Source organism: Somniosus microcephalus, chromosome 21 (genome assembly GCF_052327205.1).
Source record: "Somniosus microcephalus isolate GS21.2 chromosome 21, FLI_Smic_1.0, whole genome shotgun sequence".
Classification (NCBI taxonomy): Eukaryota; Metazoa; Chordata; class Chondrichthyes; order Squaliformes; family Somniosidae; genus Somniosus; species Somniosus microcephalus.
Window position 1 is genome coordinate 41,341,837 of NC_141007.1, and position 288,358 is coordinate 41,630,194.

General features: G+C 44.4%; 4 protein-coding genes, 1 long non-coding RNA gene and 1 other non-coding gene across 7 annotated transcripts in view; 2 read left to right on the forward strand and 4 right to left on the reverse strand.

The window, feature by feature from the left end:
- Positions 1 to 1,981, reverse strand: part of pik3r6a (phosphoinositide-3-kinase regulatory subunit 6a) — a 77,750-nt gene extending 75,769 nt beyond the window's left edge. The window contains exon 1 of the mRNA XM_085963481.1: positions 1,695 to 1,981. Within this exon, the coding sequence (XP_085819607.1) occupies positions 1,695 to 1,770 (76 nt within the window). The 5' untranslated portion in view covers positions 1,771 to 1,981. The remainder of the gene's footprint in view (positions 1 to 1,694) is intronic.
- A 22,475-nt stretch (positions 1,982 to 24,456) lies between these two features.
- Positions 24,457 to 32,642, reverse strand: mfsd6l (major facilitator superfamily domain containing 6-like). The gene is made up of 2 exons (XM_085963484.1): positions 32,538 to 32,642; positions 24,457 to 30,168 (listed from the first exon to the last, which is right to left on the reverse strand). The coding sequence occupies exon 2, from the start codon at positions 30,123 to 30,125 to the stop codon at positions 28,173 to 28,175; it is 1,953 nt and encodes a 650-aa protein (XP_085819610.1). The 5' UTR covers positions 30,126 to 30,168; positions 32,538 to 32,642; the 3' UTR covers positions 24,457 to 28,172.
- Positions 32,643 to 32,694: 52 nt separating this feature from the next.
- LOC147102732 (uncharacterized) lies at positions 32,695 to 80,958 on the forward strand. The gene is made up of 4 exons (XR_015073077.1): positions 32,695 to 32,840; positions 45,589 to 45,681; positions 46,762 to 46,910; positions 80,696 to 80,958. It is a non-coding gene; the product is annotated as an uncharacterized LOC147102732 (long non-coding RNA).
- trnaq-uug (transfer RNA glutamine (anticodon UUG)) lies at positions 33,017 to 33,088 on the forward strand. Its single transcript has one exon. It is a non-coding gene; the product is annotated as a tRNA-Gln (tRNA).
- LOC147102734 (phosphoinositide 3-kinase regulatory subunit 6-like) lies at positions 40,530 to 175,471 on the reverse strand. Of its 2 annotated transcripts, none has more exons than XM_085963482.1 (21): positions 175,332 to 175,471; positions 128,234 to 128,400; positions 126,600 to 126,683; positions 124,159 to 124,257; positions 121,000 to 121,091; positions 118,785 to 118,850; positions 114,954 to 115,086; positions 111,722 to 111,791; positions 96,907 to 97,090; positions 83,644 to 83,800; positions 81,519 to 81,605; positions 76,744 to 77,203; positions 75,507 to 75,609; positions 74,952 to 75,074; positions 72,323 to 72,433; positions 71,675 to 71,765; positions 69,236 to 69,300; positions 56,913 to 57,003; positions 54,181 to 54,251; positions 45,561 to 45,679; positions 40,530 to 41,446 (listed from the first exon to the last, which is right to left on the reverse strand). In XM_085963482.1, exons 2-21 carry the CDS (start codon positions 128,244 to 128,246, stop codon positions 41,293 to 41,295), a joined length of 2,373 nt encoding a protein of 790 aa, XP_085819608.1. In that variant the 5' UTR covers positions 128,247 to 128,400; positions 175,332 to 175,471; the 3' UTR covers positions 40,530 to 41,292. The 2 variants fall into 2 exon arrangements, with proteins under 2 accessions (XP_085819608.1, XP_085819609.1); XM_085963483.1 differs by having other exon boundaries at positions 175,290 to 175,460.
- Positions 175,472 to 201,510: 26,039 nt separating this feature from the next.
- The window catches only part of pik3r5 (phosphoinositide-3-kinase, regulatory subunit 5), a 114,822-nt gene continuing 27,974 nt past the window's right edge, over positions 201,511 to 288,358 (reverse strand). Inside the window, exons 3-19 of the mRNA XM_085963485.1 lie at positions 273,694 to 273,794; positions 265,530 to 265,598; positions 264,383 to 264,521; positions 254,856 to 254,925; positions 250,746 to 250,920; positions 249,697 to 249,850; positions 242,763 to 242,846; positions 241,972 to 242,668; positions 237,203 to 237,347; positions 233,302 to 233,433; positions 230,548 to 230,676; positions 224,117 to 224,210; positions 223,160 to 223,236; positions 215,513 to 215,606; positions 213,488 to 213,570; positions 209,774 to 209,889; positions 201,511 to 207,932 (exon numbers count right to left, since the gene is read on the reverse strand). Coding sequence (XP_085819611.1) covers positions 207,785 to 207,932; positions 209,774 to 209,889; positions 213,488 to 213,570; positions 215,513 to 215,606; positions 223,160 to 223,236; positions 224,117 to 224,210; positions 230,548 to 230,676; positions 233,302 to 233,433; positions 237,203 to 237,347; positions 241,972 to 242,668; positions 242,763 to 242,846; positions 249,697 to 249,850; positions 250,746 to 250,920; positions 254,856 to 254,925; positions 264,383 to 264,521; positions 265,530 to 265,598; positions 273,694 to 273,794 — 2,507 coding nt within the window. The 3' untranslated portion in view covers positions 201,511 to 207,784. The remainder of the gene's footprint in view (positions 207,933 to 209,773; positions 209,890 to 213,487; positions 213,571 to 215,512; positions 215,607 to 223,159; positions 223,237 to 224,116; positions 224,211 to 230,547; positions 230,677 to 233,301; positions 233,434 to 237,202; positions 237,348 to 241,971; positions 242,669 to 242,762; positions 242,847 to 249,696; positions 249,851 to 250,745; positions 250,921 to 254,855; positions 254,926 to 264,382; positions 264,522 to 265,529; positions 265,599 to 273,693; positions 273,795 to 288,358) is intronic.

The window sequence follows — 288,358 nt, forward strand, 5'->3', positions numbered from 1 at the left end:
TGAACACCTAATTCTTATTCTGTACACAACTATATCCAAAAATGCTGCACATGTTGTTAAAGAGAGAAACGTTACTGGGTAAGTGTGAAAATTCTCATCCTTGTTTTCAAATCCTTCCATGGCCTCGCCCCTTCCTACCTCTGTAATCTCCTTCAGCCCCACAACCCTCCGAGATATCTGCGCTCCTCTAATTCTGCCCTCGAGTATCCCTGATTATAATCGCTCAACCTTTGGCGGCCGTGCCTTCCGTTGCCTAGGCCCTAAGCTCTGGAATTCCCTGCCTAAACATCCATTCCTTTGTTACCTCTAGACTTGACTATTCCAACACACTCCTGGCTGGCCTCCCACATTCTACATAAACAAGGTAATCTAAAACTCGGCTGCCCGTGTCCTAACTCGTACCAAGTCCTGTTCACCCATCACCCCTGTGCTCGCTGACCTATATTGGCTCCTGGTTAAGCAACGCCTCAATTTTAAAATTCTCATCCTTGTTTTCAAATCCCTCCATGGCCTCACCCCTTCCTATCTCTAATCTCCTTCAGCCCCACAACCCCCCACCCAGAGATATCTGCGCTCCTCTAATTCTGCCCTCTTGAGCATCCCTGATTATAATCGCTCAACCATTGGTGGCCGTGCCTTCTGTTGCCTCGGCCCTAAGCTCTGGAACTCCCTGCCTAAACCTCTCCGCCTCGCTACCTCTCTTTCCTCCTTTAAGACGCTCCTTAAAACCTACCTCTTTGACCAAGCTTTTGGTCACCTGCCCTAATTTCTCCTTATGTGGCTCGGTGTCAATTTTTTTTGTGTCTTAAAATACGCCTGTGCAGCACCTTGGGACGTTTTACTACGTTAAAGGCGCTATATAAATACAAGTTGTTGTTGTTGATCAGTGTGAACCAAACATTACCACTCAGCCTGTGATGAAGTTACAATAGCAAAATACTGCGGATGCTGGAAATCTGAAATAACAGGAAATGCTGGAAACACTCAACAGGTCAGGCAGCATCCATGGAGAGAGAAACAGAGTTAACGTTTCAGGACCGATGAAATTAGTTGTGTTTATCCAATGCGTGATTTTGAAGACACGGGCTGAGATGGAGAGCAATAGAAACCCAAACTCTTGATTCAGCAGGTCTGTAATGTTTCTTTCTCTGCCCACTGAGTGTATCCCCCCTGTCAAATACACGAATCTCCCTACACAGGAGAGTATTGAATAGATCACCATGATCCGTGCTGCTTTCCACCCTCAGTCTTTGTAGTAAAAGGGGAGGGGGAGCCATCTGACAAACATCAAAAAGGAGACAGAATTTTCAAAAAAAGCAAACTTTTGGTTTTGAAGTGATTTTTTAAAACCGACGCAGCTGAGAGTATTCATGATAATTCCTAAACATAAATGTTTCAGTAACCTGCAAAGCGGCATTTAGGATTTACCGACGTGTCTTGCTCGAATCAAGAGACCCTGAAACGTATTTCAAACCATTTATCTACTAAAAAAATACATACATAAATGATATGAGGCAACTCAAGCAAGCTAATTTTAACTTTGTCGGCGAACCAAACGAAGCACTCTTCACCCTATATCAGACAGTGATATGGATAAGAAATTGGTTTAACATTGATTTTCTGTTGTCACTATCGTTTCAGTCTCTGTGGAAGAACCGCGTTTAAACAAAACACCATGTTAGGATCTGATTTACCTTTTACAGTGTCTGCATTCCACGTAGTTGATTCAAGAGATCCATAATGTTTTGCGCATGCTTTTTCGTTCTCCATGATTTTTAAATTCAGTAATAAAACACAGGTACTTTTTTCCCCCCAGCTCTTTTTGGTCAATAATGTTACAGAACTAGATTCTTACAATACCATGCGTGGTTTACATCCATTGTTTAAACGTGTTCAACATTTAAGTGAAATTAGCACCAGAGAGAGCAGCAGCAGCACTTCGGAAGGGGAGATGTGGATTCTGATGCTTTCCTGTGTTCAAATCTGAAACTGACCACGGCGAATGGGCGCAGGTTTTTCCCCCACAGAGGTGAGTTTCAGAGACTCCTGGTGGATTCGGTAGGAATTGCCGCCTATGGGAGGATCTTTTGTTTCTTGGCAACATATCTTGCGCTCTAACGAAAAAAAAATTTAACAACCTAAAGCATACCTTTACTGTAGTGCAGTAAATTGAAAGCAATAGAATAGAACACCCGATTTGTTTCTGAAGATTATAGTAGACCTTTGTCACATCATCGTTGACCGTTTTCTATTTGTTAATTTGCCAAATTGGCAGAGCAAGTTCCCGGATTATATTGGTCTTTTAAATCGTTCATTACCTATTGGAGGTTTATATTTACCCTTGCAACCGGTTTAACACAAACATACACAATCGTGTAGGTACGTAGTGTACATCTAAAGGAAGGAGAGGGCCCAGTGAAACGAAGCATTGGTTTGCCTTTCGACTGGGACATTTGTTCATCACGTTGAATGTATGAAGTTCTGAGGTCTTTTCAACAAGTTTTTTTTTGCTGGCAGATATCATGGTGGACGTCAATAGATGGCAGGTTCCTGTGATTTAGGCTGCTTTCGTAATATAGTTGCACAGGTATCTGCATAGTGCGGTGCCAAATATAAGAATATGAGTATATCCGGAGTAAGAAAAGGCCATTCAGTCCATATGCAATTATTTTATCACGGACTCTCTCCCTGCCTGTGCTGCGCCCCCTATTGATCATTTACCTCAAGAAACTAAAGTTCCTTCCCCCATGTTCTCTGAAAAAATGGAATAGTGTTGTCTCTATAACCTGTAATCCATTTTAATTATACCTATTGTCCCCCGAGTCAACTTCTTTCGCTGGGAGTCTGTTCATAGGTCTTCTAATCTCTAACTTTTCTTTCTTGTGAATTCTGTACTGTGTCCTGATCACACGTTCCCATTTCCCCCATTCTGGTAGTGTTATGCTATCATTCATGCTGTGTCAAACTGTTACTCTGATGTTGCATACAGAGGTGAGTCATTCTAGATTATGTGATCCATTATTTTAACCATTAGCAGCAAGATTTCCTGTCCTTTGGGTCTCCTTTTCTCTCACACTTCCAGTGGGTCGGCAATATTTGTGTAACAATTAGCAGCTGGGTATGCTACAACAACTTGTATTTATGTTGTGCCTGTCCTGTAGAAAAACATCTCAAGAGCACTTCACAGTGGGGTGGAGGGAAGAGGAGGAAACCAAGCAAGAGGGAAACAGCTGATGGGAAAGGGGGGGGGAGGGGCAACAGCTGATGGGAAAGGTGGGGGGAGGGGCGGGGCAACAGCTGATGGGAAAGGTGGGGGGGAGGGGCAACAGCTGATGGGAAAGGTGGGGGGGAGGGGCAACAGCTGATGGGAATGGTTGGGGGGAGGGGCGGGGCAACAGCTGATGGGAATGGTTGGGGGAGGGGCGGGGCAACAGCTGATGGGAAAGGTGGGGGGAGGGGCGGGGCAACAGCTGATGGGAAAGGTGGGGGGAGGGGCGGGGCAACAGCTGATGGGAAAGGTGGGGGGAGGGGCGGGGCAACAGCTGATGGGAATGGTTGGGGGAGGGGCGGGGCAACAGCTGATGGGAATGGTTGGGGGGGAGGAGCGGGGCAACAGCTGATGGGAAAGATTGGGGGGACGGGAGGGGCGGGGCAACAGCATGGTGGAAGAAGTGGATGGTTAAGAAGTTTCAGAGGAAAGGAAAGTAGCAAGGCAATATGATTTTGGAAGAGAACTCCAAAGACCAGAGACAGGACAACTGAAGGATTGACCTCCTTTGGTAGAGTAAGGGAGTCAGAGGATGTAGGCTGGCGTGTGTGACTAGAAAAACTAAGACCGTGGAGGGACTTGAAAAGTAAGTCAAGACCTTGAAGTCGATGCACTGGGGGTCAGCAGCCTGGCAATGCCAGGCATAATAGAAATGTGGGAGAAATCAGGCTGCGGATTTCTGGATTAACCGGAGTTTGTGGAGAGGAAGCCAGCAAGGAAAGCAGTCAAAAAAGGCCCCATGTGGCATTTGAAATGACATCACTTTCAGTTGATGTTTACATTCACATAACTTGATGTTTCTACCAAAGTGGTATCTGTAAGCCAGAGGTGTGACCAACATCGTAGGCTTTGCACTGCACTCCAGGCAGCTGTTGAAAAGGACACATAATAAAACATATGATTGGTCAGAAGTAGAATTACAATTTATAATACTGTAAGTAGCACATTTGTAAATGGCTCCACTGACATCTAGTGACCAAAAAAATCAATGCTGCAACTCTTCCAGGATTATCAAATTGGGATTTATTTTAATTAAATAAATAACTATAGATAGATCGAGGCAGGTGGATCTTTATGGACTTACTCACTTTGTGTACCCACCCCTCCCCTTTCCATCATCCATATCTATAGGGGGGGAAAACCTTGTAAATAAGAAAAATAGACAGTCCAGTATCACTTTGAAAAGGTTGTTTGCTCTGCACTGCTTTATTAGGGAAATGAAGCTGGGCAGGTGGAAAGGGCATCAGTGGGAGAGCATGTTGGTGGTAGCGATCATAATTCAGTTAGATTTAGCATAGTTATGGAAAAGGACAAGGATAGACTAGGAATAAAAATACTCAATTGGGGAAAAGCTAATTTTACTAAGCAGAGATGTGATTTAGCCAAAGTCGACTGGAGACAGAAACTTGAAGGTAAATCAGTGTCAGAGCAGTGGGAGGCATTCAAGGAGGAGATAGTGAGGGTTCAGAGCAAGTATGTTCCCTGAAAGAAAAAGGGTGGGACTAACAAATCTGGAGCCCCCTGGATGTCTAGGGACATACAGGGAAGGATAAAGAAAAAAAGGGAAGCTTATGACAGATACCGAGAGCTCATTACTGCAGTTATTCACAACATATATTAATGATCTAGACAAGGGAACTAGATGTAATATCTCCAAATTTGCAGACGACACAAAGCTGGGTGGGCGTGTGTGCTGTGAGGAGGATGCCGAGAAACTCCAGGATGATTTGGACAGGTTGGGTGATTGGGCAAAAGCATGGCAGAGGCAAAAGCATGGCAGATGCAATAAAGCATGGATAAATATGAGGTTATCCACTTTGGTGGCAAAAACAGGAAGGCAGATTATCTGAATGGCAATAGATTGGGAGAAGGGGAAGTGCAACGAGACCTGGGTGTCCTTGTGCACCAGTCGCTGAAGCATGCAGGTGCAGCAGGCGGTTAAGAAGGCAAATGGTATGTTGGCCTTCGTAGCAAGAGGGTTTGAGTACAGGAACAAGGATGTCTTGCTGCAGTTGTACAGGGCCTTGGTGAGACCACACCTTGAGTATTGTGTGCAGTTTTGGTCGCCTTATCTGAGGAAGGATGTTCTTGCCATGGAAGAAGTTCAGCGAAGATTCACCAGGCTGATACCTGGGATGGCAGGAATGACGTATGAGGAGAGATTGGGATGACTGGGTTTGTACTCGTTGGAGTTTAGAAGAATGAGAGGGGATCTCATTGAAACTTATAAAATTCTGACAGGACTGGACAGACTAGATGCAGGAAGGATGTTCCCGATGGTCGGGGAGTCCAGAACCAGGGGTCACAGTCCAAGGATAAGGGGTAGGCCATTTAGGACAGAAATGAGGAGGAATTTCTTCACCCAGAGAGTGGTGAACCTGTGGAATTCTCTACCACAGAAGGCAGTAGAGGCCAATACATTAAATATATTCAAGGAGGAGTTGGATATATTTCTTAAGGCTAAAGGGATCAAGGGATATGGGGAGAAAGCAGGGACCGGGTACTGAATTTGGATGATCAGCCATGGTCGCATTGAATGGCAGAGCAGGCTCGAGGGGCCGAATGGCCTACTCCTGCTCCTATCTTCTATGTTTCTATGAAACCCTAGAGGAGTATAGAAAGTGCAGGGGTGAAATTAAAAAGGAAATTAGGAAAGCAAAGAGAGGTCATGAAAAAATATTGGCAAGTAAAATCAAGGAAAACCCAAAGATGTTTTATAAATACATTAAGAGCAAGATGATAACTGAGGTAAGAGTAGGGCCTATTAGGGACCATAAAGGTAACCTGTGTGTGGAGGCGGAAGACATGGTTCTTAATGAATACTTTGCATTTTCACAAGAGAGAGGGACAATGCAGAAATTGCAATCAGGGAGGAGGAATGTGAAATATTAGATGAAATAAGCATAGTGAAAGAGGAAGTATTAAGGGGTTTATAGCATCTTTGAAAGTGGATAAAACCCCAGGTCCAGATGCAATGTATCCCAGACTGTTAAGAGAAGTAAGAGGAAATAGCAGAGGCTCTGACCATCATTTTCCAATCCTCTCTGGCTACAGGTGTGGTGCCGGAGGACTGCTAATGTGGTGCCGTTGTTTAAAAAGGGAGAACGGGATAGACCGAGTAATTACAGACCAGTCAGCCTACCTCGGTGGTGGGAAAATTATTGGAAAAAATTCTGAGGGACAGGATAAATCTTCATTTAGAAAGACACGGAATAATCAGGAACAGTCAGCATGGATTTGTTAAGGGAATGTCGTATCTAATTAACTTGATTGAATTTTTTGAGGAGGTGACAAGGAGGGTTGATGAGGGTAGTGCGTTTGATGTAGTCTATATGGATTTTAGCAAGGCTTTTGATAAGGTCCCGCATGGCAGACTGGTCACGAAAGTAAAAGCCCATGGGATCCAAGGGAAAATGGCAAGTTGGAACCGAAATTGGCTCAGAGGCAGGAAACAAAGGGTAATGGTCGAAGGGTGTTTTTGTGACTGGAAGGCTGTTTCCAGTGGGGTTCTGCAGGGCTCAGTACTGGGTCATTTGCTTTTTGTGGTATATATCAATGATTTGGACTTGAATGCAAGAAGTATAATTATGTAGTTTGCAAATGATACAAAAATTGGCCGTGTGGTTGATAATGAAGAAGAAAGCTGTAGACTGCAGGAAGATATCAATGTGGGTCAGGTGGGCAGAACACTGGCAAATGGAATTCAATCCGGAGAAATGTGAGGTAATGCATTTGGTGAGGGCTAACAAGGCAAGGGAATACACTATAAATGGTAGGACACTGAGAAGTGCAGAGGATCAGAGGGACCTTGGAGTGCATGTCCACAGATCTTTGAAGGTAGATAAGGTGGTTAAGAAGGCATACGAGATACTTGCCTTTATTAGCGGAGGCATAGAATATAAGAGCAGGAAGGTTATGTTTGAACTGTATAAAACACTAGTTACGCTGCAGCTAGAATACTGCGTGCAGTTCTGGTCAACAAATTACAGGAAGGACGTGACTTCACTAGAGAGGATGCAGAGGAGATTTACGAGGATGTTGTATGAGTTGGGAAATTTTAGCTATGAGGAATGATTGGATAGGCTGGAGTTGTTTTCTTTGGAACAGAGGAGGCTGAGGGGAGACCTAGTTGAGGCGTAAAAAATTATAAGGGGCCCAGATAGAGTGGATAGAAAGGACCTATTTCTCTTAGCAGAGGGGTCGATAACCAAGGGGCATAGATTTAAAGTAATTGGTAGGAAGTTTAGAGGGGAGTTGAGGAGAATTTGTTTCACCCAGAGGGTGGTGGGGTTCTGGAACTCTCTGCCTGAAAGGGTGGTAGAGGCAGAGACCCTCATCACATTTAAAAAGTATTTGGATATGCACTTGAAGTGCCGTAACCTACAAGGATACGGACCAAGTGCTGGAAAGTGGGATTAGGCTGGATAGCTCTTTGTTGGCCGGCACGGACAAGATGGGCTGAATGGCCTCCTTCTGGGCTGTAAATTTCCATGATTCTATGATTACACCTCAGAGCTTATGTATTTGATCACAAAGGCTCCAATATTCCGCTTATATTTACAAGACACTCATGCAAATCTACCCAAGCAGACTTGGCAGATGGGGCAAGTTATCCTGGTGGCAGGCACCATACCTGTGGAACCGCCAAACCATTGACATTTCTTACATATTGAATATGCACATACATGTTACATGCCAAATAAATCTGTGCATTATACATCTGAACATTTTTCAAATATAGATTCCAGGTGTGAATAAATAATACTAAGGCCAAAATATCACTAGGAAATTCCGAGGCCATATCAAACGCGGTGTGAAAGAAGCATGAAATATGTAGGAGGAAAGGAAACTAAGTAGAGACGAGATAATTTCAATAGAGCCACATTGATTCAGAAGTGTCCTTGATTTTCTGAAAAAGATTCTTCCGCAATATCATTTTAGAATGTGTAAGTCAAGTGCAGTTCACTGCAGCAAAAATGAGATTTGGAAAAATGTTAATTTACATTAATAAGGTATTTCAGACTGTTAAAATGACCAATTACAATAAATGGCCCAGATTTTCCAATCGGAGGCTTCATGCATGCGGATGCCTCCAATCTGGAAAAAAATCAATGCAGTAACCGGAGGGCTCCTGAGGTCCGGACACTTCTGCTCCTGGGCCACTCCTGGTGCGCTCGCGCAGAGGCCCAGGCAGTTCGCAAGCGTCCCTGGGATCACGTGGGCCACGGGGAACCAATGGAAGAAGGGAATCCCCCTTCACACTTTTGACAGGTCCCTCAGCTTAGACCCGTCAAAAGTATGAATGGGAATCACTCAAAAGAAACACTAAAACATTAAATATTTTTTTTTTTAAATCACGTATTTAAAATTAGTTAAAATTACATTAAATTAAATATTTTAAACAAAAATTTAATTTTTTGAAAAAAATTAAAGTTTTTTACAGGGCTAAAAATAAACTTACCTTTTTTAAAAAGTATTTTAAAATTATAAATTAGTGAATTTTTAATTTTTTTTTTACTTTTTTAAAACTCTCCTACTTTTACCAGGCATAATTTTTTTTAAGGTTTTCAGTGGGGGAAGGTTGTGCAGAAAGCGGAACTCTCCCCCCGCAGAAGCCCTTCTCCAGGGCAGGCGGGCGATCTGTCAAGAGGATTCTTGAAAGATCGGAAGTATCGCAAGTGCCGGTTTTCAGCGCATGTGCTTCGCACGCCTGAAACTGGCACTTGCGAGGCCCCAACGGGTGTGTACACAGCTCATACACACCTGCAGGGATCAGAAAATACAGGCCATTAGGTTAGTTAATATGTGTAATGGTGAGAATTGAGTTTATACATTGACAAATAAAAATGTGTCTCAGTAATTTACACTTAGAACAGACTCTTCTAGTAACTGAGAGGCAGTAAGTGTGGGCCTAAATTAAATAGAGTGAGGTAGACAATTATGGTGCAATTATACATAGCATGATTTAGTTCTCTACATATTAGCTAACACCTACATATACTTTTTTCTGTCACATTTTAATTTCATACATGGCCATGCAGCTGTGGAATTTAAATGACCCGACAGATTCTCTAGCACTCTTCTGAAATCATTCTAACTCGGTTCATTATACAAAGCATTTTATCTCGGTGCTACCATGACAACAGCATTCTTGTATGCAGAGAACAATGACTATTCATGAAACCAGAATATTGCATAAATCTTTCAATCCTGTTACACCTACTACCTGCAACATATAATTCCATTAAAATAAATATGAAAATACATTTTGAATGAATTTCAAAACATATAGAAGTTAATTAAGGCTTAAAACAAAATTAGTTTGGGCCCAATTGAATATATTTAATAATTACAGAAAATGCTGGAAATACTCAGCAGGCCAGGCAGCATCCGTGGAGAGAGAAACAGAGTTAACGTTTCAGGTCTGGGACCCTTCAGCAGTATTTTGCAATTATATTAGTGTTTGGTTCACTGCCACCTCTCTTCTAGGAATGCCGACCTTGAAGAAGTTCTGCTCTTCTCTCCGACGGGAGTTCCGTTTTGATATACCTATCAATTCGTCCAATGAAAAGCGACGAGTTAGGAAAGTAACTATAGGTTTTTATTGACTAAATAACAGAGCCCACCCTCATGGGTGATCGGATCCAGCAAGGAGGAATACCAGCCAGTCGACTACCTTTATACCTGGGCAGGTAGGTGGAGCCATGGGCGGAGTCAGTGATGGTCAGCCCAGGTATAACAGTGTGACAAGAGGCGACCTCGTATAGTGATACAACAGTGAGAACAGTGAGAACAATATAACAGTGATAACTATAGTGTAACGATAGTGAACGATAAAAGTGGTTTACCACATTCACCCCTTCTTTAGATTTGAGTCCGGCGGGGTGAAGTGTACTACCAGTTCTGGTATGTCAGTCTGTCCGGAGGCCTCGTAAGCCTCTCCGATCGTCGCAGCGGCGGTGTTGCATTATCCGGTGTTAATGCTGGTGTCTGCGTGGTCGGCGAAGGCTCGTGGGGTTCCGGCATGCCGTCTACCTGGGCTGGAATTGGGGGGGTGGTGGGGGGGGTAAAGGTGGTGTCTCCGGAGTGCCCGAGGGTGCGAGGTCTCGTAAGGAGACAGTATCCTCCCGCCCGTCTGGGTAAGCCACGTAGGCGTGCTGGGGGTTGGCGTGCAGGAGGTTCACCATCTCGACCAGGGGGTCCGTTTTATGGGCCCTCACGTGCTTTCGCAGCAGGACGGGCCCCGGAGAGGTCAGCCAGGTTGGTAGAGTGGTTCCTGTAGTCGACTTCCTGGGGAAAACGAACATTCGTTCATGGGGGGTGGCATTAACGGCAGTGCAAAGTAGTGACCGATGGAATGCAGTGCTGTCGGGAGGACTTCCTGCCAGCGGGAGGTTGGGAGGCCCTTAGACTTTAAGGCTAAGATGACGGCCTTCCAGACAGTCGCGTTCTCTCTTTCCACCTGGCCGTTCCCTCGGGGGTTGTAGCTGGTGGTCCTGCTTGCTGCAATACCTTGCGCTAGTAGGAACTGGCGGAGTTCCTCGCTCATGAAGGAGGAGCCCCGGTCACTATGTATATAGTTCGGGAACCCGAACAAGGCGAAGAGTTCGTTCAGGCATTTAATGACCGTGGTACTGGTCACGTCTGGGCAGGGGAAGGCAAAGGGGAAACGGGAGTACTCATCAACGATGTTGAGGAAGTACACATTACGGTCGGATGACGGTTGGGGCCCCTTAAAGTCGATGCTCAGGCGCTCGAAGGGGCGGGTGGCCTTGATCAGACTTGCTTTGTCCGGCCTATAGAAGTGCGGTTTGCACTCGGCACAGGTCTGGCAGTTCCTGGTCATGGTCCTGACCTCCTCGATGGAGTAGGTCAGGTTGCGGGCCTTAATGAAATGGTAAAGTCTGGTGACCCCGGGGTGGCAGAGGTCGTTGTGGAGGGTCTGAAGTCTATCAATATGCGCGCTGGCGCATGTAATTCGTGAAAGAGCATCAGGGGGTTCGTTCAGCTTACCTGGCCGGTACAAGATCTCATAATCGTAGGTGGATAGCTCGATTCTCCACCTCAAGATCTTGTCATTCTTGATTTTGCCCCTCAGCTTGTTATTAAACATGAAAGTGACCGAACGCTGGTCGGTGAGGAGGGTAAATCGTTTGCCTGCCAGGTAATGCCTCCAGCGTCGTACCGCCTCCACGATCGCCTGGGCTTCCTTCTCGACCGACGAGTGTCGGATCTCAGGGCCCTGTAGGGTCCTTGAGAAGAAGGCCACCGGCCTCCCCTCCTGGTTAAGGGTAGCAGCTAGGGCGAAGTCGGATGCATCGCTCTCCACTTGGAAGGGGATGGACTCATCCACTGCGTGCATTGTGGCCTTGGCTATGTCTCCCTTAATGAGGTAGAAGGCCGCGCACGCCTCCTCCGTGAGGGGGAAGGATGTGGACTTCATGAGGGGTCTGGCTTTGTCCGCATAATTGGGCACCCATTGGGCATAGTAGGCGAAGAGTCCCAGGGTTCTCTTAAGTGCCTTAGGACAGTGGGGGAGGGGTAGCTCCATGAGGGGGTGCATTCTTTCGGGGTCGGGGCCGATGACTCCGTTCTCTACTACACAGCCGAGGATAGCAAGGCGTGAGGTGTTAAACACACATTTCTCCTTATTGTAGGTGAGGTTCAGCCGTTGGGCCGTACGGAGGAATTTCTCCAGATTCACATCATGGTCCTGCCGGTCGTGGCCGCAGATGGTGACGTTATCTAGATAAGGGAACGTGGCCTGCAGTCCGTTCTGGTCGACCATCCGGTCCATCTCCCTTTGGAAGACCGACACCCCGTTGGTGACACCGAAGGGGACCCTAAGGAAGTGGTAGAGGCGCCCGTTCGCCTCGAAGGCGGTATACTGGCGGTCCTCCGGGCTGATAGGGAGTTGGTGGTAGGCCGACTTAAGGTCGATGGTCGAGAATACTCGGTATTGTGCAATCTGATTGACCATGTCAGATATGCGGGGAAGTGGGTATGCGTCCAGCTGGGTGTACCTGTTTATGGTCTGGCTGTAGTCGATGACCAAGCGATTTTTATCGCCCGTCTTAACGACCACGACCTGGGCACGCCAGGGGCTGCTGCTCCCCTCGATGATGCCCTCTTTCAGGAGGCGCCGCACCTCATAGCTAATGAAGGCCCTGTCCCCGGCGCTGTACCGCCTGCTCTTGGTAGCGACGGGTTTGCAGTCGGGGGTTAGGTTAGCGAACAGGGAAGGTGGCGGGACCTTGAGGGTGGATAGGCTGCAGGTGTTACGCGGTGGGCGGTTTAACATCCGCTGGTTGTCGACTGTGAGTGGGGGGAGGGGTCCACCGTATGCTAGGGTGACACTTTGGAGGTGGGATTGGAAGTCCAGCCCTAGTAGGACGGCAGCGCAGAGCTGGGGGAGGACGAGGAGTTTAAAGTTTTTATACTCCGTACCCTTAACCGACAGGGTCACAACACAGTAGCCGCTGATGTCCGTGGCGTGGGACCTTGATGCCATCGAGATTCGGTTGCGCGTTGGCAGAACGGGGAGGGAGTAGTGGCTCACCGTGTCTGGGTGGATGAAGCTCTCCGTGCTTCCGCTGTCGAACAGGCAGGTCGTGGCGTGGCCGTTTACTTTGATGTCCATCATCGACTTGGACAGGTGATGCTGGCGGGCTTGATCCAGAGTGACGGAGGCTAGTGTGTAGCTGAGCAAGTCGTTGTCGTCTGCGGGTGAGGCGGTCGTCGGGTCTGGAGGCACGGTGGCAGTCGAGCGTGGTGGGTAAAATGGCGTCTCCCACGAGGTTGGACAGAATGGCTGCCCCCATAACTCACATGAGGCACTATTGGGGTCGGTTGCCTTGATCAAAGATGGCCGCCCCCATGACTCACGTGTGGGGATGCTGGCCTCTGTTGCCTTGAAGGAAGATGGCCGCCCCCACAGTTCGCATGAGGCACTGCTGGCCTCTGAAGATCCACTTCTACAGGCCTTAGCAAGGTGGCCTTTCTTCCTGCAGGTTGAGCAGGTGGAGTTCCTAGCTGGGCAGCGCGACCTCGGGTGTTTCTCCTGGCCGCAGAAAAAGCAGCCGTGGGGGTCCGATGTCGGAGCCGGTACCGGGGGTGGTGGTCCCGATCGGGTCCGGGACGCCGACGCTGAGGTAGGTCCCGGGGGCGGCGCGGTGAAGGGTATTGCGGTGGGGGTCGGGCCCGAGTCCCAGGGTCGCGAACAGTACCTGGAGAACGCCTCCTGGTCCCGATGGGCCACCTCCAGGGAGAGAGCGAGGGCTGCAGCTTTGTCCAGGTCGAGGTCCTTTGCTTCCAGTAATCGCTGCCGTGAGTAGTCGGACCGTAGGCCTTTCACGAAGGCATCGCGGACGTTGTCTTCCGTATTTTCTGCCGCCGTTACTGCTTTAAAGTTACAGTCTCTGCCGAGTGCTTGTAGCACCCATAAAAATTCCTCCACCGGCTCCCCTGGCAGTTGCGGGCGGGACCTTAGGAGGTGCCTGGTATACATGGGGTTTACCGGGGTTTGGTACTGTCTTTTCAGCCGGTTGATGGCGTCCTCGTATGTTTTAAGGTCCCGGATGAGCGCGAATACTTTAGGGCTCAGTTGGGCGTTCAGAACTCTTAGCTTGGATCTCTGAGGCACGTTGGACTCTTCCAGGTAGGCTTCAAAGCAGCCCAGCCAGTGATCGAAGTCGAGGGCTGCGTTCGCTGCCCGTGGATTTAGGTCCAGGTACGGTGGTCTGAGGGCTCGCAGCCAAGCCGGCTGTTGTGATTGTTGCGGCTCGGCGTCTGAAGGCTGCTGTGGCTGTTGTGGCGGGGCGTCTGGATGAGACATCTTAAAATTTAGTCAATAAAATTGATATACCTATCAATTCGTCCAATGAAAAGCGACGAGTTAGGAAAGTAACTATAGGTTTTTATTGACTAAATAACAGAGCCCACCCTCATGGGTGATCGGATCCAGCAAGGAGGAATACCAGCCAGTCGACTACCTTTATACCTGGGCAGGTAGGTGGAGCCATGGGCGGAGTCAGTGATGGTCAGCCCAGGTATAACAGTGTGACAAGAGGCGACCTCGTATAGTGATACAACAGTGAGAACAGTGAGAACAATATAACAGTGATAACTATAGTGTAACGATAGTGAACGATAAAAGTGGTTTACCACACGTTTACATCTCCAGCTTTTTCCAGTTCTGATGAAGGGTCCCAGACCTGAAACATTAACTCTGTTTCTCTCTCCACGGATGCTACCTGGCCTGCTGAGTATTTCCAGCATTTTCTGTTGTTATTTCAGATTTCCAGCATCCGCAGTATTTTGCAATTATATTTAATAATTAAGTAGCTTCAACTGACCTGTGCTTCATAACGCAAATTGTTTAGATGTATCTGCTTACAGGATAAATGTTGCAATCAGTGTCAACTGGAAGTGCATTTCCTACGTGTAGGCAACATGCTCATTTATAAACAGATTCCATTCAATTACTTTCTGCTGGAACCAATTTCAAACACAATAGTTGTTACCACTTCAAATGTTATAATGAATTCTTTTCTGGTCATTTGCAGAGTTTAACATATCATCCCAACAATGCGTCACTTCCCTGAATTGTCAGTATAGATTATACGTTGAGGTCGCACTTCATGAAGGATATATTTGCCTTGGAGGGGATGCAGTGCAGATTCACCCGAATGATACTGGGGCTAAAAGGGTTCAATTGTGATTAAAAGTTGCATAGACTAGGCCTGTATTCACTCAAGTATAGAAGATTAAATGGTTAAGATGATTAAAGAATTTGATAGGGTAGAGAAAAACTTTTTCCTCTGGTGAGAGAAGTCCAGAACAAGGGGGCACAACCTTAAAATTAAAGCTAGGCCACTCAGGGGTGATGTTACATTTCTTCACACAAAGGGTAGTGGAAATCTGGAACACTCTCCCTCAAAAAGCAGTTGAGGCTAGGTCAACTGAAAATTTCAAAACTGGAATTGATAAGTTTTTGTTAGGCAAGGGTATTTAGGGATACGGAACCAAGGTGGGTGAGTGAAGTTAGGATACATGATCTAATTGAATGGCAGAACAGGCCCAAGGGGCTAAATGGTCTACTCCTGTTCCTATTTTGCTAAGCCCTAGAGTGGGGCTTGAACTCATAACTTTGAATTATAGGCAAGAGTACTACCAACTGAGCCAAACAGACACATTACACAGTATCTGTGGAAAATATGCCTTCAGGTTTACTCCTGACCACATCATTTCAAACTTTTCAGTGTACCTTCAGCCAGTGTTATGCTCCCAAAATAAGTTCAACTTGCTGCTTCTTTTACCATTGTGAATCAATGACAGTGCTATGTCAAAAAGAAAACATGAAACAGATACTTCATATAATTCCATCAAATATTTCCAGCCTATTTTCAGAAACACAGCCTTTTTAATCAAGTACCAAAACAATTTGAAAGTATCCTTAGTTACTTCTGTTCAATAAGGACTTGCCTTTCTCACTGAATGTCCTCCTACTCATCCTGTGGGAGGCAAACTAAAAATATCAGAATTTGATTAAATAGCAATAAAATAGGATCTGTAGTGCGACAGATGAAGTTGAAGAGAAGGTGAAATGGAGGGTCTGACCAGCAATCTTGGCTTTCAATCAACTGGCCCATCTTTGACGTTTGAATACAAGTCAAAGGAAGTTGTGATCAAACTGCAGTGTGTTCTGGCCAGATTACATCTCGAGTACTGTATTCAGTTCTGGTTGCCAAGAAACAAGGGAAACTTTAAAGTGCTGGAGGCAGTGCAGAGTATGCCACAGCGTTTATCCCCAGTCTTAGATTGTGAGTTACAAGCAAATACTGGAAAAACTTGAGCTCTTCAACCTGGAAAAGGCTGAGAGGTGATCTTAGAGAGCTGTACAAGATAGGTAAGGCTGTGTAAAAGGTAAAACCATAACATTACTTTATAGTAAATTGCAAGTGAGCACAGTTTCAAACTAGTAAAGGGCAAATTTAGGACTGATAACAGGGACTTTTTCTTCATACAAAGATTATCAAATGGAATAGACTCCCAACTGGAGCAAAGGAGACAAAAGCCCTGGAATCATATGAGATGCAATTGCGAGGTGGGGTTGGGGGGGTGGGGGTGGTCGTAGGGTGCTTCCAGATGGATAAATTAAAAATGAATGGATTCCCTCATCTGTAATTATCTTGTGATATGCAAATTTTTGTTCAAGTTAAGGCAGGGGAGTACTTTCTATACAAAGTAATTCATCATCTCTTTCATTTATATATTCATTTGTTTTTGTAGTTTATCACCAGCTCCATGGTTTCTGCTTTGCTCAAAAACTGCTCCACTGGTGTAGGTGATAGTGTCCTTGAATGGCTCTATTGACTTTAAAGGGTTCAGTTGCCCACCCAGCCAGGGGACTGATCTGGAGGTGTCTGTGCCAGGAAAAATCATTGGTGGCATTATCAACTGATAATGAATACAAAGGGTGCAGATGGAAAAAAAAATAAAACGAAGTACTTTTTGCCTAACATCAGGTATTCATTTAAGTGAAAACAAATTAATCAGATACTGGTACTATTTCATTCCCTGTGCCTCTTTAGTCTTGATAAAGGGTTTTGACCCGAAACGTTGACTCTAATTTCTCTCCACGGATGTTGCCTGGCCTGCTGAGCTTTTCCAGCATTTTCTGTTGTTATCATCAGATACTAATTCACCTTTCAGTACTTGCTGGTTGAAGCTGGTGTATGACTACAAGCACCCTTTTGTTTTCTGGAAGATTTGAATCCTCCATGTTAATTGAAGTAAGATATTAAAAATTGGATATAATAGGGCAAGACAAACCAAGATTCACTTGCAACACCAATATACAAAGTGGAGGGAATGGGTTAATTCATGCTCTGTGTTGAACAATAGAGGTCTGTGTTGAACAATAGAGGTCTGTAAATTGCATGAACCCAGCTAAGTTTTAAACACGATTAACGGACTTCGAATGCTGAGAGATTAAACTGCAAGAACAACTTCTGGGAAGGTTGAGAGAGATGTGTGTGTGTGTTCGGTTAAGCAGGCCAACAACCATGCACTTAAGGGTCTGTTAGTTGTAATTCACAACAGTGTTCCATTCTTCAAAGTATACTGAGGCTAACTAAAGTGTTTTTGCTTTGCAGAAATGACCCAAAGTCAGACAGAAAGTCTGCGGTTTGCCTGCTTTAAAAAGAACTGATATCTTAAGAAAACACCTAACAAGCAGAACCATCTGACCACGGGCAAATGGATGGTTGTAAAGTAATTATGAGGCCCATGGTCACAAGAGGTGACGGGACCAACTGATAACGAAATGTGGGAATTGGGGGCGGCAAGAAGATAACTGTCACGGTTTTATAATTACAATTTAGCTATAACTCTGTATATGCTAATAAGCTTATCCCCGCCTCTAGGGCAGGGCCTTAATTTTTGTATAACTGTGTGGACTATGAGAGGCTTGTTGGAGTTGGATTCAGACGTGATCTGAAAGGCTCTCCCCAGGCCTGAGTAAACCGTTTTGACTTCAATTAGTTGGTCTCTCTTTCTTTCAACAAGCCAGTGACGTCGACCTTGTATATCACTTGGTCCACACTTTGGGGGCTTACATCATTAATGAAACACAGTTTGTGTTTCCTTGCCATTTTATAAGCCTGCCAACAAAAAGTTAAATTATCGCAACTTTTTTGCACTTAATTTACTCTTAAACATAATGGGGCAGGAATTCGGGTCGGGGGCTTGCCGCGCGTGCAAGCCCCCGATCTGCACTTACCCGACGCACCGGCCGTTGAGCTTCAGGGACGCCTGGAATTGCTGTTTTAAAATGTTGACTCCCGGGCAGCATCTGACATCACGCCGCCCAGGAGTGCAGCCAGCGCGAAGCCTGGAGCACGCAGTGCAAGTGAGACACGCCCCTTGAGGTCTCATTTTAAAAGGACACGCCCCCAATGTTTCTCACAAGCTGCAAAGCATTTTTACATGTAGAGCAGCATTTTAAATAGGTTTTTGGTATTTTTAAGAAGCTTTTGGTAACTTTTATAAACTTTTTTAAATGTTTACATTATTTTGAAGAATCTGAAGTAGTTTTAAACAGAATTAAAGCAATTTAAAGACTTTTAAAAACCCTGAAAGAATATTTTTCATTCCATTTATTTATTTAGCAACGTCGTCGTCATACGTGTCTTCACATTGTTCCCTTTGGGGAACTGTATGATGTGGTGGAAGGATTTATGGCCATGATTAACGCTCCTTCCGTGACCGTAACCATCTTTGTACCAGCCATTAGGGTGGTTAGTCCTATGGCGGGAGGGTTTTACGGGCTCCCACAAGCTATACGAGGAGGGGAGGCCACCCACACCCACGGACGCAAATATCCCACTGGATGTCAACCCAGAATTTAGAGCCGGAGCTCCGACTCCACTTGCCGGGACTGTCTGGAGCGGGGTTCGAAACCCTACCCCGTCTGGCCCAGCGGCGGGGATCCTACTGCTACGCCAAAGGCTCACTCCGATTAGCAACGTGAAATGGCTGGAATGAGCACAATTCACGGCATTAAAAGAACTCACAATTGAACTGATGATGATCTCAGCAATCTCCTCAACGAGGTGGAGGCGCAGCGCCTGCTCATCATTGGTAATGAGAAGTCCAAGGCACCGCAAAAAGGACAGATGATAGCTTGGTCTTTCAAGTGGCAGCATAGGGCTCCAGTCACGGGGAGGGAAAAGGCGCAGGAAACGTATGGGTGTCACCTTTAGCGTAGCGGTAAGCATCCCCGCCGCTGGGCCAGAAGGAGTAGGGTTTCGAACCCCGCTCCAGACAGTCCCGGCAAGTGGAGTCGGAGCTCCAACTATAAATTCTGGGTGGACATCCAGCGGGATACTTGTGTCCGTGGGTGTGGGTGGCCCCCCCCCCTCAGATGGGTTGGGGGAGCCCGTAAAACCCTCACGCCATAGGACTAACCACCCTAATGGCTGGTATGAAGATGGTTATGGTCACGGAACGAGCGTTAACGTGGCCAGAAATCCTTCCACCACTTCATACAGTTCCCGAAAGGGAACAGTGTGAGGATACGTACGACGATGACCTCTTGCGCAATGCAGCTCCTTGGACCCTCAGTCGCAGATGCGAGGGGGCAAATCGTGCAATTGTTAAATTTTTCCTTTTATTGACATGTAAAATGTTGCCCCAGTAATTCTGTTCCAAACGCGTGAGTACGGTCGGGGTACTCAGGCGTCTGGCCGGAGGAAATGCCGGTTTTCAGCATGCACAGCGCATGCGGGGAAAACCGGCATTTCCTGTCCTCTGAACGAAGGGGTTCAGAGGCAGAATGCGTGCGACTGCACAGGCAGCGCGTGCGCAGTAAAATTCGCCGGTTTCATTCATGCTTTCAGTGAGGTTAAGTCCTTACAACTTACACATGAAAAAAGCATGCGTACAGTTGCTCCAGAGGCTGCGGAGGAAGATATATTTTATCGTGGAGCTTCTGAAAGGCAATATTTTTGTTTGGGAAAGGGAGGAAAGTTATTTTAAGAAATGCTGAGGTAAGTTTTAAAGTTTATTTTTGTTTTTTAAAACGGGTTTTCAGTACTGTAGGTAGAAGGAGCAATTGTGGCTATGTGAATTGAATTTGCTGTGTTTATTAAATGTGAAAATGACTCCAACATTTTTAAGAAAGAAACTTTTCATCAGTAATATATTCTTTTAAGTAATTATGTATGTATGTATGTATGTATGTATGTATATATTCCTTTGCGTATATGTATGTATATATTCCTTTACTTATGTGTATGAATGTATATATTTAATTATGACTTTCAGAGAAAGTAACTTATTGGAAAATCATAATTAAATACATACATTCATACACATAAGTAAAGGAATATATACAGACATACATACATAATTACTTAAAAGAATATATTACTGATGAACAGTTTTTCTTAAAAATGTTGGAAATGTTACATTACTCATTTTAGAACAGTCATTTTCACATTAAACACAGCAAAATCAATTCACACAGCCACAATTGCTCCTTCTACCTACAGTACTGAAAACCCGTTTAAAAAAAAAAAAAATTAAACTTTAAAACTTACGTCATTTTTAAAAATAACTTTCCTCCCTTTCCCAAACAAAAATATTGCCTTTCAGAAGCTCCACGATAAAATATATCTTCCTCCGCAGCCTCTGGAGCAACTTTACACATGCTTTTTTCACGTGTAAGTTGTAAGGACTTAACCTCACTGAATCCATGAATGAAATCGACGAAGTTCACTGCGCACGCGCTGCCTGTGCAGTCGCACGCGTTGTGCCTCTGAACCCCTTCGTTCAGAGGACAGGAAATGCCGGTTTTCTCCGTATGCGCTGTGCATGCTGAAAACCGGCATTTCCTCCGGCCAGACGCGTGAGTACCCCGACCGTACTCACGCGTTTGGAACGGAATTACTGGGCCGTTATATTTCTGAATCTAGAGAACTAAACTTTGTGCATTACCACTCTTTAGATGGTTGTGTAGAATTGTAATTTCTGCAATATTTTTGAAATATAATTTTCTTCTCCAATTTTCCCCACTTACCTGTCCTGCTAGCAACAGATGGTGGTGGCAACCCCAACTGCACCTCACTCACATAACCCTGTGTGCGCGCCTCTGGATTGTTAATGTTGATAAGGCAGGTTTGACTGTGAGGCACCATATGGGACCACTCTTGAAAGATATCTTCTTTTTAGGCAGTCCCTCGGAACCGAGGATGACTTGCTGCCACATTAAAAATGAGCTTGCAGGTGACGGATTAGTCCAATGCGGGACCTACAGTCTCTATCACAGGTAGGGCAGACGGTGGTTGAAGGGGCGGGTGGGTGGGGTGCTTGGGTTGACGTGCGTTCCTTGCGCTTAGCTTCCGCTTGCTCCCAGCGAAGAGACTCGAGGTGTTCCGCGCCTTCCCGGATGATTCTCCTCCACTTTGTGCGGTCTTGGGCCAGGAACAGTGTGGCAATTACAGAGGAATTGAAAGATATATGGGACATAAAACAGCACGAGGCAAGTGCATAGTTAACACTTTTGTGTAGTGTTGAAAGCTGGACCCCAACAAAAGCTCAACATTAGAGGCCATATGTCTTTTAATTATACTATGCTGAAATATTAGGCATCAAATCAGAATGACCAACTCTGAAGTAATGAGAAGGAGCAACCTACAATCAGTAATATAGGATGTTTTGGTCAGAAGATTGTGATGGGCAAGAAATGTATGCAAAATTACCCTCATGTTCTTGAATGGAAGCTAGCTTGGATAAAACTCTCTCAGCTGAGATAGTGTAGCAGCTTTATCCACATCTGTCAGTGTTAATGAGCATGGAACCAAGGCATCGGTTATTGGGGGCATAATCTGGCCAACTTTTGGGTTTTTATGCAAATACTTTCTTCATGCTCAACAATAAAGACCACTCCTGTAACAGAGCTCTTGGTCCCTATAAGCTAGAGTGTGACTTTATACGTGCAATATCTGGTAGAGTGATGTGGCCAGGGTCAAACTGAAACATTTATGTAGCCTGGCGAAATGGAGCAGCACAGGACACGAACTTTCATTTTTGGGGTTTTTTATTCTGTATTAATAACTTGGGTCTAGGTTTAGGATGAAATTGTAAATACATAAAACACAGTCGACAAAATACGGCAGTGGCTTGCTGCAAAACAGAACATGAGGCAAACCACAGGTGAAGGCAGTTAATTAACTAACAATCATTATACAAAACAAAACATATCATACCATACATTCGTATGTCCCGTTATCACTTGTCACCTCTTACAAGCAAACAGAAAGTATTAAACTCGTTCGAAACGTAGCCCCAAGGACTCAACAACAATTTTAACAAAGGTTAACACCAGCACATGGTGGGACAATCTACAAGCATCCCCGTGATATCGAGTGATTTGGGAAACAATATCACTTTAAAACTATGTCTGGCTGCACTAAATGCTGTTTTAGTTGTACTTTACGCAGACTAAGTTCATTTCAAAAGTCATATTCACCCCAACTCTCCTCAGAGCACACCCCCCACGCTGGATCTAGAAAATGGAGGCTGTGAAGAAAGGGGAGGTTCCTTTGTCATCACATGGCCTTACCCATAACCCTTTTCTCCTTTTTTCAAATTCTAAAGGGGAAAATGAACCGCGCCATCTAGTGGACTTAAATATTCACTGCATTTTCCCACTTGGCTACATTTATTACAATGTTCAGTTACTGAATGTGTTACAGGCCCACATAGGATTGCCTAGACTTCAGAAAGCGGTAGACTAAATACTATCAGTGGATTAGGCTATAAACTATAGAACCGGTTTATTAAAAGCAACCAAATACTGGAAAATGCAATGCAGCAGCTTGCACTATTTTTTTTTTTTTTTTTTTATATATAAACAGGACTATCTACTCCTCATCAAATACAGAAAATAAATAGCTGTAACTCTTACTTGGGATTATTGATTACTATGGTTACAGAAACCAGCTTGGAGTGGTTGTCTCTGTACCAGGAATATATTATAAACATAGAGTCTTAGTTTTACAGATTTTATTAGAGGGAACGATACAGAAAACACAAGACGATGCGAAGGCTGCGGAGACCTCATGTTACAGTTGCTGATTTTGGTCGCAGGGGAAATTAACGCCAGAGTTTTCCCTAACTTCTTTACAGTGGTTTCATTTTTTAAGCTCAACTAAAAGGCCATTACATCACCTTCTCCATGACCTTCACTCTTGGTTTCACAGCTAATTACATCAACTCAGCATTCCAAAGAGTGGGTCTCAACAAAAACTGTCCTTTTAAGCATATAAAAGTTAAACATAGTCACCTAACAGAAGCATCATATATATTTGAAGATTAACCCTACACAAGGGCAGCACGGTGGCCTAGTGGTTAGCACTGTTGCCTCACAGCGCCAGGAACCCGGGTTCGAATCCGGCCTCGGGTGACTGTCTGTGTGGAGTTTGCACATTCTCCCCGTGTTTGCGTGGGTTTTCTCCGGGTGCTCCGGTTTCCTCCCACAGTCCAAAGATGTGCGGGTTAGGTTGATTGGCTATGATAAATTGACCCTTAGTGTTAGGGGATTAAATACGTGGCATTACAGGGATAGGGTGGGATATGTGTTGGTGTAGGGGTTACGGGGATTGGGTGGGATATGTGTCGGTGCAGGCTCGATGGGCCGAAATGGCCTCTATCTGCACTGTGGGGTTTCTGTGATTTCTGTGATTTCTGTGAAGGCTATTCTACATGACGAGAGTTACAGCCTTGCAGGTTTGGCCTTGGTGATTTGAGCTGTCTTGGGACATTCTCCAGATATCGCCTGTTTCAACAGATTCTGCAAACTGTCTTTTAATCACAAAATTGAGTCCTGAACATAAATTGGATTCTTTAATAAAACCTTTTGTGCTAGCGTGCCTATTGGCATTCAACCAGAAACAAAGGAAATCAAAAAAATTAGATTTCAAAATCAAAGTTGCCAGATACTTATGACACAGAGGATGTCTGCAGATTCCATCTGAGTAAACATCAGACACAAATCGGTTTATCACCTTACTGCATATTCCTTTAGTGAAAACAAAATCAGGCAGCTATCAGGTGACAACAACCTTAATGACCTATTAAACTACATGAACATATTAAGAGCCACCTTGCCTCATAGCAGTAGCCAGTAGACAACCAGAAAAAGGGAATGCACACTAACATGGTGCAGAAACTGGAAGAGCATATAGCTCAAGCAAAGAAATCTCGTACAGGGCTAAGTATCCTAGCAGTTTCTTCTGGTTGTGTAAAGAGTAACTCATAGCGTTGGAAACAAAAACAGCAAAATAAATTATATCAAACTAAAATTTAATAAGCTCCCCAATTGGTGACTAAACAATGCTGTTAATCAAAGCTGAATTTTTAACTTTTAATCATTCAAATTCAGTACAATACTAACTGGGTTCCAATTATGGCAAAGTTAGCTATATTTATAGTTTCAAATCTCATGTATGATACTCAAACTTAAAAAGGAAATATAGGTATAATTGTAATTAATATATTTCTCTTTTAGCCTCCAACATTGCTCTGAAACACAGAATTTGGCTTATGTGTGTTCATCAAAAATGTGTAATCCACGAGTTAACAATAAAATTGACAAACTAAGCAAAAAAGACAGGATTGACCAGTTTTCAATAAAATCATCTACTGTATTTAAAAATCAGTATATCCAGTCACCAGTCCAATAAATAATTTACTAGTACATTTACTAAGAGAGATATTTAATCAAATACACCATTATACAACAGTGGTTACCAACTAAAAAGTGCAGTTTCAATTGCCCACTGCACAATTTGCAATATTACATGGAAGACAGAAACATACCATCCCTCCCCGGGCAAGGCACATTCAATTTTATTTTACCAGTGTATCAAAGTCTAACCACAAAAAACATTTGTAAAAAATCTTCTCCCCTTTCAACCCCATACTAGTGGCGGCAAACCTCAATCAAATATGATATTTGAAGCTGATTTTTCCCACATTTCCTACAATTAAAAAAATCAGCAATGCTGGTTCCTCTTATTACCAATAAATGCAACAGCGGAACAAAGCCTGACTAGAATCAACTAAAAATAATATGGATAATGCTATAAACAGTGCTTTTTTTTTTTTTTTTTAAGAACTGTTTTTAATTCCAGAAAAGGAAAAAAAGTCAGGCATGCATCAATTTCAAATTTTATACTAGCTCACTTAAATCCTAGGGCTAATTGGCCCATTTATTGAAGATTTTTTTCTTCAAGGAAACATCGACTCTTACTTTACCTTCATTGTAAAAAGAAAAACAATGGGGAAGTTTTATATATTCAAACTCAAAATGTAAAAAGCTTTTCCCCAAAAAGTAAACAGTGCATTCAGCTTTTCAACTGAGATAAGGTAGTGCTATTACAACAGCTTCTTTCAGTGGTGCATTAATTTAATAATGAAACACCACCATAGTACAGATGATCTGCATTTGTGACATATATAATTATAGTTAGAGTTCGGAAGTAATATATTGTTCAGGTAGTATACATTCACAGTATTTTCTTTTCAAATGCAACTACAATGGTACTGTATATCTCAATGCACTAACGCTAGAATGTTTATTCTTTGAGGAAGTGTGAATGAAGTTCCTCACTCCCCCAACCCCCGTGCTATTACTTGCCATGCTAATAGGCAGAGGCATAAGATACTTGTGCAAAGATTCTGTTCTCGTTTCCAAATTGCATATAAAACTTTTCTAAACAAATCCTAGATTTGTAAATCAAGTAACCCCACCCACCATAAGCAGCTAACAAAGATGGTTTCACTGTATGGCTATATTTTACTTTATAAAAAAAGTTAATTGTAAACGTAGTTGGCATATTTCATTAATGTATTATCATATTCTAGTACGGAGGGTTCATAGCTGGGATGCATGGAGTGAAGCGCCCTGCACCTGGTTTTGAAGTGATATTGGTCTTTGAAGCAGATCATCTCCTTGCCTGACCTACCAGCTGAGAAACAGTTCTGTTCTATTACATTGGGGAGACAAAGTAACCGCTAGAAGTTTAAAAAAAAAATGAAAATGGAGAGCGTGAACAAAAATATCACACGCCAAAAAAAAAAAGGTACCTCAGTTCAAATAATAGAAGCTTGAATGGCAAAGGAATCCAGGAGGAAAATAGAAAATGTCTAGAGTATAGTGAACTAATTGGATAGCTCTTTCAAAGAGCCAGCACACGTACACAATGGGACAAAAGCACTCCTTCTGTGCTGTATGATTTTACATGTACAACTCATTTCATGCAGAATATCCAACCTTACAAAATGTGTTGTGCAAGTCCTCAGAGGATGTGCTTTTGCTGAGCTTGTTTGCTACAGGTTTAAAAAAAAATTCCCTTCCTTTCTGGAAGGCAATGATTCCTGCTGGGGTACAGTACAAAGTGCACCAGTCTCCCTCTGGTGCCTCACCCAAGCAGCCAATCTTCATGCCAGTCTACACAATGTCATCAGGCTATTTGACTCTGGAGAAGTAGAGGGGGGGGGGGGGGGGGGAGGGCATCATAGCCTAGGTCAATCCCATTCTCACAAAGCATTCACTTGCATGCACTTTTCAGCAGGGCATCACTGAATCACCATCAAGAACAGGAAGCATCAACCAGGGTTCCGCATCCTCAACAAGAGAAGCTGCGGCTAATTGTAGCTTTGGTCAGCGAACTCAGCAAAGACCAGAAATCAAATATAGGGACTTCTCAGTTGTATGGCTGTTATACACTAGCTTCACTGAGTCACCAGCAAACCTGTCTGTTCTGCAGGTACTTTGTGAGAAGAATAAAGTGATTTTAAGCTAATATAATCAATCTGCAAATGCTAAACACACTAACTGAGTTGCTGGCTGACTCAACTGGATTGTTGGCAAGACAGAGAAAACACTTGGTGCAGCATAAAGTGGCATTAATGCTTAACTGATTCATCTAATCTGGAAAATCATCTAGCACTTTTCATCTCTTTCCAGTTTATAAAAAAAACAAAGCTGCCCGTTTATAAAATAGCTGCCCGTTTATAATAGCAGTTAGCGTATCTGTACTCTTGACTGTTACATGTTTTTCTCCCTTGCTCTCTATGTTGGATCACTGCATCATGCATCAATTCTGACAAACATTTCCACCTAAAACAACTTGACCTTTTTCTTTTCAAATGCTGATAGACCTGTATTGTATGTCCAGCATTTTCCATTTTTATTTCAAACCTAACCTGAATTGCTTTTGACCGTTACTCTTAATAAGCAAAGAAAATCTAGCAAGAGGATATGATTACACCAGGAACAGATTACGATAGTGCACAGGATGCAGAAACACTAATCTGTCCAAGATTCCCAAATATTCTATATCATAGGAATTTTTAAAATATATTAAGTTAAAGAACATGAATTATGGAATAATTGCTCATACCTCTTTTTTTTAATGAAAAGAACTTGTCTCAATCCCCCCTTTTTGTCCCTCCACACGGTATACCATTTCCCACCAAAAAAGGGTGAACAGGGAACTTGATCCAAACCTCTGCCAATGATGGGTTTGCAGCTAATCAAGAGGAAGTATATGAATATGGCTGTGGATAATATCCACTGATGCTCCAAGGAGGGGGAAGAGAAAGAGAAAAATAAGGAGGAAAGAAAAGGGAAACACAAAAAGAGAGACAGGAGCACAAGGACAACAAATGTAATTTGTTGGATATGAAACGTTTTGGGATGTCTGGAGAGCATGATAAGGTAAAGGTGCTGTATAAATGCAATTTTGAGATAAATTATTTTTGTACATTAAGTGAAGTAGAAGTGGACCCTCCGTAGCACTTCCTTTTCGCATTAAAAGCAATGGAATTGTGGATGATAAAATATATTCAGTCCAGTACATCTCTGGCCCGCCTAGTGTTCACTATGTCAATGAGAGTAGGCACAGAAGTATATTATACAGCAGTTTTATATTAGATTAACTGAAGACACTGCATAAGAAATTACACCCAGTCATCATAGTTATGGTCTAACAACTAGTGAAGGAATATTTCCATTTAAAACAAATATTCTAATTTATTCAAAAACTGTCAAATTCCCATAATTTGCCTATAAAAAAAAACCTGAATCTTAGTTTTGTAGATAAAAGAGCCAGCCTCAAAAAATGAAAAACCCACTGAAGTAGAATTTGTATACAGTATTTAACAGCACAAGTCATTTAACCTTAAATTCTCACCCAAAAATTTCTATTCCAGTAGTCGACTATATACTTTGGCTTGGATCCTTAAAGCAACAACCAGAGCATGTGTGCTAAAGATGTAGATTTCTTATATAATCAATAGGGAACAGGCTAAAGAGATAAACTTAGTAATCTAGTTATTTCTGTAAAAAGTCATCATTTTTCAGGGCTTTAACAAGCCAATCTTTATCTTGTTCATCATCGGAGTCACTCATATCACTGGTATCAGCCGCCAACAGTCGTGAGTAGTTTAACCTCTTTTGCCGAGGAATTCTGGACTGTACAATGAGGAACACTATCGCCCAAAGTGTAGCAGTAACAGAGCATGCTTGGTAAAGCCTTTCTATGCCAAAACTAGCCACAATGAACCCACTGCAAAAGCTGCCAGAACTCGCACCTAGACCAAAGGATAGCCCATGGTAGATTTTATAGAGTGTTCTTTCAATACCAGGGGTCGCTAGATCATTACACTGACTCAAAACAGCCCACCACAAGGCACCACTGCTAAAAGCATTCAAGACTTGAATAGGCAGGACTGCCCAAGAGGCCCAGAGGAATGAATAATAGAGCAGCTGAGATGCAAGGCAAATTAGTCCAAATGCCACTGTACCAGAGACTGAAAGGATCTTTAACATTTTGTCTTTGAAAAGGAAAAGCAGAACTTCAGCAATAAAGCCAATTGCTACTGCAATGCCCATATATGCCTCACTGCTCCCTTTGTTCTGCATTTGCCAGAAGAGGAAGTTGTTTACTGTCGATCCAATAGCTCCAGTGATGAAGACTGTGATTACATACAAGATAGCCCTTCCATCACTTCCCAACAGGTGCAATCCTTTGACAGTACGGTTTACCATGTCATTTTTCTTAGCTGTGTGAATCGGATAGAACACAGCAACAAGTAGTGCCAATGTCATCAGGGCAGCATAGCCGTAAAAGTGCACTGCAGTTCTAGAAGTATGTGCGTTGAGGAAGCAACTCAGCCGGTCCACAAGGATGCCAATACTAAAAGCTGCTCCAGCTGTGCCCAAGTAACCCCAAATCCACTGTCGGCCATAGCGGTCAACCGAGTCAACAAAGTCCAGGTAGTCATAAAGCCCATCATCTGCAACCCAATCCAGAGTTGATGCTAGAACCTCCCATAAAGATACAGCTAATAAAATAAGCATAAATATCTGGTGCTGGTTATCCAGAATTTTAAGATTGCGAGTAGGCACAGCACTGATCTGTCGCTTTTTTTTTCTGTCTTCAGAACTGGTCTTCAAAGCAGCATCCCTTTTCACAAGGGGACTGTTCGCTGTACTGGAATAAATATCTAAACTGTTGTTTTCCTCCTTGCTATTTTTTATAACAGTAAGATGATTGGCAGCTTCTCCCATACCTCTTGCATCGCCAGAGTCTTCAAGAGGCAGAAATTGGTTCCGTTTTGATTGAAGATGATCATCTGCATCTTTTGCACTACCCACATCTTCTGATGGAGCTCGGACTTCTGAATTTGTAATATTACTCAGCTCAGTTTTATATGGCTGTTTGGTTATGCTGTTCGTAACAGGTGGTTCCACCGTGGTCAGCAACTGGAGTTTCTCTTTCATTTCAGTATGGTTTACATTATGGAGTGTTGAACTAGAGTGCAGTTTTAACAAGCCATCCACCATTGTTGGAAGGATGGTATGTGGAATTTTATTCATCTCAAAATCATCTACATGGTCTTTGTCTTCTGGTCTTAAGTTTTGATTCCAACTGTTTTTTGCATACATACTACTGTTACAGAATTTGAACTCTATTTCCTTATCTACAGGTGGAATGAGTGTGAGTAGAAGGCCTGCTCCTATTGATGACAACAGGGAACCTAGTACAAGAATTCTTCTTTTGTTATGGCGTCTAGCACAGTAAGACCAGAAGGGAGCACAAAGCAGGGATATAAAATACTTTGTTCCCATGACAATGCCGACAAATGGTGCAGTCAAGCCAAGCTGCCTGAAGTATATGGTAAGAAATGGAATTACACATGCTTTTGCTGCACAATAAAGAAAATGATAGAGACTGGCAAGAGCCAGTGCTTTGCTGACATTCCACTGTTTATTTCTCTTCATGGTTCTTGGCTTCACCGTCTACCAAACATTCCTAGTTAGCTGTCTGAAAAACAAACAAAATTACATTACTGAACAATATACATTTAATACAAGATCTATGCAAGCAATATATCTTACAGACTACACAAGTAACAGAATGTTCCTAATTATGCTTGAAGTGTGAAAAGCCTGTCTCACAAAAACATTAAAGCTTACTTGGCACACTATATTTGGGTCATCTTCAGAATCACAGAAACCCCACAGTGCAGATAGAGGCCATTTCGGCCCATCGAGCCTGCACCGACACATATCCCACCCGATCCCCGTAACCCCACGTATTTAATCCCCCTAACACTAACGGTCAATTTATCATAGCCAATCAACCTAACCCGCACATCTTTGGACTGTGGGAGGAAACCGGAGCAAACCCACGCAAACACGGGGAGAATGTGCAAACTCCACACAGTCGCCCGAGGCCGGATTCGAACCCGGGTCTCTGGCGCTGTGAGGCAACAGTGCTAGCCCCAGCTTCTTTTCTCTACCACCAGCCATATCCTTAAACCACTCTCCCCCTACATCCTCCACCTTCATCTCCAAGGAGAGTTGATCATAGAATTCTTTATTATCACGATGTTTGAGACCATCCATTCATCTGCCTCAGCTGCTTTCCATGCTCTTCCCAAGGCAAAACTTCCCCCAGGTTCCCCCTGCCCTAGCCCTAAACTCATGACTTTCTCCAGTTCCTCTCCTATCTTCCGTTATGCCCTCTACAAGCTCTTGTCCACGAGACAACTCCTACGACCCCATTCCCACTAAACTACTGACCACTCAAATTCCCTTTCTGGTCCCACAAGCTACCCAATATTGTAAATGGTTTCCTCCCCTCAGGTACTGACCCTCTTGCTTTCAAAACTGCCATCCTTTCCTCAAAAAAGCCCACCTTTGACCCTTCTGTCCTTGCAAACTACTTCATTTCCAATCTCCCTTTCCTCTCCAAAGTTCTTGAATATGTTATCGCCTCCCAAATCTGCACCCATCACTCCCACAACTCTGTTTGGATCTTTCCAATCAAGTTTCTGCCCCTATCATTGCACTGAAATGGCCATAAATAAAGTCATGAACGACATTCGCTGTGATTGTGACTGTGCAGCATTATCCTCCCTCAACCTATCTGCAGCTTTTGACAAGGATGACCACACCATTCTCCTCCAATGCACGTGCTCCACATCTTTCCTGCACCTCAAATTGAGCTTCCAACCTCATACCTTCTCCATCAGAATACCACCTACATCAACTTCCGTAACATCAGCCACCTCTGCCGCTGAAATCCTTATCCATGCTTCGTACCTTCCACAGTCGACTATTCCAATGCTCCCCTGGTTAGCCTCTCGGTAAACCTTAGCTCATTCAGAACTCTGCTGCCCATATCCTACCCTGCACGGTCCTTCTCACTCGGTTCTTGCTGACCCACATTGGCTCCTGCTCCACTCAATGCCTTAGATTTAAAATTCTCATCTTGTTCAAACCCCTTCACGGCCCCACCCCTCCCCAAATTTGTAACCTGCACCAAAACTCTCGTTCCTCCACTTCTGTCCTCTTGTGTAGCTCCCCCTCTTGCTGCCCTACAATTGGTGGTTGCACCTTCAGCAGCTCCCTCTAAAAGAAAATATATGCATTTATACGGCGTCTTTCAGGACCACCGGACGTCCTAAAGTGCTCAACAGCCAATGAAGTACTGTCGAGGTGTAGTCGCTGTTGTAATAGAAACATAGAAGATAGGAGTAGGAGTAGGCCATTCGGCCCCTCGAGCCTGCTCCGCCATTCAATGCAATCATGGCTGATCATCCAAGTTCAGTACCCGTAATGTAGGAAACACAGCAGCCAATTTGCGCACAGCAAGCTCCCCCAAACAGCAGTGTGATAATGACCTCATTTTCAGACCCTCCTTTAGAACCGACCTCTGACCAAACCCTTCCTAATATCTCCTTTGGCGCAACTTCCAATTTGTTTTTTGCCTGCGCTCTGAAGCACCTTGGGATATTTGTTGAAGTTGCAGGCGCCACCCAAATGCAACTTCTTGTTGGAACATTGAAGGTAGCCTGGAATAAAATGATAAATGAGGAAGAAGTTTTGGACAGGTATTAGTAGAAAGCCCTGTAACAGGTCGGTCAGGACATGGTGGGTGGGGAGCGGCCCGCACAATCAGCGCCAGCTAGGAGGAAACATGAAACACTTTAAATAAGGGCTGTTCCCACATCACTCCCCAAACCAACAGGCCAACTTCTAAAAGGGAGCTCCGGTGCACTCGGCTGTTGCTCCCGACCCAGCTCTTGCCTGCCAGCCAGCCACTCGGCCGCGGGGGTGCCACCGCGTCGCCTGACAACGAACGAACGGCCGCCCTCCCTGACTGACCAACCCTCCCGGGCGCGGTACCTGCACTGATTCGGGCCTCCGCAACAGAGGGACGGAGCCGATACCCCGGAAGCTGCCGGCGATTTCGCAGGCACGTCATACGTCACTACGTCATATGTCACGTGCCCACTGTTCAGCGCCCGCACTTGAATTTAAAAAAAAAGGATTTTCTAACGATTTCTTTGTCTGTTGTCGCCTCGGGGACTCGCCTGTTGGCGGACGGGGCAGGGCCGGGCGGAGCGGCTGCTCCGGTTGGAGGGCAGCGAGACCTCCCGCAACACCACCACCTGCAGCCTGGTCATTGCCACTGCAAAACAAAATACAGTAAGTAGGCGGGACCTGCTGGATATCATTTTACCCACTAGATCATTGGCCCAGAAACTGAGGGCAAAAATGATGGCGAGTTCACGGCGCCCGCCGTTATTTATACATTATTAAAAAAAACGAACAGTGGCGAAGATGAACTAGGCAGTGAGTTCCACAGCTTTTTGCATCATGGTGGTTCCATGGTGTAATGGTTAGCACTCTGGACTTTGAATCTAGCGATCCGAGTTCAAATCTCGGTGGAACCTTTAGTTATATTGTCAGAGTGGGGTAGCACCGAGTTGTGGGTTCAAGAGACTTGAACACAAAAATCTATGGCTGAAGTGCGTGCTGAAGGAGTGCTGCACTGTCGGAGGTGCCATCTTTCAGATGAGACGTTAAACCGATGCCCCGTCTGCTCTTTCAGGTGGGCGCAAAAGATCCCATGGCGCTATTTCGAAGAAGAGCAAGTGAGTTATCCCCTGGTGTCCTGGCCAATATTTATCCCTCAATCAGCATCACAAAAACAGATTATCTGGTCATTATCACATTTTGTGTGAGTTTGCTGTGTGCAAATTGGCTGCTGCGTTTCCTACATTACAACAGTGACTACACTCAGGCCAATTCATTAAATACAAGAAGGAGTTGGATATATTTCTTAAGGCTAAAGGGATCAAGGGGTATGGGAAGAAGGCAGGGACCGGGTACTGAACTTGGATGATCAGCCATGATCGCATTGAATGGTGGAGCAGGCTCGAGGGGCCGAATGGCCTACTCCTATCTTCTATGTTTCTACTCCAAAGGTTCTGATGAAGGTCATCGACCTGAAACGTTAACTCTGTTTCTCTCTCCACAGATGCTGTCTGACCTGCTGAGTACAGCATTTTCTGTTTTTACTCCAAAAGTATTTTGTTGGCTGTAAAGCGCTTTGCGACGTCCTGAGGACATGCGCTATAGAAATGCAAGTCTTCCTTCCTTCTTCCTTACACTAACTTGCAATTATATAGCGCCTTTAACGTAGTAAAACGTCCCAAGGCGCTTCACAGACACGTAGTCAGACAAAATTTGACACCAAGCCACATAAGGAGATATTAGGGCAGATGCTTGGTCAAAGAGGTAGGTTTTAAGTAGCATCTTAAGGGAGGAAAGAGAGGTAGAGAGGCGGAGAAGTTTAGGGAGTGAACTCCAGAGTTTAGGGCTAAGGCAGCTGAAGGCACAGCCACCAATGGTGGAGCAATGTAAATCGGGGATGCTCAAGAGGCCAGAATTGGAGGAGCACAGATATCGCAGACGGTTGTATGGCTGGAGGAGGTTACAGAGATAGGGAGGGGCGAGGTCATGGAGGTATTTGAAAAGAAGGACGAGAATTTTAAAATCGAGGTGTTTTAAAGCCTGATTGGCACACTGCTAACAGCAGGGACTGGCGTGTGTAGTGGATAAGGGAAATAATGGGCTAGAAATTGCAGTCGCAAGCATACGCCTCCGATCCGCAAAACCTTTACGAACCTACCTCCAGGCACCCAGACTGCGTAGAGTTGCGGTCTTGGACCTCTTGGCGGAGGACAGTGTAAAGACTCACGGATCCCAGGGATGCAGGCGGTTCAAAAGCATCCCTGGGATCACGTGGACCCGGTCCTCCAATCACAAAGGAGGATTCCATTGCAGTCATTTATGAAGGGAATCCCCTAATTATATACAATGGAATCCCCAAATAATTAGACAATGTACATAATTCTAATAAACATAAATGTACTGAATTACAATTTTATTCAAAAGTCCTTTGCACAAACCTCAGTAAAATTGTAATTTTTTAATAAATAATTTTTGCCAATATTTGCATAAACTCGTTAATAGTGTATGTGCATAATTTTGGATTTTTAAATGTTTAATTTAAGGCTTATATATACCCTTATGCTGATTCAAGCAAGCCCTATGCCAACTTTTACCAGCTGCGTAAGTGTTTGGTGGGTAAATAGTCCAACTCTGCACTAGCAATACTGAGTTTACATGCAGTTTGGATGATCTGTCAAGGCATACCTTGACAGATCACAAGTGCTGGATTTCGCACATGTGCAAATGCGGAAACCCAGAAATTTCGGGACCTTTCAAATGGATTACGACGGCGTACTCTCAGGAAAACGCAATTTCAGGGCCAATATTCAATTTGTTAAGTTTCCTTTTTTTGAATGATTTTGGTTTTATTAGTTATTAATAGGTGTTACCTTTATTAAAAGGGGGCACTTTTTGTAGATTTTTTGAGCTGATTACACTGGGGCAACCTTGTCATCCCTGGAGCGATGATGCAAATGAGTGTTTTGGAAGCTGTGTGTTTCCAGCATTTTCTGTTTTTGTTTCAGATTTCCAGCACCTGCAGTATTATGTTTCTCATGTGGCTTGAAGAACCAATAGATTTGACAATTGAGAATTCATAAGTTCTGTGTTAGAATAAATAAATAATAGGAGAAAAGTTTTGGCATTTACTTTTCTGTATAATCCTTCCGTAGTTCTTCCATTGGTACACAACAATATGGCTTCCAGAAGCAGATTGACCATTATGCAGAGGACCCAAACTGACTGTTATAGTTTCCATTCAGATTTATTGTGAATGTGGAAACTGCAGAAACTCAACTACTTTTTCCTTTAGCAAATGATTTTTTATAAATTACCATTAAATGATTCGGCTATATAATTATGAGTGAATTATGTCAGCTTTGTGAGTGAATACGGGGGTCAAAGAACATGTACTTTCATGACCCATTACATTTAACTGTTCCACTTTAACTTTCTTATAATAGAATTTGAGTGGGAATCACTGAACTACAGTACGATTACTACCGGCGATTGCACATATATGGGTTAACAAGTCAATGAAAATTGCAGACACATATATTGATGCAAATGTATTAACCAGGATGTTAAAAATAGCACATTGAAGAGTTTCATTCCACAGTTATCTTGTTCTCCACAGCTTGGGACAATGACCCTATGTAAAAAAAAAAGGGAGAGAAAAGATAATTGATCATGTTTGAATCCCTTTGATGGAACATCCAATTTTCATGTGACAACAATTATACATTTTTCTCTTATTTATTGGATTTATTATTGCTAGTCATGATACTATGAGGGGATTTTTCAAGTTGGATGCAATTTTCCTTAAAGTCTAGCTAATCTTCACAACCCGGGGCAAGACATGGACCTGCCTAGTACTGGAAGTCCTTGAAATTCATGGTTTAACTGTTCATTATACCTGAATGGGGATCCTTTCAATTCCAAATTCTACTCTAGATGATTGACATTCTGGAATAGTGGCTTTGATCGACTGCTGTGCCTGGTGTGAAGACGTGGGCCAGGCCTGTGAAAGAGGCAGAGCTAACGATTCTCGCTGGTTCCTTTGATGGGCAGCTCTGTGGTCAAGAGCATCTGATTGTCAGTTTATAGGTGGCTGCTTGGGCTTAGCCGTCACTGGAAACTGAGCTAAATCTGGCTCTGTAATAGCATTTTACAGTATAAAATGTGAGGAATGAGTATTTCAAGACTCTGAAGTCTGAGGCCTCGATATTGACATGGGCGGGTCAGAGTTTTGGACGGGTTTCCCCACATGTTGTGGTGTTTTAACTCCACAGCGTGCGACTTTTATCCTTCATAGGTTCCCCACCCGGAGTCAGCCCAATATTTTTATTTATTCGTTCACAGGATGTGGGCATCACTGGCAAGGCCAGCATTTATTGCCCAGCCCTAATTGCCCTTGAGAAGGTGGTGCTGAGCTGCCTTCCTGAACCACTGCAGTCCGTGTTGTAGGATAGGGTGTATCTGCATGATTTAGTAAACATTATTAAGATTCTAAAATCTTTTTTTATAACTATAATATGTGAAATTGTATGTTAAAAGCCTGTATAAAATGGCGAATGGCTGAGAGCAAAGCAGGATGGGAAATTATGCCAACCTGACAAACTCGCTCTGTTTTCAATTACTGAAGTAATGAAATGTAGTGCTAAGTCTACGGAGACTGTCAGGGACATGGTATTTGGTAATGTTATGGAAAAGAGATAAGCATTAGAGAAGAGAGATAGGAATTGAAGGCATCCCTCAGTGATACCACTATAAAATGGACAGACTGTTCAGACAACATCTTGAGAAATGGTCTTTGAAAAGAGAACATCTAAAGATAAGGGCACTTTGTTCTGCACAAAGGGAGACCTAGTGGAATCAACAAGATCATAAAATGTCATGAGGTGACTGACAAGGAAAGGAGGGACATTTACCAGGTGTCAGATAGCTGATTACTGTCATGTAGGCAAAAGGAAGAGAAAGGGTATAAAGATACAGATATTGAACACTGAAAGCAGCGTGCACCACGTAATCAGAGTTGAAGGAGCTTCAGTCAACAAAACACAGCAAGAAACCAGAGAAGCGAGCTTCAGTCAACAGAACACAGCAAGAGGATAAAGAGACCGCACCACAGTCACTCGGAAGGAACGCTGAGGCTCAAACGAACAAGACTGACCATCTCCTTGTTCAGTATTACTTCTTTGTACTGCATGTTTAATGCTTAATAAACCTCTTTTACTGATACACAGTATACCTGGACCCAGAGTGGTTTGTGTAGTCACGGACTGTTTTACTTATACACAATATACCTGGACCCAGAGCGGTTTGTGTAGTCACGGACTGTTTTACTGATACACAATATACCTGGACCCAGAGCGGTTTGTGTAGTCACGGACTGTTTTACTGATACACAATATACCTGGACCCAGAGTGGTTTGTGTAGTCACGGACTGTTTTACTGATACACAATATACCGGTACCCAGAGTGGTTTGTGTAGTCACGGACTGTTTTACTGATACACAATATACCTGGACCCAGAGCGGTTTGTGTAGTCACGGACTGTTTTACTGATACACAATATACCTGGACCCAGAGTGGTTTGTGTAGTCACGGACTGTTTTACTGATACACAATATACCTGGACCCAGAGTGGTTTGTGTAGTCACGGACAAATTATTATAAGTGCTTTTGAAAGCTAGTGTGGTGAAGGTACTCCCACAGTGCTGTTAAGGTGGGAGTTCCAGGATTTTGACCCAGTTACTATGAAGGAACGGAGATACATATTGACAGGTTTGGCTTCCAGTTGGGTGGAGAGGACTCCGGAGCAGACTGCAGCCGCAAGTCCTCTGCTGCTGCTAGTGGGAGCAGGGGGGGAGGGGGGTCTGATCCCTGACCCGGTGGTGGTCCGATTCCCAACCCAATTTTGCTAAGACTGCAAATTTTTTCAGTGTAATTTCTGTTTACATGTTGCTTCATTTTGAGGCAGCAGTGCAGAGGGGAAATGTACATTACTCACAACTGTTCATCTGCTTTCCAAAGAGACAGGCACCTCCATGTTTCACCAGGGCAAAGGGGCCCATTACTTGCCGAGAGCAACAATTACCAGGCATGTTATCAACACAAAATTCCTACATACATCATGTTCAGACTTGTCTAAGATGGCTGTTGGCCTAGGTACTTTGGTAGCAAATGTCTTATCTCAGATTCTTCTTTTTAATGTGTCGCATTACTATCTTCTTGCAGGTAAAGCAGCACAAAACAGGAGGCAATGCATACAGATGGGAGGGGCCACCTAAGCTGCAACCCTTGACGGCTGATGAGGAGAGGGCCCTGGAGATTCTGAGTGTGGAGGCTATAGAGATATTTTTTTGTTGGTGGGGGGCGGGGGGGAAAACGCTGTCGACCTCCCCAAATTCATAACGAGTGTCATCTTTGTTTCTCACTTTTGTTCTCCTTACTCACTTACACAGGCATTCACTGTAACATAACACACAAGAGTGGCTGGCCTCTTTTTCAAGGGGCCAGTTACTGTCATCATTTTAAAATACATTTTTCTGCTCCTGTAGCTGCCCAACAGCAGGATGAAACAGAGCCCGATGTGCAACTCACAGCACCCTGCATCACCCACTCCTGCAAAGGCACAGATACATCCACTCTGTGGGGGGTCAGTTAATAGGTTGCAGGAGGGAACACTCGGTGAAGCATAGGGCATGTGTGAGGTGGAGCAAGTGTAAGGCAGAAATGGAGAGCTGTAACCTGTTGGCTGGAGGGCCAGTTTGAGGATTCCTTCAACTGCTGAGGACAGGGATTCAGTCCTCACAAGCTCTACCTTCAATTTTACTTTGGTAGCTCGTCATCAGTAATTCATACAGTCATTTGAGGGTGTGCCAAGCAGCCTGCCTGGGTGTCCATGAAGGAGTACATAACCTCCAGCAGTGCTGCATGACTGGCTGACTGAGCTGCAGCCCATCATGGAGAATGTGGCCATTCCAGGGCCCTCTGCAGAAGAGCTCACCCCATCCTAAACTCGGCCACAGCTTCTATAACAAATGCTCTGACTAAGGGACCACATGCTTCTAGAGCCCATCTACAACAGGCTATTTATCTTGTCTGGATTTACCTTGTTGGGGAACCAGATAACCCAGGGCTCCAACAAATTCATTGCTGCCCAGCGTTCTGCTTCCACAGAGATACCTGACCATACTGAGGCGGTGGTGTACAGCAGCAGAAGAATAGCACCCAAACTGGCACAGATGCCTCTCAGAACGACACATCTTTTTTATCCTCTAGAAACATGGTCAGCGAAGCAAATTCCACCATCCACAATGATGTGTCCACAGGGTGGATTCAAACTTAGACATTCAGAGGTAAAGTACAGCACCAGATGCAGTCCTTTTTCAACCATTCCTTTCCCAAAGTCTGAGTGGTTTTATTGAATTATTGGTGAAATACAACTGTGGTAAACCACTTTTATCGTTACACTATAGTTATCACTGTTGTATTGTTATCACCGTTATCACTGTTGTATCACGATACGAGGTCGCCTCTTGTCGCGCTGTTATACCTGGGCTGACCACCTCCGACTCCGCCCATGGCTCCACCTACCTGCCCAGGTATAAAGGTAGTCGACTGGCTGGTATTCCTCCTTGTTGGACCCGATCACCCACGAGGGTGGGCTCTGTTATTTAGTCAATAAAAACCTTTAGTTACGTTCCTAACTCGTCGCTTTTTATTGGACGAATTGATAGGTATATCAACAACTTCAAAGGCTTTCAGTAGTATTAAACAATCTGGTTATATTTTAATAATGTAAAAATATTATCTTTACAGAAACATACTTTAATAAATACTATACAAGTACATTTTACAGGTTTTAGACATTTGGCCAAGTGATAAATCAAACAGTTTAATGGAATTAACAGTGTAAAACTCCATGGAGAAAGATGTTCTTTGTTCATTATTTTTTAGTGAAATCATACTTCCAAGCGTAAAGAGCGTGTTCATGACTTTGCTACAAGTAGTGAACAGAGGAAATCATTTCCACCCCCCCCCCCACCCTAGATATGCAGTGCATTTAAACCCATGTAGTGAAGTCAAGCAACTTTGCAATCACATAGGTCCATTAATGTTCATTCTAAATTTAGAGAGGCTTTGTTTTTTCAAAAATTACTGCAATAATATAACACCTGTACCTCTGGTGCTCATCTTTCCTACAATTGTGTATGAATAGTTCTGTCAATTTTTTCCCACAAAATTATTTTGTAGGCTATAATTTTACTCAATTAGCAATTGTATTCTAGCTGAAGATGGCTAATGCAGATGTTCAACTCCTGTTTCAGGGACAAATAACAGCATACATGAGTTTGAGTATTAGAAAGTCAATGTTTTTGAAGAGTAATTTTTCTGTCTTCAAGTGGTTCAAGTAAAATGCCTGGTAACTACCAAATAATACCATCCCCAGTGACAGAAAGCATACTTTTTGGGCTAATCAAGTCTTACCAAATACATTTTCCCTTCCCAGGAAGGTGCTTGGAACTCCATCTAATGAAGCACAATTTCTGAGTATTTCATTACACATTGTCTGTATTAAAAGAACAGTTCAATGTTGACCTATTACAGTAATTGGTTCAGGCTGGCGGTCAATTCACAATTACTCCATTTACAATGGGTTGTTTCCACTTTGGTGATCTGAATCCATTTTGGACTAAGTTTACTGTCATTGTTAAAACTTTGCGACAAACTATTTTTACAGCGAAATATTGCAGGTTTTGTATGCAGAGACTAATATTGACATATCTCTTGAAATATAGTGTCAAAAATCATTTCCAGATGAAAAGTTTACTTCAAAAGTAACACCTCTCTTTTATGATATGCTGCTGGTAACTTTTAATCTGCTTTGAATTCTTCCCATCAGTGTGTGCACTATTCATCAGATTCATTTTTTGTCCTTTGGACTTCCAGGCTTGAAGGGAGTTTCCATAATATTACTCGGCTCCATTGTCCTTAAATAATGCATAACAAAAAAAGGGTACTCTCGGAACAATTGAACTTGTAATTATTGTGACTCTGTGCTCTACTGTTCCAGCAGCTCTATATGATTGGTTTCTTCAAGCACGTTGCCCACATTGAATCAGCTACTTCAACTTACAGGATACCTGCAAACGTGTTGATCGGTAACAACAGGCACTTTGGCATGTACTTAGTTAATCCAATATCTTCATTTTCATTCAGACTGAATCTTGATGCCCTCATTTTATGTAAACTGTATCCAGGCTCCAGACAAGGAGACACTTCAATGCTGTGTAAAAAAAAAAATCAATGAGCAATATTTTTCAGACTCTTAAGTTCAAACAATAAGACTACTCATTTCCCCCAATTTTTGAAATGCCAAATGAAACTAAAATATAAAAAATTCTGTAGTAAGGCTCAAAGTTAAATCTAACAAAATACAGAACTGAGTCGAGGAAAAACTGTCTAATGTGCGATTTTACTCTCTGGAGAAGAGGAGAATGAAGAGGGACTATATAGAGGTCTTTAAGATTTTTATGGGCTTGGAGAAATTTGGATCCATGTTTTTCCAGGTTGAGTGAGCACTGGGCATGACCAGGGCCTCACAATCGGTGCTTGTTCACAGCAGGGGAAGGAAGTTGTGTGTGGGACAGCAACATGTGAAACAAAGGCTTTAGCAGCGGTGGCTGCTCCACCCATACAGTGCTGCACCAAATATTTTGTTTCATGGACACTCCACAATATACCTGAAGATCCTCTGATTTTAAGGTGCAGCCTAGCAATGACTAACATCAAGCTTGCATGGGTGTACTTCATTCCAGGCAGTCGCCCAATGGAACACCCAGAAAATGACATGGGAGGTATTTTAAAGTACTCCTACATCATTTTCATACATTCTCCTATTTCAGATACAAGCTTCCCACGCCATCTGTTCAGCTTCAGGAAATGTGCATCATGCCCAAAACTGGGCGGAGACCCAATGATTCAGGTCTCTGCTTTTACATTCTGTCCATAAACTGATGCACACGGAGCAATAAGCACCAGAAAATAGGCCCAGATCTTTCATAATAAGTACAAGGTTCAAAATGTCCTCTATGTTGCAAAATGTAGTTGTTTTATATTGTTAGAAATATTGCCATAGTTAAATGAGGGAAATATTGTACTGAAAGTGAATTTTACCGATTTTATTTTTGTAAGTCAACTGTTTGTAATATACATATACAAATTAACCAACAGAAAGGTTGCTTTCACAGGCTCAACTACAATCTTACTGTTGTTTCTGAGGCTATGGTACTGAAATATATAGGCCCAGAAATTCAGGTCTCCACGGGTGAGTACGCACGGGGTACTCACCCGTAGGCCGAATGGAAGTGCCGGTTTCCTGCATGCACTGCGCGTGCGCGGGAAACCGGCACTTCTGATCCTCTGAACGAAGGGGTTCAGAGGTCGAATGCGCGCGCAGGAGAGGCTGCGCGTGCGCATCAAACTTATGGTTTTTTTGCAGGTTTTCACGTGAGGTTAAGCCTGCAGGATTTACACATTTAAAAAGCAGGCGCAAGGCCTGCTTTTTACAGGGTAAGTGGTCAATTAATTAAAATTAAAAAAAAATTTCCACAGGTTTATTATTTTTAAATACTTTAAAGCAAGGTAAGTTTATTTTTAGCCCCGTTAGAATATAAAATTATTTTTTTCAAAAATTTAAATTATTGTTTAAAATAGTTATTTAATGTAATTTATAGTTTATTTGAAAAGTGTGATTTAAAAAAAAAAATATTTGAAGATTTACTGCTATTTTGGGGCCCGTAGTATTTATAAGTTTTGACAGGTCTTCCTGTCAATCTTATGAATGGGCTTTTCCCTCCTCCGATTGGCTGCCCATGGCCCACATGATCCCAGGGGACGCATCGCACTAACTACGCCCCTGGGACACGCAAGCACAGCGCGCTGGCAGCTGGGCCAGGCCCCGGAGCGGAATTCCACGGGGCCCTACAGCTCAACTGCCGGCGCGCAAGCTAAGTGCAGTTCGGGGGCTTACACCCGCGGGAAGCCCCCAACCCGAATTTCTGGGCCATAATGTTTTAGTGGTCAGCTTTATTCTCAGCCCCCCATCCCCACTCCCCTCCTTTTTGTTTTCGCTAGAACAGTGAAGGATGCTGTTATACTTTAGCACTCAGTCTCTGAAGTTGGAAGAATTCAAATCCTTCTCATCCACCTTTCATGTCCCATTAATGAACAATGCTGGTTGGTCGATCCTCCACAATGCTTTAACGTGCTGTACACCTGCTTCATTCAGGTATCAGATTACTCAGTCTGCAACAGAGGATCAACCTGGTTTCAAATGTCCATTGCCAAGTGCGCCATTTTGAAGCCAACTCAAGTCCAAGGAGACCCATCATGCTAAACTCCCTCATCACCCAGGTAGTTAGCTACTGGTTGGTCATTAGACAGCTTAAAATATGGGTTTCAATCATAAGTGAGTAGACAGCATGCAGTAGAAGATCCTTATGAGTGGCATGATAAGCAATACAAATGACCATAAAATACGATTGTACATTGACATTATCCTCCTGACCAAAGCATGGACACCATACAATACTGAATGCTAGTTCCACCAGTTGGAGATGTAGGGGGCAAAATTCGGTTGCTTTGTGCTTTCCGTTAGTGCTGCTAACACCTCCCACGAAATTCAGTGGGAGGTTAGCGACGGCGGTAGTCAGTAGCGCCATGCAGTGCTGCCCCTCTGCCGATGACATCATCGCCATGCGAGGCGCCCTGCTCGCGCCCCTGCCGCAAACTTGGGTCGCGCCCACTGACGTACCGCCGGACGCTATGTCCGACAGGGTCAGGGGCGTATGTACGGCGATATTTAAAGGGGATGTGCTGGGCAGTCATTTTTTTTGCTGGCCGCCTGCCAGCACCTGCCCCCTCTGCCCTCCTGCTGCGGGGTGCCGACTGCGATCGGGCAGCCCGGCACTCCTCTTGAATGCCAGGCTCTTTTGCCGGCACCCCGCCCCCAGGTGGCCCAGCTGGGCCCCAGTTTGTGCTGCGCAAGGCCCCTCCCCTTTAATAAGGGGAGGAAGGCCTGCTGTACCATGGCGCGATGTGCCGGCGCGTGTGGCGATGCTGCACGTAGCGCCACGATATTGGTCTGGAGCGCCCCAAGAGGGAGGGGGAGCTCTTCCAGTCGTGGCCCGCCTCCTGCTTGGGGCACTACCATCCAATTTCAGGCATGGGGGCTCTAACCTTTAGCGCCCCGGCGAAGTTAGCGCCTCAAAAGAGGCGCAATCCAATTTTTCCCCCTTAGAGTTTCAGCATCAAGTACTTTCCTCTTTGCAACCCATATACTGGATGTACGAATGAAGATTCACATAACCAGACTCTAGGGGGACGATTTTAACCCTACTCACTCAGTAGAAACCTGGCGGGTGAGCAGTTAAACTTGCTCAGGCTCTTACCTGTCCGAAAGTCACCATGATCACAACACCTGCAATTTTAACTTGCTCTCCTGAGCAGGCAGCAAGGACAAGCGCCCGGAGCCAACAGGGTCCTTCTTTACATATGTGGCCCGATGACATCATTGAGACCCAACTGTAATTTAACTCAGGCCTGAGCAGGGAATCCAACTGGAGTTAAATCGGGGCCTTGGTATCACCCTCCAGCACCTGTCAACCCAAACCTAAGTATTTCCTGTTTTGGTGGGCATCTGCTTTCAGTGCAGTGGAAGAACTTGTGTAGGAAAGCTTGTGGCATGCCGGCCACTTTGTTCTAGACATCCAACCCCAATGTTGCATGCCATGCTTACTCGTTACCAATTGCTTAATCTAGCTGTTCATGTAATGGGCGTTGGCCGTGTTCTGTCCTGATTTGAGTAAACCCCATCACACCCAATGTTAACAGTTTGACTCTAACATGGTAGCAGCATTGTTAGCGAGTTAGACAAACAGGTGGCCTCATCTGATCATCCCACAGAATTTCAAAGGGGTGCTTCCAAAAAGGAGAGGGTAAAATTTTCTTATAGTCTCTGGGACCCATGTTTCTGTAGTATTGCTTCTTATACGTTTGCAAAATTATGGCAGGTAGCCCCCTACGCAGATTCCAGGTGGAAAAAAGGACATCTAGCAAGTCATTGATGCAAGGCCTGGTCCCCAGCTTTAGGCCACTGATACTATTTGTAATTGATACTCTGGTAGGACATCCTACAGTGTGTGGAATGAAGGAAAATGTTCCTTTTTAGGAATTTAAAATTTGCTCACTAATCCAAATGGATTAATTAAATTTTTTAGAGCTGGTGGCACCTAAACATAATTATAGTAAACTGCTTTATATCTGAAACTAGTTTAGAATGGTCAATGTATTTTAAAAAATTGATATATAGATATATAAATCTGTATGTATATACCAACCTGACAACATCCTTGTATATTCTTCTAGAGTCCTTGTCCAGACAAACCATCATGGATTTTCTACAGCTATCCTGGACTTCAATCTTTACATGAGATGTTTTGATCTTGATGTTCTCAATCTGTAAGAAATAGTTGTTCATTGGTTTAGTTACTGAAAAACTAAAACCTGTTTATTGAATTAGAAGATTAGAAATCTTTAAAAGGATTGTTTCAATAATCAGAGTACGATACCAAAACCAATAAATGCAGTTTGTTTTACGAACCAACATGATTTGCTTTGGATTAATAATTTTGGTGAATCGAGTATTCAGTTTTTAAAATTCGCTTATGGGATGTGGGCATCGCTGGCAAGGCCAGCATTTATTGCCCATCCCTAGTTGCCCTCGAGAAGGTGGTGCTGAGCCGCCTTCTTGAACCGCTGCAGTCCGTGTGGTGAAGGTACTCCCACAGTGCGGTTAGGGAGGGAGTTCCAGGATTTTGACCCAGCGACGATGAAGGATCGGTGATGTACTTCCAAGTCAGGATGGTGCGTCTCTCTGTAATTGGGCTGCACCATCTTATTACATAAAATTACTGACTCCTCCACAAGTGGAAACATCTCTACATCTACCCTATCAGACCCCTTCATAATTTTAAAGATCTCTATCAGGTCACCTCCCAGTCTTCCCTTTTCAAGATAAAAGAGTCCCAGCTGGTTCAGTCTTTCCTAATATATGTATCTGTTGTATCTATAGTTATGTTTATGAACTGGCTGTTGCTGTCCCACAAATGTGGGTTCAAAAATTGATCATCTTTTATATCAACCAGGGCTAACGGTGACAGTGATTTAAATGAAGTGTATAATCAGTGGCATGGGAAGAGAGCTTCCCTTTAAGAAATAAAAGCTTTTAATTGTTTTCACAAGTACTGAGTGAATATTCTGGTGTTTTGGAGAGTTAAGAACTAAAAACTCAGTGTTGACTGGATTGAAGAAAAATGTGGCTTCTGATTGTTCATTAAAAGATCAGCAAACTTGAAATCATTGCTAATTAATGGACACGCTTTGTGAGCCATCCCTTTCTGCACCTCAACCTCAGTGGAAAAATACCTTATTTGTGGTCTGTAGAGGTCTTCTCTGTAAAGATAGAAGGCCATTACAAAATGTGAAACATATAGGGATGATAAAATATTTGCATTGAAGTATGTTTATTTGTTTTTTTAGTCTGTGCCAGGTGACTTGATTGCAGCGGTGAGGCTGCTACAATTGGTCTTCATGTCTCGAGGCTGGGGCGATGAAGAAAGAGGGCATTATTAACGGAGGAGCTGAATGTTTCCAACCAACACACATTTTTCTATCCTTATAAAGTGCAGGTGAGTGGTCAAACCTTCTTGATAGTTATCAAGTTGAAGGACAAGAGCAGCAATATTGCAGCAACATCGCAGCAACACTATCACCTCCAAGTTTGCCTCCCAAGTCACACACCATTCTCACTTGCGCATATACTGCTGTTTCTTCGTCGTCACTGGGTCAATATCTTGGAATTTCCTACCTAACCCCATTCTGGGAGCAGCAGTCATCACAAGGACTTCAGTGATTCAAGTAGAAGGCCCACCACCACCTTCTCAGGGCAACTAGGGGTAGGCAGTAAATGTGGCCTTGCCAGTGTCATCCACATCCCGAGAACAAATAATAAAAAACAAACTGTGTGGGGTCAGTTATGCTTCCCTGAGGATCTCCTTCATAGCTGTTGTGAACAATTCAATTCTTGGTGACTTCTCAAGCAATATATTCAATTCTAGAGATCAGAACAAGACAGACACTTAGGGGTCGATTTTCATTGACCCGTGGAGTCGGGATTAGAGGCGTGCGGGGGGTTGAAGTCCCGAATTCGGGGGTCCCGACACCATCCTGCCCCCATGTAAGTTTCAAAGGAGGCAGGTACCCGCCCCGCACTGGGACCCGCCTACCCATGGTGGGAAGGTATTAGTGCCAATTAACTGCCTGTTAATAGGTAGTTAACAGGCAGTTTTTAGCCTAATCCCTATTTTAAAGCTTGAAGTGTGGGATTCCCGACGGCTCCAAACCACGCCAAGTTAGAGTCGTCGGGCCGTCGGGTTGAAGGACTTGGAGGGGTCGAGATGTCGGTGTTCAGGTGAGTGATGGGTGCATGAGTGCAAAGGTAAGTGTGTTTGGTGTGTCTAAAGTGTGTAAAGAAGTTTAAATTACCTGTACTTACCTTTTCAGCCTTCCTTTAGGTTTCGGGAGTCCATCATCTAACCGGCACAGAAAGCAGAATGGCTGCGAACTGTCAAAAGTGACAGCCTGCAGCTTTCTGTGCCGGTGAGATTTCTAACTGAGTCTGTGTAGAAGGACTCAGGTTAGAAGTAAGACTGTCAGTGTTTGATAGCTTCAAACAGCTGTGAAACACTGATATTTCATCTGTCAAAACATCTTGACAGATGAAATTTCAGTCTGTGACGTCACCTGTTGCTGGGTGGCCCTTAATTGACCTGCTGAGCCCACTGGGCAGGCTCAACAAGGTCAATCAAGTTAAAATCGCGTGGATTGGCCACATCTCGATGGAGGCGGGACTACAACCCCGAAATTTGTAGTCCCGCCTCCTTCCCGACTTCTGAATGAAAATCACCCCCATTGTGAAGCAAGGATGTCAAGAGATAGCGATATTGGGCTTGATAATTTGACTGTCTTCTGCTAGACCTTTGACTCTAAGAGCCAAGTATCTTGGAATTTTCTCAGATTTGTTCCTCTGACAAGCTGCTAGCCGAATCTTGTCATAGTGGGAGTTGGTATTTTTAAAATATTCCAAAGCAGTTTCACTAATGCTGCAATGCATCTTTCATTGCCAGGGCTACATGGAATTACACAGAATCTATAGCAGAGAAACAGGCCATTCTGGCCCAACTGGTCTATGCTGGTGTTTAAACTCGCACAAGTTTCCTCCCACTCTAATTACGTCTTCCCACCCTGCTTCCATATCCCTCTATTCCTTCTCCCTTGTGTATGCATCAAGCCTCTCCTTAAATGTGTCAATACTATCTGTGTCAATCACTCCATGTGGCAGCAAGTTTCACATTCTCACCACTATGCAAAGAAATTCTTTATTTGATCTGTTAGTGGCTATCTTATAATTATGCCCCCTTGTTTTGGACTGGCCCACAAGTGGAAACAGTTTCTTCATGTCCACCCTACCAAACCACTTCATAATTTTCTATTAGATCTTAGCTTAGTCTTCGTTTTTCCAGAGCAAAGAGCCCCAGCCTGCTCAATCGTTTTTGATAGTTGCATCCTCTTGATTATGGTAACATCCTTGTAAATTGTTTCTATGCTTTCTCCAGTGCTTTAATATCTTTTTTGTAGCATGTACATCCAGAGTTGTACACAGTATTCCAAGTGTAGTTTAACCAAGATTTCTGTATAAATTTAACATTACCTGACTACTATCGTATTCTATTCCTGTAGAAACGTACTGCAGTACTTTGTTTGTACTCTTTCTTCTTCTTAGGCAGTCCCTCGGAACTGAGGATGACTTGCTTCCACACTAAAAACGAGTTCTCAGGTGACTGATGAGTCCATTGCGGGACCTACAGTCTCTGTCACAGGTGGGGCAGATGGTGGTTGAAGGGGCGGGTGGGTGGGGTGCTTGGGTTGACGTGCGCTCCTTCTACTGTTTGCGCTTGGCTTCCGCTTGCTCCCGGCAAAGAGACTAGAGGTGTTCGGTGCCTTCCTGGATGCTTCTCGTCCACTTTGTGCAGTCTTGGGCCAGGGATTCCCAGGTGTCGGTGGGGATGTTGCACTTTTTCAAGGAAGCTTTGAGGGTCTCCTTGAAGCTTTTCCTCTGCCCACCTGGGGCTCTCTTGCCATGTCAGAGCTCCGAGTAGAGCTCTTTACGGCTTGATAAACTTGCATTGCTACAATTAATCTATCTGTATTCCCAGGTCTCTTTCCTCTGAACCAATACCACTGATTAGCAACTTAGATGGGATGTAGCATCCTGCAACATAAATATGGTCTGCTTGGTCTGGGGCCAAATGAGGTTTGGAAATTTTGGCTGATAGATGTGATGCTAGTCTTAAATAGCAACTTCCTATTTGATACCATTCCAATTGGCACAGTCATGTAGCCAAGCATTCCACTTGATACTATTTTCAATAAGCCACTGAAAGACTGCTTGGTACACCAAGTGATTCTCCTTTATTGAGTGCTTTCAGCTGACCAGAGAAGCAGGATAACACTAGCTGTAAGTAGGTATTGTCTTAGTCGGAAAGAGGCCAACTAGATAAGGCTCTTCGGAATTGAAAACAAAGAGTGCACAATCCGTATGATTTTTTTTCTTTGTTTTCTGCTCTATTCTCATTGGGGGATACAAGTCATTCATCAGGATGATTGAACAGATGATGGAACTGAATCTCAAGAATTGATGGGTAGTTGTGAAATTGAATCAGCAGCAGATGGTACACAGTAAACTGTTATCAATGTTTCTCTCCCGAGAGGTATTTTTACTCCCTGCTTTATTAAGAGGGACACTGCATGCTGCATAACTACACCCTGAAAAGAGGACTCAGCAGACAAAGTAAGAGGATGAAAATGCAAATGAGGAACCTGCAGGCTGAAATACAGTAATCAAGACTGATGTTACAATCATTTATTCCAGGTGGTTTCCAAAGAGTGCCACAACTAGGGTCAAACCACATTAACCATTTAACAGTACCTAGTTTTGTCCTATATTTTCATACTTTGCTTTTCAAATGCTGTCTATTGCTGGACCCCTGCTACATTGTAAGCAATGACTTTCAGCATCCGCAGTATTTTTTTGCATAAAGAATGGGTTAAAAGCGGCGAGTCCGAGACAGCAGTCAACATTTTAGGTTGTTCATGCAGGAAAATGGACCATCACTCGAACAGAACGATTGTGATACCAGAGCTGCGAGGTTATAACTATCAGGAAAGGATGACCAGGCTGGGTCTCTTTTCTCTTGAAAAGAGAAGGCTGATGGGTGACCGAATAGAGGTCTTTAAAATTCTGAAAGGTTTTGTTAGAGTAGATTCAAAGAGAGTGTTTCTACTTGTGGGGAAGAGTAAAGCTAGAGGCCATCGATATAAGGTAGTCACCAAGAAATCAAATAGGGAATTCAGGAGAAACTTCTTTACCCAGAGAGTAGTGAGAATGTGGAACTTGCTACTACAGGGAGTAGTTGAGGCAAATAGTATAGATGCATTTAAGGGGAAGCTAGATAGGCACATGAGGGAGAAAGGAATAGAGGGTTATGCTGATAGAGTTAGATGAGGAAAGACGGGAGGAGGCTCGAGTGAAGCATAAACGCCGACATGGACTGGTTGAGCCAAATGGCCTGTTTCTGTACTGTATATTCTATGTAATCTTATGTAATTTTCAAGTGCAGGGTATTCATTCCCTCTTCTTTAGTGTGTGAATGTTAGCAGCTTGAGTTGGCACAATACTGTAGATTTGGTGCTTGTACGTATTAGCTTCAGTGTCACACATCTGAAACAAACATTCCTTCTAAGCAATTCCCTTGTGGAAAGAGTAAATGTGTTGGCTGCAGTGTTTCACTGAAGTATGACAGGGTTCTGCAAGTGATTTTATCCATATCGAAGACTATGGTGACTGACAGGTTTTGGCTGCTTTAAGCTACCTTCTAACCATGCCTAGCTGCTTCTGGAGGTGGGAGTGGCCATCAGTCTTCCTAAGTGTGGGCCTTCTCTCCTTACAGAAAATCTTGTAGCTCCTGATCAATCAAACTGGCTTTTCTCAGCCATTAACACACAAATCTACAGCAAGCTGTTGAGTAATGAGCTATCTTTCTCTTTCCACTGCTATTTCATGTGCTTAACTGACTCTGAATTACATCTCACAGTTGACTGACAGAAGTTAGTGCTCATTGGCTGGTCCAGTGCAGAAAGACTGCACACATTTCAATACACAGCCTAAAAACAGCAAAATCTATGTAAACTAGCATGGAAGATCTGTTCCAAGAATATTTAGTAGCCCACAGTTAGCACACAAACAACAATTTCCAGGCAAAGATGCCATCTGTGTATGCAGTGGTTGGCATGTTAGAGATTTTTTTTTTCAACTGCTTATTTTAAGAGGGTAATTTTATATGATAATTTTAGCACAAATAAGGCTCCCTATAAACTCCTTCAACTGTGGTAGGGGCAGGGTAGAAGGGCTTGTGGTAAGCAGGTTTGAGTCTGTCTTTTGGCTGCTATGGTCATCCCTCTTTCTCCCTTGTGTTGATAACCAATGGTGACAGATCAGAGATCTGTCTGGTTGGGAATCAGAAAAGATTATCTTTTTTTAATGTCTTCATGGGTATTAGTCTGATTTGGGAGCCACTCTAAATTGGTCATATGGTCTTTCACTGCCCACTTGGGATGCCATTTCAGCAAAAAAAAATTAAGGAGGTTCATCAGGCAGGATCTACACTATCTATAAAGCCATGTTGCTTTGCATAACTTCAATTATTCTCCTACAGATGCTCTTCAAGTTTACTTTTGATGATTGGTTACATTATTTCACTAGGTATTGATGGGCATGTAGTTGCCTTGATTAGATGTGTCACCTTTCTTGACTGTGGGTATTATGTTAGCTTGTTTTCAATCGAACGGTACCTGTCTGACATTCATTTGCTTTTTCATGATGATTGTTAGCACTTAACACACCTCATCCTGAATCTCTCAATGCCCTGTGAGAGATATCACTCATTCTTCAGGAATTTGTTCATCTTGAGTTCTATCAGAATCTCCATCTCATTGATAGTAAAGTCCCCAAGTCTCCATGGATATTTTTTTGTCACAGAAGAGCATGTTGCTATAGTCTTCTCTAGTAAATACTTCAATGAAGTATTCATTTAGTATAACTATTCTCTGCTAATCTTTATTTTAATCTCCATCAGCATCCTTTAATATTCTCACCCCCTCTGCAACTATTCTCAGTTGCTCAATTAGAATGTGAAAATATCGAACTGAGCCAAAATGATGAAAGATGACCAGGATCAATCTTCAGAAATTTGTTAAGTTTCTAAAAGTCAAACCTTTTGGGCGGCTGATCGGTGGGGCCCACGTTTTTTTTGTGAAGCCAGGAGGTGCACTCCTACTCGTGGCTCCACAAAAAAATTAACGTTGGAAAAGTTTTGGGACTGTTTTTGCAGCAGAACGCATCTGTCTGTATAGATAAGAACCACTGCTTAAGTCGCTCTACGCCAGGGTACACAGATGGAGCATTCACCCATCTGTCCCTTAAAATTGCAATCAGGGTCCTAACTAAGTCATACAATCCCAATTTGCGTAATCAAGAGCCCTGCAGCCTGAAATAGGTGGACACTCTAACTACCCAAGGGAAGGCCCCTTTCAAAATGGCGGTGACCAGAGCATCGGCGGTAGCAGGGCAGTAAGTCTACCAACCCCATTATGAGGGCATTACCGCCTTGCTAACACTGATTTCGACCATTTAAAATCAGCCTGAAAAAGTTTCTATGAGCTTGGCCATAAATAGAGAAACAAAATCCTTTAATTTAAATATTACCTTATCGCATTGATAAAACGCGTGGACAATTTTTTCATATAATTGCAGACTTTTTGCAGTGCATTGACTAGTTATGCAGGCAAATTCTGCAGGTATTTTGTGCCAGCAATGTCCCACAAACAGCAATGAGATGAACGACCAGTTAATCCATTAATTTGGTAGTTTTGTCTCCGCCCTGCCTCAGCTCATCTACTGCTGCAACTCTCATCCATCTCTTTGACCATTCCAATGCTCTCCTAGCCAGCCTTCCACCTTGCACCCTCTGTAAACTTCAGCTCATCCAAAACTCTGTTGCCTGTATCCTAACTCGCACCTAGTTCTGTTCATTCATCACCCCTGTGCTCACTGACCTACATTGGCTCCCGGTCTGGCAATGCCTCGATTTTAAAATTCTGATCCTTGTTTTCAAATCCCTCCTTGGCCTCGCCCCTCCCTATCTCTGTAACCTCCTCCAGCCCTACAACCCTCCAAGATCATGAAGTTCTTCCAGTGCTGGCGTCTTGTGCATCCCCGATTTTCACGTTCCATCATTGGCAGCCGTGCCACCAGCTGCCTAGGCCACAAGCTCTGGAATTCCCTCCCTAAACCTCTCCACATCTCTACCTCTCCTCCTTTTAAGACACTCCTTAAAAGCTACCTCTTTGACCAAGCTTTTGGTCACCTATCCTAATATCTCCTCCTGTGGCTCAGTGTCAAATTTTGTTTGATAACGCTCCTGTGAAGCACCTTGGGATGTTTTAGTAGATTAAAGGCACTATATAAATGCAAGTTGTTGTTGTTGAATGTTTGTCAGGATACCATGATAATTCCAAGCTCTTCTTCGAATAGCGTTGTGAAAACTTTAATATCCATCTAAATTGGCAAACAGGACTTTGGTTTAACACCTCATCCAATGGAAGGCACCTCCAACAATGCAGTACTTTCTCAGTACTACAGTAGAATGCCAGGCTTGATTATGAGCTCAAGACCTAATGTGAGGCTCAAACTGACCCTTATTGAGGGATTCCCATCATACCATGACTTGGTTTGGGCCGTTTTTTTGACATATCTATTGTTGCACAACAGCTTTCACTTACCAAAGATGTTTTTCCAGATAAGTTTGTTTTATTTGTTACCTCGGAGATGTTTACATCCAGGCAAACAAGATCTGCAAAACACAAGTGCATTATACACAGAGGCCACTAAATTAAGTGGCTACACAATATTTTATGGCTACACTTCAATAAAACTCAGTTATAATACTATGTCATACAATCTTCCAGTCATCCTACAATCCTACAACAATTTTCTATTAACTTCCAATATATGTCACAACACAACCTGTCAAGTTTTTTTTGTTCAAAGGACAAAGGACATCATACCATTAAACTAATATAAAATAAAGTTAGCCCCAACTAAGCCTAACCATTAAGTTTGGCGGCATTGATATTTGCCAGTAATTACCTCAATTCGATGATTAGCTCAGTTATTCAATTAATCCCGTGACACCCACATTGTAACATAATCTTCAACTTACTTTCTGTAATCATTATCTTAGTTATTTATGATAAACTGATTCATTCTTATTTCTATGATGTTCCATGTTTTTTTCTTAACTCCCACTGTTTCATGAACTACGTTAGTGTCATATAACACAATATCATAAATATCTGCCAACTTGGGTATAATAATTAGTTCTGATGTATTTTGCACCATCAATTTTATTTTTAGCCTTTGCATTTATAGGGAAGAGACTGGTACAGCAGTGTGACTTACACAAGGAAAACTTTCTGTAACCAGAGTTTCCTTTTTAATTATTTAATGGTCATCTTCTATTCTCTCAATTCTCCTGGTGTCCGTACATTACACAGAGCTCTTGCTCCTGAGAATGCCATAAGTAACTTGTATCCGTCATCAAACAAACCTTGTAATAAAAATGTAAAATTATATTACCTTGAGTCTTCTGCCCTTCAAAATGCATCACAGGTGGGATATTCTACATTTATTTACACCAACTTGTTCACAACGGTGTAGTACATGCACCTCTCGGGTCAGAATACATTATTGCAACACTTCAGTCATAACTGCCCATTTAGAATTTTATATCACAATTTAATTAGAGTTAATTGGGACCACCAGTCTAGCTTTCATAATATTGATGATTTATTTCTACTGAGTGACAGGTTAACTTGTGACATTATTGGGGCAGTAATTCCTCCCCAAACGCGTGAGTACGGAAGGGGTACTCACGCGTCTGGCCGGAGGAAATGCCGGTTTTCAGCATGCACAGCGCATGTGCTGAAAACTGGCATTTCCTCTCCTCTAACCCAAAAGGTGAAGAGGCTAGCGCGTGCGCTGTAGGGGGCAGCGCGTGCGTCTTGGATTTCCTCTGTTTTGGGGGATTTGCGCATGTGTAAAGGCCTCCGGTCTTTACGCTTGTAAAAAGCACACGTAAGTATTTATTTTTACACGTAAGTGGTGTTTTAGTGCAATTTAGAAATGTTTTTTCCACAGGTTTATTATTTTAAAGAATCTACAATAAGGTAAGTTTAGTTTTAGACCCTTTTTATTAAAAATTTATTTTTTTCAACAAAAAAAAATTGTTTAAATTATTTTTAACTTATTTATACTTAATTTAATGATTGGGATGTTTTTTAAAATTTTATTTAAAGTTTAAGTAGTGTTTTGGGGTGCAGTACTTTTCATGAGTTTGACAGTTCTTACTCTCAAACTTATGAATGAAGTTTCCCCTCCCCTGATTGGCTGAACAGTGCTCACCTGATCCCAGCTGGCACATCGCACTAACTATGCCGCTGGGTCAGGTTAGCACAGCGCGCCGACATCAGAACCGGGCCACTGACAGGAAATCCACTGCGGGCCAGGTTTCAGATGTCGGCGCGCCGGGTAAGTGCACATTGGGGGCTTGCACGCGCGGCAAGCCCCCGACACCAAGTTCTGGGCCATTGTCAGGAATCTCTCTAATCCTATATTCATTATAAATGCACATTAATATATTCACTGTTTTTATTATCTTAACAAATACTTTTTTTGTCTCTTTAAATTAATTATATTATGCAGGCTTTTAACAAACAGTATAATTTGGTAATATTTATGCCATTAGGCCTATTTGTTATCCAAACATTTCAGAGTCACTCAGACAGGGACAGCAGAAGTAGATTGTGCCTCACTGCACAAGATTAAAAAATGCACATAAGTAACACCTTGAAATTAAATCTAAATAAAGCAGGTGTCTAGCAGTAAAAACTGCAGGTACAGAGGTCAGTTTTAAAATGGAGTACAAAGTTACTGATTGTCAACACCACCTCCTTTTCATGTTTCCCTAGCAATTGGAAGGATTTTGCCATTTGAGATTCAATGGCAAGAATAACTACAAGTCTTAATTTTTTGAACTAATTGATTTGGTTTTGTGAATTTTTTGTAGGGAAAAAATTGTCACATTTCTTTTGTCCAACTGTTTTGAATTGCCTTAGTCGGGCGGCGAGAACCAACTTCTAGGCCAATGAGTTGGTGAGTTTCTTCCAGTCCTTTTTTACACCACATAATGTTTGGTTCAAGAGGAACATTGGCAGAGGACTGGGAGCTGCTCAAACCCAGCCGTTTTGCTGTTGGACAGCATGTGGCACTGCAGGGCAGGAGATGGAAGGGGAGTAAATAATTCTAACATGGGCTAAATTTAAAATGAAACATCTGCAGTAACCACAAAAATAAAAGGTAGCAGCGCTTTAAATATCTGTACATATAACCAGCAGCAAAATCACCAGACTGATCTGCAAACCAAGTTATGGCTGCTGCTAAAGGATTCTTATACCTTCAACCCCATTGGAAGGAATTGCTTTCATCACTAAAGCAGTGCAACGACTTGCAAACTGTCTTGTACTTTCCCTGTTGCTCAATGCGATCTACAGAGACAATAAATAGAAAATATTGGTTGCAATGTCTGTTGTGAATTTGGATGCATTCAATAAACAATAACAACAATATGGGTTTGAAATCAAGCTTTGCGACATCAGTAATGAACCAATTACTGCATTTGTATAAAATGCCTTTTCCTCTACTTTACCAAAAAGTAATTAATCATAATCATAATCATAATCAACTTTATTGTCATTGTTAGTGCACAAGTGCAGTACAACGAAATGTAGGCTTGCGGCTCCCGAGAGTGTACATTTAGATTAAGACATTTAAACATTCAACATTCATTTGGCTTGTAATACATTAACATAAACATAATAAAGTGCATTGGCAGATGTGCAGGCTTTAGAGTTTATTTGTGGAGTTCAGTAGGATGACAGCCCTGGGAAAGAAGCTGTTCCTAAATCTGGTCGTTCAGGTGCGAATGCATCTGTAGTGTCTCCCAGATGGCAGGGGGGCAAACAGACTGTGGCTGGGGTGGGTAGGGTCTTTGATGATGGTCAGTGACCTCCGTAAACAGCGTTTCTGGTAGATGTTCTCTATGGTCGGTAGCCGGGTGCCGGTAATGCGTTGGGCAGTTTTGACTACCCGCTGCAGGGCTTTCCGGTCATAGGAGCTACAGCTGCCACACCATACTGTGATACAGTTCGTCAGGATGCTCTCTATTGTGCAGTGGTAAAAGTTAGAGAGGATCGGGGGTGACAGGTTACATCCCTTCAGCCTCCTTAGGAAATATAGGCGCTGCTGGGCCTTCTTCACCAAAGAGGAGGTATTGAGAGACCAGGAGAGGTCTTCCGTGATGTGGACTCCGAGGAACTTAAAGCTGTCCACCCTTTCCACCACAGCCCCATGGATGTGGATGGGGGTGTGACTTCCGCCTTTAGACTTCCTGAAGTCCACAATGATTTCCTTGGTTTTCTTGATGTTAAGGGCCAGGTTGTTATCGGCGCACCACTTCAAGAGATGCTGGACCTCCTCCCTGTAGGCTGACTCATCGTTGTTGGTGATCTGGCCTACCACCGTGGTATCATCCGCAAACTAGATTTTCAACTTACCAGCCATGTATAAAACTAGCATTGCAGATTGGCTGACTGTTATAGAAACAGCCCAATTTTAAATGAAAAACGTGGAGTTTCTATAATGGGTGGCCGATCCACAAGTTGAAAATATACCCCACTAATTTATAGTGTCCTAGGCCCAACCACCTTCAGCTGCTTCATCAATGACCTACCCTCCAACATAAGGTCAGAAATGGGGATGTTCACTGATGACTGCACAATGTTCAGCGCCATTCACAATGATGTGCCTCAATAATTCCGAGACTCGAAGGTAGCAGAACAAAACAAGGCTTTTATTAACTTAGAACGAAACACGTAAGCGAGAGAGATGTCGTCCTTCTGGAGACTGGGGCTAGACTGAAAGCTAGCTTACAAACGGGGCCAGGTATGGGCGGAGCCCTACACACAGCACATTCCAGTATACAATACAGCACATTCCAGTACACAATTCAATGAGGTCTGGGGGAAGGGAAATGACACTGAAACCGATCTCAGTCACAGGCAGTGATGAATGGAAATATTTCATCACATTCACCCCTTCTATAGATTTAGTCTGTTCGGGGGTTTGATAGTCCTCTGCGACCGACGTGGCTGTTGCGGTGTCGGCTGGGTGTCCCCGGTAGCCTCCTGGGTCTCTGCCGGGGGTGCCGCCAGGGTTGTTGAAGGGGTAGTTGGTGGGGGTGCCGTTGGTCGGTGTTCTTCCGGGGGTGAGGAAAGAGTAGTGGGTGGGTAAGAGTTGCTGTGATCGTCGTTGCCGCTATTGCCGTGGTTGTTGTCGATGCCGGCTGGGGCGACGTCTTTTATGGACACGGTGTCCTCCCTTCCGTCGGCGTGCCGGACATATGCGTATTGGGGGTTGGCGTGGAGTAGGTGTACTGGCTCCACGAGAGGGTCCGTCTTGTGGCCCCTCACATGCCTTCGCACGAGTACCGGACCTGGGGTGGAGAGCCATGACGGCATGGATACGCCTGAGGTGGATTTCCGGGGAAAGACAAACATTCGTTCATGAGGCGTGGTATTAGTGGCCGTACACAATAGCGACCGTATCGAATGGAGCACATCCGAGAGGACTTCCTGCCAGCGGGAGATAGGGAGGCCCTTGGTCCTTAGAGCTAGAGTGACTGCTTTCCATACTGTCCCGTTCTCTCGCTCCACTTGGCCGTTAGCCCGGGGGTTGTAGCTGGTGGTACGGCTCGTGGCGATCCCCCTGGACAGCATGTACTGGCGTAGCTCTTCACTCATGAAGGACGCCCCCCTATCCGTATGGATGTAGCTCGGCATACCGAACAGGCAGAACAGGCTGTTGAGGCATTTAATGACTGTGGCGCTGGTCATGTCTGGGCAGGGGAAGGCGAATGGGAACCGGGAGTATTCGTCCACAATGTTCAGGAAGTAAACATTGCGGTCGACGGACGGGAGGGGGCCCTTGAAATCTAAGCTGAGCCGCTCAAAGGGCCGTGTAGCTTTGATTAAGTGGGCTCTATCTGGGCGGTAGAACCGAGGCTTGCACTCAGCGCAAGTGCGGCAGTTCCTGGTCAGGGACCGAACTTCCTCAATCGAGTAGGGTAAGTTACGGGACTTTATGAAGTGGAACAGCCGCGTGACCCCTGGGTGGCAGAGGTCGTTGTGGAGGGTCTGTAGCCGATCCCCGGTGGCGCTGGCACACATCCCTCGTGAGAGGGCGTCAGGGGATTCGTTAAGGGTCCCTGGCCGGTAAATGATGTCGTACTCGAAGGTGGAGAGCTCGATCCGCCACCTAAGAATCTTATCATTTTTAATCTTCCCCCTCTGTTTATTATTGAACATAAACGCTACCGACCGCTGGTCGGTAAGTAGGGTGAAGCGTTTGCCGGCTAGGTAGTGGCGCCAGTGGCGCACTGCCTCCACGATGGCTTGGGCCTCCTTTTCCACGGAGGAGTGTCTGATCTCGGGCCCTTGGAGGGTCCTCGAGAAGAAAGCTACGGGCCGCCCCGCCTGGTTGAGGGTGGCCGCCAAGGCGAAGTCAGACGCATCACTTTCCACTTGAAATGGAGTGTTCTCGTCCACTGCCTGTAGCGTGGCCCGCTCAATATCCTGCTTAATGCTTTTGAAGGCAGCGTGGGCCTCAGCAGAGAGCGGAAAAGAGGATGCTTTCAAGAGGGGGCGGGCTTTGTCGGAGTAGTTGGGGACCCATTGGGAATAATAAGAAAATAACCCCAGGCACCTTTTCAGGGCTTTGGGAGTGTTGGACAGGGGCAGCTCCCGTAGGGGGCGCAATCGGTCGGGGTCTGGCCCGATTTCCCCATTCTCCACCACGCTGCCTAGTATGCAGAGGCGCGTGGTGTTGTAAACGCACTTGTCCTCATTGTAGGTGAGGTTGAGTTTTTGTGCGGTTTTCAGGAACCTCTCGAGGTTCGAGTCGTGATCCTGCTGGTTGTGACCGCAGATGGTGACGTTGTCGAGGTAGGGGAAGGTTGCCTGCAAGTGGTGGTCATCGACCATGCGGTCCATCTCCCTCTGGAAGACCGAGACCCCATTCGTCACCCCAAAGGGGACTCTGAGGAATTGGTAGAGGCGTCCGTTCGCCTCGAAGGCGGTGTACGGGCGGTCCTCTGGTCTGATAGGGAGCTGGTGGTACGCTGACTTGAGGTCGATGGTGGAGAACACCCGGTATTGGGCGATTTGGTTCACCATTTCTGATATGCGGGGTAGCGGGTAGGCGTCTAGTAGGGTGTACCTGTTGATCGTTTGACTATAGTCGATCACCATCCGTTTCTTCTCGCTACCCCTTACCACTACCACTTGGGCGCGCCACGGGCTGTTGCTGCGTTCAATAATGCGCTCTTTCAGGAGCCTGTCTACCTCGGTCGCGATAAACCGCCTGTCCTCCCAGCTGTACCTCCTGCTTTTGGTCGCTATTGGCCGGCAGTTAGGGGTAAGGTTCGCGAATAGCGAAGGCGGCTTTACCTTCAGGGTAGCCAGACCGCACACTGTGAGGGGCGGCTGGGACCCACCGTACTTGAGCGTGATGCTTTGGTGGTTGCACTGGAAATCCAGGCCCAAGATCACGCTCGCACATAGGTTCTTCATGATTAATACTTTAAAATTATCATATACAGTTCCGTTAACGCACAATTGTACCGTGCAGTAACCCAGAATGGTCGATGTCTGGGTTTTGTCAGCCATAGAGATGGTACCCTGAGTAGGGACCACCTTTAGGGAGAGTTGTTGTGCCAGTTCTGGGTGGATAAAGCTCTCTGTGCTTCCACTGTCAATTAAGCATTTAACCCGGCACCCGTTTACCTCGATGTCCACCATTGATCTGGATAGCGGGTGCGGCCTGGTCTGGTCCACTGTGACCGATGCCACTGTAGGGCCCTGATCGATACAAGATGGCGTCCACGCGGTCTGCTCACAAGATGGCGGACCCCACGAGGTCGGGCAAGATGGCGTCCAAGATGGCCGCTCCCATGGCGCACACGCGGCGGTGGCGGGTTTTCCGGCGGTTGGTTTTCCAGCGGGGTTCCCTCTGCACACCTTCCCGAAGTGCCCCTTCTTACCGCACTTAAAGCAGGTGGTGCCTTTCGCCAGGCACAGGTTTCTGGTGTGCTTTGGCTGCCCGCAGAAGTAGCAGTTGGGTCCCTGACGCGTCGCGGCTGTCGTAGGGCTTCTGGGGGGAGAGCGGGGCCCAGCCGGTGTCGGGCTGTCGGGCGGGGAAGATGCCTTCCAAGATGGCGGCGCCCTCGGTGCACACGTGGCGGCGTGGACGGCGCGGGCTGAAGAGTAGGCGTCCGAGTTTCTCTGGGCCACATCCAGGGATCGCGCGGTGTCCGCAGCCTGTTTCAGGTCCAACCCCGTTTTTTCCAGCAGTCTTTGCCGGATGTAAGTGGAGCTGAGGCCTGTGATGAAGGCATCGCGAACAAGCTCGTCAGTGTACACTGCGGCTTTTACATCTTGGCACTTGCAGTCTTTGCCAAGCATTTTCAGGGTGCTTAGGAACTCCTCCACCGATTCCCCAGGTCGCTGTGCGCGGGTGGCGAGCAGGTGCCTAGCATACACCTCATTCGTAGGCTGCTGGTAATGCGCCTTTAAGATGTCGCAGGCGGCCAGGTACGTCTCGGCGTCTTGGATGAGGGGGTAAACCCGGTGGCTTACCCAATCCGAGTCTCATCCTTGCAGCGTCCGTAGCGTCTTTGACGGCTGCGGAATTGTCCAGGAAGAATTCCATACACTCAAACCAGTGTCCGAAGCGTGCTGATGCGTCCGGAGCATGTTGATCCAAATCCAAACGTTCGGGTTTCAGGAGTTGATCCATAGTGTTGAAAATAAGTTAATAAAATTGATGTGCCTCAATAATTCCGAGACTCGAAGGTAGCAGAACAAAACAAGGCTTTTATTAACTTAGAACGAAACACGTAAGCGAGAGAGATGTCATCCTTCTGGAGACTGGGGCTAGACTGAAAGCTAGCTTACAAACGGGGCCAGGTATGGGCGGAGCCCTACACACAGCACATTCCAGTATACAATACAGCACATTCCAGTACACAATACAATGAGGTCTGGGGGAAGGGAAATGACACTGAAACCGATCTCAGTCACAGGCAGTGATGAATGGAAATATTTCATCACACACAACTCCTCAGATAATGAAGCAGTCCATGCCCGCATGCAACAAGACCTGAACGACATGCAGGCTTGGGCTGATAAGTGGCAGGTAACATTCGCGCCACACAAGTGCCAGGCAATGACTACATCCAACAAGCGCGAGTCTAACCACCGCCGCTTGACATTCAATGGCATTACCATCGCCGAATCCCCCACCATCAACATTCTGGGGGGTCACAATTGACCAGATACTTAACTGGACCAGCCACATAAATACTGTGGCAACAAAAGCAGGTCAGAGGCTAGGTATTCTGTGGTGAGTATCTCACCTCCTGTCTCCCCAAAGCCTTTTCACCATCTACAAGGCACAAGTAAGGGGTGTGATGGAATACTCTCCACTTGCCTGGATGAGTGCAGCTCCAACAACACTGAAGAGGCTCGACATCATCCAGGACAAAGCAGCCCATTTGATTGGCCCCCATCCACCACTTTAAACATTCACTCCCTCCACCACCAGCGTACCGTGGCTGCAGTGTGTACCATCTACAAGATACACTGCAGCAACTCACCAAGGCTTCTTCGGCAGCACCTCCCAAACCCGCGACCTCTACCACCTAGAAGGACGAGGGCAGAAGGTGCATGGGAACATCACCACCTCCAAGTTCCCCTCCAAGTCACACACTATCCTGACTTGGAAGTACAGCGCCGCTCCTTCATTGTCGCTGGGTCAAAATCCTGGAATTCCCTAACAGCACTGTGGGAGTAGGTTCACCACACGGACTGCAGTGGTTCAAGAAGATGGCTCACCACCACCTTCTCGAGGGCAATTAGGGATGGGCAATAAATGCTGGCTTTGCCAGCAACGCCCAGATCCCATGAACGAATAAAAGCAAAATTTACAAAATGGAACAATGCAATGTCAAGCTGCAAGTGTAAATCAGATGAGCATTCAGGTAGCTGAAGGAATAAAAGTTGTGGAATTCTGAATTTCTATGACAAATATTTGAACAGTTACACAAAGCCACAAAATTCTTTGGAACAAATCTCTTAAAGACTGGCTGGAGTAGTTTCACAGGTTTGAAAAGCATTGTTGTCTGATGGAGGAGTTAGCAGGTAATGAACTTTCGCTCTTATGAATGATAAAGGACAAAGCGGTAGAAATGAGTTTGCGCCTGAATTTGGATGTAAACTCAGCGGTGGCTTTGGGACAGCCTAAAGCCATGAAAGGTGGTATTTAAATGCAAGTTTTTCTTTCGCGATTGGCGTGCTGCGGTTGCCAGTTATGCCCCGGGAGGCAGTGCACTGGTCATGAAGAGGATAAAAGTCAACCAACGAGAAGGCTGGCACCGGGCCCACGGTGAGTCTGGGAACGGGGAGAGGAGCCGGGGAGGGGGAGGAGCGGTGGCCAGCAGTGGCTCACAGTTTCAGGTTGGTAATTTTTTTTTAAATTTACCTTTGTGTGGCAACCTCCAGCTGTCCCTTTAAGGGCGCATGCTGCGGTCAGACGTGATCAAATATGAGAAACTGGCGTTTGGCCCATTTCCTATGCAAATCCAGGGCCTAACAATAGTTTCAGGCATGCGACCTGGATGAGTCCAGGGCACCCTAACTAATTTGGCATGCAAAACTCTCCCGGTGCGGAATGAGTGCGCACAAGCCGCATTCCATATTGGACCCTTCAATGCCCGTTTTTTGTCCAAAAAATGGCACTGTGTGATCCAATTTCTAGGCAAAAGAGTCTAATGACATGAAGCTACTCTTGCCTGCTTCAGTATAACCGCCTGCAAATTGGTTGAAGTAGGAAAACTTGAAAATAAAATCAGTTATACATGTATGTGCAATTAGTATGTGCAATTAGTAATATTAGGAACTGCATAACTTATTAGTAGTCTTTGTTTACCATGATAATGTCTGTAAGCAATTCTACACACCTCACATTTAATATGTTGAAATGCCATTTTCTTCTTTGTGGTCAATAATAAAATTTTCTTCATGGTATAATTAAAGGTTCATAGAAACATAGAAGATAGGAGCAGGAGTAGGCCATTCGGCCCTTCGAGCCTGCTCCGCCATTCAATGTGATCATGGCTGATCATCCAAATTCAGTACCCTGTCCCTGCCTTTTCCCCATATCCCTTGATCCCTTTAGCCTCAAGAAATATATCCAACTCTTTCTTGAATATATTTAATGAACTGGCCTCCACCACCCTCTGTGGCAGAGAATTCCACAGGTTCACCACTCTCTGGGTGAAGAAATTCCTCCTCATTTCAGTCCTAAATGGCTTACCCCTTATCCTTAGACTATGACCCCTGGTTCTGGACTCCCCGGCCATCAGAAACATCCTTCCTGCATCTAGTCTGTCCAGACCTGACAGAATTTTATAGGTTTCGATGAGATCCCCTCTCAATCTTCTAAACTCCAGTGAGTATAAGCCCAATCGACACAATCTCTCCTCATAAGTCATTCCTGCCATCCCAGGTATCAGCCTGGTGAATCTTCGCTGCACTCCCTCCATGGCAAGAACGTCCTTCCTCAGGTAAGGTGACCAAAACTGCACACAATACTCAAGGTGCGGTCTCACCAAGACCCTGTACAACTGTAGCAAGACATCCTTGTTCCTGTACTCGAACCCTCTTGCTACGAAGGCCAACATACCATTTGCCTTCTTAACCGCCTGCTGCACCTGCATGCTTACCTTCAGCAACTGGTGCACAAGGACCCCCAGGTCTCTTTGCACTTCCCCTTCTCCCAATCTATTGCCATTCAGATAATAATCTGCCTTCCTGTTTTTGCCACCAAAGTGGATAACCTCACATTTATCCACATTATAGTGCATTTGCCATGTTTCTGCCCAATCACCCAACCTGTCCAAATCGTACTGGAGTTTCCCGACATCCTCCTCACAGCTTACCCTCCCGCCCAGCTTTGTGTCGTCTGCAAATTTGGAGATATTACATCCAATTCCCTCGTCCATTATCATTAATATATGTACTTAATGATACAAGAAGTTATTCTGTGCTTTCAGTTGGAAACTGCTTGCAGAGCGCGTGGGTCAGAGATAGAGTTAAGGCATGGTAGTCCCAAATCTCCAACTCGTGCTCCCTGTGAGCACATCTTGCTGGAAACATGGGATCAGCCCTATTGAATGTAAACAATTACTAATATAGGTTATGCAGTTCCATCGTATCACCAATTGCACATATCAGGATTCTTTGTTGTATCATAGATTTTATTTTGGAGATATTGGGCTCAATTTTAATTCCCGAGGTGGGTTGTGTAGTGGGCGGGTTCCGGATTGATGTCCGATTTTAATTAAATCAGCTTTTTGAGTTCATTGGGGCGCGCTGGCCGGGCCAATGAGTGCAATCGGGTCGGCTAGCTGTTTCTGATGACATCATCATAGCAGCTGGTTTTAAAGCTCCCAGTCAGCCTAAGCCTTTGTCTTCCGCATTCTGATAGTCTGTGATATTGCTACAACAACGTGTTCTTCCAGAGGCAAGGCAACGCCATGATTTATCGATGAGTCCCTCCGTGCTCTTGTTGATGCTGTAAGAGGGCGCAGGGAGATTCTCTTCCCTCCGGATGGCCGGAGGAAACCTCCTCAGCAGACCAAGGCAGCCTGGCTGTGCATTGCTGCGAAGGTCAGCGCAAGGTCCATTTGTTCACGCTCCCAGATCCAGTGCAGGAAATGGTTTAATGATCTTGTGCGAACATCAAAAGCGAGTATCCCATCACACTTACCTTCAATCTGCTTCCCTTCTCTTCTCATCACCAGCACTCTGTATTGTCAGCCTGCTCCTCCACATCCCACCTTACCCTTACTTCCCTTGCACCCTTACCTATCCATCTCTGTCTCTGTACTGAATCACTTCAGCACCTTGCCTATGCACCCTTTAGACTTGCTCTCACTGTTACGCAGTGACAACAACTAACTGCACAGGGAGCTAACTTCCGTTTGGCACCTTACCACATCCTCATCTCCCTCAAAGCTTCTATGGTAGGGATTCTTCACATTCACTCCATCACTGTAGTTGAAACTCTGCTTGTGTCCCTCCTTGCAGGAAAAGATCGCCCACAAGAGAGAGAGAGCACCGACTGGAGGAGGTACACCAACCCTAGCAACCTTGACAGGTGCTGAGGAGGCTGCACACAAAATTGTTGGAGGTGGTGAGGATCTGGAAGTGGGCAATGGAGAGAGAGGCACACTAGAGGAAGCTGGTGACATCCCTCTCATTTGACATTTAGTGATTGACTGCAGTGGCATATGATGTTCATAGAGAATCGCGTTGTATCATCTGCACAAAAGGCTGTGCCTGCTACATTAATATCAGATGTCTAAATCATGCCTTTACTCTCCCACAGGACCATCGAGCGCCCCCCTCCCCATTGTCCAGGATGAAGATCCGGACGACTCCTCAGATGAACCTGAAGCCTCTGAGGGACCAGTGTCACCAGGACTCAGTGCACCCAGCACCAGCGCAGCAACACACACCTCGGTGGGGCCATCGCGATTTAGAGTAGTGTTGCCACTTGGTCTATCACAGCGCACAAGTGAGCATCAGCAGATGGTGGAGACAGCGACAGCAGTGGAGAGTCCTCGGTGGAGGTTGCAGCAATCTCCTAGCTCTGCTGAGCTGCATGCAGACGCTGTGCCTCTGGGGCCATCCAGAAAGAGAGCAGTTCAAAAATACAGAAACAAGTGCAAGTGTGTCTGAAAGGGTTTGCCTCCAGGGTTAGTGTGAGTGTGGATAGAATGGAAGCGTCCATCTGTAACATCAGCACTGCCATGGTGGAGGCAATGGCACATGAATGCACCTCCATGGATAGGATGGCAACCTCCATGGATAGGATGGCAACCTCCATGGATAGGATGGCAACCTACATGGAAAGGCTGGCTACCGCCATGGAGGAAATAGGTCACCAGAGTCAGGAAAACATGGTGACTGTTCAAAATAGATTGTCATCTTTGGAGGAGAGATGGGCAGCTATTGAGCAGAGAGACCAGAGCTTCATGGGCATCCTTGTGATGAGGACTGCCAGTGCAGATATGGGTCCTCATGGCCCCCCTGATGTGCAGCAAGGTGCTCTCCAGCTACTTGACAGCACTGAGGTGTGGCTGACCCATGAGAGGGATGTAGTTTGCACGACATAAGGAAGTGTGGGCTCCTCTCTAAGCGCTCACACGACTATGCCACTGTGGAGCCCTCGGTCAAAGACCCACTTTGCAGAGCCAATTGAGATGACCATTTCAGCCCCTGCACAGTCGCAGGAAGAGCAGACTGTTGAAGAGCTCTCACAGGCTCCCAAACCCAGAGGACACAGTCAAAGGCGTGTAAGCAGACATAACATCCTAGTCAGCAAAGTGCCTCTACATCTGCTGATGCCACAGGGGTAGCACCACGTAGAAGCACGTGTAAGAGAAAGATTAAGCACATATAGTCACAAGGGGATTCACTTGAGTGATTTGTCTTTTTTTCTGACTGTTCTTGGTTTGTGATCCTTTTGTCATGTGGTAAAGAAAAATTATGGCAAACAGTTGATTGTGTGGCCTATGTGTTCTGGGAAATGACAAATGCACATTGAGGACTCAGAGCGACTTGCTTTTGTAATGCTGATGGTGAAAGTGATAGGAAATAACAGGGTGTAGCAGAGATGATGTACGATGTTGGACAAATGTCACCTACAATTACAGGACCATATGGTAGCCACCTATGGTTGAAGAGTAAGCTTATGCGAATGTGGCATGGCAGTATGCATACCCTGCTTGACGGGCAGCAGTGAACTGGAGGGATGCTGCATTGGTCACAACAGGGCACGCAAGGCGCCCCTCGTCCTCCTCCTCCTCCTCCTCTTCAGAGGAAAATCTGCGCTGAGCCACACAGCTGCTGCTCCTCCGATTATGAGGACCAGGATGAGAGGACATAAATTTTTCCCATCCCTTTGCTATAGATTTCATTTGAGGCAACAAGCTTGCAAGCGCACAGTCGAAGTAGCCTGAAATTATTCCATTCATGTCACACTGCAGATGGGTGTCTGCTTGAACAGTCACAAGGTCAGTAGATGTGCAAAATCTTATCCCAAACCTACAACAGCAAAGTTGTTCCATTTGAATGTCAGCCATGTTTCAGGAGCACTTTTAAAGCACTCCACCAATGCATACAAATCATGTCCTCCAGCAACTCGTCTCCTTGAAGCTGGCCTGTTTCTGACAAGACGGGAAACAGGAGCCAGAAGCACAAAAATGGGAAACCACTATGAAAATAGCATTAGCAAGGCAGTTAACAGGCTCTTAACTGCCTTAACTACCTGTCCTACTGGTTCCAGTTGGGTCAGTTTGGGAGTAGTTGAACAGACACTCACGAAAATCGGGTGGGGGCGGGATAGGTTTCTGAAGCCATTTTTTCCGATTTTCGCTGCAGTCCTGCCTCCAAACCCGCCTCCTCAGGGCTATTAAAATCAAGCCCATTGTTTCCATCTTAAATAAGTAAAACTTTTCTATTTGATAATGACAGCCTTTTTTATAAATGGGACAGCAGCTCATGATTGCTTAGTGATATAGGGTGTTTAGACTCTTACCTTTTTGTATGCAATTTGTACCCCCAATCCCTCTGACGTTGCCCTCTTTCGTGACAATGTGGCTTCTGTAAGAAGATTGTAAAACTGTACAACTTGTTCTCATCATTGTATGAAGCAGAATAGCCAGTGAAAAGGTAACTATCCTGAACTTATAACCTAAGGGCCACCATCTTCATGAAAAACTTTTTCGCAAACTTAATCTTACATTTGTTTACAATGTAGACTGTGCTGAAATATATCATTTGAAAGCGGATACCATTGTGATGTATAATTTTTTTCCCTAATTAAAAAAGACACTTGACTAAACACATTTTCGTGAACATAGCATTCCCTTAAACCTCAGTATTCCGTTCAACAGCTGAGCATAGAACAAAGAATATGATTGTATTTTTGGTTTAATTTGATCTAATTTTTTTGGATATATTTCCTTTAAGTATCAAACCTATTTACAACTCCCTGTCATAATGTTGTATAGGCACTCTTTAACTGCCAGCAGGTAATCCTGTCTAAAATGCATTCCAACAGGTGCAGTAGTGTATAACACATTGGCCCAGAAATTCGGGTCTCCACGGGTGAGTACGCACGGGGTACTCACGCGTGGGCCCGATGGAAGTGCCGGTTTCTTGCATGCACTGCGCATGCGCGGGAAACCGGCACTTCCGTTCCTCTGAAAGCAGGGGTTCAGAGGTCGAACGCGTGCGCGCGGGAGTCTGCGCGTGCGCTTTGAACTTACATTTTTTTTTTAAAAACAGGTTTTTCCGTGAGGGTAAGTCTTTAGAATTTAGAAATGTAAAAACCAGGCGTAAGGCCTGCATTTTAAAAGGTAAGTGGTCAATTAATTAAAATTAAAACATTTTTTCCACAGGTTTATTATTTTTAAATACTTTAAAGCAAGGTAAGTTTATTTTTAGCCCCGTTAGAATATAAAATTATTTTTTTCAAAAATTTAAATTGTTTAAAATAGTTATTTAATGTAATTTAAAGTTTATTTAAAAAGTGTGATTTTTTAAAATTTATTTGAAGGTTTACTACTATTTTGGGGCCGTAGTATTTATAAGTTTTGACAGGTCTTCCTGTCACTACTTATGAATGGGCTTTTCCCTGCGCTGATTGGCTCCCCATGGCCCACGTGATCCCAGGGGATGCATCGAACTAACTGCACCCCTGGGATACGCAAGCACTGCGCGCCGGCCTCTGGGCCAGGCCCCGGAGCGGAATTTCACGGGGCCTACAGCCCAACTGCCGGCACGCAAGGTAAGTGCAGGTCGGGGGCTTGCACCCGCGGGAAGCCCCCGACCCGAATTTCTGGGCCATTATTTTCAATGGTCTGGTCACTCTAGGGCACACCTGCATGCTACCTAGTGAGGGTCCATTGAGCCGCACTGGCAAATGCTCTGCGGCAGGCTGCTTGTTCACCTTCTCATCTGGGGAATGCTGCATAGAGTGAGATGATCCCAAAAAAAGGGGTTGGGAGTGGGGGAAATGCAAACAGCAAGTCTGACCGACCAATAATAGAACTACGCATTGTTAAAACTATATATTTTTTTAAGTTTATAGCAAAGTGGAGCTATATTAATCACACTGTGAGCAGCACTAGAAGCCCCTCATTTACAATACCCCTTTATTGTAATAATTTTTAATAAGGATCCACTGCATTTTTGTACGCTAAATCTAATCAAAGTAGCTCAATCTTCTGATTGTTTCGAATTTTGTGGGTTTAAAGAGTAGAACGTATATTTAGGCACTTCAGGATTGTTCTGATAATCGATTTTAGACTGAGAATGAGTTGTACTAATATTCTCAGGAAATGATCGGTCCTCTGATCAAAATTGATCCCCAAGATATCAAGCCATATGATTTCCTGTAATTGCTAGTAATTGGTCACTTAGCCAGTCAGGCACCATCTACCAGTAGATGGCATACGTCAGCAAACAACATACAAATGTGGAGAATGTAAATACATTGGTAACAGTGTAGCTTCACATTAATGAGTGAATAATTTACAGTTACAGTGAAAGAAAATAGCCATCTTGATGACATTTATGAAATAACTTTATTTTAAAATTCAATAACATATATCAAACTAGTTTTTAAATCTGTGACGATGTAACAGATGATGTCAACCTCTCTATTCATTTTGTAACTTAGAATCAACCAATTCACTTCTTTCTTTCCTACATTTGAGACAGACTTGATGCTGTTCAAAAATGAGATAAACTTAAATTATAAAATTAAAGTCAAGCAAATACATAACTTGTGAAAGATAAACTTTACTTGGAATAAAAACAGTCTACAGCCAGTCCCAGTGTTATTCAAAAATCTATAAATGCGGAACTGCAGCATTGAAATACACTGTAAGGCCATTCTATAATGTGTAAACACATTGATAATTGTACTATAGTGATGAAGCGTACTAATATTTTCTCATGAATAACGTACCTTTAGCACACTTCAATTCTGGAAGATCTGCGTCAAGCTGAATGAGAAAAACATCATCCACACATTCAGCTGTTTCATCTGTAAAAGTAAACTGTGACACCGAAAGAGATGTAAATCCAATTATAACAAATAACATTTGACTGAGATCTTACAATTTGGTCTTTGACTAAGAACCCATCAATGAAGCTCAGCAGTGCATTCTGAGCTGCTACTTTATAAATGGGAAGAATAGATAGGTACGGTTCACAAAGTTAAGCCAAGCTCCTTCCCATTCTCCACTTCAAAAGAGAATTTTGTGCTCGAACTAGGCCTCCTGTTCAGAAGAGGTCTTTGTGCGCAGATGGTTGAATAGACTAATGGATGCATGGAAGGGTGACTTAAACTGAAATTGAAGCTTTGTTGCCCTCCACAAGTGCAGTCAGCAGTTTATTGGATAATAGGGGCAAAGTATCGCACTGTACACACAGCCAGATTGCCACTCTACAAAATATAAGTGTCCGTGCACAAATAGCATTTTAAAATACTTTGGTAATCTCATTCAGCATCCCCTCTAATTGTTCAATTTTTGGTTAACTTAACAGAAATGTGATTATAGTATTCTGTAACTGACTAAAATATATCACTTGAAATAGAGATAAAAATACTTACCTTTACACTGTAGATTTGAAAGCAAACAGGCTGATATCCCATTCGTACATAGTATGATGTAATATCCACAATAATTGGATCTGCACCAGACTGTTGTCCGGATGACGTTGACTGTGAAAAGTGATTAAACCTGTTAGCTTAACTGGCTAGAAATGGAAAACTGATTCTAATTTTGTTTTTCAACAGATTAATGAATAGAATTTTTTTTTTTAAACTCTTAATTTAAAATACATTTAACTAATCAATTGTGAGGGTTTTGAATTATTTGTGTGTTACAGATTAACTTGTTCAGACATCACTTGTATTAGATTATTTTCCTTTGCACTGTAGTTTTACTGTTATTTTTATCTCGTCATTTAGCTCCATTCAGTCTATGACAAAGTAAAAAAAACTTAATGAGCATTTGCAGTTAATTTGTAATGAGCTTATGGCTTCAATTACAATAGCAACTCTTCTGATAGACTGGCTATTTCTTCAGCACTGCTCTACAACAATGTCCAACATTGTTGTTTTATATACTACAACAACAAACACATTGTATTGGACTAGCTATAACTAAACCTAGCCAAACACGCCAAGTAAGAGCATCTGTGTGATAACTGAGGGATTGAAATAACACTCAATATGTTAAAGTATTCATATTAAATTCCTTTATCCGTTGTTTTATTTTAACATGCATGGGTTAATGCCTTTGTCAGAATAGTGGATAAGGGAATTTCATAAGAAAACATCAACATACTGAATACTAATTTTATTCAGACTGATTTCAACCCCTGAGAATCCACTTGCTTAATGCTGTTCAGGGGTGTGACTTTTAAGTTCAGTATTAGTTTTATCTGTATGGTCTGATTAAAAATGCATTCAAATCATGCAGAAAAGGCATTCGCAGATATTACCTGCAGAAGGTTATATAACATAAGTATTTCCATATGAGATCATCCATATAAGATGACCCCTACTTTTAGCTCAATCCCACCACCAAAGGCATGACCTGCATTTAAGATTAGGGACCATAGTACAATAGTACTGTAGTAGCCTTTGAAGCTACTAATGTGCTATTCCATATTTATTTAATTGAATTTAAACTCATGTCTCCAGATCATTAGTCCAGTAACATAACCACTATGCTACCGTACCCATCATGTGGAGCGTGAAGCTCCCTCTACTCTTCCCCAACAATCCATCTTAAAACAAAGTATGCCCTTTTGATAGGGCCTTGTGCCAGAATTACAGGCAGAAAGAGATGCACGGCTGTGGCCTGAGAACTGGTTCTTTGGCTATTATAGAGTTCTGATCTAGAAAATACAAACAACTGACTTTTAACAGTATCTTAAATGCTATGTATAAAAAATAAAAAGCTGTATTGACAAATGACTCAGAACGAACACATTTGGCGAAACCATATTGTGTGATTTAAGTTAATATGAAAAGATGAGCTAATGCCCATGTTAAAATAACAGATAAAGAAATTTCATAATGACAAGTTAATGTGTTTATGTGCAAAAATTGCAGTGTGATTTCATGCCATAGAAGCTTCCTGACCATTTACCAGGCATTGAATTTAAAGATCATATTAGGAACCAGTACCACTTGAAAATGAGATTACTGTCAACAATAATAGCAAATGAATGGTTTACATAATTATATTACTTTCTTCGCTATTGTAACAGATTTGTTAACCTGTTTAAACAATGTAAATAGTATTACTTACTGAATTTCTCTCGCTTAACTCCCTGTAATCAGTATATTACAATATAATTGATTTAGAACACAGCCTGGTGATTTTAGTGCTTAGCACGAGTGCAGACCCCACATTCTGATGCTATTTCAAAGGACACTGCTTCAATGGCTACTCAGATAAGGGAGAAAAGGTTATGGGGTAAAATTCGGTATTGACCATTTTGGGGCACTAATATCGCCTGGGCGCAAACTTTAGCGCCCGGCACTAATTAGTGCCAACGACCGTGAAGTTGAGTTTTAGCACCCCAAGAGGGAAGTGGAGCACTAAATCAAGCACTCCACTTCCTTCTTAGGGCGCTACCGTCAGAGAGCAGGGCGGAGACTTCAGCAGCGCTGCTCACCGGGCGTTCAAAGGCTCCTTCCCTCCCTTAAAGGTCAGGGCCATCGCTGCAGACGCTGCAGACTCTGCAATTTAAAACATACCTACCGGGACCACCAAGGCAGCCGCGATCCCGCGCGATCAACCCGGCATTCAAGCAGAGAGCCAGGCTGATCGATTGGGGCAGGAACCCGCAAAAAAATAAAAACAGGAAAGGTAAGGTTTTTTTCCCCACTTACCTTGGCCACCTCGCCTTTAATCATCACCCCTGAAGCGGCCGGCCGCCCGATACACACCTCCTGCAGCTGTCGGTGTTTTTGACTGGCACTGCTGCAGGAGGCGGAAGTCAATGTCGGGACCGGGGCACTACCGGGGCGATGTGCACGGTGCTGATGTCACGATCTCTGGGCATAAGGCCATAGCGCCTCGCGGGGACACTAACCGGAGGTGCAAAGGCACCCAATTTCACCCTCTATGTTCATAAGCCTGTTAAGTTCTTTTTACTGCACCTTTTACTTCATAGTGCACACAGATAGGGTACAATAGGGATGAAACCTGAACAGTTCTTACCATTCTAGCCAGTTCAGGTATCATATTGCGCAGGCTGTTGATGTTGCTGTTATACCATGGATCTATGCTACCCAAATACCTGGACAGCTCACAAGAAAGGTCACTGTGCAATAAAGGGATGACCTGAAAAAAAGTATTTAAAAAGCTTTCACTATTGTCTGTTTACAGATGCTGACAGTAGATAATAGTAACTCTGGTCATTTAGTAATTGTTTGCAACACAGTTCATATTAACTATTTTAGCTCTGCAGCAATATTTCTTGAATAATATTAGAATATAAAGAGACTCATAATTCCTTATTCAAATATATAAATTAATTCTTACACTACTAAGCACAATATTTATTGCATAATAATAAAATGGAGTTAATGTCGATAGAAGACTTGCATTTATTTAGCAACTTATCACGTCTCTCAAATGTCTCAAAGGGCTTCAGCCTAGCTATTTTGCAAATTGCATACTGGTTTGTTCAAGGTCAACTGTATGGTATTGTCAGTCATGTAGTTATCAGGGACCAATCAGATCTAATAATTGAAGTACAGCTCAGATACACACCTTGCCAGCAGTCACTGGGCTCGGCTTCTCATTTGTAACAGGGATGTAATAGAACTGCAAGTTCAGTTTTGTGGTCAGAATGCATCTTCTTGTTTCTCTTTTCCTAAGTAACAAAATTTAAATAATTTTTTGTCATTATTTTAAGCAACAGCAAAACTTTGGCCTAGAATTCTTGATCATTTTGATCATTTATATTGAATCTATATTTTTGTTACTTTGAGAAGACTTTTAATGCGATCACTTGGCACCCTCAAATCATGAAACTGTACAAAAATTTGGTTCATCCATGAATATAAACAGAAACCAATGGAAGAAGAAATTACTGAGTTTCAGTCACATTTCCACAAAAATTATGAATCCAGTCAAAAACCTGGAGTTTCATTTGAAATTCTTAAAGAATTATGATTGCCTTTTGGAGAAGAATCCTTAAGATGCTGATTGTACCAGTAACATTACTAAATGCGAAACATAATAAAATATAATTACATTCTTAAGCCACAGTGCATTTGAGATTTTAAGATAGCAGGTCTGGCAAAGGTCCAACAGTGGCTAATTTCTGGCTCTGCTTGCGCTGCCATCTTGAAATTCTGAGCATACTGTAATTTTGCATAGGAACTGATTCTCTAATCGTACCTGTCGTTACATGTGAACCCGCCAGACACAAATGGACTTTAAAATAATTGTTATGTCTCAGCTGGGATGACAGTAGTAGAGGTGGCTAGAATTTACTTCAACGACCCTGGGCTGGAGAGGGGGGTAAGCTTAACAAAAAAAACAAAATTAACCAGAATTACCACTCCTGATGACTATCAATCGACTTCTGCTGAAAAGTGTGCATGTGTGGACATCAGATAAGAATACAACCAAACTGGGCTGTGTTGCTTACCACAGTCAGATAGCCCACTGACATTCATTGTCAATTAGCTGAGGTACCAGACGATGCCACAAGACTACAGAACCATAACTTAGCACAATGCATCAGTTTATGTAAATGAGGGAAGACAATTAAAGAGAGGAAAATACCTATCTAAAAGAACAAGGAGGGGCAGTAAACATTTAATTTATAGAATGTCACACTACTGCTTTAATGTAAACCACTGTTACATTTAACAGGAACATTAATATAAATATGGAGTAGAATAAAGCCAGAAGCAGATGCTGGATACTAACTAAAATGGGAACTTTTCTTATTTTGTACTTTGCTTTTATAAACCCTGACTAATTGTTCAAAACATACCTTAAAGAAAGAAAAGCCTTCGCTAATCTTCCCAAAATGCAATCATTCCCAATCACCACAACACGTGCAGTGTTGGGCTTTTGTTGTTTGAAGTTGAATAACATCGCATTGCAACCAAACTTCCGCTGAAGTTTCATATCATTCCCTGTGGCACTATTATCATAAATATCTGAAAGAAACAGTGTGTTATCGGAATCATAACTCTTTTTCTTTACGCAGCCTTTTCTGACCAGCTTGGCCTGCTCTTTGTCAATCGACCCTGCAGGTGACACATCATTTCCAAGAGATAGATCCCCACAGTCTCTGACTATGCCACTGTCTGTTGACAGAACTGATAATCTTGTTTGCTCAACGTTGTGACCTCCTGTTGGCTCACTCATCTCAGAATTGTCTGAGTCACTGTTAGTGAAATCCTGGCTACTGCCAAATCGATTTTTAACAAATTGCACCAGTTCTTTCCCTGCAAAAAAATATAACAACATGAGCTAGAGGCAAAACACTGTAAAGATAATGGGACAAATATTCCGTGGTGGTAGCTGGTGCGATTGGTGGCAGGTCAGGTGGGAAAGTTTTTTTTTGACAGCGGGTCGGGATCCTGCTGTCAACTCGCTCCCACATGCCTTTCCCACAGGCGCGTCTGTCATCGTGGAGCTGACCCGACCTGCAGCAGCGGGGGACCCAATTGAGATCATTATGAGGTACTTTACAGGCACTTAAGAGCCTTTTTGCCCCCTACTTTTTAAATTTCCCTGCATGGCCACGGGATTCACACAGCTCGGAAACTGCGTCTGTCAACCTGAGGCGTGAGTTCCGTGGCCATTGCTCCAGCTGATTACTTGACAGCATGGAAAACAAACCAAAATAAAACCATGTTGAGTACATCAGCTAACAGATTGATGGAGATTCTGTTCTACTTGAAAACCTACTGGTAAATGTTAATTCAGAAATTCCTGAAGGGATGTAAATGGTGAGGGAAATACATTTTTCACTGGCCATTCTCAGCTGTTGCCTTCCAACTCAACAGTAATTGCAGTGACTTGATCTGCACTATAAAAAATGATGTATACCATTTAAATACATTTTTGTGCTGTTCCTGGTCAGGTTTTTCTCACAGTATACTGTGAGTGTCCAGTTGCACATTAAATCAAGTCATCAACCGTAATAGTTTCATTCTCATCACTCATTCCACTGGTTCAATTTGCTTTCAGTCCCTGAATATGACTAATTTAATTTTTCCGTCTGAGACTTCAGGGTGAATTTCTGCGGAGGTTCTCTCACTTGTCCATTGTTAACTTAAATGGAAGAGCTGCAGGAATCCCAGAAACACATTGTAAGCACCACTTACACTGTATGTCAGGGATTCTGCAGCTCTTCCAGTGAACTTGTATAAGATTGTAAATCCACCCCTTTACAATTACATTTAAAATCTGCTTAATTTTATGTCTTACCTATACACACACATCTTTTATTTGTACCAGTTACTGATACAAAAGTCTATAGATTTGTGACTAAAGCACCAATAACTTCCCAATTAATGCACTTTTAAAATTATGTTCTTGATCGTATTTGTAGATGGAGTCATATTACTTAATGATAATATTATTTAAATATTTGTCACTCATATATAACTTTTATTATATTATTGCACAGTAAAGATTCAACACCCACTATGTTAGATTAATCTTCAAATTTAATATGGCCAGGATCCCTTTAAGGAGCAGAACATTGACATAATAAATTATGATGGCAAAGCTCAAGGCATTTATCTACATCAAATTTGAGAAGGTTTAATCTTTGATACATGGTCCTATTTGCCTTATTCTTAATGGCTTCCATCTTACTTACTTACTCAGGAAAATAAAGATTTAAAGTATTAAAAATGACAATCTAGCAGTTCCAATGAAATGCAGCTCACTACCTTTCATACACAATGAGAAGCAATTCCTTAACTAGGCTGCAGAAGTTTTAATCAGGAGGCAAACTGAGCAGAGGCAAGGTACTTCAGTACAAGAGCATGGGGCTCAGATTATCTCAGTCTCATGAACCTCTTACCAAAGGGTTATGGTGCAATGGCAGAGACCCAAGAGTGGTCATTTGACTTGTCCGTCAGAGAATGAGGTGTGGTTTGCAAAGACCAAAAGAGGAAAAATTGTTATTTAAGGTGGGGGGGGGGGGGAATATTTTGATCAAAACTTCTGTATACAAGAATTCAAACAGCTAATCTTTGGGAGATAACTAACGCTGCTTCACAAGGGGGGAAGGGGAAGAAAGGCAAAAGTCCTTAATGGAACAGCCAAGATTTTAGCATTGGAAAAGAAGCACTTTCCTAGATATTGACTTTCAGCGCAGTCCTAATACATAGTCCAATTCTAGCAGGGTATCAAGGATATGCGATAAGCAAGGCCTACACTGAACATAACCCACATTTTTCTATCTGTGCAAGAAATACATAAAAGTATTAATTTTCAATGCTACTGATTTTTTTCAAATAAAAGAATTAATTTTTAAGGAAATAGCAAAGGTAGGAGGAGTACATGGCAGAGCAATAAGTTTAGCATTTGTTCTTTAGTCTCACAAAATTCAACGAATCTCATCATAGTGAATACTAGGTGAGCGTCCTAAGGGATCATAAGATAATTGAGGATAAGAAATATCACTGACTCATCCTAATTCATCAACCTAGAGTGATCCTAACATTCCCCCATAGTAGCACCCAATAGTTTCTGAAATTATTTCAGAGTTTTTGCCTCCACTACTAACTCGAAGTTTATTCCACATGTTGATCAGTGTGTGTGAAGAATTTCCTGATATCAGTCCTAAAATTACCTTTCACGAGTGTTCCTTTGTTCTATGCCTACAGTTTAATTTAATGTAAGAAGTCACACAACACCAGGTTATAGTCCAACAGTTTTATTTGAAATCACAAGCTTTCGGAGCGCTGCTCCTTCGTCAGCAGCGCTCCGAAAGCTTGTGATTTCAAATAAAACTGTTGGACTATAACCTGGTGTTGTGTGACTTCTTACATTTGTCCACCCCAGTCCAACACCGGCATCTCCACGCCAAGTTTAATTTAAAGTAGTATTCCGGGCTCACTTTTTCTACACCCTTAATAATCTTATATACCTCAATAAGATCACCTCTCAGACATCTCCTTTCTATGCTGAAAAGCACAAGTTCTCCAATCTTTCCTCATCACTCAGATCCCTGACATTAGAGATCAGCCCCGTGGCTCTTCTCTGCACTGCTGCCAGCACTTGAATGTTTCTCTTGCTTCTTGGTGACCAGAGCTGAATATAGTATTCAAGGTGCATTCTGACCAGAGCACTATAAAGTTTGATCACTACCTCTTCCAACTTGTATTCTACTGTTTTGGCTTCGTAGTTCAACTTCCTATTCGCTTTGTTGATTGTTGCTTTGCATCAGTTGGATTCGCTAGGTGTTGAGTCCATTAAGACTCCTAGGTCTCTTTCAGTTTCATCTAATCCCTGGGAATTTATTTGTTTTGAGCCCTTTGAGCCTTTCTAAGATTTCCATCTCATTTCCAAATTGATTGACTCAGCTAATGTTTAGTTTTTTCTGATATTGTAGAATCTTTTATACAGGAATCAGACCATGACTGTTTTGTCCCACATAACAATCATTCAACTTCCAAGTCATCCACTGCGTGTGAAGTGTTTTCAGGCATTTTTGAGAGATCTGCTAAGATGCTATATTCAAGTCATTGTAAGTCATTCTTCTCTTAAATTACTTGCAGTCTAATATGACATTGGTAATGTCTGGTAATGTGTCTTTTCATAAATTGGGGTTGAAAATGAACAAAGTTCACTGATGAACTTTAACTCATGGAGCTTATAAAGGGAAGTATTGTGGCGGTACCACTGGTTGTCCCTTACATTGAGATACATAATTCCCTTTAACTTACCTGACTGTATGTGTCTGTTACTGCACTCAGGCTTCTCTCCTGTACTCTGCGTCAGAGCTCGGAACCTTCCAACAGTAGAGCTCGGAACCTGCTGGCAGTTGAGCTCGGAACCTGCTGGCAGTTGAGCTGGGAAACTTCTAGTTAGTCCTCGTGGCGTCCCCGCTGGGGAAAGACCTACACCACGGTGCTCCTACAGTCAGCCATCTTACCTGCTACTACAGTCAGCCATCTTACCTGCTACCTTACCTGTTGTATTTAACCTGTTCCTGTAAATAAACAACTTATTTATAGTTCGTCGAAGTCGAACTCGATTATTTAGTGGCGATGCACACGAATCGCTACAGTATTGCTTTAATTTGGGGAGGGGATGGAGGAAGATATACTGAGCAGACCCAGTTCCTGACATTGCTTGCCTATGAACTTTTTTGCTGCCCTATCATAGTGACCAGGCAATATAGCAGATACTGGTACTTAATCATCTATTTCTCGTTTTTTTAAACTTGATCTCCACAACAGGTTCAAGCACTGATGCAATGGCATCAGCCCATCACTGACTGAGTCATTGTGCTATCCTGAGTTTACTAATCTGACAAATTCTCTTCCAAGACAAGTTTAACAGACAGAAATGCCCTCTATCTAGAAAATAAAAGATTAAAAATCTTTCTCTTTCCATTCCAACAATTAGATATTTAATTATCATTTTATAAATATTACTTATTAGTACATTGGGAAATCGAAATGGCTCATATCCTTTCTGTATGTTGCATGGAATCAGTTTTTTTTAACCAAGCATGCACAGTACATTTCCCGATTCTATTATAGACATTATAGCATCAGAACAAAATACACTCACAAAGTAAGTCATCTTCCTTCCACATGAAGAAACTGATATCTGGATATGGCAGTAGAATATTCTGGAGTCTGTCACTTGGAGAAGTCACTAAAATACATCAATAAAAAACTGCTTCAGTGTCCTATGTTCTAAGGAAACAATTTTCAAAACATATGTGATGTTGAGGAGCCATTTGTGCCATAAAATAGCACTATATAAATGGAAGTTCTATCTTAGAAATGACTGTGGATAAAAGCATATGAATGCTTAACAGGTTTGAATTAAGTGGATATATCTCTGTTGGCATAGCAAACAAAGTAATGCTATGCAAATACAATAGTGTTTGGAGACACAGGCTGCGATTTTGTGATCAGTGTCGGGATGGGTGCGGGTCAGGTGGTTTCCGGATTCCGGTCCCACCCCCAGCTGCCTCCACTCCACAGACGTGATTTTCCCTTGATTGACCTTGTTAAGCCCACCCTCGGGCTTAACGGCCAATTAACAGGAAGCAGGTCCGATGACGTCATTTGATGACGCGTCATCTGCCGGTTTCCTTAAAGGGACCATGCACAATTTTATTTTGACAGTTGATTTCTCAGTGTTTGACAACATTGAGGTGCTGAAAACACTGACAATCACTGCACAAAGGTGAACTCTTGCACCCAGGCTCTCCAATGACTCCCTCCATATTCTCTAATAGATGGCAGCTGCAGGTGAGATGACAGAAGCGATCTGTCACTGGTGAGAGAGGCTCTCCCAAGGAGGTGGTACTGGACATATAGTTGGATTTCAAAACTTGTAAGCTAAAGAAATCTGTATATGTTTTAAAAATGCAGTAACCAACATTTTCTTTGCTCTGAAACTCACCATGTGCAACATTGCATCCTTCACACCACTTCTGCAGCTGCTACTGGCGTGGTGTCTGGATGTCAGGAAACCTGACCCAGAAGTGGGAAAATGGAAAAACAGGCTGAACACTACTGACAAGTACCTGTTAATAGGCAGGTAATTGCCTTTAATCCGTTTCCCGCCGCTAGGTGTCAGGTCCATTCGCAAATCGGGACCCGAAACTTGGGAAAGCTGTTTAGAGGCGGGTTGACGGCAGGTTCGTGGCCCGCCGTCAATCAATAGGACTTTAACCTCTGACCCGCCTCTCTGAGCGCTGGCAAAATCGCGGCCACAGTGATTTCTACACCAATATCATTTGGAAACATGCTATTAGAGTTTTATCTATATTTTGGAAGATAAATATTTTCCCCTTCATTTCGCTCCTCTGCAGCCAAATCTTGGCCCTAAAAATTTGTGGGGCCACTTCCTGGTGTAATTGCTGGGATCTGTCTGCCCATGGCTACTGCTGACCTCTCCACTGTCCACAGGGCCAAGCAACAGGGTCAGGAAAAGCGGGCCTCTGCTGTTTGCCATTGCATTTGGAGTAATGGCCTTGTCCCTGGCCTGGGCCCCCAGGTGGGTGCCACTTACTCTGAGGACTGGGTTGGTTTGCCTGGTAAGACCTCCATTAACACTATGCTGGGTCCTGTTTGACGGCCAGGCTGTGGGAATTCTGGCCTTTGAGTCTCTTCCCATCTGCTCCTTTGTGACGTCAATAGCATTGTAGGGCTGTGCGGAGGCTCCATCCTATTAGGCCATTACAGAATCCCTGACTGAAGTCTGGAAGCCGGCGGTCTGGGTTTGGCTGAGTTTGTGACCATTCCAGCGAACGCCGACTGGAGTTAAGGTGTTGGATTTTAGGGGCCCTTATTTGTTAACAGAAAGTGTAGGCAGACTACCTGATTCCAGGTTTCTTCTCGCACCACCCCATTCCCTTCTACTTGGTACAAGAGGGACATGGATTCACTCCTTCTCCTTGTGTAAGTGGCATACCTCCTTTAATGCATCCCTGAGATGCCTGCCTAAGACTGCAGATTCATTGTATAAAGAATCATAGAATGAATGATAGGGTGCAGAAGGGGAGAAAATGTGTATCATACCGTTGTAGATTCATTATGCCTCAAGCTGTCAAAGTGTTCAGTGAATTATATGTGAACGTTTGTTAATAATCTTAACCATATTTTTTGATAATGTAGGTATACTTCTCAGTAAACTCTGTTCAGACGGTCCAATGAAATAACTATCGGTCCTCACCTACCTTGGTGTGCAGAGCTAATTATTTTCTTGTAAAGTTGTTGCAACTTGCTACTGTGCTTCCTGTGGGCTGTTGTCACTTCCTCTGATGAAAAACAAGACTGCTCTGTGATAGCAACCACTTCTTGGAAATAGTGCTCAATCACATTGTAGGGTTTATTCTGTGAAAGAAAAATGCTATTAATAGTTGGCGGTGATCATGTGCTTATAATAATTAATTCAAAACAGTTAACAACCTTTAGTACTTTACCAAAAGAATGAGCCTCCTCAATATGCTTCACAGTAAAAATAAAGCCATATGGATATCAGTGTAGCTGTGGTGGAAAACATTAGTGGATGGAGTGGATTTTGTGGTGGTCACCCACATATATCCCACATCTATATATGTTCTCATCTCTGCCTCAGTGCCTAGTCAGTCAATTGACTCACACAAAATAGAGAATATAGCTCAGAATGCAGACACACAACTGGAGGTGTGACCAGGGTTGTAGGATAAATGTGTGACCTTCTCAAAAACCCACACTGCCAGAAAGTTACAATTATACTGTGAAGTGGCAATTCAACAGTGATGTAGCATCACTCAATATTTAAAAAAATCAAACCGAGTATTTACGATAAATTAACTGCCCACACCTTCAAGCCAAGCCCTGAACAAGTGGTTTTAAGTGCTACTGATGCTTTATGTGTTGCAAAGTTATTACACTATTCTCATCTTTACCTCAGTGCACAGCACTGAACCAACATAAAAAAATGAATAGAATGAATGACTGATTGTGCTGAAGAATGTTAAAAAAATAACAAATAAAAGATTACTGCCTTCATTCCTCACTTTCATCAAAAGGCTAGAAAACACCTGTTAAATGTGCCAGGAATTGTTATTAATGGCATTTCTAGCTTTATCTTAATGTCATTGTGATATATCATCAATCCTTGCTGACTTTTTTTAACAATAAATTTTTTTCTCAAATTTTAGGATAATGATTTCCTGAAACCTAGGCTGTCCTGCCTCTGTCCAACACTGGGCCAAGAGGAACATCAAGCAGTCAAACAGGATCAGACAGTAGGTAGGTGAGAACATGAAGCTAGTGTACCCTTAACTCAACGGCATTGAAAATGGCAGCACTAGCAGAGTACCAGGAGCACTGCTCTGTGGCGGAACCACCAGAGGATTACGGACAATTGTATATAATTCCTTTTACAGCAATGTAGTACAGCTGGGGGCTGCACCTTTAATGTATCTGTTAACTGTACTGGGGCTTCTTTCCTGTACTCCGCGTGATGACGTCATGCCGTCCGTCACGTGATCTCTCAACGGCGGGAAGAACGTGATGACGTCATAGCTCGGAACCTTCTAGCAGTAGAGCTCGGAACCTGCTAGCAGTTGAGCTCGGAACCTTCTAGCAGTTTCCAGAGAGGCTTTCAAGCAGACCAGACCTATTTGCATGGTATCCTACAGTTAATAAGATCAATAAGGCCTAAGGGACGCGCTGGAGTTGCGATGGCCGTCGGGTCCGCAGGGAAACTCCTATACATTACAGACTCCCTGTCAGGGCGACGTTTTCTCTGTGATACTGGCTCCCAGTGCAGTATCCTATCAGCGTTGAAGCTAGATCTTCAATCCGGCGGTCAAGGTCCCCCCCTCGAGGCAGCCAATGGTGCGGCCATTCACACGTTCGGAAAGCGTAGGGTCCAGTTGAGTTTTGGCGGCCAACGTTTTGTTTGGGAGTTCATCACGGCGAAAGTCTCACAGGCCATCCTGGGAGCAGATTTCTTCTGTGCAAACGGGTTTCTCGTCGGCGTCCGACACTGCCGGCTAATTAGTGCCTCCACTTTTCACTCGGTCCCCTGCCACCGAAGCACCGCGATGTCTTGGTCAGTTGCCTGTGCAGTCCCATCTCCAAATGAGTTCTCTCGTCTTCTCAGTGAGTTCCCTGAGCTCACCAGGCCCACATTTTCTCCTTCAGTCGCGAGGCACGGTGTGGCGCACCACATTACCATGACAGGATCCCCCGTTTATGCGAGAGCTCGAAGGCTGGAACCCGGTAAACTCGCGGCCGCCAAGGCGGAGTTCCATACAATGGAACGCCTGGGTATTATTCGACGTTCAAATATTCCTTGGTCCTCGCCATTACACATTGTTCCTAAGCCGGGCGGCGGATGGTGACCATGCGGCGACTACAGACGCCTGAATGAGGCTACCACACCGGATCGGTACCCAATTCCTCACATTCAGGATTTTTCGGCCCATCTGGCAGGGAATTCCATCTTTTCCAAAGTAGACCTCATCCGAGGCTATCATCAAAAGCCCGTGCATCCTCAGGACGTCCCCAAAACTGCCATCATCACACCTTTCGGGCTCTTTGAGTTCCTTCATATGCCGTTTGGGCTGAAGAATGCAGCACAAGCCTTCCAACGTCTCATGGATTCCGTGTTGCACGATCTGCCATTCATCTTCGTCTACCTAGATGACATCCTTATTGCCAGTAACAGCACGAAAGAACACATTACGCACTTGCGTACCCTTTTTTCTCGTCTCAGCCAACATGGCCTTATTATCAACCCGGCCAAGTGCCAGTTTGGGTTGCACAGCATTGATTTCCTGGGACACAGAATCACCTCAGAGGCGCCGTCCCGCTGGCCACGAAGGTGGAAGCAGTCACCTCGTTCCCTCTTCCTCAGACCGTCAGGGCCCTCCAGGAATTTCTGGGAATGGTCAATTTTTATCATCGGTTCGTCCCCAAGGCGGCATTGTTGATGCAACCTTTGTACGAGGCCCTCAGAGGTAAATCGGGCAAAGACCCGATCGATTGGACACCCCAGATGGACCAGGCTTTCCTCGACACTAAGAACGCTTTGGCTGCTGCGACCATGTTGGCACATCCCCTTCCAGGTGCAACCATTGCCCTTACCACCGACGCATCTGATTATGCCATCGGGGCAGTACAGGAGCAGTGGGTCAATGGCACATGGCAACCACTGGCTTTCTTCAGCCGCCAATTGCGGAAGAACGAACGCAAGTATAGTACTTTTGATAGGGAGTTGTTGGCATTGTTTCTGACCATCCGCCATTTTCGCTTCCTACTGGAAGGACGCCCATTCACGGCTTTTGTAGACCACAAGCCACTTACTTTTGCGATGGCCAAGACAGCGGAACCATGGTCGGCACGGCAACAACGTCATCTTACGTACATATCTGAATTTACAACCGACATACAACATGTCTCGGGCAAAGACAACCTGGTGGCGGATTGTCTCTCCTGCGACCAGCTCCACGCAGTACACCTGGGAGTCGACTATGTTGGTTTGGCAAAAGAACAGAAGGCAGACCCTGAAGTGCAGGCATACCGGACCGTACCTTCCAGCTTACAAGTGGCTGATGTCAGTTTCCAGGCCGCAGGGACCACACTCCTGTGTGACATCTCAATGGGCGTCCCACGTCCAATCGTTCCAGTTGAATGGCGCAGGAGAATTTTTGACACTATCCACGGGTTGTCACACTGTGGCATGAGAGCGTCACAACGACTCATGGCAAAGAAATTCGTCTGGAAGGGCATGCATCTTGACATCCGTGACCGGACCAATACCTGCGTGAGTTGCCAGAAGTCCAAGATATAATGCCATGTTAAAGCCCCAGTCGCCACTTTTCCAGTTCCGGAGCATCGATTCGACCATGTGCACGTGGACCTGGTTGGTCCTCTCCCTTCCTCTCACGGGTACACTCACCTCCTCACCGTGGTAGACCGCACCACCAGGTGGCCAGAGGCAATTCCTTTGGTTGCCACCACAGCGGCAGACGTCTCCAGAGCCTTCATCTCGTCGTGGGTAGCTCGGTTCGGGGTACCGGCTGACATCTCCTCCGACCGGGGGCCTCAATTTACCTCTGAGCTTTGGAACGCCGTAGCTCAAGGTTTGGGCACCAAGCTTCATCGTACCACCACCTACCATCCACAGGCGAACGGTCTGTGTGAAAGATTCCACAGGTCACTTAAAGCCGCACTGCGTGCTAGTCTCTGTGGGCCTAGTTGGGTGGACAGGCTCCCTTGGGTGCTGCTAGGTCTTCACACGGTGCCTAAGGACGACCTGCATTCTTCTTCAGCAGAGCTGGTTTACAGCCAACCACAGAGTGCCTGGTGATTTTTTTCCTCCTCACACGGAACCCTGGTCCCCAGCTCAGCAGCTCCTCAGCCACCAGGAAGCGGCTAGGAATTTCATCCCAGTGCCTACGTCGCATCATGACCTACAGCGCTCCCATGTCCCAGTGGATCTTAAGAGCACAGAATACGTGTTCATTCGGCAGGATGCTCGCAAAAACCCGCTCAAACCGCCTTACACAGGTCCGTTCCACGTCATCTCGTCAGGTGACAAGTCCTTCACAGTCGACGTCGGCGGTAAGTCTGACCACATCTCCATCGACCGGATTGAAACCGGCGCATCTGGATCTGAGCGAACCAGTCGTCACCACTCAGCCGCCTCGTCGTGGTCGTCCACCGTCGACTGCCGGTCCGGTACAGCCACAGTCATCCGCCGAGTCGCCAGTGCCCGCCTCACCGGGTCGACAACAGCCGGCCTCTTCTTCTCCTCCGCCTGCGGCGTCATCCCAACCACAGCCAACGGCCAGTTCGTCTTCTAGCGTTCCGTTCCAGCTGCCGGGGTATCGCAATCTCTGTTAAATGCAATTCTGGGGGGGCGCATGTGGCGGTACCACCAGAGGATTACGGACAATTGTATAAAATTCCTTTTACAGCAATGTAGTACAGCTGGGGGCTGCACCTTTAATGTATCTGTTAACTGTACTAGGGCTTCTTTCCTGTACTCCGCGTGATGACGTCATGCCGTCCGTCACGTGATCTCTCAACGGCGGGAAGAACGTGATGATGTCATGACGTCAGAGCTCAGAACCTGCTAGCAGTTGAGCTCGGAACCTGCCAGCAGTTGAGCTCGGAACCTGCTAGCAGTTGAGCTCGGAACCTGCTAGCAGTTTCCAGAGAGGCTTTCAAGCAGACCAGACCTATTTGCATTGTATCCCACAGTTTCCTGTACAGCTTCGTTTGTTCATTAAATTTTATTGTTTTTGATTTTCTGAGTCGATCTCAATTCTTCGGCTAGGAACCCCAGTTCCTACAGCTCCATATTTAACTCCCCTGTCCCTCATTGTTGCAGTGCCAGTCTAATTTTTTCCCCATTTCTACCCAATCATTGACGTTCAATTAGGGAAATTCTGAGACAGTTTTTCCACTGTGGACTACCAAGTATTGGGTTGAGATCACCTGATGAGTATTTGATTGAGGTTATTTGGAATTATTTCACTTGAAACCTTTAATGGTCATCAGAAAGAAGAATTTGTTTTGAACTCGAGTTTCAGAAAGCACAATAGGTTGCCAGATTTGCAAACCACATCATAAAATCTCCAATTAAAGTGAACTTATGTTAGCATTAGAACTTCTGCATTCTTGCAAATATTTAATTAAAATGAAAAGTAACAAACAGAATTCTCTTCATAATATATGGAAGGGGGAGGAGAAGAACGATACCTGGTCAATAAGGTGCAGTCGGCACCACGCTCAACTCTTTAATCTGACCCCACATTTTCCCCTAGACCACCAGAGAGACGAGCAGAAAGCATGTGCCAAAATAACAGTAAAAATATCAAAACTAGAAAGCTACTAAATGTGCAGGATCTCTCATCAGCAGTGAGAACAGGGCGAAGGATCATGAGGGGCTTGAAAATAGTGCGGTCATTCTCACTTAGTTACTTATGGGAAATTAAATCCTTGGGGTATATTTCTTCTATGTATAAAGTTAAAGATTTATTTTGTAAAATGTAATTATAAACCAATGAGTAAAAGAAAAAGAAAAATATACTCTCCAGCGTCAATTCATCCGAACAGGAAAATCTCAGTTCAGCTAATTTGTGGAATTGTGTTCTATAAGCAGGCTAGGGGTGTCTGACGTGCTTTAAAAAATTAATCCAACTGTTGAAATTCACTTTGCTGCCCTCTCTTGGTTGTATTTGGCACATTTCATGGAGGCATTAGGGAGGAAACAACCTCACATTGCTGAAAACTTGGGGACTATTTCTTTCCTGGTTTTGTGTGTGTTTCTCTCTAATATACTATCTGTAAAATACTAAAAATCTTACATCTGCTCGCACTTCCGATCTGTGCCACTTGACCTCCTGTTGTCAGATTTTTTTGTCACACTTTTTGTGTCAATTTTATCTATTGGCCCAGAAATTCGGGTCTCCACGGGTGAGTACGTACGGGGTACTCACCCATAGGCCCAATGGAAGTGCCGGTTTCCTGCATGCACTGCGCATGCGCGGGAAACCGGCACTTCCGTTCCTCTTAACGAAGGGGTTCAGAGGTTGAACGCATGCGCAGGAGGGGCTGCGCGTGCGCATCGAACTTCGGTCTTTTTACAGGTTTTCCCGAGAACGTAAGCCTGCAGAATTTAAAAATGTAAAAAGCGGGCGTAAGGCCTGCTTTTTACAAGGTAAGTGGTGAATTAATTAAAATTAAAACATTTTTTCCACAGTTTTATTATTTTTAAATACTTTAAAGCAAGGTAAGTTTATTTTTAGCCCCGTTAGAAAATAAAATGATTTTTTCAAAAATTTAAATTGTTTAAAATAGTTATTTCATGTAATTTATAGCTTATTTAAAAAATGTGATTTAAAAAAAAAATTATTTGAAGATTTAGTGCTATTTTGGGGCCGCAGTATTTATAAGTCTTGACAGCACTTCTTGTCAGACTTATGAATGGAGCATTCCCTGCTCCGATTGGCTCCCCATGGCCCACGTTGTAGTGTATGTAACCGTTCCACCTTTAAGAGAACTATTTTAAGAGTTGCACTACTTTATCTTGGCTGCTGTATACTGTAATACCGGCGGTGACCACACCGGTATATAAGTGCTGTGTAATGATTTATTGGGCAGTTCCGCCCTGACCTTCAACTAGTAAAGACCTGTTAAAGTTTACTCTTGTGGTCTGTGTAGTAATTCTCAATATAACACACAGACTTAACAGTGGCGACGAGTACGATCTTACCCTGCGGCAGAGATACATCCAAGGCAGTTTAACGGGCGTCGAGAAGAGGCATCCGCCCTCATCATTCTGCTGAGAGAAGACTCGGGTCTGCAGAGCAAAGGAAGAATTCTGATACGAAGCCTTCCATCAACAACAGGCAGTGATCATCCCTTCTATCACGGTGGTGGGTAAGCCGATCAGCGACGAGCAGCAAGTCGGCCACGTTGGCTGTGAAATAGGGGAGGGAAGAACGGAGGATATAAGGGCGGAGAACTCAACCACGGCCGGGGAAAAGAGCCGGACAGAAGTCAGGGCCAGAGGCGCTGAGACTGGGGCAGCGTAGGGCACGGAAGCCGCGGTGAATGCAAACGCAGCCGGTGTGAGAGACCGGGTTACAAGCGGGCTGGGAGACGCAACAGCGTCGAGAGAGAGCTCGACCGCGACCGGTGAAAAAGGCCGGGCAGCTACCGAGGCCGCGAGGCGCAGCGACCGGGACAGCGTAAGGCACGGGAGAAATTTTTTTTTTAAACCGCGGAGAACTCAGCCGCAGCCGGGGGGGGAAAGGACTGGACTGCAAGAGGGGCTGGGAGGCACGATCGTAAGGCGCGGGAGAAAATAAAAAAAACCGCGGAGAACTCAGCCGCAGCCGGGGGAGGAAAGGACCGGACTGCAAGAGGGGCTGGGAGGCACGATTTGAAAACCGCTGGGGAGGGCGAACGCAGCAATACGGCAATCGCCATTACAGCCAGCGGGAGAGAAAGGCAAACGTGGGAAGCCGCCATTTTCGTAGGCGGGGGAAGAAGACGAGCGCGGGAAGCCGCCATTTTCGGAGGCGGGGGAAGAAGACAAGCGCGGGAAACCGCCATTTTGTAAAAGAAAAAAAGAAAAAATTCTTTTTGTTTCTCAAGAAGATTGCGAGGATGCCTAAGCGTGGTAACATCAACGATTTCGATTCCGATGTTGAAGATTGGGCCACGTATGTTGAACGCATAGAGATATATTGTAAGGCAAATAAAATATCAAATGAAGATAAAGCACTAACCTTACTAAACTCAATGGGTGCGAAGACATACGGGCTATTGAATCATCTTCTATCACCAGCTAAACCGGCAGATCAGACTTTCGCTAATATTGTTGCTGTCCTGAAGAATCATTTGAACCCCACACCGCTGATGTTAGCGGAACGATTTAAATTTTATGCGAGAACGCAACTGAAAGAGGAAAGCAACGCGGAGTATTTAATTGAACTGCGTAAGCTAGCAAAATACTGCCAGTTTGGGGAAAGCCTGACAGAGGCACTGAGAGACAAATTCGTGTGTGGATTGTCGAAAGAAGGAACACAAAAGCAGCTGCTTGAAGAGAATGATCTTACACTTGATAAGGCTGTCACTATTGCAGCATCGCACGAAGCCGCAGCGAGAGGCACTGCAGAAATGCAGCTGAAGGCAGCGGTACTCAGCGTAGATCAAATGGCTTTGGGTACAACGAAATGTTATCGTTGTGGAAAGACAACACACGATCAGAACCAATGCTGGTTTAAAAACCAGGAATGTAGAAAATGTGGCAAGCTTGGTAACATAGCTAAAGTATGCCGGTCAGGAAAGAAGACCAGCAACAAAAAGTCACCGCAGGAAAAGTGCAGAAAGGTACATAAGGTGGCTGAGAAGAGTTCGGATGAACAGAATTCGGACTCAGACTCCAACAGCAAGGAACTGGGTAGTCTGAGAATTCACAATGTGAGTAAGGAAGCTGACCGACAAACTGTCTGGGCCACACTGCAGATAGCAGGAGTCCATGTGAAGATGGAATTGGACACCGGATCGTCGTTGACGGTCATGAATAAGCAAGATTACAAAAGGTTATTCAAACATATTCCCCTATGGGATACGAAGATAGTATTGCAGACATACATGGGGCAAAGAGTATACCCCATCGGAAAGATAAAAGTCAAGGTGGTACACCAGGGTAAAGAACACCAAGGAATGGACATATATGTACTACCTGAGGGAGGTCCACCACTTCTGGGACGGGAGTGGATCAGGAAAATAAATATGGACTGGCACTCCCTAAAAGCAATAACGGTAGTTTCCGGGAAAAACAAAGATGTCAAACCTGCACGATTGTCCAGAATATTGGATGAGGGCATATGCAGCAGTGACAGTGACAAAGCAGAGAGGGAGAACTCGGTGAAGATAATCAGCTCAGACTCTGGAACTGATGAGGGTAAGACCAGCCCATGTGCAAAAGACAAGTCTAAAATGGACTTGCAGACTAATGATGGAAAAACGAAGGAGTGCATAAATGCTTCAGAAGGGAACAAAGTATCAGAACAGAATTCCACTGAACAACAACAACATAGTTTGACAGAGAATTCTGAGTCTGTCCAGTCTACAGACATGCACATTTCTGAGGAACACCGGGCTCGAACTCAACTCAATTTCAAACTACAACAGCAATTAGAACAAATGATTCGCCGTTTTGAGCAAGAGATGAATGCAAAGAAAAAGTTCTTTGACACAGAGTGGGAGAATCTGGAAAGACAGCAGAAGCAGCTGATTGAGAAAATGGAACAGGAACACACAAACCGTCTGCGCGATGAGGCCAAATGAATCAAAGCTGAGCAAGAAAGGGAATATGTCAAATTCTTCGATCAGTTGAAAGCTAAGAAGAAAGAGCACCCTTTTGTGAGCAGTGTCAGCAGTAATAAGCCACTCAGGGAATTGGTGGCAGAGGCAAAAACTGAAGATGCTGCAGAGATCAAGTTTGTTGCTGAAAGCGCTACTTCCAGAGCTTTGCTTCGAATTAAAGAATTGCCAGTTAAAATTGTGAAACCCTTAAGAGAGAAGATTGGCATGGAGAAACATCGTGTCATTTTCAAATGCAAGGTTTCCAGGCCAAATGCTGCTGTCAAGTGGTATTACAAAGACAAAGAGATTCATCCCAGTAATAAATATGAGATTGTGAGTGAAGATGTGTACAGGAAGCTCGTTATTAATAATGTCGCTTTTGAAGATGAAGGCAACTACATGTGCGATGCCATAGATGACCAAGGCACAGCAAAGTTATATGTAGAAGAGCAATCAATTGCCATCATTAAACCCATATGTGATGTGGAAGTGACAGAGCCAAGTGACGCCATTCTTGAGTGTGAGCTTTCAGTTGCTGACGTGAAGCCTCCAAAATGGATACTAAATGGTGAAATTCTTCATGCTTCTGAAGATGTGGACATTGAGCATCGTGGCACTATTCATCGTCTCACTCTGAAAAAAAACAACTTGTAAGATGACCGGCTTGCTGCAGTTTATCGCAGGGAAATCAAAATCTGAGGCGAGGCTGACTATTAAAGAGCCTCCGTCAAAGGTAGTCAAAGAACTACAGAACATTACAGTGGAAGAGAAGCATTCTGCTACTTTGAGCTGTGAGTTTACACCTACTTCCAAGATGGTCAGATGGTACAAAGACCAGAGCTTAATCGAATCTTCTGACCGATACAAATTTAAACAAAATAAGAATGTGATAGAACTTACCATTACAAATCTCACACCCAAAGACTCTGGTGAATATAGCTGCAAATCAAGTAATGCACAGACCACAGCCACACTCACAGTTGAAGCTCCAAAAATAGAAATAATAAAACATTTGGAGGACGTAGATACTGAGGAGGACAGCAATCTAGTATATTAATGTTAGTTGTCCCATGATGATGAAGATGATGGCCTAGAAATTCGGTGGGGTTAGCGCCCAATTAGAGGCGTTAGAGGGCCTTGCACCGGAATTATAGCCGCGATCGAAATTGCGTTGGGCCCTACCATCGGCGTTAGCCGGTAGCGCTGCGCCGGCACCGATGACGTCATCGGTGTGCGCAGCGTCCCGGTTGCCGTGGTAACGCGGCCGGACGCCCAAATTCAGTTGCGGCCACCTCGCCCGTGGCAGCCGCAACCAACGATTGTTCAACGGGATGTTGCAGCACGTAGCGCCGGTGCATTAAGGTGGAGCGGCAGCCGGCCGCTTTCCCGGCGGCCGCCTGCCCGCACCTCCCTCCCCGGACTCCTCCACCACCCCCCCGCGGCACTGATGTGTGTGGCCCGCGAGCCCGGCACTTCTCCGAGGTGCCGGGCTCATTTGTCGGGCGAATCGACCGGTCAGCGGTCGGCTGCAGGCAGCTCCTCCTTAACAGAAGGAGGAGGCCTGCAGTACCCCAGCCTGCCGCACCGCATCGGGTGCCGCAGCGGGGGATTAGCGCCGCAAACCTGCATTCAGCGCCCATAGCGAGGTGCTGAAACCCTCCATTAGCGCCCGCAGCCGTCTGGGCGCGGGTAGCTGAATTTTTGGCGGGCGCAGCGGCAATTATCGTGGGCGCAAAATTTCGGGCGCAAAAGCCCTGGCGGAGGCAAACCTAATTTCTAGGCCGATGACTCATCTGAACCATTATCACCCCTATCAGGTCACGCACGTGGTCCCTCCGAACTGAGCCAAATCAGTCTGGAAGCAGGAAAACTTCCCAAGGTACTCGAGCCTTTAGAAGTCAACAAAGCTGGTTCTGAAGTTACGAAAATTCAAGCTGTTAAGTCCAGTGAAGGACTATTAGATAAGTCACCCCAGCAACGAAAACCTACTACACCACCGAGGCGCTATCCGGACCGAGTCAGGAGGCGCAGGAGGCGCCGCCTCAGAGACTGAATCTGTGAACTGTTTTTACATGAAGTTGTGCATATATGTTATGATGTTATGTTTAATGGGGAATATATACGGTTAAGCTAAAAAGGGAGGATTGTAGTGTATGTAACCGTTCCACCTTTAAGAGAACTATTTTAAGAGTTGCACTACTTTATCTTGGCTGCTGTATACTGTAATACCGGTGGTGACCACACCGGTATATAAGTGCTGTGTAATGATTTATTGGGCAGTTCCGCCCTGACCTCCAACTAGTAAAGACCTGTTAAAGTTTACTCTTGTGGTCTGTGTAGTAATTCTCAATATAACACACAGACTTAACACACGTGATCCCAGGGGACGCATCGAACTAACTGCGCCCCTGGGATACGCAAGCACTGCGCGCCGGCAGCTGGACCAGGCCCCAGATCGGAATTCCACGGGGGCCCACAGCTGAACGGCCGGCATGCAAGGTAAGTGCAGGTCAGGGGCTTGCACCCGCGGGAAGCCCCTGACCCAAATTTCTGGGCCATTATAAATTTCTATATCAGCATGTCAAAACACCCATGTAAATGCATCACCAACAATTCTCTCCAAATGCTTTCTGATTAATCTTTTTTCCAAGCAGTCTTTTTCCTCATCTCAGTAATTTAAAAATTCTAATGTTCAAAATAAGGGCTTATTAAATAGAAGTAAAAAAATAACAAATTTCACAACAACATGATTACATTTATTCACTAAAGTGTCTTTTGCGTCTTTTTTACTTGAAGACTTCAGGTTTTCCCAAAAGCCTGGGCTTGGAGTTAATATTTTTAGCTAGAGCTGTAGGCTGAATTTGGATTGTGCCGTCTGAGCAGATAGATTTTACCTAATTCTCAGGATGCATCATAACTGTTCAATCAACTATACAGGGGAATATTTTTTCTATAGTTTCTAGCATTTTCTGCGCAAAGGCTTTTCAAAATTATTTGAAGAAAAGTTAGAGGGAAAATTTCAAAAGCTTTACTGGGGTGAAATTCATATTGAATGTTTCAAGACAAAGCGGCTGTGCATCTGTATGTGAGAGAAAAATGAATGTGATCTCACTACACACCTGTTGTAGCCTTTGCTTTGTGTTCTAGAAACTTTATAAACTGAAAGGACAGATTTAAAATGGGGATTGCGTGCCATGGTCCAATTACTTCCCCACTCTCTAACTCCGCTTCTCCTGAAGACTACATTTGGTCTTGACTCCCCGTGTACAATGCCACAGGTGATTGACAATATACATATAGGGGGTTCTCCTACTTGTCTGCACCAGAAGAGCTACGGAAACCTCGGTAAAATGGCATAAACAGCTCTTCCACTAGAATTACAGCAGACGAATGGGAGAATCCCCCATGGGAATGTACCCTCATATATAATTTGTATCAGCGTTATTCTGGTGTGCTATTGTCTTAAGTTTAAGTAATTGGAATAGTACAACAGATCAAGAGAGCAGACTTTAATATCCAAAGCCTCGACTGCAGATATGAACAATCCCTTTAAAATCACCTGTGGTAGTCAATACTCTATAAATGAAAAGATTTATTTTGAACATCATACTGACCTGCAAGGCCTCGTCCAGTCTGCTGATATTACAGCTCTCTCCCAGGGTTGCTTGTATGGTGTGTTTTATAACATGACCCATATTAACAGTGGATATCTCATTTGGGCTCATTGAGTGGATCTCATTGCAAAGAGCATTACAGACTTCTTCAGAGATAAGATCAGGATCAGCAAATATGAAAATCCTGAGAAAGAAAGAAGATTTATCTTGTCAAAGAATTTTAACTCCTTTTGATAGACACTATTTACCCCTTAAAGGAGTAATGTCACACAGAACTTTGCTCAATTTTTTAAATTGTATATCAATAAGAAAAATTTCACTCCAGATAAAGTAATACATTTAGTTATCAAATTATAGTTATCAAATATTTCTCCAGAATTAAGCTAATAAGGCTGAATTCTATTAAAAAAAAACAAGTCCATTTAAGACTTTTACCATATCTGGAGAGAGCAACAACTCTCCTGCACTCTCAGACTGGATAGAAGAAAAAGCTTGCCAATTAATAGATAATATATCTCTTAAGCAACGCCTCAATTTCAGAATTCTCATCTGTTAGATTCGTGATTCTGAGAGTATGATGTTTTTCAATAACCACACAGGTGCTGTAACTTAATCAACTGGAGTAGGGTAGTCTCAAGACTGGGGGTACAGAGGCATGCTCAAGGCTTATATACAGGTGTGGTCACTGCCAGTACTACAGTACACAGGAGCTGTAAAAGTAGTTCTCTCTTAAAGGTACATACACTACAATTCCTCCCCTTTTAGATTAGCAGTACCCATAATATTCAAATAAAAATTAACACTTCAACATGTACATTAAACAACAATAGTCCATTTATAGATTCAGTCTTTGGGGTGGCTTCCTGATCCTTTCGGGATAGCGCCTTTCCTGAGGTTCTTGTTCTTGGTGCAGAGGCGATTCTGGCCCCTTTTCGTTGGTTAGTTCATCGGTTTCCACTGCTACTGGTTCTGAGGTAGATGCTACCGGTCTGTCGGGTTCATCCCCAGGTACTCGAGACATGGGGTTAACTCGTTCCTGTGACGCTAAGATCTGATCGACGTGGCGTCTCACAATGTTCTCCCCGACATCCACTGTGTACATTAATGGCCCCTGCCTTGTGCATATCGTTCCGGGTTGCCATTTCTCTGTTCGGTAGTCACGGGCCAAGACTGGTTGTCCTACATTGAAGCTCCTTGTCGGCTTCTCATTGATGTGCTGGAATTGTTTATCCTCAACATTTCTTCGCACATTTGGTCTGAGCAAATCCAGACGAGATCTCAACCTTCGGTTAAAGAGCATCATGGCCGGGGTCTGGTTGGTGACTGCATGTGTCGCATTTCTGTAGGCTAATAGGAAATTGTCCACCTTATGCTGTAGTGGAATTTCATCGTTGCACATGGCCTTTATCGCCTTTTTAAAGGTTTGTACGAACCTCTCAGCCAATCCATTTGTGGCTGGATCATACGGGGCGGATGTGTAATGCCTGACCCCATTCCTTCTCATAAATTTCCGAAACTCTTTGGACACAAACTGTGGTCCATTATCAGAGCAAATCTGCTCTGGCAAGCCGTTCCTGGCAAATATGGTCCGTAGGACTGCAATCGTTTTCTCTGTAGTGGTTGAGGACATTTTTATCACCTCAGGCCATTTCGAGTGAGCATCCACTGCTATTAAGAACATTGAGTCCATGAATGGACCAGCAAAATCAATGTGCACCCGTTGCCATGGAGAGGAGGGCCACTCCCATGGGTGTAGAGGGGCATGTGGTGGTGCATTTTGGACCTTCTGGCATCCTGAGCAGCTCTTGGTTAGGTCCTCGATTTGTTGATCGATCCCCGGCCACCACACATAAGCCCTAGCAAGACTTTTCATTTTCACCCCTCCCAGATGACCTTCATGAAGCTCATTTAGCACTCTCTCCCTTAACTTGGGTGGAATCACCACTCGGGATCCACACATCACTGTCCCCTGGCATACTGACAGCTGTTCACTTCTGGATGAGAATGCTGGCAACAGTGAGTCGCCATGTGTTGGCCATCCCCTCACCGTCAAATCATATACCCGAGACAGTGTCGGATCATTGCGGGTCTCCTTCTCTATATCCGCGTTCGTTACTGGCAATCGTTCAATTATTGACGAATAAAATATCTCGATAGGGTCCACTGCTGGTGCTTCCTCCACAGTAGGCAGTGGCAGGCGTGATAGCCCATCAGCGTTTCCATGCTGTTTCGTGCCTTTATATTCTATTTCATATTGATTCGCCCCTAGAAACAGGGACCATCTTTGTAACCGTTGTGCAGTCATCACTGGAACGCCCTTCTTAGGATTAAAGATGGAGACAAGTGGTTGGTGGTCAGTCAGCAAGGTGAACTTCTGCCCATGCAGATAGTGGTTGAATTTTTTTACTCCCCATACTAGGCTGAGGGCCTCCCTGTCAATCTGGGCGTAGTTGCGCTCGGCTGAGGTTAGTGACCGAGACGCAAAGGCTACTGGCCTCTCCAACCCGTCTGGGAATTTGTGCGACAGCACTGCTCCAATACCATAGGGTGATGCATCACATGCCAAACGAATAGGTAGTGCTGGGTTGAAATGGGCCAACACCTCTTTTGAGGTGATCAATTCTTTACACTTCTGGAAAGCTCGTCTACGTTCGTCATTCCACTTCCATGGTACCCCTGTTTGCAGTAGGGTGTTCAGTGGGTGTAATACCATGGACAAATTTGGTAAGAACTTATGGTAGTAGTTTACCAGCCCGAGGAACGACCTCAGTTGTGACACATTTTCCGGTGCTGGAGCCTTGACTACTGCCTCAATCTTTTCAGGGGACTTATGTAACCCCTCTTCATCGATGACGTGGCCACAATACGAGATCTGCTTCTGGAAAAACTCGCACTTGTGACGATTAGCTCATAGCCCATATTCCTTTAATCTGGTGAGCACCTTCTCCAAGTTGGCGAGGTGATCACTGTCATTTTCGCCCGTGGCCAGGATTTCGTCCAAATAACACTGGGTCCCTGGAATCCCTTGCAGGACTTGATCCATCGCCCTTTGCCAAATAGCCGGAGCCGATGCTACCCCGAACACCAGCCGGTTGTATTGATAGAGACCTTTGAGTGTTAATCGTGAGGTATTGTTTCGAGGCTTCTTCTACCTCCATTTGCAAGTACGCCTGGGCTAGATCAATTTTGGTGAAGCGTTTACCTCCAGATAGCGAGGCGAAAATATCCTCAATTCGTGGAAGCGGATATTGTACCATGTGAAGGACTGGGTTCACTGTCACCTTAAAATCCCCACAGATGCGGACCTTCTTTGGTTCCCCAGGCGTATTACTCAATGACCTCTTCATTACAGGAACGATGGGTGTAGCCCACGCGCTCCAGTCTACTTTGGACAGTACTCCTGAACGTTCCAACCCTTCCAGCTCTGCTTCAACGGCTGGTCTGATCGCATAAGGCACTGGTCTGGCCTTAAGAAACTTTGGGCTTGCATTTTCCTCTATTTTAATCGTTGCTGTTATGCCTTTTAGTGTTCCGAGTCCCTCCTGGAACACTTCTTTTGCGTCAGTTAGCATTTTTGACAGTCGTCCAGGTGTGACGTCGTCATCCTTTTTGGCCTCAACCTTCAGTGCCTGTATGGAATGCCAATCTAATTGTATATTCCGGATCCATTCACGTCCTAGCAGTGGTGGTCCTCCATCTGGCAATACATATAAGTCCATTTTAGGTATTTCCTGGCCTTTGTATATCACTTTCACCCTTATTTTTCCTTTGGGGTAGACTTTTTGCCCCGTGTACGTCTTCAAGGCAATCTCTGTAGCTTTCAAGGGTATATGTGAAAATAGCCGCTTGTAGTCCCTTTGGTTTATGACTGTAAGGGCTGATCCTGTGTCCAATTCCATTTTCACTTGGACTCCGTCTATCTTGAGTGTAACCCAGATAGTCTGGTGATCCTCCATTTTGGTTACCTTATGTAGTTTCAGACAACCCAGCTCCTTGCTTCCGGAGTCTGTGTCACTTTTCTGTTCGTCTGAACTACTGTCCATCACCTTGTATACCTTTTTGTACTTCTCCTGTGGAGATTTCTTGCTGTTGGTTTTCTTCCCAGACCTGCAGACTCTTGCTATGCGTCCTGCTTTTCCACACTGTCTGCACACTTGGTCCTTGAACCAACAATCCTTCTGGTCGTGTGTTGTTCTGCCGCAGCGATAACACTTCCCTGTTCCATAGGACATTTCATTGGTGCCATATTCTTGCGGTCTCCGTTGTATCTCTGCAGCGCCCCTTGCGGCTGCTTCGTGTGATACTGCCATACTGAAAGCCTTGTCCAGCGTAAGATCCTTTTCTGATAGAAGCCGTTTCTGGGTTCCTTCACTTTGAAGCCCACACACAAACTTGTCCCTTAACGTATCTGCTAGTCCCACTCCAAACTAGCAGTGTTTCGATAGCTTGCGCAGTTCCGTTAAGTACTCAGCGTTGCTTTCGTCTTTGTGTTGCTTCCTTTTATGGAACTTAAATCGTTCTGCTATCAGCAGCGGTGTGGGGTTTAAGTCCTGTAGGATTTCTACTATGATTTCGAAATTCTTATTCACAGGCTTCTCTGGGGTTATTAGGTTTCGCAGTAACCCATAAGTTTTTGCACCCATGGAATTTAACAAAACCAGTGCTTTCCTAGCATCTGGCACTTCATTCGCCCTGCATTACACCTCAATACGTTCCACATGTCGCCCAATCTTCGACTTCATTGTCGAACGTAGAGATACTGCCACTCTTCGGCATCCCTGGGTGTGATTTAACTGTCAAAAATGGCGTCTCCCGTGCTTTCCCTTCTTCTCCGCTGGCACAAAATGGCATCTCCCACGCTTTCCTTTCTTCCCGCGCTCGCCCTTCTTCTCCGCTGCGGCTTCTAAAAATGGCGTCTCCCGTGCTCTTCCTTCTCCGCGGCTCAATGGTGTCTCCCGCACTCTCCCTTCTTCTCCCCGCCGACACTGTTCAGCCCTTGAGCCCTGGCTGTGCTCTGCATTTTTTTTTTCTGTGCGCCTTTCCCGTTTCCGCCGCTCGGTCCTGAACCCGGCTGCTGCTTTACCCTCTCTCCGTTTTGTTTTTCCTCGACGCCGCTCTGTTTTCAACCCCCGGCTGCGCCCTGTGCGCTTCACCCTCTATCTTACCCCGTCGACGCTGCTCGGCTTTTTCTCTGCCGTCGGTCGGCTCCAGCCGCCGCTGTCCGGGAAGGGTCTGCGCTGTACCTGGTACCGGTCGTCAGTCTGTTGCTGATCGTCGTGGCTGGGGAACCAAGCCCGGCTCTCCACAGCCTCCCCTGCGATGTTCACTCTCTGCCGGACGACTGGGCGGTTGCTCGTGGTCGACGCCCGTGTTTCTGGCCTCGACTTTCTTCCACCGCCCTCCCGGAGCGAATCCTCGAAGGGAAATGCAGAGTTGCAGGTAGATTCGAATCGACACTCGTCGCCACTGGTAGATCCGTGATTCTGAGAGTATGATGTTTTTCAATAACCACACGAATGCTGTAACTTAACAATCAACAGGTATTTACTGGAGTAGGGTAGTCTCAAGACTGGGGGTACAGAGGCATGCTCAAGGCTTATATACAGGTGTGATCACTGCCGGTACTACAGTATGCAGGAGCTGTAAAAGTAGTTCTCTCTTAAAGGTACATACACTACATCATCCTTGTTTTCAAATCCCTCCATGGCCTCGCCTCTCCCTACCTCTGTAATCTCCTTCAGCCCCACAACCCCCCAAGATATCTGCGCTCCTCTAATTCTGCCCTCTTGAGCATCCCTGATTATAATCGCTCAACCATTGGTGGCCGTGCCTTCTGTTGCCTAGGCCCTAAGCTCTGGAATTCCCTGCCTAACCGCTCTGCCTCGCTACCTCTCTTTCCTCCTTTAAGATGCTCCTTAAAACCTACCTCTTTGACCAAGCTTTTGGTCATCTGCCCTAGTTTATCCTTATGTGGCTCGGTGTCAAATTTTTGTCTTTTAATACTCCTGTGAAGCACCTTGGGACATTTTACTACGTTAAAGGTGCTGTATAAATACAAGTTGTTGTTGTTGTTAACTTCTCTCTTTCTCATAATCTTTTGTGTCTTACTCAATTTTGTTGTTTCTATTACAGACAGTGCTCCTTTGAATCTCTTCCCTTGTTCCTTCTAAGATTCAAGTAAAACATCTATATGCTGTTCTCGTCCCTACATCCCCACTCTGTTGGAATCAAGACTCCTCACACAGTCTCCTACTCTAACTTATTCTTTCCTAGGATTTCAAAACTGTGGAACTCCTTACATTCCTAATTTTTTCCTTCCTGCACAACCTTAGTATCACCCAATCATTTTCTAATTTACCTCATCTCCTTTACTGTTTCAGCCCTGCTGGTGCCCTGCACTTTAATGCTTTGACCTTGGTTTCTCAACATTAGTTGGGTAATGTCACATATCTGAAACCTTTTTACGGTTACACAAGAACAATAATCAAGATGTAAAAAAACTGCCCATCACGGAAGATGCAAGTCAGTCAAAACAATTTTTTTTTAAAAACAGGGGAAAGTGCCCAAAGAAGTGGCAAGGTGAGGTAACAGAAAATTAATGTAATTTCAAGCACAATGGGATTCCATCTCCAACATGTAAAAATTACAACCATTTTTGCTCTATTTAAATTGTATAAAACATTTTATTATTTAAAGAAAACTTCAGATAAGATACAGCCGTGACATATCTGTCGACTTTCACGTTTAATTTACTGGGTAAGGGGTAATGGGATCCCTAGGAGCACTATATGAAAAATATTAGGGAGCAGGGTTGGACAAAAGAGGTTCAGCCCAGCTGGCACTACAGTATTATAGAAACACAGCCAGAGGAGGGAACAACTTTACATTCTCCTGATGCAAAGAAAAATAAAAGTCTTAGCAGAAAAAGGCTGTAGAAAGCAGAAAAACAAATTGGGCAAGTGAACTGCATTAACTGTCGAAGTTGTCAGGAAATGGTCGAAAGAGAGGCTTTTTGAAACACAGGAACAGAAACAGAGAAGACAGAAAAGAAGAACATAAACCAACCCAGAATGAGAAAAGTCCTCCCAAGACCACCAAAACCATTATTCTATCATAGACTTCCCTCACACACCACCTGTGAAGTCCCTACTTTAGAGAACATTAATTTCCTTCCTCAGTCTTTCCTGAAAAGAAAAGCAGTTTTGTTCAATAAACCTCAGTCCTGCTTCTCAACTGATATTGATCCAGCTCCTTTTTTAAATTAAGACGTGCCAATTGATTCCAACTCAACTAAACTCTCTTGAAATTTATTCCACATATCCATTATTCTGTGGGGGGAAAAAGTTTTTTCTAATCTAAACAAGAGACACTAAGAGAAGACAAACCTTTCAGAGACAGGGCACAATAGACTTTTTTTTCCAAAAAGAGGAACAAATGGGTGAAAAACAGATATGTGAACATAGAAACATAGAAGGTAGGAGCAGGAGTAGGCCATTCGGCCCTTCGAGCCTGCTCCGCCATTCAATGAGATCATGGCTGATCATCCAAATTCAGTACCCTGTCCCTGCCTTCTCTCCATATCCCTTGATCCCTTTAGCCTTAAGAAATATATCCAACTCTTTCTTGAATATATTTAATGAACTGGCCTCCACCGCCCTCTGTGGCAGAGAATTCCACAGGTTCACCACTCTCTGGGTGAAGAAATTCCTCCTCATTTCAGTCCTACATGGCTTACCCCTTATCCTTAGACTATGACCCCTGGTTCTGGACTCCCCGGCCATCAGAAACATCCTTCCTGCATCTAGTCTGTCCAGGCCTGACAGAATTTTATAGGTTTCGATGAGATCCCCTCTCAATCTTCTAAACTCCAGTGAGTATAAGCCCAATCGACACAATCTCTCCTCATACGTCATTCCTGCCATCCCAGGTATCAGCCTGGTGAATCTTCGCTGCACTCCTTCCATGGCAAGAACGTCCTTCCTCAGGTAAGGCGACCAAAACTGCACACAATACTCAAGGTGCGGTCTCACCAAGGCCCTGTACAACTGTAGCAAGACATCCTTGTTCCTGTACTCAAACCCTCTTGCTACGAAGGCCAACATACCATTTGCCTTCTTACCTTCAGCGACTGGTGCACAAGAACACCTAGGTCTCTTTGCACTTCCCCTTCTCCCAATCTATTGCCATTCACATAATAATCTGCCTTCCTGTTTTTGCCACCAAAGTGGATAACCTCACATTTATCCACATTATAGTGCATTTGCCATGTTTCTGCCCAGTCACCCAACCTGTCCAAATCGTACTGGAGTTTCACGACATCCTCCTCACAGCATACCCTCCCACCCAGCTTTGTGTCATCTGCAAATTTGGAGATATTACATCCAATTCCCTCGTCCAGATCATTAATATATATTGTGAACAGCTGGGGTCCTAGGACCGATCCTTGCGGTACCCCACTAGTCACTGCCTGCCACTCGGAAAATGACCCGTTTATTCCAACTCTTTGCTTTCTGTCCGCCAACCAGTTCTCTATCCAAGTCAATACCTTGCCCCCAATCCCATGTGCCTTAATTTTGCACGCTAATCTCTTATGTGGGACCTTATTGAAAGCCTTCTGAAAGTCCAAATACACCACATCCACTGGTTCTCCTTTATCTATTTTACCAGTTACATCCTCAAAAAATTCCAGTAGATTAGTCAAGCATGATTTACCTTTTGTAAATCCATGTTGACTTTGTCCGATCCAGTCACTGCTTTCCAAGTGCTCTGCTATTACATCTTTTATAATGGACTCTAGAATTTTCCCCACTACCGATGTCAGGCTTACCGGTCTATAATTCCCTGCTTTTTCTCTACCACCTTTTTTGAATAGTGGGGTAACATTAGCTACCCTCCATTCCATGGGTACTGTTCTAGAGTCTATCGAGTTCTGGAAGATGACCAGCAATGCATCTACGATTTCTAGGGCCACTTCTTTAAGTACCCTGGGATGTAGATTATCAGGCCCTGGGGATTTATCGGCCTTCAGTCTCATCAATTTTCCTAACACCATTTCCCTACAAATACTGATTTCTTTCAGTTCCACCCTTTCATCAGACCCTATGTTCCCCGGCATCTCTGGGAGGTTATTTGTGTCCTCCTTTGTGAAGACAGAACCAAAATATGTATTTAGTTGGTCTGCCATTTCTTTGTTCCCCATTATAAATTCCCCTGATTCTGACTGCAAGGGAGCTACGCTTGACTTCACCAATCTTTTTCTCTTCACATATCTATAAAAGCTTTTACAGTCAGTTTTTATGTTCCCTGAAAGCTTACTCTCATATTCTATTTTCCCTTTCTTAATTAATCCCTTTGTCCTCCTTTGTTGAATCCTAAACTGCTCCCAATCCTCAGGATTATTGCTTTTTCTGGGCAATTTATATGTCTTCTCCTTGGATCTTATGCTATCCCTAATTTCCCTTGTTAGCCACGGTTGAGTCACCTTTTTTGTTTTATTTTCATGCCAAACTGGGATGAACAAATTCTGTAGCTCATCCATTCGGTCTTTGAATGTTTGCCATTGCCTATCCACCGTCAACCCTTTGAGTGCCATTCCCCAATCAATCCTACCCAACTCGCTCCTCAGACCATCGTAGTTTCCTTTATTTAAATTGAGGACCCTAGTCTCTGAGTCAACTACTTCATTCTCCATCTTAATGAAGAATTCGATCATATTATGATCGCTCCGACCCAAGGGGCCTCGTACAACAAGATTGCTAATTAATCCTTTCTCGTTACATAATACCCAGTCTAAGATGGCCTGATCTCTGGTTGGTTCCTCGACATATTGGTCCAGGAAACCATCCCGTTAACACTCCAGGAATTCCTCCTCCGCAGTATTGTTACTAATTTGGTTGGCCCAATCTATATGTAGATTAAAGTCACCCATGATGACTGCTGTGCCCTTATTGCACGCTTCTTTAATTTCCCTTTTAATGCCATCCCCAACCTCCGCCTTACTGTTTGGAGGTCTATATACCACTCCCACTAACATTTTTTCCCCTTAGTATTTCTCAATTCTACCCATACAGATTCCACCTCATCAGAGCTAATATCCTTCATTACAATTGTGTTAATCCCTTCTTTAACCAGTAATGCTACCCCACCTCCCTTTCCTTTTTGCCTATCTGTCCTGAATATCGAATACCCCTGGATGTTGAGTTCCCAGTCTTGGCCATCCTTGAGCCACGTTTCCGTAATCCCAACCAAATCATATTTGTTTACCTCTATTTGCGCAGCCAATTCATCCACCTTATTACAAATGCTCCTCGCATTAAGACACAAAGCCTTCAGGCTTGTTTTTTTAACACTCTTAGACCTATTAGAATTATTATTTACTGTGGCCACGTTTGATTTAAACCGTTGATTTCTCTGACTGCCACTTTTGTTTTTCTCCTTCCTATCTTTTGCTTTTATCCTTGTTTCCCTTTCTTCTGTCTCCCTGCTCAGGTTCCCAACCCCCTGCCATTTTAGTTTAAACCCTCCCCCACAGCACTAGCAAACACTCCCCCTAGGACATCGGTTCCAGCCCTGCCCAGGTGCAAACCGTCCGGTTTGAACTGGTCCCACCTCCCCCAGAACCGGTTCCAATGTCCCAGGAACTTGAATCCCTCCCCCGGCACCATTCCTCTAGCCACATATTCATCTGAAGTATCCTTCTATTTCTACTCTGACTAGCACGTGGCACTGGTAGCAATCCTGAGATTATCTCCTAACTCCCTATATTCCGCTTTTAGGACCTCATCCCGCTTTTTACCTATATCGTTGGTGCCTATATGCACCACGACAACTGGCTGTTCACCCTCCCCTTCCAAGATGGTCTGCAGCCGCTCGGAGACATCCTTGACCCTTGCACCAGGGAGGCAACACACCATCCTGGAGTCTCGTTTGTGGCCGCAGAAACGCCTGTCTATTCCCCTTACAATTGAATCCCCTATTACTATAGCTCTACCCCTCTTTTTCCTCCCATTCTGTGCAGCAGAGCCACCCCTGGTGCCAGGAAGTTGGCTGCTGCTGCCTTCCTCTGATAAGCCATCCCCCCCAAAAGTACCCAAAGTGGTGTATCTGTTGGAGAGGGGGATGGCCACAGGGGACTCCTGCACTACCTGCCTGCGCCTAGTACTCTGCCTGTTGGTCACCCGTTCCCTTTCTTCCTGTCCAACCTCTACCTACAGTGTGTCCAACTCCGTAAACGTGCTACTCACGATGTCCTGAGCATCGTGAACGCTCCAGTATGCATCCAATCGCAGCTCCAGCGCCGCAATGCAGTCTGTCAGTAGCTGCAGCTTGATGCACTTCTTGCACACGTAGTTGTCAGGGACACAGGAAGTGTCCCTGAGTTCCCACATATCGCAGGAGGAGCATATCACGGGGCCCGGCTGTCCTGCCATGACTTACCCTTTAATTAATTGAATTTAAATTGAATCAATCAATCCCACTATTACACTACAGTTAACTGGTTTACCAACAGTCCCTGCTACACCAGAGAGACCTCAGAAACTATAAACCAAAGTTAAAGTTTTAAAAAAACACCTAGATTTGGAAGAGAACTAGCAAGGGAAGAAAATGCCCACAGGAGAGAATGGCCCTGAAAATCAACAGGGTCATTTATGCTGGTGTTGTGCAGTCAGCTAACTTAAATTCCCACTGGCATTTCAGCAGCACGTTACTCCTGTGTAACACAGTAGTACTGTACTGGGGTAGTAGGTGGAAATTTATATCGCAAGCCTTTATAAGCACTGAAAATAGCAGCATTAGCCTGGGGGAGAAGTAGGTACTTATTGAACATATTGCTAGGCTGAGATCACTGTCAGGTATATGTCATAGAAGGCTCATGTGTGGTTTTGTGGCTTTTTGAAAGCACATCTTCAGGTGGAGTATCTGGCAGAGGTACCCAAAGATTGGAACAGGGCATGGAAAGGAGGGAGAAAAAATAAGCACAGAATTTGAATGAAACTGACCAGCAACTCTGGAGAAAAGGCAGCATAGAGAACTTCTGCTGGGTGCCTGTAGGAGGAAGCCTCAAAAAAGTGTCATCCACATGCCACATGAAGGGTGGTGGCTGCGGCACTGACTGCCACCTCTCACCCCCAGAACTGCAGATCGGTGCCAGAAAAAGTTCAATGACCTGACAAGAGCAGGCAAGGTAACACTGTGGAAGCTGTCCCTTTTTTCCATGGGCATCAGCACACTGTTCACACTCAAATTAATTGAAACACAAATAACTCTTCATACTGCACCATACTTAAGGGGCGGTCACTAATTCAGGATTTCAAAACATATGATGCCATTCCCCTAATAGCAATTCTCTCATGCAGAACCTTACAACCCCTTCCTCCACGTCAACAGTATGATACCACTAGATATATAACTTCAGTTGTCTACTTGTGCACATTTACTCTTCTCCATCTCACTACTGAAATTAAGAAATAAAAAATTTGCAACAGGCTGATACATTTGGTAACAGCCTGCTTACTACATTTGGTAACAGCCTGCTTACTACTTTAAAGATTTGCTTCAGCAGAGATAAATATTAAGGCCCCGATTTTCGGGCAGCCGTCGGGCGGCTTTTCATGCGGCCGTGGTCCGAAAATTGCGGAAAAAGCGGGTCGGGACCCCCCCCCCGCCTGATTCCCCGCCCCGTCCGACTTTCGGACCGCTGTTTCCACGCGCCCCGCTTCAGTCCCGCCCACCGCTGGCCGGACTGCTCGTCGGAGCACTAATCACCAATGATCACCTTGTTAAGGACGATTTTCCCGTGCCGTTGCGACTTTGGGGCTTTCCCCACCTGAAACCCGCCTGCGGGGAACCCCGCCGATGAGAGCTGGCGTGAAAACAGCTGGCTTGCTTGCTTGCAGCAGCAGGTCGCTGAGGGCTGAAGATATTTAAAGAGGCAGCATTTGCAGGCTGCAGGACCTTGTTGATCAAGGCTTGGGGGAACTATTTGAAGCCTTAGGAGCAGCTGCAGAAAGTTGGAGCCTCACACACTTCTTCAGTGTGAGCTCCTGGGAAGCCCCTCTCACCACCCTAACTCAGGACCTCCTCAACCGAGGCATCTGCTAGAAGCATGGGAGGCCTTTGGCACCTTCCCTTCCTGGCATTAGAGGATCTCCAACAGCAGAGGTGGCAGCAGCAGAACCAGGAACAGCAGGATGATTACCAGGAGCACCAGGCTGCTGCTCACTCACCTGAAGCTGCACAAGCCAGAAGGGGCCAGCGCTTGGAAGTGGCTTGAGAGCACCTTGCTGCGCTTTAGGGGGCCAGTGGGACCCGTTTCTGCACTGGCAGTCCTACTCAGAAGGACTTCCATGAAGATCTGGTTTCTCTGTTCAACAGATGGCCAACGCTCCTCAAGAGATGTCATTCTCTTATGAGCACTCACCATGTTTTCCGTATGCTGGCAAGTTATCTCCTCCATGGAGGTTGCCAACCTTTCCATGGTGCTGCGTTCATGCACCAATAACTCCACAAAGGCTCTGCTCATGGTCGTTATGGACTCCTCCATTCGCTCCACACTTGCAGCGACCCTGGAGACAAAACCTGCCAGAGACTCCTGCATCTGTGCGTGGAGATCCATCACCTCTTCTCTTGCGGATGGACCCAAAGGCAGAGGGTCGAGATGCAGCGCAGCTGAGCTGAGCTGGCAGAGCCCTGCGCCCTCCGATGAGGACTCTCCACTGCTGTCCCTGTCTCCAGAATCTGCTGAGGCTCACTTGTCAGCTGTGAAACACCAGGTGACAACACTACTCTATGTCCCAAAGGTCCCCCCGAGGTGTGAGTGTCTGCGCTGGTGCTGGGTGCGCTTACTTCTGCTGACGCTGCACCCTCAGAGGTTGGAGCTTCCTCTGAGGAGTCTGGCTGCACAGCCTCTTCCTCCTCCACAGTGAGGACGGGGGCTCTGGATGGTACTGTGGGGGAGTAAAGGAAGGAGTTACAGATGTAATGCCAAGGTTCCTCTGGTGACTCCCAGCGAGGTGGTATCTGCTGACACCTGCATCCATGCAGCATTGGTCTCAGTGGGAGGCCTCTTCCTCCCTGACCTAAGGAAGAGGACCTCCCTGTGGGCCCTAACCCCATCCAATAATGCCTGCAGTGAAGCCTCGTCGAATTTGAAGGCAGCTCGGGGTCTGGCACTGCCCACAGCTGCTGCAGGCTCCTCTGCCATCCTGTATGGTTCATTTGGAAGCCTTCAGAGGATGCAGTGCTTGCCATGGACCTTGAAAGCACCACGAATGATGACATCATACTGTGGGGATTTCTGACTCGATTTAGACAATTAGCAAGGCTTCCCACATGCTGGGAATTAATTGGCCAATTGAGGGAAAATTGCGTGGGGCTGGCTGACACTTTTTTATGTGCGTCAGAAACCCCACATTCGGGGAAATCCGACCATTTCCCACACAAGCCGAAAATCGGGGCCTAAATGTCCACAGGTTTTATACAGTAGTAATTTGATACTGTACAAGACACTACAAAGATTCCTGAACGTACAATGTCATTTTGCTGGTTAGAAACTGCCCATGAAAAATATTTTTCTCTATGGTTATCTACTAATGAAGTCACGTTCTCAGAAATGGCACATTTGGCCTCACAAACCTGCCACAGTGAGTCTCCATCCCCAGGCTGGCGTTAATCCCCAACAGGGGTCATAGAGTCTGTCCCCTACATTTAATTGACTCCAAAGCTGGAAATACAGCCCCATCTGAGATATGACACACTATTACCATTTATTCTACAGACAGTTTTATCCAGTTATTATCTATAGGATCATACTTACTTTTCCCAATGTGGAAATGCATCATTTTTCAGCCCATGTTCAGAAATAACTAACCTCTGGTACAATACACCTGTAAAATAATGGGCTTTAATTAGATACCATTAAGTTAATAATTAAGAGTTGCTGGTGCATATCTGTAAATATCATAAAACCATTTTATCCAAGCTCAGTGATATCTATATTAGTTTGGTGATATCTAGAGCAGGCAATTAGAGTTCTGAAACTCTTTTATTGAAATGATGAATAATTGTTTAAAACAACCTTAAAAATCATACATGCACCCGATCTTAAAGTATTTACTTTGAGAAATACCAACAATAAGGAGCCCAACATATTATATTCATTCATGACAGAAACACATTTGACAGAATAAAATTCTCAATAGCCAGGAGGCACAGATGAGGTATATGATAAGAATGGACATGGTACATATTGTACTGCACCACAGCTCAGGCTCTCAAGGGTGATCACCATCCAGAGCAGAGCAGAGCCATTGTTTCCCCTCTGATTCCTGAGGTTTCTACGTGCCTTACAATGCTCAGGAGTTGACCATACAATCCCTTTTTGCATAAACATGTTTTTTTTGCCTTTTTCTCTCCAGCCATCAACGTTTTTAAGAATTGTTTCAGCTCTTTTGATATATAGTGATCAGATTCTACTGTTAATTTGCTCTTAACCTATTCCTGCCAGTTCCCCCAGCCACATATTTGGTTTCATCTGTTCTGGTCATTTCAAGTTGCACTTCTTCAGAATTAACAGGATCAAGAAGACCAACATAGTGGTCAAGATTACACGACTTTATAGGGTTTTGTGGTGTGCATAGGGTAACTTGTCTGAAAGTTCAATCTAATTTCTATATTCCCCTTTACAGAATTAAGGAGATTGTCCTTCATGGTTTCATTTTACAGAATCAGTTAGTCAACTTCAGCATGACGACCTTTACCCCATCGGCCATGCTAGTCACACAGTTGGGTAACATTTACTGAGGTACGCATAACGTTACAGTAAAATCACTTGGTGTACTGGCTATAGATCAGGACTTGGACTTCATTAAGTTTACAAGAGGGCAGAAGAGGGCTAACTAAAGCATTAATCACCTCAAAATAATAGTATAACTGAGAAAATAAAAGTTGATTTATATTTATTAAATGCAATACTTTATCTTTCAATTAGAAATCATTTTCTATATCAGCATCACTAAAAGTAAGACATTCTAGTATTTATGTTTACTAATCTTTTTTGACTCTTTGTACTAAGTGTAAGTGAACATTTTTCCTTCTCAGTATGCAAATTACCTAGATCCCTCATCTTTTGATAGGTTACACTTGTAACTAGATGCCAATGAACGAGTGATCACTTTAATCGTACATGCCAGATCCTGGTGCTTACTAAATTTTAGCTTGATAAAATACTGCTACAGAAATGCATTTATTGATTATGACAAAACAGGTAAAAATCCCACAGGCAGTTCAGGGGCTGACTGTATGTACAGAGAATGCTTAGAATAGTCTTAATTAAGCTTGTAATTAAGACTTGTTAAGCTTGTAAACTAGCTGCTGATAAGTAAGTAATAAATATAATCATGCATGTTAGATTCTGGCACTTAGTGTTACCCTGATTAATACATATTTTATTTATAAAGATATATAGAGATGTAGTTCTGTTGCATTATTTCATCAGGGTAACACTAAGCCTACCAGCAAAGAGCACTGTAAACTTCTTGCTGCTTGTCCAACTAGGACCATACTATCTATTAGAGCATTGGCTTGCAGGTTATCTGCAGTCAAATGGGAAGATTCCCTTCCACACATCTGCCCCTCCATTAGTGAATCAAGCTAGCTGGGCAATCATCACCTGTGCTTTGAAGAACTATGGAATGGTGTCATTCAGGTATTGGAATACTGAGTTAGCCACAGATGATTGACTTGGTCTCAAACTTCCATCACCTGGTATGTCACCTTAGAGCTACTTTGACCATAAGGAGACCGGCTTGGTGGCGATTATTAGAAGCTGTTTTTCCCACAGGGTTAGGCACAACGATGTTTGAAGAGTTTGAGGAGACATCTAGGGCAATTCTGGGATTTGGAGTGAGGGGAGAGAAATTCTTTTCTGACAAAGTATGGGGAGGACCCACCCGCCACCCTCCCCCCCCCCCCCCAGCCAATAGTTACACCTACACTCGTAGGAAAGCAATAACTTCAAAAAGGTAGAATTTTTTTTTTAATTTATTAATTCACGGGATGTGGGCGTCACAGGCAAACCCAGCATTTATTGCCCATCCCTAATTGCCCTTGAGAAGGTGGTGGTGAGTCACCTTCTTGAACCGCTGCAGTCCCTGTAGTGAAGGTACTCCCACAGTGCTGTTAGGTAGGGAGTTCCAGGATTTTGACCCAGCAACGATGAAGAAATGGCGATATATTTTCAAGTCAGGATAGTATGTGACTTGGTGGGGAACTTGGAGGTGGTGGTGTTCCCATGCACCTGCTGCCCTTGTTTTTCTAGGTGGTAAAGGTTGCAGGTTTGGGAGGTGCTGCCGAAGAAGCCTTGGCGAGTTGCTGCAGAGCATCTTGTAGATGGTACACACTGCAGCCACAGTACGCCGGTGGTGGAGGGAGTGAATGTTTAAGGTGGTGGATGGGGTGCCGATCAAGTGGGCTGCTTTGTCCTGGATGGTGTCGAGCTTCTTGAGTGTTGTTGGAGCTGCACTCACCCAGGCAAGTGAAGAGTATTCCATCACACTCCTGACTTCTACCTTGTAGTTGGTGGAAAGGCTTTGGGGAGTCAGGAGGTGAGTCATTCGCTGCAGAATACCCAGCTTACTCTTGTAGTTACAGTATTTATGTGGCTAGTCCTGTTAGATTTCTGGTCAACGGTGACCCCCAGGATGTTGATGGTGCCATTGAATGTCAAGAGGAGGTGGTTACACTGTCTCTTGTTGGAGATGGTTATTGCCTGGCACTTGTGTGGTGCGAATGTTACTTGTCACTTGTCAGCCCAAGCCTAGATGTTGTCTAGGTCTTGCTGCATGCGGACACGGACTACTTCATTATCTGAGGGATTGCGAATGGGACTGAACACTGTGCAATTATCAGCGAACATCCCCACTTCTGACCTTATGATGGAGGGAAGGTCATTGATGATGCAGCTGAAGATGATTGGGCCTAGGACACTGCATTCTGCAGTATTTAAAGATCTGTGTTCATCATTCATCATTTAGAGTTTACCCACATACCTGGTGCTTTTCTTTCAGCCTTTAACATAACTGCATATTCATGTCCAATGGTGCAGTAGGGTTTGGCGAAGGATAGCAGCCCTTTGCAAAATTTATATGCTTTTTCATGAAGATCATCAGGAATATACACAGCCTGAAAAGGAAAGTGCTTCATGACGATTGGAATATTTTTAACAATATTGAATTAATTAGAAAACATTTAAGCACCATTCCACTTTTATTATGTGATGAGAAGTAACTTGGCAAACTCATCAACTATAATGGTGGCAGTTAATTTGGCCACAGAAGACACAAACTTTAGATGCAAAATTTAAAATGAGGAAATCTGGGAAGATAAAAAAAAAGTATGCATTATAAAGGAAACGAAAGGTGCCTTTCAACTTGCAGGGGCTGTAATATACACTTGGGATTCACGCAATTCTGTGAAAGCTTTGAGTTTTGCTTTCCTTGTTTCCTCCATGAAGTTAACAGTCTTAAAATATGCTTCACACTTCCAACTGCAGCAGAATTTCTGCATCAACCTCAAAAACATAACAAGATTGCAATGTTTGAGATTATTCCAAGACAACAAAAGATTGAGATATGTTCTGTTGCTTGGTGCAACTCTCAGATTCTACTTTCTAATGCTCATCTTTCGAAAGTTCAAAAAATCAGTTTAGTAGGGGTTACAGTGCAGATGTACTTGTTTTGAAACCAAAAAGGCTCTTTCAGTTTTGAAAAGAGCTAAAAAAAAAAGACTCAAAGAGGAGCAGGAGAATTCTCCTGGTGTCCTAGTCAAAAGTATGGAGTATTTAAAATTTAATATTAAATCAACTGCCATGTTTTGTAATTTAAAAAAAAAGGAATACTGAAGAGAGAGTTGGGTTTGTGTTCCATCGCATTCCCGCACCCATGCCAGGGTCACCAATTCAACAAAGCCAGACTTAGTTAACTATTAGTTGTACATTCCCACCCAATTTCAGCACAACCCATTGTTGTTTGTGGGATGCCAATAGATGCAATAGTTTCACTATCACTATCTCTTTAGCTGATAAAGAGGTCAGTTGGTCCATTTGTAGCACTCTCACCTCCGAGTCAGAAGTTTGTGAATTTGTAGGGAAATGGTATTAGAGAAATTGATGGGATTGAAGGCCGATAAATCCCCAGGGCCTGATAATCTACATCCTAGGGTACTTAAGGAAGTGGCCCTAGAAATAGTAGATGCATTGCTGGTCATCTTCCAAATTTCGATAGACTCTGGAACAGTACCCATGGATTGGAGGGTAGCTAATGTTACCCCACTGTTCAAAAAAGGTGGTAGAGAGAAAACGGGGAATTACAGACCGGTAAGCCTGACATCGGTAGTGGGGAAAATGCTAGAGTCCATTATAAAAGATGTAATAGCAGAGCACTTGGAAAACAGTGACCGGATCGGACAAAGTCAACATGGATTTACAAAAGGTAAATCGTGCTTGACTAATCTACTGGAATTTTTTGAGGATGTAACTGGTAAAATAGATAAGGGAGAACCAGTGGATGTGGTGTATTTGGACTTTCAAAAGGCTTTCGATAAGGTCCCGCATAAGAGATTAGCGTGTAAAGTTAAGGCACATGGGTATGGGGGCAAGGTATTGACTTGGATAGAGAACTGGTTGGCAGACAGAAAGCAAAGAGTTGGAATAAACGGGTCTTTTTCTGAGTGGCAGGCAGTGACTAGTGGGGTACGGCAGGGATCGGTCCTTGGACCCCAGCTGTTCACAATATATATTAATGATCTGAACGAGGGAACTAGATGTAATATCTCCAAGTTTGCAGACGACACAAAGCTGGGTGGGTGTGTGTGCTGTGAGGAGGATGCCGAGAAACTCCAGTATGATTTGGACAGGTTGGGTGATTGGGCAGAAGCATGGCAGATGCAATATAAAATGGATAAATGCGAGGTTATCCACTTTGGTGTCAAAAACAAGGCGGCAGATTATTATCTGAATGGCAATAGATTGGGAGACGGGGAAGTGCAATGAGACCTGGGCGTCCTTGTGCACCAGTTGCTGAAGGTAAGCATGCAGATGCAGCAGGCGGTTAAGAAGGCAAATGGTATGTTGGCCTTCATAGCGAGAGGATTTGAGTACAGGAACAAGGATGTCTTGCTGCAGTTGTACAGGGCCTTGGTGAGACCACATCTTGAGTATTGTGTGCAGTTTTGGTTACCTTATCTGAGGAAAGATGTTCTTGCCATGGAAAGAGTGCAGCGAAGATTCACCAGGCTGATACCTGGGATGGCAGGAATGATGTATGAGGAGAGATTGGGTCGATTGGGCTTGTACTCGCTGGAGTTTAGAAGAATGAGAGGGGATCTCATTGAAACTTATAAAATTCTAACAGGACTAGACAGACTAGATGCAGGAAGGATGTTCCCGATGGTCGGGGAGTCCAGAACCAGGGGTCACAGTCTAAGGATAAGGGGTCAGCCATTTAGGACAGAGATGAGGAGGAATTTCTTCACCCAGAGAGTGGTGAACCTGTGGAATTCTCTACCACAGAAGGCAGTAGAGGCCAATTCATTAAATATATTCAAGAAGGAGTTAATATTTCTTAAGGCTAAAGGGATCAAGGGATATGGGGAGAAAGCAGGGACAGGATACTGAGTTTGGATGATCAGCCATGATCGCATTGAATGGCGGAGCAGGCTCGAGGGGCCGAATGGCCTACTCCTGCTCCTATCTTCTATGTTTCTATGTAATTTAAGCCGCACTCCGGCATTTCAGTGTATTATTGCAGGTGCAGTCTTTCAGATGAGATGTCACTGAAGCTGTCTGCCTGCTCAGGAGAATGCAAAAGATCCTGTGGCACTATTCATAGAGGAGCAGGGGGATTCTCATGGTGTCCTAACCAACATTTATCCCTCAACCAACACTGGTTAAAACAGATTAACTGGTCAATTATCTGAATGCTGTTTCTGGGACATTACTGTGGGCAAATTAGCTGCCATGTCTATCTACATCACAACAGCAATGACACTATAAAAGTAATTTATTAGTTGTAAAGCACTTTGGGTAATCCTGAGGATGTGAAAGGTGCTATATAAATGAAAGTTTATTTTTACGTTAATGTAAAGAAATAAAACAAAAAATAAGAATACTTCCTGGAAGAATAATAGTACAATGTCATAATGAAACCTTTTCTTCCGACATCTCCAGTGCAAGCAAACAAACAAACTAGAAAGTTGTCATTCTAATTTCATTGCAGTTGCAAGGATAGCACTGCAAGTGTTGCCCGCACTTTCTCTTTTCAACCACTCGATCAAGTGTTTGCGAATATACGCATATCAACCTAACAAATTTGGTTCAAAAAACAAAAACAATGGGAGATTAGCACCCACAATTTTTACAAGGTTAGGAGCGCTTCCTTGTCAGGCCAGCAGTTTTGTGGAGGATTGTCGTCAGTTCAATTTTCTTCTACGTCTACAATGAAAGTGATAGCATCCCTCCATTCAATACATTTGCTGTTCTGACTGTGCAAATTATACTTAAAACCATTTCTTCTTTTATAAAGTGATTCCAGACCCAAGTACAGCAAATACCTCATTAGAATGGAATCTGCACACAGCACTTGTTTGCTCAGGTAAAGTGGTGCACAATTTTTGAAAACATCCACTGTATCCCAGTAAATAACAACGGTTTGTGCACTTTTATCTCACTTTCTTATCAATGATGTTGTATCAAAAGAAAAGCACAAGTGGTGAAAACTGCCTGTATATCTGCTTGCCTAAACAGACTAAATTACATTGGAGAATCCAGAACACTACATTTATCTTGCAAACCAAATACTCACCAACATTCATTCTGCACCCACCTGAATAATAGCGTACATTAAGGTGTTCAGTAAAGGTAGAATGTAGTGCTTATTGTCTTTCCTCGCCTGTTAAAAACAATTCCAGTCAATGTGTGATTCAAGACTTAATACTTCTCAAGAATCAGCTCATTAATAAAATAAATGTAGCTAATATTTACTATTTTATTAATTATGGAGCTTTTATGAGTTATTTATTAAGATCCATATGGGATGGGGAGCTTTGTGTTCAAAGGGAAGGATGACCTTGCTGGGGAATAGAAGATTTTTGGACTTGCAGTACATAGAATCAACATTAACGCTCTCACGAGTCAAATACATATACAGGTTAGTTGCACTCAGCTATACTCTACCCCTTAGATGTAACCTAGCCTCAAACTTGGGGGTGTGGGGCGGGGAGATTTCCTCTGTTTACTATTTGTAGTAACATCATCATAAACATATAAGAGAGCACAAATGATTTTGCTGCAAATAACAGAGAGGAAATTTTCCCTCCAGTAGAAGAAAATCTCTTGCTCTGATTTTGTCATTTCTCACAGCGCATCTCCTGTAATGCAGACTGGCAATTTAATCCCTTTTTGGAGTGGCTTACATACTCTGGATTGTCATGCTAATTTTACTGAATCTGACCAAGGTTCAAATACTAAAATTCACAAATTCAACAACATTGCTGAAACCCAGATTGACCAAATCTTACCTCAGGCAATAGTCTGACTCAGAGTTTAGGTCATTATACTGGCACGCAGGCTTCACTCCTAATCCCACATGCCTAAACTTTTGGCTTTCATCTCCTCTGACCACTAATGCCTTAACATAGCCACCACTGACTCCTGCACATCCACCTCTAGTTTTGGCACATGTGCGCTACGCCTCTATTGTTAATTTAAAACCTTTTGTTTCCCTTTAGCCACTATCTTTATCCAATGCCCAAACAGCAGCCAAAGTGTATTGTGATGATTACCAGCTATGAGCGGACAGGAGCAGCAACTGAGGCATTGGGCTCTTTTCTCCGCACCTGCTGACTTGGGGAACAGGCTGAAGACTAACTCGTGTTTTTTCTGAAACTGGTAGGCACAAGAATATTTGAATTCAAAGGAGAATTCCTCATTCACAATATACATTATGGTGATGTCTGATAAAGGTCCATGGCCCTCCTTTTTAAACCACAAAAAGCTTCAAACTCAACGGGCTGGATTTTCATTCCGCAGTCGGGAAGGAGGCGGGACTACAACTTTCGGGTTTTAGTCCCGCCTCCATCGACGTCCGGCCAATCCACGCGATTTTCCCTTGATTGACCTTGTTGAGCCCGCCCAGCGGGCTCAGCAGGCCAATTAAGGGCCATCCGGCAACAGGTGACGTCACAGACTGAAATTTCATCAGTCAAGAGTTTTTGACAGAGGAAATATCAGTGTTTCACAGCTGTTTGAAGCTGTCAAACACTGACAGTCTAACTTCTAACCTGAGTCCTTCTACGCAGACTCAGTTAGAACTCTCACCGGCACTGAAAGCTGAAGGCTGTCACTTTTGACAGATCGCAGCCATTCGGCTTTCAGTGCCGGCTGAGTGATGGACTCCCGACGCCTAGAGGAAGAAAGGCTGTTAAGGTAAGTACAGGTAATTTAAACTTCTTTACACACTTTAGACACACCAAACACATTTACCTTTGCACTCATGCACCCATCACTCACCTGAACACTGGCATCTCGACCCCTCCAAGTCCTTCAACCCGACGGCCCGCCTGCTCTAACTGGCGTGGTTTGGAGCCGTCGGGAATCCCACACGACACCCCTCAAAATAGGGATTAGGCTAAAAACTGCCTGTTAACTACCTGTTAACAGGCAGTTAATTGGCACTAATTCCTTCCCGCCTCAGGTCGGCGGGTCCCAGTGCGGGATGGGTACCCGCCTCCTCTGAAACTTACGTGGAGGCAGGTTTTGGGCGGGATGGTGTCGGGACCCCCGAATTCGGGATTTTTGCCCCCTGCACGCCTAAAAGCCCACCTCACAGCACACTGAAAATCTGGCCCAACATCTTCACAAAATGTTGTTGCCAAGTTCAATGACAACTGTGCATTGGTAGGGTGTTTGTGAGGTACATAAAGGCGTAGCTTGCTGCTGTGCAAGACAGTTAAAGGATCTATATCTATGGAACACCAGCGGGTTATCAGTCCTTCATAATCATTGGAAAATTGCATGTTTTCTTTAAAATACTTTCTCACCAGTTCCAGTTCATTAATAAGAATTTTAACCAGAAAAATGTTGCTGTACGGGTCTCGTTCAGTCTTTTTATGCAAGGTCCATCTAATCATCCCTGTAGAAAAAAACAAATACAATGGTTTTATTATTGGCAATAATTCTAATAAATGTATTTGCACCCAAGAATGTAAGGTCGATTTTCTGTCGGAAAGCTGGAAAGTAAAAATGGAGGTAAACAAGTGGAAATTAGTGAATACAATCAGGGACCCCGAGGAAAGCGAGGAACTCAGGCCATATATTCCCTTTTTAAATATGAAAATTAAAGTTTCAAACCATGTGACTATCATTCTTGCCTATTAGGCACAGCATGTTTAAGAACATGAAATTGTGGAAGCTTTTCAATTTTTAATGCGATTTATACTACTGCCATAAAATGCATTCAATGAAACAAAAAACAGTGCAGATCTCAATGAGGTAAAAACAAAAATTGCTCAAAAAATAGCAATAAAACACCAGAAAAATTATTTTGTTTCCTGCTGCACCTAAAATTCTGGGCTTAATTTTACACATGTTTTGAACCAGCATAATTGCAGGAAATTTGTGTGCATGACTTGTTAGTCTGGGGCGGAACCATTATAATGCAGGGATCAATAGATGGCCATAAAAGAGTGAGGAAATTTGGCTGTAGTGTAATTACATGCATAACACACTTGCACCCCAGTTTCCTCGATCTTTTACACTGGGTATTTGCCTTATGCCCCAATTACGCAGGACTCTAGATGCAAATACACAGGAAATTCCATTTGGCTTTGAAAATAGCCAGGTTTATTTATACTGTTTGAAAGTTTAAATAGTTTTAACTCAATAAATAATAGCATTCAACAATAAGGATTAGGAATTACAGCCCACTGATCAGTTATGTCATCTGTGGAAAGTACCTAATGATTCCAACAGCACAAGAACCATTGGAGGTCATTTGAACCCCCAAGAATGGGTGGGTTGGGGTCAGGTGAGATGTAAAAATCTCAAAGCCAACCCCACCCGCCCACTTCCAGGTTTAATGGAGGCAGGACAGGGGGCAGGCGACCAACCCGCTCCCAGAAGCCTCAGATTTAACCTGTCTTGCAGGTTTAACCTTGGCCGGCTGGGTTTCCCAGGCCTCGGGATACCCGGCAGATAACGGGAGGTGAAGACTGCTTCGTGGAAAAGGTAAGTGCCTTTACAACACTGCTTGTGGGTCAGGAGGAGTAGGAGTGCTTCCCCTGGCTTCCCAAGCTTACCTTTTCCGCTGCCATCGGACTCCTTCCCCCATTCAAAGACCATCCCCCTCCCTGGATCGGGGATCGGACCGGAATCCGACCCCCCCGCCAAAGCCGACGCTCCCACTAACGCAGAAGCGAGCTCCCTACCTGCTCCTGCAGCTGAGGCCTCCTCCAGAGTGTTCCCTGCCCAACAGGGAGCCAGGCCTGTCAATTAGGCTGGCATCCGGCAGGGATCCAGTTTAAAAAAAAACATGCATACTGTGGAATTTGCATGCGGGGAAACCGGGACTTCTGGGTTTCCCGACCAAAACTCCTCCCCCCCTACTTACACAACCGCCCCCAGTCAATATCGGGTCCTTTGTGTCCCGTATCGTATTGATCAGTTCCATCTGCACATATCTTAATAAACCTTCAATCGCATGAAGACACTGTAGGGCTTTAAAAAAACCTTCCAATCTGCAGTCTTACTTGAGGTTTATTACATTTGTACTAATGTCATTTAAGTTTGCTCACAGTACACGTTAAATAACCCGATTACTCCTACATTATCCATGCGTCATCATTTTGAAGAACTGGATAATGTGTCCCCACCGCCCCGCCCCCCCCCATTTTCTTTTCTTCAATGTAAACACATTTTGGACCCTAAGCCTGAACATGAACCTTGTCACTCTGCTCAGAATGCTTGCCAATGATCCTTGTCCTATTTCAAGGTAGGCCATTTAAAAGTGCCTTGATCAAAATTAAAAGAACAAGGCTGCTGAAAGGGATTGGTGAATGCAGAGGCAGCTTAGTACAGGGAATCAGTGAGTACTATTTAAGTATTTCTATTTTTACAGGAGTTTGAAATAGTTTTTAAAAATGTCCCAATTTCCATTGTGCGAACTCCATCCATTCCATTACTTCATGTGTGACTGGTGTTCCATGATTTGCAATTCACTTACACAACTGGTTTTGCAAGGATGTTTAAGGGATTTTTGTAAAACAAGACAGCAGATAGAACTACGATTTAAAGTCGATATTAAACATATTGGCCCGTATTTTCCGATCCCTGCGGGTGTGTGCAGGCTGTGTACACACCCATAGGGACATCGGAAATGCCGGTTTCAGGCATGCGAACCGCATGCGCTGAAAACAGGCATTTTCGACAGATCGGACTCCTGCCCTGGAGAAGGGGCTCTGCGGGTGGAGAGTTCCACTTTCTGTAGAACCTCCGCCCACTGAAATCACTTAAAAATCTTACGCCTGGTAAAAGCAGGCGTAAGGCCTGTTTTTACCAGCATAAGAGTTTAAAAAAGCAACAAAAAAAATTTTATACTTTTAAAAAAGGTAACTTTATTATTAGCCCCGTAAAAAACTTTAATTATTTTTTTCAAAAAATTACATTTTTGTTTAAAATATTTAATTTAATGTAATTTTAACTCATTTTAAAAATGTGATGGCTTTAAAAAAATGTATTTAATGTTGTAGTGTCTTTTTTCAGTGATCTCCATTCATACTTTTGACAGGTCTATCTGTCAAAAGTATGAAAGGGGATTCCCTTCTCCCATTGGCTCGCCTGGCCCACGTGATCCCAGGGACGCTTGCAAACCACCTGCGCCCCTGGGATACGTTGCCCCTGCGCATTTCGACTGTGGAGAGGCCCAGGATCGGAAATGGCCGCACCTCGGGAGCCCTCAGGTAAGGGCGTAGATTTTTTCCCCGATAGGAGGCCTCCGCACATAGGAAGCCTCCGATCGGAAATTACGGGCCATTATTCTTAAATAAAAAAGGCACAATCATAAAGCTGTCAAGCAAATATCAATTATAGCAATTAGTTACACTTTCTAATGGCTGAGTAATGAGCCTTATGTGTGATTTGATCTATGCAATAGTTAACCATTAATTTACCCAGTAACCTTGCCAATACCACAGATCCCCTACCTCGACTGCATTGGTGTTCTTTGTCCAGTTCCCGTATAATGGCTTGTACACTGCGCTGGATGTCAGCCTCAGCAGTTGCTGCTGTACCGGGGCTTCCAGCTAAAAACAAATAAAAACAAAATAAAATGCATATCGTTAACACCGACTCTCGGAGTCTCCAGTCCCCATGGAAATGGGGAAATGGCCATAGGAAAGTGTCAGAGAATATTTTCTCATAGGCCAATTTATTACAGCATTTGCACTCTGCTCCTCGGGGATCTGGAGCAGCAGAGGGTCAGTAAAAATAAAAGATAAAGATTAGGAGGGAAAAGTATAAGAGAGGCAGAGAAAAAATGGAGAGAAAAGGTACAAAATGAAAGAGGAACAAGAGAAAGAATAAGAGGAAGAGCTTAAGAGAAACACACAAACCAAAAGCAAAGCCAGAAGAGAGAGACAGATTGGCAGCAGGAGTGAAGAGCAGCACATTAAAAATACACAGAATAACTTGAGATTTAAGGGCCAAATTCTATATTTGTTTATTTTTACTTGTGTTCCTAGTGTCAGTTTCTAAATGCTTCTTGGTATGTTCATGCTGCTCTACACAGTGCATTATATAAGGAAAAGAAAATTCAGGGAGAACAAAGGAAATAAGTGTATCCTTCAGAAATTGTAGTGAGGATGTGAGAGCAGTGTTGTAGTTCACACTGGTTTTTTCACATCATCAGTCAGGCTCCGTGGAATGGTTCTCAGGCTGGTCTGAAGTCATAGACCCCACTGTTTACTATGGAGCCACTCTGGGACAGTCCCTATCATTGATGGCACCAGAGTGGCAGCAAAAAACAAGGTCCAGCTGAAGAGTCACCCAAATGGGCAATTAAATTGATGTTTTTATAAAAATGTGAAATTAAATAATGATGGTTCTATTCTTAGAATAGAGATAAATTTCAATCAAATGTGCTTCAGAGTTTTCTTCCCCTTCAATGAAAATGTGAAACAGGGTGAGTCTATGCTTGCTTCTCCAACCTCCTGTGTAGGAGTAGACAATAAGATCCTAAACTCCTTTTTCTTCATAAGCTGGGGAAATCATCAATCCAGTTCAGCAGCTCATTAGGTATGACACAGGAGTCAGCTTCTCAATGCGGGCAGTTTACCATACCAGATGAAAGGATTCACAATTTGTTCGAGAAAACAGGTCCCTCAATAATCAAGTCTGCAAAGTGAAAGGCATTGATATGCCAGATGATTTAGAGATACATAGAATTGCAACATGGAAACAGCCCATTTGACCCAACCAGTCTATACTGGTGTTCATCTTCCACATGAGCAGTAGTCTTAATCCCATATCCCTTTTCTTCTTTCCTTCAACCATCTCTGTAACTTATTCTTAAATGCTGACATGATCTCTGCTTTAATCACAAGGGGGGCGATTTTGTTAATGGGGGCGCGTTGGAAGCGGGACTGCTGCTTGTCGGGTTTCAGTCCTGCCTCCATCGAGTTGTGGCCAACCCACGCTATTTTCCAGCGGGCTTAGCAGGCCAATTAAGGGAAAGCCAGTTTCAGAGCACGTCAACATATGACGTGTCATCTGTCGAATTGTCATCGTTTGACAGCTGTGAAGCTGTCAAACAGTGACAATCTCTGCAGTTTGATGAGAACTTGCATACACAACCTCATCAACCTTCTTTCTTTTACAGAATTGAGATGTTTGTTGCATCTGAGAATGCAACGGACATCTCTCATCTGCAACGCGGAGGTGCGAGACTCCGCATAGAAACCAACTGAAGCCTGCAGGAAGAAACAAAGGTAAGTACACCTTTAAAAACATGCTGCACTTACCTCAGATACTCACCTCTACACTCTTGCACTCATCACTTACCTTCACACCACACTTTTGCACCCAACCCCCGCAGACCCAGTATTCGCTGAGCTGGCGGTTTTTGGGGCCGTCGGGAAGCCCGCACTTGAGGGCAAAAAGGGGATAATCCTATTTTCTGCCCGTTAACTACCGCCCCCAAATTCTGCTATTTTCCCGGCAGTCTTGCCTCCATACCCGCCTCCCCAGGGCTGGCAAAATCACCCCTTAACTCTGGTTGTGCATTCCACAGCCTCACAGCCCGCTGAGTAAAAAAAGTTTCTTCTGCTCTCGTTCCAAATTACATCCATTTAACATATTTATGTCTTCTTGTTCTAGACCCTTCATTCACTGGCAACAGTCTGCTTCTATTTACTCTGGCACATCCCTTCATATCTGTACACTGACTGGTATCTCTCAGTCCCACTCCCTCAGGGAGTTGCCTGTACTCTGACTGAGGTCTCAATCCTTCTCCCTTTGGGAGATTTCTGTACATTGAATCACATCCCTTTGCTATTGGGCTGTGCTGTAAAGGCAGTGAGAATGTGTCTGTTGATGTGAATTTTTTTGCTCACCCGTTCCTAAGAATTTACGTGCTCATGTCACTTACATGTGTAGTACTCCTGCAGCACCCTTGTGTCTCCTGCATCTTTTTTCTCCCACTCTGCACCAGTGTCGTTTACTGGAGTCCTCACTGCAACAAGCAAGCATCAGTGAAAATCATTTCATAACATAAAGAAATCCAGAGTAAGAAAACGTCATTAGCTCCTTCCCCACCCATTGATCCTCTAATTTCCTTCCTCTTCTCTGAAAAAAAATCAAGCAGTGCTGTTAAACTCTCTTTAACCTTCAAATTTCTTGATATACCTCTCTCATACATATAGAATCATAGAATGATGCAGCACAGAAGGAGGCCATTCGGCCCATCGTGCCTGTGCCGGCTCTTTGGTAGAGCTCTCCAATTAGTCCCACTCCCCTGCTCTTTCCTCATAGCCGTGCAAATTTTCCCCCTTCAAGTATTTATCCAATTCCCTTTTGAAAGTTCTACTGAAGCTGCTTCCACCACCCTTTCAGGCAATGCATTCTAGATCATAACAACTCCCTGCGTACATTTTGTTCCTCATGTCGCCTCTGGTTCTTTTGCCAATGACCTTAAACCTGTGTCCTTTGGTTAATGAACCGTCTGCCACTGGAAACAGTTTCTCCTTATTCAATCTATACCCTTCATGATTTTGACATCTTTATCAAATCGCCTCTGAACCTTATAGAACCACAGAATCTTACAGCACAGAAGGGGGCCATTCGGCCTGTCGTTCCTGTGCTGGCTCTTTGAAAGAGCTGTCCAATTTAGTCCCACACCCCAGCTTTTTTCCCCATAATGTTGCAAATTAGTTTTATTCAAATATATGTCCTTCTCTGCTCTAAGGAGAACAATCCCAGCTTCTCTAGTCTCCCCACATGTATCCTTGGTACCATTCTAGTAAATCTCTTCTACACCCTCACCAAGGCCTTGACATCCTTTCTAAAGTGCGGCACCCAGAATTGGCCACAATACTCCAGCTGGGGCCTAACCAGTGTTTAATAAAGCTTTAGCATAACTTCCTGGCTTTTGTACTCTATGCCTCTATTTATAAAGCCAAGGTTCCCATATGCCTTTTTAACAGCCTTCTTATAACCCACACTCTTCGCAGTAACACTGCCCCGATGCAAAATCACTTCAATATGCCCCACACCCATTACAGCAACACTCCCCTTATATAGCCCACACTACTCACAATAACACTCCCTTGACAAGCCCCACGCACCTCACAGTAACAGTCTGATATATTTACAACCCTCACAGTAACACTCTCCTGGTATACCCCACACTCCTCACAGTAATACTCTCTGAGATAACCCGCAGCCCTTACAGTAACAATTCCCCTAATATACACCAGATCCCTCATAGTAACATTCTGATATAACCCACACCCCTCACACTCCGATTTTTGTTACCTTTCACCCAGCTGGGACTCAATAATCAATTGTCAGAGCCCCAATTTTAGCAGCATTTTCAAATTTAAGACAATCAAGAAACTTAGGGTTCTACAACTACAAAAGAAATCCATAGAATTTGAAGGAACTGACCATATGATTAAAATTAAACAACGAATCACACTTCATAGAATAAACAACTTAGTTTCTGTGAACAGCAAGTGCTGGAAACAATGTGAGGAGTTTCAACATAACTTCATTAGAACAAACCTTGTGGCTCCATTATAAAAGTGCTGCTTAGTGTCTTCAATGGGATCGAATGGCAACATATGAGAGACTGATTGGGACAAATGCTTGGTTTTCTGATTATTCTATTGATTGTGATTGTGTATCCTGACGACGTCTACATTTTGTTTCTTTTTGTCACCATTTACAGCCTACAAAATAAAAGAGATACATTTTTATGGCGTCAGAATGTTTGTAAACTGCTCCAAAGCAGCTCCAGCTGTTAACCCCAAACGTGCAGGTTCAGTAGTCAATATCATTTTTTTATGTGAATGGTTCCTTGCAACAGTGGACTGTTTTTTTAAAAAACACATACATACAAAATCATAACAAGCATACAACCACTTACCTTTTGTTGTGGCTGAAATCGCCAAGTTTTGAGAGTGAAATATCCTAGCTAGGATACAATCTACGATACGGGCACAACTATACAGTCTTCAACATACTGCACAGGAAGCTGGAGGTGGGGAAGTGGAAGCAACAGGTACCACATGTGGTTTGTGCAGAAGTGTATGAAGAAATAAGTTCGCTCTGCAATGGCGATACTAGCTGCAGCTCTGGAGAAACGTTAGACGGTGGAAATAAATGTTACTAGACTGGCAGCAGGTTCAACAGAAACTCTTGGGCCAACAGTTTTGTTAGTTTTCACTTCACACACCGAGAGATTTAAATAAGCATTAATTTTACAGTAATTAAACAACTGTGACATCAGGAATAACTATTTTTCCACTCAATCTTAAAATACTAAATTAAACATCTAAAACACAATTTTACATAAGTATTGAGTATTGTGTGCAATTTTGGTCGCCTTATCTGAGGAAGGATGTTCTTGCCATGGAGAGAGTGCAGCGAAGATTCACCAGACTGATACCTGGGATGGCAGGAATGACGTATGAAGAGAGATTGGGTCGATTAGGCTTATACTCGCTAGAGTTTAGAAGAATGAGAGGGGATCTCATTGAAACTTATAAAATTCTAACAGGACTAGACAGACTAGATGCAGGAAGGCTGTTCCCGATGGCTGTGGAGTCCAGAACCAGGGGTCACAGTCTAAGGATAAGGGGTAGGCCATTTAGGACTGAGATGAGGAGGAATTTCTTCACCCAGCGAGTGGTGAACCTGTGGAATTCTCTACCACAGAAGGCAGTTGAGGCCAATTCATTAAATATATTCAAAAAGGAGTTAGATATATTTCTTAAGGCTAAGGGGATCAAGGGATATGGGGAGAAAGCAGGGACAGGGTACTGAATTTGGATGATCAGCCAAGACAACACGGTGGCATAGTGGTTAGCACTGTTGCCTCACAGCGCCAGGGACCCGGGTTCGAATCCAGCCTCGGGTGACTGTCTGTGTGGAGTTTGCACATTCTCCCCGTGTTTGCGTGGGTTTCCTCCGGGTGCTCCGGTTTCCTCCCACAGTCCAAAGATGTGCGGGTTAGGTTGATTGGCTATGATAAATTGACCCTTAGTGTTAGGGGGATTAAATACGTGGGGTTACGGGGATCGGGTGGGATATGTGTCGGTGCAGGCTCGATGGGCCGAAGTGGCCTCTATCTGCATTGTGGGGTTTCTGTGATTTCTGTGATCGCATTGAATGGCGGAGCAGGCTCGAGGGGCCGAATGGCCTACTCCTGCTCCTATCTTCTATGTTTCTATCTATGTTTCTATAAACCCAAATACTTCACTTGTGTTTGGCCGTTTTCCCCTATGAATCTCAACGTTTATTTTAATTTTACTGCTTTCTGCCTTTTCTAGCTCTTTTATACCTATACTAGCTGGAGTGCCCGGCGGTGCCGAGGCTTTTTCGAGGGCATGTTGTTGTTGGAAGAGAGAGAGAGAGAGCGACTGGTGGGGGGGGGGGGAAAGAGAGAGAGCGACCTGGGGGGGAAGAGAGAGAGCGACGGGGGGGGGGAAGAGAGAGAGCGACTGGGGGGGGAAGAGAGAGAGCGACTGGGGGGGAAGAGAGAGAGCGACTGGGGGGGAAGAGAGAGAGCGACTGGGGGGGAAGAGAGAGAGCGACTGGGGGGGAAGAGAGAGAGCGACTGGGGGAAAAGAGAGAGAGCGACTGGGGGGAAGAGAGAGAGAGCGACTGGGGGGAAGAGAGAGAGCGACTGGGGGAAGAGAGAGAGCGACTGGGGGGAAGAGAGAGCGACTGGGGGGAAGAGAGAGCGACTGGGGGGAAGAGAGAGAGCGACTGGGGGAAGAGAGAGAGCGACTGGGGGGAAGAGAGAGAGCGACTGGGGGGAAGAGAGAGAGCGACTGGGGGGGAAGAGAGAGGGCGACTGGGGGGAAGAGAGAACGACTGGGGGGAAGAGAGAGCGACTGGGGGGGAAGAGAGAGCGACTGGGGGGGAAGAGAGAGAGTCTGGGGGGAAGAGAGAGAGCGACTGGGGAAGAGAGAGAGCGACGGGGGGAAGAGAGAGAGCGACTGGGGGGGAAGAGAGAGAGCGACTGGGGGGGAAGAGAGAGAGCGACTGGGGGGAAGAGAGAGAGCGACTGGGGGAAGAGAGAGAGCGACTGGGGGGAAGAGAGAGAGCGACTGGGGGAAGAGAGAGAGCGACTGGGGGGAAGAGAGAGAGCGACTGGGGGGAAGAGAGAGAGCGACTGGGGGGAAGAGAGAGAGCGACTGGGGGAAGAGAGAGAGCGACTGGGGGGAAGAGAGAGAGCGACTGGGGGGAAGAGAGAGAGCGACTGGGGGGAAGAGAGAGAGCGACTGGGGGGAAGAGAGAGAGCGACTGGGGGGAAGAGAGAGAGCGACTGGGGGGAAGAGATGAGAGCGACTGGGGGGAAGAGAGAGAGCGACTGGGGGGAAGAGAGAGAGCGACTGGGGGGAAGAGAGAGAGCGACTGGGGGGAAGAGAGAGAGCGACTGGGGGGAAGAGAGAGAGCGACTGGGGGGGAAGAGAGAGAGCGACTGGGGGAAGAGAGAGAGCGACTGGGGGGAAGAGAGAGAGCGACTGGGGGGAAGAGAGAGAGCGACTGGGGGGAAGAGAGAGAGCGACTGGGGGGAAGAGAGAGAGCGACTGGGGGGAAGAGAGAGAGCGACTGGGGGGAAGAGAGAGAGCGACTGGGGGAAGAGAGAGAGCGACTGGGGGAAGAGAGAGAGCGACTGGGGGAAGAGAGAGAGCGACTGGGGGGAAGAGAGAGAGCGACTGGGGGGAAGAGAGAGAGCGACTGGGGGGAAGAGAGAGAGCGACTGGGGGGAAGAGAGAGCGACTGGGGGAAGAGAGAGAGCGACTGGGGGGAAGAGAGAGAGCGACTGGGGGGAAGAGAGAGAGCGACTGGGGGGAAGAGAGAGAGCGACTGGGGGGAAGAGAGAGAGCGACTGGGGGGAAGAGAGAGAGCGACTGGGGGGAAGAGAGAGAGCGACTGGGGGGAAGAGAGAGAGCGACTGGGGGGAAGAGAGAGAGCGACTGGGGGGAAGAGAGAGAGCGACTGGGGGGGAAGAGAGAGAGCGACTGGGGGAAGAGAGAGAGCGACTGGGGGGAAGAGAGAGAGCGACTGGGGGGAAGAGAGAGAGCGACTGGGGGGAAGAGAGAGAGCGACTGGGGGGAAGAGAGAGAGCGACTGGGGGAAGAGAGAGAGCGACTGGGGGGAAGAGAGAGAGCGACTGGGGGAAGAGAGAGAGCGACTGGGGGGAAGAGAGAGAGCGACTGGGGGGAAGAGAGAGAGCGACTGGGGGGAAGAGAGAGAGCGACTGGGGGAAGAGAGAGAGCGACTGGGGGGGAAGAGAGAGCGACTGGGGGGAAGAGAGCGCGACTGGGGGGAAGAGAGAGAGCGACTGGGGGGAAGAGAGAGAGCGACTGGGGGGAAGAGAGAGAGCGACTGGGGGGAAGAGAGAGAGCGACTGGGGGGAAGAGAGAGAGCGACTGGGGGGAAGAGAGAGAGCGACTGGGGGGAAGAGAGAGAGCGACTGGGGGGAAGAGAGAGAGCGACTGGGGGAAGAGAGAGAGCGACTGGGGGGAAGAGAGAGAGCGACTGGGGGGAAGAGAGAGAGCGACTGGGGGGAAGAGAGAGAGCGACTGGGGGGAAGAGAGAGAGCGACTGGGGGGAAGAGAGAGAGCGACTGGGGGGAAGAGAGAGAGCGACTGGGGGAAGAGAGAGAGCGACTGGGGGGAAGAGAGAGAGCGACTGGGGGGAAGAGAGAGAGCGACTGGGGGAAGAGAGAGAGCGACTGGGGGGAAGAGAGAGAGCGACTGGGGGGAAGAGAGAGAGCGACTGGGGGGAAGAGAGAGAGCGACCTGGGGGGAAGAGGGAGAGCGACTGGGGGAAGAGAGAGAGCGACTGGGGGGAAGAGAGAGAGCGACTGGGGGAAGAGAGAGAGCGACTGGGGGGAAGAGAGAGAGCGACTGGGGGGAAGAGAGAGAGCGACTGGGGGGAAGAGAGAGAGCGACTGGGGGGAAGAGAGAGAGCGACTGGGGGGAAGAGAGAGAGCGACTGGGGGAAGAGAGAGAGCGACGGGGGGAAGAGAGAGAGCGACTGGGGGGAAGAGAGAGAGCGACTGGGGGGAGAAGAGAGAGCGACTGGGGGGAAGAGAGAGAGCGACTGGGGGAAGAGAGAGAGCAACTGGGGGAAGAGAGAGAGCAACTGGGGGAAGAGAGAGAGCAACTGGGGGAAGAGAGAGAGCAACTGGGGGAAGAGAGAGAGCAACTGGGGGAAGAGAGAGAGCAACTGGGGGAAGAGGGGGAAGAAGAGGGGGGATGAGGGGGAAGGGGAGTGGAGGGGGGAAGGGGAGGGGAAGGGGAGGGGGGAAGGGGAGGGGAGGGGGAAGGGGGGGAGGAGGGGGGAGGGGAGGAGGGGGAGGAGAGGAGGGGGAGGGGAGGAGGGGGGAAGGAGGGGGGAGGGGAGGGGAGATGAAGCGGGGGCGAGGGGAGAGGGTCGGAGTCTCCTCTGTGACTCCAGCCAAAATTAGGCAAGGTAACAGTGGGCAATGATGGTAAATTCAGGCAGTGAGACCTACTGCCAGGTCACCACCCAACTTGCATTTCCCACCCCCATCTCCGCTGGTACTGCTGCTGGACTGCCACTTTTAAATAGTGGTGGGACATTGGTTTCTGCCGGATTATCTATCCTATCTGCCAATGTTACCACCACTTCCCAGGGCTGGCATTTGGAAATGGGTAGCAGTTTTGGGCAGCGGCTGATATGGCCCGGAGGCTCCCCCCCCATGGAGGGACACAGCCTTGCAGTGGCCTCCATTCTGGCCCACACTTAGCTAACATTATCGACCTTGGACTTTGTCACAGGGCAGCCGTTGGGCAGATCTTTTGGGGTGTTTCTGTGCCTTTTAGTTGCCCAGTCACCTCTTCTGGTCCAGCAGCAGTTTCACTGCAGTACCACCAGGATTGCTCAGCCAGACTGTGCGAACTCTCTGCTGGCAGGGGAATTATAGGCCGGTAAGCCTGACATCGGTAGTGGGGAAAATGCTGGCGTCCATTATAAAAGATGTAATAGCAGAGCACTTGGAAAACAGTGACAGAATCGGACAAAGTCAACATGGATTTACTAAAGGTAAATCGTGCTTGACTAATCTACTGGAATTTTTTGAGGATGTAACTGGTAGAATAGATAAGGGAGAACCAGTGGATGTGGTGTTTTTGGACTTTCAGAAAGCTTTCGATAAGGTCCCGCATAAGAGATTAACGTGTAAAGTTAAAGCACCAGGGATTGGGGCAAGGTACTGACTTGGATAGAGAACTGGTTGGCAGACAGGAAGCAAAGAGTTGGAATAAACGGGTCTTTTTCCGAGTGGCAGGCAGTGACTAGTGGGGTACCGCAGGGATCGGTGCTAGGACCCCAGCTATTCACAATATATATTAATGATCTAGACGAGGGAACTAGATGTAATATTTCCAAGTTTGCAATGACACAAAGCTGGGTGGGCGTGTGTGCTGTGAGGAGGATGCCGAGAAACTCCAATATGATTTGGACAGGTTGGGTGATTGGGCTGATGCATGGCAGATGCAGTATAATGTGGATAAATGCGAGGTTATCCACTTTGGTGTCAAAAACAGGAAGGCAGATTATTATCTGAACGGCAATAGATTGGGAGCAGGGGAAGTGCAACGAGACCTGGGTGTCCTTGTGCACCAGTCGCTGAAGGTAAGCATGCAGATGCAGCAGGCGGTTAAGAAGGCAAATGGTATGTTGGCCTTCGTAGCGAGAGGATTCGAGTACAGGAGCAAGGATGTCTTGCTGCAGTTGTACAGGGCCTTGGTGAGGCCACACCTTGAGTATTGTGTGCAGTTTTGGTCACCTTATCTGAGGAAGGATGTTCTTGCCATGGAGGGAGTGCAGCGAAGATTCACCAGACTGATACCTGAGATGGCAGGAATGATGTATGAGGAGAGATTGGGTCGATTGGGCTTATACTCGCTGGAGTTTAGAAGAATGAGAGGGGATCTCATTGAAACTTATAAAATTCTAACAGGACTAGACAGACTAGATGCAGGAAGGATGTACCCGATGGTGGGGGAGTCCAGAACCAGGGGTCACAGCCTATAGATAAGGGGTAAGCCATTTAGGACTGAGATGAGGAGGAATTTCTTCACCCAGAGAGTGGTGAACCTGTGGAATTCTCTACCACAGAAGGCAGTTGAGGCCAATTCATTAAATATATTCAAGAAGAAGTTAGATATATTTCTTAAGGCTAAAGGGATCAAGGGATATGGGGAGAAGGCAGGGACAGGGTACTGAATTTGGATGATCAGCCATGATCTCATTGAATAGCGGAGCAGGCTCGAGGGGCCGAATGGCCTACTCCTGCTCCTATCTTCTATGTTTCTATGGCAGCTGGAATCCTGCTAAGAGCCCGCCCATGCAAACCTGATGAACCCCGACCAGAAGCTGAGTTGGATTGTGGTGGTGTCAGAAAGGCCGGTGTTAATCCTGGCCCAATGGTCACCGCTGTGGGAGGAGAATCCTGGTCAACATTTTCATTTAGTTGAAAATTAGCTTTATAAGCTAATATTCTAGTCAATTATAAGTTAGATTTGAAGGTTGACTTGGCCAACCTTACATTCAAACCTAGTGGTGCGGCTGCCACCTCAAACAGTAACCTCATCACATTAGAAATTCAATTTTGAAAGTACAGTTCATAATAATAATTCACCATTACAAAGGGAAACCCACTCAATGGATAATGGAAACTGGCACATAATTGAGAGTTCTCAACGTTTGGTTTTGCATCAATGTGCAGCAATACCGAGTCACGGAAATAAAGGCAATTACAGTAGAGATAACCAAAACAACTGTGCAAAGAGGCAAATGATCTGCACAAGACTTTGTCTGTGAAAAATGGAGTGTGGATAACAGAGGTTCTATTGTACTTCCTCAAGGATCTAAAAAAAAACACATCCTCCCCCTACCTCACCCCCAGGTTCTCATAATGTAGCATTTGCACTAATAATTAAATTGTGGTTTATTTACAGATAAATTCACTCAGCCTGGCCTGCTTGCAACATAAAAGCAAAGCGTTACATTCTGGATCAGCGAACTAAGTAAGGAGAGGAAGTTTGAACTCTGTTCACTACAGATAAGTAAATGGACTTTGAACTGTTATTCAAGAATCTTTAAAAATTGTATTGTTCTATTAGTCTAAATACATGAGGAGTAACATTTACAGCTTTGCAAACAAAAGTTAAAGATAAAATGAGTTAAGTAAGTAGGTAAATATATCATATTGGTATTGATAATAAAATAAGGAACAAGAAATGGCCATTTGAGCCAATTCCTCTCTTCTCCAATCTATGCATAGAGAAAGAAAGAAGTCAGAAAAGAAAGGGGAAAGAGAAAGAAAAATCCATTGCACCACTGTTTCAGCTTCTGGGCTATAGCTTAGGTGCACCTTTGCTACTCCCAATCCACTGGCTTTCTTGGCGCACCTTTGCTGCTCACCCATTTCCTGAGTGAGCCTCACTCCTCCACAGTCTCCTAGTTTACGCCTCATTCTCAGTTAACCTGGGCTCCCATTCTGCTCTCCTGGATTCAACATCTCCTCCTGCTGTTAGTCACTTGGCAGAATTCAGTTTCTTCCCTGGTCTTAGCTGTACTCTACTCTTCCTCTACTCCTAGGTTGGAATTGCTGCTGGTTTTACCTGGACCCTGATTCATTCCTTCACTGCATTCCTGGACCATTGCTAGACATGTTCATTCACTCTCATTCGTGCATCTGGTTTGAACACATGAAGCCTCCCATGTAATGTAGCTGTCTGCTGTATGCACTTGTCATCATACCTATTAGGAGCTACAAGCTGGCACTAATGTATTTACTGCAAGTCATGGTAACAAAAGCTCTGTCTTACATTTTATACTGATTTTGAAGGAGAAGACAGTGTATAACAATGGAGAGAGAACAGTGACAGGTAGCAACAACAACAATTTGCATTTATATGGCGCATTTAATGTATTAGAACGTCCCAAGGCACTTCATAGGTGCGATTATCAAACAAAATTTGACAGGCCTGTATACTTGAAATTGCTTAGCCCGTATGTGGGAGAAGCTCTGGAAATCTTGGGGAGGAGGTCCATCGAGGATCATAGAATCATAGAAACTTACAGCCCAGAAGGAGGCCATTCGGCCCGTCGTGCCTGTGCTGCCTCTTTGTAAGAGTAGTCGTGCTTAGTCCCACACCCCTATCTTTTGTCCCTAACCCTGTCAGTTCCTCATCCTCAAGTACCTGTCCAACTCCCTTTTAAAATTATTTATGGAATCTGCTTCCACCACCTTTTCAGGTAAAGCGTTCCAGATCCCAACAACTCAGTGAAAAAAATTCTCCTCCTCTGCCCTCTAGATCTTTTGCCAATGATTTTGAATCCATGACCTCTAGTTATTGACCCACTCGCCAGAGGGAATAGTTTTTCTTTATCTACGCTATCAAAACATCTCATCATCTTGAAAACCTCTATTAGGTCACCTCTTAACCTTCTCTGTTCCAAGGAGAATAATCCTAACTTTTCCAACCTCTCCTCATAACTGAAGTCCCTCATCCCTGGTAACATCCTGGTAAACCTCCCCTGTGCCCTTTCTAAGGCCTTTACATCTTTCCTGAAGTGTGGTGCACAGAATTGTCCACACTCCTCCAGCTGAGGCCTAACCAGTGATTTATAAAGTTCTAACATGATCGCTTTGATCTTATATTCTATGGGGGTGACATTCCCATCGTTAGCACCTCCAGTGGGAGGTTAGCAGCGGCGCTACCGGGTATCGCCCCGATCTTCTGCGCCTGGAGGTCATGACGTCATCTCCGGGCGCAGCGCCTCGGGAGAAAAATTCCCCCTCGCGCCCCGCAGCAGCGCCGGGCAATGTTGCAGGAGTCGCGAACAGTGAGGCCAGCCGCTCGCGGGGCGCCATTTAAAGGCACGGTGGCCAGCCAACATGAAAAAAATCGCCGATTTAATTTTTAAAAATTTCTGAGCACCGGACGTGGGCTGAGTGCCACGATCGGTCAGCCCGGCAATCAGCATGATCCCACAGCCCAGTGCTCCAGCAGATGCCAAAAATAAATGCAGAGCTCACAGCAGGGAGCCCTTCCCTTTAATTGAGGGAAGAGCCCCGCAACGCGGCGTGGCCACGCCTGGCGCTGCTGAGCACATCGGCCCGGATCGGGACATTCCCCGCCTCTTACACACCAAGAGGCAAGCGGAGCGCTTGATTTAGCTCCACTTCCCTTGGAGCAAAAAATGGGAATTTCTCAAATGTTTGAAAAGGTTGGTGCCTGGTGTTAACTTTTCAAACATTTTTGACTTAGTGCCCCAAATGGCCCTCTGGGGGAATTTCTCCCCCTATTCCTCTATTTATAAACCCAAGTAACCCATACGCTTTGTTAACCACCTGATCAACTTGCCCTGCCGCCTTTAAAGATTCGTGTATATGGACACTAGGGTCTCTCTGCTCATCTACATGTTTCAAAATTGTGCCATTTATAGTATACTGTCTTTCCATATTAGTCCTCACAAAGTGAATCACTTCACACTTCTCCCCATTGAACTCCATCCGCCATGCTTCTGCCCATTTTACCATCCTGTCTATGTCATCCTGAAGTCTACAATTATCCTCATCACTATCTGCTGCTTTGCCAAGTTTTGTAGCATTGTGGATGTCAGAGATGGGGAAGTTGGAGGATGAGTGCCTACTCGGTGTTTGTGAGGAACCCCTTTTGCCTTCCTTTTTATCCTACTGTACCCTTCATTAAGTGTCAGCAAAGCATATCATGAAGCCCTGTACCATGCACTCCTACTGTAAGTTAGATGCAGTCTGCTTGGTGTGAGACCACTGTAACCGTTCTCCCTTTCTTCTTTCTCTAGATTTGCCTCAGGAAGAGGAGCTTGGCCCCAGCTTATCTGCCCCTGTCAACACTTCATACCACACCGTCACTCACTGTTGCCCTCCCAAGCACCAGCTTAGATACATCCAACTAGGGGATTTAAACAGTGAGCTATGGGAGGTCGCTGAATTAGACACAAGTGAGCATGAAGCTTGTAGTGGCAGAAGAAAATAAATAATTGACTGTCCAGAGGGCCTGCTTGCTTCATGTGATGAAATATTCCATTCATCACTGCCTGTGACTGTGGTTGGTTTCAGGTTTCCCCTCACCATTGTATTGCCTGTGACTGTGGTTGGTTTCAGGTTTCTCCTCACCATTGTATTGTATATTGGAATGTATGGAATGTGTTGTGTGTAGGGCTCCGCCCATACCTGGCCTCTATGTAAGCCAGCTCAGTCTGGCCTCATATCCAGTACTGCAGAGCTCCAGATGGAAGATACCTCTCTCCACTGCGTGTTATCTTCTAAGTTAATAAAAGCCTTGTTTTGTTTCGCTAACATCGAGTCTCGGGATTATTGAGGCACATCACTTCACACCTTAGCTTAAGAATCTGGAAATGTGGATCTCATAGGCCCTGCTTTTAAAAGGATGCTTTCTAAGAGCTAAGGGTACCACACTGGGCACAACAAATTTTGGAACTGCTCCCTCCTACGTATTAAGGTGTACCTGGATACCCTTTGCTGCATCAAGTTTCGGACTGAATAAGGACTTATAGGGCTAGAAATTGGGTAGCTTAGCACCTTCCGTTAGTGCCCCATCCGGGTTGATATCAGCACCGTGCTATAAATTCAGTTGGCAGTTAGCGCCTCGGAATCCTGCACCCCAGAGATCGTGACGTCATCCGGGTGCGCAGCGTTCCGTTAGTGCCCCACCGGGAAATTGAGGAGCGCTCCCTCCACCTTTGCCGGGCGCTAACAGCGACTGCTGGAGCGGGCGCTGCAGCATTGCCCGGTGGGTTGGGGAGGCGCCAACTAAAGACATCAGCTGTCAGGTAGGCCGACCTTTAATTAGCACCCCGGGTATGGCCTTTTGTCACTTTTGCTGCCACCGATGGGGCAGCCCTGCACTCTATTGGGTGCTTGGGGCTGCTTCTCGGGGCCTACGGGTGCCATTGCTCACCCATCCCCGGCCTTACCTGATGCTGGAGTAAGCGTTGGGCTCTTCCCTTTAATCCAGGGAAGGAGCCTCCGAGGCCGCTAGCACTGACCGCTAACTTCATTAGCGGCCTGGCACAGCTGGCCCATTAGCACCCTAAGTGATGTGCTAACGCTTGATTTAGCGCTCCACTTCATTCTTAGAGCACTGAAGCCAATATCGCAATATGGGCCGCTAATCAGCGCCGGGCGCTAATCTTACCACCCTGGCGATGTTAGTGCTCCTGAATTTTTCCACTCCATACTATTTCATGAGTACGTCCTTGGGTCTTTCAGCTGTGTTCTTCTTAATACTGGCTCAAACTATGCAACCAATCTCGGCCCATCAATGAGGGACCTCTGCCCTTAACTACAATTGCAGACAATTGTTTTGTCTGATTTTCATATTTTACTTGGATCTTTATTTTCCCCAAGGACTGGTCCAGAATTTCAGGAAAATGTTGTTAGCATATTGGGCAATTTTCCAAAATGTCTCCTCATATACTTCTGATGCTATAATGGATTCCGCAGCACCAGTGTCCAATTCAAATTTGCTTTTAATACCTTCTGTTCAGGCAGGGATCCCAATTTCTTATTGCCTCTTTCCTGTTATGGAATATGCAGGAAAGCGAGTCTCTTCTTCATATGTTTTACCTTGTGATATGGTTTCTTTCTCTTTGGAATCGATATAATGGAGACTGGATTTTTGTCTTTTCTTCTGTTGATTCCTCACAGCACTATGATATGACATGACTGGGGACCATCTTTTCTCCCTGCCTCCAATCTAGCAGCAACTACTGGTTTCTAGCAACACTTGGCTAAAGAGCCAGAATTGGTACAGTTATGACATTTAACCTTCGTACAAAAACATGGATCTGGATGATTATTTTTAACCACACCTCGAACTTGGTTGAGCAACTCTGTTCACCCCAGTGCTGCGAACCCTGTGGCCTGTAACACGCTAGCATGTCTAGCAGCAGTCTCCATTCCAAGTGCTATTTCGTGAGCTCTAGCAGATTTGAATCTGTCTTTGACCAACAGTTTCCACTGCATCGGGTTTTCTTCAAACAGTAGACACATTGGTCTCTTATTGCATCATCGAGAAACCCACCAGAGTCACATAGTTCACAGTTTCCTCAGTTCTGCTATAAACTGAGAAACATTTTTATCATCCCTTTTCCTCCTCTAGTTAAACTTGAACTGTTTTGTAATAATGAGTGGCTTCATGCTCATATATCCTTTGAGCACTTGGACTAACTCCTCATATAATTTGTCTTTAGGACAGACAGGAACAGACAGATTCTTAATCAATGTATATGCTGCAGATCCGCAGATAGGAAACAAAACTGCTCTGTTTTTGGCACCTACTGCAGGTTCATTTGCCTTAAAGTAAAACTGAAATCTTTCTGCATACTCACTCCAGCTCGACCCCATTCAATACTCTCCGATTTTTCCAACTAATGCCTGACATGAATCTTGCCATTCATGTAGAAATGACTTATGAAATATACTGGGCGGCCTGCTGATGGTGTTGTCCAGGGAGAGTATAAATACTCGGGCACAGGCCCAGCTTGCTCAGGACATTTTATAAACAGGAACTAGTGAAGGATAACTAGACTTCCATGTTGTGAAACAGTCGATTAAAGCCTTGTTTAATACTCTGACCAAGTGCCTAGTAGTTTTCTTACGTCAATGCCGACATGAAAAAAAAATTTTGGTGACAAGGCATTATCAAATAGATGTGGGATAACTAAGTAATAAGATAAACAAATTTTCTCAGCAGCTCTATTATACTAGGTAGAATCTCAGAATGCACAACTGCAGTGATGCTGTGCTCCAGAGTCAAATTGGTTTTTAACACCCTATTTACAGTACACCAATTTAGCATTGGTACGAAGGAAAAACTGCTACACATTTGTAGTGTAAATGCACTCTGTGAAATCCTAGCGACGCTGATCTGTTCTTTTTATTAAACCATTTTGTAATGCTGGGATTGGCCTCCAGGACTAGGAAAGATGCCAATCTAATAGGCCATCCCAGCAGGCCTATCATTTACACCAGTGGAGAAACTCGTTTTAATCATGGATGATCTCCAGCCGGTTGCTGAATAAAGGTAAACCCAGTAATATATTCAAACAGGTAAGTCAATTAGAAAAATACTTTTCAAGTGAGCTATATTGCAGGGCAGGGGGGAGGGAAAAGTACTTTATACTGAAAATATTTCTTTGCAGTGTGAAAATTGAAAAATTACACCATGATCACATGAAGTGTCAGCTTTGCTCAGTTGGAGGTAGTACAGGTAGACTATCCTTTATCCGAACTTCCGAAAACCAAAAACCTCTAAAAACCGAAAGTTTTTTCGTTCAGCGTAAGTCGTGCGCACGACATGACCAGAGTGGCGCACGACTTACACTGAGCAGAGCAGAGGGTCACAGAGTTCCCTCCTGGGTAGGAGATTGCAGGCCGAGCCGGGCAGTGTGAAGGAGGTACCAGGAGAGTGAACCCAACAATACAGCGGCCGGTCCGATAGCTGCAGCGGCCCGTCCGATATTCTTTTCTCCCCCGACCCGACCCGCGGCCCGTCCGATATTCTTTTCTCCCCCCCCCCCACACCCGACCCGACCCGTCCGATATTCTTTTCTCCCCCCCACCCCCACACCCGACCCGACCCGTCCGATATTCTTTTCTCCCGACCCGACCCGCGGCCCGTCCGATATTCTTTTCTCCCCCGACCCGACCCGCGGCCCGTCCGATATTCTTTTCTCCCCCCCCCCCACACCCGACCCGACCCGTCCGATATTCTTTTCTCCCCCCCACCCCCACACCCGACCCGACCCGTCCGATATTCTTTTCTCCCGACCCGACCCGCGGCCCGTCCGATATTCTTTTCTCCCCCCTGACCCCCCCCGACCCCAAACCCCCCCGACCCAGATCCCCCACCGACCCCCCCACCCAAGACCACCCCCCCCGACCCGACCCCCCCCGCCCGACCCAACCCCCCCGCCCCCTGACCCCCCCCGACCCAGACCCCCCACCGACCCCCCCCACCCCAGACCCCCCCCCCGACCCGACCCCCCCCCCGGACCCCCCCGACCCAACTCCCCCCGGACCCACCCCCCGCCCGACCCAACCCCCCCCCCGCCCCCGGACCCCCCCCGGAGCCCCCCCCCGACCCCGACCCCCCCGACCCCGACACACCCCCGGACCCAACCCCCCCAACCCCGACCTGAACCGCGGCCCGTCCAATATTCTTTTCTCCCCCCCCACCCGACCTGATTTGTGGGCCAGCTTAGTAGGAGTCAGCCGATTTCCGGCTTTCCAGAGAAACAGGAAGGGGAACAGTCGCAAGAGGTAGCCTGAACTTTTAAAATTTATATTAAATACAAATTTCCCAGTCTTATAATAATACCTTCTGAAATCCGAAAAATTCCGAAAACCGAAACTCAGCTGGTCCCAAGGCTTTCAGATAAGGGATAGTGTACCTGTACTATCTCTTACAAGTAAGAAGGTTATGGGTTTAATCACCACTGTGGACATAATCAGGGCTGATACTTCAATGCAGTACTGAAGCAATGCTATATTGTCAGGAGCACAGTCTTTCAGATGAGATATTAAGCCAAGGCCCTATCTGCATGTTCAGGTGGATGCCAAAGATACCATGGTGCTATTCAAAGTAGAACAGGGGTGTTTTCCTGGTTTTGTGGCCTATGTTTATCCCTCAATCAACACAAAACAACAGTCTGAGAATTTTTAGATCATCTGGTGCAAATTGGCTGCCGTGCTTGGCTCCATAGCAGCGACCGCACTTCAGAAGTACTTCTTTGGTTGTGAAGCACTTTGTAATGTTCTCAAGAATGTGAAAGGCACTATACTTTATTTATTTTAATCATGCATTTCATATGCTTCATACACCTTATAATCAAAGATCAAAATTGTTTGCAAATATGGGCCTTGAAATAGTGGATGTCTCAGAATGGAGCACAACTCCTAGATACCCTGGGAGGTACACGCAGACCGTTTGAAATTGAGGAGGACTGGGTCATTTAAATACTTGGGGAAAATGACCCACACCTATAATGTCATCTTAGATGCAAATGCCCTCTTCTGCTGTGAGTAAAATTGGACCGGCACCACGCTGCTCTGTGGGTAGAACTGAGACCCAAGAAGGACAAACAGGCACCACCATAAAATCAGCAAAATACTCCAAAGGGAACCTACAGGCATTTTTGGAGAGATAGTCAATCCCCACAGAAAGTGTTTACCTCTCCCCAGTGGGGCCTTCACTATTCTTGAACTGAACTATTTCTAGCTCTCAGCGTAGTAGGGGCGTATATGGAGGAATTCAGTGGTCACCTGGTAACTCCCCCAGACACACACCTGAGATGTTGAAGAGCAAGCAGAAGACTCACTCACTTGCACACCCCCTCAACCCCCGCCAACCCTCTGTTCATTTTAAAAAGTGCATTTTAAAAAGGAGTGGAAACCCAACACATCCAAATCCCACCCCAAATTCCAGTCTCTCAGCAGGTGATGTGCTTGCTCTCTGCTCTCCCTGCCCACTGGAATTTTTGCCCCTTAGTTTTTAAAGACTGACCAAAATCCAGCGTGAGACCTTATAAATCCCATACTACTTTAGTTTCTCAACACATTCCCTGAAAGTGGAAATCAAAATATGATTTCCCTTCCCTAAGCCAGCGTTGTCCAACAGAAATTACTGACTAGCCACAGATGGTTTAGCCAAATGCATCAACTTTAGTAGAAAATGCCTGACGTGCACTCACAATGAGTGTAATGCTCACCCAATCTTAGCGTCTACTCTCTTTTCCTACATATTTAATACCAGAGGAGGAGAAAGAAAAGACAGAACGGTTTCCTTGTCAACTGGATGACAAAGGAAATAAAAGTTAAAATAAAACAGAAAAAGGAAGCTAATGACAAATGTCAGGAGCAAGATTCAGTTAAAAACCAGGAAGATTATGGAAAGTACAAGAGTGAATTGAAAAAGTTAATACTGGAGGCAGAGAAACGTTATGAGAAAAGATTAGCAGGCAACATTAAACTGAACCCTAAAACATTTTATAAACATATAAAGTGTAGGTGGTTAGCTAGGGAAAAAGTTGGGCCTATTAATGACCCGAAGGGAAATCTTCATGTCTAGGCAGAGGATATGGCAAAAGTATGAGGAGAGGTTGGAAAAGTTAGCACTGTTCTCCTTGGAACACAGGAAGTTAAGAGATGACCTAATGGAGGTTTTCAAGATGATGAGAGGTTTTGATAGAGTAGATGGAGAAAAACTATTCCCTCTGGTGAAGTTAGCCAATTATCAGAGGTCATAGATTTTAAATCATTGGTAAAAGATCTAGAGGGGAGACGAGGAGAATTTTTTCCACCCAGCGAGTTGTTGGGTCTGGAACGCTCTACCTGAAAAGGTGGTGGAAGCTGATTCCATAAATAATTTTAAAAGGGAGTTGGACAGGTACTTGAGGATGAGGAACTTACAGGGTATGCGACAAAAAGCGGGGATTTGGGACTAAGCACGACTGCTCTTACAAAGACCCAGCACAGGTACGGCGGGCCGAATGGCCTCCTTCTGTGCTGTAAATATCTATGATTTTATGAACTATGTGGATGCGGAAGATGACAACGATAAAGAGGGACAGGAAGTCAAGCTTATGCCACTGATGGGTCTCTGGACCAAAGTCCTGTTCCCTGTTCCTCTGCCATAACCTCCTCAATCTCAGTTCTTGCATCACTTGCTTGCTCATTCGCACGCACCAGCTCAGATACTTCCACCCAGGGGGAAGTAGGTAATGCTAGTCAGTATGTGGCACCAGGTGAATGGAGAAGTGGGTGAGGGTGTTTCACTTTCCCAGCTAAGGCTGAGAAGAAGGCTGCCCATAGATTCTGAGTCACAGGATCTGGAACTCAAGGTAAAGTGGGGGGGCTGGGGGTGGGTGGTGGTGGGGGAGCCATAGGCGGATCTTTCCTGCCCCCACATCAAAGGGATGTGGCTGGGGAGTTCCCAGGCTTCAGCATGAAATTCCACCAAGTCTGCATCCTGATTGGCGGAATTAAAACAGGCACAGGTTCCATTATGGGCCTTCCAAATGTCCCAGAAAGCAGGAGAGATAGATTACCTTCCAGGGATGGTCCAACAATTTTTTGGGGAGCTACAATGTGGACAGAACTCTACCTTTGGTCTACCTTTACTTCACCAGTGAATGCTTGATGTCGACGTTGAGTCCAAAAAATGAAAACACATTGTCCATTGATGATTATGATATAGTTCCATTACTTTGATGGTTACAGATTTCACAAAAAAATTGTAAAGATCAACAGTATAAAAAAGAAAGACTTGCATTTATATAGCGCCTTTCACAACCACCAGACGTCCCAAAGCACTTCACAGCCAATGAAGTACTTTTTGAAGTGTAGCCAATGTTGTGTTGTAGGAAACACAGCAGCCAATTTGCACACAGCAAGCTCCCACAAACAGCAAGGTGTTAATAACCAGATAATCTGTTTTTAGTGATGCTGATTGAGGGATAAATATTGGCCAGGACACCGGGGATAACTCCCCTGCTCTTCTTCGAAATTGTGCCGTGGGATCTTTTACGTCCACCTGAGAGGGTAGAGGGGGCCTCGGTTTAATGTCTCATCCGAAAGACGGCACCTCCGACAGTGCAGCACTCCCTCAGCTCAGTACTGCACTGGAGTGTCAGCCTAGATTTTTGTGCTCAAATCTCTGGAGTGGAACTTGAACCCACAACCTTCTACCTCAGAAGCGAGGGTGCTACCAACTGAGCCACAGCTGACACTAAAATGCCGTGTGTCAAGTTATTTGAACTATCATGTCTTAATGAGTATTTTTCTTCAATTGTTATAAACTGGTGGCACACTGGGGAGTGGTAAGGCACAATGGGCAACACCCACCCCTCCCAGAGAATCGTGCGGAGGGCGGGGGGAATAAGGGGCTCTCTGGCTAATTTATTCTTGGGCTAATATTAATTTTAGTGGTGTCCACTCTCCCCAATAATGAGAGGGCAACTGTACCACCAGACCGAACACACTCAGCTTTATTTAGCACTGGATCAGTCACCTTAACCACATTGAACCAGGGTAATATGATCACTCAGGTATTTCATTCTCTGCTTAGGGGAGGGGATCGTCATTGGCCACTAGAAAAAAAGGTTACAGAAAATGACAAGAGCTCAGATTTTCCCAATTCACTAACAAAAAGATGATGGAATCTTGGTGTGAGCCAAAGACTAAGAAGGACATTTGTTGAGGGATCGCAAGGAATATGATGATATAATTGGTGCATAAGATTTTATATCAACCACTGTTGTTCCATAATTCTACAAATGATGCTCAGCACAGGTAGCAAGTGTGCAAGATAAATGGCAAGAGAAGGCACTCAGTTTGAAAGAAGAAATGTAGACACCAGCACCAGGTGAGGCAACAATCAGAGCTTAGACCTAAGGAACAAAGGGCTTTGGAAACCAATCTTAGTGAAAAGATTATAAAGGTAATTGTCCATAATTCTTTTTGTGTTATGAAAATTTTGAAAAGAAATCAAGATCATACCTTTTCTCACAAACCTCAAATGAAGTCAAAATTGTACATTACTTTACAGATCCTGCAAGCATGGCATTAGAATTCATATGAATAAAATTATATATAACTCTTCATGCTCTGACATTAGGCTTCATCAACAACAGCAAATTCATTCTCAATAAACCTGCAGTGATGAATCTTCATTCATCCTGCATTTGAATGTGATCATCCACCAATGACATTGAGTATACCAGCCGTTGTTATTTTTGCCAACAGAAAAGTGGTCCACAAACTGAATAAACCAGATTCTAGGGCGGATTTCAATGCAGTAATCTGTCTGTTCCATTGACAGTTGCAAGATCCTTCAGCTCTGCTCTCATGGCTTATGGCACCATTTAAATCCTTCAATTTTTGCCTTTTAAATTGCTTCACTTTCTATTTGTATACTGATGACAGCCAGCTCCACCTCTCCACCACTTCCCCCAATCCCACAACCACTTCTGTGACAAATCATGAATGAGACAAACTTTCCTCCAGCTGAACATTAGAAAAACTGAAACCATTGTTTTCTGCCCCTGCCATAAACTCAAATACTTTGACAATGACTCCATCACCCTCTCTAGGCACTCATTCAAGCTGAACCAGACCAGAATTAGTGGCCTGCTAAACCCAGAGCTGAGATTCAAACTCCACATTCTTTCTGTCACCAGGACTGCTAACTTGCAACTCCACAACACTGTCCATCTCTGCCACCAAGACCCTCATCCACACTTTGATTAACTCTAGATTTTATTTATCTAATGCTGGGCTCCCATTCTCCACCCTCCATGAACTCCAACTTGTCCAATATTCAGCTGCCCCTATCCTGTCCAACATTGTCCCACTTACCCAGCATTCCATCCTTGTGGGCCTACATGATTTAAAATCCTCATCCTCAGACTATTTGCTCATGTGGAGGGCAAACACCAACATGGACTGGATGGGGTGAATAACTTGTTTCCATGTTGTAACTTCTCTGTATTTTTATGTCTTCAAATCCTTCCGTTGCCTTGCTCCACCCTATCTCTACAACTTCCTCCAGCATTACATCCTCTCCCGCACCGTTTGGCCTTCTCACTCTGGTGTCCTGTGCAACCTTCCCTCCCTTCACTCTATTAGAGGTAGAAACCTCAGCCTCTTTGGCCCTACTCTTTGGAACCCCCTCCCTCAGCCTCTCTACTTCTCCTTCCACCTTTAAAAAAGATTATTTTTGACCAAGCTTTCCATTACTTCTCCTAATCTCTTTCCCCATAGGTAGGCGCCCACTGCTTTTATCTACTTGTTCCTCTGTTCCTCCCCACAAAAGGCACCCTGGGAGGTTTTCGACATTAAAGACACTGGGCCGTATTTTGCAACCCCTACGGGTGCGTACACGCCCGTAGGGCCCGCACAAGTTCCAGGTTTGGGCACGTGAAGCGCACGCGCTAAAACCCGGCACTTGCGATCTGTCAAGATGACAGATCCCCTATATCCCCAGAAAAAGGGCCTCTGCGGGTGGAGAGTTGCGCTATTTGCCCAACCTCTGCCTGCTGAAAGGCCGTGGAATTCTTACAACTGGTAAAAGCAAGTGTAAGGCCTGCTTTTTACCAGCATAAGAGTTTTAAAAAATAGAAAAATAAAATGTCATCACTCACTTATACATTAAAAACTGTATCCAATAAGGTAAGTTTATTTTTAGCCCCGTTAAAACATAATTTGGTATTGTCCCGTTTGGGGCGCAATTATCGGCCAGGCACAAAGTTTAGCGCCTGGCGCTAATTATTGCCTCCAACTGCAAACTTGGCTTCTATCGTCCTGGAGGTGATTGGAGCGATATATCAGGCCCTACACACCTCTCAAGGCGCTAATGCCGAGGAGTGAGGTGCTACCTCAGAGCGCTAGCGAAGCTCGTGATGTCAGTCAGCAATGGAACACACACACTGGCGCCGGCCAGTTGTTAAAGGGGAGGGTCGATCTTGCTCTCCAGCCACACCCTGATCGTTGCAGCCTTGAATCTTGGTCTGGAGAGACCTGTACATCAATTCTGCTGGAAAGGACAATGGAGAGGCCCAGGGAAAGAGCTCAGAGTGCAGCCCCCACAGTTTCTTCTAAATCGATGCAAGGAAGGTCAAATCAAAATGAACCTGCAAAGTACTGCTCAGTACCCAAAACTCCTTCACACAGCGTTGAATCTCTCCAGAAGTCTCTCTCTCTCTCAGAATGTGTGGTGCAAAAATGTCGCCGACAAAAAAAGGCAGGAAGCGGCCGCCTTTAAATAGCGCTCCCCTAGCCCCTTCCCGACTGCAAAACGTTCCTCTCTACCTGTCCTGGCTAGCGGCAGGCGGAAAGGCAGAGGGCGCGACTCAATATCCGGTCCGGGGCGCTACCGGGGCGTTCCACGCTCGACTGACGTCACGATCTGCAGGCGCAGGAGATCGTGGCGATAGTGTTCAGCACCACCGCAAAATGTCTGGTCAATTTCGCGAGCAGCGCAAACATCACCGTGCCCGGGCACTAGTTGCTTTGCGCGCCCCGTTATAGGGCACTAACGGGAGGCACTAATCAACCGAACTTTTCCCCCATAAATTCAAAAAATTAAATTTTTGTTTAAAATATTTAATTAAATGCCATTTTAATTAATTTTATATATGCAATTAAAAAAAAATTATTTCATGTGTTTGTGTATTTTTTAAGTCATCCTCATTCATATTTATGACAGTTCCGTACGTATGGAACTGTCAAAGGTATGAATGGGGATTCCCTTCTTTCATTGGTTGGGCTGGCCCACATGATCCCAGGGGGCGCTTGCGAACCGTATGCGCCCCTGGGATACATGGGCCTCTACGCATTTCTACCAGGAGAAGCCCAGGATCACAAGCCTCCGTATCTCCCAGACCACCAGGTAAATGCACAGAAAATTTGATGAGCGGAGGCATCCGCCCGCGGGAAGCCTCCGATCGCAAATTAAGGCCACTATACAAATGCATATAGTTGTTCTTTCCTACTACCCATTACTCTCAGCACAACTCACTCTGAGCTACACAACATCCTTTGTTTATTGAAATATATTTGTTCTTGAATTCCTTTCAGAGAAAATGTCTAACAAATCAAAGTTGATAATACAACGAGAAGCAAGCCACCTAAACAAAATTATTATCCTGAAAACATTACTGAAATCCTTACAAGCACTATTCTCAGAATAGCTCTTTATTCCAAATATTGATGGGAGTTTCAGTTCTTATATTTGTTTCCTGAAATTTCCCCTTGGTAACACAAAAGGAAGAATGAGCTTGCATCTATATAGCAGCTTTCATGTCCTCAGGACAACTCAAAGTGCTTTCATGCCAATGAATTACTTCTGACCAGTGGCCATTGTTGCTTTGTAGGCAAACATGGCAGCCCATTTACAACCAGCAAGGTCCCAGAAACAGCAATCAGAATCTGTTTTTTGATCATGTTGGTTGAGGGATAAATGTTGGCCTGGCATTTTGAATGGTGCTATTTTTAAATATTTTTATTTATTCGTTCATGGGATGTGGGATTCGCTGGCAAGGCTGGCATTTATTGCCCATCCCTACTTGCCCTCGAGACGGTAGTGGTGAACCGCTGCAGTCCTTCTGTTGAAGTTGCTCCCGCAGTGCTGTCTTTGTCGCAGCGGTTTGCTACAACTGAGCAGCCTGCTAGGCCATTTAAGAGTCAACCACATTGCCGTGGGTTTGGAGTCATATATAGGCCAGACCGGGTAAGGATGGCAGACTTCCATCCCTAAAGGACATTAGTGAACAAGTTGGGTTTTTACGACAATCCAGTAGTTTCATGGTCACCATTATTGATACTAGCTTTTTCATTCCAGATTTATTTAATTGAATTTAAATTCCCCAGCTGCCGTGGTGGGATTTGTACTCACGTCCCCAGATTATTAGTCCAGGTCTCTGGATTAATAGTCCAGTAACATAACCACTATGCTACTGTACCCCTATGTATGGATATTTTACGTTCGCCTGAGTCTCATCCAAAAGACAGCACTTCTGACAAAGCAATAGTACGACACCGAAGCATCAGCCAAGATTATATGCGCACGTCTTTGAAGTGGGGCTTGAACCCAATAACCTTCTAACTCAGAAATGAGAGTGCTACCACCGAGCCAAAGCTGACACTTACAAAAATGAAACTATTACTTAAGTTTTTAAAGACAAAACAAAAATCATAAAAACATAGGAATCATGTCACACGATGCTAGATATCAGACACCGTGTTCCTCACAATACTGCATGGGTCAGACTTGCTCCCTCCTTGTTATTTTTACATCAAGTAAAAGTTCTGGGTAGGTTGGTGTACTCAATATTTTATTTTAAGGCTGTGATGAAATATATTCCATTCATCACTGCCTGTTTTCTGTGTCTTGTAACTGCCTGCTTTCTGTGTCTTTTCCCTTCCCCCAGTCCTCATGTATTATGTATTGGAATGTGCTGGAACTGGTTGTGTGCAGGGCTCCGCCCATACCTGGCTCCTTTGTAATCTAAGTTCAGTCGGGCATCAGCCTCCTGAAGGAAGACATCTCTCTATTTTACGTGTTATGTTCTGAGTTAATAAAAGCCTTACTTTTGTTCTGCTAACTTCGAGTCTCGGAATAATTGAGGCACATCAATTTTATTAACTCAATTTTCAACACTATGGATCAACTCCTGAAACCCGAACGTTTGGATTTGGATCAACATGCTCCGGACGCATCAGCACGCTTCGGACACTGGTTTGACTGTATGGAATTCTTCCTGGACAATTCCGCAGCCGTCAAAGACGCTACGGACACTGCGAAGATGAGACTCGGAATGCTACGGAATTGGGTAAGCCACCGGGTTTACCCCCTCATCCAAGACGCCGATACGTACCTGGCCACCTGCAACACCTTAAAGGCGCATTACCAGCAGCCTACGAATGAGGTGTATGCTAGGCATCTACTCGCTACTCGCGCACAGCGACCTGGGGAATCGGTGGAGGAGTTCCTAAGCATCCTGAAAAAGCTTGGCAAGGACTGTAAGTGCCGAGATGTAAAAGCCACAGTGTACACCGACGAGCTTGTTTGCGATGCCTTTATCACAGGCCTCAGCTCCACTCACATCCGGCAAAGACTGCTGGAAAAAACGGAGTTGGACCTGAAACAGGCTGCGGACACCGCGCGGTCCCTGGAGATGGCCCAGAGAAACTCGGACGCCTACTCTTCAGCCCGCGCCACCCACGCCGCCACGTGTGCGCCGAGGGCGCCGCCATCTTGGAAGGCATCTTCCCCGCCCGGCAGCCCGACAGCGGCGGGGCCCAGCTCTCCCCCCAGAAGCCCTACGACAGCCGCGACGCGTCAAGGACCCAACTGCTACTTCTGCGGGCAGCCAAAGCACACCAGAAACCTGTGCCTGGCGAAAGGCACCACCTGCTTTAAGTGCGGTAAGAAGGGGCACTTCGGGAAGGTGTGCAGAGGGAACCCCGCCGGAAAACCAACCGTCGGAAAACCCGCCACCGCCGCGTGTGCGCCGTGGGAGCGGCCATCTTGGACGCCATCTTGCCCGACCTCGTGGGGTCCGCCATCTTATGAGCAGACAGCGTGGACGCCATCTTGTCTCGATCAGGGCCCTACAGTGGCATCGGTCACAGTGGACCAGACCAGGCCGCATCCGCTATCCAAATCAATGGTGGACATCGAGGTAAACGGGTGCCGGGTTAAATGCTTAATTGACAGTGGAAGCACGGAGAGTTTTATCCACCCTGAACTGGCACAACAACTCTCCCTAAAGGTGGTCCCTGCTCAGGGTACCATCTCTATGGCCGATAAAACCCAGACATCGACCATTCTGGGTTACTGCACGGTACAATTGTGCGTTAACGGAACTGTGTATGATAATTTTAAAGTATTAATCATGAAGAATCTATGTGCGAGCGTGATCTTAGGTTTGGATTTCCAGTGCAACCACCAAAGCATCACGCTCAAGTGCGGTGGGTCCCAGCCGCCCCTCACAGTGTGCGGTCTGGCTACCCTGAAGGTAAAGCCGCCTTCGCTATTCGCGAACCTTACCCCTAACTGCCGGCCAATAGCGACCAAAAGCAGGAGGTACAGCTGGGAGGACAGGCGGTTTATCGCGACCGAGGTAGACAGGCTCCTGAAAGAGCGCATTATTGAACACAGCAACAGCCCGTGGCGCGCCCAAGTGGTAGTGGTAAGGGGTAGCGAGAAGAAACGGATGGTGATCGACTATAGTCAAACGATCAACAGGTACACCCTACTAGACGCCTACCCGCTACCCCGCATATCAGAAATGGTGAACCAAATCGCCCAATACCGGGTGTTCTCCACCATCGACCTCAAGTCAGCGTACCACCAGCTCCCTATCAGACCAGAGGACCGCCCGTACACCGCCTTCGAGGCGAACCGACGCCTCTACCAATTCCTCAGAGTCCCCTTTGGGGTGACGAACGGGGTCTCGGTCTTTCAGAGGCAGATGGATCGCATGGTCGATGACCACCACTTGCAGGCAACCTTCCCCTACCTCGACAACGTCACCATCTGCGGTCACAACCAGCAGGATCACGACTCGAACCTCGAGAGGTTCCTGAAAACCGCACAAAAACTCAACCTCACCTATAACGAGGACAAGTGCGTTTTCAACACCACGCGCCTCTGCATACTGGGCAGCGTGGTGGAGAATGGGGAAATCGGACCAGACCCCGACCGATTGCGCCCCCTACGGGAGCTGCCCCTGCCCAACACTCCCAAAGCCCTGAAAAGGTGCCTGGGGTTATTTTCTTACTATTCCCAATGGGTCCCCAACTACTCCGACAAAGCCCGCCCCCTCTTGAAAGCATCCTCTTTTCCGCTCTCTGCTGAGGCCCACGCCGCCTTCAAAAGCATTAAGCAGGATATTGAGCGGGCCACGCTACAGGCAGTGGACGAGAACACTCCATTTCAAGTGGAAAGTGATGCGTCCGACTTCGCCTTGGCGGCCACCCTCAACCAGGCGGGGCGGCCCGTAGCTTTCTTCTCGAGGACCCTCCAAGGCCCCGAGATCAGACACTCCTCCGTGGAAAAGGAGGCCCAAGCCATCGTGGAGGCAGTGCGCCACTGGCGCCACTACCTAGCCGGCAAACGCTTCACCCTACTTACCGACCAGCGGTCGGTAGTGTTTATGTTCAACAATAAACAGAGGGGGAAGATTAAAAATGATAAGATTCTTAGGTGGCGGATCGAGCTCTCCACTTTCGAGTACGACATCATTTACCGGCCAGGGGCCCTTAACGAATCCCCTGACGCCCTCTCACGAGGGATGTGTGCCAGCGCCACCGAGGATCGGCTACAGACCCTCCACAACGACCTCTGCCACCCAGGGGTCACGCGGCTGTTCCACTTCATAAAGTCCCGTAACTTACCCTACTCGATTGAGGAAGTTCGGTCTCTGACCAGGAACTGCCGCACTTGCGCTGAGTGCAAGCCTCGGTTCTACCGCCCAGATAGAGCCCACTTAATCAAAGCTACATGGCCCTTCAAGCGGCTCAGCTTAGATTTCAAGGGCCCCCTCCCGTCCGTCGACCGCAATGTTTACTTCCTGAACATTGTGGACGAATACTCCCGTTTCCCATTCGCCTTCCCCTGCCCAGACATGACCAGCGCCACGGTCATTAAATGCCTCAACAGCCTGTTCTGCCTGTTCGGTATGCCGAGCTATATCCACACGGATAGGGGGGCGTCCTTCATGAGTGAAGAGCTACGCCAGTACATGCTGTCCAAGGGGATCGCCACGAGCCGTACCACCAGCTACAACCCCCGGGGTAACGGCCAGGTGGAGCGAGAGAACGGGACAGTGTGGAAAGCAGTCACTCTAGCTCTAAGGACCAAGGGCCTCCCTATCTCCCGCTGGCAGGAAGTCCTCTCGGATGTGCTCCATTCGATATGGTCGCTATTGTGTACGGCCACTAATGCCACGCCTCATGAACGAATGTTTGTCTTTCCTCGGAAATCCACCTCAGGCGTATCCATGCCGTCATGGCTCTCCACCCCAGGTCCGGTACTCGTGCGAAGGCATGTGAGGGGCCACAAGACGGACCCTCTCGTGGAGCCAGTACACCTACTCCACGCCAACCCCCAATACGCATATGTCCGGCACGCCGACGGAAGGGAGGACACCGTGTCCATAAAAGACGTTGCCCCAGCCGGCATCGACAACAACCACGGCAATAGCAGCGACGACGATCACAGCAACCCTTACCCACCCACTATTCTTTCATCACCCCCGGAAGAACATCGACCAACGGCACCCCCACCAACTACCCCTTCAACAACCCCGGCGGCACCCCCGGCAGAGACCCAGGAGGCTACCGGGGACACCCAGCCGACACCCGCGGCACCACAACAGCCACGTCGGTCGCAGAGGACTATCAAACCCCCGAACAGACTAAATCTATAGAAGGGGTGAATGTGATGAAATATATTCCATTCATCACTGCCTGTTTTCTGTGTCTTGTAACTGCCTGCTTTCTGTGTCTTTTCCCTTCCCCCAGTCCTCATGTATTATGTATTGGAATGTGCTGGAACTGGTTGTGTGCAGGGCTCCGCCCATACCTGGCTCCTTTGTAATCTAAGTTCAGTCAGGCATCAGCCTCCTGAAGTAAGACATCTCTCTATTTTACGTGTTATGTTCTGAGTTAATAAAAGCCTTACTTTTGTTCTGCTAACTTCGAGTCTCGGAATAATTGAGGCACATCAAAGGCCATATCACATATGCAGAAAATAGAAGGTAAAACCAACATCCTGCATTTGTACAGGAGTGTGTCATTCTCAATGTAGCAGTGACGCAAATAACAAATGCTAAATCAATCTCATCGTAGGTTGTTAACCATACATTCATAGTTAGAACCACAAGAGCGAAAAAGGGTTCTAAATTACTCTAGGGCCAAACAGATATGAATGAAACCAGTTGAACCCTTTCTCTACAATCTTCAAGTTAAATTACAAGGAGGGATAGTATATTTAACAAACTTTTAAAATATTCCTGGATTTTAGAATACCTAATGCACATACTACTAGCCATGGACATCCCAAAGGGCCGAGGGATCTCCCTGCTCTATTATTGTCATCTTACTAAGGTCAACCATACACAGTCACTTAATGGGACGGGAGAGCTTAGCGGATTGCTGTATGTTGTATAAAACGTTAGTTACAATAATTTACCACAAAGTCAAAATGTAAAATATGACATTTACAATTTAGAAGCGGTGTCTTATGAGCCGTTCACGGACGGCCCTTGCTGTGGCAACATTGTGCACCTCCCTCCCACGTTGGTGCTGCTGATCCTCCTCTTCAACCTACTCCTCCTCCGCCTCCTACCCCTCCTCCTCAGGTGGTACCAATCCCTGGTGGCAATGGCTGGGTCCTCAGGATTACAAGGTTGTGAAGCATGCAGCACACAATGAAAAGCGAGACTCACTCAGGAGAGTACTGCAGGGCTCCTCCTGAGTGGTCCAGACACCAGAACCGTTGTTTCAAGATGCCGATCATCTGCTCTATGAGGTTCCTGGTAGCGCAATGGCTATCATTGTATTGCAGCTTGGCAGGGGTGTTGGGGTTATAGAGCGGTGTCATCAGCCAGGTGCAGAGTGGATTACTCTTGTCCCCGAGGAGCCATCCACTAGGTTGACGCGGTGGTTGGAAGAGGTCTGCGACACCAGTCTGGCGCAGGATGAAAGCATCGTGGCTGCTGCCAGGATAGCGGGCACTGACTGTGAGGATGCGCTGTCTGTGGTCACAGACCAACTGGACATTCAGAGCGTGGAAGCCCTTGCGGTTTTGGAACACCTCTGCATTCTCATGAGGTGCCCGCAATGCCACATGCGTGCAGTCAATGGCGCCCTGAACCATGGGGAAGCCCACTATCCTAGCAAAGCCACATGCTGTTTGTCCCGGGTCATGGGGAGAGATGTACTGGCGTCTCCTTTTATACAGAGCATTTGTCACAGTCTCCTGGATGCAAGAATGAACAGTGAACTGGGAGATATTCGCTATGTCCCCAGTTGAAGCCTGGAAGCAGCCGCTGGCATAGAAATTCAGAGCCACCGTCACCTTCACTGCCACCGACAGAGATGTCCTGGTCCTGGTTGCAGGAGGTGGCAGAGCTCAGTGACCACCTCCTTGCTGAAGCGCAGCCTTCAGAAAAACTGCTCCTCAGACAATGGCATACCAGCCATTGCCACCAGCAGAATTGCTCCCGGGATACCCTGGGAGCGTAAGGTCTCCTCCCTCTGGCCACGTTTGCCACTCTCTCTCTGCGCCTCTGCTGCCTCTGAAGGTGAAGCTGGAGGACGATGGCCCGAGTTAGTGAAGCCCCCATAAACGCTTCTAAAAATGCTAAATATGAAGGTCAAATAAATATGAACCTCAAAAGTGGTGCTGAGGACCCAAAAACTCCTTCGGACAGTGTTAAATCTCTCCCGACATCTCTCTCCCTCTCAACCTGCGTATACCAAAAATTTTGCCGACAAGAAACGGCAGGAAGCGCCCATCTTTAAATAGCGCTCCCCCAGCCCCTTCCCGACTTCAAAACGTCCCCCTCTACCTGTCGTTCCTAGCGGCAGGTGCTAAGGTATGGGACGCAACTCAATATCCGGTCCGGGGCGCTACTGGTGCATTGCACGTTCGACTGATGTCATGATCTGTGGGCGCAGGAGATTGTGGCGGTAGTGTTTAGCATCAGCGCAAAACGACTGGTCAATTTTGCGAGCGGCGCTAAAATCGCCGCGCTCGGGCGTTAAGTTGCTAGCGCCCCTTTAGCGCCCCCCCCCCGGAGGCGCTAACGAGAGGTGCTAACCAACCGAATTTTTCCCCCCAGATGTCTTGAAATTAATCATGTATATATGATTTTTTAATTTATTCACAGGTTTGCTGCTTTGGGTGCATCTCTACTGCTCAAGATACTGCAAGCTGGGGAAAGGGAGAGATTTTTATGTAGTGGGTTGTTTGGAACTGTAAAGCCCTACCAGAAACAATGGTGGAAGGGGAATCCATTACAGCTTTTAAAGGCACGTGGATAAATATTTAAAAAAGAAAACTTGAAAAAGCTTTGGGCAAAAGGCAAGGGAATGGAACTAAGAGGATAGTTCTTTCAGAGAGCCAGGACATATCTGATGGCTGTCCTGTAAAATTCATAGTTCTATTGGCAATGCAATTGTGAGAACAGTATCAAGGTTCTGTAAAACTTTTCTGTGAGGGTCTAATAAGATGTTCATATCACGAGCCCTTATCAGAAATGTCAAATTCATAAATTGATTTTAAAAACACATGAAAAGATGAATTTCAAATATGTGGATGGTTTTTGAGGTATGTTGAATGTGGAAGTTCCCATGTCATTTTTCTTAGCTAAAGGAAGTAGCCCAAGGTTCGCAGTCATGTCTTTGAATATGTAAAATGAACATAGCAAAGTCATATATTTGGCACTGAATTCAATGTAAAGTAATCCTGTGAAATCCTGCCTGCACTCGTACACTATTGAATCACTGGGTTATCCCATGGCGACTTGCAGCAAAAACATAAATAGGCCTTCCCCGAATCCTCGCCAAAGACTCAAATAGGTTCTTTCTTCCTTGTAATTTGAGTCTGGGGTGAAAGATTAGTTTTCAATTCCAAAATGTTCACAATTCAGGTACTTGCAAAACCAAATCCACACCCACCGTTCAACTGTCAAAGTCACTAAACGTAACTCAAAACTTTTGCCCGCACCCTCAAATGCACATACAAATATTTGGAATGGTTTCCCGTAATCCTGGTAAAACCACTAGCATTTTAACCCTCCTCTCAGATCATCAAAATTGGTGCCGCTCCCCACAAGACTGGTGACAAAGCAGGCAAATGACTTCATACTTTTGTTGCCGTTTCCCAGTATTTGAAAGTAATAATTTACTTTGCACTTGTTATCAGGATTGGCAAACTTACAATATTTTCAAAATGGCAACAATCAAGGGTAGAGCTGTATGTTGCCAACCTCAACTCAAATTGAGCACATTTGGACATTTGAGCAAGTGACCCAAACATCATGAAATAAATTAACTAACATTTGGATGTTGTGATGGGTGGGACTGTGGGTGTCTTCTTGCTGGATGAGCTGGGATGGGCTGAATGGTCTTCCCCATCTATATCTAGCTTGTGGCCTTGTTCATTGTTCTCAAGTGAGAAACACCTGATTAATTTCATTTTGATGCACACTGTGTTCATGGGATAAAAGGAACAATGCATTTGCACCTGATTGTGTGCAATGAGTATCCCATTACTGAGTGATGTACACTGGGTATTATGTCTAAGGGCAGGGCAAGCTGTGCGAATGTGGGAGGCAACTGTTCAGATAGGTAAAGTAGCTGGGCAAATGGTACCGTTTTCTTATACAAATGGTATACCACAAATGCACATGTATTGTTTGTTCTGGTGCTGCATTCTGGGCCCTATATACTGCAAAAACAAACTAAATATTCTGTCAGGAGCCTAGAAATGCTTCATAATGATGGCAAATTCCACAATTATTTCACACCAGGGAAAAACTATCACAACTCACTTTCAGGGCTCATGTATTATGAGCTTGTAAACTCATGTAAAGTGAAAATACTCACCACAAGCAGAATATGCTACATATTCCCAATTAGAACGTTTAAAGAGAATCAGACAATGTATCCCAAGTCTCTACTATTAACATCCTTTAATTTACACTTTTCTTTTTTTTGTTAAAATAATCCTTTCGAACAGGAAAAGGTTTCTACCAGCAGACGTATCTGCCAATTCACCCCAGTACTCTGAACTGGAATAGTGGTCTTGGCATGAGAGAAGCCAGCTGAAAGAAAGAATTACATGAATGTTTAAATAAATTATGCCAAAACAATAACATGCCACGGGCTGCTCCCAGAATCAGTTGTCAGAGTGCCAAAAAGTACATGGAGAGTTCAACTCAAATATATTTCCTAGTCATCATAACCCTGATTATGAAGACTACTTGTCACATTTCATCTGGTGCCTAATGGCCTCCAATCACTTCATAGATCTTGCTAAAAAGATAATTAACCGTGTGCTGACTGGGATTAAGAGAAAAGATACACAGAAATAACTATTAGGACATGATTTCTGCTAAATTAAGGATGCTATTTTAACACATACTGGCCTCAGATCCCTGCCTATAATGTGCGATGCGCAGTGTGCAGACCCAAGTTATACTGCCGGTTTTATGTTATGCTAAGCTCTACTCCCCAACTGGTTAATTTGTAATGTGATATGAGAGAGAGAGAGAGAGAGAAAGAGAGAGAGAGTTGAGTCTCTCTGTATACTAAAATTGTTGAACAAATAAGTTTAAAAAGTGCACAACCATCTGTGAACCATTTGTACACTTTTCAAAGGTGCCTTTGCACCAGGCTAAAGTTATACTACAGCCCATGTCAAAGCCAAAATTGTGCAAAATGATCTCATAGAGGTAACTAGGCGGTGTCACATCTCTTGGCTTTCATGCATTTGGGAGTTGTTCTCAAGTGACACAGCCACTTTCATGTTGATAATATGGATTCCAAAACGCTTTGCATAAGTGCAAAAGCAATATTGTAACACCATGGCAAGGGAGTTGATGATGGGTGTGTTAATGTAATGGGTGGGTTGGTCTAGGCTTCAGAAATATAGCTGCAGCTGGTGAACATAAAAAGGAGCAAGGAATACACCTTGTCCTTCTTAGTGCAGATCTGTCATCAGTTCTGTGACTATCAACCACAATCACTGAATCATAGATATTCAACAATACTCAAGTATGCTATTCACGTATTTACACAAACATTAGACAGACACTGTGGTGTATGTGCCTTTAAGAGCAATTGTGGTGTATGTGCCTTTAAGAGCCCCAGGTGTGCGTAATGCCGGTAATTGCCACTTGGGCTATATAAGCCTGTGTATTGTGTATATCCTTTAGAAACCCCCCCACCCCCAGACTTGCTTAGTAAATACCTATGAACCAACTCCTGTCTTCAGTGTCTTTATCTACACACGGACACTACAGTGGCGACGAAGTGGAAACGGACGTACCTGCAATTCGGCAGCACCTCAAGGACATCGATTCCTCCAGCGTCCAGAAGACTCAAGGAAGTAAGAGAAACTGTGGTTTCACCAGCTGGCCAAGCTGGTGACAGGTACTGCGCTAATCCTTCCTGGGCGTCAGGCTGGAGCTCCAGCGGCGGGCTCTACAGCTGAGACAGGCAGCGAAATTGGAGGCAAGCAATAACGGACTGGGAGGGTGCACTCGAGAGATGGCCGGCGTGGCAAGCAGGTCAGCGTTTAGACCTCCGTCGGGAACGAGTCTCCAACAGTGAATAAACGGAAACCACAGTAAAACAGCGTTGTTATCGGTAGCAGCGGCGGGAAAGCGCGGGAAGCGCCATATCGTTGCTACAGAGAAGAAAAAAAAGCGCGGGAAGCGCCATATCTTTTCTGAAATGCCTAAATCTGGTAATATTGAGGCTTTTGATGGCGAAATAGAAGATTGGACCACATACGTGGAAAGAGTAGAGGTTTATTGCACTGCAAATGGAATAACAGATGCAAAAAAAGCTTCAGTACTTCTGAACTTAATGGGCGCGAAGACATATGGGCTGTTACGAAATTTAATCACTCCAGCCAAACCAAAGGACAAGACTTTTAAAGAAATTGTTGATACCCTGCAGGAGCATTTAAACCCAACACCGCTGCTGATAGCGGAACGATTCAAGTTCTTCAAAAGAAATCAACACAAGAATGAAAGTAACGCTGATTACCTAACCGAATTAAGAAAGCTATCAAAGTACTGCCAATTCGGAGCAGGACTACCGGATTATCTTCGAGACAAATTTGTTTGTGGTCTCTTAAGTGAAGGAACACAAAAAAAACTGCTTTCTGAAAAAGATTTAACATTGGACAAAGCTTTCAGTATGGCTGTATCATTCGAAGCAGCAGCAAAAGGAGCTGCAGAGATACAACAAGAGACACAGGACTTCGGCACCCATAAAATGACACAGGAGTTCGGAAGATGTTATCGCTGCGGCAGATCCACCCATAACCAGGGGGACTGCTGGTTCAAGGGCAAAGCATGCAGGCAATGTGGTAAGATTGGACACATTGCACGGGTATGCCAATCTGGACAAAATAAATCCACTGACAGAAAACAAAAAATCAATAAAGAAAAGTACAGGAAGGTACAAATGATGACGGACAATAGCTCCGAAGACCAGAATAGCGATAGCGACTCCGGAAACAAGAGACTAAGCTGTCTCAAATTACATAATGTACTTGCCAAAGAGGATTACCAAACCATTTGGGTTACCCTCACAATAGCAGGGTCCCCAGTTAAAATGGAGCTAGATACAGGATCAGCTCTAACCGTAATAAATCGACGAGATTACGAGAGGCTATTTTCGCATATACCTCTAAAAGACACATCCATTATCTTAAAAACATATACGGGGCAGAAAGTCTACCCCAAAGGAAAAATAAGGGTGCCTGTGGTATACAACGGCAAAGAAATACAAAAGTTGTATTTATACATTCTACAAGATGGTGGTCCACCGTTGTTGGGACGTGAATGGATAAGGAAGATACGTTTAGACTGGCACTCCATTCAGGCACTGACGGTGACCAGTAAGGAAAAAAACAATGATGACATCATACCTGAACGATTAAAAGACATCTTGGCCAACGCCAAAGAAGTGTTTCAAGAGAAACTAGGAACCTTGAAAGGCATCACCGCCTCAATAAAAGTGGAAGATACAGCAATTCCAAAATTTTTTAAGGCAAGACCGGTGCCATACGCAATACGTCCGGCAGTCGAGGCAGAGCTGAAGAATTTGGAAAAGGCAGGCGTATTATCCAAAATAGATTGGAGCGAATGGGCAACACCCATCGTTCCAGTCATGAAAAAAATTGAAAAATAACTCTGAGGAACAGAAAAAAATTCGCATCTGTGGGGACTTTAAGGTGACTGTAAACCCGGTCCTTCACACGGTACAGTATCCTCTTCCGAGGATAGAAGATATTTTCGCCTCACTATCCGGAGGGAAACGTTTCACAAAAATTGACTTGGCACAGGCATATCTACAGATGGAGGTTGAGGAGACCTCTAAAAAGTATCTCACAATAAACACACACAAAGGCCTGTACCAGTACAATCGACTGGTTTTTGGAATAGCATCAGCTCCAGCTATCTGGCAAAGAGCTATGGAGCAAGTCCTGCAAGGGATTCCGGGGACTCAATGCTACCTAGACGACATCCTTATAACAGGAGAAAACGACGAGCACCTTGCCAATTTGGAGCAGGTGCTCACTAGGCTGAAAGAACGGGGCCTACGAGCAAATCGCCCCAAGTGCGAATTTTTCCAAAATCAGATATCATATTGTGGCCACATAATTAATGAGGAAGGGTTGCATAAGTCACCTGAAAAAATTGAAGCAGTTATAAAAGCCCCAGCACCTGAAAATGTTTCACAATTAAGGTCATTCCTGGGATTAATAAATTACTATCATAAATTTTTACCGAACTTATCAACTATTCTACACCCTCTTAATGATCTTCTACAGACAGGAGTGATTTGGAAATGGAACGAAGACTGTAAACGTGCCTTCCATAAATGTAAAGACTTAATCACATCCGAGAAAATTTTGGCTCATTACAACCCATCACTACCAATCAGACTGGCGTGCGATGCATCCCCTTACGGCATAGGAGCGGTATTGTCCCATAGATTCCCTGATGGCTCGGAACGGCCGAAAGCTTTTGCGTCACGCTCATTGAACTCAGCTGAGCGTAACTATGCCCAGATAGACAGGGAAGCACTCAGCCTGGTATGGGGAGTGAAGAAATTCAACCATTACCTACACGGACAAAAATTTACCTTGCTGACTGACCATCAACCCCTCATCTCCATATTCAACCCTAAAAAAGGTGTCCCCATTATGACGGCACAAAGACTACAGAGGTGGTCCCTTTTTCTAGGGGCACACCAATACAACATTGAATACAAAGGGTCAAAACAGCATGGGAATGCTGACGGTTTATCACGCCTACCGTTGCCAACGATAGAAGAGGCACCTACAGTAGACCCAGTAGAGATATTCCATTCTACCATAGTGGAATGTCTACCGGTGACAAATTCTGCCATTGAAAGGGAGACAAGAAATGACCCTACTCTCTCACGGGTCTACGGTTTAACAGTGAAGGGATGGCCAGCACATGGCGAACCACTGTTGCCAGCATTCTTGCAAAGAAGAGAACAGCTGTCAGTGTGCCGAGGAACCTTGATGTGTGGATCCAGAGTGGTGATTCCACCCAAACTCCAGGATAAAGTGCTAAAGGAGCTTCACGAGGGGCATCTGGGTGGAGTGAAAATGAAGAACCTAGCTAGGGCGTTTGTATGGTGGCCAGGTATCGATGGAGACATCGAAGACATGACCAAGAGCTGCCTAGGATGCCAGAAGGTCCAAAATGCTCCGCCACAGGCCCCTCTACATCCATGGGAGTGGCCCTCATCTCCCTGGCAAAGGGTGCACATCGACTTTGCTGGTCCATTTATGGACTCAATGTTCTTAATCGCAGTTGATGCACACTCCAAGTGGCCGGAGGTAATAAAGATGTCCTCCACCACCACGGAAAAAACCATCACAGTATTAAGGACCATATTTGCCAGGAATGGGCTGCCGGAGCAGATATGTTCTGATAATGGACCGCAATTTGTGTCCGAAGAATTCAGAAAGTTCTTAAAGAACAATGGGGTAAAGCACTACACGTCCGCCCCATACCATCCCGCCACCAATGGATTGGCTGAAAGGTTTGTCCAGACCTTCAAGAAGGCCATCAAGGCCATGGGTAATGAAGACATAAAACTTCAGCACAAGGTGGATAACTTCTTATTTGCATATAGGAATGCAACGCATATGGTTACTAACCAAACTCCCGCCATGATGTTCTACAATAGAAACCTAAGATGCCGGCTGGATTTGGTCAAGCCCAACATCCGAAGGGACGTGGAGAACCGGCAGTTTCAGGGCATGAATGAAAGGCCAACTAGGGCCTTCCAGATAGGCCAACCGGTTTTGGCCCGGGACTACCGTACCGAGAAATGGCAGCCTGGAACTATCTGCACACGATTAGGACCACTGATGTATACCATGGACATCGGAGACAGCATAATAAGGCGCCATGCTGACCAAATCATCAAGTCATCCGAAAAGGGACAACCTACACCACCACTCTATACATCTAACGATGAAGTAGAGATACCCATATCTACCTCCGATCCGGTGATACTGGAGCCCGATGAACCCGACACTGGCCTTCAAGCCGAATCAGCCTTGCCAGAAGAACCTACTACACCACCAGAAACTACTACACCCCCGAGGCGTTATCCGGACCGAGTCAGGAAGCCTCCTGAGAGACTAACTTATAATTAATTAATACAGCAATGTATATTATTTTGCATATAACATGTAATTAATAATTACTTAAAATATGATGTACTAGTTAGCTAGAAGGGGAGGAATTGTGGTGTATGTGCCTTTAAGAGCAATTATGGTGTATGTGCCTTTAAGAGCCCCAGGTGTGCGTAATGCCGGTAATTGCCACTTGGGCTATATAAGCCTGTGTATTGTGTATATCCTTTAGAAACCCCCCCCCCCAGACTTGCTTAGTAAATACCTATGAACCAACGCCTGTCTTCAGTGTCTTTATCTACACACGGACACTACAGACACATAACATTTTCTACCCACCTACAAGTAATTTGTTCATAAATTTTAGGACAATTACACCACAATCATTAATCTTGCATCAGTCCACAAACGAATATAGAGCCTTCCAACAGTCAGCAGCACAAAAAGGGACCTGAAGTGAAATTGGACCTCCACATAAATTAACACTTCCATTTCTCACCCCTCTCAGGTATACCCCATTAGGTGTCAGATTAACATAGCTAAATAGACATTTATTTTCTGTGGACTCATACCCTCAAGGAACAGAGTTGAGGCTGACCAAACTCGTACAATTCGTAATGAAGCCCAGGCCCACAGGGGTGTTTTACTCCCTACACCCACCCAAGCTTTTGAGTTCCAAGGAAGAACGTATTGTGGTTTTGCTAATTTGGTTGCCAGCTCACAGGGTTTTGACACACCCTTCCACAACTATGTCAGTTCATTACATGGCAGAATCAGTGTAGACATCAATTGATAAGCCTAAAAAAAAATCTTAAATTGGAATAGTCACGCCAAGGGCAAATACTATAAAATAAGTACTTATCCCTCATATGTCCCAAGTAACTAGTCTGCTATATCTTAAAACAAAATTAGTGGACTTATAAAAGATAAGATTGAATGCAGAAACACTCTGAGGAGATCCTCTTGGCTAACATTACCCAGCACATCTACTTCAACTGGATAGCAACTGTGACTGCCCTTCAAATTCATTCATTGTAAGTGGTTTGGGATGCCCTGAGAGACATGGTAAGATGCTATATAAATGCAAGTTCTTTCTAACGAACAAAATGGAGGATACACAACACCCCATGGAAAATACTATAACTGTGATCTTTTCAATTATTATAAATAAAAATTCTACCCAAGGCACATTTCTATGTAAGTAGTAACTAATCACAGAGCCCACCCATACAGTTACATTGCTCTTCAACAAACCTGATTTTTTAATTCATACATAATTTAATTTATGCACAGCTCCTGGCAAAAGCAATACTCAATGCATTTTAAGTTTCCAACTTATCACTTATTGTATGTACATGCTTCTGACATTTGTGCAATAACCTGGCCTAATTACCTGTACGCCATACAGATAAAGAGGCAAATTTAAAGCTGTTACATTTGTGAACAGGAAGTTGACATTATCTGTGTTAGTTTTTAGGATTACAAGAAGGCAGATCTCTGTAGAATGAAAGGTTGGGAGCATGATTTAAAAGTGTGATGAAAGACTACATTTTATAAAAACAACTTGGGAGGTAACAGTTAGATCCAGTTATAGAACGGATACTGTCGTGGTTCCTATATAGCACAACAAGGTTCCAGCAGGACATAAGCTGTACTTCTGGCTCCTGCATTTCTCTCCCTCTGCCCAGGGGAAACAAGAGCTCTCTGTAAGCATACATAGATTTGCAGAGCGCCACTTACCAGCATGTAAATTAAGCTGGTTAAATTTTAATGTCAGTTCTCTACAAGCATTACAAACATTACAACAAAAATTTAAAGATGACATTTTTTGAAAGCTTGGCTTCACACTAGTTACAGTTACACTGTAGTGGCTGTGAAACTGAATTGTTTGAGATTACCTACAGGAGGTGGGCCCATGCCTCTTGCCTAAAGTTCTGACGAAACGTCATCAACTTGAAACATTAGCCCAGAAATTCAAGTCGGAGGCTTCCTGCGGGTGAAAGCCCCCAACCTGCACTTACCTACTGGACCGGCCGTTGAGCTGTGGGCCCCTGTGGAATTGCGATCCTGGGCCTCCTCCAACTGCCGGCGCGCAGTGCTTGCGTATCCCAGGGGCGCAGTTAGTTCGATGCGTCCTCTGGGATCATGTGGGCCATGGAGAGCCAATGGTAGCAGGGAATGCTTCATTCATAAGTTTGACAGGGAGACCTGTCAAACCTATAAATACTATAAGCCCCAAAACATCACTAAATCTTCAAATAAATTTTTTTTTAAATCACATTTTTAAAATAAACTATAAATTACATGAAATAACTATTTTAAACAATAATTTAAATTTTTGAAAAAAATAATTTTATTTTCTAAGAGCTAAAAATAAACTTACCTTTCTTTAAAGTATTTAAAAATAATAAACCTGTGGAAAAAATGTTTTAATTTTAATTAATTCACCACTTACCTTGTAAAAAGCAGGCCTTGCGGCTGCTTTTTACATGTCTAACTTGTGGAGACTTACCTTCCCGGGAAAACCTGCAAAAAAAACGTAAGTTCAATGCGCACGCGCTGCCTCTCCTGCGCACGCGTTCCACCTCTTAACCCCTTCTTTCAGGTGAACGGAAATGCCGGTTTCCTGCACATGCGCAGTGCATGCACGAAACCGGCACTTCCATTGGGCTTACGGGTGAGTACCCCGTGCGTACTCACCCGTGGAGACCTGAATTTCTGGTTAACTCTGTTTCTCTCTTTGAAGATGCTGCCTGTCCTGCTGAGCGTCTCCAGCATTTTCTGTTTTTATTTCAGATTTCCAGCACCCGCAGTATTTTGCTTTTGTCTTACGTAAAGGTGTTTGAGCCAATCTATGTTATACAGATTGTGCTGATGCAAAGCTGAAGCTGCTTTGCATCAATGCAACCGTCATAGTGCTCCTCCTGACCCAAAAGGAAACCATTTTTTTTTTTAAATTACCTTCTTCTGGGCCCAATCCTATTTGCTGCCAGGTTTCTCCAGCAGCTCTGGCACTGGTCAAGACTTGTGCGACTGTGAGTTAAAATCACATTTCAACTCCCGGGCCTCATCTGCATGTATCTCACCTGCGAGTCAGATGGCCTCATCTGTAAGGTTTCCAACCAAACCTGGTGGGAAATCACTAACTGGTCAGCGGGCAGACAGGTGGGAGTGGCATGTCAGGCAGCTGGAGGCTGCCATGGGGTACCTGAAGGAATGGTCGCCTGCAGTCATCTAAGTGCTTAGGACGGGGGTCGGAAGGGCATTGTCGTTGGGAAAGGTGGAAGGATGTCGAGGGCAGGGAAGGCCAAAGGTTTCCTTATGGGTCCTGGCTGAGCGCACTCCTGCTCATCCTGGCCCACGAGGAAACAAAAAAAAATGATTACCTTTCTGAGTCCCTTCTGGACCCGGATCACTTTGCTGCCAGGTTGACTAGGTGGGGAAGCCACAGCAGCTTCCCTGTGCTGGCCTCGGGTTCAAATTCCAGATGGACCCCAATAACAGCAGGTCCCTCTCACCTGCTCAAAAGAGGTTACAATTGGAGGGGCTAAGTCGGCATGGCCATTTTAACTGCTCGCACTGGTTTTTGCTGGGCGGGCAGGGTTACAATGTTAGCATTCCCAGGTTAGTTATAGCAGTTAAATGCAGAGTAAAGCCTCCACTATTGCAGTAGTTCTCAAACTTTTGTGTGTGAAGGACTCCACGAAAATATTAACACACTCCCACAAATCCATTACTAATACCAAAATCCCTCCATACTAATTAGTACTTCTAGTTCCCTAGTTATTTCTAATGCTTTATGAATTCACATAACACTGCAACCCTAAGCCATTTATCTCTTCAGTATCTTTTTCTCTTTGATTTTTTAATCTTCTTTCCTTCACTATCCTTTCTTAACCTCTTTCCTATCTGTTCTAAGATACCTCTCTATCCCTTCTCGAGCTTTCTATTTTATGTCCTTCATTATACTTATCCCTCCCCTACATGCCCTAAGGTAAGGCTCTCTAATCCACCCACCTGAGCTTACTAGTTTAAATTCACACCCACATTATCTACCATTGTCTTGGTAGCAGTCCCACCTCTAAGTCAGAAGATCATGGTTTCAAGCACCACCCCAGAGACATGAGCACATATTCTAGGCCGACACTTCAGTGCAGTACTGAGGGAGTGCTGCACTGTCAGTGGTGCCAACTTTCAGATGCCGGAGACCGTGTCTTCCCACTCAAGTAGATGTAAATAATCCCATGGCACTATTCGAAGAAGGGCTGTGGAATTCTCTCAGTATCCTGACTAACATTCATCCCCTTCAACCAAACAGATTATCTGGTCATTTATTTCATTTCTGTTTGTCGTACCTTACTGTTTACTGTTTGCAAATTTACTGTTTGAAAATTGGCCATGTTTCCCTACATTGCAACAGAGACTACACTTCAAAAGTAGTTAATTGGCTGTGAGGTGCTTTGGAACATCCCAAGGTCATAAAATATGCTATATAAATGCTTCTTTGTTCTTTATGTTCTTGTTTCGTGTTTAAAAAATATATAATTCTTGGGATATAGGTGTCACTAGCAAAGCCAGTATTATTTGCCCATCCCTAGTTTTCTTGGGAGTAATTTATTTTGAGTGCGCCCCTTCTATATAACCACCCGCTGTTCCAATACTGATCACAGTGCCTCACAAATTTGAAGTCTTCCCTCCTACACCATTCTTTCAACCATGTGTTTAGCTGCGCAATCATCCTCTGCTTGTCTGGTTTATCATGTCGCACTTGAGCTCTTGCTTAATAGTTTTCTTCTTAACTCTTCACATTGCCAGCACAAAATCCCTTCCTCAGTCCTTCCAACACTACCAGTTGCCATAACCAGGACTAATTGCTCCTCATCCAAGCCATGCAAAAAACCATCCAAACCCTCCTCAAAAGGTCATTCACTACGGCACTTGGCAGCCCACCTACTATTCTGGAATCTGTGTTGTGCCCATAGACATACCTGAGGATCCCCCAATCAATCAATTTCTCATTACTAGCACCCATTTACTCCTGCACTCCCCACTCCCAGAGAGTATCATGCTTCATGGGGCTATGACCCACATAGTACCTACCAATTTTCTTGGAATGTCTGGAGACTATCTCTCAGTGCCCATTAAGAGTTAACTGCATAGTATGGGAATGGAGTCACTTGTAGGTAGTGGTGGTGGGGGTTCCCTGAAGGCTATTAGTGAACCAATTGGGTTTGTACAACGGTCCAGCAGTAGCTTTCACAGTTATTTTCTGGTGCTATTTATTCTGGAGCCAGATTTATTGAATACACTTTTGTGGTGGGATTGAAATTCATGACCTCTAGGCTACAAGTTCAGTACCATAACCACTAGGCAGCAATACCTTGTAATTTTAGTTTCTGTGAACTCTTTTCCTGCCTGCCTGCTTCCTGACTACAATTACTGCTTCCCTTTTCTCTTGTCACCTTTTCCGGTCTTTTTCTTCCTCACCTTCTTGTCCAAGGTGCACTCATGCTACAGGACATCTGGTCTAAAACTTTCTTCCCAGTCTGTTTCTCTCTTGTTCTCTCTGCCAATGGCTGACTGTCTGGCCGCGATTTCGCCGACCGGGGTGGCGTCGCGGTCCCAGCCCGCTGCCTACTGCAGCCCCCACTCTCCAAGCAATTTTTCGTTAATAGAGCTTGTTAAGCCCGCCCTGCGTGTTTACCGGCCAATTGAAGGAAGTGGGTCTGATGACAGCACTTGATAGTGCATCATCAGCCGGTTTCCTTCAAGGGACCATGCGCAAGTTGATTTTGACAGTTGTGCTGTCAGTGTTCTACAGCATTGAGGTGCTGCAAACACTGACAAGCACTGCAGAGGTGCACGGCTGCACCCAGGCTCTCCCATGACTCACTCCATATGCTTATAGAGGGAGTCACAGCACGCAGGGAGGTCCTCTTCCCTTCCCTTCCATGGGCGGAAGAGACCTCCCCAGGAGATCAACACAGTCTGGTTGCACATTGCACAGGAGGACACAAGCAGGGATGTCATCAGGAGGACCAGGCTGCAGTGGTGCAAACCTTTCAATGATCTCAGTAGATAACGAAACGTTACTGCAAAGCCACACTCAACCTCATCCTCCTCTGCCACTCATCACATCCACATCACTCTGCCTTCCCTACCGTACTCCTGTACATCTTTAGTCACACCAACTTACCTTGCACCTCCACCCAGCCCCCTCTATCTACATTATCACTTCCCCATCTCAATAGCCACCCCTCACACTCACCCTCATCTTACTGCAAGCCTATGAACTAACAACACACAAGGGTAGACACTTGGGTGGTTTAGCTAATGTTCATGTGAAGTTTCTGTTAATGTGTTGTCAAACATTGAAATCTATATTTTCAACACTGCCCCTTATTGGACAGATCTGTGCTCACCTTTGGAAGTGTTTGTGAGTTCCAGTGAATATTGAGACATAACTCCCCCCCCCACCCCCAACTTGTGATGAGTGTGAAAGGAATGGCTTGGACATTGTAGGGATGCTTTATGGTGTTGGTGTGGGGTGGTGTTAACCTGGCGCATCATGTGGCAGCCAAGGTGTACAGCATCTTGAAGTAAATCTGGCCATGGTGATGCCATCGCTGGCCTCCCGGGCAGCAGTGTTGTCAGATGCTGATGCCCTGTGTCCTGTGCAGCATTAGGTGATTGCGGAGAAGGTTGGTGTTGATGTTGGTGCGCCTGGTGATGTTGGTGTTGGGGTTGATCATGGAGGGATTCAGAGGAACAAGGTGAGATTTTTTGGCACCTTGTAGGCACCTAATGGCTGAATTTGTTTTTAAACTTAACACACTCTTCCTGGTATGAGGCTGGTTCAGAGCTGAAAAATAGAAACATTGTTCACGACTAGCAAGCAGGCTAAAGAAAAACATTTTAAATGCAGTCCCCAACTTGCTCACGGCCAGGAACCTGGTGATGGGCAGCAATTACTGCTGAGAATTGGGAGCAAGGCCAGCTAAGAGACAAAAACAGATTTTAATTGCTGTTCCCAACCAGGAAGTTGCAAGCAGATCATTTGACGGTTGAAAACAAGTGAAAGCATGGTTCCCTCCATGGGCATGTTGGATACTTTCCTTTGCCCTACCAGATGCAATTATCCAGAGAACGTATCAAATAATAGTTTAGGTTTACAAATAACAGTTCACTTTGGGACATGGAACAACAGAGATTGGAGCACCAGAAACCACATGGGAAGAATCAGCCAGAAGTATATGAAAAAAAATGTAGTCATGACACAGGGAATTATGTGTGAACTATAGGCAAGATTTTTAATATATTACAAGTTGATCACCCATGAGATTGCATATGGGGAATCAAGACCAAGTGTGGTCTTCAGGTGAAGTGGGGTTAGAGGGCGGAGGATAATTGTATGAGGACACACAGACATAATTCATTCCCCATTTTAAAGCCATGTAACATCTCCTATGGTGGGAGGGTGTAATTACAGCATGGCAAATCACACAGGCAGTTTCCATCAGAAATGTGGACATGGGAATTTATAATGCTGGCAGGAAGTGTGCACAGACATAAGATTTTTAATATATTATAGATCCATTATATATGCCAAGGAGATAAAGACTTGCATGCGGCTAATGCTGGAGATACTGATGATCCCAACAGGGTGCATTGGTTCCATACATAGGGATATTTTTTTGGAGCAATTAATAGATGAAACAGCTATATTTATACTGTTTATCCAAATTGTTAATTTTTTTAGTGTTTTATTACATTAAAGCAGAATTACTGTCTTCGACAATTAGAACCACATCTCATTTACACCTCACAATCCTAAAATTGCAGAATGAAACAAATACTTCAAAGAACAAAAGCTCTGACCGAGATTCTTTCTATAAGTGTTCACTTCCAGGATATCCAGGATAATACACATGGAAGTTTTCCAACATTTAACTTCAGTGGTGCCAAATAATTTAATTACAACCTACAGCTTTTACTTATTAGATGACGCATATTAGACATTAAAAGATATGATTTCCTGGTCATTATGATTCACACTCAATAAACTTGCTGTGGTCAGATTACAATTACTGATCTTTCAGTACAGATGCTTTCACATATTAACTATTGTAGTATGCAATCCCAATCAATGTCCACCATCAAACAACAAAAACATAGCCAAAATAGAATAAAGTTGCCTCTAAAAATCTCTACAGTGCTGACCAGCTGGCCTTATAATACACCTTTGCTGAGATTCTCAGTGCACCACTGTTATATAGCAGTCTGTATCTACCAGTATTGGTGTTATCTCATTATAATTTTACTTTGACCCAATCAGTGGCAGAATGATTTCCACTAGCAAGTCATACATATTTTTATAGTAACCGAGGGGGGAGATGGGGATTTATTGAATTGGAGTTCCATGAATTCCAAACACGCATGTTCTCTTAAATGCGCCACAATGTCCCCACTGGAGGGCCAATAGGAAACAGCCCCATGTCTTGCACTGCCTCTGATGACCACTCTTGGGACATAGGACTAGAGTCTTTCACACATAAATAATGGCCCCTTGAGGGATGGGCCATTACAGCCTGAATCAACTCATCCAATGTTCTCATTCTCTCTCACACACACACACTTCTATCTGGAGACACAGGAGTAGGAACCCTGGTTAATGTTTCTCATTCCTAACCCAATGTTGCCGAGACCAATTGTAGCACCTCCAGTTCCACCTTAGCTAACTCACAACGGGGAGCCAAATCTCTGACCTTTCTGGATTGCATGGTTCTGCTGCTTACAGTGGAAACACACTGAGCCATTGGGAATGTTGTAGTGATCTCAAGGCTATAACCTCATCTCAGATTAAACTTGCAAAGTGTTCAACATCCCTTCATAGTTCAAAATGCAATCTGGACCCTTCAGGATTGCCGTTTTGCGATCGCTAATAGATGTCCATTAATCTCGATATTCATGACAGTCACAAATAGAAAAAATTGCCTCTACGAAGAAAGACGATAATGTAAATAAAATTAACTTCTGCTTCCGTATTTTGTAACATATCTTGATTACAAGCATCAAAGGGTTTATATACAGTTTAATTAATATGAACAATGCAGATATTCTGTGCTGCACTTTACCATTCCACCTCCGAGGATTGAATGTGAAAATGGCATTGGTTTAACACTCATACGGCGCCTCTAGAAATCGGAGTGGCTACTTATCATAACACAATCTCACTACGACAACATTTCTAATACCGTCTTCTGCAGACAATTTCTGATGTCAAATAGGCACCGGGGACCGTGCTGCAGATGTCCTCAACTATTCCAAACACTTGTAAGTGTGATAATACTATGTGCACACTGCAACTCCCACGCTTATTTGTATACACTTGTTTTCATTTTGTTTCTATTTGTAAGCACGTTTGCATCTACTTCTTGTATCTCAAGTAAACACTTCAAGGAATTACAACCTCAATCGAATCACTAAAGCAATGCGAAACAAACCAATGACCAGCAGGAAGTCGAAGCAGTAGATTCACATCAAAACATAAATTGTGTTGGACTCACTGCTTGAAATCTGTCGACAGGCGCCAGGCTGCAGTTACTTACGGCTTCCAACCCCAACTGTGGATGTGACGAATAATAAAGCGAACTCCAAAGTTACTCGATTTCAGATCGAAAGCCCGAGGACTCATTTCAACTTGACAAGAGAGAGCCCCGCCGGATTAATTGGTGACTTGAGGATTGCAGTAAACCCAACCTGAACTTCTCATTGGCTTAACTTGACGCCAGTCAAACCCACTTCAGGAAGTAAGTTTAGAAAAATTACCAGAGTTAAAGTTAATCCCTGTCTTTGTATAGTTGTATACGTAGTGTTGGCCAAACACAGAAAATAAATGGATTGAAACAGGCATTAAATGATCTCTCCTGGACATCAGAATTATTGGCTCTGCCACACACTCAGTGGTGGGTATAAGTCATATGATGAGAATGAATTGAACCCTAAATCAGAGCTCACCGAAATTCTGTGGCTTTTATCTGTTGTTTCAGTTAGGCTCTACCTTAGATCTTTCTAGATCTTTTCATTGATAACTGCCAATGTGTCTAGATCTTTTCATTGCTAACTACCGACGTAACATTGGCCGTCTCCATTTCTCTGCTCCCCTCACTCACTCCAACCTAACTCCCTCTGAACTTGCAGCACTCCATTCTTGCCGATCCAACCCTAACATTATCATTAAACCTGCTGATAAGGGTGGTGCTGTTGTTGTTTGGCGAACCGACCTCTACCGTGCGGAAGCTGAACGCCAACTCTCCAACACCTCCTCCTACCTCCGCCTGGACCATGACCCCACTAGCAAACATCAAGCCATTGTTTCCAAGTGTGTCACTGACCTCATCTCCTCTGGAGATCTTCCCTCCATGGCCGCCAACCTCATAGTCCCCCAACCCCGCACAGCCCGCTTCTACCTCCTTCCCAAGATCCACAAACAGGACTGCCCTGGTAGACCCATCGTTTCAGCCTGTTCTTGCCCCACGGAACTTATCTCTTCCTAGCTCGACTCTATTTTTTCTCCCCTTGTCCAGTCTCTTCCCACCTACATTCGCGACTCTTCCGACGCCCTCCGTCACTTTAACAGTTTCCAGTTTCCTGGCCCCAACCGTCTCCTTTTCACCATGGACGTCCAATCCCTCTACACCTCCATCCCCCACCAGGACGGCCTTCGGGCGCTCTGTTTCTTCCTTGAACAGAGGCCCAACCAGTCCCCATCCACCACCACCCTCCTCCGCTTGGCTGAACTTGTTCTCACATTGAACAACTTCTCCTTTGACTCCACTCACTTCCTCCAAATTAAAGGTGTTGCTATGGGAACCCGCATGGGCCCTAGCTACTATGCCTGCCTGTTCATGGGACATGTGGAACATTCTTTGTTCCAGTCCTACTCAGGTCCCCTCCCTCACCTCTTTTTCCGGTACATCGATGACTGTATTGGTGCCGTTTCCTACTCTCGCCCTCAACTGGATAAGTTCATTCACTTTACTTCCACTTTCCACCCTGCCTTCACCTTCACATGGTCCATCTCCGACTCTTCCCTTCCCTTCCTTGACTTCTCCATCTCCATTTCTGGCGATCGGCTTTCAACAAACATCCACTACAAGCCCACCGACTCCCACAGCTACCTGGACTACACTTCCTCCCACCCCGCTTCCTGTAAGGACTCTATTCCATTCTCCCAGTTTCTCCGTCTCCGCCGCGTCTGTTCTGACGATGCCACCTTCCATACTAGTGCTTCTGACATGTCTTCCTTTTTCCTCAACCGAGGATTCCCCTCTACCATGGTTGACACGGCCCTTGACCGTGTCCGTTCTATTTCCCGCACTTCTGCTCTCACCCCTGCCCCTCCCTCCCAGAACCACGATAGGGTTCCCCTTGTCCTCACCTTTCACCCCACCAGCCTCCACATTCAACGGATCATCCTCCGCCATTTCCGCCACCTCCAACGTGATCCCACCACCAAACACATCTTCCCCTCACCTCCCCTTTCAGCATTCCGAAGGGACCGCTCCCTCCGCGACACCCTGGTCCACTCCTCAATCACCCCCAACAGCCCTGCTCCTTCACCTGGCACCTTCCCGTGCAAGCGCAGGAGATGCAACACATGCCCTTTTACCTCCTCCCTTCCCACTGTCCAGGGTCCCAAACACCCCTTCCAGCTGAAACAGCAATTTACTTGTACTTCTTGCAATTTAATATACTGTATTCGCTGCTCACGATGCGGTCTCCTCTACATTGGGGAGACCAAACGCAGATTGGGCGACCGCTTTGCGGAACACCTCCGTTCAGTCCGTACGGGTGACCCTGAGCTTCCGGTCGCTTGTCACTTTAATTCACCGCTTCACTCCCACTCTGATCTCTCTGTCCTCGGGCTATTGCATTGTTCCAATGAAGCTCAACGTAAGCTCGAGGAACAGCACCTCATCTTTCGATTGGGCACTTTGCAGGCTACCGGACTCAACATTGAGTTCAACAATTTCAGATAATTATCCCTGCCCCCATTTTTCATGCAGTATGATTTTTGCCATTCCCATTTGCAACATTTTACCTTTCCTGCCTCTTACAAAAGTACAGGATGTTCTTTCTATTTCTTCCTCCCCTCCTAACCGCCCCCCCCGTCTCTGCACCTGCTTAATATCTGTTACATCTCCAGCTTTTTCCAGTTCTGATGAAGGGTCCCAGACCTGAAACGTTAACTCTGTTTCTCTCTCCACGGATGCTGCCTGGCCTGCTGAGTGTTTCCAGCATTTTCTGTTGTTATTTCAGGCTCTACCGTAAGATTGTTTTCAAGTCACACAATAGCATAGCCAGTTTCCTATATATAGACAATTATGTCCACTTACTACAAAAGCAAAACTACTGCTGATGCTGGAAATCTGAAATAAAAACAGAAAATGCTGGAAATACTCAGCAGGTCAGGCAGCATCTGCAGAGAGAGAAACAGAGTTAATGTTTCAGTTAATGACCCCAGGGTCATCGACCTGAAGCGTTAACTCTGTTTCTCTCTCTACAGATGCTGCCTGACCTGCTGAGTTTTTCCAGCATTTTCTGTTTTTATGTCCACCTACTGATTGGTGGACAAGTACATAGATCAATCAGAAAAAAATAACACATATAAACTCTGTCAGCTGTACCAGGAATATGAGATTGTAAGGTTCTGTGTACTTAGAGTGTTCTTGATGTGGAATTTCTGCAGATTATTTTCTTCAGTGTGGGGAAGGATGAGGTCGTCCACTTGGATCCATCAAAAACTTTGCATTTATATAATGCCTTTAATGTAGCAAAACATTCCAAGGTGCTTCAAAGGAGCGTTATCATATAAAATTTGACACCAAGCCACATAAGGTGATATTAGGGCAGATCACTGGTCAAAGAGGTAGGTTTTAAGGAACGTCTTAAAGGAGGAAAGAGATGTAGAGAGGCAGAGAAGTTTAGAGAAGGAGTTCCAGAGCTTAGGGCCTCGCCAGCTGAAGGCATAGCCGCCAATGGTGGAGCGATTAAAATCAATTCTGGCAAGAGGCCATAATTGGAGGAGCACAGATATCTCAGAGAGTTGTAGCGCTGGAGGAGGTTACAGAGATAGGGAGGGTCAAGGCCATGGAGTGATTTGAAAACAAGGATGATAATTTTAAAATCTAGGCGTTGCTCAACCGGGAACTAATGTAAGTCAGCGAGTACAGGGGTTATGGATCCAAGAAAGACAAATCGGAATATTTTCATAGGAACAGGAGTAGGCCATTCAGCCTCTCAAGCCTCTTCCACCATTCAATTAGATCGTAGCTGATCTGTATCTTAAATTCATTTACCCGCCTTGATTCCATATCCCTTAATACCCTTATCTAACAAAAATCTATCAATCCTAGTTTTGAAATTTTCAATTGACCTAGACTCAACAGCATTTTGGGTAAAAGTGTTTCAGATTTCCACTACCCTTTGTGTGAAGAAGTACTTCCTGATATCATCTCCGAGCAGCCTAGCTCTAATTTTAAGGTTATGCCTCCTTGTTCTAGACACCCCACCGGAGGAAACAGTTTCACTCTATCCCATCAAATCCTTGAATCATTTTAAACACCTCAATTAGATCATCCCTTAATCTTCTGTACTCAAGGGAATACAATGCAGGCTATGCAACCTATCCTCATAGTTTAATCCTTTTAGCCTCAGTATCATTCTGGTGAATTTGTAGTGCACCCCATCCAAGGCCAACATATCCTTCTGTGGTGCGGTGCTCAGAACTGAACTCAGTACTCCAGATGTGGTCTTGCCAGTACAAAAAGCACAGGTATAAAGAATAATCACAAAGGCTAATGGAATGTTGGTCTTTATCTCAAAGAGGCTAGAATACAAAGTGGAGAAAGTTTTGCTGCAGTCGTCCAGACCTTTGGTCAGACCCCATCTGGAGTACTGCTTTCAGTTTTGGACACAATATCAGGAATGATGGCCACAATATCCCCAACCTCAGCGGGTCCATGGTGGGCGTCCCCGCTGCTGTGTATCCGGTCTGTTCAGCCCTGACAGACCTGACATCTGGGAAAGTCGCGCTCGTTGACCCCTGAAAAATTCCCCCCGCTATATTGAAGGGGATACAGCGCAGATTCACCAGAATAATACCAGAGCTTAAAGGGTTAAATTATGAGAACAAGTTGCATAAACTTGGTTTGTATTCCCTTGAGTTTAGAAGGTTAAGGAATAATCTAATTTTTAAAAAATTCATTCATGGGATGTGGGTGTCGCTGGCAAGGCCAGCATTCATTGCCCATCCCTAACTGCCCTCGAGAAGGTGGTGGTGAGCTGCCTTCTTGAACCGCTGCAGTCCGTGGTGAAGGTACTCCCACAGTGCTGTTAGGGAGGGAGTTCCAGGATTTTGACCCAGTGACGATGAAGGAACGGCAATATATTTCCAAATCAGGATGGTGTGTGACTTGGTGGGAAACTTGCAAGTGATGGTGTTCCCATGCACCTGATGCTCTTGTCCTTCTAGGTGGTAGAGGTCGCAGGTTTGGGATGCATGCATGTAGTCCTGTGTTGCAGCTTCCCCAGGTTGGCACCTCATTTTTAGGTACGCCTGGTGTTTAAAATGATAAATGTAAAATTGAGGTGTTTTAAATGATAAAGGGATTCGATAGGGTAGAGAAACTATTTTCTTTGATGGAGGAAATCCAGAACAAGGGGGCACAATCTTAACATTAGAGCTTGCCCATTGAGGAGTCAAATCAGGAGGCATTTTTTCCACACAAAGTGCAATACAAATCTGGAATTCACTCCACCAAAAGGCTGTGGATGCTGGGTCAATTGAAATTTTCAAGACTGAGATCGATAGATTTTTGTGATGTAACGGTGTCAAGGGATATGGAACAAAGATGGGTAAATGCAGTTGAGGTACAGATTAGCCATGATCTGATTGAATGGCGAACAGGCTCGAAGGACTGAATGGCCTACTCCTGTTTCTATGTTCCTATACCACGTGTAGCATGAGCCAACTGCAATCTCTAAACTTAGTTGTTTCCTTTGTCTTGTGCATTGATACATAGCCTAAGTGTTTGACAGAAATGTGTTTTACATTGATAGTACAGGAAGAATATTGCAAGCAAAGCTTGGCTTGATATTACCTAACAAGTCAAGACAATTACTTAACTGTTAACTCTGAGAACACAATCTAAAACTAACCAATAGCATTATAGATGGATCTTGGTTACTTCAACTAGATAAGAAAGATAACTTCTATTTATTCTAGTACCACTTTTGATGATGTACTAAAGTTCATATATGACTGATTGTTGCAGTGAAAGGGCATGCGATCCATGTTTTCACCGTATGCTTCTTGTAATGAATTTGTTTCCTGATGATTAAAATCCAAGATTGAATTGATTTTTTTATTAATCTGTAAAACATATTTAGATATAGCAATTGAACCAGTGCTTAGAAATTTGAACACAGTAATGTGACATATTTGTCACTGAATTCAACATAAAGTAATCTTGTGAAATCCTGCCCGCACTCTTACACTGCTGAACCCATGGCAACCTGCAACAAAAACATAAATAGGACGTCCATGAATTCTATTCAAAGCCTCAAATAAGTTCTTTCTTCCTTTGTAATTTGAACCTGGGGATGAAAGATTAGTTTCCAATTTTAAAATGTCCACAATTGAGGTACTTGCAAAGCCAACTGTAAAAATCACCAATCATAACTCAAAACTTACCCAACTCTATAATGTGAGTACAAATGTTCAATGTCGTTCTCCATAATCTTGGTAAAACCGCTAGAATTTGGATCCTCCCTAAAGGCTTTCCAAATTGATGCTTCACCCCACAGACTGGCAACCAGCAGACAACTAAATATTTCCTTTTCTCATAATTTTGTTGCTTATGTTTGAACTTTGCACTTGTCATTATAGTTGGCAAACTTGCAATATTTGCAAAATGGCAATAAACAAGGGCATGTTGCCAACTTCAACTCAAATTGGGCAATATTTGGACACATTCAAGAAATCTGAAACTGGAAATTGCGTGCTACTTTAGATATTTCCAATCTTTTTTGCTGTCTCGCTCCTGCTGAAGCCTATACACAATTGACCATCTGTTCTTTCTGTACCATCGCAATGCCTCATTTGAGTTAATAAGGTTTGGATTTTTTTTACACCACTACTAATATTTTCATATCTAACAAATTTCATTCTTTAAGCACAATCAGTAAATTCACTTTTTACAACCTAATGTTAAAAGAATGTTTGCTAGCATGAGTCAGCCAAATCTCAAGAAGCAGCTAAGGGCCTACAAAATCTCAATAACTTTCAACTTCAGCTTTGGGTGTTTAGATACCATTCCTAAAGTACATATCTCACCCATTATTTTCTTACAAAGGCATTACTCTACACTTATCTGCATTGAACTCCATCTGCCACTTAATATTAAGTGAGATGTGTACCCTAGGAATGGTATCTAAATACTCAAGCTGAAAACACAGAGATATTAGTGTTTAGCAAATCCAGCTGCCGCAAAGCAGCAATCAGCAAAGCAAATAGACTTCTGGAGAATGCCACGCTAAACAACTGATTAGAAACTGTACTGGTCGGACTGCCCCTTTAATATTGTGTCCAGTTTTGTGTGAGACACAAGGGTTCAAGTTCTGGAAGCAATGCGGAGAAGATTCTAGCATCACAGTTGTGTGAAACCTTTTCAGTCTTACCAAGGAAGCGACTGAGGTCAGACTCATATAAATATAAACAGTAAGGAAAAGGTAAATCTGAAATTAAACCACGGCAGTGGAAAAACAAAAGGAGCACAGGTTCAAACAGGAAAATGGAAAATTTAGGACTAATATCAGGAAGTTCTTTGGACAAAGACTGAGCAACACAAGAATTGGACTTTGGGGTAGAGCGGTTGAAGCAAAAATCATTAAAGAAACTTTTGAATGTCATGATGAAGGGAAGTGTAGGGGTCTTCCAGAGGGATGAGCTAGAATGGGCTGAACGGACCTTCCCCATCCATATCTAGCTTGTGACTTTGTTAGTTGTTGAAATAATTCTCGAGTCAGAAACATCTTATTGTGCTTCAAAATTAAATTACGGTGTTCACTGGGTAAAAGGAGCAATGCTTTTACATCTGGTACTGTGTGACAGTATTGACTGATGTACACTGGGTACATACTATACTCATCAACTATGTTCAAGTGCAGGCAAGCTGTCTTAGTAAGGGAGGCAATAGTTCAAATAGCTAGACAAATGAAACTTCTTTCTCATACAAATGTCATACCAAAAACACGTGTGATTTTTATTTTGGTGCTACATTTTTGGCCATGTAAAAATCCATTATATATTTTGTCTTGCTAAGTGTGCTCCATCACATCACTCCTCACACCCACTCAACATTCAGCACCACCCTGCCTTCACTTTCAATGCACTTCAGCACCTTCCCATTTATCCATCCACCGTTGGCATTCACCTCAATCCTTATGCAATGTGATGCATCTGTCTCATAGTCATCCTCACCAAATGCACTGCTTCCATCGGGTGAAGACCTCATCTTCGCTCACTCACAGGTCTGTTTTCTCACTCCTTGTAGGAGAAGAGAGCGCAAAATGCAAGGGAGGGACAGGACTGGAGGTGGGCCACCACAAATAGTACAGCTTACAGAGGAGGACGCCCTGGAGGTAAGTGACACATCTGTATCCCTCTCAGTCAAAGGTGGAGAGACAGGGAGCTTGCAGAGAGCTGGTGACAGAATTACATATATCTCTGACACACATATGCTGACTTCATTTCATCAATGACTGAACTATGAGAAGACTGAGTATGGTGATCGTCAAGATTGTGACTTTGCCACAACTAAATCATATCCCCTTCTTTTGTCTTCCATGGCCTTTATGCATACAGCAAGTGTCACAGGACATCCATGAGGACGATTCTTCAGAGGACCTCATTCCTTCTGAGGGTGCACCGTCACAGAACCTACAGCCATGCACCAGTGCAGATACTCACACTTTGGTGGGTCCATTGAGACAATCAGTTGGATTTTCACCTGGTGATTTCCATCTCACAAGTGAGCACGAGCAGACACTGGTGGCAGGGACAGCAGTGGAGAGTCTCCGTCGGGGGGGTCGCAATCCTCACCAAGCTCTACTCAGCTGGACACAGATGCTGAACCCCGGGGGCTATCATTGAGAAGGAAAATGCTAGAGGTGCATCAGCAATGTTGCCAGGTACTGACAGACGTGCATGCACACTCTCCACAACAGCGGAGAGGATGGAAGAGTCCTATTTGATCGCTAGTGGATTTGTAGTGCAGGGAATTGCAAGAATGTCTGCCATGGAGTTTCAAGCAAGACTCTCAAATGAGTAATTCAGGCCATGACCACGGCCGTTCAGACTTTGGATGCCAACTTGTCTGCCGCCTTAAACAGGATGACAGATACATTATCTGTGGCCTTACAATGTGTCACTGATCTTCACCAATCTAGTCTGCATCAGAGTGGTAGGAGTGATGTGGCGCTGGCCCAGGATAGGGATGATGGCGAAAGGGGACATAGAAGGGGGAACTCCACTCAAGGCGCACCCACCTCTCGCCTGTTGCCACCCCACCTCAGCCAGTGCCCAACATGCTGTGCAGGGGCAGGCGGAGCAGTCTTTGGTGGGGCCCTTGGGCTCCAAAACCCAGAGGTCTCAGGCCAAAAGCAACTCAGCAGTCAGGGCAGGGATCTGAGTAACCTACATCTACCTCTGCTGAAGCCACATGGGATGCACCACATAGAAGTGGTAGGAAGCGCAAGTTGAAGAAATTGTAATTCACCAAAGGTATGCTCATGGGTGTTTGACAAGATGTTATGTTGTTAAGTTTTCTTTTTTTTCTAATGCCACATAAAATTTAATGATTTGCACCGCCATTATTGCATCCCAAGGGCCAACTCGCCCTTTCACTTGTTTCATGATGAATGTCAATACATGCCGGGACCTATTGGGTGGACATGCAATGGGTGGATGAGTGGTTGAAGGACTGTTTAGTATAATGGGGGGTGGGGGTTGGTTGGTGCGCGTGGTGGGAGTGGAATGGGGGGTGGGGGTTGGTTGGTGCTCGTGGTGGGAGTGGAATGCGGGGTGGGGGTTGGTTGGTGCTCATGGTGGGAGTGGAATGGGGGTGGGGGTTGGTTGGTGCTCGTGGTGGGAGTGGAATGGGGGTGGGGGTTGGTTGGTGCTCGTGGTGGGAGTGGAATGGGGGGTGGGGGTTGGTTGGTGCTCGTGGGAGTGGAACGGGGGTGGGGGTTGGTTGGTGCTCGTGGTGGGAGTGGAATGGGGGTGGGGGTTGGTTGGTGCTCGTGGTGGGAGTGGAATGGGGGTGGGGGTTGGTTGGTGCTCGTGGTGGGAGTGGAATGGGGGGTGGGGGTTGGTTGGTGCTCGTGGTGGGAGTGGAATGGGGGTGGGGGTTGGTTGGTGCTCGTGGTGGGAGTGGAATGGGGGGTGGGGGTTGGTTGGTGCTCGTGGTGGGAGTGGAATGGGGGGTGGGGGTTGGTTGGTGCTCGTGGTGGGAGTGGAATGGGGGTGGGGGTTGGTTGGTGCTCATGGTGGGAGTGGACCGCGGAATTTCATTTGTTCACACCAGGTGAACCCTTTACGATTTTCCCCTTGTCAACCTCCCCATGAGTTTCAAGAAATTGCTGCATTTGCACAGTAAATGCAAATAAATCTCGTCGCCGCCATTTAGGGCTGGTTCTTCATGTCATAAAGATTCTGTTAACAACGTGATTTATGGCATACCACTCAACCTTGGAGAATCTGTGGAGTCTCACTCAAGCAGGTAGTAAATTGTGCCTACAGGTTTTTTAAATTAAAATTTTTAAATTTTACATTTTTTTCATACTTTTCCTTTGTCTCTTTTCTCGCTCTCTCTCTCTCAATCTTCTTTTGCTCACTTTATTTCTCTTTACGAACATACGAATTAGGAGCAGGAGTAGATCGCTCGCGCATGCTCCGCCATTCAATAAGATCATGGCTGTGTCAAATTTGGCTTCGCTTTGTTTCTTTCTCCATCCTTAAATTTAATTGGCTAAGGAGAAAATACCCGAGGCCAATCCAGGAAATAAGTCCGGGAAATTCCCCTCTGATCTCCAAAGAGAACCACGGAAGTTCCGAGAGAGGTCAAGGTGACTGGGTGACACCATACCCAATGACTCACCTACTTTCTATAATCAGAGATGTTGGTATTTGCAAAAACTTGTCTCTTTTGAATGGTTGCAGTGAATCCACATTGCTTGTGCTGGCAACTTATTCCAGAGGTCGAAATCTCTCTATGAAAAGAAGTACAGGTAGACTATCCTTTATCCAAACTTCCGAAAACCGAAAACCTCTAAAAACCGAAAGTTTTTTTGTTCAGCGTAAGTCGTGCGCACGACATGACCAGAGTGGCGCACGACTTACGCTGAGCAGGGCAGAGGGTCACAAAGTTCCCTCCTGGGTAGGAGATTGCAGGCCGAGCCGGGCAGTGTGAAGGAGGTACCGGGAGAGTGAACCCAACAATACAGCGGCCCGTCCGATAGCTGCAGCGGCCCGTCCGATATTCTTTTCTCCCAACCCGACCCGAACCACGGCCCGTCCGATATTCTTTTCTCCCCCCGACGCCCCCCCCGACCCCGAACCACCCCCCCCAACCCCGACCCCCCCCCGACCCCCACCCCCACCCCGTACCCCACCCCGACCCCGACGACCTGAACCACAGCCCATCCGATATTCTTTTCTCCGCCCCCACCCGACCCCCGACCTGATTTACGGGCCAGCTTAGTAGGAGTCAGCCGATATCCGGCTTTCCAGAGAAGCAGGAAGGGGAATGAGACACGGAACAGTCGCAAGAGGTAGCCTGAACTTTTACAATTTATATTAAATACAAATTTCCCAGTCTTATAATAATACCTTCTGAAATCTGAAAAATTCCGAAAACCGAAACTCAGCTGGTCCCAAGGCTTTTGGATAAGGGATAGTGTACCTGTACCCCCTAGGTCTATGCTTTTATAGCTTATATTTATGTCCACTTGTCCTCTCTAATCTATCCACTTGGACCAGTTGTAATCCTGTTTTATTTCACTGTTTTAAAGAACTCAATCATATCTCCTCAAAGTTTACTATTTTCCAAAGTAAAAAGCTCCAGCTCTCTAGCCCTGCTCTGGTAACTAATGACCCTTTAGCTAGGTATCAATCTTGTGGCCCTGCTCTGAACATTTTCCACGGGCCCTTGTATCACTCATCATGTGAGGGGACCAAAACTGGACACCACATTCAAGATCTGACCTGACCAAGGCCTTATACAAAGAAAGGGCAGTGTTTCCTGTTTCATATTTACCTATTTAGCTAATAGAAAGCTAATTTTAAAAAGTTAATAGAAAGCTAATAAAAAGCTAATAGAATGTTATTGTTTATTGCGAGGGGAATTGAATACAAAAGTAGGGAGGTTATGCTTCAGTTATACAGGGCATTGGTGAGACCACATCTGGAGTACTGTGTACAGTATTGGTCTCCTTGTTTAAGGAAGGATGTAAATGCATTGGAAGTAGTTCAGAGAAGGTTTACTAGACTAATACCTGGAATGGGCGGGTTGTCTTATGAGGAAAGGTTGGACAGGCTAGGCTTGTATCCGCTGACGTTTAGAAGAGTAAGAGGTGACTTGATTGAAACATATAAGATCCTGAGGGGTCTGGACAGGGTGGATGTGGAGAGGATGTTTCCTATTGTGGCAGAATCTAGAACTAGGGGTCACTGTTTAAAAATAAGGGGTCGCCCATTTAAGACAGAGATGAGGAGGAATGTTTTCTCACAGAGGGCCATGAGTCTTTGGAACTCTCTTCCTCAGAGGGCGGTGGAAGCAGAGTCTTTGAATATTTTTAAGGCAGAGGTAGATAAATTCTTGATAAGCAAGGGGGTGAAAGGTTATCGGGGGTAGGTGGGAATGTGGAGTAATCGGATCAGCCATGATCTTATTGAATGGCGGAGCAGGCTTGAGGGGCCGAGTGGTCTACTCCTGCTCCTAATTCGTATGTTCGTATTTATAATACATCCTAACACCCTATTCATTTTCACAATAGCATTGAAGCATTCCTTATGGACCTTCAATGAATCACACTGTAACCCCCCAGGTCCTTCTCTCACTCAGCTGCCTTGAGCATGCAATCCTGCATGGTGTATACATACTTGGCGTTGCACCTACACAAGTACATCAGGCAGCTTGGTCAGGATCTGTGGGGAGAATAGAGATTGCCCATGAAATTCCTGGGGCTGGAGAGGGTGTAAGTCACATTTAAACCCAGGGAGGGCAGAATAGGGTTTGGATTCCAGCTCTGGGCCGGGCCAGTTGGGGAAGCTGAGGGCAGATATTCTGCCCATCCCCTCTCCAAGTCTTCAAAATTGTGCCGTGGGATCTCTTACATCCACCTGAGATGGCAGGCGGGGGCCTCGGTTTAACGTCTCATCCGAAAGACAGTACCTCCGACAGTGCAGCACTCCCTCAGTACTGCACTGAAATGTCAGCCTGGATTTTGTGCTCAAAGTCTCTGCTGTGGGACTTGAACCCACGACCTTCTGACTCAGAGGCGAAAGTGCAACTACTGAGTCACAGTTGGCACCTGTAGGCAAGGAAGGGGTACAAACAGAATCAATATGGTTGGTGCTCAAAGATAAAAAAGAAGGGCTTGTCCCATTAGTAGGATGCATTACAGTCCACCAAATTGTGGGAAGGAAATTGAGGAGCAAATCTGCAGACGGAGTAGAAAGATAAATAGGAAAAGGAATTAAGGGATAGGGTAACAGGGAGGGTAAATGTGATTAGAACTATTTGCTTGTGTGGAGGATAAATGCTGACACAGACTGGTTGGGCCAAATGGCCTGTTTCCATGTTGTAACTTCTGTGTATTTGTGTGTGTGCCAGGGAGTGTTCCCTGGTTTCCCTAACAAATTTCTCCTTTTAAACCTTTGAAAGGTTTGAAAGACCCTTTGAGGCCTACTAAATGCCCCAAACCTTAAAGGAAACGATGCTGGAGTTTGATTACTTCATCTAATTTGAGTAGGTCCAGTGAAGCTTAAAAGTTATAAAAACAAATTATTTGGTCCATTTGAGCCTCCAAAGGGACTCTGCACTGCCTTATAATGGTGGATCAACCTGGGCTGGGATGGCTGTCATCGATAGATCTTTGCAGGAAATGGTGGCTTGCCCTAGCTATGCAAATCAACCTGTTCACGAAATCTGAGACAGTGAGGGTGATTTTGCCAATCACAGAATCACAGAATAGTACAACACAGGAGGAGGCCTTTCAGCCCATCAAGTCTGTGCCGGCTCTTTCGAAGAGCAATCCAGTTAGTCCCACGCCCCCTGCTCTTTCCCCATATCCCTGCAATTTTTTCTCCTTCAAGTATTTATCCAATTTTTGAAGGCTACTATTGAATCAGTATCTGCCACCCTATCAGGCAGCGCATTCCAAATCCTAACCACTTGCTGCGTAAAAGAGTTTTTCCTCACATTGCCTCTGGTTCTTTTGCCAATCACCTTAAATCTGTGCCCTCTGGTTATCGACCTTTCAGCCATTGGGAACAGTTTCTCTTTATTTACTCTTATCTAAACCCTTCATGATTTTGACCACATGGTTCTGTTTTGTCAATGAACCAATTTTGCAGAGTCCCCTTTATAAGTTAAAGGCCTCCCCTCCTTCCCTGAAAGTTCTGAATCTGCTGGGATATGGTGTAAAGGTCACGGCAGCTGCCCAAAGACAACACTTGCAAACAAGAGGTCAGCCTTGGGTCAGTAGTCAGCACGCTCGCCTCAAGAGTCGGAAGTTTGTGGGTTCAAGCCCCACTCCAGGGATTAACCACACAATCTAGGCTGACACTTCAGTGCAGTACTGAGGGAGTGCTGCACTGTCGGCGGCGCTGTCTTTTGGATGAGATGTTAAACCAAGATGTCTGTCCTCCCAGGGGGATTGTAAAAGTTCCCATGCCGCTTTTCAAAGAAGAGCCGGGGAGTTCTCTGGATTTTGCTGGCCAATGTTTATCCCTCAACCAACAGCACCAACAACAAAGTATCTGGCGAGTAATCTCATTGCTGTGTGAGGAACCATGCTGTGCGCGAATGAATTAGATGCTGCATTTGCCTACATTACCACAGTGACTACGCCTTAAAAGTACTTCATTGGCTGTGAAGCGCTTTAGGAAATGCTAAAGTCACAAAAGGCGCTATACAAATGCAAGTTCTTTCTATTCAATTGTAACAATACCACAGCCAAGTCAATCTTGTCCTCATTACAGGTTCAGAAATGTGCACCGTCTGCTGAGGTTATTAGACAGGGACTTGGCCATTCCCCACCCCCTCCTGCAACAACAACGACGTTCTTTGAGGATGTAACGAGCAGGGTGGACAAAGGTGAACCAGTGGATGCGGTGTATTTCCAGAAGGCATTCGATAAGGTGCCACATAAAAGGTTACTGCATAAGATAAGAGCTCACGGAATTGGGGGTAATATATTAGCATGGATAGAGAATTGGCTAACTAACAGAAAGCAGAGAGTCATGGTAAATGGGTCATTTTCCGGTTGGCAAACAGTAACTAGTGGGGTGCCACAGGGATCGGTGCTGGGGCCTCAACTATTTACAATCTACATTAATGACTTGGATGGAGGGACCGAGTGTAATGTAGCCAAATTTGCAGATGATACAAAGATGGGTGGGAAAGCAAGTTGTGCAGAGGACTCAAAGAACCTGCAAAGGAATATAGACAGGCTAAGTGAGTGGGCAAACATTTGGCAGATGGAGTATAATGTGGGAAAGTGCGAGGTTATCCACTTTGGCAGGAAAAATAAAAAAGTAAATTAATTAAATGGAGAGAGGCCAATGGGAAGCTTTTGGAGGTGGGACTCCCACTTGTTGAATTTCAGTCCCGCCTCCATCAACTTCTGGCCAACCCACGCTATTTTCTCTTGATTGACCTTGTTAAGCCCACCCAGTGGGCTTAGCAGGCCAATTAAGGGAAAGCCAGGTGCAGAGAACGTCAACGTATGACGTTTCATCTGTCAAGATGAATTGTCATTGTTTGACAGCTCTGTGAAGCTGTCAAACAGTGACATTCTCTGTAGTTTGATGACTTCTTGAATTCAAGACTCATCAAACTTCTTTCTTTTGCAGAAATGAGATGGTTGTTGCATTGGAGAACGCAACGGCCATCTGTCATCTCTACTGCGGTGGTGCGAGACTCTCCGCATACCCACCGACTGAAGCCTGCAGGAAGAAACAAAGGTAAGTACACTTTTTCTAACACTTTCCACTTACCTCAGATACTCACCTCTCCACACTTGCACCCATCACTTACCTCCATCGCACACTTTTGGACCCCTCTGACCCACTACTCACCTCGGTGACCCTGGCGGGGTTCGGAGCCTTCGGAAAGCCCGCACTTATGTGGGCAAAATGGGGATAATCCTCTTATCTGCCTGTTAACTATCTGTTAACAGGCAGTTAAGTGGCTGTAATCCCTTCCCACCTCCAAGGAGACGGGACCTGGCCCCGGACGGCTACCTGCCTCCTGGCAAGATGGCACGGAGGCGGGTTGGAGCCGAGTTGGGCACCCGCCCCCAAATTCTGCCATTTTCCCTGGCAGTATCGCCCCCATACTTGCCTCCCCAGGGCTGGCAAGATCGCACCCAGTGTCTCTGATCTTTGATAGGGTGGACGGGGCTTCTACTCCATTACACTTACCACGCTGATGGAGCGAAGCCCCAGGAGTTTCTGTGCCATGTTTTCTCATCATCCAATTGCACTTAGAAAAAGCCAATCAATGCTTTTCTAACCTTGCAACACTGAGACTTCTTTAACTTTCACAGTCCTAGTACTCTGCGGTTTGCACAGATGAGGAGCTAAAAAAGGTAGGTCCATTGTCTCCTGGCCAGCCTCTCATATTCCACCCTCCAAAAACATGAGCACATCCAGAACTCTGCTGCCCGTATCCTAACTCGCACTAAGTTTTGTTCACCCATCACCTCAGTGCTCACTGACCTACATTGGCACCAACGCCTTGATTTTAAGTCTCATCCTCATGTTTAAATCACTCCATGGCCTCGCTCTTCCCTATCTCTGTAAGCTTCTCCAGCCCTGCAACCCTCTGAGAACTCTGTGTTCCTCCAACTCTCGTACCTTGTGCACCACCCCACCATTGGCAGCCGTGCCTTCAGCCATCTAGGCCCTAAGCTCTGGAATTCCCTCCCTAAACCTCCCCACCTCTCTCTCCTCCTTTAAGAAGCTCCTTAAAACCTACCTGTTTAATCAAGCTTTTAATCACCTGTCCTACTATCTCCCTTGGCTCAGTGTCAATTTTTGTCTAGTTATACTCCTGTGAAGCACCCTGGGGCGTTTTACTAAGTTAAAGGCATGATATAAATACAAGTTGCTGTTGTCTCCATACCTTTGCTTTGTGAACTGAAATGACTGGAAGCCACACTCAATGCTCAGCTATGTAGATTTACCAATCTTCCAACTTGGTCTTGCATTTTGCCACATTATTTCTAAAAGCTTTTCAAGTAGCCTATTTCCTTACAAGCAATAATATGGACTCTGTTGTTTGCCATGTGCTGTTGATGGTAATTGCAGAGGTATTCAGTTCATTCCTATCAATCAATCTTTGGATTAATTGCAGCTGCCTGAGGTGATATATACGCTCATTAACACACAAGTGATGAAATAAGATGACACAATCCATGAAACTACCTGGAACGTATGGGGGTCGATTTTCATTTTGGATGGCCGACTGGTGGAGCGGGTCTCCGGATTCAGGCGGACACGATATTGGGCGGTTGCGGAGGAGGGGAGCCCAGGGTGGAAAATGCCCAGATTATTTTCATGGGGCCCAGAGGAGCAGTCCTTTTCAGGGCTTTGTTTGTTCCATCGCCAGTGGAACTGGTCAGAGAGTGCACTGTGCATGCTTCAACCAGCTCTATTCTACAACGGTAATTGGCATCCCAAGTAAGATGTAGGACCCCGTGTTGCATATTAAAAGGAGTCGACTACCTGAAACCGACAGGCACTTCGGCTGCCCAGCGGTATGCCCGGAAAAGTGGTATTGGGCTAATCATCAGCGTGGACGGGGCGTTAAGTCTACCAACCCCATTTTGAGGCCGTTATTGCCCCATGGTTGTAGTATATGTACCAATAAGGGGAGAACTACTTTTTACAGCTCCTGTATACTGTAGTACCGGCAGTGACCACACCTGTCTATAAACCCTGAGTAGGGATCTGTACGTTTAGTTTTAGAGTAACCCTCATCCAGTAAATACCTGTTGATTGTTCCTGCAGTCTCGTGTCTAGTTATTGAAGGACACACTACATCAAAAATACACGGATCTAACAGTGGCGACGAGGCAGATTCGAACCTACCTGCAACTCTGCATTACCACCCAGGGATTCGCTCCTGGAGAACTGTGGAAGAAAGTTGAGGCCAGAAGCACGGGCGTCGACCACGAGCATCCAGCAGAGATTTGAGCATCGCAGGGGAGGCTGTTGCGAGCTGGGCTTGGTTCTCCAGTCACAGTGGTCCAGTGAAACGGGCTGGCAACAGGTACGGCGCAGACCCTTCCCGGACAGCGGCGGCTAGAGCCGACCGACGGCACAGAAAAGGCCGAGCAGCGTCGACGGGAGAAGAGAGAGGGTAGAGCGCACAGGGCGCAGCCGGTGTTCAGGACCGAACGGCATCGACGGGAGAAGAGAGAGAGGCGCGAAGGAAAACGCGCAGAGCGCAGCCGGTGTTCAAGGGACGAGCAGCGTCAGTGGGGAAGGGAAATGCGCAGAGCGCAGCCGGTGTTCAAGGGATGAGCAGCCGCAGCGGAGAAGAAGGGAGGGCACGGGAAAACGCCATTTTGAGCCGCAGCGGAGAAGAAGGGAGAGCGCGGGAAAACGCCATTTTGAGCCGCAAGAAGGGAAAGCACGGGAAAACCACACCCAGGGATGCCGAAGAGTGGCAGTATCACAGCGTTCGATAATGAAGTCGAAGATTGGACGACATATGTTGAACGCATAGAAGTGTACTGCAAGGCGAATGAAGCGCCAGATGAGAGGAAAGCGCTGGTATTGTTGAATTCCATGGGTGCAAAAACGTATGGCTTACTGCGAAACCTAGTAACCCCAGAGAAGCCAGTGGACAAGGATTTTGGAAACATAGTGTCAATCCTACAGAACCACTTAAACCCCACACTGCTGCTGATAGCAGAAAGATTTAAGTTTCACAAAAGGAACCAGCATAAAGAAGAAAGGAACCAGCATAAAGAAGAAAGTAATGCTGAGTATTTAACGGAACTGCGCAAGCTATCGAAACACTGCCAGTTTGGAACGGGACTAGCAGATACTTTAAGGGACAAGTTAGTGTGTGGGCTTCAAAGTGAAGGGACCCAGAAACGGCTTCTATCAGAAAAGGATCTTACGCTGGACAAGGCTTTCAGCATTGCAGTATCACACGAAGCAGCAGCACGGGGCGCTGCAGAGATACAACGGAGACTGCAAGAATATGGCACAAATGAAATGTCATACTGAACAGTGAAGTGCTATCGCTGCGGCAGAACAACACACGACCATAATGATTGCTGGTTTAAGGACAAAATGTGCAGATAGTGTGGAAAAGTAGGATACATAGCAAGAGTCTGCAGGTCGGGAAAGAAAACCAGCAGCAAGAAATCTCCACAGGAGAAGTACAAGAAGGTACATAAGGTGACGGAGAGTAGTTCAGACGAACAGAAAAGTGATACAGACTCCGGAAGCAAGGAGCTGGGTTGTCTGAAACTACATAAGGTGATCCAAACGGAGGATCATCAAACTATCTGGGTCACGCTCAAGATAGCTGGAGTCCAAGTGAAAATGGAATTGGACACAGGATCAGCCCTAACAGTCATAAACTGAAGGGACTACAAGCGGCTATTCTCACATATACCCTTGAGAGATACAGAAATTGTCTTGAAGACGTACATGGGGCAAAAAGTCTAGCCCAAAGGAAAAATAAGGGTGAACGTTGTATATAACGGTAAGGAAACACCAAATATGGACCTATATGTATTGCCAGATGGAGGACCACCACTACTAGGACGTGAATGGATCCGGAAGATACAGTTAGTTTGGCGCTCCATACAAGCACTGACTGTAGATGCCAAAAAGGATGACGACGCCACACCTGGACGACTGTCAAAATTGCTAACTGACGCACAAGAAGTGTTCCAGGAGGGACTTGGAACACTAAAAGGCATAACAGCGATGATCAACATAGAGGAAAATGCAAGCCCAAAGTTTTTTAAGGCCAGACCGGTGCCTTATGCGATCCGCCCAGCCGTCGAAGCAGAGCTGGAAGGTTTGGAACGTTCAGGAGTACTGTCCAAAGTGGACTGGAGCGAGTGGGCCACACCCATCGTTCCTGTAATGAAGAGGTCATTGAGTAATACGCCTGGGGAACCAAAGAAAGTTCGCATCTGTGGGGACTTTAAGGTGACAGTGAACCCAGTCCTTCACACGGTACAATATCCGCTTCCGCGGATTGAAGATATTTTTGCCTCGCTATCTGGAGGGAAACGCTTCACTAAGATTGATCTGGCCCAGGCGTACCTGCAAATGGAGGTAGAAGAAGCCTCGAAACAGTACCTCACGATCAACACTCATAAAGGTCTCTACCAATACAACCGGCTGGTGTTCGGGGTAGCATCAGCTCCGGCTATTTGGCAAAAGGCAATGGATCAAGTCCTGCAAGGGATTCCAGGGACCCAGTGTTATTTGGACGACATCCTGGTCACGGGCGAAAATGACAGTGCTCACCTTGCCAACCTGGAGCAGGTGCTCACTAGATTGAAGGAATATGGGCTCCGAGCAAATCGCCACAAATGCGAGTTTTTCCAGAAGCAGATCTTGTATTGTGGCCACGTTATTGATGAAGAGGGGTTACGTAAGTCCCCTGAAAAGATTGAGGCAGTAGTCAAGGCTCCAGCACCGGAAAATGTGTCACAACTGAGGTCGTTCCTCGGGCTGGTGAACTACTACCATAAGTTCTTGCCAAATTTGTCTACAGTACTACACCCACTGAACACCCTACTGCAAACGGGGGTACCATGGAAGTGGAATGACGAATGTAAACGAGCTTTCCAGAAGTGCAAAGAATTGATCACATCAAAAGAGGTGTTGGCTCATTTCAACCCAGCACTACCTATTCGGTTGGCATGTGATGCATCACCCTATGGCATTGGAGCGGTGCTGTCGCACAAGTTCCCGGACGGCTCGGAGAGGCCGGTAGCCTTTGCGTCTCGGTCACTAACCTCAGCCGAGCATAACTACGCCCAGATTGACAGGGTGGCCCTCAGCCTAGCGTGGGGAGTGAAAAAGTTCAACCACTATCTGCACGGGCAGAAGTTCACCTTGCTGACGGACCACCAACCACTTGTCTCCATCTTTAATCCAAAGAAGGGCGTGCCGGTGATGACTGCGCAACGGCTACAAAGATGGTCGCTTTTTCTAGGGGCGAACCAATATGAAATCGAGTATAAGGGTACGAAACAGCATGGAAACGCTGATGGACTATCACGCCTGCCACTGCGTACTGCGGAGGAAGCACCAGCAGTGGACCCTGTCGAAATATTTCATTCGACTATAATTGAACGCTTGCCAGTAACTAACACTGATATAGAGAAGGAGACCCGAAATGACCCGACACTGTCTCGGGTATATGACTTGACGGTGAAGGGATGGCCAACACATGGCGACTCACTGTTGCCAGCATTCTCATCCAGAAGAGAACAGCTGTCAGTATGCCAGGGGACCTTGATGTGTGGATCCCGAGTGGTAATTCCACCCAAGTTAAGGGAGCGAGTGCTCAATGAGCTTCACGAAGGTCATCTGGGAGGGGTGAAAATGAAAAGCCTTGCTAGGGCTTATGTGTGGTGGCCGGGGACCGATCAGCAAATCGAGGACCTGACAAAGAGCTGCTCAGGATGCCAGAAGGTCCAAAATGCACCACCACATGCCCCTCTACACCCATGGGAGTGGCCCTCATCTCCATGGCAACGGGTGCATATTGATTTTGCTGGTCCATTCATGGACTCAATGTTTCTAATAGCCGTGGATGCGCACTCGAAATGGCCTGAGGTGATCAAAATGTCGTCCACCACCACGGAGAAAACTATTGCAGTCCTACGGACCATATTTGCCAGGAACGGCTTGCCAGAGCAGATTTGCTCTGATAACGGACCACAGTTTGTGTCCGAAGATTCATGAAAAGGAGTGGGGTAAGGCATTACACATCCGCCCCGTATCATCCAGCCACAAATGGATTAACTGAGAGGTTCGTACAAACCTTTAAGAAAGCAGTAAGGGCCATGTGCGATGACGACATTCCACTGCAGCATAAGGTGGACAATTTCCTGTAGCCTACAGAAATGCGACACATGCAGTCACCAACCAGACCCCGGCCATGATGTTCTTTAACCGAAGGTTGAGATCTCGTCTGGATTTGCTCAGACCAAATGTACGAAGAGATGTTGAGAATAAGCAATTCCAGCACATCAATGAGAAGCCGACAAGAAGCTTCAATGTAGGGCAACCAGTCTTGGCCCGCGACTACTGAACAGAGAAATGGCAACCAGGAACGATATACACACGGCAGGGGCCACTAATGTACACAGTGGATGTTGGGGAGAACATTGTGAGACGCATGTCGACCAGATCCTAGAGTCACAGGAACGAGTCAACCCCATGTCTCGCGCACCTGGTGATGAACCCGACATACAGGTAGCATCTACCCCAGAAACAGTAGCATCGGAAGCTGATGAACCGACTGACGACAGGGGGCCTCCGCACCAAGAGCAAGACACTCAGGAAAGGCGCTATCCAGAAAGGATCAGGAAGCCACCCCAAAGACTGAATTTATAAATGGACTATTTTCAGTTAATGCGCATGTTAAAAGTGTTAATTGTTAAATGAATGTTATGGTACTGTCAATCTAAAAGGGGAGGAATTGTAGTGTATGTACCTTTAAGGGGAGAACTACTTTTTACAGCTCCTGTATACTGTAGTACCGGCAGTGACCACACCTGTATATAAACCCTGAGTAGGGATCTGTACGTTTAGTTTTAGAGTAACCCTCATCCAGTAAATACCTGTTGATTGTTCCTGCAGTCTCATGTCTAGTTATTGAAGGACACACATCAAAAATACACGGATCTAACAATGGTTACTTGGTTAATTCAAATAAGAATCATAGCCCTTATCCATTTTCATCAAAGCTATGCTTTAGAAATGGGCATCCCTCTTGTTTTCTCTACATACATACACACAGGCAAGAGTAAATTGTTGCCAGTATTGCACTAATGGTACAATCAACATGTCACAGTGAACCTTGGTTACTGGTCAATTAGCTGGACAATCATAATAATACCCTGGACTGCCGAGGACCTGCTTGGATCAGGTGCTGGGTTGACTTGGTTTTAAGTTTTCATCTCTAGACATGTGATCTTAGAGGTACGTCGATCCTAAAGAGAGCTGACTTCCCTTCCCCTAAGGAGGATAATCACTATTTTTTTTTATTCGCTTATGGGATCTGGGTGTCGCTGGCAAGGCCAGCATTTATTGCCCTTCCCTAGTTGCCCTTGAGAAGATGGTGGTGAGCCGCCACCTTGAACCGCTGCAGTCCGTGTGGTGAATATACTCCCACAGTGCCGTTAGGTAGAGAGTTCCAGGATTTTGACCCAGCAACGATGAAGGATCGGCAATATACTTCTAAGTCAGGATTGTGTGTGGCTTGGAGGGGAACTTGGAGGTGGTGGTGTTCCCATGCGTCTGCTGCCCTTGTCCTTCTAGGTGGAAGAGGCCGCGGGTTTGGGAGGTGCTGCCGAAGAAGCCTTGGCGAGTTACTGCAGTGCATCTTGTTGATGGTACACACTGCAGCCACGATATGCCAGTGGTAGAGGGAGTGATTGTTTGATGTGGTGGATGGGGTGCCAATCAAACAGGCTGCTTTGTCCTGGATGGTGTTGAGCTTCTTGAGTGTTGTTGGAGCTGCACTCCTCCAGGCAAGTGGAGAGTATTCCATCACACTCCTTACTTGTGCCTTGTAGATGGTGGAAAGCCTTTGGGGAGTCAGGAGGTGAGACACTCGCTGCAGTATACCTAGCCTCTGACCTGCTCTTGTTGCCACAGCATTTATGTGGCTGGTTCAGTTAAGTTTCTGGTCAATGGCGACCCCCAGGATGTTGATGGTGGGGGATTTGGCGATGGTAATGCCATTGGATGTCAAGGGGAGTTGGTTAGACTCTCACTTGTTGGAGATAGTCATTGCCTGGCACTTGTGTGGAGTTAATGTTACCTACCACTTATCAACCCAAGCCTGAACGTCGTCCAGGTCTTGTTGCATGTGGGCATGGACTGCTTCATTATCTGAGGATTTGTGAATGGCGCTGAACACTGTGCAGTCATCAGCGAACATCCACATTTCTGACCTTATGTTGGAGGGAAGGTCATTGATGAATCAGCTGAAGATGGTTTGGCCTAAGTCACTGGCCTGAGGAACTCCTGCAGCGATGTCCTGGAGCTGTGATGATTGACCTTCAACCACCACAACCATCTTCCTTTGTGCTAGGTATGACTCCAGCCTGTGGAGCATTTTTCCCCTGATTCCCATTGACTTCAGTTTTACTAAGGCTCCTTGATGCCGCACTCAGTCAAATGCTGCCTTGATGTCAAGGGCAGTCACACTCACCTCACCTCTGGAATTCCGCTCCTTTGTCCATGTTTGGACCAAGGCTGTAATGAGGTCAGGAACCGAGTAGTCTTGGTGGAACCCAAACTGGTCATCAGTGAGCAGGTTATTGGTGAGTAAGTGTCGCTTGATAGCACTGTTGATGACACCTTCCATCACTTTGCTGATGATTGAAAGTAGACTGATTGGCTGGATTGGATTTGTCCTGCTTTTTGTGGACAGGACATACCTGGGCCGTTTACAACATTTTCAGTTAGATGCCAGTGTTGTAGCTGTACTGGAACAGCTTGGCTAGAGACACGGCTAGTTCTGGAGCACAAGTCTTCAGCGTAATAGCCGGGATATTGTCAGGGCCCATAGCCTTTGCTGTATCCAGTGCGCTCAGCCATTTCTTGATATCATGTGGAGTGAATCGAATTGGCTGAAGACTGGCTTTTGTGATGGTGGGGACCTCGGGAGTAGGCCGATATGGTTCATCCACTCGGCACTTCTGGCTGAAGATAGTTGCAAGCGCTTCAGCCTTGTCATTTGCAATCACGTGCTGGGCTCCACCATCATTGAGGATGAGGATACTCATGGAGCCCCCTCCTCCCGTTAGTTGTTTAATGGTCCACCACCATTCATGACTGGATGTGGCAGGACTGCAGAGTTGGTCATCTGAGCCTTTGAAAGCAGACAACAGATGCCAGTAGCTCTTCAAGAGTAACATGGTGTGCAGCACAGCTCATCATAAAATGTGTGAGTGCATTGCCACCTTCCTCTTGATAACTTATATATACACCATGCCCCATTGAATGGGGGCTCCAGCAGTTGGCAGTAAGGCCCTGATATTAGCTCAGAGGCGGAAGGGCTATTTTGCGACCAGGAAACCTGGAAGAACGGGTTTCCCTCAGGTCATGGCGATGTATTGAAAATTAGCACATGGGCTAGAAACCACATCTGCACATTTGGGCACCAGGCTAATTATTACATTATATGATGAATCCATTTACTGTGGTGTCAAAGCAAACTCATTTAAGTGATAAAATAGAGATGTACAGCAAAATAGTTGCTCATAGGCAGTCGCAGCTTGTACATATTAGTTAAGAGGTTTCAACACGTTAGAATTTTTATGAACAGAGGCAGAGTGCTAGGTGACATGTTGGAGGGAATTTTAACCCCCCCCCCCCCTCAACAGTGCCCCCACAACAAGCGGGAGAAGGCTGAGGAGGCAGGAGTTAAAATTTCAAACATCTGAAACCCGACACCAACCTGCCTCAAACACGTTCACCTCTGGTTTTAACGCAGGCAGACTGGGGGGTGGGCAACTGACCTTCCCTCGAGAGGCTGGTCAGTTATTTAAATATGTTAATGAGGCTGCCTGCCTCAAATTTTAGCAGTCATTTTGTATTTAATGGCTTCGGGCCAGGTTTCCCTGGCCACAGGAAACCCGGCAACTGAAGGGAGGCGAGAAAGGCTGGATCCAGCAGGTTCCAATACTGCTTGGGGGCCAGAAGGAGCAGGACTGCAACCCCCCACCCCCCACCAAAGCTAACCTGCTTCCCTCCCGCGATGTCTTCAACCCCCAACCCATGATCTGCCCCCGACTTCCCCGATCCACGAGCTTCCCCCAACCCACGACCTCCCCCAAAACGACCCCCCCGACCCGTGACCTTCCCCCGACTTGCAAACTCCCACCCAGCCCACAATCTCCTTTCCCCGTGATGTCTTCACACACCCACTGCCCCACCCCTCCCCCGATTTCTTCCTCCCTCCTCTCCGCTCCCTGGCTACAGCCACCTTTTCAATCTGGCTGGTTGCCAGCCAGGAAACAGAGAAAAAAAAATTCAAATCTGATTCTGCCATTAAATTTGGCAGGACCTCGCGTTATCCACATTTCCTAGCCACTAAACCTCCCCACCCCCACCACCCCCCCCTTAAAATCAGGGGTGATCTCTTTTATTCAGGAACAGACAGAGCTTCCATCTTGTGTTAACAAAGGCAATTAAACACACTGCAAAGTCCGTTTAAACTGTCAATAAGCTTTATCCTTAAATCAATGGCAATGAGATCTATATTCTACTGTTACAGTGTACTTTAACTATACAAATATATACAGTTTAGTGTGCAATCCAGTACCTTAAAGACAGTGCAATTCGTCTGAATCCCTGAAAGTTGTACGTAACAGCCCTACTTTGAGAGAAAAGAAATAAACTGCCAGTGCACTTTCTGAAGCTATTAGTATACAGTGGCTGCAATTGAGGAAAATAAGAGAAGAATTCGGAATAGAAATACAATTATTGCACATTATACAACATCTCTGAGAAGGCAGGAGTTCAAACTGTCAGATAGATTGTTGTCAATATTTGGTTTATAAACATTAGATCACTTTGGTCAATTCAAAAGGAGTCAGATTCCTATACCGTAGTCAGGAATTCCCGCCGTGAATTCATTCTGATCGCATTTGCAGCAGAGAACAATCGTCCATAACCTTATTGTAATAAGCCCTGCAGAAGGCTTTTCAATCGAGCTCCAAACTCCAGACAAAAGTACACCACATGAAGATTGGTTTTAACTGAGTGCTGGATCAAAATTCATTTTCAAACCATACACATCAGTAATTTAATAGCTTCCAAAATACCCATTTGCTGTAATATGCAAATGGTTATAAACTAGAATTAAAGGAATGTGTGCAAAGCCACAGAGACAATGAGGAAAATTTTCCTCTGCGTGCTAGGTGTATAAAGAATGTATTCCTGATTTTGCGACACAGAAGAAATCTTTCCCAATGTCTTATTTCACAGTTTTCTTGAAATTTGAAACAAAAAAATAATTTGTTCTGCATTCTAAAAATAAGTAAAGGAAATCGAAATAATTTTGACCCATCATCAGTAACAGTGATACACTTAAACAAGAAACATCATCAAAGCAATAAGGAGATTTATGATATAATACTGGCCAGTTTTACTAGCCCAGCATAGTTGAATTCTGGTAAATGCTTAATTAGTTTCCCAAACATTTTAAACTCAAATCAGCATTTCAATGGGCTGGTTTTATCTTCAAAAGAACAACCAGTATTAATTATTGTAACTGAATTGAAATTAAATTACGTTATTGGACAAATTCATTGGGACTTCAATGGAAATAAAAATCAGAAGAGATGTAAAATGGGCTGCCGATTTGCTATCACCTGTTTTACACTGTCCCACAAAGTCAAGATGTACCCCCATTAATGTCTTTCACAGGAGTTTATGAGTGTGCGCAAGATAAATTATCTGCAGCATTATTCGTTTAAATGTCATGTCTAAATCAGTTATTGTATTCAGTGGGAAAGGAATCAGTACGATAGGATTCTGCACCAGGTTTCTGTTTATCTCGAGTCATCGCCTTTATCTGTACATTAAGGAAGCTGTAAAATTTATTACAATACATCAAGAGGATTATTTACACTGTATTAGAATATTGGACTCTGTTTTACATGCATTATTTGCACAGTACTGAAAGATACTTTATAGTGGAGAACTAGTTTTTAACATTTTTTATTCAAGTTTTGTCTTTATTTTAGTTCCTTCTCCCACCATCCCAGTTTCACATACCATTCCTTAATCAAAAGAGCAGGGATCTATCCCAGGCATTTCCCAAAAACACTGCAATCACATGCCATGAATTGCATAAGAATGGTATACAATGGCTCCTGCTTAATTTTTATCATTCCTCCCCTCAAGGTTTGTAATTTTTGCATGGTGCCAATATGAGGAATTGCAGGCCAGAATATGCACCTTATGATATTACTGTACATAGAATTACATACAATATGCAGCACAAAAACAGGCTATTCGGCTCAACCAGTCGATGCTCCACTCTAGCCTCCTCCCATCCTTCCTCATCTAACTCTATCAGCATAACCCTCTATTCCCTTCTCCCTCATATGCTTACCTAGCCTCCCCTTAAATGCATCTATACTATTCGCTTCAACCACTCCCTGTGGTAACGAGTTCCACATCCTCACCACTATCTTGGTAAAGAAGTTTCTCCTAAATTCCCCATTTGATTTCTTAGTGACTATCTTATATTGATGGCCTTTAGTTTTGCTCTTCCCCACAAGTGGCAACATTCTCTCTGTGTCTATTCTATCAAAACCTTTCATAATTTTAAAGACTCCTATGCCTTCTCTTTCAAGCGAAAAGAGACCCACCTTGTTCATCCTTTCCTGATAGTTATAACCTTGAATTTCTGGTATCATCCTTGTAAATCTTTTTTGCACCCTCTCCAGTGCCTCTATATCCTTTTTATAATATGGTGACCAGAACTGTACATTGTACTCCAAGTGTGGTCTAACCAAGGTTCGATACAAGTTTAGCATAACTTCTCTACTTTTCAATTCTATCCTTCTAGAAATAAACCCTAGTGCTTGGTTTGCTTTTTTATGGCCTTAGTAACCTGCATCACTATTTTTAGTGATTTGTGTATTTTTACTCCCAGATCCCTTTGCTCCTTTACCCCATTTAGATTCTTATTTTCCAAGTAATATGTAACCTCCTTATTTTTCTTACCTAAATGTAATACCTCACATTTATCTGTGTTGAAATTCGTTTGCCAATTATATGCCCATTCTGCAAGTTTATTAATGTCTTCTTGTAATTTATTGCAGTCCTCCTCAGTATTGACTATCCCACCCCCCCACACAATTTGATGTCATCCGCAAATTTAGAAAAAAAAAATTTGATTCCTAAGTCTAAATCGTTAATATAATTTGTGAACAACAGTGGTGCCAGCACTGATCTTTGTGGGACCCCACTTTCCACCACTCTGAATAGCTACCCTTTACCCCCTACTCTCTGCTTTCTGTCTTGCAGCCAGTTAGATATCCATTCTGCTACTTGTCCCCTGACTCTGCATGCTCTGACCTTATTCATTAGTCTCTTATGTGGCACCTTATCGAAGGCCTTTTGGAAATCTAAATAAATTACATCTACTGCATTACCCTTGTCTACTCTCTCTGTTACCTCTTCAAGGAATTCAATGAAGTTGGTCAAGCAAGACTTTCCCTTTTGAAATCCATGCTGACTATTCATTATTATACTTTTGGTTTCTAGATTTTTTCTGTGTTCTCCTTTAGTAGGGATTCCATTATTTTTCCTACCACCGATGTCAAGCTTGTTTTGACACAAACATGTTTTGTCTCCCTTCTTAAATATAGGTATAACATTAGCTATCTGCCAGTCCTCTGACACTACACCTTTTACTAACAAATTATTAAATATGTGTAATGGTGCCTCTGCTACCTCTTCTCCAGATTCATTTAAAATATGTGGATGCAATTCATCCAGACTGGGGTTTTATTCTCTTTGAGTTTGATTAGTTTATTTAATATTTCTCCTCTTTTTATTTTAAATGCGGTTATATAATTTCTAATCTTATCTTGCAATGGCATGCCCACCTGATCCATCTCCCTGGTAAATACTGCAGCAAAGTAATTATTTAATATTTCTGCCATTTCGCTATCGCTGCCTGTGATTTTATCCTGTCCATCTCTTAGTGGCCCTATTCCCATCCCGACTTTCCTTTTTTTATTTTTGTGCCTATAAAATATTTTACTATTTTGTGTTATGTTCCTTGATAATTTAATTTCATAGTTCCTCTTTGTCTTCTCTCCTAATATCTTTGTATTCTCCGTTGTCATGCTCTCCCCTGCTGTCCATGTACTTAGTGTATGACTCTTTCCTTATCCTCAGTTTTTCCCTTATGCCTTTATTTATCCATGGTGTCTCATTAGTGTTTAGTTTGTTCTTTTTTAAGCAAAAAATATTTTTCCTGGATTCTGTTGAATACCATTTTAAATGTTTCCCATTGCTGCTCTACATCATTGTTTGCCAATATTGTTGTCCATTTTATTTTCCCAAGTTCTGTTCTCAGCCCCTCAAAATCGTCTTTCTCCACACCAGCCTTTTAGCCACATGTTAATTCCTCTGATCTGTCTGTCTCTATTCCAATTTGCATATGGCTCAGGCAATAATCCAGAGATTATTACCCTTGAGGTCCTGCTTTTTCATTTTACATCCTAACTCTTGATGCTCCCACAGCAGGACCTCCTCCCTGGTCCTACCTATGTCGTTTGTTCCGACATGGAGCACGACAACTGGATTTTCCCCCTCCCTTTTCAAATTCCTCTTCAGCCGCCTTACCCTGGCAAAACACGCTTCAGGACTCTCGTTCGTGGCTGCAGAGGATGCTATCTATCCCCCTAATTATAGAATCCCCTATCACTACCACATTTCTATTCTGCTCTTCCCCCCCTTGGACTGCCCTCTGATCCACAGTGCCTTGGTCTACATTGTAGCTGTCCTCCCCGCAGTCTTTCTCCTTGTCCTCACAGGTAGTGATGAAATCGTACCTGTTGAACAGGACCGGTGTCTGCAGGACCTCCTTCTCAACCTCTCCTAAGTCCCCGCTAACTGGCTCCCTGGCAGTCGCACCCTCCCCTTCCTGAACCTGTGATTTCCTCTGGGGTGTGACTGTGTTCTGGATAAAACTTTCCAGAAATTCCTCCTCCTCCCTTATGTTTCAGAGTGTCTCTAACTCGCACTCCAGCTCAATGACTCTGAGCCGGAGTAACTGAAGGCAGAGACATTTCCTGCAGATGTGGGAATCCGGGACAGTCTTGCTGTCCACAAACTCCCACATCCTATAGTCCCGGCACAGCCTACCCTGAAACTGTGGTCTGTTTTATTTATTTATAGCCTGAATTAAAATTAGGTAGGATAGCAAAATACTGCAGATGTTGGAAATCCGAAATAACAACAGAAAATGCTGGAAAAACTCAGCAAGTCAGGCAACATCCGTGGAGAGAAATTTGAGTTGACGTTTCGGGTTTGACCCTTCTTCAAAACTGGAGAGAAAAGGAACTAGATCGAAGGCAGGGCTGCGATCGGACAAAAGAATAAAAGAACCAAAAGAAGTAAAAGAGATTAGAAGCTAGACGAGATGGTAATAGGCTGTGATTAGGTGTAAAGTGTACTGGCAGGGCAAAAGATAGCTGCCAGGTGTGAGAGAGAAACAAAAGGAAAGGGGGGGGGAAAGGAAAGGAGTGGAAAAATATAAGTGAAAATGAAATGGGGGCCGAGGTTATGATCTGAAATTGTTGAACTCGATATTGAGACCGGAAGGCTCCCCCCCCCCCTTTCCTTTTGTTTCTCTCTCACACCTGGCAGCTATCTTTTGCCCTGCCAGTACACTTTACACCTAATCACAGCCTATTACCATCTCGTCTAGCTTCTAATCTCTTTTACTTCTTTTGGTTCTTTTATTCTTTTGTCCGATCGCAGCCCTGCCTTCGATCTAGTTCCTTTTCTCTCCAGTTTTGAAGAAGGGTCAAACCCGAAACGTCAACTCAAATTTCTCTCCACGGATGTTGCCTGACTTGCTGAGTTTTTCCAGCATTTTCTGTTGTTATTTAAAATTAGGTAGACTGCTTTTGTTAAAAAAAAGCAAATTACGTACTGTTTACTCAACCGAGTGCAAAAAAATGTATTCCTCACCAGCCAATCACCAACCTACTGTCCTGTGACGTCACCGGGTCCGGGAGTTGTTTACCCCAGCCGAATGGACGTTACTGGAAAATCTCACACCTTTTGAAACCCGGTTTAGTTATCCTAGTTCTTTATCTTTGGACCTTACCTTATCTTAGTCCATATTTGTTTATAGGTAATTACCGTTTAGTCTGTTTTAAGGTTTTTTTACACACTAACTTGCAAGTGTTAACGGCAAAAAGAAGCACCTCCTTCCTCCTCTGCACCGAATTCCTGCTCTCACCAAATTCTAAACTTCCCGCTCCACTCAGTTAACATTGCGATCTATGGTTACGCTCTCTGCTGCAATATATCCGTACACAAAGGCAATGCACCACTCTGCTCTCCAGCAAAAATGTTATATTTGCACCACATGAATATTTAAGTCAAGGCATAAGTTAGCTTCTTCCATATTGTGACACTGAAGTTCCATTTTCTGAAACAGTTCCAGGAAACAAATAGCCACCAGCTGTCCAAGAAGCATTTTGTCTCTTCCCTCCCTAGCAGTCTTATTAACAATGGCTATAAAACAACCTATTTGTACCATTTGGATCACAATTTAAATTGGCACGCTCATCTGAGGCCTTTTGTAAGCGCCAATGAAAAATTAGATTTATACAACAGTAAATCTATTAGTGCCGGCCCAAAATATAAAATCAGGTCCATTGTTTTGGTGCAATAGAATTTTCAGCCAGTAGTGAGATAGGGACAATGTGTCATCGTCTGCAGTTGCTATGGCAAAGCTCCGCTGAAGGTTACAATTGGAAGACAGAGGAGTGAATAGAACTTTGATGGCTGTTGCTGCCTCTGGAAAGAAGTGTGTTTCTTCAGTTTCTGAGGCACCCTATCCTCAGGCTTGTAACACACAGACACCTCACATCTAAACAAGACAAAACAAGGTAGATATCAGTTCATTTTATATCAAAGGATCCAAACAGGAAAAAGCGGAACAGTTTTGCACAAACCGGTTTAGGCAGCATGAGTTGGCTGTGACCTTTTTATGCAAATATGCTACACATTTTGGTCTCTGTGGTACATGTACGATATAATACAGTTTTGTTAAGATTTCTACCCTTCCTGTAATGTTTTTCCTCATATAGTTCAATTTTGAAGATGCTTATGTATGAATGTACTTTGAATTGTTGCATGGTTTTTGGGTGGGGTAGAGAGTGTATACACAAGGCATCCTGGATGCGCCAGAGGGTATTTTCCTATCTGTCATTGTTCCTTCTTATTTCCTCATTGATGCACAATGTCTGCTCATTTAACCAAATTAAGAGAGACCAGAGCATGTTTCAAAATTCAATCACCTGTATATTATATTAAGCAGGTATTTGGAGCAAATGGTGTAGTAACAGTTACTTTTCTTTTAAGTTTCAGTGAATCTTTGTGCTCATTGGGATGAAGGATGAGAAATGGAAACTACTTCCAATTTCAGGCATTTCATGTTAAGTATTAAGTACTCCCCAGATAGGTATAGCATGAGATAAATGCAGAATAAAGCTCTCCTATTTCGTGTGTCTAATTCTGTTAGATTCAGGAGATGGTTCTGTGATAGTAGATTGGCGGTTAGGATCAGATCAGCCATGATCTTATTGAATGGCGGAGCAGGCTCGAGGGGCCGATTGGCCTACTCCTGCTCCTATTTCTTATGTTCTTATGTACCCCAGAAATATGTCGTAGCTCCAACCTCAGAACTTCCTTTCGGAACTGTATGACATTTTCTATTTAGTCAGTCACCTTTATGACATCTCTGAGTGAGATTGCCAATTGGTGTAAAATTAGGGCCAGATTCTAACCACTCTCTGGGTACAGAAGTTTCTCCTGAATTCCTTATTGGATTTATTAGTGACTATCTTATATTTATGACCCCTAGTTTTGGACTCCCCCCCGCCCCCCCCCCCCGCCACCCGACAAGTGGGGGAATCACTTTGCCTGAGTAAGTACACATCCCGTCAACGATAAGCACTGTGTCATTATTCAGCTAGACAAAAACAACATTCACGTGCCAAAGAAAACATAATTTACTTAGCGTGACCAACAGGGAAGTGCAGTTTATTTAGCTACTCAAATTGTAATGCTTCGCAGCTACAACACTAGGGAGTTTCCAGGCATTAAGAGTTCCTGGAATGGTGGGGCGGGAACAGCTACCTCTTCAAATTCCATAGCCACACTCTCAGACAGGCTGATCATGGGCAGGGCTCAGTGGGTGGCACTCTTGCCTCTGAGACAGAGGGCTATGGATTCAAGTCTTACTCCAGCACTTGAGCACTTAAATTAGGCCGACATTCCAGCTCAGTACTGAGGGATTGCTGCATTGCTGGAGGTGTTGTCATCTGGATGAGATGTTAACCTGAGTTTCAGAAGGATGTTAGAAATCCCATGGCACATTTGAGGAAGAGCAGGGCGTTCTCTCAGTATCCTGGTAAACACTGCTTCCTCAGCCAACACCACATAAAACGGATACTCCGCTCATTGTGTTTGTGGGATCTTGCTGCATATAAAATGGCTGGCACAGTTGCCTACATAACAGTAGCTACACTGTTAAAAACAACACTTGAAGATGTTTCTGAGATATGTAATAAAAGTGCTACATACAAGCAAAAGTTGTTTTTTTAATGCACTGCAGGAAGACTATGGTTTTTGCATTTATACTTTTTTATATTAAAATAAGTTTGCAAAAATAACAAACGAGTTTAAAAGATAAAATAATTCTCCTACTTGGTTATGCTCTGATGAACTTTTTGCTCATCCTGGTCCAGACAAACAGCAAATGTGGTGTTATTAACTCCTATTATCTGTACCTTGTCAATCTTGATTTGGGTTATACTTATTTGCTGGAACAACAGAAAGGGATTTGCATCAAATAATGATTAGTCAAACATCCTGTGGAAGATGCACTCCGCACCAAATGTTCTGTTCATAGTTAATTTCCTTTCCTTTCCTTTGCACTTACTTAGCAAACATAAACTTGAATCCTGGTCATTTGCAAATTATGCTTGTCCCAATAGGGCAGAGGGAATGTTTTAGTCTGTGAGCTATATACACCTTGAGATACCACTGTTCTACAACTCCTCTGCAACGTCAGTGTTCTCGCTCAGGCCAACATCCCCAGCATTGAAGCTTTGACCACGCTCAATCAGCTCCGATGGACAGGTCACATCGTCCGCATGCCCGATACGAGACTCCCAAAACAAGCGCTCTACTCGGAGCTCCGACACAGCAAGAGAGCCCCAGGTGAGCAGAGGAAACGCTTCAAGGACACCCTCAAAGCCTCCTTGAAAAAGTGCAACATCCCCACTGACACCTGGGAATTCCTGGCCCAAGACCGCACAAAGTGGAGGAGAAGCATCCGGGATGGCGCCGAACACCTTGAGTCTCTTCGCCGGGAGCAAGCGGAAGCCAAGCGCAAGTCAACCCAAGCACCCCACCCACCTGCCCCTTCAACCACCGTCTGCCCCACCTGCGACAGAGACTGTAGGTCCCGCATTAGACTCATCAGTCAGCTGAGAACTCATTTTTAGTGTGGAAGCAAGTCATCCTCGGTTCCGAGGGACTGCCTAAGAAGAAGAAGAAGATTGTTCTACATCCCCTGTCTGTGCTAAGTTAGTTGAAATAACAACAGAAAACGCTGGAAAAACTCAGCAGGCCAGGCAGCATCCGTGGAGAGAGAAACAGAGTTAATGTTTCAGAGCGAAGACCCTTCGTTGAGACTGAGCCGACGAGATGGTAATAGGACAAGTAAAGAGACAAAGGATGGCTCTAGATGAAGTGTGAAATGCGGTGGCAGAATGAGAGACAGCTGCCATGTGGGAGAGAATAAAAAGGAAAAGGCACAAACCAAAAGTGTGGATAAAAAATATATAAAAATATGATAGGGGCCGAGGTTATGGTCTGAAATTGTTGAATTCGATATTGAGTCCGGAAGGCTGTAAAGTGCCTAATCGGAAGATGAGGTGCTGTTCCTCGAGCTTACGCTGAGCTTCCGTGGAACAATGCAAGAGGCCAAGGACGGTGAGGTCACTTAAGTTGATGCCACTTAAGGCAGCAACAGGGTTACCCTGTGTTCAGGAAGGGAACAATAGCCAGAGTTCCTGCTCCTGATTGCTACACAACAACCCCTTCCGGAAGTGCATCTAAGGATGTTGGTAGAGGTCAGAATTGGGCTCAATTTGATATCCTTCTCAGTCAGACAGCCTGTGGCACTCATTGTCACGTATAACATATGAATAATGGGCCACTGGAGCCAGAGGATGACTACCAGCCATAGAACTGTACCTCAGTGGTAGAGTCAACATTATCAGGAAAAGAGGAGACTGAGTAAATTGGAGAGAAAGATAAGTCTTATGTAGGGATCTGGGTGAGACTCTGTCCTTTCACCCCTGAGACCTGGGTTCAAATTCAGCTCTGGCCGATTGAATGAAAGTTTTATGTTCCCTGAAGAGCCATGCTCAAAAGGATTTAGGTCCTGACTATGTCAAACCCATTCACATAGAAGCCTTACAGTTAATAGAAGGCTCAGACTTGCATTCTCAGTCGGGACTCACATAACAGAAGTGAAAGGACAGTATTCTAAGTTCTGGTTGCACCCTGTCTCCTGACACAGCCAGTTCTAAAAGAAATCCTTCCTTTTTAATATTTCCCCACAGTGTAATTATGGTACTCTTAGAAGAACTTCATTACAAAGTATTTACAGCACAGAAACATGCCATTCAGCCAAACAGATCTATGCCGGTGTTTATGCTCCACACGAGCGTGCTCCCACCCCTCTTTATCTAACCCCATCAACTTATCCTTCTTTCTTTCTCCTGTGCTTATCTAGCTCATTGATAGAGTCACATGTAAAGGATAATGGGCTGTATTTTCCGATCGGAGGCTTACCGCGTGCTGAAGCCTCCGATCTGGAAAAAATCTACGCCCTTAACTGAGGGCTCCCGAGGTGCGTATAGTTCCACTCCTGGGCCTCTCCAACTCCAAGTGCGCAGGGCCCACGTATCCCAGAGGCGCATGCGGTTCGCAAGCATCCCTGGGATCACATGGGGAGCCAATCAAAGAAGGGAATCTCCCTTCATACACTTGACAGATAGACCTGACAAATATATGAATGGAGATCACCCCAAAAACACTTCAAAACATTAAATACATTTTTTTTTTTTTAAATCACATTTTTAAAATTAGTTGAAATTACAATAAATTAAATATTTTAACCAAAAAAATTACAGGGCTAAAAATAAACTTACCTTTTTTAAAGTCTTTTTAAATGATAAAAGACTGAATTTAAAAAAAAAACTTTTTTCAACTCTTATCCTGCCTGCTTTTATCAGGCGTAAGAATTCTAAGGGTTTTCTGCGGGCGGAGGGGCTCCAGAAAGCGGAACTATCTGCCCACAGAGGCCCTTCTCCAGAGCAGGCGTCCGATCTGGCAAGAGCATTCTTGACAGATTGGAAATGCCAGTTTTCAGCGCATGCCTGAAACCGCCATTTTCGATATCCCTACGGGTGGGTACACAGCGCGTACCCACCTGTAGTGATCGGAATATCCGGGCCAAGGTGTTCAATATTTAAATCCAAAATTCAGCATTGAACTCCTAAAAATATGGCAGCTTGTGAAATTCAAGAATGATCCTGAAATCCAAAGCAAAATAACTAAAACTCCCGAGACCAATTGGGAGGAGAAACCCTGACCTCTGGAGTTTCCAAGACCAGGAATGTGCCCACTACTAGATCGCCAATGATAAGAGGCATTGACTAAACAGTACACCTGCCAAGAAATAAGTACCAGCAGACTCCCAGAGATCAATTAAAAAAATCATTGCATAAATGTTTGGGGCAGCAGTAAGGGATTTCAGTACCGGCGGAATGAACACTAAAAACAAACACACACATCTCTGACTGTGGCTTCAGTCAGAGACAAAATATTGCAACACATCAGGTGAGCATCATAAAAATGACACGATGTGTGCATGCTATCAACTTTTTAAAGGGACATGCAACTACTTCAGTCTCTGCCAATAACTTAAAACAGTTAAGTTTCAACTAGATTTGACAGTCATCTCTTGTACTGGACATTTCATGAAGCTTTCATTAATCTCATTCGAGACATGACTTGAACGGGGTAATTTTACACCATTGTGTTCCTGTCGGGGAGCCTTGCTCACTGCGACCACATATTGGAAATTTAGGCACACACTTGTACACAATTTGCTGACTATTTCTAATTTGTGCTCCCAGTCGGTGAGGCTCCCCACCAGGCGGACAATGTTGGAAAATTACCCCTTATAATGTAAAAGGGCAGTGAAAGCATCGTGTAAAAACACCTCTGGATATTTCTGCATTACTTTTATTCCCCACTGCAGCAGCTATCCCTTCCTGATCAGTCAGCGCTCTGTAAAGCATCTGCCTTGAGTTCTTAACCTCGCAACAAGTCTGTGCTTACCTGATTGTAACTTTTCTTGGATTTAGAGTTCTGTCGCTTTACCACCTCAGTCATCGAAAGATGAAGATATTCTGTATTGGATTCTGAAGAAAATGAAAATTTATTTTTAAAGAAAATCATTATCCTGGTTAAAAAATGCATACTCAAAAGATCTAGATTTATGTTTAAAAACACATAGCTTATCTTGTATAAGTGCTTGAAATACAATGATAGTACTGTACTGAGTCTTTGAATTGCACACATTCTCATGAAAGTGGGCTCTGATTTTAAAAAACTTAACTGTTATAACACTGCTACCAATGCAAAAGTATAAGCAACAACAAAACTAATCACATTAAACATTTAGTCTCGAGTACCAGATTCCCACATCTTTTTGCAGATTTTAAAATAGGTGGAGAAAAAACTTCAGAAATGTTCACAATGTGCTTCTATTCTTTAACTCTTGCTCACTGTCTTGTTAATCATGGGAAGTAGCAGACTCAGGTTATCTTTTTCAAAAACTTTATTTTCTTTCAAATTTTCCCTCCTTTTCGTTCCTGCTATCCTCAAGTTACTGACTATTACTGGGTTCAGTTCCAACAGCCTTTCAGTAATTCGCTTAAATCACCATTCTCAATCTGTGAGTCTGTATGGTGAGCGCCATTAGGCCATGAGACCATGGTGGGTCTTGCAGGGAGCACAGTCCTGATGTTCACTCTTGTGCATGTTCCAGCAGAGATTAAAGGGCAACGATTGGGAATAAGTACCCTGCGTGAAGTTTAGCCTCACATTCCTACCCCAGAGGCACTAAAGCGAATTGCCATGTCTCGAATGTACCCAACTGAGATAATCTGACTCAGCACAAACCAAGACCTGAACTTGGGGTCTACTGTTGTTTTGGCATCGTATGACACAACCGAGTGAGCTGATTAATCTCATTTTGATCATGCACCTCATACATCAGCTAAGGCTGTCCTCCATCTGTCTAGAATGTAATTGGCATCTTATGTAAATTACATATAGAGGATCTATCATAATTTTTCTGCTTCAGCCAAATTATGTTACTGAAAATGGTTGTCGGATGATATGTTGGTGCCTTGCAGCTCACGTTTGTGAAGTGTTGCAAGGCACCAGCATGTTATTTGACAGCCATTTTAACAAACATACTTTTGGCGATGGGAAAAAAAAATTAGGGTAGCCTCTCTTTGTGCAATCTATGTGTTGTACCTTACAAACTCTTTGGTAATGATCAAGGATGGAATGAAACAAATTTCACAGTAGACTTCTTCTTTCGTATGGTAGTAGCAAAGCAAATCAAATGTCAACATCCAAGTCAGATATCCAGGCCAAAGCTTCTGGTGTAACAGCGTGGATATCTTGTAGGCTGCCTGTGAATTTTCTCTGAGAGCAGAGCTCAATGATGTGCTCCAGGATCTGATTAGGAGCTCCAGTCGCAAGACTGGGAAGCTTTAATCTTCCATCTATGGAGAAGATGGCAGCATCTACCATAACCGGTTCTGAGGCAGTTGATGGTTGTCCACCATTTGCAAGGAAGGTTTGATCCTTCAATTTGTACTGTGGGGTCCAATATAAGGAATCCATTTGGCATGTCACAGTTCCTCCAAGCATTGGTCATCAAGGCTGAGGGGAGATCGCTGAAGGGCTTTGGCGACGGTCCAAAATGGCCTTCTAGACTTGAGATGGGTTGGTGGTCGGATGTTCAAGTCGGCCTGGATCGGCATGTCTTCGCTGGTGTAGCGGTTAAATTCTCTGGAGACTGCATATTCACAGTGTAGGTGTGGTGGTGCAATGTTTGGGGTGGATGATGACAACCTTCTTACGGCCCACCTTGTTACGTGATCTTAGATCACAACTAATGTCATCTCAAAGGACGCCAAACTTGACATTAAAGAACCAAAGAAAACTACCGTGGACTGATAAGTGCCATTTACTGAAATGTAAAATGGCTAGCTGGAGCAACTAAAGATATACAAGGTCATATTTTTGATCTCATCAAAGTAATTTGGTCGCTATGAAAAATATTACCTAGCTCATCATATTTCTTACAGGCCTTGCTAAGATTTACAGATGTGCATTTTTTTTCCACAGTGTTCCACTGGTTTCTTCTGCTGACTGTTGCCTAAGGGAAGACAAAAGAAATTACTATTAGAAAGTGAGGCGACATGTCACCGACAGGTTTTTCTTCACAATCAACGTGCATTTAAATGGAGAATTTTAGAGTTGCAGCTTTCTTGTTTAATACTGTATGAAAGGTTTGTTAACTGTAGCATGTGACTTAAGTCACCATGCAGTTAATTGGGAAAAGAGAGGGACTGCAGATAATTAATAAGAGAAAGAAGAACTTGCATTTATATAGCACCTTTCAGGACTACCCAAAGCATTTTACAACCAAAGAAGTTTTTTTTTAATAAAGTGCAGTCACTGTTATAATGTAGGAAACACGGCAGCCAAATTGCACACAGCAAGATCCCCACAAACTGCAATATGATAATGACCAGATATAATCTGTTGTTAGTGATGTTGGTTAGGACACCGGGGAGAACTCCCTGCTCTTCTTCAAAATAGTGCCATGGAATATTTTACATTCACCCAAGATGGCAGACGCGGCTTCGGATTAACGTCTCATCCGAAAGAGTGCACCTTCGACAGTGCAGCACTCCCTCTGTACTGTTCTTGGAGTATCAACCTGGATTATGTGCTCAAGTCTCTGGAGTGAGACTTGAACCCACATCCTTCTAACTCAGAGGCGAGAGTGCTACCACTAGTTTTGTTGCTGTAGAGAAGGGAGTTTCAGAAATTAGCTGTTTGAAACCAATATGTCGTTGGTACCTTAACTGACCTTTAAAAACATCGTACAACAGTTATAGGCTGTAAGTTCCGTATTGTGTCGTGTTTTTTTTCTACTTTTGGTTATCTGAAGCGGATAATATGTAAGTATTTGTCAATTTGCACTCCAGAAGTGATATTCCAATTAGACGTTTCTTTGTTTAGTTTTAAACTGGCTTCATTTTTACAGCTTTGAATTGCCTCCGTCAGTACTCTTCAGACTGATGATGTACTCAGCTGTTCAAACAGTTAGCTTTGTGCTGAGCACTGCAAGCAAAGACTCAGTGTGTAATGAACTGCATGAAAACAGGAACAATTTAACCATGGTGGCAATTTCTCTTTAGATCATTTAGAGATTTACAGCTTAAAAACTTAGTTGCATTGAAATGGCTTGTTGCAGATTAAACTTTCAAGCTTATTAATAGATTTTTAAAAAACTTATTAATAGATACAAGAACACTGTTCTCCTCAAACTTCCCTCCCTTCTAGTTAAGCTTCCCACTAACAGTATGGCCAAAGTCAGGAATTCAACTGGCCATGTGAGGAGTCACTTTCTTAAGTGGCTTCTCATCCCAATAGTCTGGAATTCTCTTCCTAAAGTCTTCACACCGCTTCCACTAAACCTACTTTCAAACAAACTTTCAGTGACATCCCATAACTCTTTTCTCTCTTCCTACTCCAGCTGCTCAGTTTCTGAAACAACTTGTTCTGAAAACTATATTGTGGATGTCATGTTGGCTGCCATGTTGACATTGCAACAGCTACCATACCGACTGCAACATTATTAATGTGATTTTTATATTTTTGTCTTAGGTTTTTATGAAAACTATAAGATAAAATAAATTAACTCCACCAGATGCAATCAGTAATTAGTATCACGTTATAAGCCTCACCGCCCTTGTGTATAGTGACTCATACTATACTGATTGATTTTAATAAGTGTGTATAGAACAGTAACCAAAGCTTTGACCACACTCGATCAGCTCCGATGGATGGGCCACATCGTCCGCATGCCCGATGCGAGACTCCCAAAACAAGCGCTCTACTCGGAGCTCCGGCACGGCAGGAGAGCCCCAGGTGGGCAGAGGAAACGTTTCATGGGCACCCTCAAAGCCTCCTTAAAAAAGTGCAACATCCCCACTGACACCTGGGAATCCCTGGCCCAAGACCGCACAAAGTGGAGGAGAAGCATCCGGGAAGACGCCAAACACCTCAAGTCTCTTTGCCGGGAGCAAGCGGAAGCCAAGCGCAAGCAGCGCACATCAACCCAAGCACCCCACCCACCCGCCCCTTCAACCACCATCTGCCCCACCTGTGACAGAGACTGTAGGTCCCGCATTGGACTCATCAGTCACCTGCAAACTCATTTTTAATGTGGAAGCAATTCATCCTCGGTTCCGAGGGACTGCCTAAGAAGAAGATTAACGTGATTTTTATATTTTTGTCTTAGGTTTTTATGAAAACTATAAGATAAAATAAATTAACACCACCAGATGCAATCAGTAATTAGTATCAAGTTATAAGCCTCACCGCCCTTGTGTATAGTGACTCACACTACAGGAAACTCTTTGGTATCTGGCACCGACGGGACCGGGATGGTGCCGGGTGATTAAAAATTCCAGATGACAGAGAGGGTTATCTACCGAGGCTATTTTTAACAAACAAAAATTTTAAAAATCAAGAAATGTGCAGTATACAGTAATTGGGTACTCACCTACAGAATGTTGTGTTAAATGGATGGTGGAAGATGCTTGATTAAGTACAGTACTGCCAGTTGAGGGTAATCCATAAGCCTTTAATTACTTAACAGTAAAACAAAACTTATACAGTACTGTAGTTGACTACAGCGCGGGAGACTCACAGAAAAATGGCGGATGGGAAGAGACTACTGGCAGCACGGGAGACACACAGAAAATTGGCAGATGGGAAGAGACTACCCGGCAGCGCGGGAGAGTCAGACTCCTGTTATTGAGGTGTTCGGACTTTCGACAGCGCCAAGAAGCTGAGTAGTGGTAGTTTGGAGAACTACCCCCACTGACTAACTTGGCCACCGCGGGAGACTTGGACACCGACTCGGCAACATTTCCGGTTATTGAGGTGTTGTTTTCAGAGCATGAATTTTGCCGGTTAATAGAGAATTCCGGATATTTAGGTGCCGTTTAAACGAGAGTTTCCTGACTGATTGGTTATTGTTCTATACACATTTATTAAAATGGTAACACCAAGGGGGTGAAATTGGGTGCCTTTGCGCCTCCCATTAGTGCCCCTGTGGGGTACAAATAGCTTTGCGACTGGGCGCAGGACTGACATCGACTCCCGCCATATTCAGCAGGAGTTTTGTGGCGACACTTCACCCAGAGATCGTGACGTGAGTGCGCATTGCCCCGGACCCGAAATTGACTTCCGCCCCCTGCAGCAGCGCCGGTCGAAAACACTGACAGCTGCAGGAGGCGTGTATCGGGCGGCCAGCCGCTTCAGGGGCAATGATTAAAGGTGAGGTGGCTGAGCTAAGTGGGAAAAAAAACTTACATACATAGATACATAGATACATAGAAGATAGGAGCAGGAGTAGGCCATTCGGCCCTTCGTGCCTGCTCCGCCATTTAATGAGATCATGGCTGATCCTTTAATTCAGTATCCCGTCCCCGCCTTCTCTCCGTAACCCTTAACCCCTTTTGCCCGTAGAAATATATCTAATTCCCTCTTAAATATATTTAATGAGCTGGCGTACACTGCCCTCTGTGGCAATGAGTTCCACAGGTTCACCACTCTCTGAGTGAAGAAATTCCCCCTCATCTCTGTCCTAAATGGTTTAGCCCTTATCCTTAAATTATGTCCTCTAGTTCTGTTCTCACCCGCCAAGGGAAACATTCCTTCTGCATCCAGTCTGTCTAGACCTGTCAGAATTTTATACACTTCTATGAGGTCCCCTCTCAATCTTCTAAACTCCAGTGTGTACATCCCTAAACTACATAGTCTCTCCTCATAGGTCATTCCCGCCATTCCTGGTATCAGCCTGGTGAATCGCCGCTGCACCCCCTCCATGGCAAGAACATCCTTCCTCAGATGAGGCGACCAAAACTGTACACAGTACTCGAGGTGTGGTCTCACCAGTGCCCTGTACAGCTGCAGCAAGGTATCCCTGTTCCTGTATTCTAACCCTTTTGCTATGAAGGCCAGCATACCGTTTGCCTTCTTGACCGCCTGTTGCACCTGCATGCTCGCCTTCAGTGACTGGTGTACAAGAACACCCAGGTCTCTCTGTACTTCCCCCTCTCCCAATCTATTGCCATTTAAATAATAATTTGCCCTCCCGTTCCTGCACCCAAGGTGGATAACTTCGCACTTGTCCACATTATAGTGCATCTGCCATTTATCCGCCCAATCGCCCAGTCTGTCCAAATCGCTCTGGAGCTTCCTGGTCTCTTCCTCTGAGCCCACCCCACCTCCTAGTTTAGTGTCGTCTGCAAATTTGGAAATGCTGCATCCGACTCCCTGATCCAGGTCATTAATGTAAATTGTGAACAGCTGGGGGCCCAGGACAGATCCCTGTGGTACCCCACTTGTTACTGCCTGCCATTCAGAAAATGAGCCGTTTATTCCAACTCTCTGTTTTCTATCTGACAGCCAGTTCCCTATCCACGCCAAAACTTTCCCCTTTATCCCATGAGCCTCAATTTTCCATGCTAATCTTTTATGTGGGACCTTATCGAAGGCCTTTTGGAAGTCCAGGTACACCACATCTACTGGCTCTCCCCCATCTATTCTACCAGTTACTCCCTCAAAAAATTCCAATAGATTAGTCAAGCACGATTTACCCTTTGTAAATCCATGTTGACTCTGTCCTATCCTGTCCCCATTTGCTAAGTGCTCCGCTATTTCATCCTTAATGATGGACTCCAGCATTTTGCCCACAACTGATGTAAGGCTTACAGGTCTGTAATTACCTGCTTTTTCCCTACCCCCCTTTTTGAATAGTGGGGTAACGTTAGCTACCCTCCAATCCATCGGCACTGTTCCCGAGTCTAATGAATTCTGAAAAATCATCCTTAGTGCATCCGCTATCTCTAGGGCCACCTCCTTCAGTACCCTAGGATGCATGTTATCAGGCCCTGGGGATTTGTCCACCTTCAATCCCTTTAGCTTCCTTAACACCATATCCTTAGAGATATTGATTTGCGTCAGTTCCTCCTTTGCCAATGTCCCTATTTTTCCCGATATCCCAGGGAGGTTTTTTGTGTCTTCCTTCGTAAAGACTGACCCAAAGTATGCATTTAGTTGATCTGCCATTTCCTTATTTCCCATTATATATTCCCCCGTATCTGACTGCAATGGACCAACTTTGGTTTTCACCAGTCTTTTCCTTTTGATATATTTATAAAAGCTTTTGGAGTTAGTTTTTATATTTTCCGCCAGCTTGTTTTCGTAAGCTATTTTGCCCCTCTTGATCATGCCCTTTGCCCTCCTTTGCTCTATCTTAAACTGTTCCCAATCTTCCGCTCTGGCGCTTTTTTTGGCTATTTTATACGCCCTATCTTTGGATTTTATGCTGTCTCTAATTTCCCCTGTTATCCACGGTTGAGTCACCTTTTTAGATTTCCTTTTATGCCAGATTGGTATAAACAATTTTTGCAATTTTGTCATTCTATCTTTAAATGTTTGCCATTGTTTATCTACCTCCAGTCCTCTCAGGAACGTTGTCCAATCAGACCTACTCAGTTCCCGTCTCATGGCATCATAATTCCCCTTGTTTAAATTCAGGACCTTAGTCTCTGAGTCAATTTCTTCGCTCTCCATTTCGAGTGAGAAATCGATCATGTTATGATCGCTCTGACCCAAGGGTCCCCGTACAACAAGATTACTGATTAGTCCCTTCTCATTGCACAGTACCCAGTCCAATATAGCCTGTTCCCGAGTTGGTTCCTCGACATATTGATCCAGATAACCATCCCTTAAACACTCAAGGAATTCCTCCTCCTCATTATTTTTACTGATTAGGCTAGTCCAATCTATATGTAAGTTAAAGTCACCTATGATGACAGCTGTGCTCTTATTGCACGCTTCTCTAATTTCCCTCGTGATGCCCTCCCTAACCTCTATTTTACTATTTGGAGGCCTATATACCACTCCTATTAATGTTTTTCGCCCCTCGCTATTTCTTAGCTCCACCCATATAGATTCTGTATTAACTGAGTTAATATCCTTCCTTTCAATTGCATTTATCCCCTCTTTTACTAGCAATGCTACCCCTCCTCCCTTTCTTTTTTGTCGATCCTTCCTAAATACTGAATACCCCTGTATGTTAAGCTCCCAGCCCTGCTCACCCTGCAACCATGTTTCCGTAATCCCAATTAGATCATAATTATTAACCTCTATTTCCACAGCTAATTCATCTACCTTGTTCCTGATGCTTCTCGCATTAAGGTATAAAACCCTCAGGCTTTTTTTATGCTCACATTTTTTATGAATTAGTTTGGCCCTTTGTTTTTTGTTCCTCACCCTTTTACCATTTATTTCTGTCTGCCTTTCACTTTCCTCTATTTCACTACATAGGTTTCTAGCCCCCTGCCATACTAGTTTAAATGCTCCCGAACTGCTTTATCAAAAATTACCCCGAGAACATCAGTTCCATCTCTGCACAGGTGTAGACCGTCCCTTTTGTATAGGTCACACCTACCACAAAACTGGTTCCAATGCCTCAAAAATTTAAAACCCTCCCTCTTACACCACTGCTCAAGCCACGTATTTAGCCTAACTATCCTGTTCTCTGTACTCTTACTAGCACGTGGCACTGGTAGTAATCCAGAGATTACTACCTTCGAGGTCCTACTTTTTAGCTTGGCTCCTAACTCCCTAAATTCTACTTGTAGGACCTCTTCCCTTTTTTTAGCTACGTCGTTGGTACCAACATGTATCACGACAACTGGCTGTTCCCCCTCCCCCTCCAGAATGTTCTGCACCCGCGCCGAGACATCCTTGACCCTTGCACCAGGGAGGCAACATACCATCCTGGAGTCTCGGTCGCGACCACAGAAACCCCTATCTATTCCCCTTACAATCGAATCCCCTATTACTATAGCCCTGCCACTCTTTTTCCCTCCCTTCTTTGCAACAGAGCCAGTCATGGTGCCATGAGCCTGGCTGCTGGTGCCTTCCCCCGATGCGTCACCCCCCCCGACAACAGTACCTAAGACGGTGAACCTGTTGCTAAGGGAGACAACCCCAGGGGATTTCTGCACTACCTTCCTGCCCTTGCTCTGCCTTTTGGTCACCCATGTACTGTCTACGCTGGCCTTAACCTGCGGTGTGACCAACTCACTAAATGTGCTATCCACACCCCTCTCAGAATCGTGGATGCTCCAAAGTGAGTCCATCTGCAGCTCAAGGGCCGTCATTACCTTTCCTGTTCTAGTTTTTTTTCACGGCTTCCTGCCCGCGATTGATTAGCACAGCGCTCTGCTTGAGTGCTGGGCTGATTGCACGGGATCGCGGTTGCCTTGGTGATCCAGGTAGGTAGGTTTTAAATTGCAGAGCCTGCAGCGATGGCCCTGACCTTTAAGGGAGGGAAGGAGCCTTTGAACGCGGCAGTGCTGCCCGGCCCAGTGTGCAGCGCTGCTGAAGTCTCCGCCCCGCTCTCCGATGTTAGCGCCCGAAGAAGGAAGTGGAGCTTGATTTAGTGCTCCACTTCCCGCTTGGGGCGCTAAAACTCAATTTCGTGGCCGTCGGCGCCAATCAGCGCAGACGATGTTAACACCCCAAAATAGTCGATACCGAATTTTTCCCCCCAAATCACTTACAGCAGCATTATCCAAGTAATGAAGCAGTGCTGTATATATTGTATCATACCTTGCAGTAAGCAATCTGCAGCGCTAATGGTACTGCTTCTCTGTCACCATCAATGCCAAGCCTTTTACTCCCGGGACCTACATTGTTTTGGAATAAATAAGAACCAAATTAAATACAAGTTTCCGAGTCCACAAATCCCACGTGAGGCAAACATGTTTAGCTACTCTTCAGCCTTTAGTTACAATACAATTCAGAAAGTAAATTTGTCTGATGTGCAGATCTCCTAATATTGTGATCTTGGACCACTGCAAGGTCAGTTTTGCAACATTCCGGGAGCTACAGTAATGGATCATCACCAGGACTTAGGTTGGTACAGACGTAAGATGTTACCTCATGATTTATTCATGCCAATAGGCTGCTGTGTTGAGATTCTATAGCATCTACACATACACCCAGCTGCACTACAGACCTCCGGTTTCAACACAACCTCTTCCCTTCTGAACAGAGGCAAGCATGTTTCAGCAAACTGACTCAAGCTTGATCTCAATCAAAATTCTAGTTAGACTGCAGTTTGACTATCACATTGCGCTAAATATTTGTAACTGTGCAGCTCAAAAGAGATTAAACTTATTCTACATTTCCAAACACAAATCTATTCAAGAATTTATTTTAAAAAAACATTCACCAATATTAAAGGGGCATACGACTGGATAACTATTTGCATTGGTATTTATCCAAAGAGTTACCACTGCTTTTTTTTAAAAATTGCAGAAGTGTATTCCGCAGCAGAGTATGTATATTGCCATGGTCACCGTGACAAGAGTTTGAGGATAGACATTCCCTGTCTGTTCAAACTCTTGGGTTGGCTGAACATTGCCCAGTGCAACAACACCTCCTTGGTTAATGTGTCAAGAAAGTGTTAATTGGATACATACATCTTCCAGAGTAGCACCACATCAACCTTATTGCAAAAATATAGGAGATAATTCTTCTGGATTCACATAAAAGAAAGCACACCTGAAGCTTTAATTGCTCTTGTAGCAGCAGATTGTCCCAGTTCAAGCGAGTAAACAAAGACCTCAGATCTCTTCTCACCTCCCGCCAGGGTTAACTGTCAAGAGAATGTGTAATTCATCCTAATTATTTCCCTGTTTTGTGCATAGAAACACAATAAATTTCTTATACACTCTCTGACATGCCATGCAAGACGATCAAGGAACAACAGTGGTGGCAGTACAAAGAGTCATTGATTCAATCAGTACCTATTACATATCTTAATTGGAGGCTCTATTGAGTAACGTTGTGGACTGATCGAACAGCTACTTAATTTTGGCATGACAGTAAAGACTGCAGAAAGAAAGTTTTTGTCACCATCATGAACTAAAATAAATTGACCAGTCATTTATCTTGTGAGATGGGGAAGTTACATCTGACTATGAGTTCATTTATCTGGGGAACCTCGCCCTAGAATAAAGGAAGTAAAGAAGTGAGCTTTCATATCCATTCAGCAGCTGCAGCATTTAACTTGGTAAGGGACACAATTTTCTGTAGAAAGGACATCAAGTTGGGGAATAAATGTTGGCCAGGATAACTTCCTGCTCTTCTTCGAATATTGCCATGGAACCTTTTATGTCCACCTGAGGGGGCAAGTGGGACCTCGGTTTAATGCCTCATCCAAAGGACAGCACCATCAACAATGCAGCACACCCTCGGTGCTACACTGAAGTGTCAGCATAGAATATCTGGAGGTGTGCTTAAACTCACAACCTTCTGACTCGGGTGAGAGTGCTACATTTCAGCCAAGGCTGACACAGCTGGATTGTGAATGCTGTGCTCTACACAGACTCACTGGAACAGGAATACAATTAAAGGACTGACAGATACTCTCAGATCATTAATTACATTTTTTTTTGTTCTTGGCAAGTGGGATTCATTTATTGCCCATGCTTAGTTATGTTGAGAAAGTGGTGGTGGGTCTTTGATTCATAGCAATTGTTTGCACAACTGAACGGCTCACTAGGCCATCCAGATCACTTCATGGTGGGTATTAAGAGTCAACCACATAGTGTGGACTAGAGTCACATGTAGGCCAGACTAGGTAGGGGCGGCAGGTCTATTCTCCTGATGGTGGGATTTGAACTCAGGATTTCTGGGTTGCTAGTCCAGTACCATAACCACAACACAACCGCAACATCTTGTAATGATCCTGTGATTGTTCACATAAAGCACCACTCGAGAGATTCAACACATTGGCACATGCAAGCAATTCAAGAAATGACACAGAAGTCACTTAATGTGATCACCCCAGGAATTCCCAATAGAGTAAGCTATTTGTTGGGAAAAATCTATTTGCACCACATAAGAACATGAAGGTCCTCAAAGAAGACATAAAGAGAATACAATAGTCAATCACTGAGGAATATATGAAAAGAGCAATGCTAATAAATTGATTAAACTAGCCATGTATTTTGTTTCCATTTACATGACTCCAAAAACAGTCTCATAATGGTCAGCTTTTGATCTCTGATTTAACCTCACTGTCATACTAATTTAGGGACAGTAAAACAGTGCAAATGTTACTGTAAAGTCTGTGGGTTGTATAGCGAAGTAATACACAGACTACAAGAGTAACTTTAACAGGACTTTACTATTCGAAGGTCAGGGCGAATCTGCCCAATAAATTCTGCCACAGCACTTATATACCGGTGTGGTCACCGTCGGTATTACAGTATACAGCAGCCAGGATAAAGTAGTGCCACACCTAAAATAGTTCTCTTAAAGGTGGACGGTTACATACAATAGTTCTCTTAAAGGTAGAACAGTTACATACACTACAATCCTCCCTTTTTAGCTTACAACATACTTATTCTCCATTAACATAACATCATAACATATCCAACTTCATGTTACAACAGTTCACAGAGGTAGTCTCTGCGGAAACAGTTCACAGATTCAGTCTCTGCAGGAAACAGTTCACAGATTCAGTCTCTGATCTTCTTGACTTGGTCCGGACCACGCCTCCGTGGTGTAGTCGGGTCACCTTGCTAGAGGGACTCATCCCATAGTCCTTCCCTAGACTTAACAGCTTTACTTCCATCACTTCTGAACCAGCATTGCTGACTTTTTAAAACAAACAAAAAACAGTTGGATTGCCTTGGGAAATTTTCCTACCTTCCAACTGATTTGGCTCCGTTCGGGGGACCACGTGTGTGATCGGGTAGAGGTAATAATAGTTCAGATGGTTATCATCTTCTGCTTCGTCTTTTCCTTTTTTGCTTCTTGGAGACTCTCGGAGCTCCATTGTCAGCTGCCAGCTGTAACGCCACCATCTCCCTATGTTCCTTAGACTTTAAGTGATTCATCCTGATTTCGGCACTTTGGGAGTTCTCGGCACAAGCTGGGCAGACCAGGTCCTCGTAATATTCAGTGTCACTCAACAGATCATGGTAATATTCGGTGTCGTCCTGAGCTAGGCCAGCGAGAGGGTCTTCTATTTCCTCCTTACCCAGCTGGACGTTAGCCGACTTTTGTTCCAAATCCCGACATCTGTCCTGAAGAGACTTCATCATGCGTTCAGATTCATCCCGCTTTTTCTGGCCTTCCTGCAAGTCTTTTACTAATGACCTCATTTGTGATTTCAATACTTCAACTTCATTCGGAGATTGATTGATCGGACTATTCAATCCCTCTACTGAAGTAGCTGTTTCAGTATTCTGTTGTTCTACATTGCCGTGCGTCAGCGTACTTTTGGCATCCAAGGGCTGTTCTGCTGCAGACTTCTCAGTCTGGGTTGCCACCTCAGCTCTTCCAATGACTTTTGAGAGCTCCCTTCCCTTTGAAGATTGAGGCTCGTATTTAAGTTTTTCCCATTTTAGAGTTTTATCCCTCAGCATATGAATGAGTTGGCTGACTGTTAACTCTTCTGCCATCATCCCTTTTCCATTAACTACAGGGCTGTTTATAACCTTGCCCTGGAGGAGTTGGCTGACTGTTAACTCTTCTGCCATCATCCATTTCCCATTAGCTGCAGGGCTGTTTAGAACCTTGCACTGGGGTCCCTTTGCTGCTTCTACTTCGCCATCATCCGCAGCCTCCACCATTCGAATTTCCACAAATGAATCATCCGGTGATGCTGCACCCGACTTCAGTAGGAGCTCGGAATTCATGGCGACCAAATCAGCCTTTTCTGCCTGCAACCTGCTAACAAGCGCCTTCAGTTGCTGAACATCTTGCTCCACCAGATTAGAGCACGCACCTTCAGAGACCGAATCAGCTTTGATTCGTTTGGCCTCCTCGCGCAGACGGTTTGTGTGCTCCTGCTCCATTTTCTCCCCCAGCTGCTTCTGTTGTCTTTCCAGATTCTCCCACTCTGTGTCCAAGAACTTTTTCATTGCTGTTGTCTCTTGCTCAAGACGGCAACTCAATTGTTCTAATTGCTGTTGTAATTTGAAATAAAGTTGAGTTTGAGCTCGGTGTTCCTCAGTAATGTATATGTCTGTAAACTGGACAGACTCAGAATTCTCTGTCAAACTATGTTGTTGTTGTTCAGTGGAATTCTGTTCTGAAACTTTGTTCTCCTCTGGAGCATAAGCCTTTATGCACGCCTTCGTTTTTCCAACCTCAGTCAGCAAGTTCATTTTAGACTTGTCTTTCATACTTGGGCTGGTCTCATCGTCATCCGTTTCAGAGTCTGAGCTGATTGTCTGCACCGAGTCCTCACTCGTTATTGCTTTTAGGTAGTGCCATTCCATGTCTATTTTCTTGATCCACTCCCGTCCTAGAAGTGGTGGTCCTCCCTCAGGTAGTACATATAAGTCCATTCCTGGGTGTTCTTTGCCCCTGTCTCTCACCTTGACTCTTATCTTCCCCATGTATGTCTGCAATACGAACTTGGTATCTCTCAAGGGTATATGTGAGAATAGCCGGTTGTAATCCCTTCGATTTATGACTGATAGGGCTGATCCAGTGTCCAACTCCATTTTCACTTGGACTCCGGCTATTTTTAGCATGACCCAGATAGTTTGTAGGTCAGCTTTCTTACTCACATTGTGAATTCTCAGACTACCCAGTTCCTGGCCGTTTGGGTCTGAATCCGAATTCTGTTCGTCTGAACTCTTCTCAGCCACCTTGTGTACTTTGTTGTACTTTCCCTGTGATGGCTTTTTTTGGTTGTTGGTCTTCTTTCCTGACCGGCATACTTTAGCTATGTGACCCAGTTTGCCACATTTTCTACATTCCTGGTTTTTAAACCAGCATTGGTTCTGGTCATGTGTTGTCTTCCCACAACGATAACATTTCGTTGTACCCGAAGTAATTTGATCCACACTGAGTACCGCTGCCTTTAGCTGCATTTCCGCAGTTCCTTTTGCTGCGGCTTCGTGCGATGCTGCAATAAGGACAGCCCTCTCAAGTGTAAGGTCGTTCTCTTCAAGTAGTCGCTTTTGCGTTCCTTCCTTCGACAGCCCGCACATGAACTTGTCTCGCAATGCCTCTGTCAGATTTCCTCCAAACTGGCAGTATTCCGCTAGTCTACACAGTTCGACCAAGTATTCCGCGTTGCTTTCCTCTTTCCGTTGCGTTCTCGCATAAAATTTGAATCGTTCCGCCAACATCAGCGGTGTGGGGTTCAAGTGATCCTTCAGAATAGCAACAATATTATCGAAAGTCTGATCCGCCGGTTTAGCTGGTGATAGAAGATGCTTCAATAACCCGTATGTCTTCGCGCCCATCGAGTTTAGCAAGGTTATAGCTTTATCATCATCTTCTATTTTATTGGCCTCACAATATATCTCGATACGTTCTACGTACGTGGCCCAATCTTCCATCTCGGCATCGAAGTTGTTGATGTTACCATGCTTAGGCATCTTCACTATCTCTCACTATCTTTCTGCGAAACAACAGGATTTCTCTTTAACTTTTTAACTTTTTCTTTTTTTTTCCAAAAATGGCGGTTTCCCACGCTTGTCTTCTTCCCCGCCTACTGGCAAAATGGCGGTTTCCCGCGCTTGTCTTCTTCCCCCCTACTGACAAAATGGCGGTTTCCCACTCCTGACTTCTTCCTCTGGTGGGAGGGGTAAGCTTTGCCCTCGGGCGACGACCGCTGGTTTACGGGGTTTGTAGCCTGTGCGCCGGCTTCAGTTTATTCTGAAGCACGCGCTAGAAAAGCCGATCGCGTTCCTTGTTCCCCCCCACTTCTTCTTTTCGGCAGGGGCAACCGGCGCTGGGGACAACCAGTTGGCATCGGACAGATCCAGCTCCTGGTCCTTCACGGCAGCTGCTGCAAGCCGCTGGCCGGAACCTCGCTCGGTCTCTCTCTCGGGCTCTGTCTCTCTCGCTCGCTCTCTCTCGGGCTCTGTCTCTCCCGCTCGCTCGGCTCTCGCTCGCTCTCTCTCGGGCTCTGTCTCTCCCGCTCGCGCGGCTCTCCCTCAGCGGCTTTAAACGCCTCTCCCAGACCTCCCGCAGTCCGGTCCTTTCCTCCCCGGCTGCGGCTGATTCTTCGCGGGTTATTTAGTTATTTATTTATTTATTGCCTCCGCGCCTTATGATCCCGGTCGCAGCGCCTCGCGGCCTCGGTAGGTGCCCGGCCTTTTTCGCTCCAATCGCGCCTCCCAGCCCTCTCGCAGTCCGGTGCTTTCCTCCCCGGCTGCGGCTGAGTTCTCCGTGGCTTATTTATTTTTATATCTTCCCGCGCCTTACGATCCCGGTCGCAGCGCCTCGTGGTCGCGGTAGTTGTCCGGCCTTTTTCGCCGTCGCGGTCTAGCAGTCTCACAACGCTCCCCAGCCCGCTTGTACCGCGGCTTCCGTGCTCCACGCTGCCCCCGTCTCAGCGCCTCTGGGCCCGACTTCTGTCCGGCTCCTTTCCCCCCCGACCGTGGTCGAGTTCACCGCCCTTCTCCTTCGTTGATTTTATTTATTTTCCCTTTACTCACAGTCACCATGGCCGACTTGCTTCTCGTGCTGCTCGGCTCAAGCACCACCGTGGCAGAAGGGACAATCCGTGCCTGTTGCTGATGGAAGGCTGCGTGTCTGAAGTCTTCCTTCTTTCTTGCTGTGCAGACTCGAGTTTTCTCTCAGCAGAACGACGAGGGCGGTTGCCTCTTCTCGACGCTTCGTTAACTGCTTCGGACGTATTGCTGCACGCAGGGTAAGATCGAACTCGTCGCCACTGTAAAGTCTGTGGGTTGTATAGCGAAGTAATACACAGACTACAAGAGTAACTTTAACAGGACTTTACTATTCGAAGGTCAGGGCGAATCTGCCCAATAAATTCTGCCACAGCACTTATATACCGGTGTGGTCACCGTCGGTATTACAGTATACAGCAGCCAGGATAAAGTAGTGCCACACCTAAAATAGTTCTCTTAAAGGTGGACGGTTACATACAATAGTTCTCTTAAAGGTAGAACAGTTACATACACTACAGTTACGAGCCTAGAATAGAGACGTACCTCTGCTTGGTAAAGCTGGATTAGCACTGGACGGGCAGCATTCCGACAATAGTAAAGAATCAGGTCGCCCAGGATGGGAAGTTTCTCTTGTGTCCTTTCAACAGGGTCATTTTCAGGCTTGGGAGGCTCCTGCAAATAAACAGATCAACAGATAACTAACGAGAAAACTTTTACATGGTAGCAGTGAGATTCTTAAGGTTTAATATTTTCTGAATTACTGATAATTTTATTAAAAATAACTAACTGATCTCCCATGGCATTATTCATCAACATTTGTTTGAAATGGTGTCTCTTTCTGCCTGTAATTGTGTTTCTACTTGTCTCCCACTCCAATTATTTCTCACTCCCTCTTTCTGTTAGTCTTCTACTATTACTGTCGATAAAGAGCTCTCTCAATTTGTTATCTTTGTATCTCTCAACTTGTGTTCAACTCATCTCACTCTTTTACTCTCCCCCTTTCTCCTCTCTCTCTCTGTATATATCTCACACACTCAATACAGGTGACTCCATGCTCCCAGTGGGTAAACTAAGCTTGCAGGAAGCACAAGTCAGAGCTTGTGCTATAACATTGTTGCCCACATTACAACAGTGACTCCACTTCAAAAGTATTTCATTGGCTGTAAAGCACTTTGAGTTGCATTTATATAGCACTTCGTGAAAGGCGCTATATAAATGCAAGTCTTTCTTACAGTTTCTCCCAACCTACCATCCCTGTAAGCATAGTTTCCTACTGGGAGTGCAGGATAGTGGAATCACCCTTTGCACTTCTGTCTTTATCTCTGTATCTATCTTTCTATTTCTTCACATCTCTCACTGTTTTATTCCCTTCCCACAAAGACCTGGTGCCAGACTTGGTACACCAACCTCTACTAAATGCAGAATTTGCTGCCCCAGAAAGCTGTGGAAGCTACATCATTAAATAAATTTAAAACAGAAATAGATAGTTTCCTAGAAGTAAAGGGAATTAAGGGTTACGGGGAGCGGGCAGGAAATTGGACATGAGTCTGGGTTCGGAATGGTCATGGCCCTGTGGGTAGTGGAGTGGGCCCAGGGGCCGTGTAGCCTTGTTCTGCTGCTACTGTGTTCTAATTCTGTTAGATTTCAGGAGATGGTTTTATTCCTGTTTCTGGCTGGGGTGGAGATCGCCTTTACAGAAGGTAAGTACTGTAGAAAATATAGGGACAGAGTGATCTCCTGGAAGAATTTCGATCGCCTAGATGGGTCGGAGAGGAATTTCCCAGATTTTTTTCTCCCAAATTGGCCATTGGGTCTTTATCTGGTTTTTCGCCTCTCCCGGGAGATCACATGGGTTCGGGTGGATGCAGAGTGATCGTAGATTTGAGGTTAGGATCAGATCAGCCATGATCTTATTGAATGGTGGAGCAGGCTCGAGGGGCCGATTGGCCTATTCCTGCTCCTATTTCTTATGTTCTTATGTTCTTATGTTCTTATCTTGTATCTCCTTGAATACAAAGGAGGGAATGGCAGGCTAGAGGCTAGGACTGGGTGAGAAAGGGGTTGAGGCACAGCTCCCAGGTCATGAGGGACTGGTGCAAGGGCCAGGAAGGGAATAGTGGAAAGGGCTGAGCTGGAGTTGAGAGTGAGAAGCAGTTCTAAGGCCTGGTACACCTCCACCCCATGCCGATTGTCTTCCAGTCGCTTTTTGCATTGATCTGGAGTTGCGGCCTTGGTCACTCCTGTTGTGCTCGGGTGCTGCTGCAATATGCATGAGCGAGAAAGTGGATACTGTGCCCTAGGGAGCAATGGCTGGGGTTGGAGGTTGAGAATGAGCGATGGGCCAGTGTTGTGGCCTAGGTTGAGAGTGAGCAGGAGGGTGCAACCTGGAAGGCAGCAGGGTTTTGTTAAAGTTTCTAAACAATGATCTGTATATTGTTCTCATTTTGAAAAATGGCTTAATTATTTATATATGACAGGAACACACAGTTTCAAACGTGTACTTTATAACAAGAATAAAAAACAAACACAGCGAATTGCAATAACGATCCTTTAACAGTTCCCAAGCACCTAACAAGCTGTTTAACTAGTATAAATGTTGAAGAGATCATTAATGCAAGTGTGGAGTGTGCAATTTTTTTTTCCAAAGGTAGTTACGCAACTACCAAGAAAAGCCAGACTTAGCGACCAGACCCTTGATATCCTTGTGAACTGTTGTGGTCAAACACAATGACATTTTTAGTGTCGGAGAACAATCCCCAAGAAAGACAATATGGCACAGTCAATCTGAACTCAGGACCTGGAGAAAGGGACCGGAAAAAAAAGTATGACTTAAAGAAGAGAACTAAGGTAAGGCAACAAGATTACTGTAAAGTAGTTGCACAGGACATAGTTGAACATGAAGTAGTCTTTAAAAGATATAGGAATTAGTTGCCTGTAACTTCCTGCTAGCCACATATTAACTTAGATTTATATCATGTTTATTACATGAACTGTTGACATGTCATTGCAGGTAAACTCCTTCCTCAATCTCTCATTAACTGCCACGTTCTCCAGGTACGAGCAGGAATAGTTTAAGAACAGCAAACAATACTGCAAGTAACAAGCAGCTCTCAAGAAAATATATAAAAGGAGGTGACACTTTTTTGACTGGAGGAGGACTCACTGCACAGGAAGGCAGATGCAAAGAAAAGGAAAGTAAGGGAGAAAAAATATATAAAAAGCAAAAAAAAAATCCTGAGAATGATGCAAGAAGCAACTACAATGTTAAGTGCACAAACCCAGCCTGTTCACACCTACCTGACAAAGCAGAGTCGTTGGTAAGGTCAGTAAGTCTAGAATATTTCGTTCATACCAGGAGTCCAACATACCAATATATCGAGCAATGTTATTGGTATTGTCTTTGTCTGTTGACCCAACTGAGCTGAGGTCCTAAAGTAATAATAATCTCACGATGAGCTAGTGAGCATTAATACTTATTTAAGAAGCACATTTCACTTTTAACAAATTATTCTTTATGTCAAAAATATCCAGAACCACTGTTAGACTTCCAAATCAAGCCAAAAATAAACAGCTGAATGAATTTCAAATTATGCTGGGAAATCAAATTTACGTCCAGAAAGAAAAACCTGAGGCTCTCCCCCCATTTTAAATGATTTTTTTTGGCCTGTCCCATTGCTGGATCGGGGGCAGGTCCTAAGGACCTAAGGAAAGGAAAATAGAGACTTTCTTTCATGGGTGGCCAAGCTGCAGTGCCAGTTTGAAGCCTGCTCGGCAAGTGAAAAATCAGCCCAAGTTGACCTCAGCAGTCCCAAACTCAAATACCTCTCATACTCCCACACCCTGACATAACTATCCATTTCTCCTGTCAATTTTTCCACACTATCTGCTGTCTGGCTGGGTAGTGAATTCCACAAACTCTTCGTAAAATAATTAAACCTAAACGATCAGCTGAGCTTCTCAGCCCATGTCCCCTGGTTGTAGAGATTATGGCAATCTCAAACACATCAGAGTTCAACTTATCCATTTCCTTAGAATTCTTTATAAATTTCCCTCAAGTCTTCCCTTCTCCAGAGTAAACAATCCCAAGCTCTTCCACCTTATATACACATTTGTTTTAATGATTATTATATATATATATATTTAAAAAAATATATATATATATATACACACATCTATATATTGTTAAATTTGCTATATCCTGTTACATTTCACTGAAAATCTCTGTATCCCTTTTCTTGTGATGCCTGTAGGTAACGTTGGCTTAATAGGACTTTCCAAAGTTAACTGACAGTCTGTGATGATCTCTGACTGCTACAGCTCCTTGCTCTGGCCATTGGGTGGTGCTGCAGAACACTTTTTAAATATCTTCCACAGGCCATTTGTGTCCTCCATTTTTGGTTTTCTTCTGCAGGTAAATCATTGAGTTTGTTTGTATATTTTTATATTCCAAAATTATTAACTTTAAAAAAAATCTTTGTTCCCTTCCAGCGTGTTTTGCTCTAATTTTTTTCTCTGCTGAGACTCTGGCTGCCTTTCCTTCCAACCCCTGGGACACTTTGGGCCTTGGATGTTGGATCATCAGCCCACCTGCCCTCCTACCCTCTGAACTGTCTTGTTGCTCCTCGGCCCATCCCTATTCAATTTTTCTCCTTTTTTTGCTTCCTCTCTCAGACGTAGGACCTGGATTTACTTCCCCAATTTATCCAGCCTCTTTCCAGGTTCCTAATGCCAATCCCTCTTTCTGGCCTCAACTGCACTTCCCCAGTTTCTCAGCTTGTTCCCCAACCCAATTTCTGCAGGCTTCCCCAACCCCAAAAGTTTAAGCTCAGATTTTTGCAATTTAACCAGAGTTTTGCAATTATTGCACGGGTCTCCCAAATCTCAATAATATCAAACCTGACTCAGGCTTATATTCTAGGGCTCTTATTTTTTATCTTCGATAGGGCCATAGCAATAAGTCATTTTTCGGTTCTACTATCAAACTCATAAAAGTCCACATCAGTAGTTTAATGGATAAAACGAATTTAAAAAGAAATGAGATAAAATCGGAGCATTACATAAAAACAAGGATAGACCGTATCACTTTAAAATAGGAACTTAATTACATCGCAGATCTGGCCCAATTATTCCCTCACCCTCTAACCCTGCTTCCACTGAAGACTCCAATTGATCATAACTTCCCGTGTGACTTGCCCCTGGAGATTGACAAGTTGATAGATACATTTTAATCTCTTACAAAAAGTAATTATTCCAAATAAATTAAACTCTAGCATTAAAAAGAACCCATTGCAAAAAAAAAATTCTCTGAAGCTTAAATCTTGATAAAATTAACCCGACAGGAAGAATTACTTTGATGGCCCCAAGAGTTTGCAATAATGAGGCCAAACTGTAACTGCAGTGGAATACTGGAGAATATGGATAGATTGAGCTCACTGCCATTTTATGAGGCTACGTTCATTTAACACAGCATGAATATTTATTGTAAACAATTATGCTTACAAGAAACTGTGAAAAGAATACTTCTAGCAACTAAAGGCATCTCACTTAAATAATACAATTTAGCCAGAGATTCGCTGCCTCAACAATAATTATTTTATTTTGTAGGATGTTTCCAACATATCTCCTCCTGAGTGTTTTATCCCATTCTGAGTGAAGAGGAAAGGTCAATGGCTGCTAGGCCTCTGCTAATGTTGGCCATAGCTGGCTGCTTTGACTCATATTTTCCCCTCAGAGTATGTGTGTGTGTGAATGTGTGTGAGAAAGAAAATTAAGGATACTTGACTGCCCCTCATTGCTTCCAACTGTTAGCATGGCTCAGGATGAAAATACTTTGTGCACATTGAGTATTGAATACAAGTCCATTTATAAATAATATGGAGACACCTTAGAGGATGGAACAATGGTAATTGGATAGGCAGGGTAGATGGATTCATTGGGGGCGATTTTTGATGGCTTCTTCAGGTCGTTAAGATGGGGTCTTGAGCTGAAATGCGAGTTTATCCCACGTTTCGCACAAGGCGCCATCTTGGTAAAGGAATTGAAGCTTGCACGAGGAACAGCCACCCAGAGGATCGTTAAGGTGCTGATTGCCACTTAAATTACCGACTAGCAGTCAATAAGGAGGCTGCCTGACATTTTGGTGGATAACGCCTTCTCCTAACAGCGACCAGCTGATTGAGAGTAAATAAGTCGTTGCTGAGGATTTCAAGCATTGCTTAAAGGTATATCACCTTTTACTATTCAATTGCTGCTGGAGGCTTGAAGAGGACTTTTGAAACACATCGGGAGACTTTCTGGGACACTTTGTCAAGACTTCACCAACACTCTCAACATTTATTCCATAAATTCTTTGAGGACTTCACCTAAAAAGAGTAAGTGCTGTGCAACTCCACTTTATTGGACACTTTATAGGAGTCACCAGGAGAAAGGGAGTGCTAGGTCATGGGCATCTTGCTAGGGGTCCCCCTTGGGTCTGGAGGAGAAATGGGAGAAGGACATGAGGCCAGGCAGAGCAGCACCAGCTGCTGCAGGAGAGAGGGACAGAAGGGCGAGGTGGACTCCTTACCCGCTGCGGGTTCAGGACATCCCTCCTCCTCTGGGGCTCCTCCACCAGGACCTCCAGTGCCAGTTCCTGAGCCATCCTGAAACCTGCCGCTGTGTGTTAGCCAGCACCCTCCACACCCGCAGTGAAAGTGGGTGCGAGGAGCCCACATTGTGCCTAATCAGCGCTCGAGTGCTAAACCTGCAGGTGCCTGTTTTAGTACCTCCAGACAAGTTCCAATTATGGTAAACAGCAATTAGGACCAAATTGCGTGCTCAATCCACACTTTCAAATAGGCGTGTCTTAGTAGCACAACACCCCTTTAATGCCTGTTTTCACCCTTTCACCAAAACAACCCCCTTAATCTTTACCTGACTGAAGTATGTTACAACAAGAAAAGACTTGCATTTATATAGCATCTTTCACAACCTCAGGGTGTGAGAGAGAGAGAGGAGCTTGTTATATTATTATCCCTACTACATTACTAAATGAAATGAAACCACACCTGGTGGTATAGAAAAGGAAAACAGCATTGAATAAAACATACGCAATGCCATGATTATAGTGAAAGCTATTGAAATACTGGACACGAGTAACTCTAAAGTCAAACTTTTTTATTACTTGTAATTGTATGGGGGGAAAAAACCAAATCCTTACCAGTTGTGTGGATGGTCTGTGCTGGTTGTCTGTGGGGATATTTGTAAACTGTACAGGGCTGCTTAGTGAGTTTCTTCTCAGAGGAATATAAAAAAATTGCATCCTGAAGTATTTTGTCAGAAAGGGACATTTACTTTCTTGTAATCTGAAAGAAGAAAAGATTCTTATTAGATATTATCCACCTAATTTGTAAAGAGTGGCCACAATATCTTGCCTTGTCTCTAGTTTAGTTAGTGACAATTCAACAACCATGCTCATTATGGTAAAGCAGTGTTTTGTTCTCTCATCTTCCCATCGTCTTAGATATATTAAAGCCATATTCTGTTTTTACTTTGATAAGGGAGTGGGCCTTTGGCATAGCGGTAGCATCCCCGCCGCTGGGCCAGAAGGCGTAGGGTTTCGAACCCCGCTCCAGACAGTCCCGGCAAGTGGAGTCGGAGCTCCGGCTCTAAATTCTGGGTTGACATCCAGCGGGATACTTGCGTCCGTGGGTGTGGGTGTGGGTGTGGGTGACCCCCCCCCACCGTATGGGTTGTGGGAGCCTGTAAAACCCTCCCGCCTTAGGACTAACCACCCTAATGGCTGGTACGAAGATGGTTACGGTCACGGAAGGAGCGTTAATCACAGCCAGAAATCCTTCCACCACTTCATACAGTTCCCCAAAAGGGAATAGTGTGAAGACACGTATGACGACGACTTTGATAAGAATATGCTAAATCCCAAGATTTAAATGTTCTGGGAATAAGCTTGCTATTGAGGCAGCAAGAGGTTCCTTTCCAGATTAAAGAATCTCTGTAATTCTATGTAATTATCTTATAAGCATCAATGTAGCACTTTACTGTGAGTAAATACAGTCCATCTCAAACAAAAACATGGAAAATTCTAGGAAAATAGAACTGTCCAAGGGAAAAGCAGATTGTTAACAAGTATGACACAACAAACATAAACAACCTAAAATGATTTCCCTCATAATTCTGAATAAGTTACAAGAAAATGAATGATAATTGACCGGCTTATACAGGTCACTCAAGCTTATCTGGCTAGGCAGCAGTTCAGTAACGATGCTAACACAGAACATATAACCTACCAACTGCCTGATAGAGGCAAAACCTTTCAGGCCTTTTGAAGCAGGCCAAGTGGAACAAGGCTAGTTGACCATAATATTATGTTTGGCTCCTGCACAGGGCAGCTGCGCATGCTGGCAACGCCACTTGTTTGCACCTTGGCTGGGATTGTCAGAAGGACAAGCGCCTTTTGCTGACTGCTTGAGTGTTAAGGTAATGATGGGTGCGGTCTTTTGACTAGAATCCCTTGCTATGCAGAGCATTGTAGATCTTTTTGTAATTACTCTGTATTTTTTCCATCAGGATGAGTTTTGGGATTTCCAATGAAATGTCCATTATTCACGCTCTAATTGTCTGTCCTTGATTACCCACAGAGTTTCAACAGAGCAAAGCATTGTAAGAGATGTCATCTCAATGCACAGCCATTGTTTCTTTTATTTCTTGATGAAAAAAACTACATAGTATTTATTTTACTATTTCTTTTGTACTTGCCTTCATTTCTGTAATTAACTGTAAGATTGTAGTCTTTTTGCTTATTAATTTGCTTATTAATTTTTATATATGTAGACAATCATAATTAGCTTACAAAGGGTAGATGGGAAAATAATGGCTAACTTGACTAAATAAAGAGCAAACATTTATCACAATATACATATAACTGAACAATGGTGAATTGAAATATTGTAGCAGGACCTTGGAAAAGGACTGGGATCTGCTCAAACGTAGCAACTAGACTGATAACAACGCAGAGCCGGACAGATAGGGAAGGGCAAAAGCAAAATACTGTGGATGCTGGAAATCACCAAACAACAACAGCGCCACTCTTGTCAGCAGGTTTAATGGCAATGTTGGGGTGCAGACAACTCTTTCTTTTACCCAAGGCATAATGGAGCCGTGTAACGATTCATTATACCTTGTAAACTGCTACTTAAGATACAATAATTGTATTGATCCTTGCTTGTACTGGAAAAAGTTTAAATCACTGCTACCAATACGGGTCGACGTCAAATCACTTGGAATAGTAAAGGTCCCAAAAAGGGGGGATTCTCACTCAAGGGCTTTGGTGTATCATGGGCTAAAAATTCGGTATCGCCGCGCCAGGTCTTTAGTGCCCGAAATTTTGCGCTCGCCCGGATTCCCGTAGCGCCCGCCTGAAATTCAGTTGCGCCGCCCCAAGATGGAGGCGGGCGCTATTGCAGGGTTTGGCCGCCTCGTTTGGGGCGATGAAAGTCAGTTTCAGGCGTCCAGCTGCCGCTGCGGCACCCGATGCGGTGCGGCAGGCTGGGGTACTGCAGGCCTCCTCCTTCTCTTAAGGAGGAGCTGCCTGCAGCCGTGAGATCGCCGCTGGATTCCCCCGGCAAATGAGCCCGGCACCACGGAGAAGTGCCGGGCTCGCGGGAGTCAGACACCAATGCCGCGGGGGGGTGGTGCAGGAGTCCGGGGAGGGAGGTGCGGCCAGGCGGCCGCCGGGAAAGCGGCCGGCCGCCCCTCCACCTTTATGTGCCGGCCTCTCGGAGCTGCAAGGCACCGTTTTTCAAACGCTGTTTGCGGCCGCTACGGGCGAGGCGGCCGCAACTGAATTTGGCCATCGGCACGGAATAGCATTGGAACTGGGGCGCTGCGCACACCGATGACGTCATCGGTGCCGGCGCAGCGCTACCGGCTAACGCCGATGTTAGGGACCAACTGAATTTCGGGCGCTAAAAAACTTCCGGCGCAAACCACTCTATAGCCAATAAGTGGGCGCAAACGCGACTGAATTTCTAGGCCCATGTGTCTAAGACTAAATTTTAGGAACTGTATTTATAAATTTATTAATCAGCGTTATACAGACAAAATTAAGGATAAAAAGATTCCAGGATTTCTAATTTCAAGCCACACAGGTAGGAAAGCACATACTGATTGGCAAGGTTAAAAGAAGGGTCATTAAATGTGTATCACTCATGCAATACAAGATGCAGCAAAATAGATGGTCCACTCTAAGTCTCTTACTAGAGCTTATAACCTCGGAGGAACATACTGTACCGAAGAACAAAGAACTATGAATCAACACAATCAATTATATTTTCAAATTAAAGGATTTGAATGTGAGGAAGTATTCTCCTGTTCCATTATAAACCAATACATTCTCTACACTCAGCAGCATTATGGTGGGTGGGGGGAGTCCAGCTCTTTTCATGGATTGGGAGGTGCGTACCTGTAAAGGTAAATCCAAGGAAACACGCTGGCATCCACAGACAGTAGAAAAGCTGGGCAGTAACAGAATGAAGTCGGTAAGACGCAGTAAATGTTGAGCTTTAGCCCTTCTGGCAGTAGTGGATATTGGGAATTTGGGCAGAGGTTGGTTATCTTGCACAATTTCCCATCCATTAAAATGAACATAAAATCAATGTGGGAGGGGGTGGTGTGCCCGCAGCTCTGTGCCTGAATTCCTGATCTTCACTGTCATTGTGCACGGGGAGGAATAAAGTCTCCTTGTTAAGTAACAGTAGTTAATAGGGCACTAGCAAAATACTGCGGAGGCTGGAAATCTGAAATAACAACAGAAAGTGCTGGAAACACTCAGCAGGTCAGGCAGCATCGAGGAGAGGAGAAACAGAGTCGACGTTTCGGGTCGAGGACCCTTCGTCGGAACTGGAAAAGGTTAGGGAGGAGAGATTTTTAAGCAGGGGCAGGGAGGAGGGGAGGAAAGAACAAAGGGAAGGTCTGTGATAGGATGGAAGGCAGGAGAGATTGAATGATAAAAGGGATGATGGTGCAAGGCAAAAGGAGATGGTAATGGGACAAGTTAAGAAACAAAAGATGGCTCTAGATGAGGTGTGGATGATGATGGCAGCAACATTCATAGCTACCATGTGAGGAAACGAGGAAAAAAAAAAGAAATACAGGGGCCAATTTATAGTCTGAAATTGTTGAACTCGATGTTAAGTCCAGAAGGCTGTAAAGTGCCTAATAGAAAGATGAGGTGCTGTTCCTCGAGCTTACGTTGAGCTACGTTGGAATAATGCAAGAGGCCGCGGACGGAGAGATCAGAGTGGGAGTGGAGCGGAGAATTAAAGTGACAGGTGACCGGAAGCTCGGTGTCGCACTTGCGGACTGAACGGAGGTGTTCTGCAAAGCGGTCGCCCAATCTGCATTTGGTCTCCCCAATGTAGAGGAGACCGCATCGTGAGCAGCAAATACAGTATACTAAATTGTAAAAATACAAGTAAATAGTTAATAGGGAGTGGTTTCCAGACTGTAATGTAATCCATGGGGGCAGGAAGGCACACGACTTTATTTCAGCGTAATGTTAGTGATGGCGAGGAAGGGTTTGGAAAATTGCACATTTGTTGCCATTTTGCTTAATGATCCAATGGCTAGGAAATGGGGTGTACAGTGAGGTCTACATGGTTGGTGTCTGCACTTGAGTTTTTGAATCCCTTTAATATCGGGCTGGCCATGGTGAGGGGGAGTGGAGGACAGTGTACCAAACGCTAATTGACAAACTTCAGATTGACAGCTACATCCCTGATCTAATCTCAGGATTAATTTGTAAACCAGTTGGGATCTACTGTTGTGGACTGTGGATTTATCGGAAGCCCAGCATTAGATTAGAGACCTAAATTGACGGTTACATGTTTAGCCTGAGTTCTGAATAAGATGCCTCCTTCACACAGCTTTCAAAAAACTAATGACAGACTAGGTGCTGTGAGCATCCCTTACCTGAGATTGCTGTAGGCTCTTGCGACTTTTCCTAGAATCCTGTCAGTACCAAATACAACAACGCGCAGTGTCATGGTTTTACAATCGTCCTCGAAGCTGAGGTATGGTCTTCGTTTGAAGCATGTGCTCTGTAGTAAATGCCGATCGATGTGATGGTTGTAGGTTGCATGCTGTGGCAGTGAGTTTGAGCGCCTGGACTTCATCGGAAGCTTGTCTTTCACTTCAGTGCAGCCCAAGCTTTCTGCTCGCCGAAGAGGTAAGGTACTTGACGATATGGTATAGCTGCCCTTATTCAGGTTTGATAAGGATTTGTTTAAACTGTATTTTGGGTCCGCTTTGTGTGTAAGGCTACTCCTGGTTTTGAAGAAGTTAGATATTTTCTTTGTCAATTTCCTTCCTACTGTGCTGTGCTTTTCCTCTTTCTGGTCTGACGCCCCTGTTGTCTCAGATGAACTTTCATCTCCATCTTCTACATAACCACTGTCCATATAGTCTGAGAGGTTGGAGACAAATGATTTCATAACGTCTTTAGATGCTACAGATATTGTAGATATCACAGAATCTCGCTCATTTCCAATTGCATCCTCCTCCTCCTCCTCTTCCTTCTCTAACTCTTCTTCATTATCTTCAACATTCGAAGGAAGTAATACAGCATCAGGAATCTCAGACTCTTTGAGGAGAACTTCACGTAAAACATCTAAAATAAAATGCCAATATCAGATTAGATCATGGCAAACTAATGCATTTGTAATTTTATCTGGTTCAAGACTATTACCTTGCTGTGTGCTTACCAAAGTTATCCTTGTCCCAGTGGTAGCTATAGCAACTGGCAACCGGCAATGGAATTGTATGTAGCTTAGCCATCACGTTGCAGGCTATTGAACATAAGAAGATATTCATCATTGTATTTAATATAATAAAAAAGGGACAATTAAATGCTAAGTAGTTAAGTAACTCATGTTCCAAACAATACACATTTGTAAAACACATTATTTCATAAAGGCAGTGCTACTTTAACACTGGATGGAAAATAGAATCTCTAGGCGGAACTTTCCAAGATCTCACACCACTGGTGGAACCTCACATGCAGCAGCCGGCATGTTGGAGACTGGTGGGTGCATGGCCTGTAATTGCCTATCCACTATTGCCCAAGTGATTTCCACTGATGAAACCCTGCCTGAGGTTATCGTCTCACTATAAAAAGGTGCAGGAATGCAGACGATTCACACGGTTGATTCCCGAGATGAGGGGGTTGACTTGTGAGGAAAGGTTGAGCAGGTTGGGCCAATACTCATTGGAATTTAGTAGAACGAGAGGTGATCTTATTGAAACATATAAGACACTGAGGGGGCTCGACAAGGGAGGTGCAGAGAGGATGTTTCCCCTCGTGAGGAAATCTAGAACTCGGGGGCATAGTTTCAGAATAAAGGGTCGCCATTTTAGAACTGAGTTGAGGAGGAATTTCTTCTCTCGGTGGGTCGTAAATCTGTGGAATTCTCTGCCCCAGAGAACCGTGGCGGCTGGGTCATTAAATACATTTAAGGTGGAGATAGATTTTTGCAAGATAAGGGAGTGAAGGGTTATGGGGAGCGGGCAGGGAAGTGGTTTTGAGCCCAAGATCAGCCATGATCTTATTGAATGGCGGAGCAGGCTCGAGGGGCCAAGTGGCCTATTCCTGCTCCTATTTCTTATGTTCTTATGTAGACTGAACAGAAAATCAACAACAACAGCAACATCATATAGTGCCTTTAACGTAGAAAAACATCACAAGGTGCTTCAACGACGCATAATCAGACAAAAATTGCCACCGAGCCAAAGAAAGTAGATACAAGATGCACTGCAGCAATTCGCCAAGGCTTCTTCGGCAGCACCTCCCAAACCCGTGACCTCTTCCACCTAGAAGGACAAGGGCAGGAGGTGCATGGGAACACCACCACCTCCAAGTTCCCCTCAAAGTCACACACCCTCCCGACTTAGAAGTAAATCGCCGTTCCTTCAGTTGCTGGGTCAAAATCCTGGAACTCCCTACCAAACAGCACTGTGGGAGTACCTTCACCACACGGACTGCAGCGGTTCAAGAAGGCGGCTCACCACCACCTTCTCAAGGGCAACTAGGGATGGGCAATAAATGCTGGCATTGCCAGCGACGCCCTGATCCCATAAACAAATTTAAAAATATTAGGAGGGGCGCCTAAAAGCTTGGTCAAAGAGGTAGGTTTTAAGGAGGCCAAGTGCCTGTGGTTTCCCCACAGGTCACTCGCCGGGAGTGAGGCCTTGGCTGGTGATGTAGGGCTTAAAACATTTGGCCTAATAGCAGTTCGAGCCAGGTTCATGGCCTTTCTCCCCAAGATTGGGACTTAAAGTTCAGCCTAAACAGAGGACAAAAAGGTCTCCTCTCTTTAACAACTCTTAAAGGTTACAAATAAAATGACCTTTGTTCATTCTAATCTAGGCCCGAGTGATTTTCACACTGAAACCCTGCCTGAAGTTACCGTCTCACTATAAGAAGGTGCAGTAATGCAGACTGTAAGGAATCAGAATCTCTTTTTTCTTCCCTCCCACATGGCAGCTGTCCATCACTCTGCCAGCGCCATTCACACTTCATCCAGAGCCATCCTTTGTTCCTTTAGCTGTCCCATCACCACCTCCTCTGGCGTCCAATGTCTCTCAATGTCTCTTTATCTCTCCTGCTTTCTATCCTATCACTGACCTTCCCTTTTGTTCTTTCATCCCCTCCCCCTTTTCCCAGCCCCCAACTTGCTTTAAAATCTATTCCCTTTCCTGCTTTTTTCTAGTTCTGACGAAGGGTCATCGACCTGAAACATTGGCCCAGAAATTAGGATCGGGGGCTTGCCGCGTGTGCAAGCCCCCGATGTGCACTCACCCGGCGCGCCGACATCTGAAGCCTGGGCCTGCTTGGAATTCCTGTCACTGGCCAGGTTCTGATGTCGGCGCGATGTGCTTGCCTGATCCAGCGGCATAGTTAGTGCGATGTGCCGGCTGGGATCAGGTGAGCACTGTGCAGCCAATCAGGGGAGGGGAAACTTCATTCATGAGTTTGATAGTAAGAACTGTCAAACTCATGAAAAGTACGGGCGGCCAAAAGACTAGTTTAACTTTAAATAAAATCTTTTTAAAAATCCCAATAATTAAATAAACTATAAATAACTTTAAAAAACGATTTTAAACAATTAATCAAATTTTTGAAAAAAATAATTTTTTAAGAAATCAGGTCTAAAAATAAACTTACCTTACTGTAAAGTCCTTAAAAACAATAACGCTGTGGAAAAAATGTTATAATTTTAAATAATAGACCACTTACCTTAAAGAATCAAGTCCTTACGCCTCCTTTTCATTTGTCTAAAAAGTTCAGGCCCTTGGAACTCTGTTTCTCTCTCCACGGATGCTACCCTGGCCTGCTGAGTTTTTCCAGCGTTTTCTGTTGTTATTTCAGAATCTCATAGTTTTGTTGTGTTTTAATGAAGTATAAATTTGACTTTGTTTTTGCAGGCATAAGACGGGCACAATAACCAATTTAGCAGCCCTGACCGGCGAGCTGCATCATGGTACAGGAAACTCTCTTTTTACTGGCACCTAAATAACCAGAATTCTCTCTTAACCGGCAAAATTCAGGAGTAGGTTCAGGTAAGTTTTACTTCATATTAGTGGCCGTGTAACCGGGGTTCCTGGATCTGTGGCCGTGTAACCGGGGTCCCTGCACCTGTTGCCATGCAACAGGGACGCCTGGATCTGTGGCCATGTACGGGGCTCTCGTACTTTAGTAAGTATACCTCTCTGTAATCCGGACTTTTTGATCAACCGGCACCACGCTGGTCCCGTCGATTCCGGATAAAAAAAGAGTTTCCTGTACCCGGTTGCCACCTGCAGTTAGCCGGAATTATGGAAATGAGGCCAGAGGGCCAGTTTAGGAGGGTCCTTAGGCCTCTCCATGCCACAGGAATTGCACCTGGTTTCAGGTGCTGCCCAATGTTGAGACTAGTTTTGAACCCTTCAGACCAGGGCAGAGACTGGTGAGAATCTCAGCAGTGCAGCACTTCAGCACCCCCTAGTGGCAGAGGCTGTGGATTTGTCCATATTCATCAGTTCAAAATAAATGTGTATTAATGCTCCATTAATAGAGAAGGTGAAGGGATTTTTTTTAATGACTGTATTAAACTTTTATATACTAATGCCCCACAAAGTAATTCTAAGGTCCTAATTTGGTTTTGAAGAGCTGAGACTTTCAAATAATACATTACATTTATTTGCTCACGTGAGTCTCAATCCTGCTTGCTGTTGCAGAATGCAAGACAGCCTAGCTTATCAAATCACGGAAAGTAAGTGAGGAGATGAGTGTGTTGTAGAATGGCATTTTTTGTTAAGTCAGACAAATCAATTCGACCTCAATGCAGTGAATCAGGAAAAGACCATCTCAGTGTATTGCAATAACATTGCATCCTAAAGTGTAACTGTATCTCAGACTCAAGAGAAAAGACTGACATAAGGTCAACTAATGCAATCAGGACACTGTTTCCGTTCATGATACCAAACACAATGCAGAACATCCAAATGTGTGCATTACAGCCTGATGACATTTAATTGATACTCAATCTACAATAAAAAAAATCAACTTTCCTTTTTACCACCCCATGAAGCTGCAGCAAATTATCATTCTGCTCTTTAAGCAAGAAAAGCTACCCTACCATTCTGTGCTGAAGGTGCACGCCCTTGCTGGACCATGCTTGCACAGCTACCAGGTGTCCTCCACTACCCTACCTAAGCGGCAATTCTTCTTGGCTGAATCTAGGCAGTTGAGTGTTAGCAAACTATTCAACTGGTGGGGCATCACAGTTGAGCTTGGTCCTGCCCTCAGCTGTCGTACACAGGAGTACTTTCCAGAATTGGATCGTGATCAGGAGCGGGAATTCTGGCTTTCCCTTCCCAAGTCCCGGGGGCACTGAAACCGATTGCAGAACCCTCACTACCACCCTTGGTGGCTGAAAGCAACTAAGCCAGCACTTGACAAGGGGTCAAGCCTGAATAAATTCAGGTTTGACATTTATCGCCAGTGATCATGTTTAACTGAGCAATCCTGTTATTAATTATGTACAATATAATATCTCACCAGCATCAATTGCAATCCTGAGCAGAAGACATGAGAAGCACTAACAATACACTTGTGTGAACATCACGTTATACTGATTCTAGCTGCAGGCTTAGCACAGAAACCTATGGTAGAAAAGGTCTATGTAGATAAATTTCTGAATAACTAAAAAAAGTTATTTTTTCCCATGAATACTAAAAACGCAACACTTAGACTTAGAGGTGATCTGATTGAGGTTTATAAGATAACGAAGGGAATAGATTGTGTTTGGCTGACAGTTTGTTTCAATTAAATAGGTTGGGGAGGACCAGGGGCCACAAATTTAAGTTTTATAAGGCCCGATCTAGGTTAGATGGCAGGAGGTGGTTCTTTTCCCAGAGAATAGTGGGCCTCCTGGAACAGGCGGACGTCTCGTGCGGTGGATGCTGATTCGCTGAATTCCTTCAAGTGAGAGCTGGACCTGTTTCTGGCTGGGGCGGAGATCACCTCTTACAGAAGGTGGGTACTGCAGGGAATTCAGGGCCAGATTGATCTCCTGGACTCGTTTTAATCGCCTAGATGGGTCGGAGAGGAATTTCCTAGAATATTTTTCCCCCAAATTGGCCTGGGTTTTTTATCTGGTTTTTTTCCTCTCCTAGGAGATCACGTGGTTTCGGACGGGGTTGAGTCTATATGTTGTGATACACAAGGTATCGCAAGTATGTGGGAGAGGCTGGATGGACCAGATGGTCTTTACCTGTTTGTCATTGTTCGTATAATTGGTGACTACTGGCACGGAACCTGGCAACAGCAGGAAACAATTAGACAAGGAAGTGAAGCCCAGCAGAAACATGAAATAAAACGAAATATATTAGAGGAATTGGAAGGCTGCAGTCTGATTCTGGTGGCTTAAATAATAGTTCGAACGCTCTCAGACTTTGGCCCAGAAATTCGGGTCTCCACGGGTGAGTACGCACGGGGTACTCACCCGTAGGCCCAATGGAAGTGCCGGTTTCCTGCATGCACTGCGCATGCACGGGAAACCGGCACTTCTGTTCCCCTGAAAGAAGGGGTTCAGGGTTCGAACGCGGGAGAGGCAGTGAGTGTGCATTGAACTTACGTTTTTTTTGCAGGTTTTCCCAGGAGGGTAAGTCTCCAGAATTTACACATATAAAAAAACAGGCGTAAGGCCTGCTTTTTACAAGGTAAGTGGTGAATTAATTTAAATTAAAACATTTTTTCCACAGGTTTATTATTTTTAAATACTTTAAAGCAAGGTAAGTTTATTTTTAGCCCCGTTAGAAAATAAAATTACTTTTTTCAAAAATTTAAATTATTGTTCAAAATAGTTATTTCATGTAAGTTATAGTTTATTTAAAAATGTGATGTTTCTTTAAATTTATTTGAAGATTTAGTGATGTTTTGGGGCCTGGAGTATTTATAATTTTTGACAGCACTTCCTGTCAATCTTATGAATGGAGCATTCCCTGCTCCAATTGGCTCCCCATGGCTCATGTGATCCCAGGGGCTGCATCGAAGTAACTGCGCCCCTGGGATACGCAAACACTGCGCGCCGGCAGCTGGAGCAGGCCCAGGATCAGAATTCCACGCGGGCCCACAGCTCAACGGCCGGCGTGCAAGGTAAGTGCAGGTCGGGGGCTTACACCCGCGGGAAGCCCCCGACCCGAATTTCTGGGCCATGGTTTTTTTTAATTAAATCATCTGAACGTTTCAGTGTCACAGCCTTGTAACTGCTTCCAGTATCATTAATTAGTCAGCACAGATCTGATGAGTACTCACACAAACATGGGAAAATCACAGCAAAGTATATCTGATGGAGAAAAAAAACACAGCAAATGCTGGAAGTACAATGCAGATCCACCAGCACCTGAAAGGGAAGAGATAGTTTGACCCTAGACTAGATTTTCTGATCAGTGTTATTTAGATGCCGTTGCTAACCTTTTTATTTTAAACAAATTAATGCACGTGGTAAAATAATACCAATCAGAAAATCTTAGGCTCTTCAGTCAGAACCTTTTTTCTTTTCAGGTGCTGACCTGGGATGACAGGAATGATGTATGAGGAGAGATTAGGTCGATTAGGCTCATATTCGCTGGAGTTTAGAAGAATGAGAGAGGATCTCATTGAAACTTATAAAATTCTAACAGGACTAGACAGACTAGATGCAGGAAGGATGTTCCCGCTGGCGGGGGAGTCCAGAACCAGGGGTCACAGTCTAAGGATAAGGGGTAAGCCATTTAGGACAGAGATGAGGAGGAATTCCTTCACCCAGAGAGTGGTGAACCTGTGGAATTCTCTACCACAGAAGGCAGTTGAGGCCAATTCATTAAATATATTCAAGAAGGAGTTGGATATATTTTTTGAGGCTAAAGGGATCAAGGGATATGGGGAGAAAGCAGGGACAGGGTACTGAATGTGGATGATCAGCCATGATCTCATTAAATGGCGGAGCAGGCTCGAGGGGCCGAATGGCCTACTCCTGCTCCTATCTTCTATGTTCCTATGACAGGCCTCCTGTGTAATTCCAGCTGTTCACAGTGTTTCTTCTGATCTCTATGTAGAATGGGTTTGGGGCACCACACACGCGAATAGCTCCTGGTAATCGTGCAACATAATAATACCTGGGTTTTGGAGGAGCCCAGATCTTTCTTCCATCTCCTCTAATTTGCTCACTAAATATTCCCTGGCTTTGGCAGCATCCTTCATGGTGGCTGCGATCTCCATAGCGTCGGAACAATTTGAGAAAATGTCCAAGAGTTCCTCGGCAGTTTTGGACTAGAGAAGAGCACAATGAGGTTTATGTAGAATTTTAATTATTAACAGTAATTTTAAGCAGCAATAGAATTTACAACCATTGAATAACATAATAAATTTAATCTTCTGTCTGTTTAGGTGGATGTAAAAGATCCCATGGCACTGTTCGAAAAGAAGCAGGAGGGTTCTCCCGATGTCCTGGCCAATGTTTATCCCTCAACCAGCATCACCAAAACAGATTATTGGTCATCGATCTCATTGCTGTTTGTGGGATCCTGCTATGTGCAAATTGGCTGCATTGCTTACAAAACGAACAGTGACTACGCTTCAAAGAGTAATTGGTTGGCTGTGAAGCACCTTGGGATGTCCCAAGGATGTAAAAGGTGCCATATAAATGCACTTTATTACTTTCCTTTAAAACGTACAGATTTTCTGTTCAAAATTACAGTAAGTTAGTGCGCTCGTCACCCTTAAACAGCCAGACCCTCAATTGCACCAAGGCAAAAACTGCATCCCCAGATTTGCGGCCAATAGAAACGAGTGGCATTTGTTCCAGGTCTTATTATACGTCTTTCTTTTATTAACATGAGACACAGTAAATATTCAACCAGTAAAGGACTACACAAGTTGGTTCACACAGTATGCCTGGCTGCTTTTCTGTATCAAGTCTTTCGACTTGATTTATTATGCCTACAGTCTTTTTGGTTTTGACATTAATATAAATCTGCCTAGTATCATTCTCTGACCGAATGCAGTACTAACTGAGGCATAGTGATTATATTACTGGAGGGGGAGGGGAATACATTAGGCACAAAAATTCTGCAGTACTCAAGGGTTATAATATTTTTTTTAAATCAACATACTCTCATAATGGAATCATATCACGTTCATTAGCATTAACTGGAAGGTCCTTTACCTCGAGGGCATTTTGAATGTCATTCAAATTGTACTTGACACCAAAAACTGCCTGATACATGTGCTTCACCAGGGTGATGCAAGAGGCTCCCAGGGACTGCTTGTTGCTGCTGATCCTCTCGGCAACCGATATAAACTCACTGGATACTTCAGAGGAATTAAGTAAAAGTACTGTTCTGGAAGAGGGAGAAAAAGCAAAGAAAAACACGTGTAAGGTCACGGAGGCAAATTCAATCATTGCTACAATTAAGTGTTTGGAGAACAAATTCAGGCAAGCTTGCTCCATTCCTGGCAATTTCACCAGATGTTTTTCCATGGGAGACGGTAACAAAAAAAAATCCAGACCTCCTGTCTGTAGACTGGGTGCCACAATGGGTGAGCATTCTGTCATTTCATCACTGAAATATGCTGCCAATCCAGCTTAGACTATTCACTCCCTGCTGGCTGCAAACTGTTACATATAATTAATTTGGGTAGTCTTAAACCAGATGACTCCATACCACAATAATAAAAAAGCAAAATACCGCGGATGCTGGAAATCTGAAATAAAAACAGAAAATGCTGGAAACACTCAGCCGGTCAGGCAGCATCCGTGGAGTGAGAAACAGTTAACATTTCAGGTCGATGACCCCTTCGTCAGAACTCCATACCACAGCTTGACCCTGAATTGCTATGCTCAGGAAAAATGGGCAAGTTCAAACCAAGACAACAGTTAAAGCTGTTAGGAGTTAAAACACAATAGGCTAAAAATTAAGTAGCGCCCCAATTGAGGCGCTAACTTCGCCAGGGCGCTAAAAGTTGCACCCTGGAAAAATTTGTGCCCCCGCGCCGGAAATGGAGTGGTTGCGCCCCAAGAGGGAAGCAGTAGCGCCCCACCTCCCGCTTGGGGCACTGTGAGTGAATATCGTGGCGCACACGCTGCGGCACGTCGCGCCGCGGTATTGCAGGCCTTCCTCCCCTTCTTAAAGGGGAGTGGCCTTGTGCAGCGCGACCTGGGGCCCGGCTGGGCCCCCGGGGATCAGGAGTGCAGGCAAAAGCACCCGGCACCCAAGAGAAGTGCCGGGCTCTTGGAGCACAGCCGGCACTCCGCGGGGGGGGGGGTTCAGGAGGCCGGGGACGGGAGCGCAGGCAGGTGCTGGCAGGCGGCCAGCAACAAAAATGGCCACCCCGCATCTCGCCTTTAAATTGCGCCTCCCCGGCCGCAGGTACGCCCCCCTGACCCTGTTGGACATAGCGTCCAGCGGTAAATCAGGGGGCGCTTCCGAAGATCATGGCCGGGGCGTGAGCGGGGCGATGCGCACACCAATGACATCATCGCCAGCGGCTCAGCGCCGCAGGGCGCTACCGGTTAGTGCCACCACTAACCTCCCGCTGAATTTTGCAGGAGGCGTGGGCAGTGCCGCGCCCAGGAGCTAGTTGGTTTGCGTCCCATTAGCGCCCTCTTAAGGCGCTAACGGGTGGCGCTACCAACTGAATTTTCCCCCCAATGAGATTAATGACTGATGCAGGAGAACTGAGTGCCTGAGATTGGAAAATGCTCCATTCTGCAGCACTGATATTCTTCTGCTTGAAGAGCATAAGAAAAAGCTTTTCCTCATAAGAATACAATTAAAATTGGAACTAAATATATTATTTAATTGGCCTTATTCCTCAACTCTGTCACACAATTAGCTGTCAATGTAGAGCTTTAGTAAGCAATGTAATTTCTTCTGATTCAAAACAATGAATTATTTGGTAAAAAAAATAGAAAACAGCACCTTGAATTGAAACTGTGCTGGATAATTGAAACTATTTAAAAATCTAATGGAAAAGTTTGTTTTTCAGTTAAAGCCTCATAAGCTGCATTGGTCTATTTAGTTGCTTTGAGGCCATATAAAAATATATTTTCCTCTTGCTAATATGTCTGGAGGTGCAACTTATACATAGATTTAGTTTTATAGTCCGCAAGACAAAAAAATGCAACCAATTACCAGTAGGTGGCAGAGTTGAGACAACAGTGTCCAATGATGTACACAATACTGCGGATGCTGGAAATCTGAAATAACAACTGAAAATGCTGGAAACACTCAACAGGCCAGGCAGCATCCGTGGAGAGAGAAACAGAGTTAACGTTTCAGGTCTTGGCCCTGAAATTCTGCAAGAGTTCCACTGGTCTCCCACCATAACAATAACCAATCCCCCAGGGAAGTGGCATTGTTATCTCTAGGAGTCCCCTTAGTGCCTTGTAAGAGGCAGAACTTGCGTCACCTTTTACAGTGTAAATGAAGGGCAGGGAGCAGATCCAAGGATGGGGACTCCCAAAGCAAATTCCAGCAAGGTCAGCGCTGCACGACTCCTTTGGACACAATACTGATGTGGCCAACAGTATCGCCACCCAAGGACTTTCAGGCCCATAGTTATTCATTAAATGGACATTTAACACCTCACTTTGTAGATTGTTTCCTAAATGTTTCCAATAAAATGACAAAACCCATGCTCATTAAAGAACGTTGTTGTCCTTCGGATGTTAAATCAAAATGTCTGCCTGTTCCGGTGGTTCAGGCAGTGTTAAAAAATAACAGGGAGATCTCCTAATGTCCTGGCCAACAATCCTGACTTGTCTTGTAACATCAAAAGCAGGTGACTTGATCATTCATCTCATTTCTGTTTGCGGGACATTGCTGTGTACAAAAGGACTGCCACATTCATCTACATAACAACAGTGACTGCATTTCAATACAAGTGATTATATGTGAAGCGCTTTTGAGAAACGTCCTACAGTACTATACAAATTAAGGTTCTTCTATCTTTCTAAAATACATAGAATCATAGAATGGTTACAGCACAGAAGGAGGCCATTTGGCCCATCGAGCCCATGCCGGCTCTCTGCAAGATCACTTCAGCTAGTCCCACTCCCCCGCCCTCTCCCCATAGCCCTGCAAAAAAATTTCTTTCAGGTACTTATCCAATTCTCTTTTGAACGCCATGATTGAATCTGCCTGCACCACCCTTTCAGGCAGTGAATTCCAGATCATAAACACTCGCTGCGTAAAAAAGTTTTTCCTCATGTCGTCTTTGGTTCTTTTGCCAATCACCTTGAATCTGTCTCCTCTGGTTCTTGACCCTTCCGCCAATGGGAACAGTTTCTCTCTATCTACTCTGTCCAGATCCCTCATGATTTTGCACACCTCTATCAAATCTCCTCTCAACCTTCTCTGCTCTGAGGAGAACAACCTCAGCTTCTCCAGTATATCCACGTAACTGAAGTCCCTCATCCCTGGAATCCAAGTAGGGAAAGTGCTTTAGTATCACTCAGATCCACTCATAAACCAATATGTACACTACTGCCAGGAACTTTTTATGCACAATTTTGATATATAGGTAGGAAATCACACTATATTCAGTCAGTATAGAAACCTGCAGGATATTGTACCAAGTTATAACATTTACCATGAATATGGGACCATTATCTGAATTAATGGTAAAATAGGAACATTTCAACTGCATGCATAGTTGCAATTTTTCCAAAAGCTCGGCTGGTCACACGTGTGATAAGAAGTGCTGCCAGATCCTTTGTGCATTAGTTGGCAGAACAGGGTGCATCCAGAAGTAACTGTAACAAGAACAGTCGTCTCACTCTGATGGTTGCTGAGAACACAGAAAGAGCAGGAAATGTTGTACTGGGGCCGCTGTGGGTAGGTCAAAGAATTCCTGTAGGCTAATGCATGCTTCGGCAGCTCCAGCTTATTAATTGTAGTGAATCCTCGCATACAAGGGATAGCGTTCCAGGCAACAACACTGCTAGAGAGAGAGAGAGTGAGAGAGAGAGTGTGTGTTGCAGAGGCAGGAGAAATGATGCGTGAAGATTTACCATGAGAATTCCATGCATGTTTTTGGACTGATACAAAAGGTTGAAATGCAGCTGCAACAACTTCACCATTGGTGTAAAGGGGCCCGGCTTTGGCCACTGTTACAACCAGCCCATTAAACAGCTCCTTCTTTCCGCCTCAAAACTACTTTCAATTGACGGGGCTGAGAATAAGTAATGACTTAGTCAGTTTGATACACTTTGGGTGAAATGGTAACATATACATAAACATTGAGAGTACTTCTCAATTCATTTGGTCCTTACATTGTTTTGTTCTGAAGATTTTTGGTTGTTAATCCTTGCTCTGCTCGCACCAACCTCTGGAACGAGATTCCTACAAGGTGAAACAACTTGTTAATACGAGTCCCATTTACGAGGCCAATTAATCTTTCAAACTGCAATGATTGTCAATTAGAAAGAAAATAACAATAAAAAGAATAATTTGACCTATCACATGCTGCAATTCAATCTGAAGTATAAATTCAGGGGACCAATTCTTAATGAACGGGAGCAAGGATGTCTTGCTGCAGTTGTACAGGGCCTTGGTGAGACCACACCTTGAGTATTGTGTGCAGTTTTGGTCACCTTATCTGAGGAAGGATGTTCTTGCCATGGAGGGAGTGCAGCGAAGATTCACCAGACTGATACCTGGGATGGCAGGAATGACGTATGAAGAGAGATTGGGTCGATTAGGCTTATATTCGCTAGAGTTTAGAAGAATGAGAGGGGATCTCATTGAAACTTATAAAATTCTGACAGGACTAGACAGACTAGATGCAGGGAGGATGTTCCCGATGGCTGTGGAGTTCAGAATCAGGGGTCACAGTCTAAGGACAAGGGGTAAGCCATTTAGGACTGAGATGAGGAGGAATTTCTTCACCCAGAGAGTGGTGAACCTGTGGAATTCTCTGCCACACAGGGCAGTTGAGGCCAATTCATTAAATATATTCAAGAAGGAGTTGGATATATTTCTTGAAGCTAAAGGGATCAAGGGATATGGGGAGAAGGCAGGGACAAGGTACTGAATTTGGATGATTAGCCATGATCTCATTAAATGGCGGAGCAGGCTCGAGGGGCCGAATGGCCTACTCCTGCTCCTATCTTCTATGTTTCTATGAACTGTTGAAAACAACGGCTAATCCATTTATATTTTATTAGAACTACAAAAGTAATTCTGCATTAAATATATCAAGCACATTTCTAAAACAGCCACAGAATTTTGAAATAGTCCTTTTATTAAACTAAACCAGACACGTTTCATTACATTAGAAGCCATGCCACACAAGGCACATTTATCCTACATTAAGTATGACTACTGCATCAATGGTCATTCAACCAGAAATGCATCATTTGACCGAATTGGATTTCCCCTGTAATGATTAGACCAGCAGAAACAGCACCAAAGTGAAAACTCCAGAATGCGAGACCATGAAGCAGTTTCTGTCTACTGATGGCTGAAATGATCAATGCGTGATGAAGACTTCGTTGTAACTAGAAAAACTGGAGACAAAAACCCCCCAGCAATTTTGGGTCTTGCTGTTCAAAAACACCAAGAGTTTCAATTAGTCATTTTTAACTTGTTTATCAGTACAGCACAAATGATGATGTCAATTTTACAGAAACACACTTCTTGTACAACTGCATAGATGCCTCAGTCTGTGCTCTTTTACCACAACTCATCACTTCAATGGGAAATAGTCAAGAATTCATGGCTTGAAAGCTAGAAATTTCCAGGAGCAGATGAGCATCACTGTGTTTGATGGACATGTTGACCTTAAAAATGGATTTGTGGAAGTTTTAAACGGTAGGAGATCATAGAGGAATGTAATTAACATGGAGTTAACATGGCTGATTGCCAGAGTAACGGGAAATGAGAAACAATTTAAAATTGGCAAATATATCTGAGACAAGCTGAAATTCTCTAATGTGGACTCCGTTCCGTGATGAATTACCATTTTAATATTGCAGGTATGCATGGTTTCTCTGGAGAGCGATTGTACTGTTTCTTAATGTAAGAGTGAAAATGCACAGTCTGCTCCATGTGGTCTACATCTTAATCACGTGTAAATGTGTCAAACCTCACGGGACCATCACCCAGGGGTTCCTCATTTGTTTGAAAAAGCTGATTGGGACTTTCCAAATTTCAAATACCATCAATGTCACTGATGTTTATTGATCGCAACAAGAAAACATTGGAAGTAACTGGTCTTCGTTACCTAATCTTCTAGCTTGTAAACAGAAGACATCAACTGTACACAATACAGATTCAATGAGTAATCTAAGTGAATATTTGAATGCTTTAAAAGTACAAGGCCCAATGGGTATACCTGGGAGTAGCTAATCCTTATAGACTAGCAATATCTAAAGTTCAATCCCCCAGGCTATATTGAGTGAGCTCATCTCAAGAGTATGAGCACTAAATTTTGGCCTCAGCAGGAGTGGACAGAAGAGAAACTCATTCTGGGTTCCCTCTCCTGATAGTCATCCAGTGTCTCCTGCTGCAATTATAGGTTTGTGGATGTCAGAGGATGACAAGATCGGGGTTGGCTGTGAAGCCAGCTGCAGTTGAATAATTTCTCAATACTCACCGTCAAGGATCATATATTTAAAAAATAGGTATTTAGGCAAGGTGCTAGACAGGGACCAGTGCCTACAAAACTACTCCAGCAAGGAGTCAATAGCTTCAGGGAGAAGAAATTGTGCAAAAAGAATAAAACAGTACAGAATACAGATCAAGTAAAAATCCTTAGATTCACTGAACCCGCATCTTCCAACAGAATAATAATCAATAATAATAATCAACTTTATTGTCATTGTTAATGCACAAGTGCAGCACAACGAAATGTAGGCTTGCGGCTCCCGAGAGTGTACATTTAGATTAAGACATTTAAACATTCAACATTCATTTGGCTTGTAATACATTAACATAAACATAATAAAGTGCATTGGCAGATGTGCAGGCTTTAGAGTTTATTTGTGGAGTTCAGTAGGATGACAGCCCTGGGAAAGAAGCTGTTCCTAAATCTGGTCGTTCGGGTGCGAATGCATCTGTAGCGTCTCCCAGATGGCAGGAGGGCGAACAGACTGTGGCTGGGGTGGGTAGGGTCTTTGATGATGGACCGTGACCTCCGTAAATAGCGTTTCTGGTATATGTGCTCTATGGTCGGTAGCCGGGTGCCGGTAATGCGTTGGGCAGTTTTGACTACAGGATGTACAACCTGCACCATCGTGGATTTTCTTCACTTCGTTCAATCTCAAGGGAGTTCACAACAGCAGGTAACTGAGGCACTTCAGTTATGTGGACAGACTACAGAAGCTGGGATTGTTCCTCTTAGAGCAGAGAAGGTTAAGGGGAGATTTAAAAGAGGCGTTCAAAATTATGAAGGGTTTTAATGGAGTAGATAGGCCAAAACTGTTTCCACTGGCAGGAGGGTCGATAACCAGAGAACAGAGATTTAAGATAATTGGCAAAAGGATCAACGGGGTGATGAGGAGATCTGTTTTTTACACCATGAGTTGCGATGATCTGGCATGCAGTACCTGAAAGGGTGGTGGAAGCAGATTCAATAGTAACTTTCAAAAGGGAATTGGATAGATACTTGAAAAGGAAAAATTTGTAGGGCTATGGGGAAAGAGCAGAGGAGTGGGACTAATTGGACAGCTCTTTCAAAAAGCCGTCAGAGTCACAATGGGCCGAATGGCCTCCTTCTGTGCTGTAAGATTCTATGAATACTTCAAGAAAATAAGCTTTTGTGAAACTTCTCCCTAACCCTGAAGATAATCAAGCAAAATATTCCAAGATTTCAACCTAACATTACAACCTACATTACTGAACCCTGACGTGTTGCATTCCTCAGATAACATTTCAATGAGCCAACTGGATCAAGCACAACATCATTATAGCGCATTGTGAACTAACTCAGCCAAGAAGTCATCAGAAGGATAAAAGGGTCAAAACAGAAGCAAATTTTTCTGTTGCCTGAAATATTCAAAATAGTAAAAAAAAGACTCCAAATTCCCCTAAAAAGTACATCATTGTTTGTCCATTGACAAAGATTGTCTACATAGTTCAATGTCTATTGCTGGAAACTTTCACTTCTGCTTCCCATTTTAAATATTTAAATTAGGTCTCTTAAATTACTCTTTTCGATAGAACAGCTACATAGTGAAGAATGGGCCTCAGCATCTTGGAGTACATTCTATTTAGGTTCACCTACAATTCAGATTGCAATATTTTTACAGTTACACAATGAAGTACATTAAAATGGATTCTGATGAACCTTCCAAGGGATCCAGAATCCATAACTTAAGGATATGCAGGGCACTTGATGCTCTCAGTCAAATTCTATTTTTGTTTCCACTAGTTCATCTAACTTACTTTTGTGTCAGCTGTGGCTCAGTGGGTAGCACACTCGCCTCTGAGTCAGAAGGTTGTGGGTTCAAGTCCCACTCCAGGGACTTGAGCACAAACATTTAGGCTGGCACTCCAGTGCAGTACTGAGGGAGTGCTGCAGTGTCTTTCGGATGAGACGTTAAACCCCATCTGCTCTCTCAGGTGGACGTAAAAGATCCCATGACACTATTTCGAAGAAGAGCAGGGGAGTTATCCCCGGTGTCCTGGCCAATATTTCTCCCTCAACCAACATAACAAAAACAGATTATCTGGTCATTTTCACATTGCTGCTTGTGGGAGTTTGCCGTGTGCAAATTGGCTGCCGCATTACCCACATTACAACAGTGACTCCACTTCAAATGTACTTCATTGGCTGTAAAGCACTTTGAGACGTCCGGTGGTCATGAAAGGCGCTATATAAATGCAAGTCTTTCTTACTAATTCAAGAGTAATAAGACTTCAGGTGATTCATGATCACTAACAGAGGGAAATAAACAATGCATTTAGTGCTCATCATAATCATGATCTAAGCTATTTCTTTGCACTGCATCCATCAGTGTTAGCACACATACCACATCTGAGGGCATGAAAATTCTATATTAGTGAATGGATGGGACCATTCGATTAACTCAAAGGAGATGGAATGGGATAGTTCTAGGCGACCTGTTACTAACATCAAATCAGGAAACAAAGCCTTGTCCATTGGCTAGGTCCCTTGAAAGATAAGAATACTTAGAGATCTGTTAGCAGTAGTAAAACTAAGCTAACTTGAATTTGCAGGAGTTGTAACAGCTGATAAGCGAGGAACATTCGGAAGGGCCCGATTTTGTGCTTAAACGTGCACCTGTTTTGCAGGCAGAAGGCCCAGCTAAGAGGTGGGCCTGTGCGTGGAGATCCGCAGGTCATGCAAATGTCTTGAGTGAAGAAAACCGAGTGCACCCTTTTCCTCTTAAGCAGAACATACCCGAGGTGCAGTGTTTGTCGGGCACCAACTGAGCATCCAGAGAAGAAAATCTACCTTCATTAATTTAATTAGAAATTAAATAATTGAAACTGATCACAGAACTAGGGGGATACAAGTATAAAACTGGAAAGTTTCAAGAACTATTAGAGACGATAAAGTTTTTGCCCCCACCCCACTGATCAAAAGCAGTTAACGCTTTGTTGATTAAAAAGGAGCTGGACAAAGCTCTAAGGATACGTATAGACAGACAAGAGCAAATCCTTTGTAGAACACACAGTTCTACCGAGACCATGCAAATTTCATGAGTAGACAGCAACCCGTTGAGTTTGGAGATTGAAAAGTTGAACTGAAAACTTGCATTTTTTGCACAATTATATTCAGTGAAGGGAAAAATTTCACTGAGGTTTGACAGGGGGAGGGGCATCAGGATGAAGCATTCGAGGGGGGGGGAAATGCAAGGCAGCCTAAAGTGGGTTTAGAGTACACATGTGTAAGTGCCTAGAGTGTGGTATATAAGGTTTGTGAGCTGCAGGCACAAGTAGCCACATGGGATTATGATATACTGGCAATAACGGAGACATGGCTCAAACAAGGGGAGGAATGAGCATTTAATATTCCTTAATACAATGTAGTCAGGAAAGATAGGGAAGCAAAAAAAAGAGGGGGTGTGGAGGCAGTATTGATCAAAGATACTGTTACAGCACTAAAAAGGTTAGGTGTACTGAGGGCAATGATCCCCCAAGGTGCACGGGTGTGCGGCCGCCCATTGATCGGGAAGTCCCACACAGGCCGCTCATACGCTGTTGCCGCTGGAAGATGCCGTGCTGCGCAGCAAATTTAAAGGGACCGCGCACAAAAAATAAAATTAGAAGGAACATTCATTGCTTGAGGGTTCAAAGACAGAATCTATTTGGTTAGAATTAAGGAACAATAGAGGCGCTATTACGCTGCTTGGTGTGTTGTATAGGCCACCAAATAGTGGAAAGGAGATAGAGGAGCAAATTTGCAGGCAAATTGCAGAAAGTTGCAAGAATTATAGAGTAGTGATAATGGGGGACTTCAATTATCCTAATATAGACTAGGAAAATAACAGTGTAAAGGTCAAAGAGGGGAAAGAATTCCTGAAATGTATATAAAAGAACTGTCCTGATCAGCATGTTTCCAGCCAATGAGGAAGGAAGCAGTGCTGGATCTAGTTCTAGGGAATGAAGTGGGACAAGTGGAGCACGATTCAGTGAGAGAGCATTTGGGAAACAGTGATCACAATATCACTAGGTTTAGAGTAATTATGGAAAAGGACAAGGAAAAATCAACTGTGAAAATATTCAACTGGAGGAGGGCTAATTTCAGTGAGTTGAAAAGGGATCTGGCCCAGGTGGAATGGAATCAAAGATTGGCAGGTAAAACAGTAAATAAGCAATAGAGGAGATTGTTCGGGTACGGACCAGTCACAACCCACGAGGGGGAAAGGAAGAGCATCTAAAGCCAAAGCTCCCTGGATGTCTAAAGATATAGAGATTAAAATGAAATAGAAAAAGGAAGATTATAATAAATATCAGGTTCATAATTCAGTAGAGAACCAAGCTGATTACAAAAAGTACAGGGGAGAACTGAAAAAGGAAATAAGAGGGGCAAAGAGAGTGTATGAGAAAAGATTAGCGGGTAACATAAAAGGGAACCCAAAAGTCTTTTATAAAGTAAAAGGGTAGTCAGAGGAAGGATGGGACGGGACCGATTAGGCACCAAAAAGGAGATCTTCTTGCAGAGGCAGAGGGCATTGCTGAGATACTAAATGAGGACTTTGCATCTGTCTTCACTAAAGAAGAGGATGTTGCCAATGTCACAGTAAAGGAGGAGGTAGTAGAGAAATTGGATAGGATAAAAATAGATAAAGAGAAGGTACTTAAAAGGTTGGCAATGCTCAAAGTAGAAAAGTCACCCAGTCTGGATGGGATGCATCCTCGTTACTGAAGGAAATAAGGGTGGAAATTGCGGAGGCTCTGGCCACAATCTTCCAATCCTCTTTCGATATGGGAGTGGTGCCAGAGGATTGCAAATGTTACTCCCTGATCAAAAAAGGAGAGCGTGATAAACCCAGCAATTGCAGGTCAGTCAGCCTAATGTCGGTGGTGGGACATTAATCAGGGACAAAATTAATTGGCACTTATGGGTTAATAAATGAAAGCCAGCATGGATTTGTTCAGACAAATCATGTTTGACTAACTTGATTGAGTTCTTTGGGAAGCAACAGAGAGGGTTGATGAGGGTAGTGTGGTTGATGTGGTGTATATGGACTTTCAAAAGGCGTTTGATAAAGTGCCACATAATAGACTTGCTAGCAAAATTGAAGCCTAAAAGGGGGTGAAAGGAGCAGTGGCTGCATGGATATGAAATTAGTGAAGGAACAGAAAGCAGAGAGTAGTAGTGAACGGTGGTTTTTCAGACTGGAGGGAAGTGTGCAGTGGTGTCCCCCAGGGGTCGGTATTAGGACCACGGCTCTTTTTGATAGATATTAATGATCTGGACTTGGGTATACAGGGCATAATTTCAAAGTTTGCAGGTGACACAAAACTTTCAAATGTACAAAGCAGCGAGGAGGATAGTAACAGACTTCAGCAGGACATAGACAGACTGGTGAAATGGGCAGACACATGGCAGATCAGATTTAACGCAGGGAAGTGTGAAGTGATTCATTTTGGTCGGAAGAATGAGGAGAGGCAATATAAACTAATTGGTACAATTTTAAAGGGATGAAAGAACAGAGACCTGGGAGTGTATGTACACAAATCTTTGAAGGTGGTAGGACAAGTTGAGAAGGCGGTTAAAAAAGTATGCGAGATCCTCGGCTTTATAAATAAAGGCATAGAGTACAAAAGCAAGGACTTAATGCTAAACCATTATAAGACACCCGTTAGACCCCAGCTGGAGTATTGTTGCCAGTTCTGGGCATCACACTTTAGGAAGGATGTCAAGGCCTTAGAAAGGGTGCAGAGGAGATTTACTAGAATGGTACCAGGGATGAAAGACTTCAGTTACATGGAGAAACTAGAGAAATTGGGGTTGTTCTCCTTAGAGTAAAGAAGGTTAAGGGGAGATTAAATGGAGGTGTTCAAAATCTTGAAGGGTTTTGATAGATTAATTAAGGAAAAACTGTTTCCAGTGGCTGAAGGGTCTGTAATCAGAGGGCACAGATTTAAGGTAATTGGCAAAAGAACCAGAGGCGACATGAGTAAAGATTTTGTTAACGCAACAAGTTATGATGATCTGTAATGCACTGCCTGAAAGGATGGTGGAAACAGATTCAATAATAACTTTCAAAAGGGAATTGGATAAACACTTGAAAAGGCAACATTTTCAGGGCTATGGGGAAAGAGCAGGGGAGTGGGACTAATTGGATAACTCTTTCAAAGAGCCGGCACAGGCACGATGGGCCGAATGGGCTCCTTCTGTGCTGCATCATTCTATAATTCAATGATTCTTTGAAGTTTTATCTGTGGTTAATCACTTCACTTGGAGGAGTTAAATAAATTGGGCTTGAGTAGGTGACAGTGCAAATTGTACATGACACATGGTCGGTTGGATGACGTGAATGGCTGAATGCCTTTTACTCATTCTAATTTTATGTTTTATTTAGTAATAATATTGGCAAACACAAAAATTAATTCAACTATTGAAGATATTGGGGAGAACTAAAAATAATTGATACAACTTTATTTGGCTAAGCCACATAGATAGTCAGAGCATATAGCATGCATGTAAAAAAATAACCACAAGCATTTACTATATTTACACAGGATAGTTTGTATTTTTCTGAGAACACATTCAAAATTCATCTCATAAGACCACAGACTTCTGAATTAATCTACACAGACATTTAAATGAGCTGATATAAATATCCAAAAAGGGGATATCTGAGTCACCAGAACAAGTGAACCAATTCGTACAAATAACAAGTTCTAATAAAAATATGAAGACTCTTGGTTTGATCTTCAAAGCTCACTTGCAGTGGATTAACACAAAGACACTTTCCATTTTCCAGGTAAATGGATGTTACATGAGGGAACCCAAAACAGAAATAAAGAACGCCAGACTTCCTGCTGGAACTCAAGCCTTCTCAATTACTGAGCTGTTTCAGAGTTTTCACACTTCAGGAAATATAAGGAAATTATGAGACCAAACCCAAGAAAATATCCTGTTTTGTTTCTTCAATATTATCTGGACTTTTACACAATAAAACTATTCCACATAAAACATGAAAACAGTATGATATGCTATACTTTACTAATATATTGTCTAACGTTTGATTAAGATTTGTACATGAAATATTTTTGCTCTCATTTAAGAAGCATTCGACAGGTATAATGCTTTTTTTAAAAAGTATATTCTTGATGAATATAATTACAGGGCTATGGTTTGATGGTAAACTATTCTTACCTGGTGCCTTCATTTCATCTTGGATGAATGTCAGAAGGTCCTTGCAAATGTTACAATAAGGTACAGGCCATGTTAGAAGGCTGTGATAGATGTTGTATGCATTTCTGAGCAGGTTACATTCTGGAGGAAAATACGGAGTCTGCAAACCACCACAGAGCAGATTAAGTAAATGTGCAAAGACTGTAAATATTATATCAAAAGAGCAACGCTTTAAAGGAACTACATTTAATTAGAAAAATATCTTAATTTCCTGAATATCTTCTTACAATTTTTAAAAAAATCAAATGATTTATCCTTAAGCCTCTTCCAGTGCCACTCAGTAACTGCCCACTGGAAGATGTTCAAGAATGAGTCTAGGACAGAGTTCATCAGTTGTTGTTCTCGGTAGACAAGAACAACAACAACTTATTGCATTTATATAGCACTTTAATGTAGAGAACTATGCAAGGGCACTTCGCACTGGCGTGAAGAAAAATCAGAGTCTGGGGCAAAGGAAGGAAGGTTGATCAAAGGCTTGGTCAAAGAGCTGGGTTTTAAGGAGGGTCTTACAGCAGAGAGGGAGAGGCAAGACAGTTTAGGGCAAAACATTCCAGAGAATGGGACCTAAGTGGATGAAAACACAGCCACCAATGAGAAGAGTGGAGGGTGCACAAGAGGCCAGAGACAGTGGAATGGAGAGTTCAAGGAGCAAGTGGGTGATAGGGCTTGAGGAGTTTACAGAGATAGGGATAGGTGAGGCCACAGAGGGATTTAAATACAAGGAGGAGAGTTTTAAATTTGAGGTGTTGGAGAACTCCTCTGCACCCTCTCCAAGGCCTTGACATCCTTTCAAAAGTGCGGTGCCCAGAAGTGGATACAATACTCCAGCTGAGGCCTAACCAGTGATTTATAAAGTGTTCAGCATAACTTCCTTGCTTTTTGCACGTGTAGAAACGCACACTACAGTGAATATTGATGCATGTGGAAATGTTCCATTAAGGAGCTATAACTCAAGGAAAAGTTAAAAATCACAAACACCCTTGAAGAATTACAATTCTTTCATAAATCACTCCTGCATCCTTAATGTGCTGGAGTACCATTACACAAATCACACTGTCTGAACAATTACATCTTTCGATTGCATATGATACATATCTTCAGTACTTACTCGCAGAGCAGCAGAATAAAACATTAAAGCCAGTGGCACCAGTAAGTCATACTGACACATGTCCTGCACCTGCAAAACATAATTCACACATGTAAGACAGCGTGTTATCCTCAAAAGTGATTTATCATTTATTCATAGAATATTACAGAAACAAATGGGTACATAACACTTGTGGAAAAATTTATTGCCAATATTTCACCAGGATAACATCTGCTAGGTAACTTGGCATTTATTTTTGTTTAGTTGTTCAAAGGAAATTACACATTTTTTTTTAGAAACATTAAGTACCGAATTAGGGTTTCGCGCGTTGGTGCTTCGACACACTATGCCTCAAACCGGCAGGATGCAGGTTTGTGCGTGCAATTCACCACATAATGGGAAGGGGACTTCCTTGGTTCATTGTAAAGAATACACTCAGGATGTTACTCCAATAGTGAACAGAGGAGAATTTGCCCATGGCCAGCAGCCGATTTCAGCTACATACTAACCCACCAGAGGTAAACATAATACAAAAAAAATCATGGGGCCTCACTCATGCAGCCTTGATTAGAAAGAACAAGTGGACCAATGATAGAGGCCAGGGAGCAGATTGCTCACTTGCTCTCTCACCTGGAACATGGTTAAAGAGAAGGGGGAAAAGATCCTTGGGTGTGGGGGGGGGGAGGCTCTGTAGAGTATAAATGCCAGAATAGACCAGTTGGGCTGAATGGCCTGTTTCCATGCTATAAATTCGATGTTAAATACAATTTTAACATCTCAATATAAGACTGTAAAAATTAGACTGAAAAATTAAGACTTTTGATCCTTATTATTCCTTAAACTGGATGAATTGGTCATGGTTTTTGGCTACACGCCTCAGGGCTTTCTCAACCCTTGTTCTGAAGGCGGAAATTCATGCTGCAGTACAGCTTTACTGAATACAGCAACTCTCGGATATCTCAACCAAGTGGTTTGTGAGAGAGACTGGTGGCTATTCCATCTGGCTGGAGTCATACCTAACACAAAGGAAGATGGTTGTGGCGGTTGAAGGTCAATCATCACAGCCCCAGGACATCGCTGCAGGAGTTCCTCAGGGCAGTGTCTGAGGCCCAACCATCTTCAGCTGCTTCATCAATGGCCTTCCCTCCAACATAAGGTCAGAATTGGGGATGTTCGCTGATGACTGCACAGTGTTCAGTGCCATTCACAACTCCTCAGATAATGAAGCAGTCCATGCCCACATGCAACAAGATCTGGATGACGTTCAGGCTTGGGCTGATAATTGGCAGGTGACATTCGCACCACAGAAGTGCCAGGCAATGACTATCTCCAACAAGCGAGAGTCTAGCCCACCTCCCCTTGACATTCAACGGCATTACCATCACCAAATCCCCCACCATCAACATCCTGGGGGGTCACCATTGACCAGAAACTTAACTGGACCAGCCACATAAATACTGGGCAACAAGAGCAGGTCAGAGGCTAGGTATTCTGCGGTGAGTGTCTCACCTCCTGACTCCCCAAAGCCTTTCCACCATCTACAAGGCACAAGTAAGGAGTGTGATGGAATACTCTCCACTTACCTGAATGAGTGCAGCTCCAACAACACTCAAGAAGCTCGACACCATCCAAGACAAAGCAGCCCGTTTGATTGGCCCCCATCCACCACCTCAAACATTCACTCCCTCTACCACTGGCGTACCGTGGCTGCAGTGTGTACCATCTACAAGATGCACTGTAGCAACTCGCCAAGGCTTGTTCGGCAGCTCCTCCCAAACCTGCGACCTCTACCACCTAGAAGGACAAGGGCAGCAGGCGCATGGGAACACCACCACCTCCAAGTTCCCCTCCAAGTCACACACCATCCTGACTTGAAAATATATCGCCGCTCCTTCATCGTCGCTGGGTCAAAATCCTGTAATTCCCTACCTAACAGTACTGTGGGAGTACCTTCATCACACGGACTGCAGCGGTTCAAGAAGATGGCTCACCAACACCCTCTCAAGATAACTAGGGATGGGCAATAAATGCTGGTCTAGTCAGCGATGCCTAGATCCCATAAGCAAATAAAAAAAAAATCCTGGGCCGCATCACAGCCCAGCCCAGTGATGTCTTCCCACCCCATCAACCACACAAAAATTGCTTTCTAGCAAATGATGATTTTTTTTTCTGCTGATGTAGTAAAACCAGTTGTAACAATCCTACAAACAACAACAGAAGATGCTGGAACATTTAGCAGGTCAGTCAGCAACTGTAGTGAAAACTTCATAATATAGAATGACATCGAATGTACAGGACAGAAACAGGCCATTCAGCCCAACCGGTCCATGCTGGTGTTTATGTTCCACATGAGCATCCTCCCACCCCTGTTCATCTCACCCTATCAACATAACCTTTTATTCCTTTCTCCCTCATGTACTTATATAGCTGCCCCTTAAATGCAACTATGCTATTCACATCAACTACTCCATGTGGTAGCAAGTTCCACATTCTCACCACTTTCCTAAATGAAGAAGTTTCTCCTGAATTCCTTATTGGATTTATTAGTGACCATCTTATATTTATGACCCTTAGTTTTGGACTCTCCCACAGGCGGAAACATTGGGGTAGATTTTCCTGGAGCCGTCAGGCAGGGTTTCAGGCGTGGGGGGGGGGAAATCCCGATTTCGGGGGCCCCGACACCATCCCGCCCAAAACCCGCCTCCTCGTAAGTTTCAGGGGAGGCGGGTACCCATCCCGCACTGGGACCCGCGGCGGGAAGGGATTAGTGCCAATTAACTGCCTGTTAACAGGTAGTTAACAGGCAGTTTTTAGCCTTATCCCTATTTTTGAGGGGTGTCGTGTGGAATTCCCGACAGCTCCAAACCACGCCAGGTTAGAGGAGTCGGGTCGTCGGGTTGAAGGACGTGGAGGGGTCGCGATGTCGGTGTTCAGATGAGTGATGGGTGCATGAGTGCAAAGGTAAGTGTGTTTGGTGTGTCTAAAGTGTGTAAAGAAGTTTAAATTACCTGTACTTACCTTAACAGCCTTTCTTCCTGTAGGCGTCGGGAGTCCATCACTCAGTCAGCACTGAAAGCAAAATGGCTGCGAGCTGTCAAAAGTGACAGCCTTCAGCTTTCATTGCCGATGACAGTTCTAACTGAGTCTGTGTCGAAGGACTCAGGTTAGAAGTCAGACTGTCAGTGTTTGACAGCTTCAAACAGCTGTGAAACGCTGATATTTCATCTGCCAAGATCTCGACAGATGAAATTTCAGTCTGTGACGTCACCTGTTGCCGGGTGGCCCTTAATTGGCCTGCTGAGCCCGCTGGGTGGGCTTAACAAGGTCAATCAAGGGAAAATCGCGTGGATTGGCCGAACGTCGATGTAGGCGGGACTAAAACCCGAAAGTTGTAGTCCCGCCTCCTTCCCAGCAGCTTTAGGAAAATCTACCCCCTTTTCTCTACATCTACCAAAGATGTGCTGGTTAGGTTGATTGGCTATGATAAAAATTGACCCTTAGTGTTAGGGGGATTAAATACGTGGGGTTACGGGGATAGGGTGGGATATGTGTTGGTGTAGGGGTTACGGGGATCGGGTGGGGTAAGTGTCGGTGCAGGCTCGATGGGCCAAAATGGCCTCTATCTGCACTGTGGGGTTTCTGTGATTCTGTGATTCTGTGAAACTCATCTTAATTTTAAAGACCTCTATTCCGTCACCTCTCTTTTCTAGAGAAAAGACCCTCAGCCTTTCAACACTCTGAACACCACCCTGGCTGAAATCAGCAGAGACCAGAAATTTGAAGGCTTTGTAGTAGTTTGGTGATTTTTGGCAATGTAGTGAATTCTACATTGTTTATCAGAGTCACATTGACCACAAGCTCTGGGCTAAAGATCATTGCTTTAGCAATGCTCCACCTTGGAATGCTGAGCAAACAAGTATGTGGTTTACACAAGAGATGTTGCCCATCCCATATTTCACATCGCTCTCATTCACTTAAATGGACTGAATAGTCAGAAAATCGCAGCCAATGATATAGTCAATACCTGGTGGAGTAATCTATGCCCTGATTGTCTTATTGTCATCGGTATAACTTAGCTAACCTCGAGACGGGAGCCATCGATGAAATTCGACAGGCACTTGGGAGATGTACTGCTTCACCTGTTGTGGTTATGACCTCAACTACAAAACATGCACCATAGAAAGTAAGCATGCTGTGGTGAGCTCTTTACCAAGAATCTTCACACTAACCTAACAGGGAGGCACATTTGTTTTTAAGAGTGCTGTTTATATCAGAGCTGCAAATTTGCAACTAGTTTGCATTTTAAGATAAAAAAAAACCATTGCAGTGTGTGCAGAATATCTGTCCTATAACTTGCTCAGTCAGCCCAGAGTCAAGCTTTGAAACAAATGTCACACATTGGAATCTACGGCATCAGAAAAACAGTATTACTTTGTATTTTAATCAGTATAAAAATACAATAAGTTGTATTATTTCTTAGTCTTGGTTTGGATTTTAATTGGTCAGGAATGTGAATTGAATTCAAACCAAAATCTGAATGATAAACAAAGTATAAACACCAGTATAAATTGAGCAAGATCATTTAATCCAGTCACACATCTAATTAAAAAATCTTTACCTTCATGTTGTTAGTTTCAGCTGTGTTTTGAAGCAGGAAATTCACATTGAATATTTTAATTTCCAGTGAGCACGTACTCAATACATGAGATAGACTAATATGGACCAAATCAAGCTATAGTAAGTCTCAATGATAGGAAATCACAATTACTCTGGATCATCGTGGCCTGAGCGGAATGCCATCTTGTGGTATAAAGGATTAAGGAATGTTTCTTGCACAGAGTATAATATGAGTGTTTTATACGCCTTGCATCAAAGGCTCAATTTTTTCAGCATTCAAAAGCATCTTATTCTACAATTAATCCACGTTCAAATGTATTTTTGGGTTTACACTTTGGCTGCAATGTTTTTCTAGCAAATTAGCACAATAGAAACAGTGTGGAATGATGTACCCCCAAAAAATAAGCAAAAATGAACCTCAAGGTTAGTGTGACCATGATACTTACATCATACTGGTTGACTGCATGGTGTTAACCTCCCACAGAGTAGTGGAAAGGGGACATTGCCAGAATAAGGACAGGGTACTATGATCCTGCAGCCATCACCTGGAGCAGTGCACATCTCTGAATGATAAAAGGACTATCGCCGGGAAATTCCACTGCACTTCTGGCAAAGTAACACTTGCTGAGCCGGAGCATCCCCTCGGAATTTCCCGGTCTACGCGGTAGAAATTGGCACGTGTTTTTCAGGCGTAAAAGAGGCACAAAGCATACCAATATAGCAATGGGGCAATCTGCGTTGGTTCCACTGCCACATTTGTGGGGCTCATTTTTTAAGACATGCATTAAGCTCCCTGAATATGCTAATTAGTGGCCTAATACCTGTTGTAGGACCCCTCATCAAAATTAGTTCTTGATGAGCGGGACAGGCGTTGGGCCTGCTCCACTCTGGATTCATCAACAGCTGTCAACCAAAGGTAAGTTTGAGAAATTTTTCAAAACCCTTTCTGTGGATCCAAGAGTAGGAGGAATGCTCCTCCAACTCGACAGACATTACTATCGCACCGCCACCCCCCCCCGCCCTCTGCCCATAGTCCATAGTCCAGTCCAATCCCACTATTGGGATTTAATTTAGGCCCGCTGCTGGCGAGGCAGTCGGTCCGAAAAAAAAATGTCCCCAGTCGGGCAAGCTTCCTGTGGAGGCGCGACCAGCTCGAATCAATGATTCAGATGAGGCCCGAGGACCAATTCATATCGATCCTGGGGCCTCTGGCTTCGAGCGGGCGCAATCTCCACAGGCAGGCCCAGGTAAGTTTGCTCCCCTATGTCTCTGAGCTCAGAAATACGTTGGCTAGAGGGGGAAAAAAAGGATGCACACGGAAGTGAGTAGAAAAATACCTTGGAGTATCTGGAACTAGAGAATAAGGAGAAATGTTGAGAAATAGTAGCTCTGGAGGAACATAAAGACCAAAGAAAAGATGATTTTCAGTTGGAATAAGCTGCTGTGAAGTAAGAAATAAAGATGGAGAAGGGGAGGAAAGTAAGGAAAGAATGTTTAAGCTAAAGACTGAAGCAGCAACGAAGCAACTACTACAGCGAAAGGAATAGAACTCGATCTTTTCCATTTACTCCGGCAGAATCAAGGTTTCTTTGGTTTTGGCACCGTCTCATCTGGAAGATAAAAAAGCTTCTCTCCATCTACCAACATCCTGTCGATCTGTTGCTGGTGATTGGCAGCTACAGCTTGTTTCATCCCCAGCAGCCTGTCTCGAATATGTCATAAATCGAGAGTGTAGCCAGAGACTCTGCCAACGGCCAGTTTTGAACTTGCCAAGATGTGGAAAGGAAAACTCATCTCATTCACTGTTATACACTGATGTCTACTGATTTGAGAAGTTTATGTCCTTAGATCATCTGTCACTCCTGGCTGAAAGTGGACAGAGGGACAGCAAAAAGGAACCACAATAATATATTTTAAATCATACACAGTAAAAATTCTACCAGGTTTCAAGAAGAAGGGCTAATAAACCACATAGCTGAGGTTCAGTGACTGTTAATTTAATATGCCACTAATATCTTATGACTAAAACATTACTCATTCTTATCACTCAATCTGTATTATTTGCATTATAGCTCTCACATCAAGAAAGGTTTCTGCAACATTTGCAAATCTGCCACGCACACAGTATTGAACATTTAGGTCATCAATTCATATTATGCAATAAGAAGGAAGATGAAGCCAGGCACTGGCTTCCTATTATTGTAGGAAAAGGTTTAACCTAAAGATGTGTTGCCATCCAACTCAACAGTTACAGCTAAACACAAAACAATTAACCTGGACATTCAAATGGTTGATGACAATAAAATTCAGGAGTAGAAAGCCCGCCTGGTTGAACTTCCCATGATTTTTGTATAACAAAACTTGACTATTGGCATTTTTTATGCAGTAAGGTGAAAGGAAATGTAACGGTAAATGCACCAAACTTGCACTCCCAGCAGAAAACCAGGTTCAAAAGAAGTGTGCTTCAGGGAATTAATGCTATCTCTGACCTGTACTCCCTTCGAGCACAGCGCCCCAAAGGGATCATGTGATTGGTAAATTTACTCGATAGTTCACTAGTAGGCCATGTGCTTTGTATGTATGAAGATCTGAGTTCAGTCCCTGGAATCTCCATTGTGCACTTTATCTTAGCATCAGAGGGTGGGGCCTTCTACTCGGTATGATTATTGTGACCCTCGGTGGTGATTGAACCACTGGGTCATTGTCATTGCTGAAAGTTACATGTTAAAAGGGCTTCTTGTATAAAATATTGGGAGCAATGGTCTATGACAATGTGGTCATTGGCTGTCTTTTGGCTCTTGTGGCAATGTATTGATCTTGGAACAGGGTGTTCAGGGTTCGGTCCTGGAATTACAGCCTCCCTACCCATACACACCCATGAATCTTTGGTGAGTTGCAGAAGTGCATTCTTTTGGAGCATCTAACTGAGGTATTCTTCGTCTGTTCTGTTAGTTAATAAATATGCCAGAAAACCAATCATCAACAGCACTGTGGGAGTACCTTCACCACACAGACTGCAGCAGTTCAAGAAGGCGGCTCACCACCACTTTCTCAAGGGCAATTAGGGATGGGCAATAAATGCTGGCTTTGCCAGCGATGCCCACATCCCATAAACGAATAAAAAAAAGTGCAGGTTAACCTTAGCGTTCTGATTAATATATCCACCCCCCCACCCCGCCCGACGTTCTCTCCAAATATCTTGGCCCATGTGGGCAACTCAAAATTATTATGGTATAATCAAATGAATGCATATGCTGTAATTAATTTAAAAATTCATATATGAACTTTTAATCCTCAAACCCAAGTCTTGAATGAAAAATTAAGAAGCAGCTCAGCATGTCTAACAATGTTTCTGGCTATGAAAGTCTCCTGTAAAATATTGAATGTGACACAGACTTGTAATGTTGCCGATAGAAGATTGTGTGTGTGTGGGTGTCAACTACATGCTTTTTAGTTTAATTTTTTGACTAAAAAATGCATCATAATTTTCACATGCCAAACTTTCCAATTTCATACAGTAGAAAGTGCCCCTAAACCTTGCTGAGATGGGTTGCTTTTTCACCCTTACCTCCTGGGTTTTGAGCAATATCTTCTCAATGAGGATTAAGAAGTTCTGGGGATCTCTGCTTACGAGTTCTTCCAAGCTCCAACAGTTCACACAGAGCCCATCTGAAAAAGAAAACCTGGTTTAGTTGGCAAAATAACAGCAGCGATAAGATCTTGTATTTATATAGCGGGGTCGATGGCAACTGTTCCTGCCGGATGGCAAATGGGCAGCATTGGATCGTCTTGTACCCTGCCTGATTTTCCTTTCCATTAACTTCAAAATGTAAACTTGGACAATGAGGTGACATGACTGCCAAGCTCGATCCTGTCCACCCAATATCTACACATACCCTTTTCCGGCAACGGTCACTGGATAGAAACCAGGAGAGAAACTGTGACTCCAATTCTAGCCTCTTGTGCGTCCCCGATTTTAATCACTCCACCATTGGTGGCCATGCCGTCAGCTGCCGAGGCCCTAAGCTCTGCCATTCCCTCCCTAAACCTCTCCGCCTCTTGCTCCTCCTTTAAGACGCTCCCTAAAAGCGACCTCTTTGACCACGCTTTTGGTCACCTGTCCTACTATCTCTTTACGTGCCTTGGTGACAAATTTTGTCTGATTACACCCCTATGAAGCACCTTGGGAGGTTTTACTGCATTAAAGATGCACGGTGGCATAAGTGGTTAGCACTGTTGCCTCACAGCGCCAGGGACCTGGGTTCGAATCCGGCCTCGGGTGACTGTCTGTGTGGAGTTTGCACATTCTCCCCGTGTTTGCGTGGGTTTCCTCCGGGTGCTCCGGTTTCCTCCCACAGTCCAAAGATGTGCGGGTTAGGTTGATTGGCTATGATAAATTGACCTTAGTGTTAGGGGGATTAAATACGTGGGGTTATGGGGATAGGGTGGGATATGTGTTGGTGTAGGGGTTATGGGGATCGGGTGGGATATGTGTCGGTGCAGGCTCGATGGGCCGAAATGGCCTCTATCTGCACTGTGGGGTTTCTGTGATTTCTGTGATTCTGAAGATGCTATATAAATGTAAGTTGTTGTTGTTGCCTCGTGCCCAGGGGCACTACGGCCAATTGCAGTGCCTCTAATGCTCCACTGGCTGAGATCCGCTAACTCCCTGTAGAACAGAGATTGAGTCTTGGAGCGTGCAAGTCTGTTGCCTCAGCCCCCCTTTGTTTAGTACCAGGAGAACTCAGTACTCACTGCTCAAATCAAATTATTTTTAAAAAAATCAACAGAAACAGACAGAAAACAATAAAAGAATATCAACTGTAACTAGAATTTCATGTAATGCTTTAACTTTCAGAATGATTCGTGAAAGTTGGGGAAACTTCTGCTTTTGGATTGTTCAAAAATGATGCACAGGCTGGGTCTCTTTTCTCTTGAAAAAAGAAGGCTGAGGGGTGACCAAATAGAGGTCTTTAAAATTATGAAAAATGTTGATAGAGTGGATAGAGAGAGAATGTTTCCACTTGTGGGGAAGAACATAACTAGAGGCCACCAAAGAGTGGTGAGAATGTGGAACTCACTACCACGGGGTGTGGTTGAAGCGAATAGTATAGATGCATTTAAGGGGAGGCTGGACAAGCATATGAGGGAGAAGGGAATAGAGGGTTACGTTGATAGATAGACAGGAGGAGGCTTGTGTGGAGCATAAACTCCGGCATGGACTTGATGGGCCGAATGGCCTGTTTCTGTGCCGTATATCCTATGTAACCCGATGTAAAAAAATAGTTCAGAATAGATTCATCCTCTGTGCTTTTGTCATGACAAAATACTAAATGGAAGCAGTAACTCTGTGCAATGCTGTGAATTGATACAATTTGAATATTTTAAAATATCACTCTGTTTTGAAAAGTGTTTCATTTCAGCCCAGTTCCCATTTTCCACACAGATGTGCAAAGGCGAACCAATCATTGCAGTGCTGAGTAATTAATGCAGTCTCAGGATAGTCTTATATACCATCAAGACACTATTTACAGAATCTGTTACTGTAAGTTTCGATCTAAAGTTACACAGATCTGTCCTTTGGAAAGTGCTTTTTTTTACATTTAAGTGAAAGAAGTCATTGTGCTGGTCACTTCCCTTTAAAAATCTGAAACTGACAATGGGCATCACACTCAGGGGCAGGGACTTTTCCCAGTGGATTACCCAATCTACTGAAATTGACTGGCTGATGGAATACATATTAGGAAATAAACTGTGAGTTAATCTTTATAACGGTACACTTTGGTACCCAAATTACTGTATGAAAAGAAAGAAAAAATTTGCATTTACATAGTGTCTTTCACGACCTCAGGATGTTGCAAAGAGCTTTACAGTCAATGATGTACTTTTAAAGTGTAGTCACTGTTGTAATGTAGGGAAACGCAGCAGCCAATTTGTGTACAGAAAGATCCCACAAATAGCAATGAGATACTGACCAAACAATGAGCTACTAGCCAAATGTTGTAGTGATGTTGATTGAGGGAATAAATATTGGCCTGGACATTGGGAGCACTCCCCTGCTCTTCTTCAAACAGTGCCAAGGGATCGTTTACATCCACCCGAGATGGCAGATGTCGGTTTAACGTCACATCCAAAAGATGGCACCTCTGACACCACAATGCTCCCTATGTACTACACTTCAGTGTTAGCCTAGATTATGTGCTCAAGGCTCTGGATCGCGATTTGAACCCACAATCTTCTGACTCGAGACGAAAGTGCTGCCCACTGAGCCAAGGTAAACATTTATACTGTATGCTATTCTGATAAGAAGAAAACATTTGAACAAAACTAGTCATCTGACTAGATTTAAAAGATTTGGAAAAGGGAATTGTTTATAGGTCAAATCAATCATAGCTTTAAAAGGGAGTCGCTTTAGACCAGTAATTGGATTCATGGCTATTATTAATAAGTCATTATAATCAATTGCAACAACATTCACATTGCAAGCAAATCAAAGACTTTTGCAAATAAACCAAAGAAGTAGCATTCCAGACGATTTTCTTGCTATCTAATCAACTTTATATGTGGCTTTAGCACATTCTGTGGGCACGGGCACATATTCAAGCGAGGCACGGGGGAGGAGATGGAGGTGGAGATAGTGAGACGTACTTCAGGGTCATGTGTGTTCTTAGAAGTGGAGAGGATGCTGACATTAAAATAGCATCTTGTGTAAACAATGCATATAACATTTGGCAAACATGGCCTTTTTTTCACTGATGATAAATAATATACTTATCAGTTCAATGTTACTTGCAAAAGTGTGTACATCTCATCCACTTATCAAACTCCCCATCTTACACCCACTACCACTGTGGTTTGATCAAGATATGATGAATGCATTTTCACTGAATACTTAGCATGATACAAAATGTTATTCATTATCTGGAATATATCGACTTAGCAGGAATTCATGTTAGTTAATGTAGTTGACTGTAAAGCTATGGCTAGTTTAATTTACGTGCAAGAGAATGTTTTTAATGGCATTTTCAAACTGGTATCTTTACTTTAACTGACTTTAATGATAGTTTGTCAATATTGGTTACATCATCACTTCTAAATGATATCATTCAAAATGTGATCTCGGGTTTGACATATATACAACTTCTCCGGCATCAGTAGACTCAATCAAAGAAATGGAAGGCATACTCAATTAATGATGCCAGCCAAGCTAGGGGAGAGGCTAAAAGAGAACTGGAATGTTAGTAGACTGAACACTGACCATGTTCAGCCATTTCAGAACTGCAATTAAAAAGCAAACAGAATGCTGAGCGATACTGCCAAATCAGTAAACTATACATCTTGAGAATAGCATAGTGCTCTGGTCAGATTACACCTTGAATACTGCATTTGCCTCTGGTTACTGAGATACAAGAGAATCATCCAAGCCCTGAAAATGGTGCAGAGAAGGATCACAAGGCTGTCAGAGGACTGGCTTAAGGTTGGATAAACATGGGCTCTACAACCTTGGAAGGAAGCAAATAAGAAGAGACTTCATAGAGGTATTTAAGATACTAAGGAATGGAAAAGATTAATCCTGCGCACAGTTTCAAGTTAAACCATAACTAAAGCGCTAAGGTACATCAACGCCATCGAGCAGCCCAGTTAAAAAAACTAATACTAAATGATGGTCTCTATGTTTTATTTGCTCCTTCTGGGACTTGGGCTTTAAAGCATTTCTGCTGAAGCTACTAGGCCAGGCGGAGTGAAAATCCATGCTGATTAGGTCTAGCCTTTTTCTCTGTTATGCCGCATCTCCATTTTCTTTCTACATCAATTCTCCATATTTATTGAATTATAATTAACATGAAAAACACACCTGTTACTTTTATATTATATGTTTTAAGTATCTCAAAATCTTCATTTTTTTTTACACAAGGTAAGTATGTAAACCGCTGTAATGCTTTTCCTTAGAAATTACTGCATCTTACGAGGCCAAAATTTGAAATTAGTGTGTAGAAAAATTGCACAAAACACTTTTCAACAATCTGCTTGAAGTACCATTGTTCTTTGTTCAGCTGTATTTTCCAATTACTACATACTTTAAATAGTATTAGGTTATCAAATTATGCAGAAGTTTTATTTTTATTTCCTCCCAGTTCCTACATGGGTACATTACAAGACACACAAAGAACAATAGATGAATTATGTGAATGAAACAGGTGGTGCAATTATCCAACTATAACGGGGCGTGTTTAGTCAAATTCCATTTGCATAGTATCTCAATGCAGAAATGAACCTCTTTTTCCCTGTACGCCTACAATTTGTACATAAACAGAGGGTGCACAATTGAATAAGCATCTATGATTCAGTCCCGATAAAATGGAAAAAGTACAAATAATGGAAATTTGAGCAGAGAATTCTGGAAATACACAAGCACGTTGTATTTGAAAGAGAAAGGCAATAATGTTTTGGGTGGTACCAGATATGAACAAGAACAGCATCCCGACCCATCTTTCTCTTTCAGTCGCTGACTGGTCGTTTTCTTTTCCAGCACGTCCTGGCTTTATTTTTGGCCCATTTTATTAAAGTGTATATCTGCTCTGCCTCTTCTTGAACTTGCCTTTTTATTGATGCCACAATTTTGACTGACACAGCATTCCATTCAGTTTGTGCAATGATGTGGTAGGATACAGGTTTGCATTCATGATTTTTTTTTTTACATGGTGAGTTCCTAATTTTGACCATGCTACCTGGGGGTGGTGGTAAGCAGAGGCTAGGTATTTCCCCTACAGTGAGGTGACAGAAAACCAGAGTGCGTCATCCCAGGCCAGCCTCGCATGCCTTTTGGTTACAGTTTTATTGGCCAAGGTCTCTGTGACTGGGTAACACCCAGCCCCTTGCCTGCAGAACAGGCTCTCAGACAATTGGATAAATTACATTTTAGAAATGTTGATGAGGAAAAGTGTCAAAATGTGTCCATTTATTTACACTGAAGCCTGTTAAATGCACTTTTTACAAGCCAAGGTTGTGTCCATTACCCCGTACTCACCAATTACAAATGCAAACATGTTTAATTATTCATCTGTCCACTAAAAACTAGCCAGTATAAATATTATTAATTAAAATACTGATCTTTATTCTGTTGTATTCTAGGGTAAATGCCTGCTTTTTCAATTCTCACTAATAGCTAGTGGACAGGTACAAAAATAATTTTAAAAAGGCTAATGGAATGTTGGCCTTTATCTCAAGTGGCCTGGAACACAAAGGGGTGGAAGTTATGTTACTGTTATATAAAGCTCTGGTTAGACCCCATATATAAAGCTCTGGTTAGACCCCATTTAGAGTGCTGCATTCAGCTCTGAGCACTGGATATTATTAGCCTTGGAGGGGGTGCAGCACAGATTCACCAGAATGGTACCAGGGCTAAAGGGGTTAAATTATGAAGACAGGTTGCAAAAGCTGTTGTAGAAGGGGGTCAATTGAAAATTTCAAAACTGATATTGATAGGTTTTTGTTAGGCAAGGGTATTAATGGTTATGGAACCAAGGTGGCTAGGTGGAGATAAGAGAGCCATGGTTTAATTGAATGGCAGAACAGGCTCGAGGGGCTGAATGGTCTACACACCTGTTCCTATATTCCTTATTTTCTCTTCCCTTCTGATATTCTCAGGCTCCCACCGATACTGCTCTAAATATCCATTAGGAATATACAGGGTTTTCCCAGCAAATTTCCTAATCTCATGTGTAAATGTGCACTCTTTGCTGGCGATCAACCAAGGTGTCAGCCTTGGTTCATGGGAGCACTCTCAGCGCCAAGTTAGAAGATCGTGGGTTCAAGTCCCACTCCAAGTACTTAAGCACATGATCTGAGCTGAAACTTCAGTGTAGTACAGGAAACTTTTGATTAACCGGCCCCTAAATAACCGGAACGCTCTATCCACCGGCAAAATTCAGGAGTCGGTTCAGGTAACTTTTTTTACTTTTAGTTACTTTTTTTAATTGATTTGTTGCTGTGCAAGGGTGTAGCTGAAGCTGTTGCTAAGCTACAGAGACACTTGCAACTTGTGCCGATTGTTTTGAAACACAGGGTTTGTTGCTTTATATGGAGCTCTGAGCTCCGTATCTTTTACTATAGCGTTCGGTTATCCGGAATTGTTGATGAACCGACAACACGTCGGTCCCGTCCATGCCGGATACCAGAAAGTTTCCTGTAATGAGTGCAGCACTGTCAGAGGTGCTGTCTTTTGGATGAGCCCAGGCTTCTCTCTCAGGTGGGCATAAAAGATTCCAAGGTATTATTCGAAGTGCAAGGTAATTCTCATGGTGGCCTGGTCAACATTTATCCCTCACCCCACATCACTAAAAACAAATGATCTCATTGCTGTTGGTGGGACCTTGCTGTGTACAAATCAGCTGCTGCCGTTTCCCACAACACAACGGTGATGATTCTTCAAAAGTACTTTCATTGGTTGTGAAATGCTTTCGGTCATCCTGAGGTTGTGAAAGATGTTATATAAATGCAAGCTCATTCTTATCCATGAAGACACAACTAAGACCAACACCTCAGCATGTGGGGCAACAGATGAAGATTTTTGTCAATTAAAATGTTTTCGCTACTGCATATTTGATTGTCGTTAAACCAAGCCGTCAAATCCAGGCCAATCACTCAACTCAACCCGATATTTACAACATGGGCGAAATGCCTACATTGGAAAATGCCAAGTCTTAATCACATTAATCTACCTGAAGAAAAGCTCATACTCCTGTGCTCCTGCTCCGAATGCAGTTTCCAACAGAACCTTATACAAAAGGATTTGACCACAAACTAAGCTTTCACACCACAATTATTTGACTGACACCTGGGAATCCCTGGCCCAAGACCACACAAAGTGGAGGAGAAGCATCCGGGAAGGCGCTGAACACCTCGAGTCTCTTCGCCGGGAGCAAGCGGAAGCCAAGCGTAGGCAGCGCAAGGAGCGCACGTCAATCCAAGCACCCCACCCACCCACCCCTTCAACCATCGTCTGCCCCACCTGTGACAGATACTGTAGGTCCCGCACTGGACTCATCAGTCACCTGAGAACTAATTTTTAATGTGGAAGCAAGTCATCCTCGGTTCCGAGGGACTGCCTAAGAAGGAAGGTGGAGAAGGAGGATTTGATCAAGGTTAAAGGAAGGTAGATGAAATTCCTTCAAAGCTTGCCTGGTATTTGGAACATTCCAATTCACAAATTCTAATGTCGGTCAGTTCGGAATGAAAAATGTTGTCAGAGCAATTCAATTCCAGGTCCTCAGGGAAGGAATTGGCAATAAGAACAAAACAATGCCTGAGATAGTTGTGTTCTTGGGGTCTTCAAGTTGTTAAACACTAACCAATGTATCGTGGTTCAAATTGCATTTGATTAAACTTGCTCAAACTGAGAAAAGATTGAAGCTTAAAGACTCAGGCCAGATGAAGTTGTTTACACATATCATTCCTGCCACCCTTGGTGTCAAAGTGTTGCTGCTCTAGGGTGTGAATGAGTAAATGTGAACAACGCATATGCGGCTCTTTAGTTTAGAGTCAACACAAGGGTTGAGTTTGTTTGTGCTAAATTGCCAAACTCAATTGAAGTTGAAGTTCAGCTGGCTCATGATGTACCTTGCATTAGAGTCTGATACCTGGTGGTACAATTGGTTGTAAAGTGGAATAAAATTCAATGCCAATATTGCAGAGATATCTCATCCCAAAAGTAGATAATTTTGGGAAGGTCATTCAAAACACAGTTAATAAGTGTTAAGAAGAAAATCAGGCAAATATTATTTGGAAATTGATTATTGCAATATATGCTAAAGTGTGGCTATCTTCATCTTTTGAGAAAGCACACCAAAGTTTAAGTCATTGAGAGAAGTATAGTGCTTTGAAAGGGCAGTGAATAAATTTTATGGCATTGTGAAATAGAGTATTTCAAAATATTATTACGGAAATTACTGTCTGGAAAAGAGCACTGACGTTATTTCCACTTACTATGTATTACTGGATGGATGGCCTATAAACTATTTAAAAGATTTTATTTGCATTTGTGAGGTTGCAAAACTTTAGAGAAGGGAGTGATGTCATAGCCTGCATAGATTATAAATGTTTTATGAAATATAATAGGGAAATACTAGTTTTCAACAGATTAAAATTCTCTTAGAGGAATTTAGAGATTAACATGTTAACTAATTTACCAATGAAAAAAGGCAGAGACATGGTAAATATTCGATACAGTGATTCTTAACAACAATAACTTGCATTTGTTAGCTCCTCTAACATAATAAAAATTGCAAATATAATAAAGCATTATTTTTTACAAGATCCTAATATGTTTGTGGGCCAATCAAATGCTTTTAACTTTACCAAACTACATCCAACACATGACCCAAATTTGAAAATTCAAATGAGAAAGATTTGCTCTGCGTCAACCTTGGCTCAGTGGTAGCACCCTCGCCTCTGAGTCAGAAGGTCATGGTTTCAAGTCCCATTCCAGGGACTTGAGCACATAATCTAGGCCGACACTCCAGTGCAGTACTGAGGGAGTGCTGCACTGTCTTTTGAATAAGATGTGAAACCAAAGATGCCCTCTCAGGTGGATGTAGAAGATTCCAAGGCACTATTCAAAGAAGAGCAAGGGAGTTCCCGAGGTGCTCTGGCCAATATTTGTCGCTTGACCAACACCTAAAACAGATGATCTCGTTATTTTGCTGTGCGCAAAATTGGCTGCCGCGTTTCCTACATTACAACAGTGACATATAGATTACAACATTTCAAAAGTACTTCACTGGCTGTAAAGCACTTTGGGATATCCTGATGTCATGTAAAGGCGCTACATAAATGCACGCTCTTTCTTCATTCTATCTGAGTGAGAGTGAGACTCTGCAGGACTCTTTTTACACTGACAGAAGACAACCCAATGAATCAATGATCAATCCCTATTGACCCAATGAGAAAACAAATATGACACAGTAGTAACCTTTGATTGGCCAGTACTTTTGGTATCATTGGCACTAGCCCAAATGGAAAATATTATTTTAATTCACATTGCTTTATTGATACTTTTCTTCAATTTGATTTGTTCTCTGAGTTACAAAGCACTGCATGAAATACCAAATTGACATTGTGAGCTTAGAGAAACCCAATTACACCTTATTTTGGCAAAACCTTGACTCAGTCTCACAACAATGAGCAGCTAAAGTGAATAATATTGTAAAAATTCCAAGAGATTCATCCTCAATCTACATTTGCAAATGAACTCCAGTGGTTATGTGGCAAAGTCACATTTTTCCTGTTTAAAAATGCCTTTACGCCAAATTAAAAGAATGGGGCATATCTTGTTATTAGGTTGAGTAAAGGGTGCAAAATAATCATCTATGCACTTAAGTATCTTTGCGCTAAACTGGATATTTTTCTGCATTTATACAAGGTTCTTGATTGTAGTAACTAAAACACTCAAGTATTGTGGTGTAACAATAAAACACGACAGTCATATACAGTATCTGCTGCACAGTTTAGAAAAATATGGCCCAGATTTTGCTGCCAAAATAACAGCGAGTTTAATGGCATGCACCATTATTAAAGTGTAAACCATCCAGCAATTTGTGGCAAGGAAGAGACACCCCATGAATTGTGAATTGGCACAAGTTGCTGAATGATTTGTACCGCTCAGCTGTTAGCCTCGCGAAACTGACGGCTCGCCCTTAACCTCCCCATGAGTGTCATGAAATTGCTGCATTTGCGCATTAATTGCCAATTAAACTTGCTGTAGAAAGTTAACACTGCTATTTAACAGTGTAAGTACCTTTATAATGAGGAGACTTTTGTTCCTGCAATGCCTATTAACCTCTCCAGCCTAGAAAGGGAACAATTTAAACTTGGAGTCTCATTCCTACTGGTAGTAAATTGTTGTTGGAGAATTTAAAATAATTTTTTTCTTACTTTTCCTTTCTGTCGCTTTTTTTCTCTCTCTCCCTTAATCTAATCTTTTCCCCCTCTCTTTAGTTCTCTTTCTGCACCTGATTTGACTCAAATTCACCTTATTTCCTTTTCAGTCATTCCTCTGTTTCTTTCTCAATCTTTAAATCTCATTGATTAAGGAGATAGACTGTTGGTCCCGTCATTCACCGAGGTCCCAGATGTCCTGTTACCAGCTTGCACTTCTGCCAACTTACAGGCCAAAATTTTTTCAAGCTGAAGGGTGTGGGAAAAAGTTTAACGAACAGGGCACACTGCAAAATACCCCACTCCAGCAAAATCTTGGCCAATAGAGCTCTCCTATTTGAGTACTTATTTTTCTCTTCCAGTTTTGCTAACCTATGTGTATCATGGGATCCATGTGAAGCCCCACAGACTGGAGACTGGTATTTTTAAAATTTTCAAAAATGTAAAAGTTTCCAGGTATGAAGTGTCACAATACCAGGAAGGACGAGGATTCCAATAACAACAAGATTCCTATAGCATCTCTGACTGTAATTCTTAGTTCTGATTATGAAGAAACTACATTTCTCTTATAATTCTATAATATTGTCCTTGGAGTTAAATGTCACTGTGGAATCACCAGAAAATCTCTCACTGCAGCCAAACTTGACTCTAAGGACACTCACACTAAAATCCCAAGAAACTCAGGTAGGAATCATCCACCATTAAAGAACATAAATATTTCAAAACTGGGTGAAGAATAATTGCACTTAAATGGAAGAGTAAAATTCAACAACTCCTTAAGTTATTGAGTTGACAAAACAAGCAGCGCCAGGGAAAATTGGGACTTTTTCAAAATACAGGGCTATGTTTCCCATATGTTTTGAAGTATCGCAAGTCAAGTGCATCTTTCAGACTAGTTACCCATTCTATTATAGTGTAGGTATAAAGCAAACTAGAATTTTCTTTGATGATCATAAAGTCGAATTAATTAAATATATGGGATTACTAGAAAATGCCTTAATTTGTTTGTAAATTGGGGATGTTTATACTTAATGAAAGGAATAACCCTATCTTTAAAAATGTACAAAATCCTTCATCACAATGTTCACATTGTGTTTAAACTGTTTAGCAGGGGTAAGGGAACCAGGACGTAGCACCAGAGAGGGGAGACAAGGTGCATAGAAAACTAGAGCGTTCAAAGACTGAATCTATTTGGTTAGAGTTAAGGAAAAGAAAAGGAGCCGTTACATTATTGGGTGTTTACTGTAGACCCCCCAAATAGTGAGAAGGAGATAAGAGGAGCAAATCTGTAGGCAAATTTCAGAGAAATGTAAAAATAATAGAGCAGTAAAGTAGGGGACTTCAATAACCCTAATATAGACTGAGGGAAAAACAGCCTAAAGAGCAAGGAGAGTGAAGAAAGCTTAAAATGTGTACAGGAAAACTTTCTTAATCAGTATGTTTCACACCCAACGAGGGATAAAGCAGTACTGGATCTAGTTCTGGAGAATGAAGTAGGGCAAATGGAATGTGTTTCAGTGGGAGAACATCTGGGTAATTGTGATCATAATACAATTAGGTTTAAAGTAGTTATGGAAAGGGACAAAGAAAAAGCAATGGTGAAAAAACCCAATTGGAAGAGAATCAGTTTCATTGATTTGAGAAGGGATGTCACGTATGGAATGCAACAGAAAACCAGGCAGAATACAGAGTGTGCAGGGGGAAATTTAAAAAGGATATAAGGGTAAAGAGAGAGTATGAGAAAAGATTAGTAGGTAACAATAGGGAACCCAAAATATTTTATAAACTTAAAGAGTAAAAGGAATGATGGGGCCAATTAGGGACAAAAAAAGGAAATTTTCTTATGGAGGCAGAGGGCATGACTGAGGTAGTGAATGAGTACTTTGCATTTGTCTTCACAAAAGAAGAGGCTGAAGTTAATGTTGCAGTAGAGGAGGGGGGAGTAGAGATATTGGATAGGATAAAAAATAGATAGAAAGGAGGTGCTAAACAGGTTGGCATCACTCAAAGTTTGACAAGTCACCCGGTCCAGATGGGATGTATCCTAGGTTGCTGAGAGAAGCAAGTGTGGAGATAGCAGAAACTCTGACCACAATCTTTCAATCCTCCTGGATATTGAAGTGGTGCCAGAGGACTGGATGATTGCAAATGTTACACCCCTGTTCAAAAAAGGGAGAGAGATAAACCTGGTAACTACAGGCCAATCAGTCTAACATCGGTGGTGGGAAAACTACTAGAGACCATTGTCAAGGACAAAATTAAGTCTCACTTGGAGAAGCATAGGTTAATAAGGGACAGCCAGCATGGATTTGTTAAAATCAAATTGTGCCTGACTAAGTTCTGATTGAGTTCATTGATGAAGTAACAGAGGGTTGATGAAGGTAATGCAGTAGATGTTGTATATATGGACTTCCAAAAGGCATTTGATAAAGTATCACATAACAGACCCATTCATAAATAGAAGCATATGGTATTAAAGAGATGGTGGTAACTTGGGTACATAATTGACTAAGGAACAGGAGGCAGAGAGAAGTGGCGAATGGGTGTTTTTCTGCTTGGAGAAAAGTATGCAGTAGGGTCCCCCAGAGGTCGATATTAGGACTATTGCTTTTCTTATTATATATAAGTGACCTGGACTTGGGTATAGGAGTACAATTTTGAAGTTTGCAGATGATACAAACTTGGCAATGTACTAAATAAATAGTGAGCAGGATAGTTGCAGACTTCAGGAGAACATAAGACGTAGGAGCAGGAGTAGGTCATTTGGCCCCTCGAGCCTGCTCCGTCATTCAATAAGATCATGGCTGATCTGATCTTGGCCTCAACTCCACTTCCCTGCCTGCTCCCCAAAACCCTCGACTCCCTCACCATTCAAAAATCTGTCTATCTCCACCTTAAATATATTCAATGACTCCGCCTCCACAGCTCTCTGGGGAAGAGAATTCCAAAGATTCACAACCCTCTGAGAGAAGAAATTCCTCCTCATTTCCGTTTTAAATGGGTGCCCCCTTATTCTGAAATTATGCCCCCTAGTTCTAGATTCCCCCACGAGGGGAAACAGCCTCTCTGTGTCTACCCTGTCAAGCCCCTTCAGAATCTTATATGTTTCAATAAGATCCCCTCTTATTCTTCTAAACTCCAATGAGTATAGGCCCAACCTGCTCAACCTTGCGTCATAAGACAACCCCTTCATCTCCGGAATCAACCTCGTTAACCTTCTCTGAACTGCCCCCAATGCAAGTATATCCTTCCTTAAATAAGGAGACCAAAACTGTATGCAGTACTCCAGGTGTGGTCCCACCAACGCCCTGTACAGTTGTAACAGGACTTCCCTATTTTTATACTCCATTCCCTTTGCAATAAAGGCCAACATTCCATTTGCCTTCCTAATTACTTGCTGCACCTGCATGCTAACTTTTTGGGATTCATGTACAAGGACCCCCAGATGCCTCTGTACCTCAGCATTTTGTAATCTCTCCCCATTTAAATAATAATTTGCTTTTTTATTTTTCCTACCAAAGTGGATAACCTCACATTTTCCCACATTATACTCCATCGAAAGATGTGCGGGTTAGGATGATTGGCTATGATAAATTAACCCTTAGTGTTAGGGGGATTAAATATGTGGGGTTACGGGGTTAGGGTGGGATATGTGTTGGTGTAGGGGTTACGGGGATCGGGTGGGATATGTGTTGGTGTAGGGGTTACGGGGATCGGGTGGGATATGTGTCGGTGCAGGCTCGATGGGCCAAAATGGCCTCTATCTGCACTGTGGGGTTTCTGTGATTCTGTGATCTGCCAGACTTTTGCCCATTCACTTAGCCTATCTATATCCCTTTGGAGATTCTTTGTGTCCTGCACACAATTTGCTTCCCCACCTATCTTTGTATCATCAGCAAATTTGGCTACATTACACTCAGTCCCTTCATCCAAGTCATTAATATAGTTTGTAAATAGTTGAGGTCCCAGCATTGATCCCTGTGGCACCCCACTAGTTACAGTTTGCCAACCTGAAAATGACCCATTTATCCCAACTCTCTGTTTTCTGTTAGTTAGCCAATCCTCTGTCCATGCTAATATATTACCCCCAACCCGGTGAGCTCTTACCTTGTACAGTAACCTTTTATGTGGCATCTTATCGAATGCTTTCTGGAAATCCAAATACACTGGTTCCCCTTTATCCACCCTGCTCGTTACATCCTCAAAGAGCTCCAGCAAATTTGTCAAACATGATTTCTCTTTCATAAAACCATGCTGACTCTGCTTGACTATATTATGATTTTCTAAATGTCCTGCTA

Bases quoted from the DNA above. Each gene is read 5' to 3' on its own strand.
- mfsd6l (XM_085963484.1), bottom strand. From the start codon at position 30,125: ATGAAGAGAAATAAACAGTGGAATGTCAGCAAAGCACTGGCTCTTGCC.
- LOC147102734 (XM_085963482.1), bottom strand. The intron at 111,792-114,953 runs GTATGTGGGTAA...ATTATTTTACAG, and splicing joins GGCTGAAAGAAAAGCACCAG to GTGTATTGTACCAGAGGTTA. The intron at 83,801-96,906 runs GTCAGTATGATG...TTTCTTTCACAG, and splicing joins GACTGGACGAGGCCTTGCAG to AATAAACCCTACAATGTGAT.